Source organism: Miniopterus natalensis, chromosome 20, assembly GCF_054644295.1.
Source record: "Miniopterus natalensis isolate mMinNat1 chromosome 20, mMinNat1.hap1, whole genome shotgun sequence".
Classification (NCBI taxonomy): Eukaryota; Metazoa; Chordata; class Mammalia; order Chiroptera; family Miniopteridae; genus Miniopterus; species Miniopterus natalensis.
Genome location: NC_142100.1, coordinates 16167588 through 16427921, shown reverse-complemented (window position 1 = coordinate 16427921; position 260334 = coordinate 16167588). Strand labels below are relative to the sequence as shown.

At 48.8% G+C, this 260334-nt stretch overlaps 8 protein-coding genes across 17 annotated transcripts; 4 read left to right on the top strand and 4 right to left on the bottom strand.

Annotated features, from left to right (window-relative positions):
- The first annotated feature begins 22431 nt into the window (after positions 1 to 22431).
- NEFH (neurofilament heavy chain) lies at positions 22432 to 29827 on the top strand. The gene is made up of 4 exons (XM_087828500.1): positions 22432 to 23311; positions 25273 to 25472; positions 26444 to 26568; positions 28324 to 29827. The coding sequence occupies exons 1-4, from the start codon at positions 22432 to 22434 to the stop codon at positions 29825 to 29827; spliced, it is 2709 nt and encodes a 902-aa protein (XP_087684626.1).
- Positions 29828 to 33444: 3617 nt separating this feature from the next.
- THOC5 (THO complex subunit 5) lies at positions 33445 to 59912 on the bottom strand. 4 transcript variants are annotated; one of them, XR_001602133.2, is made up of 20 exons: positions 59333 to 59801; positions 57845 to 57988; positions 56881 to 56994; positions 56629 to 56726; positions 54190 to 54336; positions 53189 to 53303; positions 52080 to 52212; positions 49775 to 49852; positions 49063 to 49103; positions 48721 to 48820; positions 47204 to 47312; positions 43525 to 43626; positions 42875 to 42971; positions 42172 to 42286; positions 40799 to 40902; positions 40570 to 40657; positions 39239 to 39354; positions 38366 to 38556; positions 35766 to 35922; positions 33445 to 35289 (listed from the first exon to the last, which is right to left on the bottom strand). XR_001602133.2 is itself a non-coding variant. In XM_087828502.1 (20 exons), exons 1-20 carry the CDS (start codon positions 59426 to 59428, stop codon positions 35859 to 35861), a joined length of 2085 nt encoding a protein of 694 aa, XP_087684628.1. In that variant the 5' UTR covers positions 59429 to 59912; the 3' UTR covers positions 35727 to 35858. The 4 variants fall into 4 exon arrangements, 3 of the variants coding, with proteins under 3 accessions (XP_087684628.1, XP_087684627.1, XP_016054083.1); XM_087828502.1 differs by lacking the exon at positions 33445 to 35289 and adding an exon at positions 51383 to 51415 and having other exon boundaries at positions 35727 to 35922; positions 59333 to 59912; XM_087828501.1 differs by lacking the exon at positions 33445 to 35289 and having other exon boundaries at positions 35727 to 35922; positions 59333 to 59800.
- Positions 59913 to 62835: 2923 nt separating this feature from the next.
- NIPSNAP1 (nipsnap homolog 1) lies at positions 62836 to 75134 on the bottom strand. The gene is made up of 10 exons (XM_087828725.1): positions 75019 to 75134; positions 71447 to 71574; positions 71222 to 71267; positions 70904 to 70998; positions 67579 to 67649; positions 67291 to 67431; positions 66946 to 66977; positions 66558 to 66652; positions 65361 to 65444; positions 62836 to 63951 (listed from the first exon to the last, which is right to left on the bottom strand). Exons 1-10 carry the CDS (start codon positions 75114 to 75116, stop codon positions 63887 to 63889), a joined length of 855 nt encoding a protein of 284 aa, XP_087684851.1. The 5' UTR covers positions 75117 to 75134; the 3' UTR covers positions 62836 to 63886.
- Positions 75135 to 82951: 7817 nt separating this feature from the next.
- NF2 (NF2, moesin-ezrin-radixin like (MERLIN) tumor suppressor) lies at positions 82952 to 144159 on the top strand. Of its 5 annotated transcripts, XM_016198588.2 has the most exons (17): positions 82959 to 83477; positions 101168 to 101293; positions 103124 to 103246; positions 105291 to 105374; positions 113067 to 113135; positions 113957 to 114039; positions 115486 to 115561; positions 117964 to 118098; positions 121007 to 121081; positions 121918 to 122031; positions 124474 to 124596; positions 125289 to 125506; positions 126136 to 126241; positions 127745 to 127872; positions 129723 to 129888; positions 131280 to 131324; positions 141635 to 144159. In XM_016198588.2, the coding sequence occupies exons 1-16, from the start codon at positions 83364 to 83366 to the stop codon at positions 131313 to 131315; spliced, it is 1776 nt and encodes a 591-aa protein (XP_016054074.1). In that variant the 5' UTR covers positions 82959 to 83363; the 3' UTR covers positions 131316 to 131324; positions 141635 to 144159. The 5 variants fall into 5 exon arrangements, with proteins under 5 accessions (XP_087684590.1, XP_087684589.1, XP_016054074.1 ...); XM_087828463.1 differs by lacking the exon at positions 141635 to 144159 and having other exon boundaries at positions 82954 to 83477; positions 129723 to 129895; positions 131280 to 134087; XM_016198587.2 differs by lacking the exon at positions 131280 to 131324 and having other exon boundaries at positions 82961 to 83477.
- Positions 144160 to 163603: 19444 nt separating this feature from the next.
- CABP7 (calcium binding protein 7) lies at positions 163604 to 173721 on the top strand. Its single transcript, XM_087828404.1, has 5 exons — positions 163604 to 163712; positions 170693 to 170836; positions 171585 to 171697; positions 171998 to 172151; positions 172357 to 173721. Exons 1-5 carry the CDS (start codon positions 163604 to 163606, stop codon positions 172482 to 172484), a joined length of 648 nt encoding a protein of 215 aa, XP_087684530.1. The 3' UTR covers positions 172485 to 173721.
- Positions 172865 to 195816, bottom strand: ZMAT5 (zinc finger matrin-type 5). Of its 2 annotated transcripts, none has more exons than XM_016198585.2 (6): positions 195759 to 195816; positions 185076 to 185229; positions 181614 to 181676; positions 180162 to 180242; positions 178939 to 179050; positions 172865 to 174192 (listed from the first exon to the last, which is right to left on the bottom strand). In XM_016198585.2, exons 2-6 carry the CDS (start codon positions 185200 to 185202, stop codon positions 174063 to 174065), a joined length of 513 nt encoding a protein of 170 aa, XP_016054071.1. In that variant the 5' UTR covers positions 185203 to 185229; positions 195759 to 195816; the 3' UTR covers positions 172865 to 174062. The 2 variants fall into 2 exon arrangements, with proteins under 2 accessions (XP_016054071.1, XP_016054072.1); XM_016198586.2 differs by lacking the exon at positions 195759 to 195816 and adding an exon at positions 195184 to 195259.
- Positions 195817 to 196174: 358 nt separating this feature from the next.
- UQCR10 (ubiquinol-cytochrome c reductase, complex III subunit X) lies at positions 196175 to 198413 on the top strand. The gene is made up of 2 exons (XM_016198661.2): positions 196175 to 196352; positions 198155 to 198413. The coding sequence occupies exons 1-2, from the start codon at positions 196203 to 196205 to the stop codon at positions 198191 to 198193; spliced, it is 189 nt and encodes a 62-aa protein (XP_016054147.1). The 5' UTR covers positions 196175 to 196202; the 3' UTR covers positions 198194 to 198413.
- Positions 198414 to 209959: 11546 nt separating this feature from the next.
- ASCC2 (activating signal cointegrator 1 complex subunit 2) lies at positions 209960 to 247340 on the bottom strand. Of its 2 annotated transcripts, XM_016198583.2 has the most exons (20): positions 247266 to 247340; positions 242658 to 242755; positions 236977 to 237135; positions 236438 to 236608; positions 235107 to 235236; positions 230236 to 230303; positions 228834 to 228944; positions 227662 to 227774; positions 224218 to 224292; positions 223686 to 223793; positions 223367 to 223435; positions 223079 to 223153; positions 222573 to 222753; positions 220910 to 221124; positions 219875 to 219994; positions 214056 to 214149; positions 213836 to 213966; positions 213152 to 213254; positions 211804 to 211883; positions 209960 to 210512 (listed from the first exon to the last, which is right to left on the bottom strand). In XM_016198583.2, the coding sequence occupies exons 2-20, from the start codon at positions 242736 to 242738 to the stop codon at positions 210341 to 210343; spliced, it is 2256 nt and encodes a 751-aa protein (XP_016054069.2). In that variant the 5' UTR covers positions 242739 to 242755; positions 247266 to 247340; the 3' UTR covers positions 209960 to 210340. The 2 variants fall into 2 exon arrangements, with proteins under 2 accessions (XP_016054069.2, XP_016054070.2); XM_016198584.2 differs by lacking the exon at positions 236977 to 237135.
- Positions 247341 to 260334: the final 12994 nt, after the last annotated feature.

The window sequence follows — 260334 nt, the reverse complement described above, 5'->3', positions numbered from 1 at the left end:
CTGCCTTTCAGCGCAGCCCTTTGGGAATTCAGCGTCGGACCCTCCAAGGAACTGCCATCCGAGGAGAACTTCATAACGTCTTATTTCCCCTTTTATTGGGTCTGCCAGGACCTCAATTCTTATTGCCACCTCACTCCTGACTGCTACTATTTTTTGTTTGCTTTGTTAATCCTCACCTGCGGATATTTTTTCCATTGCTTTTCAGAGGGGGGGGGGGGAGAAACATCGATGTGAGAGAGACACATGGACTGGTTGCCTCCTGCTTGCACCCGACCCGAGGTGGGGAGTGCACCCGCAACACTGGACCCTTGGGTGTGCATGCTGATGCTCTAACCACTGAACCACACCAGGCATGATTGGTACTATTAACTTTCTCTTTATAGATAATTAATGATCATCCCCTTTAAAACATTATTTCATTGCTACTATTTAAAAATAGTTCACTGGGCAAATAATGTTTGCATTGTAGAGAAATGGAAATACACTAGTAAGCAAAAAAGAAGATTTAAAAATCATCGGCAATTCATTAGTCCTGAGACAATCACTTTTAATATTCTGGTGAATTTCCTTCTAGACCTGATATATCATTTGATATTTTTAACTCACTTAAATATTGGTAAAAACTTTCCCAGAACAATAAGTACATTTCTACGTGGTGCTTTCCAATACCTGTATTGTATTCCACTGTAGAGGTGGTATCAGTGTTCTCAAAAACAGTCTCCTACAGCTGTACACTTAGGTTGTTATCAATCTTTTAATATTATAAAACTAAGAAAATAAGCTTGTACAGCCAAGTCTGTGTGTCCAATCTAATCTAGATATTGTTTTAATATTTAATATAGTTTTATATGTTTAATCAGCCTTGAGTTCTTTTATAAATTTTTTAATTTTAAATAGTTAAAGACTTACAGGAAACTGCAAAAATAATACAAAAATAATAAATAATATAATAATAATAAAAAGGGTCCCATGTACCCTTCACCCAGCTTCCCTTAACGGCGGTATTTTATATATTAGTAGTATAACTCAAAACCGGGAAATTAGCATTGGTACAATACCATTAGCTAAATGTACAGACCTCATTCCATTTTAAAATCCGTTTCTGAAGTAGGCAGGAAACAAAATAATTTTATAAGTATGTACCATGTTCCACAAGCTATACACAGCTGTCTAGAGCAACTACTTTTCTCTAATGATAACTGTTGGCAAATACTATCAGCCTCACTGGAAAAGATCATTTCATTGGAAATGTAACATGGAAAGAGAAGAATTATCCAACGAAACAAATCAATAAACCTGAAAGTGCCAAGCTGGTTGAAGAACTCAGAGTTTTAAGATTTCCAAGAAGACGGAAGTCACAGTGTCAGTTTGCTCAGGAAGGACATCCTGGGGAAGGTGGCATTCGTGTTAGGCCTTGCCCAATGAGCACAGAGTTGTATAGGCTGAGATGAAAGCTAATCCAAGGACAACAGTGCAGAGGCAGGAAGGCAAATGAGCCAGGCATCTGGGTCCTTCAGAAAGCATTTTCCAAGCCTCTTCTCTGAACCAGGTCCTGGGTGGGTATTGGATGAGGCAGAGGCCCTGTCCTTGCTGAACCTATGGTTTGTTTGAGGAGGGTGACAGAGCAGCAGGCATAAATGTGATTGGTGCTCTGGCAGGGGATGCACTGAGGATATGGGACTCCAGAGAAGGAATGAAAGCTCCCAGGGTTGAAGGGACCAGGAGAGGCCTGGACCAGTGGCCTGGACTGAAACTGCAGAACAACAGTGAATATTTATGGAGCACCTAGGCAGTGTGCAGAGGGTCTCATTTATTCCTCACATCATCCGCATTTTACCTGGGTAGGGGCAAACTGCAACTCCATGAGCTTAAGTCAAACAGTGTCTGTCTGAGTGGCAGAGCTGATGGATTGGTCCCAAGCCCTGGGATATACGATCTCAGGAGTCCTACTCATTCACCTAAAATATATTTGTCACTCCTACCTGAGCCAGCCATATCGGCGATACAGCAGTGATCAAGATGTGGTACAACCTCTCCTTGAGGCCACTGTTGAGTGTGGGAGAGGGACAATAAAGGGACAATCATAACACAGCTCAGAAGGACCAGGAATGCACAAGACACTTGAGTACCAAACTCAGCCTGGGAAAGTCAGGGATGGCTTCCTGGAGGAAATGACATTCAGCCTGAACTGTGAAAGATATTACGACTATTGATAGTTACATGAATGAACCAGGCACTGTTCTAGGCTCTTCTATGTGTTAACTTACTGAACTCTCCCAAAAGTTCAATTCAACAACTGCCCCCAAGTAAAGATGAAAAAACTTAAGCCGGTGGACAGAGCTGATTTCTCCCCGACTCCCCTGTGGGTCTGGGCCTCCTCTCCCACAGCTCAGACTGGCAGGAAAGCTAAAAATATAATGCTAATAAGAGGAGACACAGCTCTATGCCAAAGGCTGGATAATTACAGCTTGCAGAGGTGGAAGATGGAAGTGGGGAAGAGGGCCTTCTTGGGGATTTCACTCTCCATCCCCACCACCAAACCCAGCTGGTCACACTGCCTGAGTCACACTGACCGTCAAATGCTGAGAGCTGTGTCTCAAACAGTTACATATGGGGCGTGTGTGATCCACTCTAGCCCTCTGAGACCCCAGCCTAGGAGGAGCCCCTTGCTCCAGGATGCATGAAGCAGAGCCAATGATGGCCAAGCCCACCTGGAGAGAGAACTGACCTTTCTCAACAAATACATCATTATTGAGAATAACAGCGCTTCCTGGTTGGAGGAGGAAATTTTCAAACTTTTCTCCAAGCCCTAGTTATTTTCTATTCGGCTCTGTTGAGCTGGCTGATGTTGAAGACTTTCTCTGGGCTTCCATTTCTCCTTTTTGAGAACTCTGAACACATCATGAGCCAAGCACCATTGTATGTCCTTGACATCTATCGCCATTCTCAAAAGATGGGCACTATGATAACCCCAACTTTACAGATGAGTACATTGAGGTCTGAGAAGCTGAGAATCTTGCCCAACTTCACAAGGTAACAATGGGCCAGCTGGGAGTCAAGACCAGGACTGATGACTGCAGGGCTCCTCTTTCCCTCTCACCCCATCCTTACCTGCCTCATGAGGTTTCATCCAATCAGAGGAAGATTTGGAGTACTTGTGATGTCATGAAATGACCCAGGACCTGCTGCTGGCACTATGTGACCTTCAGCAAGTCCCTCCTCTTTCTGACACACAGAATCTCAGAGCCTGTCCTTCTTCACCCTCCCTCCACACTGGAGCATAATAAATGTATGTTGAATTAAGTATTCTTTCCATCTAAGCCCACTAGAGGGCCCACAGGTAACATTAACTGCCACCCTTCCCTTCCCATGTAATTGTCCCACAGGCAGCCCCACAGCATGCCTTTCTATGTCCCAACCTTCCTTTTATGTGATTCTTCTTCTTATGTGATTTCTGTTCCTCTCCTTCAATTTCTGTTTGCTTGCTGTTTTTGTTGTTTTAATGTTACAAATTTCTAAAAGTTGCCTCAGATCATTTTTGGAAGGAGGCAGGACTTTGTCTCCAGCCTCACTAACAATGCTAGCTCCCCACCTGCTGAGGGTGGGCAGTTCCAAATCCTTTCCCCCCAGGGTAGGTCTGGCACAGCCCCCGGGGCAGAAGCTGCTTGGGACCCTCATCTGCCCCCATCTCCCCCTGCTGCAAATGCTCTCATTCACCCATTCCTGGTCTTACCAGGAACAAAATTCTGCTCATCCCCTCCTGGCTCTGCTGCCTACCAGTAATAATGGTGATGATGTTGTGGCAATGATGGCAGCGCCATTTACCAAAAACTCATCATGTGACAGACTCCATACAAAAAATCATTTCATTGGACTGTCTTCCTTAATCTGCATAATATCCCTATGGGGTAGGTATAGTGTCATCCTGATTTCAACAGATGAAGATACAGAGGCCCATTCATCTGGAAAAGAGCTGAGCTGCAAGGGAGTTCATACAGCTGGGAAGAGCCCAGCCCAGAATCACAGATCCCTGGGCTTGAACCCAGGTTCTGCCATTTCTAGCCGTGTGACTCCAAGCAAGCCATTTGCCCTCTCTGTGCCTTTTTCCTCTGATGCCCACTCCACAGGGCTGCCACAAGGAACAAAGGAGGAATGGCCAATGCCTGATGTGCAGGGACCACACTGCAGACATCAGTCATTGTTCCAGACTAAATGCATTATTATCTGTGGCTGAGATTTGAACCACAGTCCATTTGATCCCACAGTCCCAGCTATTCACCCTCTGGGTAAGTCCCTGCTGAAGCAGGAAGTGAAAAGCTCTTTAGGTTGAAAACTGTAATTTCATGATGGGCTCAGGTTGCCCCCTAGAGGAGCCAGATGACCACAGCGGCCTATAAGGCCTGCCAGGTGCCTGCCCAGCTCCCCAGCCATACCATTCGGCCAACTTTCCTCTTGAACCTTTGCCGATGAAGTAGCATCGCAGTTCCTCAGCTGTCCGTTCATCAGCCTGGCCAATGTTGACATGCACCAGGTGAAAGAGTGGCCGGCACCCAGGACCACCTGGAAAAGCATGTAGCTTTGTGGTCAAAAGGACCTGGGTTATAAATGAAGAAACGAAATGTTTATGTCTATATAATGGAGGAACGTCTATGTTTACACAAAGGAATGAAGCCCTGGCACATGCTACAACATGAATGAACCTTGAAAACATTATGCTCAGTGAAAGAAGCCAGACATAAAAGGCCACACAGCACATTATCCCATTTATATAAAATGTCCAGAGTAGGCAAATCCATAGAGACAGAAAGATTAGTGGTTGCTCAGGGGCTGGAGAGGATAGAAGAATGGTATCTTTTTTTTTTTTTTTTAATATATCTTTATTGATTTCAGAGAGAGGAAAGGAGAAAGAGAGAGAGAGAGAGAAACATCAATGATGAGAATCACTGACTGAGCCCGCAACCTGGGCATGTGCCCTGGCCGGGAATCGAACCCCAATGGCCTGGATCCTAGGCCGACGCTCAACCGCTGACCCACGCCCGGCCAGGCTGAGGATAGGAGAATGGACAGTGACCCCCAGTGGGTATGGCTGGTAAGAGAGGAAGCGGCCACGGAGGTGTGACCAGAGGCCTTGGGAAGTGAAGCCACTGACTGCAGCTGGGTCAAGTGGGGCTTTCCCATACTCAGGTGGCCCTCCAAGGGAGTTCGCCCTGACTTTCAACTCTGGGCTAAACTCTGTTGTCAGATGTGCTCATGAGACTGTACTCTCGGCATACCTTTGGTTCGTATGGATGTCCGTTTCACTCTCGAGCCAGAAACTAACAGAGTACGGGCACCATGTCTGTCTCATTACCCTAGCGCCTTGCAGAGGACCTGGACCCTTCTAGATACTGAGGGTGAGAATGTGAAAAGGCCTCACCAAGCCACCAGGAACATACCTTGGGGGTCTTCCCAGCAAGGCTCTCACCATCCCTGGCCTCAGGGGTGATTCTGGGAAAACCAGAGGCCAGGGTAGTCTGGTCAGCCAGGGCTGAATGGCCGTGTGTATGGCAGGAGTGGCCTCCAGGTCCTCACAGGCCTAGGCTTGGCCCTAGCACTGTGCTCACAGTGCCAGTGGTATTAATGTCTGGTGGGGAAGCTGACACAGGAAGGGGCAGCTGTGATCCAAAACGACGACAGTGACAATGAAGCCACCCCATTTATTGTGCTCTTCCAAGTGACAGGCACTGTGCTAAATGTGCACTATCAGTCATCTCATGTTTTACCTTACAACTGCTCTGCAGGGTCAATATTATCAACCCATTTCACAGGTGAAAAAATTGTAGCTCAGAGAGATTTAGTACCTAACCCAAGTCACAGCAAGGAAATGACTGAGCTGGGGCTCGAATCCAGGCTCTGACTCCAGAGCCCACATGCATAACTACCAAGCCTACCTGACCCAGTGGTAGAAGAGGTTTGGTATTCTCATTTCACAAGGAAGGGACCAAATGTCAACAGAGGACATCACATCTCTTGGCTTGTGGAACAATCCCAATAGGTCCCTAGGCCGTGTCCTAGACTTGGCTGCAAGCGTTCTGGTTTTGAATACATCACTGTGTGACCTTGGACTGGTTAACTTACCTCTCTGAGCTTCAGTTTCCTCAACTATCAAACAGGAGGAGCTGTACCCGCCTCATAAAGTTGCCAGAGGATGAAACAAGGTGATGAATGTCAAACTGCTTGGCCTAGTACCTGGTACATAGTAAGTGCTCAATAAAGGTTGGCTGAAGCCACATTCACCCAGGAAGCCCTGCACTACCTAAATTCATCCATTATAATTACCCTGCATATTAAACACTGACTGTACAGGGTGCTTGGCATTAATGTCTACACACACACTACATACACGGAGTAGGGAGTGAGGGGTACTATTATGATCTCTATTATACAGTTAAGGAAACTGAGGCTCAGAGAGATCCTTGGGCTTTGACCTCTGTATGGGCAGAGAGTGTGTCTATGTGCCTGGTGCATAATAGCTGCTCAGTAAACATTTTGCTGACAGGGTTAGTAAGGGGTAGAGCAGGGAATTGAATGCTCATCTGTCATGCTCTTTTCAAAGCCTGGCTTTTAACCACCACCCTGAACTGTGAGTGCCTTCCCCTCCCATGTCACTGCATGTTCCTGTCTTAGCGGTTGGAAGCTCAAGGTCTAGTACTGAGTAGGGGTAAATAACGACTGGTGGGCTGAAGGAAGAAATGACATGAGCAGGAGCTTAGGGTGATCTGGAAACCTTGCCTCCTGGGCCACCCTGGCCCTCTGTCCCTGGCTGTTTTACCAACAGGAGCAGGCCATGTGGCCCTCCAGGCTAAAACATAGCACTTTCTGATCTTGGTAATCTTCCAGAAGCCCTACTGGGCCAATCTTCTTATTCCAAGAACAGCCTGCACTCATTAGCACTTCCGAGCCTTTGTCTAAGTTATATATCCGGTCTGGAAAGCCTTCCTGCCACCGCTCACCCCATCTTACTTCCACCGGCCCACGAGCCTCCCCATCTGGGAAGCCTACCCTGCTCTGAGGCAAAGAATGCAGTGGAAGGAGCTTCTCCCTGCCCTAAGGCTGGGTCTGAAGAAGGTGTTGCCTGGAGGGGTGCCCATGAACAAGAGAACTACAGCATCCCAGCCTCAGCGGGCCTCTATTGGGCCCTACTTGTAAGACACTAAGCTGGACTGTTTGCTAATCATTTCAGAAATACAGATTTAAAAAAAAAAATGTTCCTCCTTAACTGTAAAAGTGGCACATGTTTGTGGTAAAAAAGTTCAAACAGAACAAAAACTCCTCCACCCTCACCTCACAGGGTGCAGCCCCTTCCCTGGAGAGCGGCTGTGGTCCAAGATGGGAGCTCCAGCACCGGGCTCCAAACTGCACAGTACCACTGCTGACCCCGTTGGCCTTGGACAGTGTCCTTGGCCTTGGCGGGTCACTGTAAAGTGAGAAAATAACAGGACTCCCCACCCCCGCCACCCCAGGTGATGATGGCACGTTGAAGGCTGAAGTGTGTGCCCGCACAGTGCTTGGCACCGGGCCCACATAGGAGACGCCCTTGATGGATGGTGGCCATTGTTGGTGATATCAGACCCTCCTGCGGCAGCTAGAAAAGTCCTGAGCAGTCTAAGCTCCAGAAAGCCTGTGGGCTGTGCTGATAATACTCACAGCACAGTAACAAGAGCCTGGGCAGGTTCTATGCTCAGCGCCCTCCCCAGAGTCTGGGTCCTAGCTCCAGGGGAATGGGAGCGCTGATCCCAACAGAGTCCTCTCACCCCTGCCCATCCCCACGCTCTAAACTGCCCCTTGGAGGGCTTTCCTGAGCGTAGAGGAGCCAGGCCCGACCAGAAACTGGCCTATGGCCGCGTTATAGGCAGTGTTCTCCCCAAGTGCTGCATCAGACTTTTTCTCTGTAACCTTCCGAAGCTCCTGGTGGCTTCTCCCTGCAGAAACTGCAGAGGTCCCTCCGGGTAGCTTGGGCAGGGCTGACTTCCTTGCCCTCCTTCTAGCTCTGCAAGGCGCAGTTCCTCTCCGGGTCCAGGGCAAGATGCCCAGGGCTTGGCGACTGCAGCATTCTGGTCTCATCCTTCAAGGCCACCCAGAGGGGCCGGGCTCCCCACTAACCTGGCCCTTCCCTTCTCAGCCTCACTTTTTCCACTTGAAAAACAGGGGCTTGGGTCTGAATCTTTTTTTTATTTATTTATTTTAAAAAAATATTTTTATTGAGTTTAGAGAGAGAGGAAGAGAGAAACATCGATTCGGGGGGAGAGGGAGAGCAGCGAACCCACAACCTGGGCATGTGCCCTGACCAGGAATTGAACCGGTGACCTTTTGGTGTATGGACAAGGCTCAACCAACTGAGCCACACTGGCCAGGGCTCTGAATCTTTTTAAAGTGTCTGTTGGCAGTCCTAGTCACTATCTCTCAACACACACACATCCCACACGATCTTGCACAAAACTTTACCTGCTGCTTCCCCCACCAGATCTGCCACACATCTGCCTGGTTAGGAACCTCTGTATTTCAAGAACTACTGTTATTTGCAAAAAGCAAACTGCAAAGCAGAATGTATAGCATAATCTTATTAAAACATAAATATTAACATTTACTTGTAAATATATAGAAAAATTCGGAGAAATCTATATAATAAATGGCCCTAGAGCTTATCTCTATGAAGTGGGGTTTCAGGGGCTACCACTGTGTACCTCAGACATTTTTATGACTGAATTTTTTTCATAAGTGTGTGCCACTTTTAGCGATTCCCCCCCCCCCATTTAAAATATTATCCTATAATATCCCTAACCACTGTCTCTGGACCATTGATTGAAATGGTAATGAGGACTCAGGCTTCTGAAGTGCAACGGACAATGAATTAATGAATAATAGGATTAAGACCATGACTTGACAAAACTGATTCCTATGGGCAAGGTAAGTGGCTTATGTAGGCCTCAGTTTCTCTCCAAAATGGGGTTAGTGGTAATTCCTACACCTCAAAGCATTCCTTACCTTGATAAGAAGAAAAATAATAATAACATAAAGGTTTTTTTAATTGATTTTTTTAGAGAGAGAGGAAGGGAGAGGGATATTGATATACTGAGACAGAAACATCGATGAGAGAAACATAGATCGGCTGCCTCCTGCATGCCCCCTACCGGGGATCGAGCCCAAAACCCGGGCATGTGCCCTGATCAGGAATCGAACCAGTGACTTCTTGATTCATGGGTCGATGCTCAACGGCTGAGGCACATGAGCCAGGCAGTTTTATTGTTTTGTTTCTTTTTTTAAAGGAAGGAAAAGATTCTTGAATGAGGCAGGTTCTCAAGCACTCTGCCCGAGTCCCAAGTGGAAGCGCTAGGTCATTGGCCAGGGCCAGCTTCTCCCCAGCTGTTGGGTCTCAAGCTGAACTCCCAGAAGGTCCCCACAGGGCCAGGAGCCCAAAGGACAAATGTAGCTAATGGCATCTAGCCTGGCCTCTTGTGTCTGGCCCCGGTTCAGGAATGGGGATATAAAAAACCCAGACATCACCTCATTGCTGTTTCATCAAAAAAGGAGACTTTCTTCCTGCACATCCCTGCAGAGGACAAATTCCTGCTGGCTGTGTGGCCTGGGAGGGAGCAGAAAGAGCAGAAGAGGGAACATGGGGAGTCCTCCCGATCTTGGGGGTCAGAGAGAGGGCAGGTAGCCCGGGTCATCACAACAGCTCTGGGACTGACACCTGGTTACCATGACAACCGCCTTCCCAGGCACTAAGCACAGCTCTCCTCCTTGTGTGTGACCTTGGGCAGGTCTGAGACCCCTCCTGGGTGCCTCAGTATCCCCCTCAGGGATTTTCAGAGGAAAACTCCAGGCCCCTCAACCTCCTTTGTCAACTGGCGTTGAAGGCAATGGAGACTAACAGGTAGGAAGAGGCCGGGTTATTTGGCCCCTTCCTGTGAAGCACCGGTGCCCTCCAGACAGCCTATACTCCACGGTTCCAGGTCAAAAGTTTGGGTACCCACCCCGCTACCACCGGTTGTTTGGCCTTTCAAAATTGCTCCTATTGATCCCCTAAAGTGGGCTCTGTTTTGTGACTGATATGGCAACTAATTCAAATCCTCTTTACCCCTCATTTTTTTTATTGTGGTAAAAAAATACATATACAACATAACACATTTTTAAGTGTACGATTCAGTGGCATTAATTACATTCACAAGGTGGTGCAACCATGACCACTATCCGCTTCTAAATAAAATCCTTGTAATACCCTTGGGCTGAACCAAGCTGGGTGGCAGGCCACATCAGCCTACGGGCTGCCTGCCTGTGACTTTCACTTTGCAGGTGGCAAATACTTTCGCGTATCCCCCTCCAAGAAGTTAATGGAAGAGGGAAGATGACTCCCTTTTCACAGAGAAGGAAACTGGGGTTCAGGCACGCCAAGGCTACTGACAAAGACACCTGATTCCCAGCCCTGTACCCTGTCTGGCACCCCACCCAGCTTCCTGTTAGTCCGTCTCCCCCAGTCTCCAAACCTGTGCCGTCCTGCCCCCCACTGGGGGTAAACTCCTGCCATTGGGCTTCCCCACGGAGTATCTTCCCTGGGCATGGAGTGGGAGGGGAGGGATGCTGCAGAGGCTGCTGCGGCCCTAGCTGAGTCCCTAGCTGGGCTTGCAGCTCTGCAGAGGGAGGAACGTGGGAAGAGATGCTGAGTTGGGCTCGGAGTGCTCCAGTTCCAGCCGCAGTGAGAGCAGAACGCCCAGAAAGGCCCACTGGGGGTGGCCTGGTGACCTTACCCTGCAGCTAGAAAGAAGGAGAGGGCAGGAGGAGGCTTCAGTTCCCTTCCTGGTCAGCCCTGCAGGCTCAGGGGGTCATGCCTTTAGTGGCTGTGCCTGGAGAAAGGAGCAGGAAGGGGGCTTGACCATGTGGAAGAGAAACTTATTCAGGCCCTGGGGCTAAGTCTGAAAAGGCCAGTGCCAAGGGGGGGCATCCAGGCCCTGTCCTGGGGGAGTTGATGGTCTGGGGCAGGGATAGGGGAGGTGTAGCCCTGACACAATTCACCGTGTGACAAGATAGCTGAGGAGGCACTTGAAGCATGATAATCATGATTTTAATGAGGGCAATAATGACAATAATAGTTCCCACTGGGCCACTCACTGTGAGCTTCTGTGCAGCCTGACAAGGGAGGCACTACTTTCGCCCATTTTACAGATAAGGTAACTAAAGCTCAGAATTACAACCTCACGGCTTGCACAGCTGACCTGCTCCATCCTAGCCCTGGAGACCGGGTGTGCCCCTCCTCCCAGACGCTCAGCTCTAGGAGGGTGGGGCTCTGTCTCCCTTGGTCCCTGCTTTATCTTCTACCTGGTGCCTTAAGTGAAATCTGCACTCAGTACATAAGATGAATGAATGCGTGAAGCCAGCCCCACTGGGGGCAGAGAGAGGGAACACCCAATCCCTCGCCCTTCTCCGTGTAAGTGGAGACATACACACAACCTTGTGTCTGTATCTGGCAAAACCCATGGTCTGATCTGAGCCTCACAGTGTCCCAAGAGGTGGCCAAGGCCTGGAAAATCACTCCACTTCACAGATGAGGAAACTGAGGCTCAGGGAGGTTATGTCCCTTTTTGGGGACCCCAGGCAAGCCAGTGGTGGGCCAGGCCCCTTCCCTTCCTCCCAGACCCTACTGGCCCTCTCTGGGGGAGAGCTGGACTTGCTACGAGGAATAAATGATGCCCATGATCGCTAACATTTAGGGAGCACTTATGATGTGCCCAGCATGCAGCATCTCATCTAATTCTCCCAAAAAGTTGTTTTTTAACAGTTACTTGAGATATAATTCATATACCATACACTTCAACCATTTAAAGTGTATGATTTGCCTGGCTGGCTCAGTCATTGAGTGTCAAGCTTTGAACCAAGAGGTCACGGTTCCATTCCTGGTCAGGGCACATGCTCAGGTTGTGGGCTCAATCCCCAGTAAGGGGCATGTAGGAGGCAGCCAATCAATGAGTCTCTCTCATGATTAATGTTTCTATCTCTCTCTCCCTCTCCCTTCCTCTCTCTGAAATGAATAAAAACATATTTAAAAAATAAATAAAGTGTATGATTCAATGATTTTTAGTATATTCAGAGTTGTGCAATCATCACCTCAAGCAATTATGGAACATTTTCATCCTCCCTCCAAAATAAACCCTGTACTCTTTAACAATCGTCCTTTAATCCCCTCATCTCTCCAGCTCTAGGCAAGCACTAACTGACCTTACAGATTCTCCTATTCTGGATATTTCATATAAGTGGAGTCATCTACTATTTAACAACTTTTTAAAAAAATATGTCTTTATAGATTTCAGAGAGAGGAAGGGAGAGGGGGAGAGAGAAACAGAAACATTGATGAGAGAGTCATTATTTTGATCAGCTGCCTCCTGCACTCCCCCCACTGGGGATCAAGCCCCCAAGCTGGGCGTGTGCCCCAACTGGAATTGAACCGCGATCTCCTGGATCATAGGTCGATGTTCTACCGATGAGCCGCGCTGGTCAGGCTCCAACAACCTTTTGAGTAGGGTGTTTTATTACTCCCATTTCCCAGATGAAAGTAACTGAGGCTTAGACAGGTGGAAATTTTACCAAGGGCCCCCTATGAGGTAGAGATAGGTAGGATGGAAACCCAGGCCTGACTGACCCCAGAGGCCCTGCTCTTTGTTATTAACTCCACCAGTTAGTGAGCCTTGGAGCTCAGTAACTACCCGATTATTCCCCTTCCTTCTGTCCCCCCACCCCCAAACTCCTCCATCACACCTAGGGGTCCTGCCAAGGAAACCTTAGACCCAGTTCTCTGCTCTCAATCCTTCAGGCCTCAGCTACGCCACCTTCTTTGGGAAGCTCTCCCTGATTGCTCACCTCTCTTGGTGCTTCCACTGCCCATGTGCATTTGCCCATAGAAGCCCGGGCAGCCTGGCTTCCTCTCCAGGAGACTGAGGCCCTGGGGAGGTGTCTGAAATCACCCAGTAAGACAAGGCAGAGTGGGGACCAGAGCCAGATACCTGACTCTCACACCAGTGCTCTTCTCCCTGGCTTACTTGAAAAGGGAAGCCCTCATCTCCATCTCACCCCATCCTGAAAGTGGTGGCATCAGGCCCATGGGAAAGAAGGGGAAACAAGCTCGGCGAGACAAGTGATCTGCCCAAGGCCAGCCTAGCAGCAGTGAGCCAGGACTAACCTTCTGACTCCCCAACTTTCCGTTCTCATGCACTGGGTCAGGAGCCTGAATCTCTGGCTCCCACAACCCCTGGACTTGCCCTTCAATCAGCCCTTATAAAATTGGCTCCTTACTTGTTGGCGATGAGGGGAGCTGGGGCCCCATCTTCTTCTTGGCTGTATTTCCACTGCACACCTGGGCCTGGAGCAGGTCTCAGGAGATGTTTATTGAATGGAGGGTGAAAGAAGGGAAGGAAGAGCAGAATGGGGTGGGGTGGGCAGTTCAACCACTTGCCCAGTATCACACAATGCCACCCACTAGCATCACGGAGTCTTACACCAGTTCTTCTGACTCCTAAATCTAGAACTCCTTTGACATGTGGGCGTCTTATGCCTCTTGGAGAATCACCCAAACAATCCTGCACACAGTTTTGGGGGCTCTTGGCCCTCGTGCAGCTGAACCACAGGCCCTCAGGAGTAAGTACGGTGCCACACAACCCTGTCCTGGGGACACAACAGATGTAAATGCACTTCATAAAAGCCTGAGGCACAACATGCCTTTCAGCTGTCTCATTACAAATCACGAGCTGAGCTGTGTCCCTTAGCACACAATGCTGCAGTCCTGACACCATTCCCCCGCCTCCTCCATCCTCACAGGGCCTCTGCCCCTCCCCAGGGGCTGCCACCAGTCAGGGACGTGCCAGAATGCCTGTTGATGCCATCAGTCTGGCAGTCTGTGCCAGCAGCCTCAGGAGTGGGGAATGCCTGCATCCCACATCTGGGTCCCCCGATGACTCGGCAGGCCCCTGCCTCTCCTCCTCACCCCTAGTACCATCTTGGTCCCAGGAGGCAGAGGGTTGGCAGGGTCTAAAGCTCAGGAACTCTCCCAGTGCTCAGAATGGTGCTACGGACACAATCGCTAAAAGTTGGGCTTATTGAGGGTTTTCTGGACCAGAAATGGTTTTAGGCTTTTTGCATATGTTTTCCCAACAAATTTCAAATGAAACTGGTACCACAGCACCCCATTTTACAGATGGAGAAACTGAGGCTCAGAAAGGAAAGGTTGCTTGCCTAAGGTGCCCCGCTGGGAAGTGGAGGTGTTAGCATTCAGCCTTGGGTCAGTCTGACCTCAGAGGTGTGCTCTGAACCATTAGGGGAGCAGTCTCCCCCAGCAGTTACTGCCTACTGTTTGGAGTTGGCTGCTCCCTTCACCCATGCAGGGTATCTGTCCTTGGAAGCTTCATACCAGGGACATTCTGAGTGAAATGGAACAATCACACTCATGACAAATTCTCAGGAATGCACAGTCATAAAATATTAAAGCTAGAAGGTGCCCTATCGATTGAGATTCTCTAGTCTCCACATCTAACTGGGAGGGGGAGTGGGGGGCTTAGTCCCAGAGATTCAGGGGACTTGGTCAAGGTGTGCCCAAGTCACAGATAATTAGGAACAAACCCAGGACTCCAGACATTATGTCAATGCTCCCCAAAATCAAAGAATGTGAGCTCAGGAAACAATACCCAGGCCTTCCAGCTCAAGCATCTCATTTAAAGAAGGGGAAACTGAGACTCAGGGAAGAGTGGGTACTTCCTAAGAGTGATATACAGGCAGGCAGAGGGCACCATCAATACAGGCAGGCAATGGACCCCAAAGTTCCAGTTTGCTACTAGCTGGAGTGTGTCCTGAGACATATGAGGTGACCTCTGAGCCTCATCTGTGAAGTGAAAATAAAAAACCCTATAGTATAAGGTCATTGTCAGGAGTATAAAGGATGCATGGCCCTTAGGTAAGCACCCAGCTCACACTGAGTGCTCAATTCACAGTCTATATTATTCATGCTGGTGGATCCTTGTCATTTTCCCCCTCTGCCACCTGCCTTCCAGGTCAAACATTTCTCAATACAGTACAGTGGGTAAAATTGTGGACCACTGCTTCAGCCAGTTGTTAGCTGGGTGGCCTTGGACTGGTAACTACTCTGTGACTCTGAGCCTCCAGTGCCTCATCGATAAAGGGCATGGCAAGAACAGTACCTACCTGGGGTGAAGTGGAAATAACGCACGTGATGGGCTTCATGCAAAGCCAGGCGTACGGTAAATGCTCAATATCTGAGCTACTACTGTCCCTTGTTACTTCCATGGCCACTTTTCTTGGCTGTCACCTTTCCAGGGCTGTAGGGAGCCTGGTTCACCAGGAAGGGGGTGTTCCCCACCCTCCAGGACTCTCCAGTCTCAGCAGTGCTAATGCAGCCAGGGAAGGAGCAGCTCTGATTTCTTAGTGGCTGCCTGGGAATGGAATTTCTGAAAAGAATCAGTTTTGCAGTCCTGGGAGTGACCCCATTTACAGGTGCAGAAACTGAAGTCTGGGGAGGGGGAGGCTGCCCTCAGACACGCAGATGCAGGGTCACAGGCCCAGGGCTTGATGCACTGGCGTCCTCGCTTGCTCAGGGTCCCCCAGGGGAGACCCCTTCCCCTCTGAGCGCCGCCTGCAGGAAATCAATCACCACGAGGACTGCGTGAGCGGCCAAAGCCTCCGCCGCCTTCCCGCTGTTCTCGTCGGATGCCTCTAGCCGGGCTCCTCGGAGACCGCCGGGGCTCCTGTGAGCCCGGCAAGGCTGGGGTGTCGGAGGCTCTGTCCCGACGCCCCGAAGCTGAGGGCGGGGCTGACTGCCGCTGCTTGCAGAGGGCGCTATTCTGTCCAGCCGGAGAAATCAGGGTCTGTAGACCCAGAGCCTCCCTCCAGCTTCTTTCTCTGCAAGATGGGCTTGATGACAAGTTTTGTGAGGCTCCAGTTGGACCTGGGTAAGTTTGTGAAGGGAACTAACAAGTTACTTAACTTGCCTCAGTTTGTTCACCTGCCAATAGGGATAATTGTACCTTCCTTCCCTGTGTATACTGTGAGAATTGCAAACTGTGGGGAAAATACATATAAAGGGCCCCGCACCTTGTAAGTACCCAGGTAAGGGCAATCCTCATGCAGCCTGACTACAAAGCAAACAGGCTAGGGTGCAGCTTCCCCCGAACAAGGCAAACTTTACGTCCAGCAAGCCCTGGGTTGCACCCACTTGCAGGGGTCCCCCCCCCCTTTTTAAAATATATCTTTATTGATTTCAGAGAGAGGAAGGGAGAGGGAGAGAGAAAGAAACATCAATGACGAGTCATTAAATGGCTGCCTCCTGCACGTCCCCTACTGGGGATGGAGCCTGCAACCCAGGCATGTGCCCGAACTGAACTATGACCCCCTGGTTCATGGGTCGATGCTCAACTACTGAGCCACACTGGCCAGGCCCCAAATAGTCTTCTTGATGACTCAAGATCTACACTGTGAACGTCAATCATGACTTGTGACTGCTTTCTACTTACCTGTCTCCTCAGGCCAGATTGTCATGAAAGCTGAGTCAGCCATCATTTCAACCTCCTGACTGTACTGCCTGGGAAACCTCCTCCCTCCAAGACAAGGCCAGTTCTCAACCCCTCTTGCTTCCATGAAGGGGCCAGAAGGAACCCCCAGAGCAAAGGTCCTGCCAGCTGATGGAACTAGGAAAGTGCAGGGTCCAGTCTAGAGCAGTGATCCTGTGGGAAGACAGTAGGACCTTTCTATGAACACCAGAGGTGGTAGCACAATCTTGTAGTTGAATATACCTGCTGCAGGGCCCATCAGACGTGGGTTCAAATCCCAGCTCCACCGCTTACTAGCTGTGCAACCTGGGGCAGTTATCCAACCTCTCTGGGCTTCTATTTCCCAAACCATGAAGTAGAGATAGTTTTACTTCATAGCATTGCATGGGTAACAGAGATCAGGCATAAAAGCAGAGGTACCTTCTCCCCTCCTTAGATAAGAGCCTTTATTCCTATTGCTGCCTAACCTCTTGCTCTCGGTAACAAGAGCACGCAGCATTAGAGCACATGTAGCTTAGCAAGCCTCACCTCAGTCCTAGAAGTGGTCAGTAGGAAAAATTGACGAACCACCTAATTCCCAGTCTCAGGAACCACAGCTCAGGAATCACTCATCCATAATCACCCACAAAGGAAACTAGAGTAGAGGAGATGGGGCAGATCTGTAAGTCCACCCACCAGCTCCTGACCTTTGTGACACAATTTGGCTGCCCATCAGGTGCCCTCCCAAGGCAGCAGAAGGTGGGCAGGAGGGCAAGCAGGCCTGCTGCAGGCTTTCATCCTCTATGGGCTGGTTCCCTGGTGGTTAAGACTGTGGGTAGGCACTAGGAGGGGGAGCTTATGCAAAACTGCACGTAGTTCAGTTTTTACTGTTTCCTTTATAAACAGAGTAGGGGGAGGGAGGCTGCCTCCCCTTTACTATAAATCAGATTCAAGTCCTGCAAAAATTGGATACTTCTAAGGAGGGACAGGACAAAGAGGGAAGGCAGGAAGAGGAAAGGACAACAGAGAAACTGGGGGGGAAAGAAAGAAGAGGGATGTGATGGGGGAGAAGGAACTGAGAGGGGAAAGGGAAAGAAGTAGAGAAAGGAGGGGCAAAGGAGGGAGAGACAGGGAATATGCACATAATGAATACTAAAGGAGAAGAGAGACGAGAAAAAGATGTTGAGTGTTTCATAGATACAGAAAATAATTGCTGAACTCAAAAAGGAAAAGGTAATATTAAGCATGGGGTGCGTTTGTAGGCAATGGAGTGGGCAGGGCTTAAGCCCCAGCAAAGGTCAGCAACCACACAGCTGGGGCTGGGAGGCTCTGATCCTGGGGGGGGGGGGGGCACATTTTCTTTTTCTTTTTTTATTTAGTGATTTTTAGATAGAGAGGAAGTGAGAGAGAAACATCAATTTATTGTTCCACTTATTTATGCATTCATTGGTTGATTCTCGGATGATCCTGACTGGGGATCAAACCTGCAACCTTGGTGTATCCTGATGATGCTGCCCGGCAAGGGCTGGGGGCCACACGTTGGAATTCAAGTTTAGCAGTTATCTTAGGTGGTCTCCCTCCAAAGGCAGGGAACTGTCCAGATGCCTGGTGCTGAAATGTCCCTGTGATCCTCAACGTCTCCAGCAGGGCTGCACAGTCCTTCTTAAGCACTTGCTATATGCCAGCCATTGTTCCGAGGACTGGGCAAAACAGACAAAAATCCCTGCCCTTATGAAGTTTACATCCTATAGGGGGAGACAAGATAAGACAGAATTTCCCGTGTTAGAAAAGGTAAGTTCTATTGAGAAAAACAAAGCAAGAAAAGAATGAGTTTAGCAAATGCACCCCAAAACAGTGGTCACATGCTGTTTCCTAGAGAAGTCACACAGTGGTACAGGACACCAGGCTGGGGAGTGAGCCCCCACATAAAGGATGTGCTGACACTGGGTCATAGGTTGCAGGGACTCTCTGCTGGGCAATCGTCAGAGGCCAGACCCCAACCCCAGCCAGCTGCCTGTTCCCTCTCTGGGGGACTCTCATTTCCCCACCCTTAGGTCATCTAGGCCTCCACTGAGTCAGAGAAATGGGTTTCCACCCCGTGTGTCCAACACCAGCTTAGACCTGGGTGATCGGAGACGTTTGGCCCCCAGCCCTTGCCGGGCAGCCACCTGGTCCACTCAGGCAATTTACATCCTCACTCTGGCCTCAGTTTACTCATCAATAAAATAGGGACAATGATTCTTACCAACTAGTGAACCAGGCTTGGGAGGTACCAAGGAGAGAGCGGTGGGGGCACAGATGGGAGGGATTCTCCCCCACTAGGGCCTCATTCTTCAGAGACTGCAGTGCTCGCTACAGGGCCTAGTCCTATAGACACTGAACAAATGATGTAGCAGCAGTGCTTGGCCGGTCACAGAGCGGTGCTGCTTTATCCTTCACACTGCAGCCCCGCTGCCCAAGAGCACTCACCGTGGGGTCTGCAGGATCCCAGATGGCAGCTCAGGGACTGCAGGGGCGAGGCCCAGTTTTGAGTGGGTCCTTCTGTGTGGGTCACTATGGGATACATTTGGAGGCAAGAAGAGCCTGTGGTCAAACAAGTTTGGCACACTCAACTCCCCTCTGGTAGATTCCCAATGTTCATCGCCTAGTCCAGGCTCCAACAGTCCTACTTAGCCACGAAACGCCCTCTTTTTCTCTCCTTTTTGGATGAACAGTTATCATCATCCCAAAGTGGGTGCCTTGGGAAATGCTGGACTGGGACTTGAGAATCCTGGTCACAGGGAGAAAACTTTAGAGGTTTATAGGGTTCTGTAATCTGTGTTTACTGTGGGCCTATCACATAGCAGGTGTTCAGTAAATGTGATGGATATGAATGAATATGTTGTTCTGCTCGCTTCCAAAGGGTAAGAAGTGAAGGGAGGAAGGTGAAAGTGATTCGAGGCCCAAGGAATCAGGGAAGAATCATTTTCACTCCCCTCTAGACCACAAGTTTGGCAGGAGAACTGATGGAATTTAGTCACCTAATGACAACACAGAATAAGTGTGATATGGTGGATTAGCAGTGGGGATTAGGGAGGGAGTAAAATTAACTAAGTGTGGGAGTAAAGGAGGCCAGAAATGGCTTCCTGGAGGTGAGTCTGAAGGGCCCTTTGGAGGGGGTGACCTGAGAGCTCCCACCCTCATGTTATTTTTCCAGTCACATCATGCTTGGGACTTCTTCACTGAAATCCACAGGCAGCTGCTGTCCCATGGCTGTGGCCACCTGGCCTTGACAGAATCCATCTTGGCCCCCTCCCCTCTTTTACCTGGCCCCTCCCAACACTCCCCCTTGCTGTCAGCTGCCAGTCAGCCTTCCCACACCCAGAGGATGTCTCTGTATTATGCAGATGACTGAAAAGACCCAGTGGAAAAAGGCTCTAATGGTAAAATTACAAGAGAATGATAAGTAAATGGGGAGCCATGTGAAAGCAAGGGGGCCCTGCGTAAGCCCCCCTCCCACACTAAATGCCATTCTAGAAGCCTCAGAACAGACACTCACCTCCACCCTTCCAGCACCAACTGCAAAGCATCCCCTCTGCCCCCGGCAAACTAGAGCATGCCTGGATCTTTAAATAGGGGGAAAATGCTTTATCATGTTCTGCTTCTCTATGCGAAACTAGAAACTCCCTTCCCCCTCCTACTTTCTCCCCAGCGCACTCTCCTTCCAGTAAAATGTGGTTAAAGGGACAGCACCATCACTTCCCCATAGCTCAGGGTCTGCTTAGAACCAGGGGGCTGGGAATAAGGTGGAAGGCAAAGAGAAAATAACTGGCAGGGGGCTTTTTTCTGAGGGATCAGTCTCTCCCCATCTTGGGGATCCCACAGAAGGAAAACCAGTATAAATTGGAAAGGTAGTGGGGGGTTGAAATAACTGCCTAAGGGAGACTCAGATCTAGGAGTGGAGTCTACACTGACTCTAGGGGATCCCTTCCCAGCATCTGGCATCCCCTGGGGGTCCTTTCAGCTCCCAGTGGAGGAGCACAACAGCCCAGATGTGTGTGTGGGAAAACTTAACAGAAAACAGGGGATGGGACCCCTACAGGAAAGTGAGGGGTTGGGTCCCTGGCTCCCTTCCTGACCCACCCAGAGGATTCAGTTCCCCATCTGCATAACACAAGGGTCAGGGGAGGGGGATCTGGGTACCTCCTTCCCCTCCCCCCAGTATGAAGGCAGAGGTTCACCCCTTTCTCCCCAACGCGGAGCAGGCCCTGTCCCCGGTGCTGAAGCACCATCTGCAGTGCTGCCCCGACTCCCAACGCATTTGAAATTAGCCAAAAACAAGAAAAAGTTAACACCAGCAGTTCTAGGGACTCCCCCCCCCCCACACACACCAAAGGTCAAAGACCCCTTTTTATACCCGACTCTCCAATAGAGCTTATGGGGGTGAGGTACTTTGGTACCCTAAAAGCATCCCATCACTTCCCAGGGTGAGAGGGAATGCCTATTGTCGGGGCACCCACTGATCTGTTGTGGGGGTGGGGGAAGAGATGCCAAGTTGAAGCTGAGGAAACGGTAAGGGGAAAGCTAGAAAGACGGACTTCCTAGTTGTCGGAAGGCAGCTATGGGGAGGCAGCATGTGGGTTCCCCTCCCCCAATTCAGTGAGAGCGACCCCCCCCCCCAATTAAGCTGCTTGGGGAGCTAGGGGTCTTAAGTTGCAACCTGTCCCAGGACAAGTCTCCTTCCATGTACAGATGAGAAAACTGAGGTGAGTGGCGTGGGAGGGGGTGGTGGTGTAGACACAAGGTCATTTGGTCAGCAAATTGTGGAGCTGACCTCAGTGGGAAGAGCCTGGCCCGAGTCACTTCCCCCCACCCCATACAGGCACCAGCTTTCCCCACTTCATGCCCAGTCCCCAGCAGCACCCCCACTCTGGGTTTTTTGACCCTCACACTCCACCCAGGTTCCTCCTGTCTACGCAGGAGACCCTCTTCCCCCTTCCCTGAGGGCCCTTCTTGCTGGGGCCAGCGGCAGGGTCTCCCACCTTCTATCCTGCTGAGACTCCTGAGCCCCCTCACCCGGGCTTCCCTCTCTCCCCCAGTTAAGAGTAGCCCTGCTGCCGTCCTCAACTCCAGATTCCCCTCCCCTATTCTGGAGTGGCTGCAGAGCTCCCTGAGCCCTCTCCTGGTGGCCCCTCTAGCTATCAGGGGAACAGGGAAACTCCATTCAGAGGTCCGCTCTCTCTAGCCTCTGTAGTGTCCACCAGGCCTCCATTCAGGATTATCTTGCTCCCTCCCCTATTCCGGGGCGGCTGCAGACACTCTGCACCCCCTATCCTGAGGGCCTCTCTAACTATTAGGAAAATCTTGTATCCCCATTTAATGCAGGAACCCCCTCTTCCTGCTGACTAACGAGTCTTCCATCGCTCCATCCCTAAGGCAGGCTGCCGCTGTTCCTGTCGCCTCTCCTTGCCCTCTCCCCACTTCGGTCCCTTTCTCTTATCCAGGGAACAGGAGCAGGGTCTTCCGATTCGCACCCGGGGTCCCCGCCGGTCCACTCTGGGAGTCCTCTACCCCCTGACCTGACCCCGAGGCGGGGGGATCTTCGGACTCCTCCTGGATTCCCCTTCACTCCTGGGTCCCCTGCCCCGCCCCTCTCACTGCGGCGGAGCCGGCCAGCCCCGGGGCAGCAGGGAGGAGGCGGGCGGGGCCCTCCTCCCCCGCACCCCCCCAACTGCCGAGGGGCCGGACTCGGCCCAGCTCCTATAAAAGGGCCGGGCGTCCCGATGCTGCCGCAGTGCCACCCGCCCCGTCCCAGCCCCTGGCACCCGCTCCACCGGCAGCCGTCCCAGCCCCAGGCACCTGCTCCACCGGCAGCCGACCTGCTCCAGCCATGATGAGCTTCAGCGGCGCCGATGCGCTGCTGGGCTCCCCGTTTGCATCGCTGCACGGAGGTGGCAGCCTGCACTACGCGCTGGCCCGAAAGGGCGGCGCGGGCGGAGCCCGCTCGGCCGCCGGCTCGTCGAGCGGTTTCCACTCGTGGGCGCGGACGTCCGTGAGCTCCGTGTCGGCCTCGCCGAGCCGTTTCCGCAGCGCGGCAGTCGCCTCGAGCACCGACTCGCTAGACACCCTGAGCAACGGACCGGAGGGCTGCGTGGTGGCGGTGGCAGCGCGCAGCGAGAAGGAGCAGCTGCAGGTGCTGAACGACCGCTTCGCCGGCTACATCGACAAGGTGCGGCAGCTGGAGGCGCACAACCGCAACCTGGAGGGCGAGGCGGCGGCGCTGCGGCAGCAGCAGGCGGGACGCGCGGCCATGGGCGAGCTGTACGAGCGCGAGGTGCGCGAGATGCGCGGCGTCGTGCTGCGCCTGGGCGCGGCGCGCGGCCAGCTGCGCTTGGAGCAGGAGCACCTGCTGGAGGACATCGCGCACGTGCGCCAGCGCCTGGACGACGAGGCCCGGCAGCGCGAGGAGGCCGAGGCGGCGGCGCGCGCGCTCGCGCGCTTTGCGCAGGAGGCCGAGGCGGCGCGCGTCGACCTGCAGAAGAAGGTGCAAGCCCTTCAGGAGGAGTGCGGCTACCTGCGGCGCCACCACCAGGAGGAGGTGGGCGAGCTGCTCAGCCAAATCCAGGGCTGCGGAGTGGCGCAGGCGCAGGCGCAGGCCGACGCGCGGGACGCCCTCAAGTGCGACGTGACGTCAGCGCTGCGCGAGATTCGCGCGCAGCTTGAAGGCCACGCGGTGCAAAGCACGTTGCAGTCCGAGGAGTGGTTCCGAGGTTCGCGAGCGAGCGGGGATGGGGAGGACGGGGCGCCCCCTGCTGGTCGGGCAGCGAGGGGCTGGGTGGTGTGACACCAGGGGACGCTGGTGGACACTGCGTGGAGGTGGCTGGACTAGAGGCCAGAGGGCGCGCTACTCTGCTTCCCCATGCAAAGTTCATAACCCTTAGTTAAATAATGGTTGCCTTCTGGGTCTCATGTGGCGCCCCCCACCCCACCTCCACCCACCCACCCACCCTCAGTCAAGTGTGACTTCACCTTTGGCTGCCCTCCTCCAGGGTCCTTATGTTTGTCCTTTAACTCTGAGGCCTCTCTGGTTTTCCCCACCATAGTTAGATAACCCCCCAAGGCCCCTTTACATCAGGTTCCCTCTCTAGCTCCGAAGCAGTGCTGGCTTCTAGTTACTAGCGCTGGGGTCTCTGCAGTTCAAAGTAACCTGCCTTCTCTGCCCAACGCTGCCCATCCTCCTTTCCTGCACTGCAGGGACTTCATTCTTCTGATCCCTGTCGGGCGTTCCCCCGCTACTAAGGGGAGCGGTGGGGCATTCTCGTATCTTTTCTCCCCGGCAGGGGGACCATCACTACAAACAATTGGTACCTGAGACTGAGGTCGCAGGTGAGCCCTCTCCTGCCGGGGAAACTGGAAGCCTCCCGAGTCCGTACCCCTCCCCCAACTCCATGCTGCCCTGAGTCAGCTAGATTGCAGCTGCAGCAGCACTGAAGCTGTTTCCAGCAGCTGCAGGGTGACCTTGACCAACACTTTCCCTCTCTGGTTTTCATTTCTGTTTGGGTTGAAAGATGGGGGTAGACGGTTGGGTTTCTTACTCTGGGAAGCTCTCCGATCCACCCCACCCCACCTCACCTCCTTCACACACAAAAACTGCAAAACTTTGTGCATTGTTCTTGGGAGAGGCTGCAGGGGTTTCAATGATTTCCAAATGAGTCTGTGATCCACAGTGGGTAAGAATCCTCACCCATCAGGATGGTTTCTAAACCTTTGTCAGCACTAGTAGCGAAAGCCAGGAAAACCGGGATTTAGATGCATGGCTTTTCCCGTTTTGTTTTTTTCCACCTCTCTGCAGTAGCAGAATTGTCCCCTCCCCATCTCTGCAGCAAGATTCCTCCCAGAGCAAACCCCTCTATTCTCTTGGGCTTTGCCCTTCATAAGGCAAATCATCCTAGTTTTCTGGCCCATCCAGCTGGCTTCCCTTCTTCCTCCCACACTGTCGAGTGAAGCCCTGGGTGTCACTATGTCAGGATTCAAGACATTCACTTTCAGGATATGTGGACTAGTCTCTAGACCTCCACTGGCCCTGGAAGGTCTGGGAACCAGCAGCCCTTTGCTTGCAGGGGCCAGGTGTGGTTGCCATTGCCTCAAGGGCCCCAGTGCCAGAATGTGCCCAAGTGGAGGAAGGGACAGAAGAGCTGGCACACAGGCCCCAGGCTCTGCAGTGACCTTGGGCTCTGCACAGCAGAAACCTGCAAGGAAGGGGCTGTGGCTACATGGTGGCTCACAGCACCCTCATGTTTTCAAAGGTCAAAGGCTTGTGAACTTACTCAGCCACAAGTTCAGTTAAACTCTGAGCCACAAGTTTAGAGTTAAGCCAGGTTTCACATCTGAACCCCCAGCACTGCCAGCCCTTGCTGGGGAGCTGAACCAGGCATTAGGGCCAGAATTGGAGACCACCTCTGTCCTGTAGTGTCTCTAGATCCTGAGTCAGGGAGACATCTAATTTTGGAGCCAGACAGACACTAGATTTGAATCCCAGCTCTGCCACTCATTAGCTGGGTAGCCTTGGGCAGTAGACATTTGCCTATCATATAAGATAGGGTGAGTTAAGCATCCAAGATGGCACTTACCACCCAGTAGGTCCTCAACCTATGTGTGTCACCTTCTGGATCTGGGCATTGGAACACATATCCAGTTGTATATAACCCTGTGCCATTAACTTCTCCCCCAGTGAGGCTGGACCGACTGTCAGAGGCAGCCAAGGTGAACACGGATGCCATGCGCTCAGCACAGGAGGAGATAACTGAGTACCGGCGCCAGCTGCAGGCCAGGACCACAGAGCTGGAGGCACTTAAAGGCACCAAGGACTCTCTGGAAAGGCAGCGCTCTGAGCTGGAGGATCGTCATCAGGCTGACATCGCATCCTACCAGGTGGGCAGGGGTGGGGCAGGGACCCAGACTGCCTCACCTGGTTGGGTGACCCTAGACAAATCACTGCCCTTCTCTGAGCAGTGTTGTAGTGATCAAGATCATGGGCCTTGGAGTCAGACATACCAGATATACCGGTATGTCTTTCTAGGTATATGACTCTAGGAAATTTATGTGCCTCTCTGAATCTGAATTCCTTCAATGAAAAAAAAAGAATGCCTGCTTTGCAGAGCTGTGAAGGTTAAGGAGATAAACTTTTTAAGAGATGAGTGTGAATGTTCTTAGCAAGGTTTGGTCACAATAAGGGCATTTGGTAAACAATAACCAGTGTCTGTGAGTGTGGGCAACCTGGGAAAGGCCTTGGCAGATTCCCTATTAAAGAAAACATCAGTTATAAAGAACTTGTTATGTAAATAAAACGTGGTGATAGAAAAATTAGAAATCTGAGAAAGCAAAAAGGAGGCAATAAAAATCAACCATAATGGTTTACTTTAAGCAGTGGTTAAACTGGGCCTGGGAACAAGGGAGAAGCTTCAACTCATATTTAACTTATGTGCTTTTGTGTATTATACTCAGCTGTCAACAACATATGCTTCCTGAGCCTTACTATGTGGCAGGTACTTTGGAGAATTAGAGAACCAATAGGGAGCCAAAGCAGACAAGGCTGTCCCTACTATTTCCTTAACCTTTGAGATCTGTAAAAATTCAACCATTGTCCTATTAACCAGCGATAACCATTGTTGGAGTCTGGTGTGTTTCACTCCAGACCATTCCCCCAGGCTGAAGTTATATACATAGCTGAATTTTTTTCCGTGTCCATGAATGAGGCCCCTGCAGCTTTGACAGGGTGGGTGTTGGCTCCAGCTGCACAGCTGGACAAAACTGCTTTGGGTTGCACGGCCTGCCCAGCTTCTCTGGTGCTGAGGGCCAGGTGTTGCTGGCGCTTGACATTGTATGTGACCTCTCCTCCGTAGGAAGCTATCCAGCAGCTGGACGCCGAGCTGAGGAACACCAAGTGGGAGATGGCTGCCCAGCTCCGAGAATATCAGGACTTGCTCAATGTCAAGATGGCTCTGGATATTGAGATTGCCGCTTACAGGTGAGGTGGGCCAGGGGGCCTTTGGGGTAGCCCTTGTATTCTTACGAGGAGCTAAGTCTTGGGTTCTGAGCCCCCAGTGAGGCAGCATGCCTGTCTTAGAGATAAAGATGAACTTTTTTTATTGTGGTAAAACATATGTAACATAAAATTTTCCATTTAACCATTTTTAAATATACAGTTCCATGGCTTTAAGTACATTTACATTGTTGTACAACTATCACTACCATCTGTCTCCAGGACATTTTTCATCTCAAACTGAAACTCTGTGTTCATTAAACAATAACTCCCCATGCTCCTTTCCCCCATTCTCCCAGCCCTGGCAACCACCATTCTACTTTCCGAGAGACAAAAACCTTGAGAGTGGCTTAGTGTCATTATGACAGTGACTTAGACGGTTAAAGCTCCTCGCCCCCTCCCCAAATCCAGGCAGCCAGAGGCCTGCTTTGGAGGGAAAAGAGGTACTTGAGTTGTCAGGGGCCTTTAAACTCTCTCTCTCTTAGAGTTTCTTGGCTATCTGAGCATGTGTTTTCTGGGGAAATAAAATGGGAGTGATAACAACAGTATCTACGTGGGGATCATTTGAAATCTTGCTCCCCAGCATGTCGTCAGTTTGGCTCAAATAAACTCTTATAAAAATTCTCAAAACAATAACAACAGAAAACAGTAACTTGTCAGGGGCTGTTGGGAGGAACTAATCCTGTTCATGAGCTAATTCTGGTAAGGAGGGTACCCCTGGGCTGCCACAGAGAAATTTCTCAGTAAATGGTAGCCATGAGAAAGCCATGACCTTCCCACTTGGCAGTTTCCTACTGAGGAGCAGAGCTGACCCCGTGAGGTCCTGTCCCAGCTGCTGTCTGCTCACTCTTCACTTCCCACATCTTGACTCTAGGCTGTATGTAGTCCTACTACTCAAAGCCTGGTTCATGAACCAGCACAATCAGCATTAACCATGAGCTTTTTATAGGAAGATATACTCCCGGCCTCACCTTCCTCATCCCCCACAGGCCTAATGAATCAGAATCTGCATCTTAATGAAATCCTTCGATTTGTGTGTCATTACACTTGCAAAGCACTGGTCCATAAGGGTAGCCTCACACTTACTCTGAGGCAGGCATTCCCAGGTCCTTTTTATCCATCTCACTGAAACAACCCTCTGAGGTAGGGACTCTTATGACCCTCTTTTCACTAGTGAGGAAACTGAGGCTTAAAGAGTCTGAGTGGCTTGGCCAAAGTTACACATCTATTGAGTAGCAAAGAGCAGAAACTGCTCCCATCACCCCATTCCTAAAACTCAAGGGATGAAATTACAAGGTGATAGGAGATGCTGGAAATTCCAATGGGAACATTCTTTGACCTCTTAAACCGAAGTCCTTAAGTGTGAAATTGTTTGCTCAGGCTCCCAACTTCCTCTTGAATAACATTTTAGTTGCGAGACAATAAATGTAAATTTTGTTAAAGGAGGCACTCTCTCTTGAGGGTAATTTTTCAAGGAAAAAAAGTTGTTTTATCTCGTAAGTTGCAGCCTTAGCTGCATTAAACAAGAACAGTGCCATTGGGGGGTGGATTCTGAGTGGTTCCTGGGATGATTTGCTAAGTGACTTTCTCCCATTCTCAAAGTGCCCATCATTCATATTCCTTCCTCTGCGAAAGTCCCTATCATTGGGCGCTATGGACTTTCAGAGGAAACCAGGAAGACCCCAAAGCCATCAGTCTGCTCTGAGGTAATACTAATGTGTTCCATTATCCATTCTGCAGAAAACTCCTGGAGGGTGAAGAGTGTCGGATTGGCTTTGGCCCAAGTCCCTTCTCCCTTCCAGAAGGACTCCCTAAAATCCCTTCCACGTCCACTCACATAAAGGTCAAGAGTGAAGAGAAGATCAAGGTGGTAGAGAAGTCAGAGAAGGAGACTGTGATTGTGGAGGAACAGACAGAGGAGATCCAGGTGACTGAAGTGACTGAAGAGGAGGAGAAAGAGGCTACAGAGGAGGAGGGCAAGGAGGAGGAAGAGGGGGGAGAGGAGGAAGCAGAAGGGGGAGAAGCAGCAGCAAAGTCTCCCCCAGCAGAAGAGGCTGCATCCCCAGAGAAGGAAGAGGCCAAGTCCCCAGAGAAGGAAGAGGCCAAGTCCCCAGAGAAGGAAGAGGCCAAGTCCCCAGAGAAGGAAGAGGCCAAGTCACCAGCCAAGGCCAAGACCCCCGTGAAAGAAGCAGCAAAATCGCCAGCTGAGGTGAAGTCCCCCGAGAAGTCCAAGTCCCCAGCGAAGGAAGAGGCTAAGTCCCCAGCGAAGGAGGAAGCCAAGTCCCCAGTGGAGGTCAGATCCCCAGAGAAGGCCAAGTCCCCAGCGAAGGAAGAAGCAAAATCACCAGCTGAGGTCAAGTCCCCTGAAAAGGCCAAGTCCCCAGTGAAGGAAGAAGCTAAGTCCCCTGAGAAGGCCAAGACCCTTGATGTGAAGTCCCCAGAAGCCAAGACCCCAGTGAAGGAGGAAGTAAGGTCCCCTGCAGATATCAAATCACCTGTAAAGGCCAAAAGCCCTGGCAAGGAGGAGGTCAAGGCCCCAGAGAAGGTGAAATCTCCCGTGAAGGAGGAGGTCAAGGCCCCTGAGAAGGTCTCACAGAAGGAAGAGGCCAAGTCGCCCATGAAGGAAGAAGAGAAACCCCAGGAGGTGAAAGTCAAAGAGCCTCCAAAGAAAGCAGAGGAAGAGAAAGTTTCAGCTGCACCAAAAACCGAGGAGAGAAAGGACAGCAAGAAAGATGAGGTGCCCAAGAAAGAGGCTTCAAAGCCCGAGGCCCAGGAGAAGAAGGAGCCTGCTGTGGAGAAACCCAAGGAATCCACAGCTGAAGCCAAGAAAGAAGAGGCTGAAGATAAGAAGAAAGCAGGGACTCCAGAGAAGGAGGCTCCTGCCAAGGAGAAGGAAGAGGCCAAACCCAAAGAGAAGACGGAGGTGGACAAGAAGGAACCAGACGATGCCAAGGCCCAAGGACCCAGCAAAGTAGCAGAGAAGGGGCCGGAAAAGCCGAAGAAGGAAGACACGCCAGCAGCACCTGAAAAAAAAGATGCCAAGGAGGAGAAGGCCTCAGAGGCGAAGAAGTCAGAGGAGAAACCCAAACCAGAGGCCCAAGCCGAGAAAGAGCCCAGCAAGGAGGCCCCCACACCCAGCAAAGCCAAGACGGAAAAGGCTGAGAAGTCCTCTAGCACAGACCAAAAAGACAGCAGGCCTCCAGAAAAGGCCACAGAAGACAAGGCTGCCAAGGGGGAGAAGTAAGGTAGGGAGAAAGGAACATCCAGAGCAGCCACAGAAACTCAGGGGGGTCTGGGAGCTCAAGGGTCAGCATAACAAATTTTCATTTTTTTCTCCCTTTTCTTTATATAAGAAGAAACTCTGCTTAGATTATGGGGCTCTCCTTCACCAAACAAGAATTTCTGTTAGCAATGTTAGCAAGGAAGGGCATTCCCCACTCTGTCCCCCATGCCCCAAACCCTCCCCAGGTGATGGACCATTATGTTATGATAGCTTATGTAGCGGAATGTGATATATGCCGAATGCCACACGTAAACACTTGACTGTAAAAACTGCCCCCCTCCTTTCCAAATAAGTGCATTTATTTCCTGTATGTGCAACTGACAGATGACCGCGATAATGAATGAGCAGTTAGAAACACATTATGCTTGAGATGTCTTAACCTACTCCCGAATGCCTTCTGTTTTCCAAAGGAGTGTTCAGGCCCTTGCCCAGAGCTCTTTATCCTGGAAGAGCCTAGAGTGGGTAGGGCTGGGCACTGGCCACTGAATTATGCCAGGGCGCACTTTTCCACTGGGCCACTTTCAATTGTTTCTGTGCAATAAAACCAAGTGCTTATGAAATGAATATGCTGCTGCTGTTATTTATTCTCTCCCCCTGGCAGGCCAGGGGACAGGGCCAAGGGAGGTCTAGATGTCACAAGACTGCACAGGACTGAGCAAGCATCAGGGGTTTCTTAAGATTCTGGGACCAGTTACGTGGCCTCCCTTGTATTATTTCCTGAGCACAAACCATGTGCCAGGCAGTGTGCTAGATGCTTTAGTTTTATAACCTTGTAGACAGGTGGCCCAGTGCATGGTTTCTTAGCGTGGTCCATGGACCACCAACATCAGCATCATCTGGGAGCCCTTTATAAAAAGGCTTGATTTTACCCTAGTCCACTGAATCAGAATGTGAGAGGCAAGCCTAGGAAAGGCCAACTCCCACTGGATTCTAATGCATACTGAAGTTTAAGAACAGGTGAGGTTCTAAAGACACTGAACAGTCTACTTATAGAGTCTGCATATGTCTTCTTTTGTAAGGAGGAATGAGCCTTCAGAATGAGGGGCTGAGTGAAGACTACAGTAATCACTATTGGGAACAGTTTCTCAATAGTCACTTATCTGAACTCCAACATGCTTCTCCAGACAAAGAGGGATTGAAGGACTATAGTTGTGCAGCCTCTATTCAGTTTGGCGTGGGTATGGGAGGAGAAATGTTTAAAATTGATAAAGTAAAGGAAAGACTGAGAAGCTATCACAGACTGGAGGAGACCAAGGCTACATGATGACTCGATGTGATGTGGTGTCCTGGACTGGACCCAGAACACTAGCGGAGAAACTAGTGAACACCAAATAAAGTCTGTAGTTCACTTAATAGTAATGTACCAACATGACTTTCCTAGTTATGACAAATGTACCATGATCATGTAGGATGTTAACATTAGAGGGAGCTGATGGAGCATATCCAGGAACTCCCTATAAGTACTATCTTGGCAACTTTTCAGTAAGTTAAAAATTATTTCAAAATAAAAATTTTTTAAGTGATATATCAAGAGATTACATATGATTAAAAATACAGAGGTAAATACCAGAACCTCGAGGTGAAGACAGGGGTTGGGGAGAGGAGGCAAAGGCTCCTTGCATTATTATAAACAGATGGTAACCAGTCAAAGAAATAGGGACTAAAACATCATTTAGTCCAATCTCTTCATTATATGGATGAGAAAACTGAGGCCAGAAAGGCAAGAGCCTAAGGCCAAACAGCCAGTTGGTAGCATGTCTATACCTTCCAATTCTATAAAGAAAATACGGAGTGAATGGATATTAATCTTTTTAAGAATCTGATTTTTAAAAATTGCCCTCAATGACCCTTACCTAGAAAACTAACATCTACTCAGTTTTGAAATCAGAGAGAAGATGTGATAGGTATTAAGAGCTATAAGCACTCTTAGGAGTCACTGACTCAGCTAATGTCCATGGAGGATGAGAGGCAACTTGTCTAGACTAGAACCCAAGCCATCAGCTTTGGCACCACCATAGTCACCACTTCCTGGGTGAGGGATTGGCCTTGGACTACGTGTTTTATGTCCACAGTCTAACAAAAGCCCACTATTGAACCTGCATTTTTCAGTTGAGGAAACAGGCTCAGAGAAGTGGACCTTGCCCCAAGTCCCAGAGCCAGGAGGAAGTGCAGCCTGGATTTAAATTCAGGCCTGTCTGAACAGAGTACAAGCTCTTTCCTATTCTGCCATCCTGCCTTTGTCTTCTCCCAGGACATAATACATGGCCATCCCCAAACCAGATCCTGATGATATTTGGAATGCCAAAGCCCAGCCCTCCCTGATGATATCACTGTAGTGGTAGCCCCCAGTGGCACAGGCCAGACAGAAGGATCTCACATGCTGCCCCTCCTCTTTTGCCCAAAGTGGACGTGCTCCCAGTGCTGTGGGCATTATAGTTAGCCAGATGCCAATCAGGACTGACTTTAACCATCTGACAAACCAAAGCATCCTCCCTCTGGGAGGATAACAAGCCTTAAGAAAAACCAATAGAATCAATTTGCTAAGAAATTGCTTGTCAGATGTCAGAGGCCTGGAGGACACAGACAACATGTGGAAAAGAGCTGATTGCTTTGGGATGTGCCCTTCCTGCTAGCTAGCCGTTAGCTCAGCAGATACAGCTGAGTTGATGAAAAACATCCTTCAATTTTTTCTATGGGGTATTGTTTCAGAGGATAGGTTAGTTCCTGCCTGTCACAATAAATAACTACATCTCAATGGCTTAACATAAAGAAAGAATCTTTCTCACTCATGCTATTATCCACTGTGGGTTGGCAGGAATTTCTGTTCATAGTGGTCACTCAAGGACCAAGCTAATAGGGGACCCATCTAGACTCAGGCTTCTAAGTTCACTGAGGCAATGGAGAGGGAACGTGGCTCTTGAAACTTCTACCTGGAAATGATATAGGTCTCTTCTGGCAACATTTCATTGACCAAAGCAATTCACACAGTTATATCTAACATCAGAGGGAATAGGCAGAGTTGTCCTACCAAGTGCCTGGAGGGAAGAGAGTGGAGACTCTGAGAGAGAGCAGCATTGACTAGCTGGGCAGCTTGAGAACCATCTAAGCATGGACAAGTCTTCTGAGCCTCAGTTTCCTCATCAGTGAAAGCAAAGGGAATGTGTACCCTTGGCGACTGTTGTAATAAATAGGACAGTGAATGTAAAATCGTGACTAGCACAGAGCCTGACCCAAAATAGATGCTTAACACCATGATAGGCTGCTGCACACCATGGAAAGACAGAGACAGGGCTCCACTGATGGGGATAAAGTTCCTTGGGAAGACTGGCAGCTCTGCTCCCTCCCATGAATAGGGTTTTTAGCTTTGTTTCCCCAAGAGTGATCAACAGGAACACCCTTAAAATAAAAAGGGTCTTTTAGATTTATTTGTAAAGTTAGGAAAGGGCAAGCTGGGGAGAAAACTGAGAAACTAGAAGGTAAGAAATCAAGAACATATGGATGGCAGCTTTGAAAAGGCATGGTACCTGTGCTGAGTCCCTCCCAGGTGCAGGAGGACAGAAAAGGCCTGTATTCTGGGATGTGTCCCAGGGAAGGGAAGGCCAATTCTGGGTAAGGAGGAAGCAAGCCGGGTCCCTTCCCCTAGTCTGCCAACCAAGGCACATGTGTCCCAGGGAAGGCAAGGCCAATTCTGGGTAAGGAGGAAGCAAGCTGGGTCCCTTCCCCTAGTCTGCCAGCCAGGGCACAAATGGCTCAGTTAACTAGCTCAAAGGGGCTGGATTATCCTGGGCTTCTCACTAGTTTTAAAACCTTCTCCTTAAGGCCAAAGGATTCTTTTGTTCAGTCTTCTCCTTTGAAGAAGAAAAACCTCTTCTGGAGGGTGACAGGCTCTGACATCCCTGCCTAGGAAACCAAGCCTCCTCCCAGCCCTCACAAGCTGTTCGCAACCTTGTCCCGGCTACCGGCTACCGGAGACAAGCTTTGGTGCTGAGTCAGTTTGGCTGCCTTCCAGCCAAGAACGCAGTGGAGACTGCAATGCAGAGGCCATTAAAAGAACTATTTTTAGGCCCCATTTCAATCTTATTCAGCACAGGCGGTGAGACTCAAAGCCTGAAGGTGGCCAGGCCAAGGAGGTGCTGGCAGGGAGAGTCCCAGGCAAGTAGGTCAGAGAAAAGACAAGGAGATCTCATTCTGTGGAGAGGAAAAAGCACCCAAAGGCTCATGCTGCTGCCCAAGGTGAAGAAGACAGAAGAGGGGGAGCTGCCCACAGAGAAAGGGGCGCTTCTGCATTATTTGAGGAGTCATCAATAAAAATGAGGGAAGTACAGCAACTTCCAAAGAGACTAGGGCAATGTGCACCTGGGAAGCTCATTAAAAATACACTTCCTCAAGCCCATCTTGAGTCAACTGAGCCCGAATATTAGAGTAGGGCATGGGGATCTGCATTTCTAGTTGGCTCCCAGGATGAGTGACTCATACATGTTGAAGTTCAAGGACCTCTGGGCTGGAGAGTTTCTACCTCAGGAATTCAAAGGAATGATGTAGGATGAAGGGAAAGAGGGACACAGGTAGTGGTGGTTCTCTAAGAGCCCTTCTCTCCTCACTGGCCTCAGGTTTCCATCTGTAAAATGAAGGGGCCTGCCAGGGCGAGGAGTCTCCCAGTGCTTCCTTAGAAAATCCTTGTCACTGGGTGCTCAGCAATCAGCTGTGAGGACAGGAGGATAACAGCTTTTATACCAGAGGTACTCTTAGAACAAATACACGTACATTGGGACCAAACTTCAAAGTATGTTGTAGGAGAAAATAAACCATTTGATTGGGACTATCATATAAATAAAATTTACATATATTGAAAATTGCTAAGAGCAATCTTAAAAGTTCTTATCACAGAAAAAACTACCTATGTGAGATAATGGTGTTAACTAACCTTATTGTGGTGATCATTGTGCAATATACAGAATATTAAATAATCACGTTGTACACCTTATACAATATCATATCTCAATAAAGCTGAAAAAAACTTATTTCATCCTGTAGCTAGCAAGCTTTATATTATACTTGCAACTAAAATATTTTTACATCTTTATATGACTTCTTAAAATGAGTAAAGAATAAAGAGAGTACTGATTTGGAGGAGTCTAGTTTTTCTGACAAACCTATCTGAGAACACTTGATGCCATCCTTCACTTTGTTCCACTTCTGCAGGATTACAAAAGAGATAATTTTGCAAACATTTTAGAAGGTGTTACCTATTTCTCCAGGACTTCTCTTAATCCTATGAGAGTCAAATCATTATTTCTGGAGGCACTTAGCCTGTCATCACCATGAAGATTCTCGGGTGCCACCTGGTCTCTCTCTGCCAGAGCTTCACTAGGTGGAAGCTCTGCATATGATTCTCCAAAATCACTCATCGACTTCATGAAATCCTGCAAGATTTACAATCATTCTTTGTGAATTTGTCTCCTATTTCCATTGCACTGTCAGACATTCATGACACCTAGCGATCAGAGAATGTGGCCGTCAGAAACACTGACAGGTCCAGTGGAAAGAGTGAGGGGAGGGACAGAAGAGCCTTGGCTTTTGTGCTATGCTGATTTGGTTTCCCCTGCCACCTCCTAATAGCAAGGACTTAGGATAATAGCTAGATAACGAGGACTTCCCAAAGCAGAACAAGTAAGGTGAGTGTGGCCAAGCAGGCAGCATCTCTCTGTAGTAGAATCAGAATCTTTTTGCTCTCTGCTTTTCTTGGCCACCTAGAGAAAGCCTATCCACAAATGCGCTTTCACGTGCTATGGCTCCTACTGGCCCTTAAAGACTGTGAAGCCACCCCCCTCCTCCCAAAGAGCCGCAAGACAAAGGCCACTTGGTCAGATGACACTTTAATCGGCTAGAAATATAAAACCTGTCTTTGGAGACTAGCAGGAGCCACATGTGGACCAGAGGAGAAAGCAGAGGCACAGCACTTAGGGCGGGAGACAACAGGCCAAGCAGGAGGTCAGCGATGGCTGAAGAATCCTTGAGGATGGTTATATTTAAATGGCTTCATTCTGCTGGGACCCCTGGAGAAACAGAATGAAGATCAGTTAATACCAAGCCCTTTGGGCTAATAGGATAAATGACACTTACCCGCACAGTACTATATAGCTGTTAGGGGGAAAAAAGAAATGTGTGAGAAAAGCGCACTGCAGAACAATATGTAAGGTTGTGATATCATTTTTGTAAAAATGTCTTTATATGCTTGCAAACGCATGAACACAGGCCTGGAAGGGCCCTCGCTGACAATGGGCACTTCTGGGGACAGGTAGGACATGGGCACCCTCACTTTTGAGTGTTTTTAACAACTGTTGATGGTTATTTCTATGTTTGACAACAAACATGGTTTAGTTCTATACTTTAAAAAATAAAGAAAACAGGGAGTAAACTATCTGCCCAACATTATTCCACCAGAAGGTAGCAGAGCCCAATTCAAGACCAGGTCTGAAGCCAAAGCCTTGATTGACCTTGTGAAGCTTAGGTGCTTCAGCTATCATCCTGGGCCCCCAGCAAAACTTCACACAGAGTCTTCTTCCACAAAGCTCCATAGTAACTGATGTCCAGGTAAAGGGCCTCTTTCATTCATCTATGACTGACATTCAGTGGTAATCACTAGGTAACACCCTGGATCTTCGTCTGAGTAAGGAGGGTGGGAGGGAGTGTGTGTGTCAGGGATTGTAGAGATGAGGAAAGAAAAGAGGTTTTAATTCCAACATCAAGGCAACCGCTTACCTAAGTGAGGGCTTATTCTGCCTGCACTGTGCTTGGCACTTTACATGCTCCATCTGGTTTAATTTCATCTTCCCAACCATACCCGAAGTGAACACTGTTTTACTAACAAGGAATCTGAAGCTCAAAGGCACTAAGTATAGACTCTAATTGCACAGGTAAGAGCAGCAATTTGAACCTACGTCTTTCTGGCCCCATATACCTCCCAAAACCAGAAGGGCACTGTCATCTGGGCAAGTCTAGGCATATGGCTCATGGAGAACCCAGAGCCTGAAGGTACCTACCCATCCTCTGTAAACTTTTTGTGCTGAATGTTGGGACTGAGTGTACTAAATAAAATTTGTTGCATTAAACAAAAATAAAGGCTCAGCCCGTTGGCCTGATCCCAATGGTCAGTTGGACTCTAGGCCAAGAACCTCACATCTCACCAGTCATGGAGTTAATTAGATCTTAGAGGCCAAAGCAGCACCTTCCCAGAATGCCCTCATAGGAGCTCAGCCTGGATAACGTACAAAGCACTTCAGAAAATGGGTCCTTTGGGAACCATTAGATAACAGAAAATAAACACTGGCCATGTGGAAGATCCCACCCTAGAAATGTGCTACAGCAGGCTGGGAGGGTGGGAAGAACTGAGGTATCACACAGACCCACTAGGGAGAGGAAATCCTAGCCACTAGCACCACCTCCTAGCAGCCACTTGGGGGTCAGAGCTGCTTATTATCAGATAGCATCACAAATCAGGCAGAGGTGCCAGACAGAGGCAGGATGATACTGGGGACAGCTTCCCCCAGCTGGGACTGGCTGCCTGCGAAGGTGAGGGGCAGGAAAGGCACATCTTAGACTGAGAGGGAACGGGGATGTCCCAATGAGAAACAGATTATGGCCCTTCCCCCCTCCCTACCAAGCAGTTGCCCAAAATGGGAGGGATGCCTGAGCAATGTGAACTCTGGAGTTTTGGAATGGACTCTAAGAGCATGAGTTAGGGGATGAAAGGGAGAGAGGACCCCAAAGCAAAAAGGAAAAGTACCTAGAAGTGCTATGAAAGCAGACATGCTAAATACCAAGCTGTCAGGACCTGCTGGCATTTTCTTAGCCCCTCTCTATGCTAGGAATCATTCTGGAAGCTTTATGTGAACAATCTCTAATTTATCATGAGCTAGAAGGTAATACTTGGCCTTTAGGAAATAGGCTCAGAGCTGAGGTGAGCTGAAGTGACTCTTCCAAGGTCACCCAGCTGGTGAGCAGCAAAGTAGAGATCTGCACCTGTGTTTGTCTTACGTCTAGGCTGGTTCATTTTGTAAAGCCCGAATGCCTACAGCTATGATTCTCATAGGCGTGTGAACACCCTAAGAAGAGTACAGCAGACTCAGGACTGGTGGAGGTATGAATAGATTAAAAAGCTTATTTGGATAGTACATAAAGTATAGAAAGTAAAATTCAACCAAATCCTCTTGGTTCATGTTTCAGTGCTGCTCACTCAGTGGGTGGTCCTTCTTCAGAGGGTGTTTGTGAAGAACAATTGGACCAGGCTGGTAGGAAAGGATGAGGGAAAAGTTTCAGGAAGGAGGAGGCCACAAGCTCTCCCCAGGAAACCCAGCAACAGGATTTTAATTTCCTCTGTGAACAGAGAGAAGTGTACCTGGGAGCAAGTATGACTTCTATGCCAGGCTCTGATCTCTGCCCCAAATCCCTGTGAGAGGCAGGACTGGGGGTCCCTGGCGCTTTGACCCCTCTCCTCACCTGAAAAGCCTCAGACACATCTTCTCCTGGGGAAACTCCTTGGGCCCCTCCACGCTGTCATCGTGGATCTCTGTCTCCAGGTAGACATCCAGCAGCACACACAGGCGCTGCAGCTGGTTGGTCAAGAGCTGATGGCCCGGCCGGGGCCCGCACAGCTCCTTGTAGCACACGTTGACCTCGCTCTCCATGGCCTACAGGGTGGGAAGGCCAGAAACTCAGCATAATCTTCACACTGCTGGGTGTGACAGCTCCACAAGAACTGCAGCTGGGCCTCTGCAGGAGCTGGCCCACAGCACACCAAGCCGGATGGACTGGACTGTCCTGAGGCTCCCCCTCAAAACAATGGGGTCTTCCAGATTCTGACCCATAACTTTCCCTGCCTTGCACACCCACAGCCAAGAAGAGGGAAGTGTGGAGAGAAGGAATCTCAGGCTGAGATCCAAGTCAGAAGGAGTTAGGTTTAAAAACGTGCTCCACAGCCTTAAGGCCACCATGGAATCAAATTAACAGGCATAATAATAATTACCAGTGGCAATGATCTCATACATCATCTCATTCCAGCAACCCTAAGCTTCTGAGTCAATTCATGTTTCCACAGAAGCCCAAGGCAACCACTTTTCAAGGCAGGTATTTATATTATCCCTAATTTATAAATGAGGTGAAACCTGTGGACCCCAAACTAGGTAACTGGTTGAGATGGGTCTAGGCTCTTTCCTCTGCTACATCATGCAGCCTCCAGTAAATTCTATAAATCCTGGCAGATACCTAGTCCTAGGAATTATGCCAGTGCCCAAGCCCTTAGCGGTGGCAGGTTTTGCCACAGCCTACCTCCCCAAAGGGACCTGCTCCCTGTTACCCCCAGCAGGTCCTTACCCGAATATTGTCATCATTGCTGTTGGTTTTCTCCCCTTTCCAGTTCAGACAGAGCTGGAAAATGGGTGGGATGGAGGAGTAGCCAGGGTTCAGCACCACAGCAGCCTGGAGTTTGGCTGAGAAGGGAAAGGAGGAAAAATCAGTTCTGGGACTGAACTTGTCAGCCCTGCACCATCCCCATTGGACCCCTAAGACTAGCTCTGATGTCCCATACTATTCCCAGTGCTTCAGGGCACATTCTGGTTCTAACCTTACTTTTATGTTTGTTCTGGAATCTCCAAAGTGGAACTGCCAGGTTGCAGAACGTGATGCCTGTGACTCTGGTCCCTCCAAGGAGGCAGAGATGCATGGACTCCCCAGAGTCTGGTCCACACTGGGTTTGCCTGAATTCTATTTGCTCCTCTGACAGAAGTTTGTTTTAACTGGCATTTCTTTATCTGCCAGCCAGCTAAAGATTTGCCCATGTAAAAGCTTACTACCTTTTTTTAGTAATAGTATGTATTAGCCATTATATCAGTCAAATATATCTCCTCTATTCTGTCCCTTTTACTTTTGGATATTTTGTTACGTAGCACTTGTTAACAGCCAACACTGGGTACTTTACTTCCAAGCGCTGTGCTAAGCTCTCTGCGCACTTTATTACACCCTAAGGATGACTCTGATGGGTGCCGCTATCATCCCCATCGTACATGTAAAGAAATAGGCTCTGATGGAAACTTCTTTAAAATCAAACAGATGCAATGCAGCTATGCTGGCTGGAATCAGAACTGCCTGATGTCAAAGCTGTGTTCATAATTATTACGTAAAATATTTGTATTTTTCAACATATTCTAGTGAAAGTCTGCCATTTTCAAAAGCATAACATTTATCCTCTCCACTGATGGGCTAAATATGCCTCCAAAAAGAGTATAGAAACTGCAGAGAGGGAGGAAGGTCCTGTCACCCTGCACTGCACAACCTGACAGGGACATGCCAGCCCTTCTGTGAAAGTGGGTAGAACAGATGTCCGGTTCTAGAGAGCAGTAAAACCAAGGGCTAGGAGCTCAGGGTCAGAGGTAAGACTGGGTTTGTGACTAAGCCTTGACTTCCTCACCTATAAAATGGGAATATTACCACTCCTAGGACTGTCACAAGGATTAAATGACATAAAGCACATATATGACCGTGTTGCAGAACAAGTCCTCACTGAACGGTGGCTCTCACATTCAGTACTATTTGCTAAGTCCCTGCAGCAGGATTCCAGAACTTTCCCTTCCCTTGGGCAACTCTCAGGAATGTTTTATTCTCAGCCACTCCCCTTGCCTAGAACCACTGTTACCAGAACAAATTACCTGTGCCCCTTTCCACGAGAGCCATGTAGTAGAGATTGGTGTCCCCGGCCAGTCCTGCCTCCACAATGTCTTTGGTGAAATGCAGCTCCTAGAAATCACCACAGACAAGTAATGAACTCCTGGCTCCTCTAAAACCTCCTGCCCTTCTGGTGGAGGAATGGGAACTGAAAGGAGACATGGGCCTGCGGTCCCCAGGACAGCAACAGTGACCTGTCACTCTTTTACCTACCGTGTAATCCTCATGGGCAATCGTCACCCATTTCACCAGGCGGGACACAACCTTTGCAGGGAAGAGGAACTGGCAATCACTAGTAACTGGTACAATGCCATGTTCTAAAAGAGAGCAAGACAGGTGGTGTCATAGGTAGAAATCAGGTGCCACAGCTAGGTAATTACCATCTTATAGAGGGCTCAAAGGGCCCTACCCAATGTTCAGGTACACCTGGCACTCAGTAGGTGCCCAGGTCAACATGTGCCAGGAATGTAGGCACACCAACCTGACTTCATCCAGGGCTATGTGCTTGTGGTCAGACCCAGCACCAGCATTCACGGTGCTTTATCCTTAATGCAAATAATGATAAGCAAAACAAGAACCCCCAGCAGCCAAAACCAATGACAGTGCCTCTGCAGCAGTGACTGTTAATTAGATCAATAGCCGGGAGGGTTGTGTTTTCATAGCTGACCTTGATGGAGGAAAAGATTGAAGTGTTCCGTGTCAGTTCCTCTAAGGGAAAAAGGCTGGAGAACTGCTCCAGCATAAATTCCTGCTGGCATTTCAATAAGCAAATATGCCAACACAGTAAACGTTGTCCAGGATGACAATCATCCAACCTTGAGACAAAACAAATTCAGCAATGCTGACAGGGAGAAAGGCCTGATGGACAAGCAATGCTGCCCTGGAGAGATCAGGGTCCACACGAAGCACTAGACTGAGCCAGAGGGGAAGGGTCTACAGATGGGTCCTGAAAACCCAATGTCTTTCCTGACAGTGACTGTTAGATCAGAAAGATCTTAATCTTTACTATCCTGCAAGTGCCTTGTACATACATAGTAAGCCTCTGACGAGTACGTACTGAATGAATAAATGAAAAGAAGCCCCCAATGGCCACCACTTTGGTCAATGGCCCTCAGCAGAATCACCTGGGAGCTTATGAAAAACAGAGGAGCTCAGCCTTACCCTGGAGGGTATTAGCTCAGTAGGTCTCAGGGGAAGGATGAGGGGTGGATCCCTGTACAGCTGTATTCAAAGAAGCTTAAGGTAGGCTCCATGAGCCATGAATTGGATTTCCACTATATATCTGCAGAAGGCACACCAGTCTGACACACACTAATTTAGGATGAGCTGCTCCTGACCAACTTGTGCCACCAGAAGGCTCTGTGAGTTGGAACAGCCTTGATGACCCTGAGGGGAGCTCAGATCTCTGCTTGGATGGGCCTGCAGCCCTTTCCAGTGGCCCTGACACCACCTCTGCTCAACAAAAGCCCAAAATCCAGCCCTCTTTAATTTGTCATCATGATTCAAGACAACTTAATGAAGGGCTAAGTTGTTTTTGTCCATGTTGTCTGAATGGCTCTCAAGCCACAGCCCTAACACGAGCTTACCCAGGGATGCAAACTGTTTGTGGAGGGCCAGGCGGGACTGCACTCTGGTCTTTAGCAGTTTCATGGTGGTCTCCATGTGGCTGGAGCTCAGTGAGTGGTCAGCAATCACCGTGTGCTGTGGATGACAGCAAGGGGCACACCTGAGTGCTCCTGATCCCTTCCTCCAGGCACTGCCTCTCTCCTACAACCTGCCTTCCAGTGGCAGCCAAGATCACTCATGCCCTGAGGCGGGCACCTTATGGGAAAGGCAGGGTTTACCTGCTATGACAGGCCAGATGCTGAGTCCCAGCAGGAACGACACAAGCTGCTGGGTTCTCAAGAGGCTGTGGCCAGGTCCTAAGAAAAGGAAAGCTTCTGCTAAGGTGCCAGATCCCCTGGGGCTCTGCTTACACTTCATTTTGGGGCTCTTTGTACACAAGATCAAGGGGCAGCAGAGCCTAGAGTTGTGCTGCACCCAGAGCAAGGACCCAAGTTATTTTGATCTAGAGGGTTTCTAGACTCAGGGAGAATGCAAAGGTACATAAACACTCGTAGGCTTTGGACATTTTAGTGTCCTGAGTGGAGGGAGGACAGATCATATCCTGAAGGGAAAGCATTCTGCTAGTTTAAAGCCCCCAAAAGCCATCAGAAGCCTTTATGGAGTCTGTATGGGTAGAAAGGAGGTAGAGTTCTCCAGCTAAGGAGACAGGATCAGTGTACACACCTGGGGCTGCTCTTTGGGGAAGTGGAGGCCACCCAGCTTCTGTACCCACAAATAGGGGTGACCCAGGTCAAGTACGTAGTCTCTCAAAGTCAGGATGCTGCATAAAAGAATAAAATGATTTTGTAAGTCGTTTCTACAATGGGTCCCAGGATATAGCCTTCCTCCCGTCCACCCTAAACAGGCCAGTACCCAGCCAGGCTGCCAGCAAAGCCTCTTGACTTCATCAGCTCCCTAATATAAATTTCATCCCTCCCATGTCCACTTTTCTCTTTTTCCCCACACAGCCCTTAATTTATAAGCAAATCTCAATAAAAACAAAGTACACATGATCTCCTTAGAGGTTTACCAATTTATAAAATATTTTTAAATGTTTTTAATCCTCAGAGAATTAAAATGTTAAATACTTTTATTATATCATGTTCCCCAAGTTTTGATCCACCCTTTCCCACCCGTCCATGAACTCCATTTGCCTCATAAGCAGGAAAGGTCACATGTTCCCTTCTCTAGATACAGCACTCTCTCCTTCCAGCACTTGTCCCCTTACCCTCTGAGAGGCTGCTGGCCCTACCAGCTCGCCAGCATTGGGTTTGAGCCCCCAGAGAAACTCAGAAGCAGAGAGGCTGAGAGAGGAGAAAACACTGCTGACTCACCCAACTTTATCAAACTGGTACTGATTGGCTGGATTTGGAGTTTTCTTTCCATGATCTCCAGGATACAAACAGCTCAGGACTGAGTCAGGAGATAGCAAGTCACTGGAAAGGGAGAAGACTGCAGTGAGAACGCTGTCCAACACCTAGTCTCGACTTGGGCATTTGGGGATGGTAATGTCGCCTCTCACTGATGATCAATGCCACCACTTATTGAATGCTTCCTGTGAGTCAGATGCTTTATATGAGGTCACTGGATCTTTATAACCCTATGAGGTTCAGAATATTATCATTTCCATTTTATAAAGGAGAAGCTCAAGGCTTTCAAAGGCGTGGCTTGTCCAAAATCACATTGCTAGTAAGTGGTGGAGCTGGGATTTGCAGTCTAATCAAAGATAGTACTCTTATCCACCAAATTAAAAAGAAATACCTACCCTTTCAAGGGTTATATGGTGACCAGGGCCTTACCTAAGGGGAACAAAGCCCCATGACACTGGAAATAGAAATAATCATAATTTTTATAGGAGTAGAGATTCATTTCTATCCCAGAAAGTGTGCAACTTTGGTGCTGTGTTTATCACTTTGACCAAATTTCATGCTACTCACAGAAAAGGTCCCCTTTGTATTCCCAGAAAAAGACATTACCACCTGCACTGGAGACAAGGTGACCCAGTGCTATAAGCAGATAGACAGCGACGCCACTGCCACCCACCTGGAACGGTCAGGGCTCAGACTGTAATTAAACGTGACAAGCAGAGGAGATTGGGGGAGGAGAGGATAATAGAGTAATCTGATCACAAAGGACAACAGGTCGCATTCTTTCCCTCAACCAGCAGAGTTCTCTATTTTTTCAGGAATAGCATCAGGAGCTACTCAAGCAGAAGAGCTGATCCTGCAGCTCTGAATCCCATCCTGCTGCTTTGAGACCCTGGCATGCTTTCGGGACTTAATACTGGGGCAGTGGCATCTTTTGGGTCTTCTCTGTTCTCTGTCTCTCCCAGAGTCTCTCTGTATGTGCCTGCCCCCGGCTCCTGCAAGGGTCTGCCCCTTTCACTGCCTCACGTGGAAAACTGGCTAGAAAATCAATACAAATTGCCAGTCTTTTGGCCAATATTTAGTGACTATTACTAATAGGTTGAATGACTGAATCAATCCAAATAAAAAAGAACAGCTAAAACTGCACACGAAAGGGTTTGTAACTGACAAAACTTTGACAGAAGAATCAAGTCTGTAACGTGTCTCTAGACAACTGACTTTGGTAAAAACAAGAGACATAAAAGGGGAAGCTATATATAGTTATGAAAATACAACACCAAAACAAAAAGCTATTCAATTAGTCAAACCTTTGTTATAAAATTTTAATGGAAAAGGGATTTTAAAAAAACCTTGGTAAAATAGAAATGGAAAATGATTAAAAATAGTTTAATGTCTTAATGAAAAATTAATGAATTAAAATGCCCCAATGGAGATCATTCTGGAAAAGAATTTCTTGAGGAAAATTCAGCAGGGCTGGTATAATTCTGACTAAAATGTCTATATTAACAACATTAATTCCCTAGCAAATTAATAGATCCTGGCAATAGTTATCAACATTGCTAACACTGCAAAAATAGACAGCCCTGGTCTCCTGATGGAAACCCAGTGTCTATGACTCAGTCCTGCCTGCCCCTGTCCCCCTCCAAAAAATCGAAATGGAATTTCATCAAGCCTCTAAATCTAACTACAATTTACACGAAATATATGGGGAAGGAGTAACCCATAAAATGGTACTGCAGGGATGCAATCATCAAAATCTAATCCTGGGGGAAACCTATAGAGCAAACAACACATTTCCTCAACAAATCAAAAGGTAGCAGAGACATTCAGATGAAAAGGAGCCTGAAAGAAGCTTCACCTAATTGCAACATATGAGAGATCCTGGGTCAAACCCAAACTGTAAAAACAAAACAAAACAACTAACAAAAAACACTTATGAGAAAAACAGGGAAACTTGAACTCTGACCGGTTATTGGGTGATATTAAGGAATTAAGAGTAATGCTATAATTACATTAAAAAAAAAAAAAGGAAATTATACAAAACCTGACACCAGGCTGGTGTCTCCAATAGCCAGAGCAGCCTGTAATTGAGCAAAGGCCTCTGGACTGGGAGTCTGGAGCTCTAGGCCTAGGGCTTCCATAACCATATGCCCACTGGACCTGTTTCTCCATCTGTACAATAAGGGGATGAGCTAGACAACAGCTGATGGCCCATAAAGATCCAATCCTGGTTTCAGGGTGTTTTCTTTTGTGTCTCCTCCTTCTTTGGGGGCCAGGGCCCACCTGGCAATGACAGTAGTACAGTACAGTGGTACACAGGTCTGTTTTCTCACCTTGTAGAGCTACTGTGAGAGTTAAATGAGTTGATGATGATAAACACAGCTGTCATTTCAAAGTGCTTCACTGTGCTAAACACCTGACCTAACTTTCACAAGCTCCCTCCCTAGAAGGGGATATTATAATCAACAACCACAGAATGGGGGGGAACTTGGCTAAAGGTGCACACAAGAGCTGTAAGTGGCAGACCTGGGACTTGCCAGAGTTTATAACCAGTCTGCAGCACTGCCCCCGTCACTGCACTTGCACAGCCTTAGGGAGGAGCTGGAGTTAATTAAGCATGCTCTGAGACCAGCTTGCAATCCTGTTAGGGCATCTGAGAGGTGAGTAGGCAGAATGCTTGTGACAAGGAGATCTGCCCTGGCCAAGGGCCTCCTGGAGCCCTAAAGCTGCTCACTGGACCAAGAGCTCTGGCTGCGCAGTGTGACTGGGTGCTCTGAAGAAGCCAGCCCTGGGCTCCCTCTGCTGGGGTCAGGTGGAAATGGGGTCAAGTTTATCCAGAGTGCCCATGGGTTGTCAAACACTCAGGGGCATGAACTATAAGTGCAGGGTAGAACATCAGGCAGTCATGAAAAGAGCCCTGCCCCATTAAGCACCAGATCTGTGCCTCCTTCAGTGGTCTTTCTATAGCTGACATGAGGACTCAGTGAGACCAGGTAAGGGCAGGGGAAGGTGTGTTCTTGTAAGTGGTGCTATTTCACCCTTAGGCCCTCTAGATCCTCCTCCCTTCTTCCTGCTTCTGGCTGTGGAACAAGACTGCCATGATCAAGGGCTTCCTAGGGATGCTCGACCTATGGCCATCGTTACTGTGCCTTTGCTCACCCTCTTCAAAAACCCCACAGGGCCCACCACAGTCCTCCTCCCACTGCCCAGGTAAGGACAATCTAGGATTAAGCTGAGCTATAAAGTGAAAATCTCAGCACCTTGTGAGAGAAAAAGAAAAGGGAAAGAGAGAGCAGCTTAAACCTGCCAACCTGACAATGTCTGCCAGATCCCATTTTTAAACTCACACTCTTTTCACTGGTTGTAAAAAGCTGGTACTCTGCCCCACCTGCTCAATTTGCAATATGCCGTAGTCACTTTCAGCATCTGCTATGTAGGAGGAGGACTTCACCAATCAAAGTTGGTGAATGCTTTCTAAATACCAGTGATGTACCAGGACTTCTAGGCCAACTGGACGTGACAGCAGAAGTCAAAGTAGCCACGAACCTCTCAGAGCCAGATGAGAAAGAAACTGAGAGCAGCTCAGAGCCAAGGTTCTCATCACAGCCCCCCCCTTGTCCCACTCTCAGCCACGCCTGCTCAGTACCCTGCACTGATGGGGGTGATCAGCTCCGTGGCAGTTGTCACTTTGGCTTTTACTGTCATGATGTTGAGGTTCATGAGATAGTAGAAAGTCAGATGAAGCACACTGTCATCTGGATGGGAAGAAAAAAAATGTATGAGTTAAACATAAGAGCAGAGCCAAAGTTTTATAGAAAGGGAAGTCAATAAGACTACGATATTTTACTATAAAAACAAAAACTCAATAGCAATTTAACATAGAGGGGAAAAAAGTGGTGTCTACAAATTCTTTGCTACTCTTCCCTCCAAAAGGTGGAGCTCCATTTCCCTCCCCTTGAGTGTGGGCTGGACTTTCAGACTCTGCTTCTAACAAACACAATATGAAAAGGGAGTGATTAAGTGATTCCCAAGTGGATCCAGGTTCACATCACCAATAATAAGACACAATGATACCATGTACCCCGATATGATGTGACAATGAAGACGCCTGTGACCTTCCTCTCCAAAATCCATAACCTCAGTCTAACCAGAAAAAAAATCCACCAAACCCAAATTGAGAGTTTTCCTACATACTAAATAAACCTTGTCTTCAGAAGTGTCAAGGTTTTGGAGGACAAGCAAAGACCAAGGAACTGTCACTGCCTGGTGAAGACTAAAGGGCATGATGACTAAATGCAATGTGGGATCTTGAACTGGATCTTGGAACAGAAAAAGGACATTAAAGGGAACACCAGGGAAACCTGAATAAATCCTGCAGTTTAGTTAACAGTGTTGTACCAATAAAATCAACATTGGCTTTGATAATTGTACTGTGGTTAAAAAAGATGTTGAAATTCAGGGAAGTCAGTAAAGCACCTATGGGAACTCAATGTATTATCATTACAATTCTTCTGAGTCTAAAATTACCTCAAAGCAAAATGCTTTTTAAAGGCAAAGAAAGGACCAGTGTGTAGAGTAATTTTCCATTTGTGTAAAAGATAAGGGGAGGAGAGAACAAATATACACTTGTATAATAGCTTCTAAATGCATAGACTATTTCTAGACCATACATAAGAAACATGTCACAACCGTTGTCCCTGGAAGTAAGACCAAGGACCAGAGTCTGGGAGTCTGGATGAGAGACTTATATTTGACTGACAACTCTTACACTGCTGAATGCTTTATCATGTGCTCCTTTATCCATACCAAACCAATTCCAAAACATATACTCTCTGCAGAACACAAAGTCCTACTTATTAAATTAAGCATGTTGGTCAAATTACTCAGAACCTGCATACTCTTGCAACTTGTTCTGTGTATCTGACTTTTAAAATTCAGAAAGAGGCGTAGTTTTATGCATCCTTTATGTCTCTCTCTGGTATGGTATGACTTAGGGGGGAAAAAAATCAAACAGATTCCATGCAAAACAATGAGGATAAATAGAGAAATATGAAACCAGATTCTGTTCTTGGGCAAAGAGGCCTCTGGCTTGCTGGACCTGTGCATCTGTGCCTGGCTGAACTCTCAAGTGCTATGGGATTCCCGGAACAAGGGGAGCCAGACCTTTGCACTTCAGGTCCAGCATGACAGACAGTGGGTGCCTCTTCAGCATCTCCTTGCGTTTGTCATCCAGCTGAACTCCCAGTGTGGGTCGCCGGCGTTTCTGGACAAAGGAAAGAATGAAAATGATGAGCACTGGTCATACAAATCTCTCCCTTCCTTCTCCCTACCGGCCAGGGCCTCAGCATTGCTGCCTGGGACCTGATGCTTCAGCTACTCAGTTGCAAGGCGCCCAGCAGCCCTTTCTTTCAAACCTTTCTTCTGCCTCTAGGAAGGATGGCACCTGCCAACCAGCAGGCCCCAGTGCAGCTGCTTGGCACGCCCACGAGAGGAAGCGGCTCTCACCGTGGTCTGCTCCTCCTCAGCATCCGAGTCGCTCTCGTCATCTGCAGCCACAGAAAAAAGGCATCTAGAGCGGAGGGGGCTCCCAATCTCCCTAAAGCACCTCAACCCAGGGCGTAAAGGGGCCCAGACTCTGCGTCATTTATAAATGTTTTTTTTAGAATAATAAATTAGTTTGTTCCTTCATAGTCAGTATAAAAAACATGGTGATGCAAGGAAAAAAGAAAAGAGAAATGACCCATAATCCCACCATCCATCTTCTAGTGTTGTAGTTTTTTTTTGATGTTATCCTATGGACCACAATCCCCTCCACTGGTAGTGGTGGTAGCAATAACAGTAATATAAATAACAATAGCAGCTCATGTAATTTGAGTGGTTGCTATGTGCTAAAGGATGATGCTAAGGGCTTTTGTATGCATGACCTTGTTTAATTCACATAATTCTACATGAGGTATTACTACCCTGTTTTGATGGGTGACTAAGCTGAGGCTCAGAAATGTTAAAGAGCTGCCCTGGAATCAGTGAGCTAGTGAGTGGCAGGGCTGAAATCCAAAGGCAGTGCTTTCCCTGTCTACCCCTGCACATGAAGTCAAGCTCTGTTAAACTCAACTAGTACAGTTAATTTCAAAGGAACAGCACTGCCCTTGGGTGGCGACTCAGTGTTCCTGGAACCAGCTACAGAAGACTTGGGGGAGGATCCTGACCAGCACATTACCTTGGGACTCCTCATGAGGCTTAAACAGAGCCTTGGCTTCATCCACACTGCCTTCGATCGCCACAGACAACGTCTTATCTGGGAGCAAGAAAAAGCTTTGTATGACGGCTGCTGGGGGAAGGAGCCAAGCTACACAGAAGGCCAGCTCTGGGACTGCATTTCTGCTGTCTGTCACAGCTCCTTACTGGCCAGGGGTGGGCAGACAAAAGCCCTTTCTCCAGATGAAGAGAAACAGGTGGGAAACTTAAGCCTTTTTTTTGCATCACTGACTGAGAACAAAGAACCCAAAGTGTAGATTCCTGGACAAGTATCACCTGAGACTAGTGGTGAACATCTCTCTTTTCAGGTTTATACCAAGGTACAGAAATCCCAACCTTGGGCCTAAAGCTATACAGTTCTCTTCCACCAACTGTCTTAAAGGTTCTCATGCAGAAGCCCATGACTGCCACACCCTGGAAACATCGGCTTTCACTTACGTGCTCATTCTCTATTCCGCCCTGCACCAAGCGCCTGGCTGGCACTGTCACATTTAACTGGGAGGCAGGAGGACAGTGGGCAGAAACTTGGACCCTGCAGTTCAGTCCTAGGCCTGAGTCATGGTTCCCATTCCCAAACATGTGACCTGGAAAGTTACGATGCAGCTCTGAGCCCCCATTTCTGCATTTATGAAAGCAGAATGTGACAAATGATAGCTGCCCAGTTGGATGGTGAGGTGATATCTATAATGAATGAGCAAATGCTTATAATTTTAATTATAAAATTATATTTTAAAAAACCTTACTCTCCCTGGCCGGTGTGGCCCAGTTGGTTGGAGCATTATCCCGTACACCCAAAGGTCACGTGTTTGATTCCCGATTAGGGCACATACCCAGGTTGCAGGTTCCCTAGTCAGTATGCAAGCAGAAGCAACCGACTGAAGCTTCTCTCTCACACTGATGTTTCTCTCTCTCCCTCTCCCTTCCTCTCTAAAATCAATGAAAACATATTAAAAAAAATTTAATCTTCACAACAACTCTATAGAAGCAATACTATTATTATACATTTTATGCATTTACAGATGAGAAAATTAAGGCTTAGAGAAGTTTGATACAATAGCCAGGAAATAGGTAAGCTAGGTCTATTCAACTTGAGCTTGGCATCAAGCTCAGGTCTATTCAAGACCACATCTATTCAAGTTGAGCTAGGCGTCTCAAGTAAAAAGCTAAGAGGCCTGTTCCATGCACCAGGCCTGACATCTTCCTGAGTGATGCCTGGACCTGCCTTTGTGGAGTCCTATGGGTGTAGGGCTGAGAGGTCAGACCACCACTCTTCCTGCTCCATTCAAAAGAGTATACAGATTAGATAGTCACAGAAGCCTGAAATGATTTGCCCAATGGTATTGAGGGATGGCAAACCTCCCCCAAGTGGCAGGTCACAGAGATAATATTCCCAGGTGGCTGACCACTACCCTCTTTCTCTGACAACCCTGCATGAACCATCACACCTTACTCCAAATAAGCTGGATGCCCCCATCAACCACTGGCAAACTTTTGAATTCAGTCTTGAAATTTTACAGTAAAATGAGAATGGAAACAGGCTGGGGTTTAAACACAAAAGAAAATTACTCACCCTGTCTAGGGGGCTGGGAGGATTTCATATGAGCTGACGATGGAAACAGGAGGGAGAACAAAGGCAAAGGAAAGGACCAGAAGGACCAAGAAGACATAAGAAGAGAGACAGTAATGTGTTGGTGTCTGTGGCTGGGAGGAAAGGCATGCACTGGTGGCGGTGGGGAAGAAAACTCTAGGTGCTGGGTGAAAGCTGCACTAGGGCAGGAGGCAGGGTCTCCAAAAACCTCTCAAAACCCTAGTGGAGTAAAGGGCTGCCCTTAAGTTTAATGAGGACACATCCTCTCACTGGGTAATTCACCATAATGACATGCAGCCTGTTTGGGGCATGGAAAAGCCTAGGACAGCTGGCTGAGACCTGTGTTCACCAAGCCCTTTCTCTGAAGCAGAGCAAGAGGCGCCGATCCACCTGCCAAGCGTGCTTTGGGCTGTCTGGGCAGTGCACCCAACAGTCGACCAGCCAGGCTCATCAAAGGCTCAAAGCCAACCGTCTGAAATACCCCTCAAGTTAGTTCAGCCTCAGGCCAGCTAGTCAAAACAGCCATGCTGGGCGACACAGAGGGAAGGCAGCATTTGTCACCTGAGGGCTCTGAGCAAGGCCTGGGAGCTTTCCTCAGCAGGCAGTGCTTCCAAATGACTCAATCAGCCACAGCTGCTGCTCCCACAGCCCCTCTTCCTCACCCGGCCCCCATACTTACCACAGGCCTGCCCATATGCAGTGGCCTGGACAAAGAGGACATAGAGGGGAGGTGGCAGGTGTCTGGCCGTCTCATATTGCTTGTGAGCCTGGTCAAAAGGCATGAACAGGTACTCTTGCACTGGGAGGGAAGCCTGCATGCAATAAAGGTAGGATTTTTATTTTTCCATTTTCGGCAGTCCACATACAAACATGTGGCTGCTTAGTTACCATATATAGTTTTTTATTTATGAAAGTGATATGTGATAAGCTAACAGAACTAACAAGTGGATAAAAGGTCAATATAAAAAGAATCAACTGTATCAGAACTTTCCCAGAGTGCTGGAGGAAATTTCTGTAAGTCAGTACAAATCACTTTACAGACCGAAATATATGCAGAGCATATTTTTTAACAGAAAAATTAAGTACAATCCAAACTCTTCGTTTCCATTTTCTTTTTGTCTCATTATAAAATGCGACTAAGGATATTTCTGTTAACAATTCTAATTCTATGCCTAGAGTTGAAGGGAGGAAATGTAGATCTTGCCAAATCCAGGAAAGAGAATTTATAATTTCTCCAGGGTCCTTTTGCAAAGTTCCTTTATATTAACCACTTACCCTGCTTCATAAAACTATAAGGATTTTAGACCAAATCTGGCTTCACAAAGAAAACAAAATCAGGTCACCTATATAGAAAGACATTACACTTTACAGGTAAAGTGGGGACTTTTCCTCCTAGGGTACCTAATGGCTTTCAAATACAAGTAAAGTTCTTTTCAGAGTGAGTAGATCTGCTGAGGATCTGCCCCTGAGGTACAGTTAGGGGGATCTAATAGACATCCGCAGAAGCATGCCTGGAGACTTCGGGGGCTATGCAGGGGGTAAACTAAAGAATTTGCAAAAGTGTTTTATCCGGATGAGGCTCTGGGTGAAAAGAAAATGCCTCAAGTAAATTTGTGTATATGTTCCTGAATCCACCTGGCCAGCTTTCTTCTTCTCAGGGTGAAACTTTATCGTATCAGCTGGGTAGGATTCAGCCAGGACCATCCTACACTGTACTCTAACACAGATTAGGGTAACACCCAAAGGGAGACATGGCTGCTGGAGTGGGGGCCCAGGGGAGGCCCACACCTGCATGATGCTGTTCAGGCGAGGCTGGAGGCTGCTCAGGTACTCCTTCTTCACCTCAATCTCCTTAAGGATCTTCTCCTTGTTGGACAGGCACTCTCGGTACTTCTCCGCCAACCTGTTGGGAAAGGACAGAGCACTGTCACCAGATGCTTTCCAGGGATATCCTGACATACCTGCTCACTGTCCAAGTCCACCTAATAATAGCAGACATGATGAACTAATGTTTACCTACCACTTACTATGTGCCAGGCACTTTGAAGGACTCTTTATAAGCATTACTGCATTTAATCCTTATAAAAACACTGGAAGACAGGGACTCTTATCTCCAAAGGAGGAAATGAAGGCTCATGGAGGGAGGTAACTTGCCCAACGTCATCCAGTTAAGAGCAAGCACAGAGCTGGGCTCTGAATCCATGTCTGCCTGGCTCTGGAGGCTCTGTCCATAACCTCTAGGGAATACCCCTGTGCCGGCATCTGCTCCATTTCTTGCCTCTGGAAGCCAAGACCCAAACTTTCACAAACATGTGGACCTAACAGCTACAGGACCCAAATGAGACCACAGAGTGGCCTGAGTGGGGCAGGGTGGGGAGGATGCCGGACCAATGCCACAGGAATGCAACACTCATAGTTTAGCCTGTGCCCGGGGCACAAGGAAGTGACAGGCCAACTCCATCTGCTAAAAATTGACATGCATTCCCTAATGATCAGACTTAGTGCTTATTAAATTCATAATGTGCACCAAAGGCACAGAATATCTTCTATAACAGAAAAAGGCAAGGAATAAAAACAGCTGCTTCTCCAATGAAAAACAGAACAGATGTGCCAACTATCAGGTGTGAATTAATCACAAAATAGGATTTGGTCTTAGAGACTATTCTACTGGTTGCACAGAGCTTTGCTGTCTGATTGTGGATCATAACCAAGTACTGTCCCCTGTGGGACAGTACTGCACAGGTCCGTGTCTGCACAGGTTAACAAGGTCAGATAAGAGGAAACGCTACCTTTTCCGCTGCTCCAGCTCCCAATCCAGACGTGCAAGGGTTTGCTGGTGAGGGTCTCCCATGGTGATTTCAGCCTTGCTGATATCTGGAGGAGCCTCTTTATAAAACTCCTCTAAACTGACCAGATCAATTTCTTCATGCTTTGACCTACAGACAAAAACAAATGTCAAACTGTTGTTCTTAGGAACCCAAACGGGCTTAAGTAGGCCCACAGTTCCTCCCCATGTATGCCCACTTAGCCCAGGTCTACAGCTACTCAGGGACATGGAATCCAGTCTTCTCAGCAAATGCTTATTAGATGTTTCAGTTGAAGAGAGGTAGTTGGTGACATGCCACAGGATACTTATCCATGCTGTCCAACCTTTTTATCCATGAATTAGCTAAAGACCTGGAAGGGATGCTTATTACACTTACAGATGTCTCCAAGCTGAGCAAGGGAGCTAAGAGCTTAAAAGGTCAAATGAAAACACTATAGTCTAGACATAGAATGTCAGGTTAAAACCAAGAAATATCATTTAACGCAAGGGTCTACATTTTAAAGTTCATAACATTAACTGTATAAGCACGGGATGCGGAAGATCTAGCATGGCATAACCAGAGAAGAAGATCTAGAGGCTTTAATTGTTGCATGTATAGTGACACATGTGTATAAAAGAAATCCAATACGATTTCCTGCATTAACATAGTAGTGGACAGGTCATGAACAAATGATGTAAAAGTAAGAGCAGCTACCATAGATTAAGCACCCACTGTATGTCATCCTTGCCTCCCTTAATTCTCACAATAACTGTGAAACAGGAATGTTTATCTTTATTTTTCAAATGAGATGGAGGCTTCCAGAGTTGAGCAGTTTTCTCAAGGTCACACACAGCTAGTAAGTGGCAGAGCTGAGATCTGAATTCAGGCTGTCCCACTCCAGGGCCCACTGTGGCCATTGTCCACTCCATGGGCCCAGTTTGGCTGTATTTTGGGTTTGTCAGCTTTCATCTGAGCAATGGTTACATGTTGGGGCATCACAGTCTTTTACTTTGTTTTTATACCTTTTTTATTTTTAAATAATTTAAGACACACAAAATGTTTCAAAAAAAGCACTGAGAGTTTATTTCTTCCATGTACCCTTCCTTTGGGTACAAAGTCAAAATCAGGAAGGTGACAATGGTACAACACTAATTAACTCAGATACAGACCTCATGTGGATTTCACCTCTATATATTTAAGTATTATTATGTGATGAATTTGTGGAGTAGATAAAGATGCCTCTCAAAAATCAGCATTATCGCCCTGCCAGCGTAGCTCAGTGGTTGAGCGTCGACCCAAGAACCAGAAGATCGTGATTTGATTCCTGGTCAGGACACATGCCCGGGTTGTGGACTTGATCCCCAGTAGGGGGCATGCAGGAGACAGCTGATCAATGACTCTCATCACTGATGTTTCTCTCTCTCTCTCCCTTCCTCTCTCTAAAATCAATAAAAGCGTATTTTAAAAATCAGCATCATTAAAAATACAATAGACCAATGTCTAATGTGCCCACACACCCCAAGTTTATTACAAATAAAACCTTTCAGTTTGCTCAAATAGGTCGGACCAAGCAAGAACATTCCCTTCCCTTCTTCTACTCCTTCCTCCCTTCCAATCAGTTGGATTTGCCAAGAGGCATTATTACATTTTAAAAATAACACTGCCAAACTCCAGTTTGTTCACCTGAAGGCAACTAAGTTGCAAAAAATTCAGGTTCCAATTCATTTGCAAAAATGAATTGCTGGTTTGAATAAAAAAAAAAAAAAAATTGTTGGGCTCTAGTTAGTTTGGCTCAGTGGTTAGAGCGTTGGCCTGCAGATTGAAGGGTTGTGGGTTTGGTTCCGGTCAAGGGCACAGACCCCGGTGCCAAGCTTGATCCCTGGGCCCTGTCAGGGCACGTGTGAGAGGCCACCAATTGATGTGTCTCTCTCACATTGATGATTCTCTTTCCCTGTCTCTCCCTGTACCCTTCCACTCTCTCTAAAAAAAAACCTATGGGAAAAAGATCCTTGGGTGAGGATTAGCCAAAAAAAAAAAGAAAAAAAAGAATTGTTGGAACTTTAGAGATGAAAACTGGGCCAAAAGGTTAAAAGGACATGATTGGAAGTGAGTTGCTCCCGTACAAGGTGCCCAAGAATCAAACTGGTAATTAATGTAAAGGCCCCTAGAAAGGAGAGACAATTACTTTTGACCAGGTACAGAGCTCAATACTCAAAGAGGTCAGACAGGCTTCTGAGTTTCCTTGTGCAGTCTGAAACTACTGCTTCCAAATTTCCCAAAGTGATCTCACTGTCCTCCCAGGTCCTACAGTCTCCATAATCATCTGATTTCTTTTTAAAGAGACTAGCTCACACAGAGCTACATAGGAAAAAGCCATTACCAACAGATCACCTCGCCAAAGCCCTGTCCTCCAAAACTCACTTAAACTCCAGACATTTGGTGATCTCCTTCTGTAGGTGCATCACCTCATACAACAGGTTCTGGAGCTGCAGGTGATAGGCGTCTACTTTCTGCTTGGCCTGAAAGGAGAAGGTCAGAGGTGGTGAGTGGGGCAAGTCAGGTGGGGTGGGGCAGAGCAGAGCACAGTGGCAGCAACCTCAGAAAAAAGGGTAAAGGGGCTTGAGAAGGGGACAAGGAGGAGGGAGAAGGAGGGGTAAACTTCTCAACTCCTACCTCGTGGGTCTGATCTCTTCCTTTCTTCAACCTGATGTGGGCTAATCGGTTCAGCTTCTTTAGAGTCATGAAATGCACACAGCTCTGGATCCTGCGGTCTTCAATCTCACCTGCCTGTGGGCAAAGAGGACCTGGTAAACACCTCGATAATGGGTGCTGGCTCAGCTTCCTTCAGCTCCAAAATAAGACACTGACTGTACAGGGGAAATGTTTAAGATTCTCAGGGGGAAAAAGGAAGTTCGGCTTTGACCAAAGAAATAGGCAGGCATTGAACATAGAGCAAGTATCTGGTGCTACATGCTGCGCACATAGGTCCAAATAACAGCAACGCCCTGCCACACATCTGACCTCTATCAACAGCACTGCAGAATAATTTAAATGAAAATAGCAGAATTACAGCTGTAAGGCTTGACTACCTTAAAGAGGTAAGATTTAATAACCTCAACAATATTGGCCAGTATACACACAAATAAGTGAGATTCCTGGAAAAATACGGGTTGTTTTGCTTTGTTTTGAACTTATCCAACTAGTTTGTAGTCACACTGTTTAGTTTCTCTGCCCAGAAGCCTTGTATATTCATTTAGTATTAATAATTTCATTTTTGGTCTCTACGATTTACTTGTACATATCCATCCTTGTAACAGCAAGGGAATTTACATGTGCTGTCATTTCTTAACTCCCAGCAAATTGCTCAGCACTTAATAAATATTAGTTGGGTAAATTATCACATTATAGTAATGGAAAAAATTAATTATCCTGTACTTTCATTACTGTAATTGGCGATTGGGTGGTGACGAGAAGTTCCAATAAATTAACAAACAGGTCTCCAGAGCCCCCAGGCTCCAACTACCTACTCACAGCTAGGACAGGAGACCAAGATCAGGAAGGGCTCACTCTAGTAGGTACAAAACAGGCCCATCCGTGCAGACCCACCAAGTTCATGTTCGTTCAGTCCACTCCTTACCACATCCTTGCCTCCCCTGCTCTTCAGGTCCTGGATCTCAGCCATGAGTCTCTGCAACTCCTGGCACGTGTACTTGTACAGTTCATAGTCTCTTCCAGGGTCCCGCAGGTCCACCTCAGCCTCCTCACTGTAGTATTTACCTTCCTGTGGAGGCAAGGATACAGGCCTTGAGTAGAGAGTAAAAGTCTCCCAGTCAGGACCAGGGACATGGGCTGAGATCAGTAATGAAGCCTGAAAGCAGATCCACAAAGGGTCTGGTCCTCAAATCAACTGTTTTTCTGCTTTTCAAAATGAAAAATAATTCCTCCCTTCTGATATAAAGTATTGATGCTTAGTGAATGGCCTGTAATTTCACCTCCTAGCCAGAAATACTGTTAATACTGTGGGTAAATACAAATTTTATTTTCTAACAAAATGAAATCATATTGTCCATGCTGTTTAATGCAATTTTCCATCCCAGTAAGTACAGTTCTCCATCAAAATGGTTGCTTGATAAACAATCTACAATAAAGATAAACCAGAATTAATTTAACAAAGTTCCTATAGATGGGTGTTCAGATGGTCAAATCAAGTTTTTAGCAATGACTAAAATATCATAATTGGTTTCCTACCCTTTGGAGTAAACAGAACACATCTCTTTAATAGAATGTTAATAATACTGTATTGCATATTTGAAAGCTGCTACGAGGGTAGATCTTAAAAGTTCTCATTTATAAGAAAAAAAAATTTTGTAACTATGTATGGTGACAGAGGTTAACTAAACTTACTGTGGTGCATTTCACAATATATCAAATAATGAATCATTTTACTGTATACTTGAAACTAACATGTTAATATGTCAGTTATACCTCAATTAAAAAAAGAGTCAGGATCAATGCCCCCAAAAAGATAAGCCTCTTCATCAATTTTGATTTCCTAAATCTGAGGAAAGTTTCGTTTTTTATTTAAATTTGAGCTAGTATGTTTCCCTATTCTAGTTTTAAAAACAAACAAAAGACATAACCAACCAAATAATCAAAACAGCTAAGTAATAAATCAGCTTGACAGATTTAAGAACAGAGAAATAGCAAAAGGAGAAGCTGCTGACCACATGAGCTCTCAGACCACAGAAGAGGTTTTGCAGGTAGATGGTCTGATACTATCTCAGTAGTAGACCAGGAATGCCACATCTCCAAAGTACAAGTAGCATGCTGCAGATGGACTGCCTTCTGATCATCAGGAAAAACTGGAAACACACACCATACTCAAATGCATTCTTTATTTAGTCACTAAGCATGTCCAATATAGGCTTGTTGGCCTTGGGATGCTGCAGCTACAACTGATATGGATACTCAGGCTTTGTAGAGCCAAGTGAATTCTGGGTCCCTTGTTAAACAGAGGCCACCTGGGAGGTTGTCCCCGTGACCCTCAGGTGCTATAAACACACAGCCAGGTGCCTGGCCACAAGCTGTAATTTCTCAGTAGCATGGCAGCCCTGGCTAAACTCACCTGCTCAGTGTCAGAACGATTGCGCTTCCCTTCAGCTGGAGCTCCATCACTTCGAATCACTTTGGGCTTCCTTTTTTTGCTCGATTCTGATGACATGGTTGTTTGGTGAGGTCAGGAAGAAATAGAGACCTGCTAAGAGGCGAAAGGTTTTTAGATTTTCCAGAGTTGAAACTGGAGATTTTCCTGGAGTCATAACACTTAAGTCTAACTAGCAGTTCTGGTCATTTACACTCTTGGTAACTCAAGAAAGGACTCAACTCTTCAGCCCTGGTCGGGTGGTTCAGTTGGTTGGAGCGTCGTCCGATACACCAAAAGGTTGCAGGTTCAATTTCCATCAAGGCACATACCTAGGTTGCAGGCTCAATCCCCCGTCAGGTGTAGTACGGGAGGCAACTGATCGATGTTTCTCTCTCACACTGATGTCTCTTTCTCTTCCTTCCTCTCTCTAAACATATCCTCAGGTGAGGATTAAAAAAAAAAGAAAGACGACCCACCAAAACTGCAGTTAAATCCTCTGTAAAAAGGGGGAGGGGGGGAAGCATCCCTCATCCTGTCCAAAATGAACTCCACTGCACCACTGACCAAACTCCTCAGCCTGGCACATACGCACATTACCAATAATACTGATTGATTACTGTGTGCTAGACCTTAATCTAAGCACTTTATGAGTATGTTCTCTTTTATCTTTATACAAACCTTTTAGATAACAACAAGTACTGTTTTATAGATGATACTGAGGATCAGAAAGGTGAATGCCTTGCCCAAGCTTACATAGCTTATATGCGGAAGCTTGGGTCCATTTTATGTCACATCAGTGCTCTTAACAACTACATTATTGTGCCTCCTAGCCTTGCCACCATCTCATCTGGAAATGCCGTCAACTCCCTAGTTAACACTAAAATTTAAAAGAACAGAGCCTACATTACATGAAGCTCTAGGATCACAAAGCATCCTTCCTCTGCTGTATCTCCTGATTGTCACCACGGTCCCCTGAGGTAGGCAGCACTATTCCCCTTACCCCAACAAATCTGTCACAGCAATTATTGGGGGAGCCAATAGCTCACAGTAGTAGACTCAGAGAAGCCCTAAGTTGGAGTCTCCAATCTACTATTCTATGGCTGAATTCTAGGACAAGTCACTGTACTTTTCTCTGTGCCTGTTTCCTCACAGATCAAATGAGAATAAAAGTCTATACCTCTGGGGTTGTTGTGAATATTAACATAGGAATGTCCTCCACTGGGTAAGGTGATGAAGATGATTTAGGAGTGGGGCTTTAGGCGGTACATGTGTGATCTTAAATGATGTTGAACACCTGGGGAGAAAGTTAATCTCTTCAATTCTCTTTAGAAACTTCTGATTGCTTCAAGGAGAGTATCATTTCCCTAGTTTAACATCTGTGAACACCAGTGCTCCTTTGTTAACAAAAGGACTCTATCTCAGAGCCTTAGACAATGAGATCTAGGCAGAATTAACAATAATCTGTTTTCATTTTAATATATTAATTTTTATCATTGCCTTCTGCATATGGCAAGTGAAAGTAGTTTTACATTTATGATAGATTTAAATTTTTCTTTTAAAGTCAATTTAGCCCTGGCCAGTTTTTTCAGTGGTTAGAGCCTGAGGACTGAAGGTTCCCTGGGCATGTACCTCTGGTTGCAGCTTTCGGGAGGCAACCAATGGATGTGTTTCTCTCTCTCTCTCTCTCCCTCTCCCCCTCCCTCCCAAGCTTACACAGCTTATATGCTAAAGCTCTACTCTCTCCGAAAAAGCAATGGAAAAAACATCCTTGGGTGAGGATTAAAAAATAACAATAAAGTAAATTTAAAATTTAAAAGTGACTCAATTAAGCCCTGGCCAGGTGGCTCAGTTGGTTGGGGCATCCTCTGGTGCAGCAGCTACGGATTCGATTCCCGGTCGGGGCACATCCCTAGGTTGCGGTTCACTTCCCCGCTGGGGTGCGTTTCTCTCTCACAGGGATGTTTCTCTCTCACCCTTCCACTCGCTAAAGATCACTAAAAACATATTTCTTAAAAAGCGACTCAATTAAAAAGCCTTTAGTAAATACTCCTACAGGGTAAGTTGATTTGGCCAAACCCACGAAGGTAAGACCTGAAAAGCTTACATGTGAGAAACCATGGCTTTGTTAACACAGAAGAGTGCCTAGCACACCTAAGCGCACAATAAATGTGAGCGGTTATCATTACCACCATCGTCGTCATCTACAGGCTACAACGTGGGGCCTACGACGCTGCAGCCAACATTCTCCACACGAGAAGCTGAGCGCGCGGCGCCCAGCGGCGGGGTCCGGAGGACTGCGGACGGAGAACCCGGGTCGGACTCCAGCCCGAGGATGCCCTCCGGGCGGTCCGCGCCTCAGTCTCAGAGCACCTGGCCTCGCCCTGCTGCCCTTCTGCGGTCCCGATCCCCTCCTCACCGCCCCGCGCCCGCAACCTGTCCCGGAGACCAACCTACTTCAAGTGGCCCGGAGACCGCAGCCCGCGCGCCATAGAGAAGCGGAAGGAAGGAGCGGCCGGCCGGAAGGGAGGCGCGGAGGCCGGAAGCGAAGCCCGGAGGCCGGAAGCGAAGCGTACAGCGGCTCCCGGGCGTTGCTGGCAGCGGGTGGGTGACGTGGGCGCCCCGGGCCGTGGCAACTGGGTGGTCCAGGGAGGGTCCCCGTTGCCATCACCCTTACGCAGCCCTTTTAACACAAGGAAACTGAAGCTGCGAGGGCAAAGTGTATTTCTTTCACTTTCCCCAGTGCCTGAAGTCCAGCAATTAGTAGTAACCTCTCTGCCAAGTATTTGTTGAATGAGTGGGTCTTATGCCCAAGATGACACAAGAGCGTGGTAGTGTAGAACCCTGGTCTGGTAGCTCAGTTGGTTAGAGCGTCATGATAACCAAGTTTGCTGGTTTGATCTGGGTTAGGACACGTACAAGCATCAACCAAGGAAGGCATAAATAAGTGAAACAAATCAATGTTTCTGCCCCCCCCCCCAAATCAATAAATTAAAATTTTTAAGTATGGTAGTGTCAAGATTTGGACCCCTGTAGGTTTGCCTCCATAACCTGGATTCTTAACCACTGTCACATTCACCCTAACATCCCACACTAGTGAGGGCAGCAAGTCAGGGAGGGCATTGACCCCATCGCACCTGTTTTTCCCACAGGTGCATCAGTAGTTTCTCATTTAGACCATTTGCCCAGGGCAGTCGCAGTTCTAATGCAGCATTTGACAGCTTCAAGCGTTTTCTATCCCTGGCAGGAAATGTATAGGCAGGGTTCAGAACTTTAGGTGTAAATCCTTATCTGCAGGTAGAAACACTGATGTCCTGAATCCCTGGTTATAGACACCAGTTCCTTTCACACAGGGGGAGGCCCTCCCTGAGAGTAGCTTAGGGAGCACAGGATCATACTGGGAGGTAAATCAGCAGTTGGAACTGGGAAGACACCCCTGCCTTGGGCACCTACCAAAGTTCCTTGCAGATGAAGAAAGGACACCATCGTTTATAGTAAACATTTAATTGGTTTCATCAGCAATTCCAGCACAAGTTTTCCTGAAAGGGAGGCAGAATCAGTCTACCCAGAGGTTCATGAGATGTGGGGGTCACTGAGGAGGCCCCCAAAGTCACTGATACCATTTCACATACCCAGTGGCCCAAGAGAATGAGTTGGGCTGATTAAATGTGAAGAGGGCGAAAAGGGATGCAGGATGAGGGAAATACAGGCCCTGGCCCATATCTTTGCTTACAGGAAGTAAGAGGGCTGCACAGAAGGGCTGGAACTACACGTTCAGGTTTCAACCTTATTACCTAGAGGAAAACAGATGAGCCTCTTTCCAATTGTCTTGTACTAGAAAACCCTTCCAAGTGGGCTTCTGTCACCTCTGTTCCATTTTCCCCATTCTGTATTCCAAGTTCTGCAGTTCAAACCCAAGGTCTGAATTCTAAGTTCTACCTTCTGGGTTTTTGTTCCTATTCCATGCTGTTTCCTGTCCCCAGAGCCTTTCTGGGTTAATTAGGTGGACCTCCTGCTGACTTTGCTAACTTTAGGGATTTCCTTTACTTTTTAGTTCTAGGCTTTTCCCCAGCAGGAAGGACTTGGTTCAGACTGTCCAGTAAGTGGGTGGTCCGTGGGGACCAGGGAATTCCCAAGAGCCTGGTCTGGTTTGACCTCTTCCCTTCCCACCCCACCTCTAACCACTAGACACACTACCTTTTGTACAACTAAAGCTAAACTGAGGTTTTCCATGGTGATAGTTGGGACTGGTGGCCTTGAGATGAGGCATCTTAGGGGTAATGTGAGAAGACATAAAAGGTTGCTGTTCTTCATTCAGAGAAATTAAAAACTGCTTCCAGGACAGGGGAAGGAATGGGCAGGGCAGGCAGAGTTGCAAGTCCTCAAAACTCTGTCATCCTTCAGCTCCCCATTGTCTGAGCTGAGCACTAGCCCCCAGAGTCCTCCAAGATCTGAGAGAAAACTAGGATAGCAGGACTGGGAGCTCCTGTCTGTGGCTGCCCTGAGGGAGAAGAGTAATGAGGTGGAGGCAGCCCAGCATCACTGGAGAGGTGAGATCTTCAAAGGGATCATGATCCGAGATTCCATGTGTCGCACCAGGGGGACTGTGGAGAGAGGCAGAGGTCAAAGAGGTGAATTAGGCAAGCTAACCCCGGAAACTGGCTTTTGAAGGGGGGGAATGCCTGGGATGCTTAGATAGGAAATGCCTCCACTGTCCTTCTGGAATGGCCCATGGAGAACAACAGGTCTTACAACTTGTGGGAGAAGAGGGACTTAGGTGGTGATGAAATGCAACATTTAAAATTTTTTCATAATTATATATTTATTTTCCTGAGTTTGTGGAGAAAAATAAATAAATACATAACTTTTATAGCAAAAAGTCATTTCACAGAGTCCTGGCCAGTGTGGCTCAGTTGGTTGGGCAATGCCCATGCACCAAAAGGTTGCCAGTTTGATTCCCAATCAGGGCACATGCCTGTGTTGTGGACTGAGTGCAGGAGGCAGCTGATTAATGTACCATTCTCACATTGATGTTTTTCTCTTTCCCTCTCCCTCTAAAATTCAATTAAAAAAATCTTAAAAAAAAAAAAGTCATTTCACAGATACTATTACTTAGGACAGTGCTAGGTAAAGAACAAAGTAGGGGGATTTAAAGAAAAATAGGACAAAAGCTGTGAGGGGATCCTCAAGTGGCTGAGGTTTGAAAAACAGACTTAGTTCAACTGTCTCATTTTACAGATGGGGAGGCTGCAACCCAGAGCAGGTCAGCCCAAAGTCACTCAGGAGGTCAGACTCCTGCTCAAAGGTATTTGTTTGCTATTGTTTGCTGTGCAAACAAGTTACCTACAGTTCTTGTGCAGATTCTGATTCAGTGGGTGGGGGAGGGGGTTGAGGTTCAGCATTTCTAAAGGTTCCAGGGGATGCTGATACCACAGTTATTTGGGACCAGGCACCTGTTAACACCTTCAGGAGATGCATTCTCCCCACACCAGTTAGTTTAAGTGTGGAAGCCCAATTGTAAGCTTCTCAAGGGCAGGGATAGGCTCCTCTTCATTCTGGGACCCCCAACCACCTGCCCACCACAGTCCGTGGCACACAGTGAGGGCTTAATCAACACCTACTGATTCCAGGCAGTTCTAGGAGGCCCAGCAAAGTGACAAATAACTTGCTGGAAAATAGTTGCTGGGTGCGTCCTCTGTGCCAGAATCTGGGTGAAGCACTTTTCATAAATTAGCTCCTGCAATCCTCCCTCCAGCCCTTCAAGGCAGGTACTATCACCATCGCCATTTTAGAGATGAAGAAACTTATATCATTCCTTAGAGCACTCACTTAGGACTGCCTGGATCACGTGCAGGGTGCCACCAGGATAGAAACCCAATAATTCATTGTCTTAAAAGCAAGTTCCCCATCACTGGAGGTAGTCAAGTGAGACTAGATTCCATCCTCAGGGCTCCTAGCAGATGACCACCAAGGGCCCCACTCACCTTCCCCCAACCCCCCAAGAAGTACTCACCTGTGTAGTAGACATTTTCGTCCCAACCCCTCTTCCTCCAAGCAGCATTTCTAGTCTCTTCCCGAGACTGAAGGTCTTTATAGGCTGTGGGAAAGGTATTGCCTCATGTGTTGGGCACAGAGGATCCTGCCCTGTACCCGGCACCCAGCAGTGGGCCCTCCTCCCACTGCTCCAAACCCTGCCCTGCTGTTTTCCTCCCCAATGCCTCTGACTGTCAGTAAACACTCTGTTTTGACAATCTCATCCAATCAGTACACTTATTGACAACTCCCAAATTTATATACCCAGCCTAAAACTTTCCCTCAGCTCCCAGACTCGTTTGTCCAGTGCCTACTTAATATCTCCACTTGGATGTGTCAGCATCTCAAGTATAATTCTTTTGAGGGCCAAAATTAAACTCCTGAACTCTCCAACCTGCTCCTCCTAGCGTCTCAGTGACACACAGCTGCTGAAGCATGAGTCTGGGAATTCCCGAGTCCTCTTCTTGCTCCACAGAGACAGCTCATCCACAAGTCTCACTGGTTCCACTTCCAGACTAATTAGTCTGGCCACCACGTTGGCCAGGCCACCACCTCTCCTGCCTGAACTAGTATAACCATCTCCTGACGCCCCACTTCCTCTCTTGCTCCCCTATAGAGTGCTATCAGCATAGCACACGGCAGCCAAAGGAGTCATATTAGAACACACATCAGGTCACGTCACGCAGGAGCCTCCCATCGCATTTTGAATAAATCCCAACCCACCCCCATGGCCCGCAAGGCCCAGCCTGACTTCCTCACACGCTTCCCCACTCTCTCTACACCAGCTTCCTTTGCACTCCTCAAAATCCTGAAGGCCTTTCCCCAGCACAGGGCGTATGCACGTGTTGCTCCCACTACTTGGAATGCCCTTCCCTCGCAATTCACAGCTGGCTCCTTTCCATCCTTCAGCTGGGCTTACATTTTTACTGCCTCAGAGAGGCCTTCTTTGTCTCTTCTAGCCACTGCAGGTTTCCATGCTTTTCTTGATTTCTCCCTGTCACTATTATTTGTAAGAATCTGAAATTATCTGTTCATTTCTGTCTAAAGTGGTATCTCCCTCTGCTAGAATGTAAGTGCCACAGGGTACTAATGTATTTGCATTGTCTACACAAATGACAACGGAGTAACAATGGAGAAAGGGGACTAGCAGAAGGCTCCTGGAGGGTCCCCAGCTTACCCCAGAGATGGTGCACAACGTAGAGCTCTCCTATCTGTGAGAAGAAGCCGCCTACTGCCTCCTGGTTCTCTTGTCGGTACTTGATGGCCCGAGCCCTGGGACAGCAGAAGAGTGTGGGGGAGAGGCCTGAGGTAGGGCCCCCAGCTCTCAGAGATGGTCAGGGAATAGGGTGACAGAGTACAGCTGCTGGCTGGGTGTTCTTCAAGGGGATCCTCTAGAATCCCCTGGGATTGGATCCCTCTGGGTTGGATCCTTCTACTGGATCCATGAGGCGCAGAGGTTGCAGGGTTCCCTGCCATATGGCCCTGGGAAAGGTGGTACCCTGGGGCCATATGGCAGGGCAGGTGGGCAGGTTCTCCCCAGCCCGAGCCCCTGGCATGCCACTTACCAGTTGTTCCCCCACTCAATCATGGTTCCTGGCTGAAAGAGAACCAGAAGAGAATTGAATGAGCCCTCCCCTTAGATTCCCAGCATCACAGCTGGGTGAAAATGGGAAACTGTCAGGTCTCCCCAGCTTTAGGAGTCGCTTGGCCTCATTCAGGGGCCCTGACTCGCATCTGGATGTGCATGTGCGCCCAGAAGCACACACACCTCTGTCCTGAGCCCAGAGGGAGGGAAAGACCAGAAACCCCAGTTTAGGTCCAGGGGCACAGGGCCCACCCACCTTGGGGCACCTGTACAGCTATATTATAGCAGGGAAAGTGGGAGCAGACAAGGATCTGGTGGAAGTCACCTTGAGCTTGTATGTCCTCAGCTCATAGATGTTGGGTCCTGCTCTGGGCTGTGGCTCATTCCAGAAGCTGAACTCGAGAAGCATTTGGTTTCTCCTGGACAGCAACATCTGGCTCCGCTCCTTTCGGAACTCCAGGTACTCCTGTGGACATGGAGGTCAGGGCATGACAGCCAGGAAGCAGTACCTCCCACCATGCAGTGTGCCCACAGGGTGGCAGAGGCAGCCCACAGCACAGGGCTGGGCCAGAACCAATAAGCAGAGAGGTCTGCTGAGTAGTCACCAACATACCTTGTTGTTTTTGAGTTTGTTCATGCAGTCCATGAGGGCTGGGTAGCCGCCTGAGAATCGCCACAGGTGCACTGTTGCAGGGTGAGAAGTTCAGGTAAGGGGGCCCCTGAGACCCTGCCCAGCTTACCCCCCAAATTAGCTAAGTATGTATGCAAGGTGGTCTCCAGCCTGGTTTCTGTAGCACCAGGACCCTCTTGCGTTTCCTTTGCCTTGCTGGGGGACAGTCAGTGATGAGCAGGGGATGACCCCAGACACAAGCCCAGAAGACCTAGGCTTGAACTCCAACTCTGCCAGGTGGCTTCTGACCCCTCTAGGCTTCGATGTCTTCATCTTGAAAATGACAATAATGCTCCCACCCAAACTTCCTTAAACAGAAAGAGAATCAGATGTGAATTTGTACCCATGGAGCAGTGGCACACATAAAGCCAGGCCTGTGAAGGATAGGCTGGATGAAAGGAGAGGGTAGATCTGATGGGCTGAGATGGAACATTCCAAGACAGCGAATTAAAATAAACCAAGAAACAGAAAAACATGTGTGGTATGTTTAGGGGTGGAGGGACTTCTCCAGAGATGCTGGCCTATGCACCATCTCTTGATAGAGACCCAAGAGATTGTGACAGGAGATGCCCCTGAGGCAGAGAACTGAGGCCTGGGGACTGCAGGCACAAAGGAGGCTTGCTTTTCACTGAAAGCTCTTGTCCTATTTGAAATTTTTATCATAGCTCCTATACTGGGTCAAATATTTCCCCTATCCTTAAGTTCATGCCTGCCCAGAACCTCAGAATGTGACTTTATTTGGAAATACAGGGTCTTTGTAGGTGTAATTAAACTAATATTAGGTCATATTGGGTTGGCCTAAATTCAATGACTAGTGTCCTTATGAGAGGAAAATTTGGACACAAACAGAGAAAGGATACCAAGTGAAGAGAGAGACACAGGGAGAACGCTATGTGCCTAAGGAGGCAGAGACTGGAGTGATACATCTACAAGCCAAGGAATGCCAAGCATTTCCAGTAACCACCAGAAGCTGGAAAAGGCGAGGAAAGATGTTCCCCCTAGAGCCTTTGGAAGGAGCATGGCACTGCCTACACCTTGATTTCAAACTTCTGGGCTCCAGAACGTGAAAGAATAGTTTTCTGTTGCTTTGAAGAACCTAGTGATTGGAACTTTGTTATGGCAGCTCTAAGAAACAGGTACATTTTGAAATAATAAAGAAACATAGTTACTGCGGATGCAAAGAAAGGAAATAGTCCTATCATCCTTGGGAGAATGGCTGGGACAAGTGAGGGAAACTCCCGAAAGGTCAATTGGGCAGGCCAGAGCTGAGGGCAGCTGGTTGACCCTGTAGTTTAAAGCCCCTTCCCCAGGGGAAACAGCAAAAGTACTGTACGAATGGAAGTCTACCAAAACCAGGAATGCTGACCTGTGGAAGAGGAATTAAGTTTACAGTGGGGGAGGGGGGATCAACAGGAAAAAGTTACAGGCCGGGCATTCTAGGCCCACGAGAAGAAAGCATTTTCTACCAATGAAAGTGGCTCCTCTAGAAGATGGATCTGTGGTTTTTACAAATTCATTAAAATGTAGATTCCTAGGGCCTACTCCTAGGGGATGTCTCGGAGGGCCTGTTCCCCAGCTGATTCTACACAGGAGACAACACTTCAAGATATACAAAATGTGCCCAGCTGGCATGGCTCAGTGGTTGAGTATCAACCTATGATCCAGGAGATAGAAGTTCTATTCCTGGGTTGTGGGCTCAGTCTCCAGTGGGGGGCATGCAGGAGGCAGCGGATCAATGACTCTCTTTCACCACTGATGTTTCTCTCTCTCTCCCTCTCCTTTCCTCTCTCTGAAATCAGTAAAAACATTAAAAAAAAAAAGATACATAAAATGTAGGACATGCTTTAAAAATTCAGGATCCCATTCCCCAAAGTTCATTTCCCAACTAGCAAACACTTAGGAGAATCCAAGGGGTGCTGCCAGAGCTGATTAAGTTGTACCTAAAATGGGAAAACTGCAGGAGCTGGAGCTGAAGACAGTTTGCTTTACTCTTATCTACTTTTTGACATATTGATGACTGTTACTGAAATAGAATAAATGATTAAGAGAGTCTACCTGCACATCACAGATTTTTTTAAAGACACAGTGATCAGGGCTATGAAAGGATGAGACAGGTTGGCTTAAGTGGTAGTGAGCTCCCCATTGCTGGGAGTGTTCAAGGGAAACTTAGAGAACTGTCTACCAGGGCAGCTCCAGAGGCGCTCCTTGTGCTGTGTAGTCTAAATCAGCACTGTACCTTAAACATCTAAATAAATGAGATACATTTATCATCAAAAAATAAATAAAAATCAGCGCTATACAAAAGGACTTCCTACTATGATGCAAATGTTCTATAGCTGTGCTGCACAACACAGTAGCCACGAGTCACATTTGTCTATCAGTGGGCACTTGAAACGTCGTCGCTGGTGTGACTGAGGAACTGAATTTTTCTTTTCATTTCATTTTACCTAATTTAAACTTAAATAGCTACACATGGTTAGTGGCCACCTTCCTGGACAGCGCAGATATAAATGCCAAGGCCGCTTTCAGTGGCTGAGGAGCTGTGAGTCAGCCAAATCCATGTGTGGCTCCTACCTGCTGGTGCCAACTGAGGTAGGTAAGTTGGGGTGGGATGCAGCATGCTGGGGGGTAAGGAACCAGCTCAGACAAGAGCCTGTTTATTCCACAAATACGTGCTGCACACTGGGGATTCAGTGGTGAAGAGAGACAGGCAGGGGCTCCTCCCTCCCAGGACTCACCACCTACCTGGGGAGACAGACAAGTATACTACAGGGTGCATGATCAGGACTGTGAAGAGGCAAGTCCTGGGGGATGGGGAGCCAGGGGAGATGTCTGACCCAGCTTGGGTGGAAGGAATCAGGGAGGCCTCCAGGAGGAGGTGGTATCTATGCCAAAATAAAAGATGAGTAGAGGAGTGAGCCAGGGAAAGTGGGCAAGGGAGAAAGACTGCTGTGGGCAGAGGACACACCAAGAACAACAGTGTGGAACTAGAGGGTGAAACTGTCACGGGCAGGATAGTGCAGTAAGCAAGGATATGGAGAGACGAGGCCAGAGGCTGGGCAGGAAAGGACTCGAAGAGCTGCACGGACCACCCCAAGGGAAGAAGGGAGCCACTACAGGTGTTTGAGAAGGAGAGTGAGCCAATGAGGACTGCATTTAGAAAGACCCCTCTGTGCTGCTGTGGAGAGGAAGTGGAGGGCAGCCAGGTGTAGGAAGTGCTGGGGGACTGGGGTCAGCGGCACTGGCGCTGGAGAGGTGGGCACCTCACCTGCCTGGTCCTGCTCCCCATACCATGTATTCCAGTTGCCCACAAGCGAGCAGGGGTAGTCTTCATCCAGATGCAGCTTGGGCAGCACAGCTTCCCTGTGAGAGGGGCACAGAGATGGAAGAGGGCTCACACCAGCCACCAGGGCCCTGAGGGCTGGCCGTCAGTCTCCCCATCTCTAAGATGCAGATGCTGGACAAGACATCCTTAGGACTTCCGGCTCTGAAATGTACATCCCTGGATTTCTATAAGCGAAACGGGGCTGGATACAGTCCCCACCCAAACAGGCACTAGAACAGGTGGATGGGGGAAGATGCTCACGTCAGGCTGTTGTAGGCATCCAGACACTCAGGCTTCACATTGTGAACTGCAACAGAGGACAGAGAGTGGGAGGTGAAGCAGGGGGTGTCTGTGTGTGTCCGAGGTTGGGGGAGCCCAATAGGGCCAGAGCCCCCAGAACAGCTCAATATCCCAGCCCCTCTCATCTCCCAGCTGAAGCCTTGTAGGCCCTGGGAGGGCGGGCTGGTGGGTGCAGCAGCCACTCACACTGGATTTTGTAGAGGTTGCTGGTCTCCTTCTTGGACAGTAAGGTGGAGTGAGCATCCTTCCGGGGATCCACCTTATGCACAAAGAGTGAGCGGAACCAGCTGCCTTCATTGTCCTTGGAATAGAAGCTGTGGGACAAAGTAATTCAGGACATGCAGGGATATGGGGAGCCTCAGCCCTTCCACATTCTCAGACGCCCTGCTACTCTAAGCTGGTGACCCACATTTCTGGGAACAGGGCCACAAATCCCATGGCAGCTCCAGAATGTAACATGTCATTGGAGCCAGCTAGCAGACCTGGTCCGCTGTACAGAGATACTATGAAGAACCAGGCGAGTTTCAACAAAGCCACTGGCAGACTGGATGCTTCCCCTGGAAGGGGTGGAGGCAGGGAGAAGATCAGCTCCTCCAATTTGTCAACCAAGACCTTTGCTCCAGAACTGGACTCCAAGTAATTTATTAACACCAGTACTGACTAAGATAAACAGCCAAGTGGCCAGCTCTGGAGAAAGAGCCTGGGGGCTGGAGTGCTGGGGAGAGGAAGGGAGGTCCAGGAGCTCTCATGGGCTCCCATGTCTTCCCATCACTCTAATCTTTCTGCCTACAGGCTTCAGTTTCCCCATGTGTCAAAGGAGCAGGGTGGAGCAGCATATCTCGAAAGATCTTTTCTACAGGTAAAACCCAAGAAGGGACCTGTCCAAGATCCTAGGGCAGAGTCTGAACTAGAATCCAGCATTCTCAGGCTCACATTTCCAAGTTCATTTTCTCATTGAAATCACAACAGTCTCCTACCCTTGAACTCCCCTTGAGCTCTCTCACCTTTCTGATTCCGTAGCTTCTTCTAACACATACCTTTTTTTGTTTGTTTGTTTATTTTGTGCCTTGTTTACTGTCTCCCTGCTAGAAGCAGCCTGTGTAGCCCTGCTGTCTTCTCAGTGCCTGGAACAGTGCTGGGAGCATGGCGCATGCTCAGTCCGTGTTTGGGGAATGAAAGGAGTGGTGGGGGAGCTCAGACAGAGCTGCAGGAAAATGGTGAAAGGTGGAAGACAAGGAAGGAAAAAGGGTGGACCTTCGCTCAGAGCATGGACACAGGGCTCAGGCGCCCTTTCTAGCCCCGCCACCAGCAGCGGAATTAGTGCTTTAAGAGCACAGATTCTGGACAAACTTGGGTTCTGATCCCAGCTCAGCTTCATCTCTCTGAGCCTCATATTCCTCATCTGTAAAATAGAGGCAAGAGGATGGGGCTTTTAGAGAAAGGGCTTTACATGGCAGTGGCAGCTAGTATCACGATTCCTACCTAAAATTCCTAACTGATCTCTGAGCTCCCCCTTTCCCCACTTTTCTGGGCCCGTACATCAATTTTTGTAAAGGACCGCTTTTCCTCCCATGCTGTTCCTCCGCTCAAGTCTTCTATGGCTCCCCACTGCCTACAAAACAAAGGCTGGATGTCTCCACTTGGGATTCTAGCTCTCATCTACTTTGCCAAGCTTTCCAGAGTCAATTCCCATTTAAATTTGATAACCACAGAGCCAGGATTCCCCAGCCCAGTGGTTCTCAAACCCACAGTATTAGCATCACCTGAGAAATTCCCAGGCCCCACCCCAGACTACTGCAACAGACTCTCAGGGAATGGGCCTAGCAATCTGGGTTTTAACAAACCCACCGGGGGATTCTGATGCACCCTCAAGTTTGAGAATCACTGCTCTAGAGCAATCCCAATTTATTATTTTTTTCATGCAATCTCAGTAAACCATCCCAGAAATGCCAAAGATTCTGTTATCAAAACTCTATTAAGAATGCCTCTTAGGCCTAGGAAAACACAATACAGCTTTGCCCAATCTGTGGGAAGGATCTGCCCCCAGCTGTACCAGTTCAGCCCCTTCCACAAAAACACCTCTTGTATTTCCCCCTTGGCCCATTCATCATTTTCATATGAATATGTCTTGACTCTCCAAACACACTGGAAGCCACTAGCCAATGTCTTTTCATCCCCCAGGACACTTAGCACAGTGTTTTTAGCATGAGAATTGCTCAATATTTGTCCCAGATGAGAACTTTTCAGTAGATGACACATTTGCACTCTTAATAGGTAACAACAATAGGCTGATGCCTCCCCCCATGAAATTGCTCCAGAATGTTTTATTTATTTGCTAGGAAGCCAGGGTCTTTGCACATTCCGAAACACTCTTGTTTTAAGTTGGCTGGCTTTAGAAAGGGCCACATTTCTGCTTATTGTTCCAGAAGCGTATCTTCAGGAGACACACTAGAAGAATTAGAACTAAAGTTCTGTTAACAAGATTACCGGTGCAGTAATGATGATAACTGCTGTTTATTGAGCACTTACTATTTGCTAATCCTCACAACATGTTTTTGATAAAAAGGAAGACGTTCAGAGATGCTCCGTGCCTCACTCAAGGACCCTTAATCAATGACCAAGAGGATTCCAGTCCCAGTCCATCTAATTTCAAAGCCCACAAGGTCACCCCACCAAGAAAAGCTGAAGTTAGATTTGCTAGTATCAGGCAAACTCCAGGCTCTTCCCATATCAGCTTTCTCCCCAAATACTGGGCAGTCAGATGGGGGCACATGCTGACTCCTCTTTCCCAGCTGCCCCAAAGCCCCACTGCACAGCGCTCTAACATCTCACAGCACATGGCAAGATCTAAGGAAACTGCGGCTTCACACCTGGGCGGTGGGGCAGGAAGCGCCCCTGCCTCCTTTGCACAGGGGGACAGGTGTCCTCACTCCTTACCAAGTGTTCTTGAGCATACACTGTCCTGAACTCTGTGTCAGGGGGTTGGGGAAACAGAAAAATGAGGTGACAGTCTAGTAAGGGAGACGGGCAAGCGTGTAGGGGGCGGTAAGTGCAGAGATGGGGCAAGCACAGGGCGCTGGAGACGGAGGAGGGAGGGGCCGGCCAGGGCCAATCGGAGGCTGAGCCCAGCCTCGGCCCCGAGCAGCACCCAAACAAAAGCCCAGGCTGAGGGCATGGTCCAGCCAGCCTCCCTCTCCCAGGAGGCCACCAGTTGTGGTGCAAAGAGCACTGGGTGTCAGGAGACCAGGGTCCAGACCCAGCTCTGCCACTGAGCGGCAGGGGGAGTGACCTTGGGCAATCCCCATCCATTCTCAGGCTCCTTTGCCCCATCTGTCCTGCTCAGGGTTGGGGAGCAAAGGGGCTGTGCAGCCGTGGCTCTGGGGGATCCTCCACTGCTCTGCTTATGCCTTCCCCCGAGAACTTCCAGAGGGGGAAGCTGCCTCTCCTAGAGGTCCCGGGTGGATGCGGTGATCTCACAATCACCGCAAAGGCCTGGGGAAGAGGCCGCTCCTGCCCTCTCCTGCTCCAGGGCCCAGGGCTTGCCCCTCCCACTCACCCCATCTTTCATTCCCAGAGTCAGGCAGCCACTAGGGCGAAGACCCAGCGCATACGACCTCCCCCATTCTTGCCCAGGGCTCTGCTCCAGGCCTAGATTTTGCGCCCGCCTCTCACCCCCAGATTCCCATCCCCCATGCCCAGACCCTGGCCCCGCCGCCGCACCCCCGGCGCACGCCGCCCCGGCCCCGCCCGGCTCTCACCGCGCTGCAGATGCAGCCGCAACGTCCGCCTGGCGAGGCCCGGGGCGCCCCCGCAGCAGCCGCGCGGCTGCAGAGATGCTGCACAGCCGCGGAGCCATGTTGGAGAGGAGCGCGCCGGAGGGAGGCCCCGCCCCCGAGCCCCGCGGGGAGGGGCGTGGACAGGCCCCGCCCCTCCGCTGCCCGCCTCCCTCCGCGCGGGGCCACGTGGGCCTTGCCGCCGTGCATCCCCCCAATTCCACAGGCACTGGGTGACGGGGAGTCGCGGTGCTTTTCCCCGAGCCCCTGCACGCTGCAACTGGCTTGCTCTGTGGCCTTAAGAACGCCCTTTCCCCACTCTGGGCCTCAGTGTCCATTTCAGTAAAATGGGAGCGTTGAACAATGATATTAGGGGTCCTTAACTGGGCATTCAAGGATGAGCATCAGAGTGAGCCCCCTGAAAGAGTGCGTTTTTCTGGGGATGAGGGGAGCCACAGGCAGTTTTATCACATTGTTAAACAAAAACCCTGACAATTTAAGACTGGTGGACAAGGCTCTGGGCCCGCCCGACGCTTTCTCCCCATCATCTCCTTTTCTCTTCCCATCCCCCTTTACCATCCTTGCCTGGGCCTCCTGGGGTCCAGCTCCTTTGTCTGCCTTCTAAACTAATCCCTGCTCAGCCACAATCCCCCAGATCACAGACCTCTGCAGAGGCAGAGAGCCTGCAGACCCCAGGGTCCTAATGGTTTCCAAAGGGACGTGGGAGCATGCATGCACACACCCCAGATGAATGTCCACCGCTGACCCACGGCTCCCTCCTGGTATGCTTCGAGTGGGGGAGTGGAGTGCAGGCTTTAATTTTGTGATTCCTTCAGCAAATATTGAGTCCGCCTGCCTAGTGAATGTGCTAAGCTCTGAGACACCAAAGGTAGGCAAAATAAGCCCCCAGCCTTTTTGGGACTTAAGGCCTGGTGGGGAGACAAAATCAAATCAATGCTGACTTTAAGCCCCTCCAGGGCAGGCAGGCACCTTAGGCCTCTCCTCCCTCACCTCTCCTGCCTGACACATAAAATACTTACTGAATCAGTGAAAAACGTACACAAAAATATTTTTGCCGATTGCAATAGAGGCTGTGAAGTATGGGGAGCTATGAGGACTTATAATGGGGAAGGAGAAAAAAGGGAGGTCCTATATAGACTTTGAGGGTCATTGATGGCTTCTATAAGAAAGTGGGGCTCAAACTATAATTTTTTCCTGTGTTTTCTAAAGTTGCTACAATGAACATGAATTATGTGTGTGATTTATTTAAAAAGGAAACTGTATATCATGTATGATACATCAAAAACCTGAATCGATTGCTATAAACAGGCAGAACCATCAAAATAAATGCAATGAAAACAACAGTGTGGCTGCTGCCTTGTAGCTCAGGCAGAGGGCTGTGAGCCTGAGTCCTGTCCTCTGTGTTAATAAAGAAGAGCACTGATAGGGGTTAGGGACACAGCTGGGCTCCTTGGGGTTACAGAGGGACCAAAAGGGAGTAAGCTCCTTATTCAGTGACTGTGGTTGGAGGGTTCCCAGTCACAGCCACTTCAGGAAAAGTCCAGATGGGTCAGCAAATAAGACGTCACTGGTGTCATAAGGTGGCGCTGTGCTTTCCTGAGGATCTGAGTGTGGCACGCATGGAGAGCTGGACATGACTGCCTCCCTCACCTCACCTGACTTACGACCTAAGCTTTAAAGTATAAGTAGGGAGAGTATGCTAGGAGCAGGGATCAGGACAAGTGGACCCTTAAGCAGAGGAAGCAATATGTGAAAGGGCCGCCAGGAAGAAATGGGTCTGAATTGTTCAGCACAATCCAATATAATTAAAGGGTGGAGATTACGTGGAGGCAGCTTCCCGCTCGGTACAAGGCAAACTTTTCTAACAATGGTGTGGGCGGCCTTGATGACCTGTCACTGGATATTCGAACAGAGGTTGCATAGCAACTCATTAGCCATGTAATATAGGGCATTTGGAAGCCGTAGGAAGCCAGGACCCTTGGACAGGAAGATGCTGGCCCTCCTGGTCTAAACTGAGAGTCCTCACCAAATTCTTGGTGTTTCTGGCTATCTCTACCAGGAAGAAGGAGGGAGGGCTGGTCTAGGCATTTCCAAACAGGGGTTTCCCATCTCCCCCCAGTCAAGCAGGGCAGGAAGATCGAACTAGGTAGCTCCAGGAACATGCTCCCACCCCTGACCCAGAGTGATGGGAAATGGGTGTCCCTCCCCATGCCACATGAACCACAGTGTGGCAGCTCACTTGTAATGCAGCTTCGAAAACTCCACCCCACACCCCAGCTAGGATGGCCAACTCATTCCTAGACAGTTTACCTGACTGTCTCAATGTTATCACTGAAAGTCCCCCATCCCAGGAAACCCTCTGTCCTGGGGAAACTGGAAGGTTTGGTCATCCTAACTGTGAACCTCTCCCTCTTCCTAGGACATATACCCCACTCCATCCCAGAATCTTTTCTTTGCTTAACTAACTCCATATACCCTGCTTGAAAGGGGGCTCTTTGTGGCACTCAGAGGTGTGCAATGCCAGTTCACTCAACAGCTGGTCTGAATGGGTTCCTGCCCCACAGACCATGTATTCTGGGCAGCAAACCAGATAGATGTTGGACAATTCCACAAATAAGGAATCAGGCCATTTCCAATTACTGTGGAACAAATTACCTCAAATTTTAGCAGCTTGAAACAATAAACATTTATTATCTCACATGGTTCCAAATGGATCGGGAATTCAGGAGTGCTGGTTAGCTGGGCTGGTTCTGGCTCTGGGTGTCCCTCAGTGTAGCAGTCAAGATGTTGGCTGGGGCTGTGCAGACTTGACAGGAGCTGTGGGGTCAGCTTCTAAGGTGGGGTGCTCACACACTTGGCAAGTGAGTGCTGGTTATTGGCCAGGGGCCTCATTTCCTTGCCACATGGGCTTCTGCAGGCACTGCTTGAGGGTCTTCACCACATAGCAGTTGGCTTCCCCTAAAAAGAGTGTTCCAAGAGAGAATAAGGTGGAAACCTCAAGAACTTTTATAACCTGGCCTTGGAAGTCATGCTCTGTCATCTCTGCATATCCCATTGGTTATACATGTTAGCCCTGCTCAGCGGGGGGAGGGAGGCTTTACAAGGGTTTGAACACCAACACTTGAGAGTTACAGGGGCCATCCTGGAAGCTGACTACCACAATTAGACTTTGCACTAGGCCCAACGTAATTACTAGGATTGGACTTACCTCTTCAAGCAGTTTTCTATAAGCAGGCCTTCCCTTCCCAGCAAAATTGTTTTCTGTCCTAGGATCTCTCCCTCCCCTTCCTCTCTGAGGTTCCTTCCCATCCACCACTGGGTCTGTGACATCTCTTTCTCCCACACCTGTCCATCCCTCCCCTCTGCAGAGAGCTGACCCATCTCTTCTCCCTCTCTGCCTTCCCAAAGCTGCCATCATGGAATCTGCCTTCATAACTCATTGCCAAGGCCTTTTGCCCAATTTGTGAAATGAAATGAGAGAAGCCAGGGACAAAGACAGATGGGCAGCGCCAGGTGGAGAGGAGCAGGCAGGTTCATAAGTATAAAATATGGACAAACCTGCCATTGTCTATTCTCTAGGACAAATAGATCATCACTGAATGGGCTGCAGAATAGCAAAGAGACAAATTACCCAGCTATGGCTGTGTCACCAGCTCCTTATTGATGGGCTTTTATGCTCGGGCCCAAATGCTCTCAAAATTGCATTGCCTAGTTCCTATGGGACCCCAAACAGTAGTGACAAGACAGCTTTTCTGTCTCAGTTGGGGCATGAGCCACACTGCCAAGTCCCAGCCTTCCTGTGGTATGCATCATATGCAGATATGAATTATGGGACTTTGACACAGTGCCACATAAAACCATTAACAAAGTGCCACTCCATGTATAAATTGGAAATCATACAAAAGTCAGAAAGAGGAAACATTTTAACTCTAAGTATGGAACAATTTCAAAGCGTTGGGAATGGAATGACTAATAAACTGTGTTTATGCTGCTGCCACAAGGCGGCGCCACTATAGCCAGGAAACAAATGACCACACTGTCTTTATGGAGGGAATTACACTGTTAGCATGCTTTGGACTCTAGCAATTGCTTTTTGTGACTATTTCAGCTATCATTTTGTCACTCACTGTCATTATAAACCATTTTAAAAAGATATAACACATTCACACATTCACAAGGTAGTGATGCTAGTGCTAAAAAACACCCCCCCTCCTCTAAATTAGTATCTTTGGAGTGGATATTAGATATGATGAAACACCACGAAGAAGACTGAACCACCTCCATGGCAGGTGGTGCTGTTAATTTGGGAGAGAGCCATACAGTAGAGATAATGCTGCAGAGATATAAAGCAGAATCAAAGCAAAAATACGGAAGATGGTTGTAGATTTATGAGCTGTGCAAACACATTTGATCACCTACTTACATTCATTCCTATGGGGAAAAGAGGCTCTTGGAATACAAAATTTTGAATGATGTGAAGTTTACAGAAGGCATCCTTCCTGAAAAATGTGACTTTTCTGGACCTCCCCTGCTCTCCTGGCATAAATATGGCTCTGAAGCCTGCTCCTGGAAGGGGAGTGTTATGGGTTGAATTGTGTCCTGTGAAATAATAGAAATCATATATTGAGTCTCTGCCTCCAGCTCCTGGCACAGAGCTCCTAAAACCCTTGTAATTCACTAAGTGATAAGAGCACTAGGAGCACTTTTTGTTTAAATATTTGGTTTTTGACCCTGGCTCATGACACAGAGCTCCTAAATCACTTGGAATTTCCTGGGTGATAGGAACATCTCTTGTTCTAATGAGGTGATGCTTGATGGGCTTCTGGATGGGAGCTGGTCACCAGAAGGACAAAGTCATCATTAGAGGTTTGGAACTTTTGGTCCTACCTCTCATCCTCCTGGAAGGGGAGGGTGACTGGAGATTGAATTAATGATTGATCATGACTACACGGTGAAGCCACCATAAAAAGCCCAAAAGTATGGGGTTCTGAGAGCTTCCAGGTTGGTGAATACATCCACATGCTTGGAAAGTGTTGCACCCCAACTCCACAAGGACAGAAGCTCCTGATCCCTGGGTCCTTCCAGACCTTGTCTTATGTATCTCTCCATCTGGCTATTCACCTGTATCCTTGATCATATAGTAAATCCGTAAACCCAAGTGTTTCCCTGAGTTCTGCAAGACATTCTGGCAAATTATTAAATTCAAGGAGGAGGTCATGGGAACCTCAATTTATAGCCAGTCAGTCAGAAGTACAGATGACAACCTGGGCCTATGACTGGCATCTGAAAGGGTGGCAGTCTTGTGGGATTGAACCTTTAACCTGTGGGGTCTGCACTAACTCTAGTTAGTGTCAGAATTGAATTGAATTATAGGACATTCTGCTGGTCTCGCAGGAAATTGCTTGGTGTGGAAAACCCATGCATTTTGTTTCAGAAGTATTGTGAATGTGAGAGTAAAGGAGCAACACAAGAGCTATTTCCCCATACATGTCCCCTAAAAAAGAAATACTGAAGTCCTAACCTCAGTACCTCAGAATGTGACCTTGTTTGGAAATAGGGTCTTTACAGAGGGAATCAAGTTAAAATGAGGTCATTAGGGTGGGTCCTGATCAAACATGCCTGGTGTCCTTTTGAAAAAGGGAAATCTGGAAACAAAGATACACAGACATGCACAGAGGGAAGCTGATCTGAAGACACACAGGGAGAACACCATGTGAAGGCTGAAGTGATGCTGCCACAAACCAGTGACCATCTGGGGATACCAGAAGCTGGAAAAGGCAATGAAGGGTGCTCCCTGACAGGAGCCTGGCCCTGCTGACACCTTGATCTCAGACTTCTAGCCTACAGAGCTGTGAGACAATTCATTTCCATTGTTCTAAGCCACCCAGTTGGTGGGACTTTGTTATGGCAGCCTTGGAAACTAATACAGAATGTCAGCTCAAGACCCAAAGTATCTACTGCAGTAAAAGAAACAGCAGCAAGTTGCAAATCAGGCACAAGCATGAATTTTAGGCCAGAAAACAGTCATTTCTTAGTGTAGACGAGAAATCTGGGCAGGTGCCCTGACAGGGAATCACACAGGCAACCTTTTGTTGCATGGGGCAACTCCCAGCCAACTGAGCCACATTGGCTAGGGCTAGAGTTTCTTATTTTCTGTCAGCAGTCTTGGCTCTGGGTTAAAGCCCTGATTTGTTGTCCCTGTGGGAAGCCCATGGGAGAATTCAGCCTGGTTTTCCCACCTGCAGGGAAGAACTGAGGCAATGAAAATGAAGATACTCTGACCTGGCTGGTGTGGCTCAATTGGTTGGCATCGTCCCAGGCACCAAGGGGGTTTCAGGTTCGATTCCTGACCAGAGCGCATGCCTGGGTTGTGGGCTGGATCCCTGGTAGGGGGCGTGCAGGAGGCAGCCGATGATGGATCCCTCTCACATTGATGTTTCTCTCTCCCTCTCCGTTCCTCTCTCTCTAAAAATCAATGAAAAATTCTTGAAAAGAAAATGAAGAAACTCCCACACCTGGACCACTTTTCCTGAACGATCAATTTGGAGGGGAGAATTTGCTAGCACTAGACAGGACATCAAGTTTCCCAGTGGCAGCTTCTCTGGGTGTGCCAGCAAATGATGCCTGGCGCCTGGCTGATGCTTCATGGCCCAGCAGGGGCATGCGGGGAAGAACTAGATTTATGCTATTATTATAGTTTTAGCAACAGTTTCTGCTAAATGCTCCAGAACTATAGTTCATAGTTCTTGGGGCTACAACAGGAGCAATTTGGCAGCCACAAGCGGAGAAGCAGGGCAGTGCAGTGGTAATACCAGCAGGCTCTGTATGCGATAGACCTGGGTTCTAGTCCCAGCTTCCCCTTTTACTATCTGGATGATAGCCAGCTAGTGCTCTGTCATGCTGAGCCTATTTTCTTCTCTGTAGAGAAGAGGTGATGGTTAATATTTATGGAGTGTTTACTGCTCAGTTAAAACAGAGGAAATTGTCTCTATTCAATCCTTAAAGAGCTATTTAAAAACAGGATTTATTCTTTAAAAACAGAAAATTATGCTCCCCCACCTCATACACCCCCCCATTTTTTGATGACATTCAAAAAATTAATAATAATACACGTATATGGTTCAAAAATATAAACCAGAGTACAAAGTGAGAAATGTTTTCATTTTGACTGTTTTGCGTCTACAAAAACAGCAGTTGCTTAGGATTCAACCTAGTAAGTGCCAGCCACCGTCCTAAATCTTTATATTAATTCGCTTAAGTTCCTCAACAACCTCACGAGGTAGGTGCAATTACTGCCCCCTCCTGTAATAACTACTGTATCTCCGGAGGAGTAGCAGGAGGATCTGGGGGTGAGAGCCGGCAACCTAGGGGCCTCCAGGAGTGTTTTAAAAGTTTGAGAAACAGGGGTCAGCATACGTTATTATTAAGTGCCAAACAGGATTATCCGCCGGGTGTCCGAAACACGATCTCTTGGGGCGTCACACTCGACGTACTTGATCCAAAAGGACCCGGGGAAGCCCGCTCGCCCGCCCCGGGGGAGCTTCTACGTGCCTTCCCGGGAAAGGTGCGCCGGGATCCGCCGCCTCAACCAGTCTTGCTAGAGTAGGCGGGCCCCTACTAACAAAAGCGTTCGGAGCGACGGCCGCTGTAGCCAGTCAGCGCCGAGCCCAGGCCAGCGCCCCCCAGTTAGAGCGAAACTTCCAATTGGTGAAGTAGTTCTGAAGAAAGCGGACGGAGAGTGCAAGTCCCGCCTTCCTTGGAATTCTAAGCCAATCGCTGCGTCTGATCGGTAGCCGCCGGATAGGTTGCGTTGTGAGTGGTGACCGAGGGCCTGAGGGCGGGGCGGTGAGAGGCCGGGGGCTGCGGGGAGGGGACGCTTACCCCGGGCGCGCGGAGCCAGGACGGTGACAGCCACGCGCGCACGTGCGCGCCCGGCTGCAGCGCGGCCCCGAGACCTCAGTCTGCCGCTGAGAGGCGCGCGGGATCTTCGCCCCAGCCGTCTAGGGCCCCATTCCCAGGTGACCCCAGCGTCCCGGCCCGAGTCCCGGACGGTTCCACCCCATCGGTCCCCGTTCGCGTTCCCTCCCCACGGCCGTCAGGGCCCGCCCCGCAACTCCCCTTTTTGGCTCCCGGGGCAGGGTCCTCGCGGCCCATGCTGGCCGCCGTGGGCCCGCGCCGCCCAAACGGTTCCCGGGCCTGCCTGCCGGCCACGATGGTGACCCTGAGGCCTGAGCAGCTCCTCCAGGGGGGCTAACAGTCCCAGAGCGCAGGCCTCGGGTCGCGAGGGTCCCAGGCCTGAGCCCCGCACCATGGCCGGGGCCATCGCTTCCCGCATGAGCTTCAGCTCGCTCAAGAGGAAGCAGCCCAAGACGTTCACTGTGCGGATCGTCACCATGGACGCCGAGATGGAGTTTAATTGCGAGGTAATCGTACGGCAGCCCCGACGGGCTGCGGCGAGGTGGGAACCTGGCGGGATCCCGGGTCCTCGGGGTGACAGTCGAGGTGGAAACTTGAGGGATTCTGCTTTTTATCTTTACTGGGCATCGATAGAGATGGCCAGAACCGGAAGGAGCCATCTAGGCCCAAATTCTCATATTAAAGATAAATTATTGCCCTTTTCAATAGGGCGTTGGGGTTTGGAAGCACTTCCTGAAAGTTTTCATTCATTGTTACTGTAAGAGGCTGGAAGCGTCAGCAGTAGCAGATTCTAGCTTTCAGTGTCAGGCTTAAGCTCCAGCTCTATAGAGTTTTTACTTCATTAGATAATATCGTGTACCCCAGGTGTTAAAAGGCATCTCGTTTTATTGGAAAGTTTATACTTATTTCCCTTTTCCGAAACTTAAATTTTCAGGAAAAAAAACCCACCTCTTTGAGCTAAGAGATGGTATTTTATACGTAAATTTTCCATAGAGTTTGCATGATATGATCAGTTGTCATTTGTTGAATACTTTCGAAGTGGCAGACTTTCATACATTTAATTCTCAAAACCCAGTGAGATAGGTACCCCAAACCATATATCTAGTAAATGGTGAAGTGGGGTTTTGAATCAAGCTCTTAGCCAATACAATACTGTCTCTCAAGTAATTTGAGCCTTTGCTACTCAAAGTGTGGTCTGTGGACTATCAGCATTGGCAGCGGTGGCTAAGTCAGGGGTTGGCAAACTTTTTTTGTAAAGGGCCACATAATAAATATTTTCAGCTTTGCAGGCCATAAGGTCTCAGTTGCAACTACTCAACTCTTCAGCTCTACCCTTGTGGCACAAAAGCAGCTATACACAGGACTCACTTCCAGCAGGACAGTGTGAGGAGCTCTACTGACCTGGTTCTCTGTAAAACTGGTAAAAATTATTTAAAAAACAATCATTTAAACCCTCTGGAAATGGTTCTAATGGCAAACATCAAGCAAAGAAACATCTATTAAGAAAATACATAAAAATTCAGTAAGGAAGGTAGAAATTTGTAGCATTCCACCTTCCCTCCTACCAGCTCAGCAAGATAGAGATTCTACTTCAGACTGCTGTAACTCAGAACACAGGGCTCCTCCTCTTCTAAGCTCTTAGTCAGAAGGCTTTCCCCCCAGAGGAGCAAGACTTCAGTGCTTCTCATCCTGCCCCAGGCTACTTGTTGCTGAGACCAAGTGAGTGAAAGAGAGATGGGGCTTCTTTCTTTCACCTAGCTCCTATTTATGAAATGGGGGGCTGTGCCCTGGGCGTGGCACACTGAGAATACTGGGCCCCAGTTACTCTCGCCCCACACAGCTAGTGAGATGGTTCCATCCAGGAGACACAAACTGAGAAGGCTCCAGGCTGGTATGTCCCCCCTCCCCACTTCCACTGAGGGCTCAGAGATTTTGCCTAGATGGAGAAGCAGGCTTTAAAACCCTTAGCTTCTAAATCTCTTCTCAAGGTAGTGGCTACATTTACAATAGAGTATGGAGAAGTTTATGCCTAGGGGTACTCAAGAGCTAGACATTTTGGTGAAAGGCAGTCGGGATGGGATTTGTGGATTGCTTGAAGATACAGCCTAGACTGTCGGCCAGCTAGTTTGCAGGAGTGAATCAGGGAATATGACAGCTAGGAAGAGCCCTCCTGGGGTAAAAACAAATATCAAAGGCTGGTCTCAGAAACTGTCCCCTCCAAAGAACCACCTTTAGATTGGATTACTTTGTAGAGCAAGTTATGCCCCAGAGCATTATTGAAAATAATGGAACCATATGCCACAATTAGTGGAGTTTAACAGCTGGATATGATAAGGGAAAGAGAAAGAGAGTCCTACTAACACCTTTGGGCATACCCAGCAGCTGGGTGGCATACCCCAAAATGTGCCTTTCTGAGGAACAACATCACAGACCTTCATTCTGTGTGAGGGAAATAGATTTCACTGAAACAAGTCAGCCAGTCTCTAAACAGCTAAGCAAATAACAATAACAAGCCCTGGAGAGGGGGGCACCATCCCAAGAGTTGCTATAATATATTATCTAAAATGTCTAGTTTCCAACAAAAATTATGAGGTATGCAAAGAAGTGGGGAATTATGACCCATTCAATGGGAAAAAAGCTAGCAACAGCTCTGGCCATTGTTGCTCAGTGGTTAGAGCATCCTCCCCCCCCCTCCCCCCAAAGGGTTGAAAGTTTGATTCCTGGTCAAGGGCGTGTATCTGGGTTGCAGGTTTGGTCCCCAATCTGGTTGGGGCGAATGCAGGAGGCAACCAATGTGTCTCTCTCATATTGATGCGCTCTCTCGCTCTCTCTCTTTCTCTCTCATCCCCTCCCCCTCCCTCCTTCTCTTCCACTCTGAAAATCCTTGGGTGAGGATTAACCAAAAAAGTAAAATAAAAAGCTAGCAACAAAAATTGCTTGTGAGAGTGACCAGATGTCAGATTTCATGAAAAAGTTTTAAAGTAGCCAGTATAAGTATGTTCATAGAATTAAAGAAAAGCACGATTAAGGAAGGAAAGGAAGGTATAATGATATTTTAGCATCAAATAGAGAATATCAATAAAGAGATAGGAATTATTTAAAGGAACCAAATTAAAATTCTGGAGTTGGAAAGGACAATGACTGAACTTAAAAAAAATTCACTAGAGAGGCTCAACATAGATTCGAACTGTCAGAAGAATCAGTGTACTGGAAGGTAGATTGATAGAAATGATGCAAGTTGGAGAGTAGACAGAAAAAAGAATGAAGAAAAATGTACAGAGCTGCAGAGAAATGTGATAATTAAGTACATCAAGGGAATACCAGGAGAGGAGAGAGAAAAAATATATTAAAAGGCTGAATCTTCCTAATTTACTGAAAAACAATGACCTATACATTCAGGAAGCTCAGTTAATTCCAAGGAGGATAAGCAGAAAGAGATTCACAAACAGACATATTACAGTAAAAATGCTGAAAATCAAAGACAAGGAGCAGATCTCAAAAGCAGCAAGAGAAAAATGACTTTGCACTTAGACGGGAACCCAGTAAGATTAACAGCTGACTTCTCAGCAGAACATATTTGAAGTGCCCAAAGGAAAAACTTGTCAACTGAGAATCCTGTATCAGGCACAGCTGGCTACAAATGAAAAGGACATTTCAAAGATGAAGGTGAAATATTTTCCTATATAAAAACTGAGAGAATTTGTTGCTTAAAGACTCACCTTACAAGAAATACTAAAGGAAGTTCTTCAGGCTAAAAGCAGGTGACCTCGGATAGTAATTTAAATTCACATAAAAGAAAAACAAAGAGCACTAATAAAGGTAATTATATAATTATAAAAGAGTATAAATATATATTTTTCTCTTCTTAACTGATTTAAAAAGCAATTATATAAAGTATGTATATAATAAACTGTTAGGACTATAGATGGTAATGACTATAGGAAATGACTGTAGATGGTAAAGTAATGACTGTAACCAGGTATTGCCAGGTTTATAACTTTAATAGGTGTAATATATATAAAATACTACAAAAAGGGGGGGAAGGAATGGAACTATATAGGAGTAACATTTCTATAGATCACTGGAATTAAGCTAGTGTAAATCTGAAGCCGATTCTGATAAATCTGGGTTATATGGTAAACCCTAGAGTAACCACTAAAAAAATTTTTTTTTAAATATAGTGGAAAAAATTATTAAAGAAATTTAAATGCTTCATTAGAAAATATTCACTTAATGCAAAAGCAGGTGGTAAAGGAGGAATAGAGAAACATAAGACTTAAAAAACAAAACAAAAAGAAAAATGACAGTTCTACACCAAATAATTATGTAACTTAAATGAAATGGACAAATTCCTGGAAACATCAACTACCAATATTGACTCAAGAAGAGACAATCTGAATAGACCTATAACAAATGAAAAGTGTAAATTAGTAATAAAAATATTACCCACGATGAAAAGCCCAGGCTTTATCCGCTAGAGGACCAGATAGCTTAACTACTGAATTCTATCAAACATTTCAAGAACAATTAATGCCAAATTTTCACAAACTATTCCAAAAAAATAGAAGAGAAGGGGCCACTTTTCAGCTCATTTTATGAGGCCAGCATTGGCATGATACAAAACCAGACAGAGAAAACACAGGAAAATTAGAGACCAATATCTCATGAAGATAGAAGCAAAAATCCTTAACAAAAATACTAGCAAACCGAATCCAGCAACATAGAAAAAGAATTATACACGATAACCAAGTGGGATTTATTCCAGGAATGTAAGGTTGGTTTAACATCCCAGAATCAATGAATGTATTACATCATATCAATAGAATAAAAAACAGAAATCACCTGATCATCTCAATAGATGCAGGAAAAGCCTTGACAAAATCCGACAGCATTTCGTGATAAAAACACTCAACAAAGTAGAAATAGAAGGGAACTTCTTCCACCTTATAAATAGCATCTGTGAAAGACCTACAGTTAATATCATACTTTTAAAAAAATCTTCGCCTGAGGATATGTTTGTTGATTTTAAAGAGAGAGGAAAGGAGAGAGAGAGAAACATCCATGAATGAACCTTGAAAATGAGTGAAAGGAGCAGGTCACAAAAGAACACATATGATTCCTTTTGTATGATTCTGTCCTTTGAAAGAAAAGACACATTGGTCTAAGGAGGCCTCTTTGACAGGAACTGTGTGGCTGTAGCAAAGACAAGAGATTCTCCTGTGACAATATTTACAGCTTTAAATACATCATGCGACAGGCAGTATGACTTGTACAGGACACCCCAACTCTTTTTGTCACTTACTATACAGTTCCTTTTTTCCACCTTAGCTCTGACCTGGTTTGGGAAAATTGGTTAGGCTTTTGTACTTTTGTAGGTTGTATAACGATTGTACAGTGTGAATAGAATGAAATACATTTATATAAAATAAAAAATGTCTAGGATAAGGTATCTGTAGAGATAGAAAGTAGATATGTGGTTACTTAGGGTTGAAAAGGGGGGTGTAGTAATAGGGGGGTGATAGCTAAAAGAGTACAAGGTTTCTTTTTGAGGTGATGATAATATTCTAAAATTATGGTGATGGTTGCACAACTTTGAATATGCTAAGAACCATTGAATTGTACACTTTAAATAGGTGAATTTTAAGGTATGTGAATTATACTTCAATAAGGTTGTTTGTAAAAAAGCAGCCTTTTATAAAATTAAATAATAGACATTACTTTGTTCCAATAAAACTTTATTTATAGACATTAAAATTTGAATTTCATATAGTTTTCACAAATGAGGGAATATTATTATTAAATTACTTAAATTAATTACAGCCACTTAAAAATTTAAAACTCATTCTTATGGGAATATTATTATTAAATTACTTAAATTAATTACAACCACTTAAAAATTTAAAACTCATTCTTAACTCTCAACCTGCACAAAATCAAGGTTGGATTTATCTTGTGGGTGCCATAGTTTGCTGACCCCTGATCTAGGTTACTATTTGATAAATGTGAGAGATTGTGAGAGGCTGATGCATAAGGAATGGGATTTTTGTATGACCCTTCTTCAGTCATAATTTTGCCATGAAAACCTCTTACTAATTTTTGTTCTTTAAACAGACCTCAGGCCCAAAGAGGATAGACAATATTATCAGTGATGGCAGGGATTCTAAGTCTTGGCACTATTGACATTTGGCTGGATAATTCCTTTTGGTGGGGGACTATCCTGTGCATTGCAGGGTGTTGAGCAACATCTCTGGCTTCTACCCACTAGATGCCAGTAGCACCCTTCACCCAGCTCCAGTTGTGACAACCATAAATGTCTTCAGACATTGTCAAGTGTACCTGCAGGGGAAAACACCCTCCCCTCTTCTATCCCCCCCCCACATTGGGATCTATAGAAAGGAATAATAGTAGTGATATTCAGAGAGGCAGAGTGTTAAAGCATATAGTCTGTCAAACTTTAATTTACACATAAACGACCTGAGGATCTTGGTAAAATGGGGATCCTGATCTTGTAGTTCTTGAGTGGGACTGAGAATTCTGCATTTCTTTTTTTTTTTAAATTAAAATATTTTATTGACTTCAGAGAGAGGAAGGGGGGAGAGAAAGAGAGAGGGAGAGAGAGATGGGAGAGAGAGATAGAAACATCAATGATGAGAGTCGTTGATCGGCTGCCTCCTGTACACCCCCTGCTGGGGATCGAGCCTTAAACCCAGGCGTGTGCCCTGACCTGGACTCGAACTGTGATCTCCTGGATCCTAGGTCAATGCTCAACCACTGAGCCACGCCGGCTGAATGAGAATTTTGCATTTCTAACAAACTCTCAAGTAATGCCAGTGCTACTGGTGCAGGGACCACACCAAGTAGCAAGGCAGCTGGGAGAAAGTGCATAGGCCTTGAAATAGGACAGACCCGGGCTTCACTGAATTCCAGCTAAACTGCTTGAAGCTTGGATAAGATACTTAAGCCCTCTGTGCCTCAGCTTCCACATTAGTAAAATGGAACTAATATTACTGACCCCTCAAGGTTGTTACAAGGATTCATGGAATGCGTTGTGCTGGGCAGAAAGAAAGGGACTATAATTGGTCTCAAGTAGGAGGCTTAGGTCACCATGTTCCCTGCTATGTGGTAATTTGTCAGGCTGTTGCATCTCATTGAACCTCAAATTTCCAGTGAAAATACCTCTTTCTAAATGCTGTTCAAATATTCTGTTGAAAGTAGGAGTAGTTTGATCTATGATGATTGAGAGAACTCTGCTTTGGAGAAGCGATCAGTCTTACTCTCCTGCCCCATTATTACATTATACATTAACTCAGCAAAGTGCTCATGCAAGGAGATGGCCTGTGCATTTGGAAAAAAGGAGAGATGGTACTTGAGGAATTCTTGGCTTTATCGAGGTCAAATGTAGGTGGCTTTCTAACAAGGAGTCAATTTCAGAACCAGTGGTAGTTAACATATGAATCATGCTACCTTATGTGAATAAGTTCAGAATTTTTTCTGTAGAGAAAGGGGGAGAAACATCTCTTCCTTGCACTACTTGCTGCATTGCACAATTGGCTCAATGCTTTGGAGGATTTTTCCACTTGAAAGATTTGGTATTTGTCATTTTGAGAAAGTAGGTACTGAATGTAATTTGCCAGGAGGCTAAACGGTTCTGTTATTTCTTATCTAGGCTGGAATTTTACTCTAATAATTCAGTCTACCAGGCAGAAGAGCCAAGTATGAAAAATTTCTTAGAATTGAGTTGTGAGAGATTCTGATACCATCTTATACTGAAAATAAAGCCTCCTTCTTGTGTTGGTTGATATCCCAAATGTTTTCACATACCCAAGTGGGATGATGATTGGTTTAAATACCAACATACAAGTGGACATAAAGTTGTCCATGACAGAAGGAACTTTCAAAAGGGGAAAACAGAAAGAACAACTGGTATTTTCAGTAAGATGTTAAATTTTAGACACCCCAAGATTTAGGCAAATGACTTCCTTCTGGAATGTAAACTCCATCCTGTTTAGGATGTAGATGCTGCCATTGGCTTCATTTTTCAGAGGGGGAAATGGAGGCTCAGACAAGGTAAATAGGCTGACTGCTTAAAGTCTCCGTGGAGCCATTGTCTGTTCTGAAAGAGAAAGGGCTTACTTAGCTCTTTAAACCTCAGTTGCCACATCTGTAAAATAAGAATAATAGTATTTTTCTTATAGGGTTGTTTTAAGGCATGAATGAGGTAGGCCTTTACAGGCACGTAGTCCAGGGCCTGACCATAGTAACAAGCCCTTGGTAAATATTAGCTTCTTATGCTATAAGCTGGTAGTGTGGGAACAAAGAGGAAGAGTCTCATGCTAGAGGCGCTGTGAATTTTTCCCCCTAATCATCTTCATTTTCTTAGAACCTTCTTCAGGTTATACCTGCCTTTGTCATTGTAGACCTTCTAGACCAGAATTAGTTGAAATACTTTATGCCTTATTCCTGTTCAAGGATCTTTTTTATAATGTGATACATAACTGATCTCCATTTAGCTTGGTGTCCACTGTGATAGCAGGGTTCTTTCCTTATTTCAGCCATAGTTAATTATTTTCCATTCTTTTGTCTCCCATGTGTCATTTTGAAAATTTTCTCTTTGTTTTTGATGACTTCTCTGATTATTCATGCTAGTTTTGCTTTTTTGTCTAAAAACATTTTTGTTGCTTGTTTAATTTTAACTTCAGAAGTTAAAGCATTTGAGGTGTTAAAAACCCAGAACTGAGTTTTCTCAGAGCTGCTAATCTCTTTAGCCAGCTGATGACGAGGCTTCTCTGGTTTGCTACAGGATGATGCGCTCCATCCTCTTGTCTGTGCTTTGTCTAATGTTTTAGTACATTTTTAGTAAGTAAAACTTTCTTACCAAACGAGTGCTGAGGGGGGAAAAAAATCTTGACTCAAATGTTCAGTTTCTCAAGGTGCTGTCCCAGTTTGGGGATCACCCCAGCACCACTAGGTGGGGTCAGAGCACATCATTTCTTAAAGACACTGGGCCTTTTTCGTCTCCAACTCCTTTTTGCTTCTTTGCCAAATCTGGACCTAGCTTTAGAAAATTCTCAAAACCTTTCTGTTAGTGAGTTATGTTACCTATTGCTTTCCCATCCATCTTGCCAGCTTTAGTAATTTTGATCATTTGACTTTCAGATAAAACGTAAAACTGAAGCCCAGAGTAATTACTAAACTAATCTGAACTGATCTGTGGTTTTAAATTAACTAACAGTGTATTTATCCAGTATCCTACTCATATTAATTTGAGATTAAATCAGTCCCATGAATATGTTTGAAAAGTCTTCAGCCCACAGTAATTCTCCTCCATCTGTAGAAATTTTTGCCAGTCCTACCCACTTATACCTATACCATCCAGTGTTGTTAAAGTCAGTGTCATTATCATTAATAACCATGAAATTTAATCAAAAGGTCAAGCTAGAAACAGAAACAGAATGCTTAAAATTTCTTTTCCGGCTAGGGTCTGGGTTCTGCATGAGCTGATTTGTATGTATGGATTACGCTCCAGATCAGTTGTACTGGGAACTTTTTTGAAGGAATGCACTTTGAAATACAAAGCACAATTTTTGTGAAGGGCAGGAGGAGTTAATTAGTTATATAATACTTAATCATGGGTTGTATTTCACAGTCTGCTAATTTTACCTCATGATTAGGTATGTGAAATTTAGCTTTGTTGTGTCTATCTGCACTGAATGTACTATATCCTGTAGCTCTGCAGAATTTTTATTGTAATCATTGATAATTGCTGAATATCAATTGCATGCTTGGTACTAAAAAACTATTTTTCAGCAGCATTATAATTATCATTTTTGTTACATTAGAGAGTTCATTATTATAAGTCAACTCCTGATTATTTGGAGAAAGGAACACCATAGCAATAGCAGAATCCGAGTAAGGGGAAAAAATGTAGAATGCACACATAAATTAAATGTTAAGTGTCATTTACATCCCTGAAAATGATTTTAAGATATAGAATGGGGTGTTAAAGGATTAAAAGAAAATTATTATTTATTTATATATTATTTTTTTATATATATATTTTTAAATTTTATTTTTGTTTACAATATTACAGATGTCCCTTTTTCTTCCCAATGACCCGTTCCACCTTGTCCCATCTCCCTCCCCAGTTCCTCTCCCCACCATTGTCTGTGTCCTTGGGTCGTGCATATATGCATATAAATTCTTTGGTTACTCTCTCCCTAAAAGAAAATTATTATAGCAATGAAAAAAATACTACATGGTTTATACAAAACCATCTCAAGCTCATCGACTCAGATAGTGTTAATCCTGAAAGACCACTTGATGATTGTGGAAGCTGAGACCCAAAGAGGTTAAGTGACTTTCCCAACACAGCGGGTTTGGGTGTTTTATAGCTATTTGACAAGGCTGTGATTGCTCTCATGTTGTGAGCTAAATTCGAGGACAGAAATTGTCTTCTTTGCTTAGGGGGGATTTTGCTTTTATAGCACCATAATCACATTGTTCCTTTTTGCTTTGTCATCTGTCAGCCCGCTTTGAATCACCTCATCTTCTTTTGTAATCCTCACCCAAGGATATGTTTAGAGAGAGGAAGGAGTGGGGAGGAGAGGGAGGGAGAAGAAGAAACATTGAGAGAAAAACATCGGTTGGTTGTCTCCCATTCACACCCTGACCAGGGATTGAACCCACAACCCCGGTATGTGCCCTGACCGGAGATCAAACCTGCGACCTTTCGGTGTACGGGGTGACATTCCAACCAACTGAACCACGCAGCCAGGTCTCATCTTCTTTTTTTCATAGCATCATAAAATCTGGGCATTGCACAGGGCATAAGAGGTTGACAGATGAAGAAACTGAGGCCCAGGTGAGCTGTGTGGCTCACCCAAGGCTATAGGCTTGTGTGTGGTGGAGGGAGGGAGATTAGAATGCAGATCTCCTCTCTGGGTTCACTTCTGCTGCCATAACCTCTCTCCACTTCAGCAGGAAACATGCCAGAAACTGAACACATAAGGACTTTTTCCCCCTTAAAAAACTATGATTCACTTTATTTTGAAAGAGTTTAAAACCTCGATTTTGTGACTTCCCAAAGTGCTGTGATGTGTTTCTTACTAGTCTCTTTTCTGTGAAATTTTTCTTGTTGGTTCTTTAAGATTTAGATCTCCTTGCCAAAGTATTTTTAGGGAGAGGAAATCAGTATGTGTCACCAAAGGGGGAAAATATATATCTTAAGGCCCAATTATGCAATTACAATTTTAATAAGGAGTAGCATAAATTCTTGCTTCATTGCAATCATTACTTAGAAGACTGTTCTACTCAGAAGCCTCATCTAGTTATCATCGTCATTATCATCAACATCATCAGCCAACCACAAGCATCGATGGAGTGGCCACAGATTATGCAGTGCTTGCTTGGGCTCTGGGAGACTCAGCCCTTGCCTGCAAGGAGTGTGTGATATGCAGAACTGGAGGGAAGATAGGAGTCTGGGGGAAAGACAGACACCTTATTTTCCCATTAATCCTGACTCATGTACCTGGTATTGTTTGTGGCTGGGAGGACAGCGGTGAGATAAAGGAATGGATCTTAGAACGGTCTGGTTATGAATAAATGGGAGCACCTAGTTTTGCTGACTTGGGAAGGTACAGGCTGGGTTGTAACAAGGCAGGAAATTGGTTGAAGGAGGGAGGAGGTAATTTCAAGGTGGAAGACCTTGAAACTAATAATTTAAATAGGTTTCGCATACAAACAGAGATGATTGGACAACTGGGAGAGGAAAATTACTTGCTATGGTTGATTATGACAGAAATTGACAGGACAAGAGATTGGAGATGGGATTTTTTTTTTTTTTTTTGCAAAGAGGAGGCTTTAGGTTTATGAGCTTTTGCCCATATTTAGATGAGTGATGTAGGGGGTTGTGATTGGTAGACCAGAGAAATAAATTTCTTTCCTTTTTTTTCCTTCTTCTAAAGTCCTGTTTCTGTTTGGAGGGTCCCCTTTCCCCTCATGTTGAGAAATAATGGCTGATGAGGAGTGGTGTGTCCTTTCATTGCAGTAGGAAACAGCACGATAGTTTTGTAGTTTAAGCTCATAGGACACAAGAACTTGTGCTGCTTTTACACCCACGTTACTGCACCTTTTTATCCTTTTTGATGAAATAATATTTTAATGGAACTCAGTGTTCGCTTACTGTACAGCAAAATCATTTTTCATAACTCTTTCCATTGTGTTTATCTTGTATATCAAGGTCTTTGGCATCTGTTTTTTCAAAATGGACTAATCAAAGTTGTATTTAGGTTTGGATCTGGTGCATTAGCATCTTAAATTCTCAAGTCTTCTATAGTAAATCAGTTCTTGTAGGCCAGCCATGACTGCAAAAGTCAGAGAGGGGAAATCACAGCCATCCTCTGTTCCCCATCCCTGAAATAACTGCACACACGTGTTGCACGCTGTGGCCTGGGGAGGCGCTTCCCTCTGTTGCTCTATCTGTAAGGGAGCTAACCTTTTGACAGTATTTATGGCAAATGCTCGGGCAGCTTGTGAGCTAATTAGGAGAAACCCTGAGAAGGGAAAGCTGGGCTTGTCAGTTCTCTTTCACCTTCTGTGGAGTAGACAGCCAGTCAAATAGCACTCCTTGTGTGCCTGAAAATCTTGTCCCCCAGACCTGTATGAAACAGACTGTTGCTGCTCTGGTAGCTTTTTTCAGATTTGAGTCTTCTGTGTAAAGCTGAAATTTCTCTGTGGGTCCTAATTCTTAGGCATTTCACACGTGGCAGCCAAATTTGGTTCTCTTTCTTCAAGAAAGTTGTCCTTTTCTAGCTGTGGTCTTTTCCCATTAGGTGGCTGGTTTCCTACTTACCCTACACGGTTGTATCAGCAAGTAAAAGGGGTCCAGTGACCTCACGGTCCAAAGAAAGCGGTGGGAGAAATGCAGTGTGAAGGCTGCGAAAGCAAAAAACAAACGGCTGTTGTTAAAAAAATTTTTTTTAATTGATTTTAGAGAGAGAGAGAGAGAAACATTGATGTGAGAGAGAAACATCAATCGGTTACCTCTGATCAAACCAGCAACCTGGGCATGTACCCTGATCAGAAATCGAACTGGTGACCTTTGGTGCATGGGATGCTGCTCAACCAGCTGAGCCACACCAGCCAGGGCAAATGGTAGTTCTAAGGGTTGTGAGTCTAAACCTGGCCAATTGTAAGATAACTGTCAAGAATTATTCATAATGCTTCCCTGGTTAATAGACCCCAATCAGCCCTGTAGGTTATTGGTGCCAGTTGCATCCTACAGCCGGAAAGTGCTGCATTCTAGCTACGTCCCTGCTGGGGAGGATAAGTGCTTAGTGCTACTTACTTAAAACATTCTAGGTTGATAAATTGCTAGCACTTCACTCTGCGTAAAGCTCATAAATTTAGCCCCTAGAAAAAATAACAAGCTGACAGCACTTAGTCCTGTTTATAAAGTTCATACACATCTATCTTTGATACAGGCACAAGTATATATCTATGAAATAGCACTGCAGACTGTTAAAGTGATAGAGAGCCCAGGCACAAAGCATGAAGCATCTTACTCCCAGGCTCACTACCGTTAGCCCCCAAGCTTGAAGGGCATCTTGAGGACGAGGTCTGCAGAGTGGGAGCTTACATGCTGTGGAGTCCAGATTTGTGTTCCTTCCTGCCTTTCTTCTCCCTGCAAATCACCTCCCTCCCTCCACCTGTTCTTTTCTGTCTGCAAAGTGAGCACCTGCCCCGTAGGCTCCCTCTTCGCTAGGCTGAGATGAGGCAAGGAGCTGCTGTAGTAGTGTATGTGGAACAGTGTGAACACTTTGACCAGGTGGAAAGACATGGTCACATTCGGGGTTGAAGTGAACATTTAATCAAAGCCAAGAGCTGTTCTATTTTTGGCAATCTGTTCAGGAAAAATGACAAACCCTATGATCACAAAAGGGTCTTTAGATAGTATACGTGCAAAGCCCGAAAGGCTTATTGTGCAGTCAGGTGGCAGAAAAGGAAATATTTTAATAAAAAAATAAACATGAGACTCATTCCACTGGTCGTGGCTTCTTAGAGACCTGGCAGGTATTGTGATGGGATGTATGGCTGCTGAGAACCACGTGCTGCACTGAACAACGTGGCTCCTCATCAGCCGTGGAGAGCTGTCACCTGCTTCGGGCTGAAGCTGCATATTCAGCGCTGCATTGAACATTCAGTACTGCAGATAGGATAATTAGGCTGCTTGTCAGATACTAGGAAAGTGCAAAGAACATTCCTTCATCTGCAACAGCTTGGACCCAAGGCAGACATGCTGTTCTCTCCAGCTGGTGACCTTCCTTTCTTAGCCCCTTCACCAGAGGACCAAGTACCGCTTGACTTTCAAGACCCAGCCCAGACAGTATCTCCCCAGTGGAGCCCCTCACTCCCAGGCCTGAGGTGTGTCCCCATAGCACTCTGTCCTGTTAGCATTGACCAGGTTGCACCTTCGTTATCCATTTACCTGTCTTCCCTGTCAGACGTGAGTAGGGACAGTGTCTTGTCCTGAATTCATCATTTATCTCTTGTGCCGAGCACAATGACTAGGACGTAGTGGGTGCTCAATAAATGTTTGTCAAATGAGTGATAGCATGGTTAGCTCAGTGAGAATTGATGGTGGCCTTTGTGATCTGTCATCCATCATCCATGGAGTGAAATAGGACTGGGAGACTTTAAACAGTGCCACTTGAGAATATAAGGAGTGGAGGCAGGGTTAGAATGAATAATAACTACCCTTTATTGAGTATTTACTATGGGTAGGGCACCATCTTAAGGTTTTTTAATTGTATTAATGTACTTAATCCTTAGATCAGTCTGCTAAGACATGTTCTGTTTACCATCCCCACTGGGAAATATAAGAAAGTTCAATAACTTGCCTAAGGTCACAGAGGGACAGAACTGAGATTCCTATCAATGTTAGATAACCATACCCTATATATTCCCTTTAGACAGGTTCCTGGAAAGAATTAAGTCTGAATGTCCTGAGGAATCCATCTTAGGTAATGATTTAACTTCTTTCCTGTATCTCTAGAATGGTACTAGTTATAATCCATTCTTGGGAAAAAAGAGAAAACAGTCACTCAGATAACTTTCTGTGTTCTGTGGTTCACACGAGAGAGGCAGAGTTAGATAGTTTACAGAGAATTGCCTTTAGATGGTCCTTTTGGGAGCATAGCAGTCAGTATTTTCCAGCCTCTATTCTTTAGTCAAACTGAACTGTAATACTTTCCCTTCCTACAAGGACCATCTAAGCTTTTTTGCCTCTAGACCTTTGCACATGCTGTTCCGTCTGCCTGGAACATACCTCCCTGCTCACTCTTCCTTCCCCACACCCAGTTTTCACTTGGTTCCTCTTTCCCACGTGAGAGTCAGTTTAGATGCCATTCTCCATCCCACCAAGGTAGGGTCCCTTACTGGGCATCCCTACAGCCTCTGTAGTCCCTGTTGTGGCACTTACAAGTGTTGCAGTGCTGAAAACCACACTTGGAGTTGATTTTTATGTGTGGGGTGAGGGAGGTGATTATTTGTTCCTGACTGGTTCATGCCCTAGACCTGGTCTGTGAGAGCAGAGACTGTCTCTTTCGTTCCCCATTTATTCCCTGTACCTTGGCTTTTGCTTGGACACATTGGGTGTTTACCAAATATTTGTTAAAGGAGTGGATGTCAGTGTCTACTTTAGCAGAATCTATGACTCAGTTTCCTTATTTATACAAAAAGGGGATGGATCTATAGTAGGTAGACCCAGTAGGCAGGCGTATTTCCAACTCTTGATATTCTACGATTTTTAGAGTCAAAGTTTAAAATCTAAGTAGGGCATTTTGAATCCGTGTGAGAATTTTCCCCCTCTGCTCACTTTACTGCCTGCTTCATGACATTGTCTCTGCATTCAACAGAGATAGTTTTGCATTTTAAGAACAAAGAAGTAGAAAGGAATGCAAAAAAATTGCAGTCATACGATATTATGTTTGAGAATTTAAACTCCCAAGTCAAGAATTTCACTCACCATTCTCTTTGCCGCTTTCCTTTAGATGCCCTGCACATCCCATTTGCAGACAACCCCTGTGTGCCAAATCCCAGGGTGGCCATGGCCGTGAGTTATGAGGATTTGGAATTACCTTGATCTTGGCCCTTGGGTTTTAACTTCTCCAAGTTAATGTCTGTTTTTTAGTGTTACATTATCTTGTAGCAAGGTGGTCATTTATAATTTATATACTGTGTACTGGCTTAAAATAGAGACAAGACAGTAATCAGCATCCTGAAGCTTCTGGTTTTCCAAAATAACATTTCTTCAGTGAAACGTGCCTGTAGGAATTAAAACCTGCCCTGAATTAAAAACCCTTTGTCCTATTGTCATACTGGGAAATGGGTGTGTCAGCAAGCATTATTAAGCCTTACAAAAGGGGAAGGAGATCATCTTTTTAAAATAAAAGTTGTCATTTTATTTTATTCTATGCAAAATAATTTCTTAAGACTTCAACCTTTGTAGTGTTCCAGAGGCCTCGCTAAAGTCACAGAGCGGGGACCTGGTGACGGACAAAAGCCAGTACATCTCAGCCACTTGTCTGCTGCGGTTTTGGTGTCTCTCCATCTAGGTCACTACTTTGCTCTTTGACTTTGACTGTAAACATGGAAGAGGGATGGGCTCTCCTGTTGACTCCCTCATAGAGGACGCACTGTTCATTCGCGTATGTTAAAAATAGAAGACCTACTTGAAAAATCCTCTTTGATTCAGGTTGTAGCAAAAGCCAATCAGATATTAGAGGCCTAACTTATTTTTTCCTTTTTGCTTTTATACCAAGTCTCTATACCCCAATTTCCCCCCTCCCCATTCCTTTTCATTAAGCATCTTCAGTGTGCCAGGAATTGGGTGGAGATTTCTAATGAGGGCAGAAGGACAGAGGCGTCTACAGTCAAGTGGTCCTGTTCTTCCGACAGCGTTGTATTTGAAACCCAAGATGATTGTTCCTGTGACCACTGACACTGTGATGTGTCTCATAGGCTCATAAACGTACCGGGTGTATATCTGAATTTCCACCTGGGACTTGGAGGCTTTTGGGGGAAGGGGAGTGAGCAGCAGCTAATGGGTAGTTGGGAACAACTTGGGTGATTTAACTTGAAAGCCACAAGGTGGCAACATTTACTAAACTGTTGGGCATTTCCTTCCCCTATTAAGATGTGAAACTTGCTTTCCCAGCTACTAGACTGAATAGCTGAGGAGATGGTTTAAGCAGCCATTGCCTCAGGCCCTTTTGAAAGTGAGGCAGTGGGATAAGTACACTACAGTGTACTGCAGTCTCTTCATCCCTGGTTCAGACACAGAGTTTGAAATTGCCTCCCCTTTGACCTCGGTTATACATCGTGATAAGGGAGACCTGTGACTGGAATGACTGGTCTCTAATGGTTTTTCTCATTACTTTGGTTACAACTTCCTTTCCTATGTTGCTTTAAAAAAAAAACAAACCCAAAAAACCTTCTGGTAAAACCAGCCTTTAAATAAAAAACAAAAAAAACCACTAGCCTTTTATCAAAGGGCAGGATTATGATTTTTTAAATTAATTAATTAATTAATTAATTAAAAAAATATATCTTTATTGATTTCAGAGAGAGGAAAGGACAGGGAGAGAGAGAGAGACAGAAACATCAATGATAAGAGAGTCATTGATTGAGCCCGCAACCCAGGCATGTGCTGTGACAGGGAATCGAACCCTGATCGCCTAGATCCTAGTTTGACGCTCAACCGCTGAGCCACGCCCGGCCGGGCGGATTATGATTTTTTTAAAAATCAGTGACAAAATCTCAAGGAAATTAATGTCCCTGGAAGCTAGCCACCTCCCCGCGTTAACACAAGAGGCTAGACTCTCCTAAATGAGGATGCTTATTTCTCAGCTTTCCTAAATTAGCTTTGGGGATATTAAGGCCTGTAAGGAACTGTCCAAGGGAGGTATTGTGTATGCTTTGCAGTGATTAAGCCATTAAGCTCTAATTGGTATTTCCCGCACGTGGTTTTGTGTAGGAAGCTTTAAAATTATTTAGGAGTTCTGTGCGCATCAGCCATCTTAGTGTAATCTCCACATCTTGGAATCTGAGAGTTGGGGGCACAGAGGAAAGGTTTCTGTGCGAGCGGGTTATGACTTTTGCTCACAGTGTTTTCCCCTCTTGGTCTGTGTTGTTGCAGATGAAGTGGAAAGGGAAGGACCTGTTCGATTTGGTGTGCCGGACCCTGGGGCTTCGGGAAACCTGGTTCTTTGGACTGCAGTACACAATCAAGGACACCGTGGCCTGGCTCAAAATGGACAAGAAGGTTGGACTGGAACTGGGTGAAGCCAGAGGGGCTGGTGTGTGCCCTGGTTCTTCCCTGAACATGTGCCCAGCTTATTTGCTCATCCTGGGGCTTGATGGATACAGGGTAGAGAAAGGGGCTTTCTACTCCTCACAGGCTCCTTGGCAAGCAGAACCCACCGGGATTAAACTGTTGCGATCCCTGGTTTCTTTATTCATTGTCACCGGGCTGACTGATTCTGCTTTACGCCGTTCAATTTATTGAGCCACTAGTCAGGCTTTATAAATAAAAATTACATATATGTCTTTGAAAGATTTTCTTTGGGCTCATATGCTTTATGAAATTTTAAAAGTCTTTGAGAAACGCCATGGCCCAACTCAGTTTAATTATTAATGTGATCTAAGGAATAAAAAGTGCCCTGGTCCCTGTGATGAAGGAGGACTGCCCATTTAGCATGATTTTCTGGGGCTTCTGAGGCCTGAAGTGGGCTCCCAGCAGTCCTAGTGTGGCTTAGAAATGAATGTTGCCTAGGGAACACTCCTTCTGTGTGGGTTCATATGTGTACACAAAGACGTACTTACCTGTTTACCTGCCTACGCAACTGTGAAGATGGTTGAGACCAGTTTTTGTCAGTAACTCCTAAAAGACACTTGAATCTCAAAGTAAGTCAGTGTCTAATTCTTGTCCCAAATGGAATCCCCTGCAATTGCTCACCTGATTTTATTATCTATTACATGGCACGAAAAAACAATAAAAGCCTCTTGTCTTTTACCAGTTTGACTCTAAACTCAAGTGTTCAAATTACTTACATGTGTACGCACTAATCTGAATCTTCATGTTAGAATCCCCACAGGTTATAAATTTCACACGGTAATTCCCAATGATCATGAACCTCAAAGTGCCCCCTGTGTGTCCATGTCAGCAAGATTGTCCTAGATCAGGTTTATTTTGAATCTCCTGGAACCACCAATTGGAATTTGAGCAGGGGCGTGGAGTTATTTATCAAGGACAGCAAAACTTTCTGTATTTTTTGTGTGATTCTCAGCAAAGTAAATTTAAATCATGTACCTGAGTATTGGCCAAATGGATATTAGATTGGGGGCATCAGGAGCCACAGTACCTGCTGCTCAAAGAAAATAAATTATGACACATGTTAATGGAGACTTGGAGCCTGTCACATTGCATGTTTATGGCCTGAAATGAAATTCATTCTGGAGAGCAGATGGTTCAAGCTTTTCAGTGGGTGGATGGAATTGTTAGAAGATTAAAGGCAATGTGGTTTACTGACTGTGCTCAAGTATTTTGTGAGGCATCTCTAGAGGTTCCTTGAAACAAAGGGTTGCCATGAGGGGCACGTTTCACTTCTGTTGCTTAGTTAGTGTTTAGCTGATTTCACAAAGATTTAGTTGATCATCCTAAGCTCCATTCCAATATGGACTTAAATGTTGGGAGTTGGCAGCAAGAAAAGAGAATAAAGAAATATTCCACTTCAAAGAATTAAAAAACATTCAGCTTACCATGAAGGGTAGTGCCCAAGACCTTTGAGTCATACATTTTTAAATTTTGACTATCTCTGTGGCCTTGAAAACATTTGTGCCTTAATCTTAGCTCCACTCACCCATTGGGGACATTCATTAGATTGGTTCACAGATGCCATTTGAAGTGAGCTTTACTTCTTGTTATAGATGGCTTTGTGAATGCTTCAGACTAAAGAGTCACAACCTTTGGGAAATGTGATGAATTTAGAGGGGAGAAGATGCTTATACATTCCCTGCAAAAGGTTCTTTGGTGGCGGCATGGGGGAAGACCTGCCAACATAGCTTGTTTGTCTTTTGCTCTGCAATTCTGCAGGTGCTGGATCATGATGTCTCAAAGGAAGAGCCAGTTACCTTTCATTTCCTGGCCAAGTTTTATCCTGAGAATGCTGAGGAGGAGCTGGTCCAGGAGATCACGCAACATTTATTCTTCTTGCAGGTACAGTAGTCATGCTGTGCCCCTAGTTATGGGGAAGCTCGCTCAGCATGGTTGCAGAGGCAGCCTGCACGAACCCCTCGGAGCTGACCGGAAGAGCCTCACATTGCGAGAGTTTCACCTCCGGAAAGTCAGTCCTTTTGGATCCGTAATGGAAAACATCTTCAGAATAAAACTAGATTTGAGTGATGACAATTGGTGTCAGATAAAATTGCTAAAGTGTGATGGTGAAGTAGCTACCTGATTTGAAGCCTCTGGAGATAGATCTGGTTTTCTCCTCACTAACTTGAAATCAAGTACCCAATAGTTGCAAAGGAAGCCGAAAGAGAGTCTTATAAAGAATTGTCCTCCCAAAAGTTCAAAATCTGTTCTCATTGAGACAGGACTTCAGAACTCCAGTGACACCTGGTTAATCCCACACATGTGGAGCTTCAAACACCGTGCTCTGTGCTACTCTTTGCCTCTAATTGTCTTGTTTCTCCCTTACTGCCTCATAGATTACACGCCCCTTAAAGGCCAGGCTCACTGAGTGCCCAGTAGGCATTCCACAAGTAATCTCTCAACCACACTGAAGAAATGAGGAGATCCATAATTAATTATGGGTTCAGAGATAGCTAGTTGACCGTCTGAGGGCACAGTGAGGGGCAGGTTAGTGTGAGGCTGGAAACCTTGTCTGTTTTGCTCGCATCCTTACTGCTTGATCAGAGCGCTTCCCCTGTTTTCATGGTTAGTTACAGTGATTGGCGCCAGAGCTGCTCATGTGCCTGAAGGTGCCCACTGTCAGTAATGGAAAAGATTGCAGCAGGGGCGTTAATTGCATGATTTCCCAGAAGTAGATGGATAGTCTGTCATGTATTCCAGGCTCAAAAATTAGTTCGAGCCTCAAGTTATTGCATTCAGGAAATATTAAGTTAAATGTAATAACCCCCCCCAAATAGTTTTTTACAAAAAAAAGTTTGCCAAAAAAAAGGTGTGGATGTGTGTACACACACACACACACACACACACACACACGTGTACACATATATACATACATACTTTCCCATCCCAACTTTTTCTGCTCAAAGGGAATTCCTTTCAGTTTTTCTATAGTGTGGCTTTTTTCCCCTTTGAAAATAAACCAAGGGATTAGGAAGTCACACTGCTTTGAATGAAACCATATAATGATCTTCTAGATCCCACAGTGTCCTAGTGTAGAGATGGCTTTTTTGTAAGCGCTTGGATGCAGTGTCCGGTCCTCATGTACCTTTGGCTTAATTTTCCCTCACACTGAAATGTTCGAGCGTTTTCGTGGCTGAACAAGGCAAAATTTACTACTCGTATGAATCTGGTGACTGTTGACATCTGTGAAAAGAGAGTTGGCTTTCCCGTTGTGTCTACTTTGGTGTGCCCCCACTTCATGTGGCTCTCTTGCCTTTATGTCTGCACCATTCTAAGAAATTAAATGCAGTGAGATATGTTAATTCAACATTACGGCTTAAGAATTGTATTTCCCGGACCTCACATGTACTTAGAAGTTTAATCGATCACACTTTATTGCTTCCTTTTTCCTTAGAGCAGTCATATTGAAAGTGATGGTTTTTTTCCGCAGTCATAACTCAGTGGCCTTGCTGACTTTTATCTTGTGTGAAGACTTAAAAGTAGACTCCATTTCCTCTAGTGCTGCGTGCTCTCAGCAGGGGCCGAGGCTGCAATCACCATCAGAGCTGCTCCTGACACTTCTCAAGTTCACAGCTCTCCTCTGTCACAGCCCAGATGTTATTCTCTGTTTTAACCATGAAGACTGCTTTTTCTCTTCAGCATCTGATGGTGAACAGAAGAGATAAGGGGTTTTCCCGCATGGCTGTCTTACCAATAACTTCTCGGTGCCTGAACTCCCAACCTGTCTGCGGCAAGAAAAAAAATGGTACCCCTTGTCAGAAAATCATTAACAGGCTGGTTTGGCAGGCAGCCCTCGTTAGAACACCCTGCAGCTATCCACTGTGCCCAGCCTGCACAGCTCACTTCTGCACTCACGGTGTCTTGTCTCCCTTGTTGCCCTTTTCAGGTAAAGAAGCAGATCTTAGATGAAAAGATCTACTGCCCTCCTGAGGCTTCTGTGCTGCTGGCTTCTTACGCTGTCCAGGCCAAGGTAGGCTCAAGGAAGAAAAATCCATTTTTCCTGGGCATTAACATGTCACAGGTTGCTCCAGTGGTCTGTTTCTTGGGATTTTCTAGACTCAGAGAGACTTTTCCCAACAAGTGAGAGGGAACTGGGGGAACCAAGTATCACTGTCTTCTATGTAATCTTGTGAGTGTATGTGTGTTTACAAATAAGTGTATAGCTTGATAAACGTCCTTTGTAATCTCATTGTGCACATGTGGTTCCTGACATTTACTGAACCAACCTCTCTTTTTATTAACTAGGAAAAATGGACTTATGATCTCCAGTTTGGGCCAACATGGCCTTTGGGCCAGGTTCTCATTGCAAACTCATCTTCTGAGGACCAACAGCCCTGTTCTATGGGGACCTCCCCATACCCTAGAGAGCGCCCCACTTCACCCACCCCTGAGGCATGCCACCTTGCTTATGGGTGGGCACTGAGCCCAGCTGAGCTGTCTGGTTAGCAGAAAGGCCTTCCCAGAGAAATCACAGCACATTGAGAATGGCAGGAAAGGAAGCCCAGTGGTCTTGTGTTTTTGTCCTGCCAGTTTTTATACGACCAATTACAGGGTCAGCCCAGGGTGTGTAATGTCCCACAGATTTCCACGTCAGTCACATGCCACTTTCTCTTGGTCCCTCTGCTCGCTCACTACCTTTCACTGCAGCGTGTGAAGTCCCAGCATTAGGACACCTTGATTACTTCTGTGGTTTTGTGTCATCTTTGGTTATTTCTTCCTTTTTAGCTGGAGGTGCCCATAAGGCCATTTCCCTGTAGAGTTACAAAAATTAGTAAGACCCTTTAACTACTTAACCTACTTTTTTGGGTAGCTTAATGCAATTTCAGATCAAAGTCAGGAAGTAACTGGCCTGTCATTTGGAGGGAGAAAAAAGTCTGTACGAGCTAGTCAGACCCAAAGAAGCCCCAGAGTCATTTGATGACTCGTAATCATTTGATGACTGGTGTAATGGGTGCTGAATGGGGGGGTGTTGATGCTGTCACAATGCAGGCACTAATGCAAGTATCTGCCCTCAGTGATTTGTCCAAGGTCATTCAGGCAATCTTGGAGTAACGCTAAAGGCAGAAGGCATGGCTTTGGGATTACATTTTGTGCCTCCCCTATTCCACTGCCCAGAAAAATGAGTAATTGAAAAAAACAGAAAAATTGGCCTTGATTCAACTAAAACATATGCTTCCTTTTATGCTTTGATTAAGAATATTAATAACAGGAAAAATGTGTCCTTTCAATCAGTATCACCCTGACAGTGATGAAGCAGTCATTGTCACTCTCATTAAAGCCGAGCACTTCCTGGCCCGGAACTGAGTTCCTTTTTAGCACGCTTTCTCCCCAGCTGAGAGGAGACCCAGGCTCTCAAGGACACTACCTCTCTTTGAAGGGCTTTGTCTCAAAGGCTACATTCTCTTTACATGGGTTTTGGGCCACAAATTCAAAGACCACCTGTGGGAGAGAAAGAAAAAACTTGTCTGGGAACCAGCAGATGTTTGCTTAAACAGATTTCACTGTAGGAAAGCCCTACTAATTTGGGTCCTACTAATTTAGAGATGAAAGTGATTCACGGAGCGCATATGTGGCTCATATGGAGGATAATGCTCTGTTTTTTCCGGTATAAATTCTCAGGATCTCACAAATAAAGCTAATCTATGACTTCAAGTCTGCATTTGGGAGACTAAGGATTATTATAACATGCTCCCACTTTCCAGGACTGCTGGCTAATATTAAAAGGATACCTCTGATTACAATATTAAAAAGATCTTACATGCCTGTAGTGTTTCACAGTTTTACAAAGTGTTATAACATGAATATTCCTTGTGATACTCAGTGTAGTCTGCTGTAAGCCTGGGCTTGAAAGTATTATGCCTGTTTTATAGATGACAAATCTAAGACTCAGAAAGGAGTAATAATTTGTCTAAAGTCACAATACTTTATATTAATTCTTTTTTTAAAAAAATGGAATTTGTAGCCCACTTCTCAGGGGGCAGGATTTGAAGTAGAAAGGAACTAGAGACTGGAACCAGGATGAGAAACCTGGTGTCTGAGTGCCTGACTCAGTGCTTTGCTCTTGTCCCTCACTGTCTGTGCTTGAGGGAGGTCTGTAGGCAGCACGCACTGCCATTCAGTAAATCCCAGTCCCAGATTCATTTATATGGTCAGATTAGTCCAAACTTTTCAGTAAACTATACGGTTCCTTCCATTATGCTCAGTTTGTTTACTTCCACAACCTTTCCAAAACAGAAAGGAACTTTAGAAGTGTGGAGGGGAAAGGGAATTGAGCTCATTAACACATGGAATGTAATTATCCACAAATGTATTCATTACAGTGTTTTAGCTGTTTGAATGATATAGACACAGTTAATTCCGAAGCATAAAGAAACAATTACCCTCAAAGTATAAATACAAATATTAATCATATGGTTCAGTTAACAAGAACCACATTTCTTGGTTGGAGTTTGAGTTACATTTGAATCAAAAGTATGGGCTGGTTTTTGGGTTCACAGCAAACTATCTTGCAATGTTTTAAGCCACCTGTTGGATTTCGTATTGACAATTTGGTGTTTGAAATGTGTTCTAATTAAAAATAACTTTGGGAGAAAGTGGTATATAGTTTATCAGTTTTGCAGTGCTGGCCTGCAGACTCCTAGTGTTCAGAGAAAAGAATGGTGGGAGAGGAGAATGATTGTTTCTTAGTAAGTATTCTTTGATACAAATTAGGGGCAGAGTGCCAAAAGGCAGTTAAGAAGTTATGTGTAAGGTATATGTAGAGTGGCAAGAGATGAAGCTGGAGATGTCTGCAGGGGGCCAGATCCTAAAAGGTCTTAACTTTGTCCCGTGGGCGATGAAGAGCTAGTGAAGGGTTTATATTTTAGATAGATTTTGGTGGCTTTGTGAAAGACATATTGGAGGGAGAGGGAGACCGTTTAGCAGACTCTGGTGGTCTTCCTGGTGAGAGACCGTGAATGAGTTTCACACCTCAGGTGGTCATGAGTTGGAAGGGAGGAGGCTGACTTAAAAAAATTCAGGAGGTAAAGGTTGATATAAATGATGCTATACTCTTCCTATCTTTTTTGTATATCCTTTATAAAATGGTATTTTTCCCACTCAACATTGACTTTAAGATGTGTCTGTGTATAATGTATAGATTTAGCTCATTGATTCTAACCACTGTATGGTAACCTCTGATGAATAAACCTAGTTTATTTATCCATCCCCCTCTGAGGAAGAGATAGGTTTAGTTTCTACTGTTTCCTTATTAGAAACAGTGCTTTACTGAAAATCCTTTTATGTGATTCCTTGTATAAATGTGCAAAAGCTTTCTCCCCTTAAGGTAGATTTTTAGAAGTAGAATTGCATAAATATCCCTGAATATAAAGAACTCTTATGTTTGTAAGAAAAAGACAGCAGAAAAATGGGCACAGGGTATGAGTGACAGGCACTTTAAAGAAGAGAACATGAGAGTGATCAGTAAATACAAAAAGATGCTCAATCTCACTAGCAATCAAGAGAAAGAAAAATTAGAGCAACAATAGGTAACATTCCAAACCCATAAGATTGACAAGGATTACTAAATCGATAGGAGCAACAGGAGCATTGTTTAAGTGCGTTTAGTGCTGGGAGGGACTGAATGGGTGGAATCTCTGTAGCATAGAGTGATGGGTGAGGTAGGGACTGGTCAGGTGAGGAGACCCCCCCACCCAGTCCCTGAAAGTCCACTTCTGGGTGACTCTACCCCAGAGGGACTCCTGTACAATATGCCCTTTTCACTGACAACTACCAGAACAGATAGACCATCTCATTTTTAAAAACTACCTTTCATAAATAGGAGGGACTCTGGATTGTTTAAATATCTCCTTATTGGTAGACATTTGGGTTTGCTTTTCCCTTCTAGATGGACGTAGCAAACACCTTGATCATGAACATATGAACAGTATTTCTCTGATAGATACCAAGAAATGGCAAAACTGGGTTGAAGGATAGGACATTTAAAATTTAAATAATGCTAAGTGAGAGAAGCTGGACACAAAAGGCTGCATATTGTGTGATTCCATTTATATGAAATGTTCACCATAGGCAAATTCATAGGGACAGAAAGTACATTTAGTGGTAGCCGGGGGATGGAAGGGGGCAATTAGGACTTACTGCTAATGGGTATGGGATTTCTTTTTGGGGTGATAGAAACATTCTGGAATAGATAGTGGTGATAGTTGCACAACATTCTGAATATATTGTAAACCACTAAATTATATGCTTCACATGGTGAATTGTATGCACGTAAATTCTATCTCAATTAAAAAAATAGATCTAGCCAAATTGCCCTCCAGTTGAACTTCTAAGAACAGAGTGTGTTAATATCTGTTTTCTCCATCCTCATGGATGCGATCAGTCTTTTACATTTTTGCTAATCTGACAGAAAAAATAGATTCTTTTAAGTTTTTATTTCCTTGCTTACCACTGGGGCTGAGCATCTTTTCATAGATTTACTTTCCTCTGTACGCAAGTGTTTATAACCCGCCTGTTTTTTCTACTCGATTATCTTTTTCTAGTTGATTTATAGGAGCTCCGTTCATGATTGGTATTAACCTTTTATCTTTTTTTTATGTGTCAGACTGTCAGTCTTTTTCTTTTTATGTTTTGAGTGACTTTTAGAATGGCTTCACCACTATTATTATATACATGCTCTTCTATATTTTGTCCCGGTATTTTGCTGGGTTTTCATTTATGGTTTAAGTCTTTAATCCATCTGTATTTTAGTGACTGATGTGTGGTAGGGATCCAATTATTTATGCTGTGTATGTATTGATTAAATCTTTATGTTTTGTGAAGTCCTGTTCAGCGCATTTGGTCTAATTTTCCATACATTCAGGCAGAGGAAAGTATTTAACATCCAGAAGGATATTAAATATCTGTTTAACATGAGAATTGACTCCAAGAATCCCATAAATGGTGAACTCCTATCTCAAATTTAAATTCAGTTGGTTTATATCAGGGGTGGATCCAGGTTTTGTGGGGCCTGAAGTTGATATAACCGAAGGAGTTTTTTCAACACAAGAATACAAATTATGAGTATAAAGTTAGGTGCAGAGACTTGAAACCCCAGCATCACTGGCTTCACAGAAAATTCAGCCCTGGTTATATAATCAGAATGCTTTTGTGCAGAAAAGGCTGAGAGCAGCCATCTCTGTGGTGTGGTATGACTTCCTTTTATAATCACCAACTGCCACAACTTAAGGATTGTCTGCCCTTGTTTTTTAAAGAGACGTTGAAGAGCCACCTCATACATCAAGGTGGCTTTAATGTTGTAAGTGGAGTGAGTCCAGCGGCAGGTCCTTTCAGCTGGGTCTTTGCTGTCTCTGCATTACTCAGATGTAACCTGTTTGATCCGGGGAGTAGCTGGGAGCTCAGCATGATAATGTGGATCGTTAATCTTACAAGCCTTTGGAACCTGAATTTACAAGTTGAACTTTGCATATCTGCTTACTTTTGCATTAGAGCTTGAGAGGCTTGCAAATGCAACCAACAAGGCTTTCTTTAGCATCCCACCCCTTTAAAACTCAGAGAGGCAGCCAGTGACGAGTGTCATTATAAACAATGGAGAGGTTAATGATGATACGGACGGTAGCTGAGAGCCAGTCGCTAGGGAGATGCCTGCCCGATTGTCTTACTTCGTCGTCGTCACCTGCCATGGGCAGGCGTTACTGTGGCCCTTGCTTTCCAGATGAGGAAGCTGAGGTTTAGAGAGGGTGCCTTGCTCAAGGCTTCCGGAGGATACTCTGCAGTCCCCACTTCAAAATCCTCTAAGACCAGCACTCTCACCTGACAAATTAGAAAACACTCAGAGAGGTGACACAACTTGAGTTTTTATCATTTAACATCAGGATGTGTTGAGTGCTGTGTGTCAACTGTAGTTTTTCAACGTTATGGCTATTATTTCATTTAATCCCAGTAAGAGCCCTACAAGTGCCCGGCTGGTGTAGTTCAGAGGTTGAGCACCGACCTAGGATCCAGGAGATGGCGGCTCGATTCCCGGTCAGGGCACATGCCTGGGTTGCGGTATCGATCCCCAGCCGGGGGCGTGCAGGAGGCAGCTGATCAATGACTCTCATCATTGATGTTTCTATCTCTCTTTTCCTTTCTCTGAAATCAATAAAGACATATTTAAAAAAAAAAAAGAGTCCTACAAGATACTGTTATCACCCCCATTTTACAGACAAGAAAACGGAGACACAGGTTTTCCAAGGTCACAGCTAATAAGTGAAAGAGCTGGGATTGAACCTTAAGCAGCTGCCTCCAAAGCCAGGCTCCTACCTGGACTCTGCAGCAGCCTCCCAAGACAGTACCGTTAAAGCTCAGAGTTATTGACTTATTACATCCCCAGGCCTTTCAGAGATCAAGACAAACCAGGTTCTTTCAAATGGAGAAATGCCTAGATGGGGTTATAAAATCTGTGGCATATTTTAAATGTTTAAATTTGACAGATTAATTCCATTAACACTAAAAAAAAAAAGCAATACCATTCTATTCCTAAGATAATTATGAGATTCATAAGAAATCTTAATTCATGAGGCTTTTTATAGTAAGGTGGTGTGGGAATGAGGCATGATTTAAAGTTGCTGACTAACATCTTTCAATCCCATGTCTGTCAGTCATTTGGTGTATGACTTCATTTGGAAAACACACAGGGGTCCAATGTAAGGCTCTTTGGGAATGACAGGGTGGGCCATGCCCTGACCCAATTTAGTGGTATATAGAGCCAACAGCTTATGCTTGAGCTTTCTTTATTTTCCAATGTTGGTGGCTAAAAGGATAAATGTTTATAGAAGATTCTACTAAAACACCAAGCTTTGTTGGTTTGGTCCAAAGGAAAGCCACTGAATGCTGATTGACAAGAGATGGGCTTTGATTTTGTATTTTCTATGTTTTATAGTTTGTTTCTGTTTTAAAATTCCATCATTTTTTATTTCCTGGTCAGACTTAAGTTTCCTAAGAAAGAAAGGGACTATTTTTCTTAAATCAGAAAATAAATCTCCAAGTTATTATCCTGGGAGAATACATTAAAATGCAGGGCCCATTTCTGGCCCTACCAGGGACTTGCTCTGCAGCTTTAGGAAAGCCAGTTAACCTTTTGCTCGTTTCTTTGTCTGAATGACAAATATGAATGACAGTGCTGGTATCACATTTTTCCAAAGCATTTTTCAGAGCTTTGAATGAAAGTATTAAAAATATTGTCAGCATTATTCCCAGCTCCCAGCTCCTAGCTAGCAATTGGCTCCAATTACCAGCCACTTAGAAGCATTTGAAGGTAAGGCTCTTATCACACCTTGCTAATCACAACTTTCACAGTTGTGTTTGGTTGTTTCATTTCAAAAGCTAATGTTTTGGTAGTGACTGCTTTCTTTGCCGGTTAGAAAACACAGCTCCCTTTCCATACAAATGTCACATTTTTATTAGCACATCACCCATAGGGATTATGCAACTCTGTTTATAGACATAATCAGCTTTGTATTTTCATCCAAGGATAACAAACTAGCAAGGTTGAAATCTTGACTTGTCATCTGGATTGAATTGCTCCCTGGAGCTGGGAGGGAATTGAGACAGTCTAGCCGTTCAGAAATGACAGTTGTCTTTTGAATCCCAATTGCTTGCTCCCCCTTTCTTCTCTTTCTAGTATGGTGACTACGACCCCTCTGTTCACAAGCGGGGATTTTTGGCCCAAGAGGAATTGCTTCCAAAAAGGGTAAGAAATCAAATTCCTTGCTTGGGAAGACATACAGATGTGTGGTCTGCAAGAAAGCTAACCAGACTTGATGGAAGTAACGTGGCAAGAACGTTATTATAAATATTTTGTAATCAATCTTGAGTAAAGAGTATGGAATCTCTGTTAAGAATATTAAAAAGCAAAGGTTCATGGAATTAGTTTGGGGTTGGCAGAACAAGCGTGGCCTGCAGATGGTCTTTTCTTTAAAGGTGGGTGAGCGTCAGTGATTCCCAAGGAGTGTGGAGCTGTTAGCAGCTGCGCGGGGTGGATAGAGCAGATGAGTTAGGGGTGGGCATTGTAGTTTTTAATCCCTGGAGTTGTTCATCTTGTTCATTAGCCACAGAAGCAGGCCCTCCCTCCCTTTTGCTGCCTCTGATTTTATAGCTCCGCTCATCCGTCACGTGTAATAAAGGCCTGCTCCTCACCTTCCCCTGACTTTCCCTGCTCCTGGCGAAGGCAGCCGCGCACACAGCCTGGCCCAGCTGCCGGCCCCAGACTAGTGAGCAGGGCTCCTGACGGCGGTCCTCCTCCTGGGGCGTACCACCCAGGAAAGAGGGGCCCCTGCCTGGGCCAGGGTGTGCACCTGGGTGCAGCTTCCCGAGTTGTGACTCAAACTGAATGGTGCTTGTTTACACGCCCACCCTTGCATGTGACTGTCTCCCTGTATGCGGCTTTTTAAAAATAGCTGTGCTGTTTTGTCAAAATGATGCGTAATTATAAAAATGGCAAACAATACCAAAAATTCCTTTGTGTGTGGGTTTTTTATTTTGCTCTTTGTGTGTGGGTTTTTTATTTGGCAGGTAATAAATCTATACCAAATGACTCCAGAAATGTGGGAGGAGAGAATTACAGCCTGGTACGCAGAGCACCGGGGCCGAGCCAGGTGAGACTGCTTCATTTTTGGTTTACATTTCTTTATGGGTTTGTTTTTTGGTGTTTTTTTAAAGAACTACAAAATTAGGACATGCTTGTTGAACAAAGTGCATTCATTACTAAAGTGTATAAAAGAAAAGAGAGAGCTGGGAGGAATGCTAGTGGTGTTCAGTGTTGTATGTATCCCTTTTCCAGTGCTTGCGGGCACGGTATCTACTACCTGTCAGGACGTACAGACCTGTATTCGTTGGTACTTTAGTTTCATTTTAAGAATTCTATTCTATAGACATCCCATAGCTTTTGCGTCCATTTCTTTACTGATGGCGTTTGAGTAGCTATAGGTTTTTCACTTTTACAAAACGTCCTGCAGTGTATCCCATCTTATATCGTTATGTAATGGTGTGAATAGTTCTGCCCATAGATTCTTTAGAAGAGTTGCTGAGTCAAAGGATGTATTTTGAGTTTTGACAGGTGCCACCAAATTGCCCTCCAAAAATGTCGTTCCTGTCTACATGCCTGTTGACAGTGTATGCGAGTGTCTCCACCCCCCATTCTCTCCCCAACACTCATTTTTATCAATCTAATTTTTATACTCTAAAAGGTAAAAAATTGTATCTTAAATATTAATCAGTATTTTCCTTATCACTTTAGGAACTGATCATTTTTTTCATTCGCTTTAACTTTTTTTCTCTCCGAATTAACTTCCTATCAACATACTTTTTTTAACTTTTAACAAAGTATAATATGCATATTTTTGACATTCTCTCAGGTTGAATTTTTAAAATTCATTTGAGAGCATTTTGAGATCAGAGTGAGAGAAGGTGGCAAGGTCATAGGGAGACTTGAGTGAAACATTTCAATATATACTGTACGTATTGGGGAGTTTTTTGGGTTTTTTTTTACAAGTCATTGCTGCTTCAAGAGCTTACTTTAAATTTGACTTATAACTTAGAAGTAGGTGACCTGGCTTTGGTTTTACAGCCTACGTAGCTCTTGCTCTAACCTCCAGCAAACACCCAAAGAAAGAAAATCGGGAAGGTAGCCCCCAGGTAGCTTGCAGAGAGTTGTTTCCTTACCAAAACCTTCTTGGTGAAGAAAGGACATAATCAGATAAAGCAACAACTTAAATAAAAATCGAATATTCCAGTCCATTAGAGGGGAGAAGGTAGCGTACCACATGCTTTTCTTGAATCAGGGTTAGACACAAGTGTCACTATTTCCAAGGGCGAAGCATGGAATAGAAGCCAAGAGACACTAATGAATGTGTTCTCTTGTTTTTATGGGGATGGGAAATTCTGCTTGACCTTGTTGTATTGAATAGACTCAGGGTTAGGAGGAGCTTCGCTGGCATCTTCTCTGGCCGCGTCTTCTGGCAGGTTTGAACGCTCAGCTTGGCATGCACCTGCCCTCCAGTTTTCTCGCCCTCCAGTGACAGTGTCTTTCATTTTCCCCACAGGGACGAAGCTGAAATGGAATATTTGAAGATAGCCCAGGACCTGGAGATGTATGGCGTGAACTACTTTGCAATCCGGGTATGTTGAAGCTTCTCCAAGTTCGCTGTATATAAACAGAGACTGAACCAGGGACAGGCTGCTAAGATGGGTTACTTTCTCATTCAGATTCTAGATTCTTGAACGGTTCAGTGGTAAAGGGAAGAGAAGAGGAGAGGGTCTTATAGCCTCTTTTTCTATTTTTGGACTTCAATTAGATCCTAGGTAATTATCAGTTGAGCCTCAGTGGGGCACTGGGCTGGTCCTGCACTGAGCAGAAACCTGTTTGAATGCTTGAGTGTAACATCTGATTATTTCTGGCTCCGTGAGATCTGGGCCCTCAGAGAGCACCTGTAAGTACTTTCTTCCCCAAGGGCACAAGGATAGTGAAGCTGCTGTTATATATTACTGATTTGTTTGGGTGTGGACTCTTGCTCTCGCTAGCAGGCTAATTGGTTTTTTATTCAGACCATTAATAGTCCACTGTCCTCTGGGAACCTATTGCTTCTGCATCAGAATGGCATTTGCTTTCAGTCTGGGGTTGGCCTTTCCTGCCAGCTAGATGCAGGGTGGAGGCAGCTCCTTCTAAAAGAATCCATAAGAATTTGCTCACGTATTTCATTGCTAGCTCCAAAACTATAGATGAGTACACGTTAAAACAACCATCACAGTATGGTTTGCTTTTCTTTCTGGGGTACCTATAAATTTTATATTGCAATTGGGTACATTGGAACACATTTAAAATATTCTAGGGTAGCTGTCTACCTGATTTGTTTTCTAAATACAGATTTTTAAAATGGATTACTTTGCTTAAAATGAGGCACACTGACAACTTATGTCATATAGTAAACAAGTGCCTAAAATATTTTCCATAATAATGAAGAAAGTTATTTTCTAAAGTTTATTAATCTGTATTTGCTAATTGTTTGGTTTCTCTAGGCTCAGACTAATTTAACTCATTTCTGTGGTTTTGTCAACATAATTCCTCTTGCTCCATTAGTGCCCACCACCTAGATTCTAGAAAGTGTTTTATAATCCTTGAAAAACAGTTTCTTATAGCAGTCAGATATTGTTTTGTGTATGTGGTTTCTTATTTATGCAACAGACAAAGCTAATGGGTAGTTTAGTCTTTTGTGTTAAAGTTGCTGAATTCACCATCAAGTAAGGAACATATATGTACTTAAAACAATTTAAAAGGGGCTGCTTGAGTCTCTATCTCGCTCTGTTTGAAATGGTGGAGTCATGATGACAGGAGGCAGAGGGTGGAATGCTTTTTTTTTTAAAAAAAGAAAGCTAAACTAAATAGTCAGAAACATAATAAAATATCTCATTTTCCAAAATGTACCATAGATTTTAAAAGTACAAAGCCTCACTTGTGTTAATATAGTATGTAGTTTCCCGAGCTTTGCAGATGAGCAGAGGAGCCTCTCTCACAGTTTGGTAATCACACCTGACTTCAGGGTGTTAGAAAGAGAAAATTCATCTTGGAGCGCGCACTTCTCCATATGACACCTGCTGTTCAGTTGCTGCTTCTCATCACGGGCCAAGCACCTTCTCAGTTTGCAGATCTGTTTTCCTGCCCTTGAGTCTTAGGTTTGTCTCCTTGTTGTTAGCAAGGGGTCACATGCTTTAGGTCCTTGTGCAGGGAGCGTCCTTCTACCGTCATACAAAGGCCAGATCACAGCACAGGCAGACGGACCTGCATCACGAGGATGTGGCCTCTAGGTCCACAGCTGGGTCAGTGACATGGGGCCCAGGGGCTTGCCCTCTGACTGCTGACCAGGACTGCCATCAGAGGTATAGCATATGTATAGTCAGTCAGTTAAATTTTTAAACAGCCTTATTAAGGTATAATTTATATATAATTCATTTTGATACATTTTTCCAACATTTTATTATAAAAAATTCCAAACATACAGGAAGGTTGAAAGAATTTTACAGTTAATACCCCATATAAACCCACTGAGCAGATTCTACAATTAACATTTTACTATCCTTGCTTTATCACACTCAGATACATTTTAACACATAATAAGACCATCTGATCCCAGCACTTAGAATTTTCTTTCTGGTAGTCCATCTTTTCTATTAACATAAGAAATTATTAATCCTACAGGTTTTAATTTTACATCTATGGTAACCTGCTTATTTAATTAGAGGTTAACAGGGCTCAGGTTGCTGCTACTTTAGCCACTGAGCCAGTGGCAGGATCCTCCAGTTGTCACTCTACAGGACACGTGAGTCACAAGAACAGTATAGTTTTGCCTCCACGTGTCCCAATTCAGGAGGCCAGAGGCCCTCTGGGTTACAAGATGGCTGTGAGTTCTGTTGGAACCTGTTGAAACTTGTCATAGGTAACATCGTGTGCCAGGCCTTTTGGGAAGTTGAGCAAAACCTCAAGCCTCAGCTAGACTGATGGTGGCTGTTCTTTGTTGAATCTGCAGAATAAAAAGGGCACAGAGCTGCTGCTTGGAGTAGATGCCCTGGGGCTTCACATCTATGACCCTGAGAACAGACTGACCCCCAAGATCTCTTTCCCGTGGAATGAAATCCGAAACATCTCGTACAGCGACAAGGAGGTAGGACGCGTCTGTGGCACAGATGCGCCAGTGGCCCAGCAGAAGGTCTTTCCCCATCTTTCCTCCTTGCTCAAGCGTCCCCAGCCACTCTTTTCCTGTTATCAGAAAAATCATTTCATTCCCAGGCTTTGGGTTTTCGGTTGTTGATTTTTATAGTGTTTACCAAACAGTATCAGCACCCTATTTTCAAATAGCATCACTAATAAGAGGCTGGGAAGCTCAGCCTGTCAGGACTAAACTCCAAAGGGCAGTAAGCAAACCCAAATGAAGCCTTTTCTTATTATGTGGCATTCTATTTCTGGTGAGAAAGTCTCTTTGTATTTTAAGTGTGGTATATATTAACCCTTTCTCTGTGTCCAGTGCTTGATACGTGTGTGTGTGTGTGTGTGTGTGTGTGTGTGTGTGTGTGTGTGTGAAAACAATGATATAATGATATCAGGCTAACCTGCTTAGAAGAGTTTGGGAATAATTAAGTTTAAATTACTTAGATAAACATTCTAAATTAGAATTCAAATATTTCTATACAGGATGGTGACCTTTCCCAAGCGCTATAATCCTACATTTGTTTGTTTGTTCACTCATTCATTCTTTGTTAATTTTAAAGGAATTTTGAGCATCTGCTTTGGGTTAGGTTTCATAGGGGAAACAAAGATGCAGAAAATTCTCTTAGCCCTTGAGGAAGTTACAGTGATGTCATGATTGGGCTGCAGTGAGTGTGAGGGACTGACGACGAAGGCGATGGTGACCTAGTGCTTTTCCACGTACAAGCACTTTCATCTTGACTCACTCAGTCCTCACAGGAACACTGCTCTGAGAGTAGGGGCCGTGTTTTGGTTATCTGTGTCACATCGCAGGAAGCAGAGACGTAGAGAGATCAAGTGACCTGTGTCTGGGGAGTGGAATTGCAGGGGTTGAGCTCCAGGTTCCCTGAAGCCACATCACAGGGCACCAGGCAGACGAGAGCAGGCCCGTTCAGTGCTCAGTGACATAACTGGCCCCCTCACAGCCAGGATGCCGAGTGTGGAGTGAGGAGCTGGAGGCTCATGTTGCCTGCAGAGCCCCCTCCCCTAGGTAGAGTTCCTGTTTTCTCTCTCCCGGCAGCAGCTCGAGGGAAAGGAACACCAGGCCCCTGGATTCTAATACATGGTTGCGATCCGCTTGGCCATGTTTGATGAGACAGATTGAGCTGCTTAACTCAAAACATTCTGGCTTTCAAATTTGTGTAAGTAGCCCAGGAGATGAGCATTTAGGGCTTTATTTTTTTAAGTACTTAAGTTGAAAGCTCCCCATGACTTAAAGCAGTAGGTGTGCCATGGTATGGTATTTTTCATTTCTAATTTTATGAAGTCTGTTTACTGCACAGCCACAAATTAGTGTGCTAAAGGCTCCCAAAACACTCGTTCTTCCAGAACCCAAGGATCAAAGTCTCCCTTAGTGTGGCCCGACATTAAGCTCTAATATACCCTCTCCGGGGGCGAGGCACCATCCTTTTCCGTCATGTCAATAACACGCTGTAATAGGACCCCCAAGCTGACTTGACATAATAGGAAGTAGTCTTAGTAGTTATGTATGACAGCCCTGCTGTCAAAACAGAAATGTTGGTTTATTTTAAGTGATTCATTGATTCTCTGTGCGGCCCTGGCATGGCACAGAGCCTGCGGTTTCCCCCTACTTGTGGTTTCCCGCTGGCAGCTCTGGGATTTGACAGCAAGGCCAAAAATAAGCTCACAAAATTCACAAATAGCCGCCTACACAATAGCAGTACCGCTTCTAAGTTAACTTGACCAAGAACTAAACAAAGGATTATTTTCTGTCCTCATTGTGCTAACCCCTTGTTGGACAATATAACATGAGAAAGAAATACACAAGAATATATCTTTCCAAATGTATTTGTCTGCGTAGCAGGTGTTTCTTGGGAATGGATATCCGTTTTTTAAAGGCACCTTTGAAACCTAGGATCTGTCTGGTCTCATCAAGAATGGTTGAAAAGAGCGGTTGCCGTTTTCTTTTGTATGCTGCCCTGCTTAGTGGGCTGGCCCTGGGTTCTCCCGCCCTATCTTCCACATTCATCTTTCTCTCCCCTCTGATTTCAGGAGCCACGATTCCCTCTTCCACTACAATCTATCTGTCTTCACGCTTTACAGTATTCCTTCTGTTATCAGCTTTCATCTGATAATCCCCGTGTTCAGAAATCTGAAGTGACTCCCTGTATGCTGTCACATCGAATCTAAACCCCTCTGACTGCCTACTCCCACCCCACTCCTGCCTTCCTCCCAGTCTGAGCCTGCGGTATCGTCTTCGTCATCAAAGAGCTAATTACGTCACACACACACACTGCTCATGTGCCCATCTTTGACTTATCTGTATTGCTTTCCTTGTATAGAATGTCCTTCCATCCTATCTTTTAATTTCTCTGTCATATGCTTCACCAGCTTAAGTTCCCTCCTGCTTATGGTAGATCTCCTCTGAATCCCCCAGGACATTTGTGATTTGTGCTCCCCCCCCCCCAGTGAGGCACTAATATATGATGTAATTTCTTGAGTACTTGACTGTTGTTAGTCTAGTTCCACTAGGATGTGAGCCTCTTAAAGTCAGGCAGTGATTCAGACTCTGGCGAGGCCCTCCCAGTGTTAGCCTGAAGCTTGGGCTGTCAAGGGTTTATATTTCAGGTTTCTAAGCTGAGAGCACACCTTCCAGGATCCTGAACTCCCACAGCCCTAGACTTGGTGTCCTCAGACGCTTATAATTCACTGTCATTTAGTGCCCGGGCACCAAGAAGCTAGGACAAGGCACAGCCTTGTGCTGGATCTTTGCCAGGGTGGTTGCTGCTTTTGTATAATTCCCCCGTTGGTGGTTAGCATTCTAGGCCATCAAACCGAAACTGCTGTTTTCTGCTTTCTTCTTTCAGTTCACTATTAAACCATTGGATAAGAAAATCGATGTCTTCAAGTTTAACTCCTCAAAGCTTCGTGTTAATAAGCTGGTAAGTGGAGATCCTGGTTTTTATTCCTGTTAGCTATAGTTTTTCTGAGAAATTGAACGCCCTTTTTGAAAGAATATCAGTGACATCTTGGAACATGCTTTTCTGATAGGCCTTGAAAAACTCTTCTCATCGAAAAGTTGAACCTAAATTCTATGATGAACATTTTTTAAAAATTATTTTTACTGAACTACTCCATATATAAAAAAGGATAAGTATAATGTATATATATGTTATAAAGAATGACAAAAATAAACACCTATGCACCCACTACCCAGCTTTAAGAAATACCCCCCAATACTATTGAAACCACTCATTAGCTAGTCTCCCCCTCTCTCCCCCTCAGGGCGATCATTATCCTCAGCTATATGCTCATTGCTCTTGCTTCTCATCAGAACTTTATTTTTGTGGCAAAAGGAATATACTAGCAAGTTTTGTATAAGTGCTTGCAACTGTATTCTCTGTCACTACCTTTTTACAACTACCTGTTGTCCCAGCCTGACCTGCTGGGTGAGCTTTCCTGTCCTCCCCACCTGCAGAGCCACGTCTGGACTCGGCAGAGTGAGGTGCAGCCAGAAGACCTGCTAAAGGGTCTTCTGTTTCCCTCTTCACTTGTGATTTCTGTCCCCTGGCACACCTGGGCACCTTCAGTTTGCTGACTCCAGAGCCGAGAGCACTAGAGGCCACCAGCAGGGCTGTGGTGCTTCGCTCCACACTCTCCTCTTGAGGCTCCCTGCTGTCCTCAAGGGCCCTCAGACCAAGATGCCGCAGCGCCCGCGAGCTGTAAGCAGTGGAGTAAACGTGCGGGTTTAACGTTTCTCCTGCTTCCACGGCCACAGATTCTCCAGCTGTGTATTGGGAACCATGACCTGTTTATGAGGAGGAGGAAGGCCGATTCTTTGGAAGTTCAACAGATGAAAGCCCAGGCCAGGGAGGAGAAAGCCAGGAAACAGGTGAGCGAGACCATGTTGGGGGTGCTGTTACCCCCTGGTGATCCTGGCCTGGGGAGTAAGGAGTGGTTATGGGCTAGCCAGAGTCCTTTGGTCCTGGATGATGCGTACTCTTATTTTATCTCTTTTGGATCTTTCTTGGCTGATGCCCAGCTGGTGGGGTGTCAGCTCTGAAATTGAGGAATAAATTCTAATAGCATATCTAAAAGCAACGTCTCTAATTATTTCTCCACTTAAGTGAAGTGGGGAGAAACGGCCAAGCCTGCATGTACCCACCATTCATCCATCTCTCGTCCATCTAGCTAAGCTTTCCTTTTGCCTGCCTGTCTCCTTTGCTCGGCCTTCTCCCTTTCTAATTAGATGGTGATGGAATGCACGGCAGCATTTCAGGGCTGCTGCTGGAATGCTAATTAGCCTCTGGCTGCACTTCCCACTGTCCGTCAGCCCGGGCTGCACATCACCCACCACGGGAGGTGCCGGCAATGCCTATCAGCAGACTGGACGGTGTATCGTTTTCTACTCGTAGACCTTTTCGACTCACCAAAATCCACACAACTAATCTGAGCCTCACTGCTGAGAATATTAATTGTGGTTTTGGACAAACTACTAGATAGAGTAGCAGCAGCTGCAGTCGGATGCCCTCAGGACTTGCAGGCTCGAAGGTGTAATAATTAGTCTGTGTGCAGCTGTCTCTGATTTGGGTACTCCTTCGAGGCTGGCTCCCAGCCCTGAGATTCAGAATGAAACGCCCAGTTGGATCCAGTGCTTTCAACGCTCCATCTCTGCTTTCTGAGGTGGCAGGCCATAGATGTGCCTTTGGGATGCTTTGGGAGGGGAGGGGGTAGGGTGGGTTTTGTTGGAGAAAGAAATGCTCCTGAGCCAGCTCAGTGTCATAGTGGCAACTTTCAAAAGAGCTGCCTCTGACCTCTTTTTCAGCAGCGCAAAGCTTAGAAGTGAGAGATCTATAAATGACAAGGAGTGTGTAGGCCTCCGGGCTGTGGCAGAGAATAGTATGAACACACCCCAGACCTGCGCTGCCCGTGGAACAGCAGGGGCATGTCCCTGGCATCTGGTAACTGCAGGTCAGGGGCTCCATGCCCCCTGTACAGACAGTGACCTTGGAACCAGCTGTGAAACTTAGTGTGTGACCCGAGTGAATGACTTAACTTCCAGACCTGTTTTCTCATCTGTCACATGGAGCTAATGATACCTCTTGTCTGTCTCAGATCAGAGGACATATTGAACCCGAAAGTATAGCTTAAACCACTTTGCAAACGGGAGGTCCCTTATTATGGGGGTGGAGGCCTCAGGGCAAGTGCAGTGCTGGGAATGGAAGGGGATTGCAATAATGGACATAGTTATCCACCTAATGGAAATCGTAACGTGATGGAAATTAGAGAACAAATTGGCCAGGCTTTTCATTGACCTGTCAGAGGAAGGTTGGGGAAAAACTTGCAGGATTTTATTGCTTGTCTTTGCATTAGTCCTTCGAGGTGCAATGTACTTTCCCTTTTTTTGGCTTAGTATTTAGAAAAAGCAGCAGTCTTAGAAATCTTGTTGAAGCAAGAAGCAATTAAATGTGCTTTAATTATTTAAGGAAGAAAATAGTGCAGTGGTCACTTCTGGCTTCTGCCTCCTGGATTCAGTGAGTGCTGTAGGATCACAGAGAGCCGTACTTGTCCTGTGCTCACTTGCCTTATTAAGCTCTGCATGTGGCCCAATTAATACGGTGATCCAGAAGGCAAGGGAGGTGGCAGCGGCTTTGTGCTGGTGCCTTAAGGACTGGGGTGGGGGGGCCTGTGCTCCCTGCCTGGCTCCCTCCTGTCACAGGCCTGGCTCAGGAGGGGCCTCTGCGTGAGGCTGTGGGAGTCTGCTGGGGCTGCCGCAGCTCCCCCTGTGAAATACAATGTGTGAACTATTGATGCATCACACAGAATGATTCCATCTTCTCCCTGGATCAGAGGCAAGAGTGGAGCTATTGTTGATGAAATTAGAGGTGTGGGAGGGGTCTGTGGAGACAGAAATGGTGAGATGGCTCAGCTAACCAGACGAGAAAGCCATCTGTTTCCAGGGCTCCATCTCAGGGAGAAGGAACCTGCGTTGTGTCCTGTCAGCCACAGGACAGAGCCATGTGGGGCCTCCTAACAAAAAGGGGCTTTGGCGAGGTAGCTGTTTCAGCGCGCGGTGTGTGAGAATGCCTCCTTCCATCCAGGTGGAGACCTGACTTGGCTTTTTGTTGTTGGTTTGTTTACCACTAGATGTTTTTTCAAGGAGCACAGTTCTCACCTCTACAGCTTGTTTAGAAGGACAGAGAGTGGTGGATGATAAGAATGACACTGGCTACCAGAAAAGTCTCCCAAATCTGGATCCTGGGCATTCTTGGATCCCTTGTGGCACCGTAGGTTGTGAGTCCCGTGACTCAGTGACTGTTCTCGTCCCCCATAGATGGAGCGGCAGCGCCTTGCCCGAGAGAAGCAGATGAGGGAGGAGGCTGAGCGCACGAGGGATGAGTTGGAGAGGAGGCTGCTGCAGATGAAAGAAGAAGCAACAATGGCCAACGAAGCACTGGTGATTTCCGAGGAGTCTGGTCCCAGGAGGCTAGACCTCCCGAGCACCACAAATTAGCGACATTTGCTTTGACATTTCAGCTTAAAAAAAAAAAATCAGTGCCTTTTCTCTCCACCTGTGCTGGCAGAAGCAGATTTAGGCTGAGTTCATATGCAGACAGATTCCCTCACCCTGGGGTGCCTTTAAGGCAGGGCCTCTCAGCTGCAGTACCACTGACATTGAGGCCAGATTGTCCTTCATGGTGGATGTGTCCTGCCATTGAAGGACATTTAGCAGTAGCCCTAGTCTCTACCCACTAGATGTTGGTTGGTAGCACCACCTTACCCTTCATTTGTGACCATCAAAAATGTCTCCAGGTATTGTTACATGTTCCTAGTGGCAAAGTCTACACTGGTTTGGAACCGATTTAAAGGGAAGGGACAGAGTTAAGTTGGTTTTCTCCCTCAGAAGCCTCAGTTCAGTGGAGACTCAAAAAAGATGCTTTCTTGTTGCTCCCCATGAAGGGGCCTTCTGAAAAGGTGAGGGGTGTGGCTTGTCATCTGTTGCCAGGGCATTATCTGAGGGGATGCTCAGTGGCAGGGCCCCAAGGAACCCGAGGCTCTGGTTCTTGCTGACCCGAGTGTCTGAGCTCAGATGTGGTGGGATGACAGGCGTGGGGTCCCCACTCCCGCTGAATGCCCTCTCCTCTCCAGATGCGCTCTGAGGAGACAGCTGACCTACTGGCGGAAAAGGCCCAGATCACTGAGGAGGAGGCAAAACTCCTGGCACAGAAGGCTGCAGAGGCTGAGCAGGAAATGCAGCGCATCAAGGCCACCGCCATTCGGACAGAGGAAGAGAAGCGCCTGATGGAGCAGAAGGTGCTGGAGGCCGAGGTGCTGGCGCTGAAGATGGCTGAGGAGTCAGAGAGGAGGTCAGAGGCGGGGTGGGGGCCTCGGCACTGGGGCCCAGGCGGGGGCTGCTCAGTACTAACCCTGCCCTGAGGCAGAGCTTGACTGCAGCCACCCTCAGGATGCTCAGTGTTCTGGGGAAGGGGACAGGCTTCTTCTTTGCTAGGTTGGTGGGGTCTGGTGTTTAATCCAATTGTGGGGCTGGAGCTCTTGGAAGGGACACGGGTACGACACGGGTACACAGTTCTCTCACTGAGTGGACCTCTGGTCATGCTTGTGCCTTTGTGATAAGCCCTTGTCCCTCTGATACCGTGTTCGCAGGAAAACCATCGAGCATGTCCTCAGACTGCTTTTAGCTGAGGAGATATAAAGAGGCTCTTCTTACATTTAAAAAATGTGCTCCTTTTCCCTGCTCTTCCAGTTCAGATTTACCAGTTGAAGTAAACAATACCCAGGAATGTTGCCCTTGGCTTGGAAGTTCTGATTTCATGTAAATGTCCCACCCACCCTGCACCATCCTTGTTTGTCTCATCTGGTGCCATCCTCAGGACAAACCCAGGTCCCCCTTCTCCAGGGGAGTAAGGGGGAGAGGAGGTCTCTTTCCTCCACCTGTCATCTTCTATAGAGGTGACGGCTCCTCCTTTTGTTGTAGGGCCAAGGAGGCTGATCAGCTGAAGCAGGACCTGCAAGAAGCCCGGGAGGCAGAGCGAAGAGCCAAGGCAAAGCTCCTGGAAATCACCACCAAGCCCACGTACCCGGTGAGCCTGGGCAGGGGCTGCCAGGACCTGGTCACCTTTCCTTCTCTCCAGCCCTTTGCTTCACCTGGTGGTGCCTCAGGATGGCTGTTCAGGCAAACGCATGGCTCAGCAAGTGATGCAGAGAGCCTGCAGTTAGGGTCTGGGCAGACCGCCTGGGCTGCCATTTGGTCTTGGACTAGCCAGTCACCTCTCTGGTTGCCAAGATAACAAGCAACAGGGCCTTTTATAGCTCTGAAATGTTTTTCTTATTCCAAGTAATATAGTCCCAAATTATTCTCAAGAGAACTTGCTTTCTAGCCTCTTAGAGCCAAACTGAATGCAATCTTCAGCTATCAGTGTGTGCTGTACACACCATAATTGTAGTTCTGGGCAGGATACCCTGCATACCTCATATGCACCACTGCCGTGCAAGACCCAGCTTCCAAGAACCAGCTTCCAAACTCAATTTTGGGACAGGGAGGCAGACTTCAATTAAATAGGGTCACAAAAGGAACAGAGAAGCCTCTTTTTTCCCCCCTCTGCGCATTCAGTTTAGAATGCTCTCCTGTTTTCTTCCATATTATAATACCAGGAAGAAGGGGAGTCTTTATACAGGCAGGGTGCACGGGTGCCTAGAGGAGAACTTAGCCCCAGCCTGGAGGGGCAGGAGGGGCTCAGGATGGTGGCTGAGCTGACTCTTGAAGGGTGAGTAGAACTAGCCAGGTGGGAAGGGGCCAGTGAGTCATTCCAGGCAAGAGCACAGATGTACGCACAGCACAAACGCCTGCACTGCACATTCACACGCAACAGAGAGGCGCACGGGGCACAGAGGCATACGCTGCCCAGGGTTGGAGGTGGAGGCAAATGTGAGCAGTTGGCTATTTCATCTGTTGTGATTACCTGTTACCATGCGACAGGCCACCCCAAACCAGCCATGTAGTTCAGAACGTGTTATTCTCTCTCATGGCTCGTGGGCTGATTGGCCAGTGGTCCTTCCTGGGGATCCCTGGGCTGATTGCAGGCAGATGGTAGCTGGGGCTGCAGCTGTCTGAGGGCTCATCTAGGCTGGACACCGCAGATGTGTGTGTTTTTAAAACACACATCAGAGCAAAATTTATATGCTGCTCTAACAATAAATAAATAAATAAACCCTGGAGGAGATCATCCATATCAAGTTTTTAATCATATTTCGTTGTATGGATGGAGTATAGTTCATCTAAATAGTCCCCAGTGGATGGGTATTTAGTCTGTTTTCTTTTGCAATTATGAACAAAACTGCACGGAACATCCCTGAACACAAACATTTGCATGTATATGTGGATGTATCAGTAGAAGAAATTCTCATAAATAGAACTGTGGGGTCAAAGGAGACAATTGTGACAGAAGGCCAGGGTGGTTCTGGGAGGCAGGGCCTGCACTGTGCCCATTGCCTCTGTGGCTGCTGGAGGGTCGGTGGTTAATACAGCAGTGCCCTTCTGTTCTTATAGAGCCTAAGCCCCCTAACTGGAGATTTCTCATTTATAGCCCATGAACCCAATTCCAGCACCATTGCCTCCTGACATATCAAGCTTCAACCTCATTGGTGACAGCCTGTCTTTCGACTTCAAGGATACTGATATGAAGCGACTGTCCATGGAAATAGAGAAAGAAAAGTACGTAGTCTCCCCACCTCCGCACCCTGCTTGGGCAACTGGTGAACTAGAGTGAGTTGGTCCTGTCCTGGGGAAAGTGGGGGGGTCACTGCCACAGCTGGTCACCAGCTCCTGCAAAGGTTTGCTTTGTTGTTACCGCCTGGAGGAAGAATTTCCTAATCAGAAAGGAAGGACTACAGACCAGCATTCAGTCTTCCAGGGTAAAAATGATGCTTGATTGGTGACCTGGAATTTACAGTGGCTCAAAACCTCACCTAAAGCATGGGGCAGGCTCTCAGGGATCTCCGAGTTGGCAGAGAGCTGTGCACATGGTAACAGTGTGTGACAATGAGCTAACATGGCACTAGAACATGTTTCCTAGTTGTGTTCTCTGGTGGCTCAAATCTGTGACATTCCATGTTTAGAACAAGGGTCAGAGAAACAAAAAAGAAACTTGGGCTCAAGGCTGAGGACAGCAAATGTCCAGGTCGGGCCTGCCTGCTGCGTGAGACAGCACTGAGTTCAGTCCCGCACGCCTGTTCCCAGCAGCTTCTGCTGCTTTGTTCTCCTGCATTTTATGGTCATTGGACGTGGACCTAAGATGGGAAGCAGTCCCGCTGCAGAGGAAACCTGAGGTGCCCCCCAGTTCCCAGCCGGCGGCAAATTGGCCTGCTGTGCCACAGCTTGGCACAGAACATTCTCAATAGCTGCCATGCACTGAGTGCCTGGGTGTCAGGGTGTTTTAGCTTTTTATCTTATTTCATTCCCATTAACTAGCATCAAACTGACATCAAAGGTAGGTTTCAGTGTTCCCATTTAGAAATGAGAACGCAGATTTAGAGCGTTTAATGAACTTACTCACATCGCACAGCTGAAGGGGGATCAGAACCAGCATTCAGCTCCGAGCCCGTCCAAGTCTCTGTGCTTTACCTTGTGCACTATCCTTGGGACAGTGTCTCCTTGGAGCCCAGGGTGGGCCACCACCAGCTGGCTGTGGCTCTGTGGGCTCTCCACACGGAGATTAAAACCAGAGTCTCTGTCTGTGATATCTTCTGCTAGAGTTCCCCTTCCAGCCATCCACCATTGTCCAGGCATGCTAATAGCATTACATGGCTGTGATCAGGGTGAGGCTACATCTGTCTGTGTCCTGCTTTTTTATAGTTCCTGTTTTCTTATTACCCGTGCACATATTGTCAGAGTCCACGTACTAGCATGGGAATCACTACAGAATATTCCTCGGTGTCTGTGTTGCATGGGCCATGCCCTTATAGTTGGGACATTTTGGGGATGGTTTCCAGATTTTCATCATCATAGATACAGTATCTACTTGCAAGTGATGATGGGGATTGTTTTATTCCTAATGTTGGCTGGGTGAGTGTCCATCATCTTTAGGAGATGATAACATCAAATAAGTAGGGATGTGGCCTCTGCCAGTCAGAAGTCACTGGAATGGAATTACTTCCCCAAGAAGTGTTGAGACAAGAAAATTGTTTTGGATGCCAGGAGGCTTATTTCATGTGTGTGGTGTTTTTTTTGTACAGAACTAAAAGCTATCTATTTCAGCTGGTGTTTGTAGAGGATTTTATGAGAGCTTACAGTAGAGTGGAAGAGGGATTTCCTGCACTTTCTTTTATTTAATTCTGACCACAGCCCTGCGACCGTTACTCCAATTTTATGGACAAGGAAACTGATTCAGACCAGTTAAGTGACTGGCTCAAGCTCCCATGTTCCATGAGTGGCCAAGTAGAGACCTGAACCCCGGGCTTCAGACCCTGGATCCCATGCTGAGTGTTTGTAGGTCTGGAGCATCTCAACCTTGCTATGTCTCACCGTTGGCCAAAGCCATGATGCACAGTGTCCTCTTTCGGCAGAGTGGAGTATATGGAGAAGAGCAAGCATCTGCAGGAGCAGCTCAATGAACTCAAGACTGAGATCGAGGCCTTGAAACTCAAAGAGAGGGAGACAGCCTTGGATATTCTGCACAATGAGAACTCTGACCGGGGTGGCACCAGCAGCAAACACAATACCATTAAAAAGGTACCAAGTCTCCTGTCTTTTGCTGGTCAGGATCGTCATTAATGAAATGTGAGGTTGGCATCTGGTTTCCTTAGTAGCCAAATCATTAAACTATTGTCATTTTTAATATGTAGTTAGTTGAGGAAATTTTTTTGACTCATGCCTAAAAGGGAATTTAATCTGCCAATGACTGTGAACCCATTGGCTTGAAGAAAGGGGAGCTTTTAATACCAGCATTTCGTGGTGAAATGAATCACTGTTCCTGGGCGGGTTTTGATCCATCATTTAGCGGTAAAGCAATTCTGTCTTTTAAGCCAAGGGGGGTTCTACCCAGGGAGCTGCCTTACTTAATGAGAAAGCAAAATGAGATGGAGGCTGTTGAGAATAGACTCTCCCTCTAGTCTTTTTGTGTTTTTTTAAGTGGCAAGGACTATAAAGTTCTGTTCTTGATTTAGAAACCAAATGTGGAATTTTTAACTTTGTTCATACTTACAGGGAAGTATCTAGAGGAACCTTAATGTTTTAAAAGATGAAACTTCATTTATGTGGCTAACAGTTTCATATTTTTCTCCACTGATATTTGGAGCTTTTAGCATTTTAGAGGAAGTTCATTTCCATCCTAAATATCAGCCCAAGAATATGCTTCTCTGATGTAGGGCAAAGCAGAAAGGTCCTCTCCTGCTCCTAACAGCCCAGGGTCAGGTTAACACCTATAAAATAGGTGTCATTAGGAGAAGACTGGTCATTGAGTTCAGATAATGATAGTTTAGATATGTTTAATTTTTTACTCTTTACCTTTAGTCTTTAAAATGTTCTCCCAGTTTAAGGAATATCTGTTTTCAGTGGTTAAGCCGTATCTGAAAACTACCTGCCATCATTGATGGGCATAGTCGGGAGCCCCAAATTCTCTCTCTTGACTGCAGCTAGTATTGGCATCGGGTAGAGAATTCCTTTTAATAGCGTAACCCAGAAGGAAAGACCTTTCCACATTTGCATTCTTCTTACTGCTGGCTTCTGTCATGTACTGCATTTCCCTTCCAAAAGCAAATTATTAAACAGTTAGCAAAAGGGGAGCTGAAGTGAGGCCTCAGCCAGTGAACAGAGAAGTAAAATGAGTGGGCCGGTGAGCCAGTCAGGCCTCGGAGGAGCTGCCCCAGGCCCCTCCCTGCCCCTACTCACTCATCTGGGTACCAGAGTGGCCTCATCTCTGCCGCTGCTGCAGTGAGCTGGGCCCTCAGCCACAGGAACCTGGAGTGCTGAAAGCTGGAGAGACCCGTTTCCAAGCCATGAAAACAAACAAATGAAGTCACTTGTCACAATTTCAGGCCTGTCTGAGCATTTTGCAAATGGCACATGTGGCATTGTTGATATCACAGGGTATGTTTTTGTTTTTCTTCATTTTGCTGGTTTAGCCTCAAGCCCAAGGCAGAAGACCTATCTGCATTTGAGCCCTCAAAGTAGGTTATGCCCAGGTACTCTGTATGTGGTGATGGTACTGCCCTCTGTGATACTAACCCATGCATGAGCTTGCCTGTCTGTGTTCCCAGTCCACGCCAACCCCTCCCAAGGGCAGGTGGCGTCTGGGTACTGGCCACAGCATGCTTTGAGTCTGAGAGCAGCCGTGTACCCTGTGGGGCCACACCAGCCTCCGGGGGTCCAGAAGTCTGCCTCATTCTGAAGAGCATGTCAGTGGGGCTGTAGGACTGGTCGTCCTTCACATCTTGTGTCACTGTTGGTCTGGAGAAGGTCACTGCTTCTTGTCTAGTCAGGTCTGTCTAAGTCTTTCGTCTTGGTGGCATACTTCTTTGATAATAACCCTAGCATGGAAACGGGGTAAATTTGGGTGTTTCTAAGACTATTGTCTTTAACTCAAGATCAAGACCTTTCATGTGGTGACAGCCTCTGAAGACCCATGGTCTCACCTGACAGCATCTGGTCATGGAATGAAAGGGCTGCCCAAGCTCACTCAATTCCCTTAAAGCCTCACCTTTCTGGACACATTCATTTTCTTGTCAAGTAAAGCAAACTAATAGCACACGGGTCTGAAGTGTAGTCAGTCTCAGTGGACCGTCTGTCTGCCAGCGCTCTAAAGGCCACCTCTGCTTCAGCTCCGCCACAGCCCGGGGCGGAGTTGTGATCGCAGTGAACTCACATTGGGATGGCGCAGTTGCGGGCACCCAGTGGTTGGGCAGTCGGTGGTTGTTGAGGGAATTAATTGAATGCTACTTTTCTTCTGCAACAGTGTGTATCCTCCCAACGTTCCTGGGCAGTGGACAGAATTTATTATGCCCAATAGTAAAATAGCATCCTGCCGCTGCTCCTCACCTAATACCCCGTAGTACCCAGTGAGGCCACCAACATCCGACAGTCACGTAGGATGTGTTCTTTCGAGTCCTCACCGTGGTTTCTGCTGCTAGAAGAAAATAAGCTCATTGGAAGCTTTCTACCAAAAAATGAGATCTGGCATAAATAGATCCTATTTGTGGTTGTTATCCAAGCAAGAGAGGTTAGCTATTAAAGTCCCAGATGGATCTCATTATAAGATGGATTCGAGCTGTCAGTGGTTTCAAGAACCCATGGCATAAACCCCAGGTTGTGTGTGACACTTTTATTTAGCGGGCTCCTGTTTCTTAAGCCTTCATATCACATGTTGGTGTTGAAATACCTCAACACTGGACGGTGCATGCTCTGAGCAGGGATACCCAGCACCAGGATGGGCAAGCCAGGTGGATCATCCGCTCAGTAGTGACCCCTGGCACCCAGAGGACCCCAAGATTTGGTTTCCTGGACTGTGGCTGGCATAGAGGCAAGCAGAACACCCCTTTTTATTTCAGCCTGTGCTGTCAGATATTCCTGACATCTGACTGCACTGTTCCACTGTGATATAATTTCATCTTCCCTCTTTCTGTAATGATCCAGAGCGTTTAAATTCTTCAAGGGGCCTGATTTTGACCATCCGTTCTCACTGAGCTATTATTGTAGACAAATGAGTTTTGATTTGTAGTCAGATTTGTACTGCTGCTAGGACATACAGAAGGCCTTTTTTTTTTAATGTCTTAATGTGAACTTGTTTTCAGAGCAGGCTGCCAGGCTCCAGTTAATCAAGAATTCTGTTGAATCCAGGGTTAATACAAGCATAGACTTGGCTTTTAACACAACTGGAGTTATCTCAGCGTCACTAGATTAAGTAGTGGTAGTTTTAGCTACATGTGAAATTTGATTACTTTCCATTTATTTTGACTTTGGTGGTCCTTGGGGCCAGGACTGGCGACTAGCCAGCTGCCTGTGCTAGGGTGGCTGTGGGCTTGTGCCTCCTGCGGTCTGGTCTGAGGCGAGAAGAGAAACGCCACTGCAGGCTCTGGAAGTGTGGGTGCCTAGAATGTCAAGGGCAGAGCTCCATCTAGAAAGTCTGGGATGAGAACTGCCAAGGCTGGTGGTGAACTGGAGAGTTTCCACTGTCCTGAAGTGCCATTAATCTTGGTTCAAACCAGCCTGCATTGATTTTTGTTGTTTTTGGTCATACATTTCTACAAGGAGGGAATGGTTCTACCTACCATGACAGTTGTGTTATTCCTCCCCTTCACTTTCAGTGTCGTTCTGCCTCACCACGAGGTCTTAGTGTCTGATGTGCCTCAGTGGTACCCCCAGGGGCTGGGTAACACACTAATTCCGAGGGTTTACCCCTGGGTTACCCAGGTTACCATGTTCCCTTGGAATGCTGAGAAGCAGTCTGGTCTGTTTAACTGAGGCGACTGCTGCTCTGCCACTTACTTTCTCTGTAATTCTTACTTTCCCTTAAGGCTCAGTGTCCTCACCTGTAAAAAGTAAATAAAATGGTCCTCACCCCCTGGGATTATTGCTGGGATTAAATGAGGTCATGCACAGGAAACACTTCGTTCACTGTAGGAGCTCAGCAAGGGCTTCAACATATATAAAGAAACAAATCTGCTTGTGAGCCTGTGATGAAGGACACACCACATTTATATATACAACTTGTAGTACCCATATCCACTAATTGTATTAATTTCCATGTGTTTGGAGGTAAAAACCTTTAAAAAGCCAGAATTCACTGGTTACTCTGATTTGGGTTCGCAAGTATATATTTTCCTCTCCCACTAACTCCCTGCATTTTCGCTTTTTCCCACTTGGTAAGCAGTGCAACTCATTTGAAATTTGCACCTGAATCAGAGTGGCACCAGGGATCAAGCTCAGAAGCCACCCTTGGGTTGGAACCTAGATTTGTTTGCAGGGAGGGAGGTTGATAGCAACACTAATTCCTGGCATCTGAGTCTTTGGAGTGAGGGAGTGAGGTCCAGCAGTGAGGCTGGGGTGAGGGGGACACAGGTGTCATGGGCTCCAGCTTGTCTTCAGAGCCATCGTGCTGATGAGGTGAGCGGTGGCGGGTGTGACTGAGCTGTGCAGCACACTTTGGAGGTGAAAATGCAGTCCTAGAGTGCACACACTTAAGGGTCCTGCTTGCATCCCCTCTCAGGGGACAACTTCCACTCCCCAGCCCGGAGCTGGTCTGCATGCCAGCAAACCCATCATCATTTTTTGTGCCTGTGGTCTCCAAGGGAGCACAGGGATTTCAAAGGATATCGACAGATGAGAAATCACGGGGGGGGGGGCGTAAAGCTTAGAAAGCTTATTTTATTAGTAAATGGTTCACACCATCAAGGTCCAGCTGTGGTTTCCGCCAGTGGAGAAAGAGGAAAGAGGAGTCATGACATTTCTCTGAGGCTCTGGCCTCTCTTGGATCAGGAAGACATAAAAGTCCAATGTCATCTTCAATTTGCTCGGACTTCCCTCCGAGATGCAGAGCTGGTGAAGTGCGGTAGAACACTTAACACACCCGGGGAAGTGATAAATCACAGGGTGAGATCCTATGCGCGTGAAAGGCAGCTCCCGCAATTAAAGCTAACGGCCAGAGCCTCCCCGGTGACCTCTGGTCAGCGTGTCTGCCTCCAAGAGGCCTGCTCAACAGTTCCTGCTGTATGTATGGTTAATGTGTTCAGCCCTCTCCTCACCCCGGTCATGGGAGCCCCGTGGCTCTGCCTGCTTGGGAAACAGCATTATCTCCTGGAGCATCCTCTGCCCCGACATAAAAGGCCGAGCACTGGCTGCCCAGCTCCAGAACCTTCCCTTTGTTGTTGGAACGCTGCAGGGGGGGGAGGAGGAGGAGAAGGGGAGTGGGGGAGGGTGTAAGGGTTAGCAAGGAGCACTGTGGCACCGGGGATTAGAGGTAGGGAAGAGTGCAGTGGCGATCTGGACTCTTCCTGGCTCCGTGGGAAGCACAGGGAAGGCATTGGGAGGCATGGGCTGGACTCAGGGAGTGCTCTCCTGAATGTGACACCTGGGCTCACCCCTGAAGGCCACTCTTACATCACATTCACACAGGCTAAATGCCCAGGTGCCTCTTAACTGTTGAGGGTTTGCGGTTTTCTTGCTCATTTCTGGTATTTCTCTGCATAGGAGTTTCTACCAGCCTCTTTTCCGAAAGACCACGACCCAGCCTGGTTTTGGTTGGGAGACTTTACCCGGTGAAGCAGTTGCCCTTTGGGAGGTATTGAGGAGCCTGTAAAGCCTGCCTTACCCTCCTAGGATATTTTACAGCCATTTAGTGCATGAGGACATTATTGGACCTTATTTGATGCAGTAAAACATCCCATTTGGTCCCTCAGCACTGAGATATGTTTCAATGCAGCTTTCCTCCGGCACCTGATTTGTTACTGCAACAGTGGGAGGGAAGAGACGGGATGCAAACTCATTCTGCGGGCTGGAGGTTCTGTTATTATCCTTGCTGTGATTTCCCTTCTGATATTGGCAATTTGAGAATGACATCAGTATATCTGCACCTTTTTCTTAAGGTACTCGTTCAGTGTGCTCGTAGCTATCAGCTAGCTTCCACCTGCCCAGTGAGGTGAAGCAGGCCTATTAGTCCATTTTCCAGGTGGAAGAACAGAGTAGCAAAGGGTCCTGCCAGCAACACAGGGGCAGACAACCAGTTTCTGGGCATCTTTCTGTGGCTTTAGGTCCCTAAAAGATTAATACATAAAAGGGACCCTCTGGGTTTTCCCTGGCAGATTTCTCTCTTGAGCAGATAAAGTAGCTAATACCAAATTGGATTTGTTAATTGGAATGGACTTGGTCTTTCATGCCACCTCTGTTTAGGGATAAGTGTGTGAATAGCTCTCTCTCCATGCACATCCCCAGATGGCATTTGGGTGCAAGCTGTCACTCGCAAGATGGCAGAGACTCTTACTCTGGCCAGTTTACGGCAGCTACCCGCCTTCACTGGTCCTGTCCCCTTGGCTCTGGTTTGGAAGGGGGAATGTTTATCACACCCTAGACCAAAGATTATGTTGGAAGTTGCTGCTGCTGGCTTTGCCTGTCACCTTTCCGCTCCAGAGTCAGCTTTCACCCGGTGGATCTGTATTTCCTTTTGCATCCTTGCCCTCCCCCCTCCTTCATTTTCAGTACACATGTAGTGGTGGAGAGGAAGTATAACATGATTTTAGGGCTTGCATTTCAATTTCACAGCATTTTTATGGGACAAGCAGAGTCTCAGTGCATGGAGTTATTAGGTTAGTATCTAAAGTGGGTTCAGCACGGTGGGTCTTATTGTTTAAAATGAATTAGACAGCCCCGCCCACTTCCTTTCTCTTCCCTGGGGATGAGTGGATCTAGGCAAGGCCCCCAGAGACTAGTTGGAGGAATCCTGATTAGTTTTGCTCTCCCAGCTTAATTGTAGAGCTTCCTTTCCCTCGTCATTGATAGCCCAAGTGGCTCTGTGTCCTGCCCACCCCCACGCCACCCGCATTTGCTTTAGGAACCAGATCATCACAATGCGGCCTTGTGAATCAGTTTTCTCCATGTGCTGATGAAAGTGTAATTCATTCTTAATCAAGCAGCCTTGCTGCTGCAGGCTCTGTGCCCAAATACATTTAGTTCCCTCCAATCACTTTGGGAAACAGTCCCCCCAAAAGGACTTTTAGAAGAGGGCTGGGGGGAGAACTGGCAGTGCCCCCCTACCCCATGCTGTGTCTTTCCAGCAGGGGGCACTCTTGGGACCAATGCTGGAGGAGCCTTTGCAGCTGGGGGAGAGGGGGAGGAGGGGTAGACAGGCTGGGAGAGACTGATGAGCCTGCAGCTTGTCACAGGTGCCTTCCAGGCTTCTGTCTCTAGACCCTGGGCCATTTCTTAAGAGGGGGCAGGTGCCAGATTCTTGTATCTTGGGGGCTGCCTGAAAACCCCAGTGAGCAGGAAGCAGTAAATCTGCGTATTCCTGCGTGCCTGTGTTAAGGAGAACCTGCTGGGTTCCAGCTCCTTCCTAGGATTCAGAGGAGCCAGCCTCCTTCTTAAGGAGACAGATGTGTCTCCTGAAGTTGAACTTGTTTAGATTGGGTGGATGTGCCCTTTTGGTCACACCATGCAAAGTTTGGGTCAGTGCGAGGAGGTCTAGCTCTGTCAGGTGGCTCCCTCTCCTGCCCTTTCACAGACTGGGGGCTGCCCCAAACAAATGGCAGTTTGATGGAGAAATGAACGGGATGAGAGGTGGCTCTGCCAGACTGTTTGTCAATACTGGGCAGGAGGAAAGGCCCAGGCCCAGTAGGTGGATCAGAGCCCCCATAAGATAAAAACCAAGCCGTGTCTAGATCTGCGGCAGAGACAGAAAAAGAAGTTTGTCTCCTCAGAGTGGAATTGGATTAGTGACAGACTTGAACAGCCGGTTCAGTCAAGAGAGAACTTAATTCCTCCTGTATTATTCACGCGGCTTATTTTAATCAGATGTGAAGAGACAGCTGGAAGAGAAGCGGGGCAGCCCAGTGCCTGGTGAGGAAACTTCATGTTCTTTTAGTCATGTTAGGGAACTGGCAAGAGCACTGGTTGGAGGCTTTGTGCGGGGCCCCGTGTGGTTTATTGCTTCCCGACGGAGTGGGCATGACCACCAGGACTCCCGTGGTTCGCCCTTGTCTGGATTCAGTATGAGTTTTGGACATTACATGGCAGACACTGTCACTCACTTGTCCTTAGAAGGATTAAGGAAGGTGGACCAGATTCAACAGGTCCCAGAATGATGCAGCCGTTGCCCACGAGGCCCTGCTTCCCGAGGCTCTTCAGTTTCAGCACCTACTGAAATTCGGAGGAAACCTCTGCCTGGACAACCTTGGAGAATGGCCGTGGCAGTGTGCTTGTGGAGCCCACACCCCATGCACTTGGGGAAGTCCCCTCCTTCATGGAGGCGCTGCCCCCTCTTCAGCAGGTCTGGCTCAGGGGCGTGGAGGAGTGCTGTGGGTCACCGCAGGAAATGGGAGGCCGGGGGTGGGACTCACAAGACTGGCCTCAGTTCTCCCAGTGCGACACACAGCGGGTGAGGGCCCTCTTGGATCATCTACGGTACCCCTGTGTGCTGTGTGGAGAGAGCCAGGCCAGTTATTGAGCAAAAAGATGGACCAAACACGGATGTGGGCTGGTACACCTCATAGTGTGAGGGGTGGTGGGCAAACCAGAACACTTGTTAGCTAGTTTTCATGAGTATGCAAAGAAGGCCCCAGAAACCCTTTGTTTCATGAAGAGCTGGGTACCGTTTCTTCTGAGTCTTTCCCTTCTCTTTTATGAATACCTCCTGCCTGAAGCTGTACTGTAGATGTGACAGTCAGTGAGCTTTCTAGAAAGAGCAGGTGGGGAAGAATCCCACAGGTGAGGAGAGCTTGCCCAGCAGAGGTGGGAAGCCAGAGTCCAGCTGGCAGATTCTGTCAGCGGTGCCTGAGGGGAGGTGTCCTGGGCTCCCTTAGAAAACCTCCCTGCCCCTGGGCCTCTGCGGCCCCGCCTGGAGGAAAGAAACCCAGACTTCTCCTCGCTGACCCCCTCTCACCCCCTGCCTCCTTCACCTGCTCTCCGCCAGCCGTGCCCTCCTGTGTAAGACTCAGGGAGCACTGGCTGGCTCAGGAAGAGGACATTTTAATGTCTAAGATAAAGGCTGCTGCTGAGGTGGCAGCAGACACAGGCCGAGGTGGCGATGGGAAGGGTTCCAGCAGCAGTGGGCAGCTCGTGCAGCAATTTCCTGACAGTAGGACTCCTGATGGAATTGTACAGTAAGGGTGAGAGATGGGGGCGGTGGCAGCTGGGTCTGCTGTGGGCCAAGGCAGGTGGCTCCCAGCGCCCTCAGTGACAGCAGCCAGGTCTGGTGCCTCTGCCCAGTGGCTCGACCTGAACTTCTAACAGCCTAGTGCATTTTGGAAGACTGTGCATGCTCCTCTCTCCGAGGCCGTGTGTCTGTGCCGCTTTCCTACATCTCCATGGCCAGAGCACTTGACTTCGCTCTGTACTTTCCTTGGGCTGGGGTACAACTTCTGCTCTTACAAGATAAGGGGTGATGCTGAGCCACTGCTGTGCAGTGTGGAGTGGGGACTGGGGAAGTGTCCTGCCCACCCGAAGAGGGCTTTGCATCCCAACGAACACATGCTCAAGCAACTGGCATCTGGCGCTGCTAGAGCTGCCAGAACCCTCCCCTGGCACCTCGTGGGGACAGCCAGCACCCAACTAGAGTAGAGGATCCAGGAATTCTTGGAGCCAACATTGTACAAATGGGCAGGAGGCTTGCGGAGGCCCCCACAGCCTGGGCTCCCTGCCTGGGGAAGTGGCCAGGCCTCTTGGGGGCATCCACTTGCCCTGCCTCGGAGGCCACAAAGGCCAGCCCTGCCTTCTCCGGCACATTCTACCCTGTACTCTGCCCTGCCCACCCCCCACCTCCCAGAAGGAGAGGAGCCAGAGCTGGGGGAGGGGAAGATAACAGCTGCTGAGCTCTGTTGCCAGCCAGGCAGGGTGCTGAGCGTTTCACAGCATTCCCCAGTTACTCCACAGGCCACCCTGTGAGGAAGGGGCTGCCACCACCTCTGCTTCACAGTGGGGAACTGAGGCCTGAGCCAGTAACCTGCTCAGGACTACCCAGCTGGTAGGTGGCCCAGATGGCTCTGGGTCAGGCAGTCTGGATGTGGCTGTGTGGAAGGTCTGGGGAAGAGCCCTGACCTCTGTAGGGCCCCTGTCCCCTGAGGAGCCGCCTGAGGTCTCCAGGAGTATGGGAGAGACCTGAGCAGAGATTTGGGGTTTTACACCTTTTGATTTAAACTCTCCCCCAAGAGGATTTTTGTCCCAGAGGTTCTCTGGTTCTTTCCCAGTTACCATCCTGGTTCCATTATCACAGAGCACATAACTCGTGGCCCTTCTCCTCGAGTTGCATTTAGGGAGAAACCCATCCAAACTCGGCTCCCTTCTAGAGGGAGTCCGGTTTCAGCAAAGGAATGAAAGCTCTCTCCATTCCCATCAGAGCTGGGCTTTCCAAAGAGGTTCTGAAATTGGTCCCACTGAAGAAAAGGGCTCAGATGCCCCCCCGCATTCAGCTTGTTAGTCGGGAACTTCAAGGCCAAAAGATTTGGCAGGATTTGAAGAGCCGCTTTCAAGCTGTCTCATTCTGAGCACACTGATGCCGTCTGTCTTTGATGGTGAAGCAGTTGATTTGGCGTCTTCCCCCCCACCCTTTGGAGAGACTCAGACGATACTGAGGACTCTTTGAATTCAGAGACCTCCAGAGGTCGAGGGAATGGGCCAGGCCATCTAACCTGCCCCTGGGGTTTAACTCCAGAGGAAAGAGGCTCAGAGAGGTCAAGGGTGTCCACTAAGGCCACACAGTGAGTGGTTACAAAGGGGAATTAGCAGCCAGGCCTTGTCAGCCCCATGTGGAGCTCTCACCTTTTCCTGTTAAAATTTATCATTATAGCCTACATCTTACTCAACACGCATTGTTGGAGTTCCTACTAGGTGCCAAGCATTAATGTAATGTAAGTGGTTTGGGGAAATACAAAGGTGAGCAGCATGTACTCTGAGTCCTCCCTCCCTGCACCTCTCCTCTGAGGTCCCAGGGCTGGATGTGGGACACACAGTCTTGCCCAAGTTGATTTCAGGAGTAGAGCAGGGAGTGGGGTGCGGGGAGAATGCACGTGCCAGATGCTTCTGTTTGGGAAGATCCTGGGAAATGGTCTACAGTCAGGAATTGGGGTTCAGCGGTATAGGGGGTCACAAACTCTAGTCGTCGTCTGCCATGCCGAGAGCCCATCCCTGGGGCGGCTCTAACAGTCTCTGGGCAGAGCACCGCCCCTTGTGCCCTGTCTTTTCTGCCTGAACCAGTCCCACCTACAAAGCCCATTCCTCCCAGCTGGTGGATGGAAACCTCTCTCAGCTGCCAGGGCCTGGGCAAGTCTGCTTTGGGGCCACCTGGGAACCGGGAGTGGAAGGGACAAGCTCTTCCTCTTCTGATGCAGGCCTGCCTTGCCTGAGGCCATGTCACCTTGCCCCAGCAGTGTCCCAGGGATGTGAGAACTGAGACGCTGAGCCCTGGGGAGGTGAGCATCTCAGGCTGACACCACTGCAGACAGCACACCACAGAGGCCCGGTAGAGACTCTTGTAGACAGGAATGTGTGAATCTATTAAAATGTCTGAGGACCTCCTGTCCTCTGTGAAAAGGCGACATCAATGACATTTTCCTGCTGACATGCTTCTGCCCACTAGCATCCCTCCCAGCATGTCCTCATTTGTCACCTCCTAACTTGAGTTCTGGGGCAAATCTGGAAACTTATTTGGGACGGACCACCGGCTTCTTGGACATCTGTTCCCTCCAAACCACCTGCGAGGCTAGTCCGCAAGGCAGAGGGGCTTCCTGTAGCGGAGCGGCAATCTGTCCCCTTCAACTTCTTCTCTGCTTCCTTGCAGCTCACCTTGCAGAGCGCCAAGTCCCGAGTGGCCTTCTTTGAAGAGCTCTAGCAGGTGACTCAGCCACCCCAGGATCTACCACTTCTGCTGCTCCTGGCTCTGGCAGGATGGGTCAGACACCGTGGGAGCCATCTTAGACGGACTGGCTGGGAGCTTTCGTGGGAGCTCTGGAACTCTCCCCCCTGAGTGGAGAGCCCAACCCCCTTCATGTGCAATTGCCTTGAACTGTGACCCTGCAGAGATTTCTCTCATGGGGTTCTAGTTCTCCTGACCTAAGTCTTTAAATTTCTTCAGAAGTATTTGTCTTTCCTTGTCTAATGTGTGACCCCATACTTCCTTCGTCAAAGGCACCCTGGCGGGGGGGGGGGGGGGGTTGTCTTACTGTCCAGTGCTGACCCCCCAGCCCAGGCTGGGAAGCAGTTGTACGGAGTGAAGTGCACAGGCCTCTGGAGGCCAGGAGGCTGGTGCCACCACCCAGAGTGGCAAACCAGAGTCCAAGGGTCAGGTGGGAGCCACTGGCCCTTTTCACCCCCCTTCATCCTTAGCCTCTCCTGCTGTGTTGGGCTGGGGGACCCCCTTGACATGCTTTAGTCAGCACCTGGTAGCTCAGTCATGACTGGGGGGCTCTGTAGGGCTCTGGGGCCCAAACACTGAGCTCCACTGGCCCCAGCCTGCCTTGCTGATATGAATCACCTTTCTCCTGGCCGGCTGCCAGCAAGCCCCTCCTGACCCATTGTACCTGGGCCCCCTTTTGAGGCTGCCCTCATTCCCCAGAGGACCCTTCATTTTCTATTCCCTTGTGGGCCATATGGGGTCCCTTTGTGCCCCTCCCAGTGTGAGCTGGCACACAACTACCCACCCACCCGTGCCTGCAGCAGGCCATAGACCACCCTGTGGCCCACGCTGCCGCCACTTTCCTGCTCTTTCTTTTCTCCGGGGCTTGGTAGCCCTGCTGTGACTCACTGGGCCATTCAGATCCTTCCAATGGGGCTGTTATGCAGAGCAGGTGATAAGCCTTAACCAGTAAAAAGGCATTTATTCAGTGAAGCCGTGTGAGGGCCTAGAGATATTCTGAGAGCACAGTGGCCTCCGACAATCCATTGTGATTTGAGAAGCTGAGCAGCTCACAGAGAGCCTGCCTGTTTTCTACTTTCAGGCTGACCTAACGGTGTCCCTAGCTGGCTGCCATTTTCTTGGGCCACCTTGCCCCAAGGAAGCCAACCCTGTGTGTCACCCCACCCCTTAGGACACACAGGGTGGGATTTTGCATCTGGACACTAAGTGTGGATGGCACAGAGTTCTCCCTGTCCCTCAAAAGGTCTCTTCTCCGGAGACATGGGGGGAGTCCTCTCACTTTTGTAATGTAGGGTCTGGTTTTTGTGTTGAGGCTCTGTCTCCTCAGGCGCACCACCCATCCCTGAATTTCCAGGAGAGTTACTTTCCTCCTGACCTGTAAATTTAATCCTTCACAGTTGCTGTGGGCATAGGAGCATGGTGGTGGTTTATAAAAACATTGTCCAGCTTTTTAATTATTATTATTATTTAACTGCCGTGTGTATGTCTGAAGTTTGGGAAATGCCAAGCTCTGTGGCCATAAGGGAGCTGGACTGTGCCAGAGCTGCGGCAGGAGCCCCCTTGGGCCTGGGGAGCAGCCTCGGGAGGCCAGCAGAGCCCTGCTCAGCCAGGAACAGCTGGGTTCTCGGCAGGTGGGGGCTGGTGGGCACCTCCGAAGATGGATGGGCGGAGAGGGTGGCGGCCCTCAGAAAGGTCTTGAGCCCCAGTAGAAGGAGAAAGATTGAAAGAGGAGCTTGGTTTTTCAGAAATGTGTGCCTGTGTTTTTTAAAGTGAACATTTTTAGGGCTGGGAGTTTATCAAATAAGGAAGCCTCTCACCTCCGCTGAGAGCACGGCTCTGGCCATGATTATTTCATTACGAGCACTTGTGAGGGTTCTTGGGCATACTCACCATTCATGAAGTCACTAACCAGCTGTGACCTGCCGTGAGGCTGCACTGTCAACCCTTAGCTCTTCCACTCAGACCACCTCGAGGGTTCGTTCATCCTGATTGAGGCCTCGCCTCAGTCACAGCCACGCTCTGACCTGTGCTATTGACTCAATTATTCATGTACCCACCAGGCCCCACTAGACAACACCCTGTGGCATTACATAACACTTCTTAAGTGACTGTGTTTTGTGATCTTGGGTGCAGGTTTCTCTCTCTCTCTTTCAAGTCAAAACAGCAAGTCCAGAGGCTGACAACCGTGGACAGTGACGAAGTGTTGCTTGCTGACAGTGCCGGAGCTTCATAGCCCCTAGAGAGGGTGACCTTGGCAGGGAGGCAGCCCTGGGGCCAGGCTGTGGGCTTCCAGGGAGGCTCCATCCCTTTTCAAAGACATCAAGCCCCACTTCCTGTGGGGCCTGAGTTTCGACACCTGTCAGGGCCAGACCCTGGGAGACTTATTTTCTGTTTTGGGGGATTGTTGTAATTTAAATGATTGTTTTAATAAAAATTCTAAGCTGTAAAAAGTTCATCGTGGGCTTTCACAATTTGCCTGTTGCTCAGGCCCGCTGAGGTGGCAAGACCATTGGGCTTGGTGACAGGACCACCTCTTGGGTACTGAGTCAGCACCTCTGTCCTCCCTGCCTCCCCAGGACTTCAACTTCAGCCCCATGTCTTTGTGGTAAAAGGATCACCTTTCCTGGGCTGATGACAGCACCTCTTCCTATACCTTCACCTGGGCACTCCCTTCCCTCTTCCTGTGGGGCACTCAGAGCCTGGACCTGGTCCTGGTGCCTGTTTCCTTTCCACACCCACTACCTGTCCTCAGTTCCACACCTGAAAACTAGGGTACTGCTCCTGGGTTTCCCCTTCTGGGCTCTGGAGGAGGGGATTGGGGGCATGCAGAGCCACTGGGGCTCTGGGCACTGTCTGCTGGACAGATGAGGCCCAGCTATTGTCATAGGACCACACAAATTACAAAGCCTAAAATCAGAGATTCGGGCGGCACATGTGTTATCAGGACTGCTGAGGAACCACGGTTCTGCCTGCCAACGGCAGAATGCATTTCAGGTCTTCATTATACCAGCCCATAAGGAAAAGAACCCATCAGAATACACAAAAATTTCCAAGAATTTAAGTTAAATATAGTTTGTATATATTTGGAAAGGTATGTTTGAAGCTGTAAAATAAGAAAATTGTAAAATTGGTGAACAATATTTCATAATTTTAAATTTATAGAACTAGTAACTAATTAGAACACTTATTCGATAAATAATAATATGAAACTGCTTCATTTCTTAAATATAGATTATGTTGTTTTCAGTGATCAGAAATAGTTTGATTTCCTATGTAGTGTGAGTCAGAGAAAATACTTCATAAATACTGCTCATTTGAAGCTATCCAGACAATACTTTTAAAGCCAACCCCCGACCCCCAGATGTTGGTAATATGCTCCCACAGGTCCTGCAGTCCCCATTAAGTGAAGTTAGAATTAATAATACTGCCTGACATCTTGGTATGGGGGAGACTGGTCTCGGTCGCCTCTGCTTTTCTCTAGTGTCCTTTGACCATGCCGTAAGCCTAAAGGTGCTGGGTGGCCCTCAGTGCTTAGCTGTGTGTTTGCGACCTGGTCCCGTGGATCCCTGAGCAGCCCCCCCCCCCCCCCCCCAGCGCTTGATTCTTTGCCTTCAGTCCTCGCAGGGACCGAAGCTGAGTGCCTGGCAGCTGTCCCCAGGGCTGCCCACCCCGAGAGCTTTCGCTTTGGAGGATTGGATAGGGAGCCACCCACGGGTAACGATGAGTTGGCAGCGGGACCCTGGGGAGAAAGGTATTGGTGAGAAGATTGCTGCAACCGTGTCTAATCCAATTTCTTGCACGTCTGGGGAAGGGAAAGTCGAGCCATCCGCATATTCTCCGTCTCCCTCGCAGACAGCCCAGGCAGCCGAGAGAGGCCACCACGGGCTCTTGTCCCCTCCCGGGGCTCCCTGGCAGCCTGTCATTGCTGCATTATGACAGGATGCTGCGTCCTCGGGCCCGGCTCGGGTAGGAGTCGGAGCTCGTTTACAGGGAGGCAGCTCGGGGCCATTCATCAGCACCACGAGGACTGACTCAGAGGAACCCCCACTGTGTCTTCTCCCGGTTTCCACTAGATGCCCATTTCTCACTGGGATGCTGGCCCCAGAATAGCTCCTGGCACGTTGCCTCAGAGCCTAGGAAATCAAGACGTCTCCTGACGAGCTCCACAGTCGGAGCAGCCAGAGCCGCCCGGCCGTCCACTAGGCCGCACGCCTGCTCCGTGCCCCTTCCCTGCAGGGCTGGACGCTTTGCTTCCCAAAACCTGTTTCCCTCTCTGTAAAGAGAGTTGACAGTGATGCCTCTGGGACCTTGTCAGGATAACATGAAGAACAGATGCAAAAAGCACTCCGATTTCTATGAAAAAACGGGTGAGGGTAGGGAGCAGTATTACCATTATTTACAAGTAATGGAAGCAGCGCGCACGGAGAGACGCGACATCCTTTCTTTACACCCAGCCATGGGGAGGGCTGAGGAAACCACGCGGCCGAGGGCTCAGGGCCCTCCCCGGCTTGGAACTCAGAAAGACCTGGGGTCAAAGCCCTGCTCAGCCCCTTGCCAGCCTGGTGATCCCAGGCAAGTTACCTAAGTTTTGGGCACAGCAATATCTTCACCTAAATGGGAAATTGTATAGGGTTTTGTGGGGATTAATAATGCTGGGTCTGAGGAGGGTGGCTCTTTTTCCAGATGCTTCCTCGGGGTGGGGGTGGGTTGCAGGAGGAAGCAGAGAAAAGAGCAGTGGTGACCCAGAGGAAGCCCTGACTCAGAGGGACCAAGCCCACCAGCGGCCCCCACACGGGCCCCATCCCTCCACCTGCACCAGGAGCTTAATGAACCTGCATCTGGCCTGTTTGTCGTCGCTGTGTTTGCCCAGTGCCAGCTGCAAAGCCCGGGAGATGATAGATAACCCAGGCTAGAGCCGCCTGGAAAGGATGTTCTGGTTTGTCACATTAATACTTGCTGCTCCAGTCAATAATTTACTGGAGGCTCAGGGTGGCAGAGGGGCTAGGTGGGCAGCGCTAGGCTCTGCACCTGGAGCTCTTCCCAGAGCCCGTGGGTACCTGGGCTGTAAAAACCCAACCGAAGATGCCAGGGAGGCCCAGCAGTGACCTACTTTTCTCTTAACAGGCATAAGGAAGAAGTCCCCTTGGAGTCGTGCCCATTTCCAATATAAATAATGTAATTCCCCAGCCTGCCTGCTAGGGAGAAGGGGCAGCCTCCGATCTGAAGGAATTAAGTCAGTAAACAAAAGTGAAGAGGGCTGCGGGGGTGGCTCCTTGAGGGCACCTGCTGTGCCACTTGCCCTGAGAGAGGAGTTAACTTCAGACAAGCGAAGTGGTCCAGTGGGAAAGCCTCACTCTCACTCCCCCTCCCCCTGGATTTCCCTGAAGTCTCCCTTTTCCCAGCCGAGGCCTGAGACATCTTCCTGGGCGCCCGGCACACACCTGCCGCAGCCCACCCTCCCCGACAACCGCCCAGCTTGCGCCCTGTGTAATTTTCAGTGGAAGATAGTTCTGGGATCAGCTGCTGAGCCCGGGGCCCTGGGCTGGAGAAGGGCTCCCGGTGGGAGGAAGGGGCTCAGAGGCTGGCGGAGCCACCCGGACTGTGTCCCACCATCACTCAGGAGAGCAGGGCGTGGGCTCTGGCCCCTCCAGCTCTCCCTCCACTTCCAGCCGTATGGCCTTGAGGAAGTCCCCTCCACTCTCTGGGCTTCCATGTCCTCTGCTGTAAAGAGTCGGGTTGGACCAGAGGGACTCTGAGGCCCCTTCCTGTTCCAACAGTCTTCGAATGTCATGTTTCTGAAGGAATTCCTCAGGCTGGTCTCCCAGGTGCTGTCAAACCAGTGTCACGGTCCAGGGACCCAGCATCCCACAGGGGCGGCCACAGACACAAGCTGGACTAGAACCAGGTGCCCTCCCTGGACAGCCAGCCTCATCCCACCCCTTCTTCCAGCCCCACACGCCTCTGGCACAAATTGGGGAGTGGCAGTTGTGGTGCCAGCCCTGAGTTAATGTGAAGGGCAGTGGGCAACAGGGCAGCCAGTTGGCATCGCCACTGTGTGCTTCCTGCTCCCTCCTCCCGAGCAGGGCCCCCCCCCCGCCCCCCCCCCCCCCCCCCCCGCTCCTGTCAGCCCAGGTAGAGGATGGGGTGACGTGCTGCACCATGGGCCAGGCCTGCTGTGACAGTGGCTCTGCTCTAAAACCCACGGGGACCTCCCTTTATTGCCCACTCCAGATCCCTCCCCCAGCCTTCCCCTCCCAGCCATAGTTCCGGAGGCTGAATCTATTAAGTCCTTCATATTAGCCAGCAAAGGGGAAACAACTCTCTTTCATCTTAACTGGAGTGAATTTGCATTAACACCTGGGGAGTTCTGTTTGCCTTGAGAAAGCACATTGCTATTCTGAGCTGCGCGCGCTGCGGAGTCCGTCGCAGTACCCTCTTCTTTTATTAATACGGCTTCTTTCCCCCCCCTCCTCTTTCACCTGGGAGGAGGGAGAGCAGCTGGGGATGCCAGGGCTCCCCGCCCCACATAGGAAGGCCCCGGAAACGCCGAGAGAAGCGGGAGCAGGGAGCGGCTTCCAGGTGGAGCTGGCATCTTCCCCGCCAGCTTGCGAGCTGGCCACCAGGCTCCAGGGACAGCCCCCACCCCAGCCCAAACTCAGGACCCCCGTTTGTCAAGCTCTGCTGTGGCCAGTCAGTGCTGGGTGCAGGGTGGAGAGGCTCAGGAAGGCCACAGTGGGGGAGACGCGGCCCACTTTGAGGAGCTCCTTAGGCAGGGAAGGGGCCAGGACATGCAGATAACTCAGAGATAACTCCCACTGGGCTGAGGGGCTCCGAGGTCATGATGTGGAAGTCACGGCATTACGGGTGGGCCTGACGCAGTGGCTGCTTTGTGTCTGCCCCGAAAACACTGCTCCTGACCCTCTGGCACCAGGACTGTCATCGGCCACCTCATGTCCTATAGGGCAGTAGCTCATCAGTGCAACTTAAGAGTGACGGCACCCAGGAAATGTGGAATCTAGGATGGGTGTGGGTTGGGCAGATCTTGTTTTTAGGTCTCAGATCTGGGACCCAGGTCCTAGAAGGAGAGAAAGAGAGGTCAGGGGAGGAAACAGTGAGCAGTGACACCCCGGCCCTCCACCCCACTCGCCTTCTAGTCTTTCTGGAGACACAGCTCCTGTCCTGAGTCCAGACCTGGAATGGACATGAGCCCCCACTCCCTCCCTCCAGCTCCCATGGGCTCAGTAGTTGAGGGAGGCCCAGAGTCCTAGATGAGCAGTGAAACAGCCTCCCTCCAGCCCCCCACCTCCTGGTGATCCCAGGAGATAGGGAAGGAGGGAAGATGTAGGGAAGACAAGAGGGGCCAGGCCCCATCTTCTCGGGGGTGGAGAGTTAGGCAGAGAAAGGGACTATGGGTAGCACAGCAGAGCTGGAGTGGGGTGGGGGACCCCCCTATGCTGCTCAGAGGAGAGGGTTTGGCCTCTCGACCCTCACATTCCTCTCCTGCATAATCGACGCAGTTCCCGCTGACCACAGGGCCATCATGGGGGTTGACCGGAATCGTGGATACCAGGTTCTGAGCCAGTGCTTGCCGCAGCGAGAGTTTATTAAACGAGGCCTGCCGCTGTGTGGCTATATAGCTATTTACTGTTAGTTTGTTCTGACTCAGTTATCAGAGGAGACAGCTCAGGGAAGCAGGGGCCATCACGGCCAGGAGGGGTTCTCCCACGGCTCTGCCACCCACTCCTGCACCCTGGGCTCCTCTCCAGATCACCCTGAATCCCCCAGCCCGCCAGCATGAAGAGGGGGGCAGGACGTGGCTGTTGGGGGATCCCCCAGCACTGGGGTTCAGGCTCTTCTGGGTTGACAGCAGGAGAGGGGCTGGGCGTAGCCCCTTGAGACTCAGAGGGGAGTCCAGAGGGACTGGAGTCTTGGGCTGGCATCAGCATTCCACAGGCATCCCTGGCCCTCCAGCAGCCTGCCCAAGACTGGGTCCATGCCAGGTGCCATGCTGCTCTCTCCAGTGACATTTACCAGCCAGGAGGTGGCCACCCAGACGTGAAATCAGTGCCAGCCTGAGGCTAGACCACTTCATTAGAGCTGGCTCTGCTCCGCTGGGTAGGTCAGCACAGGCCAAGCACAGCCCCGGCCCCAAGCCCCTCGGCTCCTCTGGGCCCTGCTGCTTGGCTCAAAAGGGCAGGGCCCACCCTTCACCTCTACCCCAGCACTGACCCTGTCTGCCTGGGTCAGGGCCATAACATCCCCTGAGGATGGAAACACTAGCAACAGCGATTGGTGTTGGCCTAGGCATTCCTGGTCGGCCTCCTTCGACCTCAGCAGTCCCAGGAGGGCCACATTCACCACTGCACACGCCAGCCCGGGCTCACGGCACTGGCTCCCACTTAGGTCATTACCTGGTGGCATCATGAGGCCCCATGAGAGCCCTGTGCAGTCGCCATCCCTCCCATGTGAGGCAGGAAGAGACTAAGGCTCAGAGAGGCCAAGTGAGTTCTCAGAACTGGGGTTTGAACCCAATTTTACCCACTCCCTGGGCTCATTCTCCCCCTTGGCTTCAAAGGAGACTCCCTCCCTCAGGCCCAGCTCAGAGCAGGCGGGACAGAAGTCCTCCCTTCACATTGCCTGGGTGTGGCCATGGGCCCTCTGAGCGGCCTGGCAGTGGGGACAAACCCCTGGGCACGACAGGTGTGGGAAAGGCCGTCCAGGGGCGGTGTCAGATTCTGGGAGAGGCGGTCCCAGTCCTGGCCTCGACCCCCACAGGGGATGAATAGGTGATGTGGGGGTTGGGCTTAGTGCATTTGGGGTACATGTGCCCATTCATTCACGTGCCCCCACTTGCCAGCTCCTCACTGAGCTTTTCCCTGGTGGGGATGTGGGGCCCTTGCGGGACAGAAAGAGCGAGAGTCCTGGGTGCAGGTGTGGGCTTCGTCTCCTCCCAGCTGGGGGTCATGGCAACCCCTTGGCTCCAATTTTTGAAGCTCGAAAACGGGGTCACTGATGTCTGCCTCAGATAAGTAAATAAGACAATGCACTTTAAGTGCTCAGCACTGTGCCCGGCACCCAGTGCCCGGCGATCGCCAGGGAGCACACGCTACCCAAAGGGATGATCTCCCTTCACCGTCTCATTGATCAAAACTCAGACTTTATCCACCTGGCACTTCCAGAGTGCCTGGGGCAAGCAGGTGGCTGAAACCTTCTAGTCTGATTCCCCCTGCCCAGCACGGAGCCTGGCACAGAGGAGGTGCTCAGTACCTATTTGCTGAGTGAATGAATGAGTCTCAGTTTCCGGAACGAGGATCTTAAAGTGCCCGAGGATCTTACCCCACTCCCTCGGCTGTTGTGCAATTCAGGTGAAATGATGGCTCAGAAAGCATTTGTTTTTATAATAAATAAAAAAAAGAGGAGGAGGGAGGCAGTGACTTCCCAGCAAACAGCGGGGTGCTGGGCGAGAGTCTGGGGCACGATGTCCCCCTGGCCAGCTGGTCCGGACAGCTGAGCTGTAATCGCCACAGTCCCTAGTCATCGCTCAGCCACCCCCTCCCTCGGCCCCTCTGGCTCCGAGGAGCATCCATCAGCGTCTCCTTCCCCTCCGACAGCCCAGACAATTAGCCAGTCCCGCCTGAACCCGCAGGCCCTGGCCCTGCCGCTTGGAGCCGCTGCTGCCGCCCCCTCCGCCAGCCCCCCTCAGAGCCTGGTGGAGGCTGCGAGGCAGGCACGAGCCTCAAATCCGAATCCATGAGACCTCTCCTCTACTAGGTGAGGGGACACTGCTGTGTCCCCATTTTACAGACAAGGACATTGATTCCCAGAGGCCAGAGACTTGTCCGGGCTCAACGAGTGAGTCCCAGAACTGTCACTCAAGCGCTGGTTAATCTAGTTCCTGAGTCTCCGCTTTTAACTTCTACCGCCCCCCCTCCAGGCCTCAGTTTCCCCTGCACGCTAGACAGCTGCAGACTTCCTGAAGTTTCCAGCCCTGTGGAGCCTGGCAGAGGGGCTGCTGCCGCTCGCCCCATCCGTGCCCCAGGGACAGCATGATAGATGAGGATCCCGTGGGGGGCAGGTGCGACACGCCCACACATGCTTGGACCAACCGTTGGGTGATGGATCTTTTCCTCTCCCCTCCCCAGGGGCTCAGCTCCATCTGGTCAGGCGTAGTGCCAGGCTGATGCACGGGCCGCCTGCGAGGTCACCCTCACTTCGGCCGCCACCCGCATCCTCACTGCTGTGCTCCAGGGTCAAGAGGGCAGCTCTGAGGTCCCTCATTCAGTCACTCAACAAACACATCAAGGCCTATATGCGCTGGAACACAGAGCAAGCAAGACAGACTAGGAAACGAGCTGTCACCCACCAGTGTGACAAATGTCACAGGGCAAATAGAGGGTAGCTGTGAGAGCCAGAGGGGGAACTCGGATCCCAGGGACCAGGGTGAGGGGTGTGACTGAGGTGTGGGAGCAGCTTACACAAAGGCCAAGAAGTGAGAAAGAACAAGGTATGTTCATGCAACTGCAACAAGTCAGGGTGACTAAGGCACGGAGACAGGATGGGGCCGGGGGCCAGGGGGCCAGGGGAGGCTGGGGTGTAGGGTGAGGCTAGTTTGGGTGAGAGAAATGAGGAGCCAGGTGGGCACTTCCGGAAGATCTTGCCACTTCTGGAGGAGGGCGACCTGCCAAGGGCCTGCTGAAATAGAGGAGCAGGAGAGAGGGAGCCCTGGTGCGGTGGGACAGGGGAGGGATGTGAGACTGCTGCCGACAGCAGTCAGGGCCCGAAGCCAGGGGATGACAGTATTAGCCCCACTTTACAGATGAGGAAACCGAGCCTTGGCAATGGGGAAGGACTAGCCCAAGGTCACTTTTGGAGAGAGAGGCAGAGCTGGGCTGCAGGTAAGGTTGTGTGAGAGCTGATGGCCCCTCAAACCCTAACATCCAGGCCTCTAGTCCGAGGACACCCCCTCACCAGCACCGGCACCGCCTCATTCAGGGAAGCAGCTGTCCCTTCCTGCTGCCACAGACAGGAGCCAGGCAAGAAATATCGCATCATTAAAATGACAAATCCCTTCACTAACTGAACTGGAAGGTCTGTCTCCCTGCCTCAGATCCCTTCGGCCCCACTCTCCCCCTTGCCCCCAGGCTCACATTCCCTTCTAGACCAGCAAAAAGGCCTGGCTGGGACCACTGCTTTGTCCCTGAGATGACCTTGGGCCTCCAACCTTCCAACAGGGTCTGGGTGGGGGGGGAACTTTATTCTACAGCTGAGGGAAGAGGCTCAAAGAGGGGACAAGACCCTCAGCTGGGGCTCCCTCCTTTGCAAAGGTCCTTGCCATTGGCCCGTGTTAGCAGTAGGGAGCGGAGGGTGCTCCAAGTGACCCCAAAGGCCCCTTCCAACCCTAGGATTCCACAGCCATGCCCTGCTCCTACTCAGAACAAGTCTGAAGCCACACTCACCTTCCAGAACAGTGTTCCCAGCTCGTGATTGGTTATAGAGCCTTTTTCCTTCAGGGTCAAACCTGTCTCCCACCTTGGGGGGCATTTTCTTGTCTGAGCCTCACCCTGTGGAGTATGGATCAGGGGTCTTTCTCCTGAATGTACAGGCAGGAAATCCTCCGGCCTTAGGCAGGTTGCTGCCCTCAGTTTCCCCTTCTGACAGTGGGGGACTGACCTTGGTTTTTTGACTGAAGGTGAGGCTTGTGCAGGGTGCGGAGTGAGAATATGTCTCTCCCCACAGCCACCCATATATGTCGGTGTCTCATCTACACCTGCGTGTGTGGAGAGGCCCACATGTGCAAAGTTCACTGAACCTCAGACATATGTGCTCATATCGAATCTGCCCCAGCTGAGCTCCAGCTCCGCTCCGCCCTGAATTCTCAGGCCCCAGGTGCTCAGACCCCCGCATGTACACATCCACCCCGGCACGTGTGTGCACCCACACCCGGCCACAGATGCACACATCTGGGCTGACGTGCCCACGTGCATTCTGGCAGGCATGCCCACACCCCCTCATGTGTCCACCAGACCCATCTGTGTACATCTGTGTCATGTGCACAGCCACTGAGAGCCCCATGTGGAGTTTGGCTTTTCTGGGAAGCGGGGCAGGTGAGCAGATGTGGGGAGACGCTGCCCAGCCCAGCAGGCAGCCCAGGTTCGCAGAATGAACCCCCTTTCACCATCCCTCCTCCAGGCCAGCCAGCAAGGACACGCTGTTCGTCCGCCCAGTGTCCTGGTCTCCTTGGACGCAGACAGAGCCCACAGAGACGTCTGGCGCATCCTGACTCAGTCACAGGAGCTGCTATGCTCCCCTGCCCCCGCTCCCTTCCCTGTCCCCAGAGCTGTCCAGCCTGTCCTTCCCCACCTGGTGGGCAGCTACACCAGCCCCCACTCTCAGGTCCTTGGTGGGGAGAGTGATTCTTTCAGGAATCACCATGAGGTATCTCCCAGGCCCTCCCACCTGACCTCAGACAGGTCCTTCCTCTCTCAAGACCTCAGTGTTCCCTTCTGAAAAATGGGAAGGAGGTCGAACTAGAAATTTGCCAAGGTCCTGTCCATCTCTGGCTGTGTGATTCTTCCAAAGGCCAGGAGAAGGAAGGGGGGGGGGTGTCAGGTGAGGAGATACAGGGAGGAGGAAGCAGGGTTGTAGGGACAACCCCTCCCAACACCAGGCCTCACAGGGTTAGGGGTTGGAGCACCCCTGAGTCTGGGGCTGTGCTTGGTGTGCAGTCTCTCAGTTGATCTTTCCTGCTCCCTCCCAGTGGGTGCTTCATTGCCATTTTACAGATAAAGAAACTGAGGCCTGAGGAGATAGCATGAGGAGCCAGGAGCTCCCAAGCTCCCTGCACTTCCCCACACTAAGGGCCACAGTGTGGGCGCCATGCCCGAGACAACTCCAGTACTCCCCGTCCTGCCCTTGGTCAGGGAGGGTGGCCTTCCGGGAATGGCTTTCTCCAGAGCCAGGCACCTCCCTGTCCTGCTCCTGGCTCTGAGCCCACCCCTCGGCACTGCCCATCCGTCTGCTGTAGCTTCCTGGCAGGGCCAGTGGGCCATACATCACCTGATGAAGCCTGAGGCAGCCGGCCAGGGGTGGGCAGGGTGTTGCCGGGAGCTCTGGACCCCAGAGCTTGGCCCGGGTACGACCCACCTTGGTGCCGAAGGTCCCCTGCCTGTGAACAGGGAGCTGGGTCCAGCAGAGGAGGGGTCTCCTTAAAGTCCAAAGCCCACCATGGAGTAGCCACTTCTTGTGGGGAGGGATGAGGGAGGTAGTTGGACGCCACGAGGTGACCTGGCTGAAGGGGAGTGTAGGTCGAGCTAATGGCTGAGCAGGTGGAAGGCACCAAGGTTGAACATTTGGCAGGAAGACAGAGATTTTATCTCTCTCCCCCCCCCCCCCCCAAGTAATTTGCTGATGTAGGTCGCTGGGGTGCTGTCTCCTGACTGAGTTACTGATGGGGAGTGGGAGCCAGGAGGGCCACTGGGAAAGGCTCACAGCCAGGGGTGTCTCAGCCCCACATCAGCCACCTGCCCTCACCTGGGCTGCCTCTTTAGGGAGCCTCCAGTTCATTCATTCATTCATTCATTCATTCATTCATTCATTCGACAACTATGAATGAGCATCTACTGTATGTCACAACATAAGGATGCAGTAATGAACAAAATTCAGCACCAGGCAAGAAAGAAGAGTCCACAGTACGTTAGGCTGTGGTAAGTGCAAGCCAGGATAATAAAGCAGGACAGTGGGAGAACAGGTGCGGTTTGTGTGTGTTTTTATTTTTTAAGCTAAGATGGCCAAGAAAGGCCCATTGGGAAGTTGACTTTTGAGTAAAGACCTTAAGAAGGGAGTGATGTAGATGTCTAGGGGGAGAGCATTCCTGGCAGACATACAACAAGTGCAAAGGCCCTGAGGCAGGAATGTGCCTGGCTCTCTGCCAAGAGTAGGCAGGGCAGGAGGCAAGAGCAAGGGGGTGAGGAGGGAGGTGTTTTGGGCCCCTTGGTAATTTTGGCTCTTCCTTAGACTAAGGTAGATGCCATTGGAAGACTGTGAGGGGACCATGCCTGAGTTTAGGAGAGTGGCCAATGATAGGTTAGGGGACCAATGGGAAGGGCATGTTACAGAGGCCCTCTGTCCATGGTCTGTCTGTCCTCCCTCCTTCTTTCCTTCCTTCTCTGTTCTTTTTTCTTCCTTCATTAATTAATCCTCACTGAGTGCCAGGCTTTTTGTGAATTCAATCCAAAGGACACTCCACCTGCCTCCCCTCCACAGGCACCCCACAATGTCTGCCCTGCATGCCTGGGGTGATGACTGGCCCCCTCTGAGTTCCTCTCCATGCTCTGGTAGGTCAGCCGTGTCCCCTTCACATGGGTGCAGAATGGCAGCTGTGCACGTGCAGAGAACCCACCAAGTGTTGGTGTTCAGGGCTGGTAAGCCTCACACGCACCCAAGGCCAGTGTGGAGCACACACGAGATGTCCTCTCCCCTCCCTGGGCATCAGTTTCCCCATCTAAGACATGAGCACAAGGGACATGAGTGTGAGGACACAGGGAGGGGCTGGGCTTGCCCTGCACCCCATTCTATAGGAAACTGGGCTTTGGGGTACCTTTAGTGCTTCCCAAGGACTTCTCCTCTTGATATGATAGAACCCCAAGTCTGGGATAAACCTCTGGCAGGGACCCCCCCTCCTTTAGCTGCCCCAGGGGCCCTCTTGGAAGAAACAGCAGAAGAGCAGGAGGTCCCAGTGGTGACCCAGCCCTGCTCCCCGCCCTAGTCCCGCACGGCCCCCCAGTTCACCCCAGCCCCCCACAGCTCCTCTAATTACACAGCCATAAAGCACAAATCTCTAACGATCCAATTAGTAACGCTATTACTGCTCTGTCCAGGATTAAAATTACCAATTAAACTGCTGTCGATTTTATCATCACTTAGGCTCGACACAACCGGGGCACTGCGGGCCACTGCGGGCCACAGAAGATCATTAGCGGGCCTTGTGTGGGGACCGGCTCGGGCCAAGACTGCAGGCCTAACTCAGCCCTGGAGATGGTGCAGCCCTCACTGGGGACTCCAGAGGATTATAGCCCAGTTTCCTATAGAACTGGTGGTGGCCGGGATAGGAGGAGCTCCTGGAGGACCAGCCCTTCCCTGGGCAACACCTCCAGTCTGGGCCGCCCCCATGGTCCCCTCATCAAACAAAACTCACCCATTCTATGTCCCAGTCTCTCAGTGCCAGGCTAATCTTTGCAGCTGAACTCTGGGACAAGGGGCCATAGGCGCTCATCTGAAAGCCTGGCCCCCACGTCCCCTGCTTCCTCTCTCTGCCACCACAGCACCCTCCGCACACAGGCTCACTGTGCCATCCTTGTGTGATATGGTTGGGGCGAGTGCCGCTCTGATGAGCTGCTCATCAATGGTCAGCACTGTCTATCTCCCAGGTGACATGCAGGGAGCCCTTTTAGGGGCTCTCAGTGCCTTGTCTCAGAGCAGGGGAGACATTGGAGTACAAAGCCAGGGCCCAGAGAATATGCAAGTGCTGGCTCTGCCTCTTGGAGGTGGTGAGCTCCTCACCCCTGGAGGTGTGCAAACACAGGCCGCACCCAGGCCACCTGGCAGCAGGTGGTGGCAGCAGCTCAAGCACAGGGAAGGGTAAGTGTTGGGCTAGATGACTGAAGCCAGGTAGATAATTTGGCTCTCCTAAGAAAGAATTTGAGGGGTGGTGGGCAGCTAGAGACAGGGAGGGAGGCACCAACCTGAAAACTCAGCCCCAGGAGTATGCTAAGGGATTCTGGTCCAAGGAACCACGAGGATCCCTTGGAGACATGGCGTCCTTCCTCTTTCTGTGCCGGTCCTGACAAACAGGTGCCCTCATTCCCAGGTGAGGCACCAACCTCCAAGTTTCAATGACTTGCCCAAGGTCACACAGTTTTTCTCTTGGGTTTGACCCCAGAAGACATGCTTGTGCCCCCTGGTGGGTGTGCCAAGTGAGGTTGCAGAGCCCACTCATAGGGTCTGTGCACTCAGTTCCTGTGCAGCTCTTTGATCAAGTGGAAGCTTACACACAGTCCCTAGCGTCACCAGAGAGGTACAGAGAGAAGGAGACAGGCCCCTCGGGGACTTCAGGGCACCAGTCTCACCCTGCTCAGGGTGGTGAGACCCTGCAGGGAGAGGCAACTCCTCCCCCACCACCGTCATAGGCCAGGCAAGATAGGGCCTCTTCTGGGAAGAGCAATCGCCGCAGGCAGGTTGGTGGAGCATCTAGTCAGAGGCAACAGACAGGCAGGGCTCTGGGAGCCCAAAGCAATTAGGAGCTGCCTCGCACCTCGTCTCCTGCCAGCTGCCACAGCTGTCACTCAGGAAGTGGGCCTGGAGCAGGCACTGGGCCCTCAGTACCTGCGATCTCCCTCCCAGCCAGCAGCCTGGCCATGCCCTGGGGATAGGTTTCTACTTCTCACAAGTGGAGACCGAGGCCCAGAGAGGCCCAGAGAGAGGGATCTGTCATTTTCTGGGTGAGACATGCTTAAAATCCTCTTACTTTGCCCAGACTCAGTTTTCCCCACCAGGCCTTCTGCCTTTGGAGCAGTGATTCTAACCCTGGCTGTACCGTAAAAGCTACTGGAGAGCTTTTTAAAAATGCCCAGGCCCAGGCCCAGGTCCCAGCCCAGCCAGGTGAGAGCAGACTCTGTGGGATGGGGGGGTCCCGGGTGAGTCCCCTGCTGGGTTTTTGCACTTATTGACAAACCCTGCCCTGAGGGCTAGAAGCTTCTCTGCTCCTGTGGCCATGTCTCCCTCTGCCTTCTAGACCACTCCTGGGCTCGGGAGGGTCTGGGACTGGAGAAGGAGGATCTAAAGGTCCAGCCTCAGCAACAGGTGTGAGCACTGTGTGTTCTAGGGACAGTGGCACCAGGCGCTGTCACCTTTGTCATCTCATCAGATCCTCGCAGCAACTCTGGCTGTGTGGTGGCACCATCAGCCCCATTTTACAGGGGAGGAAACTGAGGCAGGACAGGTGCCACACTCAGGGCACAGAGCTGGTAAAAGAAGACAGGGTTCATTCCAGCCACACTGGACTCTGAGTCCAGCGTTCTTTCTCTATCACCAAGTTGCTTGTCAAAGAGCAACACATTCAAGGACCTGTTCCCTTCGTCCCATTTTCTCCATCACCTGCTCTGTCCTGTCTATCCCTGTCATCAAAAGGCTGGGGGGGGGTGCCCAGGGCAGAGCAAGATCAGAGCAGACAAGGGCCTCTGGGATCAGGCCTACACCCCCTCCCGGCCGGGTCTGCCTCTGCAAGTCTATAAATTCCATTATTCATCAAGTGACTGTGTGAGTTTGCCCAGACGATGAATATTTTATTCATCTCCAGACACTGTCCCCAGCAGGTCCTTGGAACAATACTGTTCCCTAGGCAAGGAGCAAAGGCCAGGGCCTCTGCCCTCCCTGGACACCCCTCCCTCACCCTATTTACCTCCTGCGACCCCCAGCAGCCCCCCAGCTCAGGCAGGGCTATGGTCAACAGTCCTGGCATGACCTTGAGCCTGGTGCTTGCCCTCCCTCCATTTTGATTTTCTCCTCTGGACAATGGGCTCATTTATTGCCTCATCAGGCTCTGCGAGTCCCTCAATAAATTCACCCTGCTCGGCAGGGCCCTGCGCTCTGCCAGGAGCTCTCCCTGGTGCTGAACACGGGTGGGGAGAGAGTGCCGGCCTCAGAGCAGCAGTCTCCGGGCCAGGGAGGGTGGGGGGCACACTGGTTTGACAGGATCGGGCTCCAGTCTCTGGGATCAGCCCCTGGACAAGATGGTCCCCATTCCTTTCTCCCGGCCTCCTTGTCCCTTGGTGGATTCTCCCAGAGTCACAGGTGGGTTACCTCTCCCAGTGTCTCCAGCACCCTGAGCCAAGTACTAGCGGGTGAGGTCTGTGGAGACCCTTCTCAGGAGGGACCCAAAGTCTCCTGGTGAAACCCCAGGGGGTGCAGTGTGATGGCAGCAACACCTTCCCCAGATCGGGGAGCGAGAGACATGATTCACACCTTGCAATCACTCCATCTGTTCCCCTGAAACGCGCAGAGGAGAGGATGGGGCTGCAATGCCGAAGGCAGGTGGATGATCATTCATTCTCTCATTCATTCATTCTCTCATTCATTCATTCTCTCATTCATTCATTCATTCATTCATTCATTCATTCTCTCTCTCATTCATTCATTAAGAAGATGTTCATCCAGCCCCTGCTCCCTTCCCAAGCCCAGCCCATTCCTGTGCTAGGTTCAGGGTCTGGGGAATGCAGGGTAGACCCTGCCCTCCAGAGCTGAGGGTGGTCCTCACTTCCGAGCTTCTGCCCACCTGGCTCCTCCTGGAGCTTCCCTTGACTCATAATAAGAACCACCATCTCCATGCACTGAGCACTCACGTGTAGGATCTAAGTGCTCACTCCGGGGGTTAGATGTGTTCCTACTTAACAGGTAAGCCGAGGCGCAGAAAGGTGAGTGTAGACACCCAAGGTCATACGGCCAGCTCTGGGTTCTCTAGGCAGAACTCTTACTGCTCGTGGCAGAGACTTTTCAAGCCCTGTCTTCATGTCCTTTCTCTGTAAAAGTTGCCCGCACCGTTCTCTGCTGCCCTTCAGCAGACAGCGAGCTGCAGCCTCAGCCACACTGTGCAGCCCCCTGGCACTTGCTGGGTGAGCCCCAGGTACCGCAGCTCCCTCTCGTCCTCTGACTCCCACCCTGGCTTGCTCAAAAGACTTGGCACCCAGGACTGCCCAGTGGCCCAAGATGCACAATCGTAGAGGGCCAGGAGGTTGAATAGTTCCCAGAGGAGGCAGCATTCCTCTGAGCCTGAAAGGGCAGGAAGAGATCAGCATGGCTCAGGGCTTGCTCCCACCTTGGCCTTGAACCCCCAGCTCTGCCTCATACGGCTGCATGACTTACTTGGGCCCTTCAGTGCCCCCGCCCATGAATGGGGGCAAGGCCAAACTGCCTTCAGAGGTTCAGAGACCTTAGCAGGTTACATGCACAGTCCAGGTGTAGCCCATGTATGCACCTGAGTAAGAGGAGCAGGTGTAGCTGGTGGAATATGGAAGCTCCCTGGGCCCACAGCCAGCTCTGGGCTTTGGCTCTGCACCAGGGGAGAGGACAGGGACTAGCCTGAGCCACCAGGGGCTGGGATTTCAGAGATGGCCCTAGCAGTGGGGTACACTACAGTCTTGGGGCTATCATCCCCTGTCTCTTTGGCCTGCTGGAGCCAGACAGCAGCCCGGTCACAAGGTAGACAGCCCGACCCCTTGACCACAGACCAAGGCTGAAGTCTGGAGGGGGCCTGTGTCAGACCTGCAGGGCCTGGCCATGTAAGTAAGCCCACCCACTTGATTTTTATTTGATTTATCTCAGGGACTGTTTCCGCACCATCATTTGAAAATTCTCCACCTGGGCAGCAAGGCTGGGAGCAGCAGGAGACATAGCAGAAGATGCCCCTCCATCAGGCGAGTACTAACACGCTCTGCAGCAGCCCCTCAGGGAGTCACCAGGATCTGGGTTTCCCACCAGCCCCTCGGCAGGCTCCAGCCCACCCTCCCTTGGTGCGGGGGACCTGATTTAGAACCGGCTGGCCTGGGCTGGTGCAGCCTGGCCCCTCAGTAAATGCCACAGGAGTGAGCTGCAGCAGCTCACACTCTCAATCAATATGTGGCAGCTATAATTATTATTAATTCATATTTCTCGGGGGGATTTTCATGCTAATAGGAAATTCCCAAGAGGTACAGGGAGGTACTGTCAGGCACCTCTCATATGTCATATCGCTTCATCCCCACCACTGCCTGGGAGGTATCATTGCCACCTTCACTTCACAAGTAGGAAACTGAGGCCCTAGGAGGTTAAGGGAAAGGACTATGTTCCCGCAGCAAAGAGGTGGTAGATGCAGGAGCCTCAGGTGTGTCCGGCTCTGAGTTCTGAATTCTTATATCTCCGCTCCCCTGCTCCACCAGAAGACCTGAGGGAGCTCAAAGCACTCAGCTCCAGTGGTGGGATGTCAGACAAGGGAACAGCTGGATGAGGGGGGCTTCAGGTGCGGGCTTTCCTGGGGCCTCTATTTCCCCAGGCACAGTTCCTAATGGGCACCCGACTAGCCCACAGAGGCTGGGGAGACAGACAAATAGCTGGGGTCCTTCCTGACTTCTCTGCGGGTTTCAGATGCTGTTGGGAGTCCCCTCCAGGGTCGTGCCAAAGAAGTGCTGGGGTCCAGGTCTAGCCCAGCTTAGCTCAGCCAGGGCTGGCATCTCTCCCTGAGCCCCCTCTCCCCAGGCCCTAAAACAGGGCTGTGATTAATCAGCGACAAAAGCAGAAACAAGCAGAAAAATGTAATCAACTTGGGAAGGGCAGGTTCAGGCAGGGCTGTGACAATCTGCTTTCCCGCTGGGGCCATTGGCTGATTGGACCAAAGGGGGCAGGGAGGTGGTTCCGATGGAGCCTCCAGGGGCAGGGCCCACAGCTGGGGCCACAGCAAAGCCAGAGGGTCATTCCCTCCCCCCTAAATATATACTCACATCTGTGCACACATGCCCATGCCACTTCCAGCCCAAGGTCTGCGCCCTGCCCCCCCACCCACCCAGGCTTCTGCCAACCAGCTCCTGTCCTCCCTTCCCCTGCCAGCTCACAACCCTGGCACATACAGGTGTCCAAACACTCCTGACCCACGTCCATCTGCATGTGGACTTGCAAACACTTGTAAGCACCCTTGTGGATAAAAGATATATGCACACACATGCTGTTCCCCTGAACACCTGCCACCTCATCCTGAGGTGCACACATGCCCTGCACACGCCTTAGGTCTAACCTGCAGCCATGTGAACTGACAGGTCCTTACCCCAGTCCCTGCAGACACCCAGCCACTTCTCTGTCCCTCAGTATCCCCGGGGCCATGAGACAGACCCTGCCTCCTCCTCTGCAGGCTGAGGGGTGGAGGCTTGGGAAGGAGCCAAGGACCGAGGCTCTACTGGTGGGTGGGTTGGGGGGGCGGGGTGTCCGCTAGGAAGCCTCAGCCACAGGGCAGGGGAGCCTGGCCCAGACCCGGCCCGGCTCCTGCCTATTGCCCCTGCTTCATGACCTTGCTCAACGCCCTTGTCTCTCAGCCTCAGTTTCCCTGCCTCAGCGCCTCTCCGGGCACCCACACTGTGTGATTCCCCTCGAGGACACGGCCGCCTGGAGCCCGCCTCACCTCACTGCCAGGTCTCTGCACCTCAGCTCCCTGCTCTCAGTTCCAACGGTTTGGGGGCGAGCCAAGGGGCAGGAAGAAAGGGCCCCACCCCGCCGGGGTCCTAGGGACTGCGGTGGGGGCGAGGGATCCTCCGCAGCGAGAAAGGGGAACCCGGGGTAAGGGGAGCAGGAACCCCCGGCGGGCTCGGGGCGGCCCCGCAGGGGCCCGCGCGGGAGGGGGCGGGCGGCGCGGAGGGGCGGGCGGCGGGGGCGGGGGAGGCGGGAGCGCAGCCAGCGGGCTCCGGGCGAACGAGCGAGCGCGCCGGGGAGGCGGCGGAGCCTGAGCGGCGGGCCGGGGGCCGCGCGGCCGGCGGCGAGCGGGAGGCGAGCGGCGCGGAGCGCGGGGTGCCGAGGAGCGGGCGCGGCAGGCGCAGCGCGCGGCCGTCCGAGCGGAGAGGCCCGCGTGGCGCCGCCCCCGCCGCCCCTGCGAGGCCCCGGCCGGGAGCCCAACGAGGGAGGGGGCGGCATGGACCCGCGGCCTGGGGCGCGGGGGCTCTAGGCGCCCGGACGGGTCCGCTCGCCCGGTCGTTGCTGCCTCCGCCGAGCCGCCCGCCACAGCCGCGCGCCCCGCCGCTCCCGCCGCCCCCCGGGCCGCCGCCGGCCCATGAGCCCCGACCTCAAAGTTTGCGGCGGCGGGCGGGCGGGCGCGGAGCCTCCAAAATGCCGTTCCACCCGGTGACGGCGGCGTTGATGTACCGGGGCATCTACACCGTGCCCAACCTGCTGTCGGAGCAGCGCCCCGTGGACATCCCCGAGGATGAGCTGGAGGGTGAGTACCCCGCGGGGACCCCCGCCCGCGGGCCCTCCTACCTGTGCGCCCAGGTGAAGCGCGAGCTAGGGGCGCGGGGGGCGCGGGGCTGCCCGCCGGTGCCTGCTGCCGGGTGGGAGCGCCGGCGGGCAGCTGCGCGTGGAGGCCGGGCCGGCTCGCACCCCTGGGCGCCGCGCTGAGGGTCGCCAAGGCGGAGGGGCGGCGCGGCCCCTGCCCGCGTGGTCCCCAGCGCTGCGGAAACTTGCTGGGTCCCGCAGCGGGGTCACGGGCCCGCGCAGTCCGCGGTGACGGTGCGACAACGCGACAGGTTGGGGTAGGGTCCGGGCTGCGCCCCTGGCCGGCCCGCCGAGCGCCCGCGCCCCGACCCCTCCGCGGCGCCGGCCCGCGGCTCCGCACTCGCATTGACATTCCACTCGTGTAGCTTTTAAAATCCAATCTGCTCGGGCAGCCGGCGAAGGGGAGAGGGCGGCTGCCCTGCTCGCTGACTGCGGGGCTGCCCCCAGCCCCTCCTGCGGCCTTAGCTTCTTCCGCACAGCCCTGCGGGGACCCCCAGCCCAGAGCTCGGGAGAGGCGGCCGGGGAGGTGGCGGCGACAACAAGTGGCCGGATTCGGCGGCTTGGTCGTGATAACGAAGCCTGGAAAAGGAAAGGCAGGGAGGCAGAGACCCAAACCTGCCCTCCCCTCCACCCCCACCCCTACCCCGTCCCCCTGCCTCTGGACATGAGTGGGGACTTCAGGCCGCGGTCTGGGTGAGAGTGGAGCAGAGGGCAGGGGCTGTGGTCTCTGGATGGAGGATTCCGGGGAGCAGTGAGACCCCTAGGGCCTGGGAGCTCTTTCCCTACTGGGATGTGGGCAGGTGCTCAGGCTTTCCCTCGCCAGACGCCTCGTGGGGCCCCATATGGAGTGGAGTGGGGGGCTCTGGGCTGACGGGAGTCTTGGCCCCCTGGGATCTTCTTGTCTGGTGTTGGGGGAGGGGCTGAGATCACACGGAGGCTGGGCCTCTTTTTGGGTATCTTGGGTCCAGGGGTCTCTGAGATCTGGGGCGCATCAGGGCCTGGGGGAAGGTGGAAGCCAAGACACCAGCGCAGTCAAGGATGATGGTAGGAGCGCAGGGGAAGGCATGGAGAGAGGCCCTCTCTTATCCCCAAGCTTTGGAGGGGCCAGATCTTGGGGGAGTCCGACTGGCTTAAGGGGAAGATCAAGAGGGAGCAGGCAACTGCCCCACAGGCTTTGAGCCACCTGCTCCTCACCAAGTCCCCCCAAAAGCTCCCAGAGGCCAGGAGAGCCATGAAAACAGGGTCTGGTGTCTGATGCGGGCAGGACAGATGATGTGTGCTGCTTCTGGGTCTCTGGCCTTGAGCCCCCAAACTCAAATCCCTGCTGTTTGGGCCGAAGCTCAGGAACCAGAGCCTCATCCAGGGCCTGGGACAAGGAGGGGGCATGAGGAGCGAGAGGGCAGGGGATGGGGCATAAGCTGTCTCTTCCTTAATATTGTCTCCTCCTGCCCTGGGCCACCTCAAACCTCCTGCCAGTGTCCCCTTCTCCTCCATTCCTCCCTCCTGGCCCCTGAGGCAGGGGTTAACATTGTCCTGCCACAGGCCAGGCAGCTTCCACCTCATTCCCTCCTCTTGCTCCCATCACCCCACAGTGACCCGGGCAGCCCTGCTTCGGGCATCACTGAGTCCCACTTCTCCCAACCTTCCAGCCCTGAAATGAAGACCCCAAGGAACGGGAGAAGCTGAGAGGAGCCTAAGATGCAGGGGTGAGCGGGACACACAGCAGGCAGTGCAGGGGTGAGGAGGCCGCCGCCTCCCCTTGGGCTGCCTGGCGGCCACACTGGCAGGAGCCCAGGAGCGTTAGTCACCAGCCACACCAAACGCCCTCCCTGCTTCTCTCCTGTCCTCTTCTGCTGGGCCCTGAGGAGCAGAGGGGCCTGGCACTGGGCGGGGGGGCATCTGAAGGGCAAGGCCCTCTCTGGTGTGGGCAGGGAGGGGTTGTGGAGCAAGCAGATGCCTAGGTGGCCCCAGCCCATCTCCCGACCCATGGGCAGCTACAGACGAGGGCAAGAAGTCCTCCATGACTGACCCCGTTCTTGGCCGCAGGCGTCCTGAAAGCCTGCCTTCCGGGAGACCAAGTCTCCGCAGGCCCCAATGATCCTTGAGTGCCAGGGCTGTGTAGACAGGGTGACCGTTGCTAGCACAGATTCCCCCTCTGCCCCCTCCACCTCCCCAGGGCCCGTTAGTGCTTCTGCCCCAGGGCAGTCTGGGTAACATCCAGGCCCTTTTCTGGGAGGATGCCCATAGTGGGGAGCCACATGTGCCGAGAAGAGGGAGCCTGGCAGCTTGGGATGAAATGCTGCAGACAGTTCGTGCGTGCCTGCCGCAGAAATCCAGGGGGTGGCTAGTCTGAGGGGGAGGAGAACCAGGAGGAGAGGTGGAGAGCTCAGGGTTAAGGGCTTTCTAGCCAGGCAGCACGGGGTTCGAGTCTCTGCACCCTTGTCTCATGGAGTGACCTCAGGCAGTCGGTTGCTTGTTTTTCCTCAGTTTCTCCATTTGTAAAAGGGGGTTGGCATTGCCCCTCCCCAGGGCTGCTGGTGACAGAGGATGCAATGGAAGTGCTCAGTGCGGGCCGGGGGGGGCGCTGACTTGCACAGTGGGGGCTGGACAGGCGCAGCAGTAGGAAAGGCCAAGGAGGGGGCCCTGCAGGGTAAGAGTCTGGAGTGTAGAGAGATCGGTGAAGGCTCAAGAGGCAGGGATGCAGGTGAGCAGGGGGCCTGGCCAGAAAGTCAGGCTGGGGGAGGGGCAGGGTAGAAGGGGCCTTGAAGGTCTGTCTGGCAGAGGCACCTGGGCACAGGGCAGGCAGTGCAGGGGCAAGGGAGGAGGCTTCCTCCAGCCTCATGTGGCACTGGTACCCTGTGCCTGGGGAACCATGGATGGCAGTTGGCAGGGTAGATGTGCCTAGGCAGAGCTGGCCTGGGACCACCTGTCCCCCGTTGAGAGGCCCTCCCAGATTCTCCCTGTACCTTCTTCCTGACATACACACATAGCAGAGACCCCAGACCTGCAAGAGCACTGAGCTTGGCCCCAGTGGCATCGACGGACTTGAGCACCTGAGGGTGGGAATGGGGCAGCTGTAGGCTGCAGCCCTGTCCTCTCTGGCCAGAGAAAGAGGAAGGAAACAGACCGGCAGACACTGGGGCAGGGTTCTGAGGTTGGCACTTGGCCCATCCAGTGGGACAGTGGAGCCTGCATTGAGAGTAGCCAAATAGGGACATTCAGACAATGGGGAGTAGGAGAGTCCCATTCCTGCCCCTTTCCCGCAAGCCCAGCGGCTGCCTCTGTGTGGGCCAGAAACTCAGGGAGGCCAGAGTGATGGGGCGCAGGGCCAATATCTCGGGAGAGTGCCAGTCGCTGCAGAGGACAGACACTGCTCTACCCCTACAGTGACCTCTAGCCTATGCACCCCCTCTCTGGATTCCGACTCCCTGACAGAGTGTTGATGTACCCTGGAACCTCTTGGGGACTCAGGCCCTGACAGCTCCACAGGCCCATGAGAGATTGGGGATGTCAGGCTGAAGGCACTAGGTGGGGGACAGTGTGGGCCTGGAAACCCGGAGGCTCTGCCAGCCCTTTCCCGGGCCAGGCGTCCCCATGCCAAGATGGAGCACAGCAGGTTTTCTCCAGCCTCATGCGGCAGTCAGGAACAGAGCAAGGCTTTCGGGGAAATGCATCCGGCTGGGATATGCTGATGGCAGCAGCAGCAACAGGGAAGACGTGACACCCACCCCACTCAGGGAGCCCCCAGCAGATCCAGGCCTCGGTGATGGGGCAGAGTCACATTCCCATTTCACAGATGAAGCACTTGATGCTCAGAGAGGGAACTGCTTTGCCCAGGTCATTCAGCTGCTGAGTGGCAGAGCTAGACTTCAAGTCCAAGCCCCCAGACTTCAAGTCCTGGCACCAGCCAACAGGAAGGCCAGTTTGCTGTCCAGAGCTCACACAGTCCTCCTCTCCTTCCGGCTCTACCATCTATGATGTTCTGATTTGTAATGTCCTGTTCTGAGCCAAGCCCGGCACCATCAAGCACTTACATGCTTGATTTTCATATTTAGTCATCCCCGTGGCCCCATTGGACAGGTGAGCAAACACCAGCCAAGGTCACTCAGCCAGGATGTAGGAGAGCTGGGATTTGAACCTGAGTCTGTATGACTTAGAGTTGACTCTATGGCTGAGAAGGTGGTCCCTAAACTTGGCCTTAGGAGTCACTGGGGCTGGGACAGGGCTCTTAACGTGGACAAAGGTACAGAGGCAAACCTGAGGTGTTGAGCTGGATAGGCCAGGGAGGGCGGGCGGAAGGGACACATGGACATGGAGGTGGCAGTGTTTCAATTTATCTAGTGATCTTAGGAGGTTGGTCCTGCCTGAGAAATGGCTGTGGGGCCCATGAGTTGCCTCCAGGCCTGTCGCCTGTCCACATACCCCATGATTCGCCTGACCTCCACTATCTTCTGCCCAGCCCAGGGCATTTCCTCAGGGTTTCCAGAAGGGGGTCAGGGCCTCCAATTGCAGCAGCCCTGGGCTCTGGGAGCCACACCTAGCCCCTTCCAGGGTGGGAGGGACTGTCTGGACCCCAGCTCATTGCAGGGGAGGGGGGCAGCACCTACTGCAGCCCCACTGGGGGTTCAGGGTTTTGCAACCCGACCCTTAGATCTCTAAGTGATGACCTCACACCAGGAGGTGCAAGAACTTCTGTTCAGCTCCTTTCTCTGTATGCTTCAGATGGGTGGGTTCCCCAAACCAGTTAGCCATTAATACAGCAAACGTTTATGCTTTAATGACAGGCACTGATCCAGGTAATGGGGACACAGCCATGAACAAGACTGACCTGGTCCCTGCTCTCATGGCACTTGTAGTTCACAATCCAATGTAGTCAGTGCAAGGAGAGGGGAAGAGTGGGAGCCCAGAGGATGGCCAGAGTCAGCCGCGAGGCAGGGAGGGCACCAGGGAGATGACACATCCATGCTGGGAGCCAGGGGTGCATCAGAGCGCACCATGGGAGGGAAGAGCATTCCAGGCAAAAGGAGCTGCGTGTTCAGAGGCCTGGAGCTGGAGCAACCCTGGTGCCCACAGGACTGAAAGGGCCCCTAGGGCTGCAGTCCAGGACACCCGAGGTGGGCAGAACCTGTGGCTGGGTCAGGAAGGCAGCAGTGCCAGCCAGAGACCTAAGTGTGTGTATGGGGCAAGAGGAGACGGAGGGGGTGCCTGGTTGCATGGCCAGTACCTTCATCTCTAGCAGACTCCCAGGTGAGTCTCCATAACTGTCAGGCCTCTGCTCACATACCTCTGGGGATGGGGAGATCACCACTTCTTAGTGGGTCAGGAAACCTCTAGATGGGAGATGGCCTAAAGCTGCCAGAGTCCAGAGTTCACAGAAACCCCTGGACCTTGCCCAAATCTCCCATCCCAGCTGCTCTCTTGCAGATTATCAGGTCCTTCCTGGGATGGGTAAGGGAAAGGTTCAGAGTCAGAGGATCTGGGGGCAACTCAGGTGTGGCTCACCGTTTCTGTCTTGGCCTGCATGTCAGCTAGTCTGACCTCTAGGTCTTGGGTGCAAACACCAGGTGGGAAAAACCTGATGAAGCTTGGGGCCTCGGTTCAAGCCACCTTGCTGTGTAGCCTGGGACATGCAACTACCCTCTCTGAGCTATAGTGGGACCAGCAGGATCAGGGGGTGACCACACGTGTAGGATCCCACCATCAGTTTTAGGGGTTCACAGACCCCTAAGGCCAGGCCCAGGCCAGCCTAACTCCTGGCCTCACCAGAAATAGCCCTGACCTCACACTGACTTTAGGCCTCATTTTCGAGGTCTGCAGCATGAAGGCATTGCATTTGTCTCTACTCGATATGTGCCCATGGACACTGTGCGTGCACGCGTGCATGCGTGTGTGCGCACACACACACCTGAGGTCACCTTTGCCTGCTGAAGTCCCACCCAGGGAAATAACTTAAGCAAAGGCCGGGAGGCTGGCAGGTGAACTGAACAAGGAGACTTCAGGGAGTTGGAGCAGAGAGGGTGTGAATGGAATGAGATTTGCTCTCCCCCAAAGGAAAATGCTCCTTAGGGCCCTTCTTGGACTGGGTAACAATGAAGGGACAGGACAGCTGGCAGAGAAACAGAGGTAGAGTTGGGAAGGTTAGGACCCTCAACAGTTCCTGGATGTCCTTGGTAAAACCCTGTTGTCCTGACATCATTACCACTCATTTTACTATGGGCAAGTCTGAGGCTCACCCAAGGTCACCCATTGGGTTGCTTATCCTCAGGCTCCCAGCCTGCTGCATTGCTCCCCACCCCTGAGTCACCCAGGGCCTCAGGCCTGTCTACCCCTCTGTATAATGGAGTGGAAGGAGCAACCCCCACATCTGAGCTGGGTGGGCCTCCTGGAGCCCTTCCATCTGGCCTCCCCTCTCCCCCAAACCTTGGGCTCCCAAGGCAGCCTGCCCTGAGCCGTTAGCCAGCACAGCTGCCTCACGTGCCTGCCATTAGACTGTTGGCCAGTGTTAACCAGCTGAGCAGGGTGGGGTGGGGTGGGGTGGGGAAAGGGAGAGTGGGAGAGTGGGGATGAAAGGAGAGTGAGGTGGGCAGGGAAGCCACTGGCTGCCTTGCTTCCTCCCCGGACAATGGGACCCATGATTCCTGCCACACGGGGTCGTTGTATGCCTGGAGAGGCTGTGGGAGCCTGGCACACTGAGACTGAGACCCTGGGGACGGTCTCACACTGCTGAGGGCCTGGACACACCTCTCTGCTGCTTGCTCTGCCCTGAGCTCCCAGAAGCAGCGCTATTGCGGACTCCTGGGCCACCTGCCAATTGTCTGACCAGACCTGCAGGCTCGGGCTGCAGATTTGGGGATTCTTGTGGTCTGGGAAGCAGGGTGTCAGGAACAGGAGTGAAGTCTCAACCTGCTCTGTTCCCCCCCACAGAGATCCGAGAGGCCTTCAAAGTCTTTGACCGAGACGGCAATGGCTTCATCTCCAAGCAGGAGCTGGGCACAGCCATGCGCTCCCTGGGCTACATGCCCAATGAGGTAGAGCTGGAAGTTATCATCCAGCGACTGGACATGGACGGTGAGCGCTGCCCCGTGTGATTCCTCACCCTTCACCTGGGGGGGTTTGGGTCTGGGGCATGAGCCACTGGGGACTCTCACGCCCTCCACTACCATTCATTCCCAAGCCCCTGGCAGTTTATAGCCAGGTCTGGCCCCATTTCCTAGCCTGGAGAATCGTGGCCAGAGTGTGACAGCCCCAACCATGCCCAGAGGTCAGAGACTCTACCTATCTTGGTCTGTATTCTGAGAAAATTTTAAAGTACAGAAAAGTAGAAAGAAGTATATACTAAATACCCCAGGTCTCACCATTCAAAATAAGAAATAATTTAGCTGTATTTGCCACCTGGCATTTTATTATGAAAAAACTCATAAGGACCATTAATGCCCAGTCCCCTCCTCTCATCCCCCTATGCCCCATACTCCACCCAGAGAGAAGGTGGTGGCCTGGGCAGGTGGTCCCCCCTCCTGAGCTTCCTTTCCTGTCTGTGTGGTGGGGGAATGTCAGGCCCCAAACCTACCCTGGGACAGCAGCAGGGCCCTGGGAAGCCATGGAGGGTACCAAGTGAAACAGCGTCTCCCACGTGCTCAGGGCACACCTTCTGCACGCCACCTCCACCTCGCCAATGGAGCCTCTTCACACTTAGCTTCAGCATCACCTAGAGCTTGGCACATTAAGTGCCCCTAAAATTGAGAAGGCTTGGAGGGGACCTGCCTGAGGTCAGACAGTTGCAGGCTAACCCTGCTGATTGGACCTGTGACCACTCTAGGTGATGGCCAAGTGGACTTTGAGGAGTTTGTGACCCTCCTGGGACCCAAGCTCTCCACCTCGGGGATCCCAGAGAGGTTCCTTGGCACTGACTTTGACACTGTCTTCTGGAAGGTATGCTGTGTACTGGCTGGGACCCAGGGCTGTGTACACTGTGAAGGGCCATACTGAGACCAGTGAATGGCCAGGCCCATTCTGTAAAGGGGGAATGACCACTTCAGCCTTCTGTCCACTGGGCATCTTATCTCCCAGAGGGTCATGGGCTCCCTGGGGGAGGCTGGTGTTGGTCAAGGACTTGAGAAATGGAGAGTGGTTTCCAGCCTCCCAGAATCTGGAGGCCTGTCCCTGGCTTGTGTGGCTGCAGGCGCTGGGTGGGGACTGTGGTGTCCAGAGCACTGTCTCCTCCCACCCAAGTGTGACATGCAGAAGCTGACTGTGGATGAGCTGAAGCGGCTGCTCTACGACACCTTCTGTGAGCACCTGTCCATGAAGGACATCGAGAACATTATCATGACGGAGGAAGAGAGCCACCTGGGCACGGCTGAGGAGTGCCCCGTGGATGTAGAGAGTGAGTAACTGGCCCCTGCCTCCCCCCTCCCCCGCGGGCCAACTGCTTGAGCAGGGAAGGAACCAGGGGTTTGCAGAGGGGGGCTGGAGTCTCCTTGCCTGCCCTGCCTCGTGTCCCGTGTCCCTGTGTAGAAATGCAGAAGGCTCCTGGTTCCATCACTCTGCTGTCCCCTCTCTCTTTGATGCTCCCTGGTGGGCGGCCACAGCCTGCTCCAATCAGCAGATTCGCCAGACATGCGTGCGCAAGAGTCTGATCTGCGCCTTCGCCATCGCCTTCATCATCAGTGTCATGCTCATCGCGGCCAACCAGGTGCTGCGCAGCGGCATGAAATAGGCACCGCCTGGGCACCTCATCTGGCGCACGTGGTGCATGGGGGCCCCTCCACACCCACCACCGCCTGCAGTCCTCTCCCTCAGCCGCTGCCTGAGCCACCACCACTTCGTGTATATCGGGGCCTGGACATCCAGCGACCCCACCCCACCCGCCCTTGCATGGAGCCGTGGCCCAGCTGTGGAGGGCCTGGTGGTGGCTCTGAGGACGGCCTCCAGCCCTGCCTGTACCCTGCCCCTGCCCCACCCTGGCCTGTATGTAGCACTAACTCTCACCACTGTCCAGGGGCTCCTGGGAAATTAAGGAGGAGTTTGTACAGGGCCCAGTAGCTGCTGTGGCCCCTTAGGCAGGAAGGGGCACCCTGTGCCCAGGGCCACACAGCTAGCCGGACCCTGGTCCCTGAGGTTTGGGCCATAGGCAGGGTGCTGGAGGTGGGACAGAAAGACTCTTTGGGGGTGGGGGGGCATGAGGCAAGGGTCTCCTGGGCCCTACTCCTTGGCATTGGCTGAGAGGGCCAGGGGCCTTCTCACCTTCCTTAGACTTAAATCCAGCCCTTCTTCACATACCCACTGGGGCCAAGAACCAGCCTATTTCACAGATGAGAGAGCCCAAGGCTCAAAGAGTCCCCAGATTTGGCCTCAGTTCCCCCATCAATAGGATTTTCAGGACGTGCTGAAGCTTTTGGAGGATGGGGCAACTGAGGTGGCCCTGCAGTCACCCCACAAGAGGCCCAGTAGCCTGAGGGCTACATTGCCCACTACCACCCCAGCACAGAATTTAGAACTGGAGTACAGTTGAGGAAGGAAACAGAGGGGCCTAGAGGCTCCATATTGCCTGATCAGCCTGTCACCTTCCCACTGGCCAGAGGCTCCTCTAGGGCAGAAGCCTTGGAAGCACTCATGTCCATGCCAGGAAGCTTGCCTAGGCCACTGTTTCAAGCCCAGGGCCTGTCTTGCCCCATTTCTCTACACTGAAGAGGCTGGAGACCCAGCTTCCATCCCTGCCCCAGTTGTGCCATCTCACGCTCAGGCACCAGCTCAGCACGGGCAGATGTGGGGACTGGGAATGGCAGACCGAGTCCTTTAGCTCCTCTCCCCAGATCTGGAGCCACTTCTCAAATGGGTGATAACAGCCACACTGGCCACCCTCTTCTGGCCCCCAAGGGAGAAGGGCAGCAAGCACTGTCACCCTGGAGAAGACCTCCTATCACTCCAGTCCTGCCCATCCTCTGACCAGGGGCCAGAGCCCGGAGCTGAGGGCACCCGGCAAGGGGGAAGCGTAGCCATATCATCATAGTGACATACTTTCTTTATAAACATCCAGCAGGAAGTTTTCTCACCCATGCTCTCAAGATGGCCCATGAGGGAGGGAGGGTGAAGCTGAGTGGCACAGAGCCAGGGCCAGGGCTTCACCTGGTGGGGGAACTCCTGGGCTTCAGCAAGGCCAGGCCAGGCAGAGCTAATAGCTTCAGAGGCTCTGTGGGGCACAGCAGGCAGGGACCTCAGCATCCCCAGTATGAGCCCTTATCTTTACTGTGACTGAAGTGGGAGCGACCTGGTGGGGGTCAGGTGGGAAGAGGGACTAGCCCCACTGGACGCTGGGCTGCAGGGGCCAGCCCCCAGGGGGGGGTGCCCGCAGAGATGGAGGCAGCTCCTGGACTGGTGGCCAGCCCACTGGGTACTGGAAGACAGTGGCTCTGATGGGTTCAGCCCTAGAAAGGAGGAGAAGGGTAGAGAATTAGAGTGGGGCACAGCCCAGGCAGGCCAAGGCTGGGGTGCTCCCCCAGCTCACCCTCCCGGCTACCCTGGCTGTGCAGAGGGTCGACCTTTCTGGAAGACAGAGCCTAAAAACATGTAGACCCTTTGAGCTAGCAACCTCACTTCTAGGAATGAACCCAAGGAAATAGCGGGGTGTGGGCAGAGATTGAGGTACAAGAAACAGAAATAACCTAAGTGTCCACCTGTGGGGGATTGGTTAAATATATATGCACGTCCACAGCAGAGAATGCTATGCAGCCTGTGTAAATTGAGACAGATTTATATGCACTGATGAGGAAAGGTATCATGATGTACTGTGTGAGTAGTAGAAAAAGCAGCTTATAAAATAATGTATATAGCATGATACTATTTTTGTTTAAAGATATATAACATCTATAAATGCATAAAAAAAACCTTGAAGACAGCAAAATGTTAAGAGTGGTTCCTTCTGAGTGGTGCAATTATGGGTATGGTGTGTTTTTTAACTTCCTTATACTTATCAAGAAAAGTTTTACAAGCATGCAAGCCTTTGAAATCCGAAACAAAATACTGTCTAAAATTTTTTTTAAAGCCTCATTTCTCAAGCTGCTCACTCTCCTTCCCCTTAAGGTCCACCAACCCTGGAACCACATCCTGAGAACCCAGGGCCTCTTTGAAGTACCAACCCTGGGTGCCCAGTCTGGGGCTGCCCTGTCCTAAGGAAGCTGACTGAGGTGCAGAGGCAACCTGCCCCTACCAACTATTCCACATTCCAATCCTTCTGGACTTGACCCTGCTCAGGCTGCCACTCCAGGGAGCACTCTGAGAGCTCACTGGGGGCTCAGGTCTCCCCTATGGGATTGGAGCTTTCAGAGGGCAGATACCAGGGACTAGGGATGGGGTCCATCTGTCCCCCAGTGCCCAGAGCTGGGCCTGGCACAGGGAAGCCACCTAGTGAATGTTTGCCAATGACAAACAGCAGCGCTGAGTGCTGTGACTGACTAGCTATTCCAGGCTAGACACCACGGCCTAGAGAAACATCAAGAATTGCCATGCAAACCCCATTTCATAGATGAGGCCACTGCGGTATATGGAGTTAGTCACATACCCGAGTGACACAGTCCGAAGACAAGGGCTGAGTGGCTGGAATGTGACCTACACATGGGCTCCAGACCCCCCCCCCCCCCAGCTTTAGCTCCAGCAGCATCCAACCCCACCCCACCCCCAGGCCCAGTTTTCAGTGAAGGTGAGGCCCTAGCAACTCCTGGCCAGCCATCTGTGAGAGGTTTGGACAGGACTTGGGGCAGGAGACCCAGGAGTTTGCCTCATTGTACCCACTCGGCCTGTCCCTCTCAGGGCCTGACAGGCTAAACAGAGCCTACTTGAGGACTTTGGGCAGCCCAGACATAGCGTCTGGGGCCTCCTGTTGTGAGAGGACGGGGAAATCCCTGCTCAGCCGCTTGTTGGAAAGCACGGAAAGCAGCTCCCAGCATGATTTATGGCACTGGGGAAATTTCATAAACTCCCCCAGCTGCAGAGAAGGGTGGGAGTCGGGAGGCTCCACAGTTGCTGGAAGGGACAGCCCCAGCTGCCAGCCAAACCAGGGCTCCCTGCAGGGTTGGGGTGACCACAATTCTCCACAGATAGGGTATGATCTTGGGGAGCCCCTCCCCATGAGCCTTGGACCTTCTAGAAGATGGGACAGGTTCTGGGCAACTGGGACTCAGAGCCCCTGCACTCTGAGGCCTCCCACCAGGAGAAGGGCACCCCCATGTGTGCTCACAGACATTGGCACATTCCCAGGCCCCAAACACATGGGCCCCTGAACCCCTGAAGTGTATCCCTCTAGCCCTGCACAGAGCACACGAGGACAATGAGCTGCACATGTGGCGTGACTGTGGCTTCTCTCCTGGCCTGTTTGTCCCATGCACAAGGACAAGAACAGCTCTGGTTTTGCCCAGCCATGGTCTTAATCAGAAGGAGAGTCTTCAGGAGGTACGCTGGCGGCCACAGCAGCACCAGCCCAGACAGGGGAGTGAAGGGGGAGATTAAGAGGGATAAAGTCACAATCTAAAGAGCCAACAATAGAAGGCAGGGACAAGCAGAGGCCTCGCTGGGGGATTTGTCCGCTTGGCTGAGGCTGGCCTCTCCCTCCTGCCGCCCTCTCCCTCCCGCCTCCCGCAGCTGCTCTTGGCAGGTCCCTCAGGGTCAGTCTGCTGAGGGACAAGGCACAATGCACTGGGCTGGGGCCCCATGGGGCCTCCATTTCCCCTTTTACAGGAGGGGTAGCCCAGCGCACCCTGAAGGCTCTGTCAGCCTGTGGGTTTAGGGCCCTCAAGTCTGGGTGGCCAAGGGCAGGCCAGGCAAACACCTGTGCCCTGTGCCCCAGGAGAGGAAACAGACACCCAGAGGGGAAAGAGGGGCTACCAGACCAGTCCCCACAAGTGGCCCACAGCACTAACACCTAGGAAATAGTCCTCCAGACTGGGGACCCTGCTCCCCTACATGTTCTCTCATGCAGTCCACATGTCACCCAGAGCCAGGTGCGAATGACAACAATGCAAGCTCAGGGCCACGACGGGAGGCCTGGGGGCTGGAAGGGGAGATGTCTTAGCTGAGCCTGAGGGATGTATCTGACATTGCCAGGCGTGGGGGAGGAGGGGACATACAACTACAGGTCGAGGAAAATAGCATGCACGAGGTGCCCCTAACTCAGATACACCCACCACAGCTAAGCTGCTGCCAAGTGTCCAGTGGTATAGCATAGACCCAGATGGGAGAGGTGAGAAGGTGATCCCCACGGGCCAGGGAGGTGGCAGGGAAGGTGGAGGAAGCCTAGGAGGGTTTAAACAAGGGCTGGGCCAGCATGTGGTTCAGAAGCTTGTCGGGGCTGTTGTGTGGATGAACTGGAGGAGCAGAGGGGAGGCAGGAGACGCAGAGGGGCTGCTATGGACATCCAGAGAGCCTGTTTCCAGGGCTGCCCTGAGGGTAGGAGACTTGGGGAACAGAGTAAGGCAGCCAAAGAGGGTGGGGTGGCCTCGAATCCACCTCCCACCACCCTGCAGAAGTAGAGCCCAAAGCTCTTGGGCCCAGGATTCTGGTGTCATTTTTCACATGACCAGCCTGCGGGAGAGGGCAGCGATGGCAAAAGCAATAATAAATGTTCATCTCCCTCCAAACAACCCTTTTTTCTCAAGGCTGGATAGACTGCTCTGCCCAGAGAGGAATTTATTTTGGCTCCAACCCCTCAGGAGGCAGGTGGATGGCAGGTGGACACAGAGAATAAGTGGTTGCCAGGAAAGCAGGTCCCCTGGAAGTGTGGCCAGAGGGATAGGTGCTGGGGGAAAAGGTTCACATTCTCTAGAGTCTAGGGTGGCCCCCCAGTTGCAGATCTATTCCAGAAACAGCAGGGAGGCGAGCAGCCAGGGGAGGGAGCATGGCTTAGCAAGCACAGGAGCGCGGCTGGATACGCAGGTAGCTAATACAAGGAGCAGTGCGGGGCAGAGCGGGAGAGCAGGGAAGCCTCCAGAGCTCTCTGGGTGGCCTCCAACCGGATGAAGACATAAATCCCTGGATGACGATGGCCAGCCCCCAGGGGGGTGCCCATATGACCAAAATCACAACCACTTCAGGCAGTACTAGCAGGAAGGATGCCATACTCCAATATTTGAGTCATTTTTGTACTATATTTTCAATGTGGGAGGGACAAAAACTGGGCACAGATTTAAAACAAAGGTAAAAAATAATGAAAGTTGATTTTAAAATAGCTTAAGAAGCTCTCTTCATTAGAACACAGAGAAGATAAGAAGCTTGACCTGTACCTTCTGGAAGTGCCTGGAGGGAAAGCCTCATGCCATAGACTGTCCAACCAGGCTCCCTTGGCCCAGGCCACACCACTGTCCCATGAAGCCATACCATAGAGATAACTGGGTCTGAAACAGGGTGGTCCAGGGTGGGGCAACTTGTACAAAGTCATAGGAAGCTCACAAGCACAACCTTTAGCCCCTTTCCCTTCCTCTCTCTCCTCTACCTGGTAAAGAGCCCAGGAGCCCTGGCTTGAAGAAGAGGGCCTGGGACAGCACACAGCACAAACATGAGGGCCTTTGACCCAGGGTGTTCCCCATGCAAGAAGTGAGGGTGCCCCATCTGCTTGTGAGCATCCTGAGTGCTGGGTGCAGGCAGTAGCCCCCTCCGCATGGAGGCCTGGGACAATGACAATAAGCTGGTTTTTACAAACTTGGGTAGTCCCAGCTCTTTCTCTCCCCAGCCATGTGCCCTTGGGCACATCTCACCTTCCTGTGAGCCTCACTTCCCCTATGTGGCAGGACACTGGAGGGGACACAGCAGTGACTGGGACACTGGGGACTCAATAACCACAGTCAGACTCCTTCCTCCCTCTGGAAATGGAACTGGTGATGTGAAGTCAAGTAGGCTTGGCCTCCCCTTCACCAGCACAGACTCCAATAAGGGAAGAGCCACAAAGGCACGGGGATGAGGCCCAGGAATAGGAACTTCCAAACGGGTGCCTCTGGCCAGGACTTGGGGACCCAAGAGCTCCCCGCATGGTCCCTCCCTTGGAGAGCTCTGCTGGGGGAGGGGGAGTCCCTATCTGGTGCCTAGGCCTGGGCAGTTCATGGAGATTGTTCAGCTTTAGGTCAGGGCAGCTGGCTGGGGTCTTGCTCCCGGAGGGCACGGGAGGAGGGGACCCATGGGGCCTGTACCTGCTGCTTGGGGCTGAGCTCAGCCGCTTGGCTCTCTTCTCCAGCCAGTCCTCCAGATGGCCCTCGGGGAGTTCAGTTATGTCTAGAGGCCACTCCCTGGCCCGCCTCTCCTCTGTGGGGATAGGAAGACAGAGGCAAGTGAAGGGCACGCTCACCCCCACCTGAATCCCAGCCTCCCACAACACAGTCGGAACCTTCCTGGGAGGGCACAGGCTGGGAGGCCAGGAGCAGAGCCTCTGGCCTGTCCCCACTGTGCAGCCAACTCCCCAGGCCCACCCTCTGGGCCTCCCTCTGCTTCCCCATCCAATGGAGATGAAACACTGACTACCTCCTAAGCTTTTTGGAGCTGGACACAGGATAATGCCTATAGAGAGCTCGGGCCTCAGGAGGAATTCAAATCTGGGTGCAGGGAGGCTGTGTGGGCTGCAGAACAGGGCAGAGCAGGATCTGAATCTTGTCTCTGCCACTTGCCAGGTCTCTGACCCTGGGCACGAGAAGAAGCCTCAGCTTTCCTGATTTTTCTTCCATATAATGTCCTCTAAAAACCTTTGCTCACTGAATTAAGATGGAGCAATGGATGGAGTTCAAACCACCTGGGTGTGAGATGGCGTCAGAGTCTTGGAGGGACAGTTTGGGATACAGCCTGGGGCGAGAGGAAAACAATCACACTAGTGATCAATAAAGACAATTTGAATGGGAACGTCCTTGTTTTCCAGTTGAAGAAGTGAGAAGTGAATTTCCCAGAGGCAGACATGCCAGATTCCAGGGGAAGCTGAACTTGCTCTTCCCTGGGACCATGAGGCCTGAGGATCCTGAGGGCAGGCAAGCTGCTCTCTTCATCCCCTTGTCGCCAGAGCACAGTAGGGGCTCAATATGTTGCCTGACTGAGGGAGTACGTAAGTGAATGAATGCCAGGTTAGCAGCAGAGCCCAGGCAGGGCTGGGGTGCACCCTCAGGGCTCTTGGGAAGCTATGCCTGTCACTTTAAACCCAGCAGGGGACACAGGCAGAGCTCCCCTGCTCCTTCTCCATTCATGCCTCAGCAGTTTGGTGGCAGTTTCTGACACCCACCACATCACCGGGGAAGCCCTCAGGGTACCCCACAAGGTCACCATAAAAGACAGGAAGGTGAGGAGGCACAGGGCAGCTTCCTAGGCCTCAGATCTTGCCTACGCCTCCAGCAGCCCACCCCCACCCCAGCCCCTGGTCTTGACCAAAACGCACCCTCCACCTGGATACTCAGCTCCTGCAGGTCTCGCTCTGACATGTGGGAAAATCTGCAGTTGGGGCCAAAGTCACACTGGCCTGCGTGGAGAAGACAGAGTTATTCACTGCTCTGGCAGGACTCCCGCTGTGGGCTGAGGGGAGTCACTGGAGTTTTAGGGGCAGGACTTTAGGAACTAAAGAGTAGCAACCCTGGAAGAAACACTTGACTCTCTCTGGCCACCCTCATGAGCAGCCTTCTGGCCCACCATACCCTGCTCACAACCCTTCCCTGGCTGGGGATCAAATCTCACTGAAGCCATTGGTGATTAGATTGCACAGCCTCTGCAGGCTTGGCGCTTGTCACCACCCCGTGGCCCCAGCTTCTATTCTCCAGCCTCAGCAAACTACATGTGGGTCCCTGAAAAGGTCATGCCTCCTCTCTCCTCTCCAGGACATTGCCTTCCGCCTGGTGGCCTGTCTGCTCACTTGAATTGCATGAACAGCTGCACTGCTGGGGAGAAAGGCTTTAATGGAAGCTTTGAACCATTAAAGGAGGTAGAAAGTCCAGGGTGGCTTTCTGAATCTCAACAGAGAAGACCAAAATGTATCTCAAAATAAGACTGGAGGTATCCTAGGCCAGCACAACCTACCAGTGACGTGTTCTTATCAAGGTGAAGTCCTTGGGGAAGTCCCTGATCTGCAGGCCTGGTGCCATTCTAAGGACAGCACCATCTCCTGAGGGAATATAGTCATTCACCTAGCTTCCCTGGGTCAACAGCAATACCTCTCCCCAATGCTAAGTCCCCTTATACACCCTGTCAATCATCATGGTTTTCATCTTTGCCTTGGCTGCTAGGAAGCTCGGGGCCAAACCCTTAGAGATTACATAGGACCTCAAGGCAAGCATAGAGGAGACTACGTCTCCTTTGTCTTATTTTTCCTCCCCTTATTTTCACCTGCCTTTGCTCCTTTCATTTACTGAGGTTTTTATCTCTTTAAACTATATGCATCTTTATTAGGTAGGTATTGAGCAGTCAAATCAACACCTAGCATCCTGGGTTCTAATTCTGAACCTTCTCAGCATCATCAGACCTGTTACTGTCTCCAGCCCTGCCTGCTGGGAGGGAGAATGCAGTGGCAGCCGGGCTCCTGGGCTAACTTAATCTGCCAGTCTATTACACCCATCAGTGTCTCCTGGGTTTACCTGCAATCTCCCAGTGCTTGCTTTTTCTGGCTGAGCTGATCAAATCACATTCTAGGTCTGAAGAACTGAGGACAAGCCCCTGGAAGTCCTAAGGCACAACCCGGGGAAAGGCCCAAATGATTAGTCATCTGAGGCGCCAAGGCCACAAAGTGGGTCCAGGATGGTGGCCAGGGTGGGAGAGAGGCTCTGCAGAGGTCCAGCAGGCTGGACTGGACATGCTGGTCCCCGGGGAGGAGGGGAAAGCTGAAATGGGTAGAACATTTTACCTGTCAGTAGAAACTTCCTGCAGGGCCGCTTGTTCTGTTCATCCAGCAAGATGGCAGCTGCATCTGTGAGAGGAGAGAGGGGCTAGGTTTAGACCTGAGCTGCACACAGGTACTTCCTGAGATCAGGAAAGGAAAGAGCTCCGCTCCCCATCCATAAAGGAGTATAAAAGGGGACAATCACAGATGGGGATTCTGGGCAGAGGGATCTGAGCTTCGGGTGACTTTAACCCCTCCCACCCCACCTAGACCCAGCCAAAGGCAAGAACCAGGTTTCAGGTCAGAGGATCTGAACTTTGCACAATGGAATCAGCTAGGGAGTTGTGTGTGGGTTTTTTGTATTTATTTTTAAATCCTAGTACCACAAGACTTTTTTGCCCTGTTTTTGCAACTTCCTATAAATCTATAATTATTTCAAAATAGAAAGCTAAAAAAAAATTTCTGGTGCCCAGGAAGCTCCCCAGTAAACAGGGCCCATGCATTGCTCCACAGCCAAGGTTGGGAAATACTCTCTCTGTCCCCCTCACACCATGCAGGCTCTCAGTGTCAGACCAGTCGCCAGCCTTGACAGGACTCGGCAACAGTCTTTCTGGATATGAACCTTAACCCTGGTTTCCTCTGATATTTTCTACTTTATTTTCATCACATATTTATGGTGTAAATTTTGTGTACTTCTTGGTAGGCAAGGAATCAATCAGTCAAAATCTGTGAGTAAGACATGTGAGGAAGGTGAGAACCTCAGGCCCAGGCCCTGCACAAAGAAGCCCTTGCTCCTCTGCCTGGTGTTCAGGGCTCCTCGGGATCTGACCCCATTGGTCCTTCTCGCTTCATCTCCCAATATTAACACCTGCTCTGGTGCCCTGTGTCTGTTTGCTCATTCATTTAGACATTCATCTAACAAACATTTACTGAGCACGTCCTGTGTGCCAGGCACCGTGCCAGGATGAGGATTTGGTGAGAACAAGTCAGACCTGGTCCTTCCTTCCAGTCCAACAGTCACACTAATCCACGTGGATATAAATGGGGTAAACAGTTAGCAGGAGGCCGAATGACCTGACCTGGCCCGCGGGGTGGGGAGGGCATACTGGAGGACTCTGCCTGAGTTGATATGGGGGGGACCAGGCTGGGGGGAGGGGGAAGACAGCAGGAAGGGAATGTCTGCAGAGGGTACAGTAACTGCAGTGGCCAGTGTGGCTAGAGCTCAGAGGGAGAGGTTGGCAGGGCATGAAGGTCTGGGTAGGACAGGGGTTCCACCCAGAACACACTGCTATAACTGGGCATGAGGTCACTTAGGAGAGATCTTGTTTTATTTACCTGTAAGCCTGTCTGAGAGCTGAGGACATGCTAAGTACTTACCAGGGCGTTGTCTGAATGAATGAGGCCAGGAGATAAAGGGCCTGAGGCCAATCCTTTTGTGGTCCTATAGGTATTGTTCCTACTTAGTGAACCCTTAATGCCATATAGTCATCATGAGATTACTGAGCCCCTGTCACATCTCTGGGAGGTGAGTATTGCGTTTATGGCTGTTTTACATATGACTAAATTAGTGAGAGTGAGTGACACCTTGGGACTGACACCCAGGCAGCATAGCTCCAGGGCCCGGGCATGTCCTGACCATGGCAGATGGATGGTTAGCCCTCTGAGGGTTAAGGGACTTGTCCATGGTCATGAAGCTGGGAGCAGAGCAAGAATTAAGTCCTAGCCCAGGCTGGGATACCATGTGTCCCCCTCCCAAAGTCTGTGCTGTGTGGTTGCCTGGGGAAGCTGGAGCCCTGGGGAAACCTCTAAAGGAAGTGGAAAGAGCTCTATGCCAGCTGAGGGACCTAGGATGGGGTGATCCACTGCTCTGGTTTTCAAAGGCACCACCTGCAGTGGATCCCCTTGCCAGCCCAGGCTCCCTCACAGATCTGTTCTAAGGACTGAATGTGGTTGGGGACGTGTGGTTGGGGTGCTGGGGATCAGGAACCCTGAGAAGGGCTCACCTGTTTCACCTTTTCTATAAGTAACACAGCCTTTGCAGATCCGCCCTGGACCCTAGGACCTGGCTGTTCTTAGCTGGGAGTCCGGGATTAGGAGCAAACACCAGGGTGATCTTGAGGCCCAGTTCAATGACAGACCCAGCCACTGTTGGATTTGGGGGACAGGGTGTCTCTGTCTGACACCATAGTCAGAGGCTTCCCAGGCACCCAGGAGACCCTTCTGCCCCCACTCCCAGACCCTTGGCCACCCTCCTTCATCCAAGCCTGTGAGCCTCCTCATCTGAAATGGGGAGAGTCTGGGAGAGCTTTCAAAATACCATGCCTAGGCCCCACCCCAAACCTGCCTCTGGAGATGGGGGTCAGGGGATCAGCGTTTTTTAATTTCAAGGTCTCCAGGTGATCCTAACTCCAAGGTTTGAGATCCACTGCCTTAGAGAATTACTGAGAAAAGCAAATGACAAAACATGGAAGGTACCTGGCATGCAGCAGCTACTCACTCCTTTTTTGTGAATTCTGAGTCACAGACCAGGGAACTCTCTCTGTATCACTTTTTCCTTCCTTCTCAGCTGCTAGGATTCAGCTCCTTCCCTCCAGGCTCCCAGAATCCTACTGCCCAGGTCCGAATGAGCATTGAACCTGCCCTGGCTCATTCCAGGAGCCCTAGGTCCCCCCTCACCCCACTGCAAGCTCCCTCTCCATTTGATCTGGCTTCTAGCTGGCCACCTTCTGGCCCCTCCCTCACTATTGCTCAGTGTGTATGTCTAAGGACAGCAGTGCAGAGCAGCTCCCCTGTAGTGAGCACCTCGAGGTGCCAGGCCCTGTGCCAGCTGCTTACGGCCTTAGCCCATTCGCCCCAGTCACACCTGCTCTGAGAAGCCTTTCCCGGAAGAAGCTTGGTTATTCAGCCGTCCAGCCAGTCATTCAACAGCCATTTGCTGCACACCACTGCTTACAAAGCAGTCACTCATCACTGTCAAATGTAGCTCTGGTCACATTGGCTGCTGCCTAAAGCCTCTCAAAGACTGCTCTCTGCCCTTGGGACAACCCATCCCCCTGACTATGGCCTCCAGCCCAGCATGAGCTGCCCCTGCCCTGCCACCAGCTTTATCCCCCGCCGTTCTTCTCTCTTGCTGTGTCCAGCCACACCAAGTGAGCCACGCCTGGTGCTTTGCTCATGGCTGCCTGCTTCTACATGCCCTCTGCCCAGAATGGTGTGGTTGGCTTTTCCCTACCTTTCAGCTATTGGCTCAAACATCACCTCCTTGGAGAGGACTTCTCACCCCAATATCCCCAGAGCCTGGCAGGGCATCTGAGAACTAAGCCCTCAGTCAAGCTTGCTGGGGAAAGGAGCTCACGTTCCAGTCTCACCTTCTGAGGGCCCCTCTGCACTAGGGGACACTGGCCCACGGCGCTTCCTTGTCTGATGGTAAGAAAGAGCAAAGAGCGCGGCTGCATCAGACTGGCAGCCGAGCCAGCAAGCACCCACCTCGGAACATGTCATACCAGGACTTCTTGGCCTTGAGATGCTGCAGCCCATTCAGGTGCTTTTTGCGGTTGTGGAGGTTGTCCTGGAAGGAGCGGTCACAGTAGTCGCAGAAGTAACGCTTCCCCATGGCCACTGTGCCAGGTGCTGCCACTGCCTGGGAAGTCACAAAGCACTCAGTCAGAACACGGAGGAAACGCCACACACTGAAGTCCACGCACAACCACCTCAACTGAGCACTCCCTGAGAGCCAGGCCTGGGTTGCGTGAGGAAGGCTTTCCGTGCACACACCATTTCATTTAAAACTCATGAGAGCTCATGAGGAGCTACATGGGCCTCATTTCAGAGGGATTTTTAACAATTCTGATGCCCAGCCTCCACCCTAGGCCAGTTAGAGCAGAACCAGAGTGGATGAGGCCCGGGCATCAGTACTTTTTAAAATTCCCCAGGAAATTTTCATACGTAGCCAGGGAACCACCACCTTACACCCTCTGGCCAGCTGCCACCCTCCACACCTCGGATCTCCTCTCGACTGTTCTCTCTATGCCAGCCACATAGGCCTCTTTGCTCCTCACACATGCCAGGCATGTGCCCACCTCCCGGCGTTTCCATGCTGTTCCCTCCGCCTGGATGCTCTCCCCTGGTACCTGCCAAGCTTGCTCACTTGACTCCTGCAATCTTTGCTCAAACACTACCTTTCTCAGTGAGCTAACGTGATCACTTTCTTTAAAATGGCAGAACCTTCCACCCTCCATTTAGCTTTCCCCATTTCCTGCTTCATTTTTATCACCTGTGAAGTAATAAGTTACCTGTTACATTTATTATCTTTTTCTCCCAGTAGGAAGATAAAGCCACACAGGCAGAGATATTTTTGTTTTGTTTATTGCTGATGCTCCAGCACCCAAAGTGGTGTGTGGTACGTAATAGGAAACCGAATATTGTTGAATAAACAAATTAATTCCCATTTTCCTTAAGGGACAACTGAGATTCAGAAAGAGGACTTGCCCAAGGTCACACAGCTGGTAAGCACAAGGGAAACCCAGGTCCCCTAAAATCCAGCTGCCAAGTGGCCTCTCTTCCACAGCTAGCTCAGTGATTAGAGAAGCCAGAGGCTCAGGCAGAAATGCAAAAGGCTTCCCAAGGACACTGGCTAAACTCTCAAGTGGCAGGTCCCCAGCCAATCACAGAAAGAAATGAGAATGTCTCAGGGCTATAAGACTCTTAAGACCCTTCAGCCATGGTGACCACAGCTGCCACTCCTGACCCAGGAGATCTGCAGCCCAAGGCAGGGGGTGATTCTATGACTCTCATGGCCAACCCTTGCGCCATGAGTAGGATCTGCACAGGTTGAGCCCAGACAAGATCCTCAACCTTCAGGTCCTATATTCTGACCCTTCATTTCAAAGAACAGGTTCCCGAGGCCCAGAGAACAAAGACAGGTGGCTTCCCCAAGGTCATGAGATAGCAGCTCAGGCTAGCAGCACAAGCTCCAGACTCCCAGGATCTGGCAAATAAATATAAAGCTGGGACCTGACCCACAGGGTAGACAGATGGGGAAAGGCATCTTGTAAAGAAGAGACTGGAGAAAGACATGAAGACAAACAAGCCCCCTGGACAGTCCAGGAAGCCATGCAGGCTGTTGGAGAAAGCTGCTCCTGCAGCAGACGGGGACAGCAGCCATTAAGTCAAGGGCTATAATGGGATTAGGAACAGACAGTCATTCAAAATGAAAACATATAAAACCTCTCTTTTCTCCAGTTACTGCTGAGAAACCGCATCCCAGACACATGAACTTGATATATTAAATTTGGCAGCTCTAATACACCCCGTCTTGCCAATAAACTTATAGGAATTGGATTGAAATTGTAAGCGATGAACGTTTAATGACCGAGAGCTAAACCAAGCCATTCACAAAGCTTGAAGCTCTGAGGAGCTGCTGGCTCTGGAGAGTAATGGGGAGGGGAGGGGCAGAGGGAGGGATGTCCCTCTGGGAGACTGAGACGAAACAGTGGCTCTGCAGCAGACTTGGCTGGACAAAACCACGCTTGGAAACTGAGCAGCCAGCTGTGTGACCTTAGGCAAGTCACTTCCCCTCTCTAGGCCTCTACTTTCAGTGTAGGAATGAGGTGGTAGGTCTGACTGGTTGCCTGTTTGCGGAGTGGTACACAGAAATTTGCTGCTCCAAATGAATTATTAACAAGAGTACTAGCAATATAAATGATACTAATAATGCCCAGCACTGAGCAAGTGCTCAATAAATGTTACCTATTACTTGATTTATTGTGCACCTACTATGTACTGGCACTGGGTTAAAATCTTTATAAATTGCATCGTCTCAGGACAACCTATGTGGTAGGACCTACTACACCTTTTCAGAAGAAGGCACTGAGGCTCCAATAAATAAAGTGACTTAGCCAAGGTCATGCTGCCAGAAAGCAGCGGAGCTGGGCTGAATCCAGGCAGAATGGCTCTAGAGCCCCTCCTAATCACTTACAAATGTCTCCTCCCGACAAATCATACTGATGACAGTTTTCCTTTATGAGTCACTCACTACACCCCCAGGAGGTGGCCCCTTTGAACCCCAAGAGGTATGTATTATAATTAGGAAACTGTGGCTCAGAGCAGTGCTGTGAGGTGCTCCAGGTCTCATAGCTAGAAAGGTGAGAGTAGGTCTCACGGTGCCTGGGGCTCAAGTCTGCTGAGAAAGCCTCCCACCAAACCACTGAGAAATCAAGGCTCAGCAACACTCTGACCCACATGATAACCCCTTTGGGGTTGGGCTGTGTGCATGTGTGTGTATGTGTATGTATTCCTATTTTCCCTTCTCTCACACACATACAAAGTGGGAGGCAAACCAGCTGCAGCAGCAATACTGCCCAGCCATGCCATCCTATGCCCCCCCCGCCCCCCGCCGGCTAACCCCCATCTGGCACAGAGAAAGTGCTCAGGATGGGTCAACAGATCCCACAGTCTAGTCCCAGGTCTGCCAGGTGAGGCTGTGACTCCTGCACTTGCCCTCTCTGGGCCTGTTTCCCCATGTGTGAAGCAGCAGGCAGGCAGGCGGGCAAACTAGACCATCCTAAGGGCTTCTCCAGACCACCCGAGTTTAAATCCAGGTACTACTGCTTTCAAACTCTGTGATCTTGAGCAGTTAACTTCTGGCCTCAGTTTCTTCCTGTGAAAACTGGGATAATGTAGTCCCACCCCAGCAGTTACTGTGAGAGTCAGATCAGCCACACACATATGTCAAGTAATGCAGAGCCTGGATCACAGGAGGCCTCAAAAAATGTTGGCTGTCATCATTGTTATCAGCCTTCAAACAGTCTGTATTTCAGAAAACAATGGCTCAGAACAAGGAACGGGATGCCACTGACCAAGTGACCTTGGGGTCAGCTGATAGGTATTACAGATGAGGGAACTGAGGTCAGGAGAGGGGAAGTGAGTTTCTGAAGTACACAGAATAAGGCAGAGGAGGGATGGGAACCTCAGCCCCATGATAGGCCCAAATACCTGCTCTTCACAGCAGTTGTGCAGAGTCCCGCCCTGCCCGGGGATGGTGTCAGGGGAGCAGGCAGGCTCTAGAGGGCCAGGAATTCCCACCCATCTCACAGGACTTCCCCATGGAGGCAGAGGCCCTTTGGGAGGAGCTGGCCTTCGGCAAGGTGACCTCACCCAGCATTGCCTAAGTGTGAACTTCTGGCCCAACTGCGCCCTGCTCCAGTGCCTCGGCACACATCAGGACAAGGTGTGGCTGCAGAACTCTCTGGACAGACACAGCACCGGTCAGACACATAACTTGGCAAGCAGAGCACATTTCACTCCGACTCACCCCTCAGCCAGGTGTCCTTGCACAAGGCACAACGTGCACCACTGCACCTGACAGCCCTACGTGGAAGGTCAGGGAAAGGGGATGGGGACAGCTGGACACCTCTGATGACACTCAGGCACCACCATGGCTGCTGCCTAAGCTGGCCCTCTCCGCTGTGATTCATCCTCACCCTTGGGCTGGCACGCTCAGCAGCCTGCGAGCAAGGCCCTGCCAGAGAAAAATCGGGTCCCACTTCCTTGCTGGGGACACAGGTGGAGCCACCCTCCCAGTCCCAGCAACCAGGTCCATGGCTGCAACAGCATGTGCCAGGTGACAGCTGTCTCCTTGGGACAATCCTCTGGGGTAACATAGGTCTGGGTCCGAATCCCGGCGCTGTCACTTAACGGCTGGGTGACCCCTGGAAAGTCATTTCATCTCCGAGTCTGTGCTTAGCTATAAAACAGGAACCCCACTGCTGCTATGGATTTACCAAGGTAGTAGTATATTAAAATGCCAGCATATAGTTAGAGCTCCAATGGAGGCTGTAATTATTTATTGTCCAGGAGCTTCATTCCCCTACCCTCCTGGTGAGCACACCCTGACCACCTGATTTAAAATGCAGCCGAAGTCACAACTGTAGGCACTTGGTCCCCCCTTACAATCTGCTCTGTTTTCCACAGCCCGTCTTCCCGTCTCACAAGTTGGTTTATTGTCACATGTGCCTGCTCCTCACTAGCGAACAGGCTCCGTGAGAGCAGAGAGTTCTGTCTGTCTGTGCAACTGCTGCACCCAGCATCTGGCACAGGGCCTCGCACACACGACTGCTTGTGGAATGAGCCTGCAGGACCCGAGCCTCCCACCCTGTGCTTACTAACAGCATCTGCCATGCCCTCTTCTTCTGCAGCTTGAGTCTGGGGACAACGAGGATGAATAAAGATGACTGAGAAGAGAGACACAGAAGGCCCCAAAGGCAGGTGTCTCACTGCCACCACCACCCTCCCTGCAGGACTTCTGCCACCGGCAGAGCCCGGCTCTACCGACTTAAACCACACCTGGCCACTCCCTGGCACCTGACTTGTCTTCTGAGCTCAAGGGAAAGATTACCAACTGGTTGAGATACTGTGGGATAAAAGAAAAGAAGAGAATGGGGGTGCGGTGGGTGCGGGAAGAGAGCTTCAGATTTGATCCTCTTGTGTGAGGCACATGGCTTTCATTCCCTTATTCCATCCTCACAGAGACCCTCTCTATCAAGGTGTCCATTTCCCAGAGAAGGATACAGGTTCTTCCCAATTTGCTCAAAGCCACAGCTAGGGGAGACACTGATAATTAATGAGCATTCTCATCAGCCTGAGTGCTGCTGGTGGGCAGCACTGAGGACCCCCACACAACCTCTTGTGGAGCCCACACCACATGTGAAGCCACGTGCCAAGGCCCCACAGCCAGGGCGTACCAGAGCCAGCATTCACACCGGGGTCTGAACCCATTCTTTCCCCATCCCACTTCTCTGTTGTGCGGCTGTCATGGGGCAGACATTTGTGCTTCATTGATATTCTCGGTTCCTTTCCCTGTGTGCGTCTCAGGTACAGAGCTAGCTTTGGCACAAGGCTAAAATAAGCCAAAAGCTCCGTTGTGGCCAGGGGCTGGGACACACACTGTAATTATCCAGGACTTGTGCTCGCCACATGCCGCCCTCAAGCTCACCTGTCATTTCTTCTAATTTTGGCACTGCCAGACCCCAGGTAAACAGCAAACCACAGCCAAACGGCTTTATTGCACACCCACTAGGAGCATGGCAATGTCCCAGCACCACATATGCTTGCCGTCTGGAGTGGATGGCATCAGAACTGCCCTGTGGGGGGGCCCAGAGATTGCCCACTTAGGAATCAGCTCCAACAGAAGTGCCAAGAAGAACCAGATGTCTTCCCTGATAGGAGCCCCAATATGTTAGGGGTCTCCCTCAGATGTTCTGGTGTTTTATAGCAACCACACAGCTTTCTCATCCTGACCTCGTTCAGTTCCACCCCTTGGAGTGAGGGGCATCACCTTACTTCTAGCAGTATAAGGCAGTGGGGCCCCCACCCACAGCAATTTCTAACTCAGCAGGTCTGGGAGAGGGCCAGGATCTAGGGAGGCTCTGATGCAGAGTCCACAGGCCACAATGGGAGAAATGCTGGTCTAAGGTAGCAGGTGATGGACTGAAGAACCGAGAGGGTGAGAGCTAGCCCAAAGTCACACTGATCACCCAAGTCAATCCCTACTATAATCATTCAACCCAGGTCTGAATCCCAACACTGCCACTTTCAGTCTGTGAAACTCTCAGCAAACTATTTACCCTCTGAGCCTCATCTGGAAGATGAAGGTAATGATACTATTTCATAAGATTACTATGAGGATGAATCATGCATGCTAAGTGCACAGTGCCTGACATGCTGACGGTGCTCAAGGCTCATTTGTGGATGTGGCGACTAGCTGTGGCCCACAATGATGCCACCTCCTCATGTTGGTACCGTGTGCTGTTCCCTTCTAAGCTGTATCGTGGTTTTGTGTAACTAAGAGAATAGAGCAGAGGAGACAGTATGTCACTTTCAAGATCAAGTTACAAAAGACACCGTGGCTTCCATCCTGTGTCTCCCTTCCTCTAATCACTTGCTTTGGGGGAAGCTGGCTGCCATACTGTGAGCACCCTGTGGGGAGGTCCATGAGGCAAGGAACTGAAACCTCCTGTTACCAGCCATGTGAATAAGCTTGGAAGTGAACCCTCCAGCCCTAGTCAAGCCTTTAGATGAATGCAGCCCAAGCTTGACTGCAACCTAGTCGGAGAGTCTGAGACAGAACTACCCAGCTAAGCCACTCCCAAATTCCTGACCCTCAGAAACAGTATGAGATAATGTTTGTTATGTTAAGTTGCTAAGTTTTGGGGTAATTTGTTATATAGCAATAACTAGTGAATACATTGGAATACATGAAAAAACTAAATCACTTTATGATCCATGATGGCTACAAACTGCCCCATATCCAAAAAAAAAAAAAAAATCACTCCTGAGTCAAGTCAAAGGAACCCCTCCACCCCCCAGTCACCCATACACAGCCCTAGAGTTCCACAGTTCCCTTTTTACTCATTCATTCTCCAGCCAAACATTTGCTGAGCACCTCCTCTCTGCCAAACTGGGGTTCACATTTCATGACACAAAGTCCCTGTCTCATAAGAAGGTGCATTTCTTTGCTGGGAGTGGCTGACAGATGTGCCGCAGTAACAGTTCTAGGTAACAAGCTCTGTGCCATGGGGCACCCAAGAAGGGTACCTGCAATCCAACAGAGAACTCCTCCAAGGAAATGATCAGAGATGATCTCAAAGATCTAGGTACCAAGGTGGTTGCTGCAGTGTAGCTCATCCTAAAACTGAAATCTAGATTTCCAACAGTATGAACTGACAATTATCCATCCAGTGCTCACCACACAGCACAGCAGGCTGTGCAGAGTCCCAAGTGGGGTGGGGAGCGGAGGCTCAAGGGCATAATGCACAAAGCCTGTTATCCTCATCTTACCCACAGCTGGCCAGAAGCAGGAGTAGAGCATGAGCCATATCTGGTTAATGGAGTACTGTGCACAGCCATTAAAAATCAAGGCAAAAGGAATGATTCCTTTATATGGACAAATGTTCCTCCACATTGCCAAATAAAAATGACTCGTTACCACCACAGTATGTATACTACCACTTTTTTAAGGAGAAAGAACCTCCCACCCCAACACACACACATACAAAGACTACAGAAGATACAAAATATTTACTGTGGTTATGTCTGGATAATAGAATTCTGTGCAGGATTTTTTTCCCTTCATTTTGAGTTTTTCTATTTTTCTAAGTTTCTACATTTAGCATGTACTGTTTTTAAATTTCCCCAAAAATTTCCCTTAAAAAGAGGGAAATTTGTCAGGCAGGGATAAATCCTATTCCTTCTTCCTTAGGAGATACTATGGATGAACCAATGACCTGGTTCACCAGAATGAACCTTGAAAGGGATCTAAGGTAGACATTTCCCTCAGTCCCTGGCTAAAGGCTCACAGGGTACACCCTGATTCCACATAGACCTGGCCCTGTGAACGTCAGCTGAACCCAAATCGGGCTCCAGGGAGCTGCAGGCTGGAGACACAGTTTCTCATCAGATAGTTACAGGTCCCAGGAGGCTAGAGTTTCCAAATAGGGAAGGTAAAAATAGTCTGAAGGAGGCTCCTGAACCAGATATCCAGACTCAGAACTGCCTGTGCCTCCCCCCAGTCTGGGCTTCAAATACCATCTGACTCTCTGTTATCACCATCACTGCTGCCCAAGTCAGGTCTCACCTTCTTGCATCTGTACCAACCTCCCCAGTTTATGTACCCTGGGCATCATCAGATCAATCCTCTTAAAATGACTCCTGCTCAAATTTTTCCATGGCTCCCTGTGTGGAGTTTATTAAAAATGAAGTCTCCTGAATTCAGATCTCCAGAATTCTGACCCAGCAGATCTGGAGGGAGGCCAAGAAACCTGCATTTTAACCAGTGAGTCTAGCACCTGCTAGTAGGCACCTGCTAAGAAACAAAAACCTGGGGGAGCAAGCTTCTGCTCATTGTCCTCTCTATTCCCTGCATCCAAAGGGACAGTGACCCTGGGTAGACACAGCCCCCAATTTGTGTCACAAATTGGTGAGCTTGCTGAAATGGTAACCCCCATTTGATTGGCATGCTAATCGCAATTCATTAGAGAGAATAAAACTGTTTTCTTACTGGCTATGTGTTCTGTCACACTCCAGGAAAATTCAGAATTGAAAATAGAGGGAGTGGAATAAATCACTCATTGTACAGGGTGGGGGAAAGTAGGTTTACAGTTGTTCGTATGAAAAAGAATACAATTAATAAATAATAATACAAGAAAAAACTCTGTGTCATGTACTCACAACTGTAAACCTACTTTTGCCCTGCCTGTATTTATGTTCCTTCCTGAATTTTATAATAATCAGTGTATACTTGGTATTTAAAAGTATCAGTAACATTGGAAAGAATTTGACATGTTGAGTATATAACAGATAAGCAATGTAATTCCAATTTAACATATAAAAGCTAAAATATATAGTTAGGTAATTGATAAAATATATGAGAGTAATTGGTATTAGACTTGTGATTTTAAGTTGTGAGGTTAGCAATGACTTGCTACATATTAGGATCACCTGGGATGCTATAAAAGATACTAAAGGTGCCCCCCATAACCTAATTTAATATCAGAGATATATTTTTTTAGTTCCCCAGACTGAGAACCAGTGACATAAAAGAATTTGATTATCTATTAAAAGTACTGAACTATTTACAAGACCTTAAAATTTATTGTTTATAAGTTTAATTTATTAGATTTCCTAGTAACTGTTTAAGTCTTCTGGGGAAATTATGCTTGTCAGGTTATGTATCTGAAATACTTAAAAAGAAAATCAAATATATTACATTTATAAGTGGAATTAAATGTGTAAGGGAATGCAATTAGGCTGTTAATAGGGCTGAGTGTTTAAAGGAATTTAGTTTGTTCAACATTACTCCAAGGAAAAGTTAATTTCACTTTTATTTTTTTCTAGGTTTATGTATAGAATAATAATTTCTAAGTTGAATTTGATGGCTTACAGAAAATTTGGTTTTTAAAAATTGTTGCTTCAGCCCTGGTCAGTGTGGCTCAATGGTTAGAGTGCCAGCAGGTTCGGTTCCTGATCAAGGGCATGTACCTGGATTGCAGGTTTGATCCTGGCCCTGGTTGAGGCCCCTGCGGGAGGCAGTCAATCAATGTTTCTCTCTCTCTCTCTCTAAAAAAATCAATGGAAAAAATATCCTCAGGTGAGGATAAACAAAACAAAACAAAATTGTTGCTCCAAAGAGAATTAACTAAAAAGACAAAAATAAAACAAGCCACAACATAACTCTCTGTGGTCTTCCCCACCCATCCCACAGAAATAATTCTTTCTCCTCTGAACTTCCCATCAGCCAGATTTGTTGTTAGCAACACATAAGAATTCTTTCCCAGAAGCTTCACAACTTACTATCCCAAGGGGCTACTAGGATGCTTTGCAAATAGAGAATAACCATAGTAAGGATAACTCATCAGGGATGTAGAGCATTTCACACTTTTCCTCCCAGTCCCCTAAGCAGGCATTACTGCTGAGTTCCCTGCGCATGGCCCAGAGAAGGTGCTCATAAAATATTTGTTGCCCTGGACGGGTAGCTCAGTTGGAGTGTCGTCCAGTACGCCAAAAACTTTCGGGTTCGATTCCCATTCAGAGCACATACCTAGATTGCAGGTTCGATCCCAGCTTGGGGTGCGTGCGGAAACATCTCTCACATCGATGTTTCTCTCTCTCTCCCTTCCTCTCGCTCTAAAAGTCAATTTCAAAAAACATCCTCGGGAGAGGATAAATAAATAAATAGACAAATAAGACATTTGGTGACGGCCCTAGTACTCCAAAGCCCTTGCTCTTTCTATTCTCAAGTAGTAATGATGGTGTGAGTTCTCCTGCCTTGCAGGCCAGGATTCTCAGCTATGAAGCCCAGAGATGAGGGAAAGTGAAAGCACGGCCAGAAGAACCCCTCTTTCCCTGAAGCTGGGAAGAGGGGTTCAGCCCCCAGAACCTGACTTTTTGCCACAGACTGAAATTGAGCCCTGAACTTGAAACTGATAGAGGAGACCGGGATAGCGACGAGCTGGGGACCGGACGCCCGGCCCCCTCGCTCCTGTATCTACTCCCCATCCTGTTAAATGGTGCGTCCCACCGCGAGGAGCGCGGACTTAGAAAGAAGAGCGCAAGTCCTCCCGTGAGGGAAAGGAAGCTAAGACTCGACCCTCGACGTCCCGCCAAAGAAGGTACCTGGCTATGTCGGGCAGTAAAGCTCTGAGTTCCTCCTCCTGCGCTCTTGCGTCGCGAACTGCTTGCTGGGATTCGTAGTCCTTCCTCGGGCATCGGTTCTCCCTTCCCAGAAACCTTTGGTCGTTAAAGCTGAGACACCGCAAGGGGAGGTGGAGGAAGCGCGAGGGCTTCTGGGTGTTGTAGTTCGAAATATTCAATCTGCAAGAAATGCTTGAGGAGTGAAATTGTGTAATAAACCTTACCAAGCAATTTGGGCTGCCTCGATATGAATCTTATGTGACCTTTTTCCCGTGCAAGCCATCAGTTACCTCCGTGATTCAAAACGACGAGCACCGAGACTCAGAGGGACTACATATTCCATGAAGTGTCGCACGTGGAAGGCCTTTGGGGAGCGAGGTCGGCCGCGGCGCAGGCGCGCTGTCACTACTTCTGCAGTGGAGAAACATGGCGGCTCCGACGATAGGTGGGAGGTTGTACTCCCTTCTGTTCCGCAGAACCTCTACCTTTGCCCTTACCATCGCCGTGGGCGCCCTGTTCTTCGAGCGCGCCTTCGATCAAGGCGCGGACGCGATCTACGAGAACATCAACCAGGGGGTGAGGGCCTAGGCCATCCCTGACCTTGGGCCCACCTGAGGGGTGACTGGGAATGGCTTTGCCGTGGGACTCGATAGACCTTTGCGAGGAAGAGGGGTAAACCCTGGGCGTTTTCTGTCTATAGATTGCCATATGTGCTTTCCGCCCGGTGTGAATCCTAAAACGTTAAAACGAGGTCAATAGATCCCACTTTACAGGGGTTCTAAATATTGCGATCTCCCACTTTTCCACTTGCAGAAGCAAAAACTAAAGCCTAGCGAGAGCGAAGGATTTACTAGGGCTGCACCAGCAGGAAGTAAGTGGCAAGTCAGGGCTGGAACCTGGATCCCCTTCTCATGGGGTTTTCAAGGGCAAATTTCAGCTGTCGAACGATCGCGGAAAAGGACGTCTCCTTAGACATTGTGGCTGCCTTTTCAGAGGGCGCTTTGGGTTACCAGGGCTTTCCACGCACGCAGCGTGGTATTAATTACGGTTAAGAGTGGGGGCCGTGAAATCAGACAGTCCTGGATGGAAATACTGGGCCTCGTGTCTTAATAACTGTAACGTTCAGTTGGGCAAGTTTCTTAACATATCTGAGCTTCACTTTTATCTGTGAAACAGAAATGATGATAGTAACAACCTCGGAATTATTGTATTATTTGAGATACAGGCGAGATGCCACAGTGCCTGCTAGGTGGTACCACTCAGAAAATAACATTTGTATACCCAGGTTGCGGGTTCATTCCCTGGTTAGCATGCATGTGGGAGGAAACCGATGGATGTTTCTCTCTCCCTTTCCCTTCCTCTCTCACTAAAAAAAAAAAAAAAAATCAATAAAAATATGCCCTCTGGTGAGGATTAAAAAAAGGAAAAGAAAAGAACATTTGTTACATTCCTCAGGAGAAAGTGGAAGCATAAGGTAGGGAATAACATCTTTTAGAGTCATTGTGTGGCAGGCACTGTGCTAGGTGCTGTGCATGCTTTATATCATTAAATTGTGGCTCATACTAGGGAAGATCTTTTGCAGATAGCCCTGTTCCACCATTCACTCTTGTTTTTAATTATAGCTGCTTGACTGTATAGCCCAGGCAGGCTGTGTTCACTAATGCTGTGTTGCCAGTGGCCAAGGCAACTTTCCCAATGTTTGGGAAAGGCATCTAAGTGTGTTGTCACAACTTCTGTGTTTTTAGGAATGAGAACCCAGCTAATTCCTGACCCAAGAATCATAGGTCCAAGGAAATTAAGAATGGTTCAATGTTAAGTATTTTGGGGCTCTATATTTAGGACCTCTTAAGAAATACCTGGAAGTTGAAGAAATAAGCCGTCTTCCAGGCTCTGTTCTGTAATAATTGTGTGCTTTGGGGCGGATCCCTCAATTTCTGTACGTAAGTTTTCTGTAAAAGTAATATTTCTTTCCATTTCCCATGGTGATGGAGAAAATTGAAGCTTTATTTTTTTTAAATTCTCACTCGAGGGTATGTTTTTATTGATTTTAGAGAGAGAGAGAGAGAAACATCGATGTGAGATAGAAACATTGATTGGTTGCTTCCTGTACACACCCCAATTGGGAATCGAACCCTCGACCTTTGGTTTACGGGATGACACTCCAAACAATTGAGCCACACAAGCCAGGGCTCAAAACATTTTATAAACATTCGGAGTGCACAGCAAGCCCGATGTTGCTTCTGCTTTGCCCACCACAACTGTCAGGATGTGGTAAAAGTTTCTCTCAAGTTTGTTTTAGAGACCAGAGCAGTGGGGGTATAGTTGTAAAATGTGAGAGGCAAAACTAAAAGTGTGTGGCTCTTGTCTTTAAAATGCAGAAGCTGTGGAAACACATCAAGCACAAGTATGAGAACTAGTTCCTCGGAGGCTCCCATCAAGGTCAGATGGACCACGTCCACCCACCAGCTGTTTGCCCAGAGCCAAGGCTTCAGTTGGAGATGATGCTCACGTCACTGTCCATGGACCATCTTTAGCTGTTGTTATGAAATGGCTTCACCTGACAGACTCTTTAACTTCTGCTGTGTTTGAAGTATGTTTAGTCAGAGACATCAGCAAATAAATGTAAACTGTCCTTGAGACCTGCTTCTGCATTGGTGCTTTATTAACTCGACCTGATTGTCACTTGTCAGTTATTTGAGACCACCTCAAAGTCCTCTGCAAACATCAGAAGGGCAGATTCCATTATTTTGGGTTTCCCATTAACTTCCAACAAATTCTGGTTTTCAAAACATGAGCTAGAGTTGGAGATGTTACCTTCAACTTTGTCTTCTAAACTGATAATTCCATTCTTAAACCATGTAGAGGGGAGCTAACTGGCTTGGCCATGGGGAAGCTCTATGGCCTCAGCTGGGGGGAAAAACCCTGGCCTGAGCATGTTGAGCCACCCCAGTCTCCATTCTACCTTTAACTTGCTGAGTGTCTTTGGGTAAGCTGCCATGCATAGCCCATTTTCTGATGATTAAGTTGGGCCAGAACTCTAGGCCTCCTGCTAGAGTTCTGCTCTCTAATGAGTTTGATTTACCATGGTACTCACGGGTTTGAATCCTTACTCCACCAGTTCTAGCTGTGTGAACCAAGGGCAAGGCATTTGATCTTGCTGAGCTTCAGTTTCCTGGTCGGTAAAATGGGGGTAATAGAAGAACCTTCTGTGTGCCGGTTTTTGTATTAAAGGAGTTATTGCAGGTAACACAGTCATAGTTGATGGCACACAGAGGTAACTGCTGGCAGAGATGTTGGGGGATACTTAAGAACTCAGAGAACCAGAAGATTCTTCTGGAAGGCTTTGGAACAAGAGAAATATGAGGAAAAGGAGTTCAAAGAACATATTTTGGTCACCCAGTCAACAAACATAAGGGCGACCACTGTGTGAGGCACTGAGCCAGGTGCTGGGCACGTGGTGGTAAACAGAACATGGGGTTTGAACTATGGGAGCACTAAAGGTCATCACGTGTATGTATATATCACAGACTGGGCCAAGGGTTCTGGGGAAACAGTGCAAGGAGACAATAACCAGGAGTGACAGGGTAGAGGGAAGCCTCAGAAGAGGTAACATTGGTGATAAAGATGAGTCACTTAAGTCAGGAGTTGGAGGCAAAGCAGAGGAAGTAGCAGGTTCGAAGGTGCAAAGTGGAAAAGCACTCGCTGTATTTGAGAAACTGAAAGGCCTGGGTAGCTGTGAGGGGTTGAAGGGGGGAAGTAAACAGGACCAGGTCATTCAGGACCTGATGAATCACAGTGAATAATTTGGATTCTACCAAAATTATAATGAGTTGCTACTGAAAAATTATTAAGCAAGGGAACAAGCTCTGTCTTGTTATAAAAACATTATTCTGGCAGCTCTGGGCGATTAGGGAGGGAGTGATAGAGGGGGTCAGATACTGTGTGGTCTTGTAGGCCATGCTAAAAGAGTTTGAATTTCATTCTAAGAAACGGAAGACTGGAGGGTTTCTGATCAATCGCTTACATTTGTCAACTTCTTAATATGAGCCAGGCATTGTATTAAGTGCTTTGCAATGATGTGTCATTTAATGTAAACACGTAATAATCCAATAATCCATATTATTATTACCGTTGAATAGCTCTAGTGAAGTGTAAAGGGCACTGATTTTAGAAGGTTCAGTGCTGGGTTAGAATTCAAGCACCACTACTCCCTGGCGGTGTGAACTCAAGCGAGTTACTTACCTTCTCTGAGCCAGTTTCCTCATCTGTAAAGTACCCACTGTGAGATTGCACAATGGCAGCTATGATTCTTGTTATTTCTGGGGATGTCATCTTGGAGGGGTGTCAAAGGTAGTAAGGATCACTATATAGTAAATCTTCACCCAGCTGACTGCTTAATTAACCCAGCCAGGGGCTACCCAGGAAGCTTCTGGTCCTCCAGGGCTGCCTGCCAAGGCTCAGAACTTCTCAGCTCTGGGTGGAGTCCAAGTTGTCCTGGCAGCTCAAAGGAAAAAGGAAAGCCCAGCCCTCAGAAAATTCTAGGCTTGTCCCTGGTGACAAAAGGATGCTGCCTATCACAAGCTGGGCTCTGTGGGAAAGACTTTTTAGTGCACAGGAGCTTTATTAGGAAGTGCCCTTGGGTCAGCGAAGGAAGGGAAGGAAGCAGGACTGGCAGAGGGAGAAGTCAGATGCAGACACAGTCTCAGCGGAGGCCTCTGCTGACCCTAGACCTCGGGGAGTTCTGAGAATGGGATGACCTTCCTGAGCTGTCCTGAGCAGGGTGAGAGGGCAGCCCTTACTGCCCCAGAGATCACCACTGAGGCTGCTGCCTAGGAAGGAGGCAGCTGGGCAGGGCAGTTCTTGGCATGGCCAACCCCTGACCGGGCTGAGAGCTGAGGCCGTTGGCTGAGAGCACTTCCAGCATCTCACTCTGCGGGGGATCTGGGCACTGAATCTGAGCATCCACCCCACCCCTCTACATCTTTCTCAGGTCCACAAGAATGGATTTGCAAAACGAAAATAAGTAGATATGCTTTTATTCATTAAACTCTTGAATGGTTTTTATTATTGTAATACCTGGTGTGAGCAAAGAGATGTGGGCCGATCATTCTCAAATCCTGCTGGTGGGAAGGCCAGTTCAACAGTCAAAAAAACTTGACTCAAAGATTCTATTTCTAACATTTACCCTGAGAAAATAATCATGGTTGTGGATGAACATTTAGCCAGGGGGCTGTTCATCATAGTTTAGTAGCACATATGAGAAGCAACCTAAGTGCACAACTACAGGGCACCGGCTGACTGAAGCACAGTACAAGAGGATACTATTAAGCCGTTAAAAATAATGAAGATGAGAAATGGAAAAATGTCCACAAAGTCTTATTAACTGAAAAAAGTGGCGATAACAGCATGTGTCCGTCGTCCCGCTTTTTTGTGGAAAACCAATATGTATAGTCCTTTTTCTAAAATAACGCTAGAAGAAAACTAAAATCCTAATAGTAATTATTTCCAGATGGTAGGATTATGGGGATTTTCTTCTTTATTGTCTGAGCCACATTGAGCATATTACTGCTTTTGGAATAAGGGGGGGAAAGCAATGTAAGTTATTAAAAATAAATAGATTCCATCCTGTAACTAGCCAGCCCTTCCAATTAGGAGGAACAAGGACTGTCCTACAAGTGAGTCTGAAGCCTTCTGAAGAAAGGACAGAAATCAATGAATTTAAACTGTCTTGAGCAATATGCAAAGTTGGAGGGAATGCAAATTCCTCAGGCAAGATGAATGTTATGGCAGCTGCTTGAGTGTTAGCAAAGGACGATCACTCTGTACCAGGGGCAGGCACCGGTCCACAGGAGAGAACACACACACACACACACACACACACACACACACACACACACACACACATAGCTGCCTTCTCTGGACACTCACCCAGGGCCAGGCCTGGGCTGGGTGCCATTAACATGCCCTGTGTCTTTATTCCGAGGTGTCACTAATCTCCACCCCATTTTACAGGTGACAATGAGGCTCGGAGGTTAAGCGTCTTGCCCAGGGTAACACAACTAGTGAGAGTGGAGCAGGACAGCTGGCTTGAGGCTACACTCATATACACTGCTCCAACCGTGTAAAAATCATTTTTCTCTTTTCATTGGGGCTTCAGCCTGATATGATTGGGTTTATACACAGACTGAATGTCAAGGGCAGACTCCAGCCAACATCAAGGACAAGGCAATGATGAAATGCAGAGGAAGTGTTGGCTACGAGCCGCTTTGTTGACAGTCTGCATACAAGGGTGCTGACTGTTTTCCTGTTGCCCTGGCCTGTCCTTAGGACTCCTGCATAGAACCTTTCTAGACTGCTCTGGGCTCTTCCTCTTCACTGCATCCTTGGAAGGCTGCTAGATCAATGCCTCTGCTCAAACATCTTTAATGGCTCCCCACTGCCTGCAAGATCAAGTGCAAATTCCTTAGCCTACATTTAAAAACCAGGCCACTTCTAACTTCATAAACCTTCCAAATAGGGCCATTGCTATGGATCCCTTTGCTCTCCCGTCTTGTGCCTAGGCATGGATTGTGGACACAGAACATGCCTGAATTTGAACGTTAGTTCTGCTGTTCTCCAACCGAGTGACCCTGGGTGAGTTGCCCCCTCTCTGTGAGCCTTGGTTTCCCCATGTGGAAAACAGGATAATGATAAGAATAATTCACAGGGTGGTTGGAAAGATATGTGAGATAATGCTTGTGATGTGCTCAGCACAGGCTTATTAGCTAATGTCTGCAGCGAGTAAATTAACAGGGGCTCCCTGCTCAGTCTTCAGAGGCCAGTGCCTAATTAGCATATTCAATCCACAAAATGCAAACTGAGAGTTTTGGGGTCACTGTACAGCAGAATCATCCAGGTGGCCCCCACCCCACGCCCCTGCTGCTTTAAAACCATGTTCCCCGGCATCCTCCCATCCCTCTGAGGCCCAGTCACTTTCTTGTGATCCCCTTCGTGTCCCTTGACAATCTCATTTCAGCATCTTCAACACTGTTTGAAACCCCAGCAGCCATGTGTCATCCTCAGGCAGCCCTTATCTCTTCCCCACACCTTTCACCGTGTAACGGACGCCTGTCTGCTCTACCTTCCTGATGTCAAGCAGGCTTCTGTCTCCTCCTGTATAGGCCTCCAGCAGAGAGGCCCTTCCTGCCCTAGGACTGCAAGTCCCTGTGACTCCTTATCTCCGTGGCTCACTAAGTTTTCCTAATGAAACACCTTCACGCTGGGCCCTCCAAGGGGCAACCCTTCCTCCTGCCGGCGGACACGGGAGACTGGCAAAGTGGAGATTTGGAAAAAACGTTCTGCTCAGCTTCCTACTCTCCTCTTTTCCCCTGTCCCTCTGTTAGTGGAATCACTTGCTTATACCTCGTATCAACAGGAGTATGGTGCTTAGAGCAAAGAAGGTGATACGCCCTCTTTTCCATTCTTAGTCAACCACATGTGGAGTATTATGGCTTCTGGTTCAAGTGCCCAGCTATAGGGAGGCAGGAAAGCCAAGGGGCTGAAAATAAAAACTTTAGAGACTGGCAAACCCTGGGTTTGAATCCTAACTCAGTCACAAGCAAGTGATTGAACTGCTAAATCACACCTATTATCTGTCTTTGTTTCAAGGATTCAGCGAGGTAATTTCCAGTCCCACAGGCTCAGCAGGGTACCTCCTCTGGGTCCCTAGGGCACCCATCACATACTACTAGGCTGGATTGTGCCTGTCTTTTTCTCTTTCCAGCTCCTGTGCGTCCAGGACATCCTGAGCCAGAGGTTTCTGGAACGATTGCCCAGGAGGAGTCAGGGCAGCTGTGCTGAGGGGGTGAGAGGTGAGGTGCACAGAAAGCTGGCTGGAGCATTTCCAGGCACCCGCCATCCCTCTCTTGGGTCCCTGTGAACAGGGCCCTGTTAGTTCACTAGCCTGGCTCATTCCAACGTTCTGACATCTCCAATTTATAAATAAGACAACTGTAGCTCAGAGAGGTGGGGCCACCTTGCTCAGAGTTCCAGAGCCAGGAAGTGGCTGAGACCAGCTCAACTCTGACCCCAGAACCAAGCCCTGCTCTGAATGACAAAAGCAAAACAGGTCCCTAGCCATTCAGAGGATCCTGATCCCCAAGGAGAAGTTCTGGCCTGGCCACTGCGTGCTGTTCTCAGTTAATACTCTAGGGGAGAAACCAGTGGCTTTCTGTGCAGACCCCTCCTGAGTGGAGAGTCTGGTTTTCCAAATGTGACAGGCTGCACACATCCCCTTCAGCAGGTTCCTGAGCTGGCCCTCATTTGTTGCTCCTCTCCTGTGACAGAGGCCAGCTGGACAGGGGGGCAGGCTCTGCCCATTGGATCTGCCTTGTTGCACCTGGTGAGCCTGTCAGAGGAATAGGGGCAGAAGCTTCACCTTCTTCGAAACAAACCCCATCCAAAGGGGTTTCAACATCACAGTTCCCAGGCTCCCCTAGAGTCAGGGGCCTGGGGGAGATTGTTTCATGGCAGAACTTACCCATGGAGGCAAAAACCTCAGAGTTCAAGCCATCTCAATTCTGTCCTTTTGATGAGAACTATCAGTGAAAACCCATATGAAGGCAGCTCTAAAACTCTTCATGGCCCCGGGACCCCAGAATCCATGCTGGGGAAATGTGCCCCCCAGGAATAATAGGTGATTTGTGCAAAGAGTTTTCTGGCAAGGTGATTAAGAGAGCAGAGGTGGACGCTGCCTTGCATGCTGAGTAGACAGGACTCTGCCCATCAGTTTTCTTCTCTCCCATTTCAACAAGGGTCACTGCTTTTAGAGTGTCCCCCAAGTTGTGCCCCCATCTGACCCTTACAATTAGCCATGCCCATGAGGCAAGACCAGGGGAATAATCGTCCCCACTTCTCACAAGAAAAAACCAAGACCCAGAAAGGCCAAGAGACAGACCCAAGGTTATACAGCCTGTTGAAGTCCAGGGCCCAGATCCCAGCCTCTTGATCCTTAATCTAGTGGTCTTTTCACCACCCAAGACCACTTTTATGAATTAGCAATAAAAAGGATGGGCAGCCTAGCCGGCATGGCTCAGTGGTTGAGCTCCGACCTGGGATCCAGGAGATAGTGGTTCAATCCCCGGTCAGGACACATGCCCGGGTTGCGGGCTCGATCCCCAGTGGGGGGCGTGCAGGAGGCAGCTGGTCAATGACTCTCTCATCATTGGTGTTTCTATCTCTCTCTCCCTCCCCTTTCCTCTCTCTCAAATCAATAAAGATATATTTTTTTTAAAAAAAGGATGGGCATGTGAGGCCTGGGAACGTACATGTGAAAGAACCAGGAGGTGGGAGATAGGGTGGGATTCTGCATGTCAATTCTGCAAGTAAAATTCCTAAATGTACAGGAATAATTGGTATTCATCCCACTGGGAACCCCTTTTCTACTAGGCTCCTCTGTGAAAACCACTTTACGGAGGAGAAAACCATAATTACTGCTTGGGATGACAGAACACTTAAGGGACATGTTAAAGTGCTGAGGGTGGGCTCATGCAGCCAGAAAAAGCATATTCATGTCATAATTTCATATTTGGAAAACTGGAATTAAGTACCTGTTGTTTTTGTAATTCAGACCACAGCAAGTGAAGCTTGGCACAACCTCCACGGCTGGGAAAGACCCACAGGAGCCCGGTGAATTCTTAAGCAGGGAAAGCTCCCCATCCCCAGGGGAGGAAGGGGTATTTGAAATCCCAGGGCCTGAGATTGGAGAGGTGTGGAAGTTTAAATAGGTTAATAAATTCTGGACTAAATGCCCTTTAAGGCTCTCTGAATTCTGCTAGTCTATGTAAAATTCTCTTGATGATTATTGATTGTGGGAAGAGAATTTCCAGTATGATGTGAAGTCAGACTTTCATGCTCATTTTAAGACACCCCTACCCCCTACCACACAAACACAAAAGGCTGGAGATGGTAATCTTTAGACCGATTTGTTAACCTTGGTTCAGGCTGCAGAATTGCAACAGCCTCAGGCCGCAGTCAAGGCCCCTCCCTGCTGCTTCAGCACCTATAGATTAATTAAAAAATTTTTTAAAAAATTAATTAGAGAGAGAGAGAGGGAGAGGTTTGTTATTCCACTGACCTGGGATCCCACCTGCAACCTTGGCATAACTGGGAGATGCTCTAACCAACTGAGCTACCCAGCCAGGGCAGCACCTGTAGATTTAGGATAGACCTGCTGCCCGGCTGCCCCTTGCTCTAAGAGGTGCTATGGGGAGCTTCCCAGGGGCCCTGGCCCCACCCCTCCCCTCACTGGGGACTAGCCTTCCCCCAGGTGGGTCCCCTGGAGCTCCCAGATCCTTCTAGCCATCCCATAAATGTGTTCTGGGTTCTAGCACTCCCTCCTCACTTCTGAGGCCCCTCTTCCTCCTCTTTGATGCCAAGTTCCTTTCAAGACAGGCTCACTCTCTCGCCTTCTCTTCCTCATCTTGTCTTCTTCCAACCTGCTGCCTCCCCCCACTCCGTGGCAAAGCTGGGGCAGGGCCCCAAGGAGCCCCAGTGCCTTAGTCTGGTTGACTTGGCTGCTGTCTGACACTGTGACAGCACCCTCTGCTCTTGACCACTTTCTATTGACCTTGCCTGCTCATTTCATTTATTTACGAGGACTTGGCACAACTGTTGCTAATAATTTTTCCCAAAATGTCTTAACATTCAGATCCCCCTTGGACTATAAATTCCATGAGGGTGGGTGGATACCAGGTCTTTCTCACACATGCCTGTGCAGAGCCTGGCACCTAGCAGATCTTCGTGAATGCGTGGTGAGTGGGTACACTTGTCCTCCCCTCCCCTGGCCCTCCCAGATGGGCTGACCATCCATATCCCAAGCTCTGAAGGCAGGTAGCAAATGGTCAAAGCTGATGCTCTGGACAAATGTCTAGACCATGGCCTGTGGCCCTAACCCTGGCACTCTCCCCCTCTCCTCCCACCTCTTCCACATGCACCCTGGGCCCTTTGACTTTCCCATCCTCTTGGCCCTTCTCAGGTCACAGTGCTCTCTAGGCTTTGCTGTCCCCATCTCAGCTCGAGTGCTCTATCCCCAGCCTTTTCTCCACTTCCCCTGAAGACAGATGGGACACAAAAATAAAGAATTATTCAATGGGCTTAATGGCAGACTAGACACACAAAGGAAAAGATAAATGAATTTGAAGACAGAAAGTAAAAAAAATGAAATAAAGCATCTGAGTGAGATCTGTGAGACAATATCAAATGGTCCAACATACATGCAATTGGAATCTCATCAGCCTGGCCTTATGAAATGGGATTTCCCATCCTCTTGTTCTGCAGCAGTTTTACTTGTATTTTCTTCTTTTTTTTGTAAGAACAGTAATAAGGATATGGGCAAAGAGGAGAGAAATGGAGGGTCGTTTAAGGATTAAGAACATGGGCTCTGGGAGACAATTCTATGACTGAATCCTTCCTTAGTCACTTGCTAGATTGTATGACCTTGGGCAGGTTGTCTACCTTCTCTTAACCTTGATTTTCTCATCTGCACCTGAGAATTAAACAAGATAAGCCAACGAAAGAACCCAGCAGAAACTCCGGCCATGGTGAGTACTAAGTGCTTTTATTCTCATTACAGTTCATTTTGGTCTCATCATCATTTTCATTTATGTGCATTCCCTTCCAGATATGGTCTGTATGCGGAATATTTTTTTAACATTTTCACAGTCATGGTGCAACACCATCATGTATTCTGCTTTCAAATTTTAAAAAACATTATTCTTGGTTTCCCATGTGGCTAGCAAGTCACTGACATCATTTAAAGAGAGGAGGGGTTCCCCAGCACTCCCCTGCATTTTTTTTTTAATCCTCACCCAAGGACATTTTTTTTTCCATTGCTTTTCAGAGTGGAAGGGGGGGAGGGGGGGAGAGAGAGAGAAACATCAATGTGAGAGAGACACATCAATTGGTTGCCTCCTGCACACACCCAAACGAGGGCCGGGGATCCAGCCTGCAACCAAAGTACATGCCCTTGGCCAGAATCGAACCCGGGACCCTTCAATCCATGGGTCAATGCTCTAACCACTGAACCAAACCAGCTAGGGCCCCCCCCCCCTGCATTTTTGGTGGGTTTATTTTTATTTTTGTTTCCCTCCACGTATTACTTACCCCAAGCTCCTGATAACAGGGAGAGGCAGGTTCTTGACAATCATTTACTCTTCCAGACTGCACCTGGCTGTCTAAGGGGGCCACTCAGAAAGGATTTGTATGCAGGCTCTGCCGCTAACTTGCCTTGTGCTCCTGGCTCCCTTTTATAAACAATGACAGGCTCTGTCCAGCCACTCACAGAAGCACTGTTCAAACAAACATACTCACCATCATTGCCACTCATGGACTAGAAACAAAGACAAGTCTTAAGTTCTCTCAGAGGCACAAGGTCTTAAAAGCTTCCTGGGAAATGCCTGTGATAGTCATGTTTTCTGCCAGGGAACAGAGAAGGCACTTGGAAAATTCCTGCTTCAGAATGGTTGTAGGAGTGGCGGGCCCCAGTGAACCAGTGGGCAGGGTTCAGGGCTCCCATCCCAATTCGCTTGTAACTCTTCTGCCATTGCCCATCTTAAACCTTGGGACTCCTCAGAGGATTTAATGGGCACCAAGTATAAACCATTCATCTGGTCCAATGTACCCACTTTGCAGATGAGAAAACTGAGACCCTAAAAGGTAAAGGGGTGTGCCTGCCAGCACCATTCTGGATGACCCCTGAGCTGTTTTCAAAGCATCTCTGAAAGGGTGCCCTCAAGATGAAATGAGAAAGTACATAGATCCTCAAGGGAGACTAGATTTGACTTGGCACAACATGCTGGAAATTTGAAAAATCACTTCTGTCTTAAGTCCTTTAAACCAGGAAGCTAATGTGAGGCCTAAACACCACTCTGGGTGTGGTCAGGAGGTGCAGATGACAAAGTGAAGGTGAGAGGGGCCATATGAACAGTAACAGATACAACATGTAAAGGCCAGGAGCTCCCCTGACCTGCCTCCTTTCACTCCAGGGACAAGAGCTGGGTTTAAGGAGCTCAGTGACAGAAAAAAGAATGGCCTCTGCCCCTGCCCTGGCAAATGCCTGCAGGAAGAAACAGAGTCTTCCTGCTGCCTGTCAGGATGGCTGACCCCTAGCTTGATCTCAGCTAATTGGGCAGCGTGAGAGGAGGACACCACCCCCATATCTGCTCTGCATCTCCAATGCACCAGAACTTGCGTGACACAGAAGAATTGCTATTGATTTTCACTTGTGCTGGCCGACAGAACAAAACCAATTCATCAAGGGCCTGTCTGCCTCGCTGCTTCAGATACTCATCCTAACCACATGTGAATAAATTGTACTAGCAACTAGAGTGATCTGTCAAGGTCCTGCTGGGCAGGGGCCCTGGCTTCCACCAATGGACTGCAGGCCAGGCTGGGCTAGGATCAGCCCAGCAAATGCCCACTGTTGATCCGCCATTGCTCAGCAACATTCTGGGGGCCCAGGAATCGGGATGCCTGGGAGCTGCTGTCACACTAGGAGCCAGTTGGCCATGCCTGGGAGGGAACTCTGAGGAACTAGGCCCAAGTCCCACTCATCCCAATAGGGCTTGGCAGTAACATCCTCACTTGTTTCTTCTGATCTCTGACCCCTCAGTTTTGAAGGATTTGGAGTATATGTGCAACCAGGAGGCATTGAGTTCTGGTACTGGCTCTGCTGCTGGCCCAGTGTCCTCAGGCCAGCTGAGATGAAGATGACACCACCCACAGGGGTCTAGGACCCTATAAAGGCCAGGGGTCAGACTGAGTGTCCACCCCCGTTCTCCCACTTCCTAGCTATGGCCTAGGCAGGCACCTTCAGCTCTCAGTTTCCTCATCTCTACTCTGGGGCTGACAACAGTGCCTACCTCCTCGGGTGGAGGTGGTGAGGACTAAATGAGATAACAGGACTGCAGGCCTCACACCCCGAGTCCTTTCTTCCACAAGCAGGGACTGGAGGTTCAGAGAAGGGAGTGATGTTCTCAGGGACACACAGCAAGGCAGAGCAACATCAGGAGGAGTTGCAATGAGAGGCAAGCATGAGAGGCTGATGAAAGGAACACGGTGACATCCTGCCCTCTTCCTCTCCAGACAGTGGCTGTCACTGAAGAATGGGACACAGGGAAAACGGGTCATGGGCGCATCATGGATGATTGCTTAAAAGGGTCAAACACTTTATTCACAGGCCTTTTTTTGTTTTTGTTTTTGAATATACAGGTTTCCTGCTGTCCAGGGAAAAAGGAAGTGGTGTCTGGTTGCACGAGGTTTGGGGGGCTTGCCCTGGGGCTCTGTCCCCATCCCTTTCGCCTGCTTGCTGGCCCCACAGGTTCCTCTGCTGTGGGATAAGGCACTGTGTGTTCTGCAAGGTGCTCACGGCTGGTGGATGACAAGGCGGCCTTTTCAGAGGCTGCAAAGCTGAGGCTGCTGAGGGGTCAAGTTGAACTTGGGGCCTTGGTGAGGAGGTTCCGGGCTACAGAAACTCAGGTTAGTGGGTTTGGCACCGCTGCCTCCTAGCTGGCCCTGGCGTGGTGGCTTCAGGATGGAATCATGCCTTTATTTCTTTTGCGGTCGGCCATGGTTCTCCGGTTATGATTGGCTCGTGTAGACTTGTTAGCTTCCTTCTTCCTGCGTTCCTGGGTTGTCTCACGGTTCTGCCCGTGGCCCCGGGGGCTGCCGGCCACTGCCGCTGAGCTATCGTGCCGGTACCTAAGGGAGGAACAACCCATCCCCAGGAGAACCCATCAGCCAGAGGAGGCTCTGATAGGAAGAGCCCATAGCCTTCCTCCAAGATCCCTGGGAAAGGACACACAACTTGGGCAAGGGCACCCATGTGCCAACTTGTAGTGAGAGGAGAAATGGAGCCTAGCAGGGGCAGGACTATGAAGGCTATGGGCAGTCCTGTGTGTGGTGATTTCTCTTCTCTGAGCCTTGCCTGCAGCTGGGACCCTGGCTAAGCTATGAGGAAGGACCAGCTAGTGGCTGACTGCAGTCCACACAAGGAGAGGAGGAAGGCTTGGGGATGGGTTCCCTCCCTTCTCCATCTATGCTATAGATAATACTCCTGTTCTATACTTCAAGGCCTTGCTTGGTGGCCTCCAAAGACCAAGTGTGCCCACAGACATGACCTAAGACCTTTTCAGACCATCTCAACTGCTGGGTTTGTCCAGAGCTCTGTGCTCAGGGGGCTGGGAGGGAAGAGAGGTCAGAGTTGCTTGTTTCCTGCTCAACAACCTTCTGGGGCTCTCCACTGCCTTCAAAATACGATCCAAATGCCTTCCCTCTTGGGTGAGGTCTCCTGCACCAAGTGGGCAGTGCCATGGGAGTCCCAGGGTCAGGATGAGGGACTGGGCTTTCACCCCTGGCTTGGCCTTCAGTGGAGGAGGGACCTCAGGCAGGTCCTCACTGGAAAGACTAGGGGGATGAATTAAAGGTGTCTCTGGTTATGTGTTCCCAGCTCCCCTCTCCCTGACCACACCTGCCCTTTCTTGCCTTTCTGCTCTCACATGACAAACTCCTTTGCGCCCTTTCCACCCTTAAAGACCAAGCTCAAGTGCCCTTATCCCTACTATGCCTCTCTCAGCTATAAAGAATGTATGTCAGTCTGTCTGCCTGCCTGCCTGGGCTCTTTTACATTTTATACTCTGCCTGATACCAGCTAGCTCTGGACACATTGGGCTCTTATACTAGGAGATACTTGCAGCATCTGTCAAATAATGGTTTTAAGTGTGGACCCCAGAGCTGGGCCACCTGGACTCAATCTTTGCTCCACTATCTACTAGCTGTGTAACCTTTTGCAGGTTACTTAACATCTCTGGGCCTCAGTTTCCTCATCTGTAAAATGAGGATAATGATAGTAGTGGCTACTTCATAGGCTTGTTGTGAGAGATAAATTAATATATGTAAACCACTTAGGGTTTATATGTGGGCTTGCTGGTTGTTGGCTGGGACTTCCTCAGATGGGTTCCTCACCACCAGAAACAGCTCTTTAAATGCTCACCCCTTCCTGGCGAGAAAGGCCATGCGCCTGGCTTCTGCTTTCTCCCGCAGCACCGCAGGGTCCTGCACAAAGTGGTCAGGCTGTGGAAGGGAGGGGAGAAAAGAATCATGAGTTGTTCCATATCCCTAAGCTGTGGTGAGATTGTGCCTGACTGAATCCTGTTGACACCTCCCTGCCAGGAGTCGGGGGAAGCCACAGCATGGCAGGGAAATGTCCCAGAATGGAACTGGGCTTGCTACAGTTCAAGGTTTCTACTAGAAGCCTTCTCCTCCTCTGTCCCTTCCACCAATTTCCCAAGGGGGAGGCAGCACAAGGGCCTGAGGCTTCCTGGACAGGCATAGTAGGGTGGGTGACCACAGTTGGAACATAACAATGATAAATGGGAGCCGTCAGGGGAAGGCCAGGTTGGCCACGAGAGGTCATGTAGGGCCTTGAAAGCCAAGAGGGCCGCCCCTGGAAGCTGATTTGTCCTCATGCTGGCACTGCAACTACCAACACATTGTGGAAATGCCCACTCTTGAGGACCATTTTCTGTGCCAAGAGTGAAAGCGGCCTGGACTAGTAAGAGTGAAGGGAATAAACTAAGACCACAGACAGGCTTTGGTTTTAAAAGCCTGTTTTAAAAAATACAAACAAAGCAAGTAGAATTAGTAACTTTTGAAAACTGGAAGGTTTTATAAAAATCAGGGCTGTCTCCTTGCCTGGAAGAAGGGAAATCCCTGGAAGTACTGGCCTACATTTGTGCTGAGCTCCTCCCCTCCTCCCAACAGGGTGTGTGTGCTGTCCCCTACGAGGCTCAGTCTCCACCAGGACCTCATGCCTGCCCCTGGACACATCTTAACTTACCCTGCTAGGGGGGGCACCAGGGGTCCCAGGCTGTCACTCCATTCAACCTGAGCAGCACCACATTTTACTGTTTTATACGTTGAGGTTCTAGTTAAGATCTTATTTGAAGAAAACGTTTAGCTGCTTAAAAATAAAATTTTCAAATCCACCAGCCCAGATGACCTCCCAGGGTCCTTGAGCTCTAACACCTCTCTGATTTTAAAAATTGCCATCCTGGGCATGGAAGCAGACAGCTGTCCCGCTCCCGGCTCCCAGGCTCCTTAGGTCTAATGAACCCAGCAGCTCAAAGGCCTCTGGTCCATTCCCTGGGCCCTCACTGGGCAGCTGAGGCCAGTTCTAAGCCAGCAGCTCTCCAAGCAGACATCTGGGCTTGAAGGTGCCCCTCTTCTCCGGGCAGTGATGCTGGGGCTGCCTCGAGGCCAACAGGAAGGGGGACGCGGTGCTCTCAAGTCGCCCTTTAGAAATGCACCCTCGCTTCATCTGCCACCTGCCAAAGAGGTACCTTGGGGGCCTCGTCTTCTGCTTCCTCCTCGTCCTCCTCCTCCTCCTCCTCCTGCCCTTCTCCGGGCACTTTGGTTCTTAGCACTTGAGGGATGGTGAAGGGCCTAAGGGTTTAGAGAGAAAGTAAGATCAAAGACAAGATTAAACTCAGAGAGCCTCAGGGAAGAGGGAGGAGGGAAGAGGGAAGAGGGCTGGGTGAGGGGGGCTGATGGGACAGGCTCAGGAGGCTGGGGGGGAAAAACCACAGTGTTTTCAAGTCAGCTTTGCTCCAGCCCCTGGATTCTTTAGGGTACCAGGGTCTGACATGCGGGCTTAGGGGACATTAAGCTTGGGCTGTGGGGGCTCTCTAGTTCTGTTTTTATCTGTATTGGGTAATCTTCATATGAATCCACCAGGAAAGGTTTTCTGCAATTAATAATAATGTAAAACTACTACAAAAAAACAAATTAATAGGACTCCACTAAGAGTGGGTTGGAGCAACCAGCCAAGGAGTAACTGGGGTTGGAGAGCACTGGACTAGGAGTCAGGAGGCCTGGGTTTAGGCTCTGGTTCTGCCACTGACTTGCTCATGTGATCAGGGCCTTGGCTTCTTCTCTGTATAAACAAGAGGCTATGGGAGAGACCCATGGGCCCGAAAGCCAGTCTGCCCCCGGAATTCCACCCTCCACCTGCCCTATGGCCTCACCTGCGGCTGATGAGCTCATCATCTGAGTCAGCGTCATTGGCGCCCACCTGGTTGCCATCATATGTGTCATCATACTCGTCCTCATAGTCATCACCACGGTAGGACAGGCCCTCACCTGGCTGCACCGGCACCTGCAACGGCAGAAGCGTGGGTCAGAGGGGCCCAGGGGCAGGCTGGTCTCCCCGGCCCAGCATGAGCCCAGTGGCCTGGGGACACCTACCTCCTCCACCACCATGCTGTACTGCTCATAGCGCTGCCTCTGAGCCACCACCTCCCGCTTGTCATTCAGCAGGCTCCTTGTGTTCTCCCTCTTCCTGGCATTGAGAGGAAGCAGTGAAGGAGAGAGCAAATAACCATCAGGCATTGAAGGCTGCATCAAGGGTCCAGAGAGATCACAGGCTCACTTCTTCACCCCTCAGGCCAGCACAAACAGGGACAACCAACATCAAGCACTGGAAGGATGTGAGCAGGTGGGACTCACAGCTGCTGGTGCCCATGTGACTGGGCCCAGCACTTTTGAGGGCATCCCAGGAGCAGCTGTTAGACTATAAAATGTGCCCACCCTTCAACCAGAAAATTCCCCTTCAAGGCATCCACCCTAGAGAAATGCTGGCCATGTGCACCAGGAGGTCTGACTGGGATTTTCTTTTCAGCATTGTTTGTTAACAGTGAAAATGGAAAGCAACTAATGTCCATCACAATGAAATGGCTAAATGACCTGTGCCACATCTGTATTACAGAACGCCACGCAGCAGTTCTCAAGAATGATGTTGATCTATTTGTGCTGATGGAGAAAGAATTCTGACGAGGAAAAAACCCAGCTCCAGAAAAACGCATACAGTATGATCCCATCTGTATAAAAAGCTGAAAGCAAACAAGACCAACCATCTGTTCCTATTGGCTCATATATATCTATATGTGCAAATGCACAGAGAGGGGCTAGTGAGTCCCCCACCACATGACAATGGTGACTCCCAGGAGGGCCCTGGGTTATTTGAATCTTTGAAAACAGACATTTAAGAAAGAGCAAGGCTACATGTGGTTTTCTTACTGAGCTCAGGGGAGCCCCAGGGGACCTTTGGGGTGTGAGGGGTCAGGAGGGATCCTGGCCTCTTCCTCTCACCCCCACTTCAGCAGTGGCCTTCTAATTGGTCTATGTTCAATCTTCCATGTCAGATTGCATAGGGAAAAAATGCCTGAGCCTGGCTGGATGTGGCTCAGCGGTAGAGCATTGACCTATTATCCAGGAGATTGCGGTTCGATTCCTGGTCAGGGCACATGCCTGGGATGCAGGCTTAACCCCCAGTCAGGGGGTGGGCAGGAAGCAGCTGATCAATGACGATTCTCTCATCATTGATGTTTCTGTCTCTCTCTCTCCCTCTCTCTTCCTCTCTCTGAAATCAATAAAGACATATATTTAAAAAAAAAAAGCCTGAAAGTTCCACTTCCCTCATATCACAGTTGGGGTCCAGGAAAGGGGCAGGACTGCTCGGGATCACAATGAGGTGTAGCACAGCCACAGTGGGGACTCAGGCCTCTTGACTCATGGCTTTGCAAATCTACAGAAAAACCTGGCTTGTCAGACCCACAGGCCTGTGGAATGTAGTTTTGAGCCCTGCAGGGGAAAATCAATATGAGATGCTAGGCAAGAAAATCCAGCTTAGCTGTGAAATCAGGTCTCTGGAATGTATCAAGGGGGCGGGGGAAGCGGGGGGGGGGGGGGGGGGGGACACAAAGCCATACAAAGCTTCCATAAAAACCTATTAACTGGCTTTTGATATAAGCAGGGGTAGGCGCCTGAGTCTGTTGGGCTGTCTGCCGGGGAGCCTGGGGCAGGTCAGGACTGTAGCCGCCAACATGGCAGGTTAGGATTGGACTTCTTTCAACAGTTTTTACTAAGGGCCTTACTATGTGCCAGGCAGGGTACAAAGGCTGAGTTGAGGAGAGATTCAGAAAAGAGCAAAATATGGGTCTGACCTTGTGGAACTCACAGTCTAGTGGGGGTGATAGCAGATACCCCCAAATAGCAGACAACACGAAATGTGCTGAATGGAAGCAAACATGCCCTGGAAACTCAGAGAAAGAAGGAATGAACTTTGGCTCAGGGGCATCTGGGGAAGGAGTAATGGAGGTTCTATGGTGGGAGGGTATTTGATCTAGACAAGGGAAAATTTTCCATCCACAGAAATCTTTCACATCACACCAGGGAAGGGGTCCTGTGACTGTGACCTTGGCCCTGACCTGGCTCTCTTTGCCAAGTTGGGGGCTGGAAAGAGGTGGAGAGGAAGTGAAAGGGGTCCAAGCTTGCTAAGTGGTTGGTCCCACTGGTAGAAGCACATCCATTCATTCAACACCCATTTCTTGAGGGCCTACTAGGTGCTGGGATCTGAACCAAGTAGGGGACCAAGGATGAATGAGAGGCGTCACTGTCCTTTCTACTACTGCCATGGCTCCTGGTCCACACTATCCCAGGTTCTGGGAAGTAGGGAGGTTCTTCTGTACTGGTGGTCTCTGGTTGTGTGGCTCCCTGGCAGGGCCAGACAGAGATACCTGGCAAACTCGCCCACCCCTGCCAGGCCCTAGGAGAGGATATAGCTAGGGACAGAGAAGCCTGGCACCATGGGTACCCTGTCTACCCCATCTAGAGAGGTATGGCTTTGGACCTATGACCTCATTCAGAGTCAGGAGGAAAAAAATCAGGGGTGAAACTAGCAGGGAAAAGATCCATCTGGGGGCCAGCACTTCAGTCAAGTCTGAAAACGCAGGCAGCAGTGGCTTGGGAGACTGTGTTTGGAGCAGTTTGCTCCTTGTTTTCCTAAAGAAGGCAGTGAGCCCAGGCAACAAGCAGGCCCCGAGAAGCCCAAGTACCTTTTCCCTCCCCACCTGCTCCAGCCTATTCAAGGCCCACTCAAACTGGGCCTTAGGGGGTGACTCCCGCTTTGAACTTCTAAAGGGCCTGCAGAGGCAATAAACCCTTCCTTTTCTAGGTGAGAAATCAGAGGATCCAGAGAGGCACAGTAACCTTAAAGTCACAAAGCTTCTACCAGCAGGGCCAGGGCGGAACACGGGTCTTCTGACTTAAGTCTGCTCTGCTACTTCCTGAGCTGTGTGACAACAGGCAAGTCCCTTATTCTTGCCAAGTCTTAGTTCTGCCTCCCAGGGATGATGTGAGATAAAATAAGATGAGTAGAGGTGGACCTGGCACCCGCTGGGCTCAACAAAGTGAATCCTATTTATTTTACTGTAGGACTTGTAGAGGCTTTAATGTGCTCTGTGACTCTCCTAGAGGCAGAAAGAATATACAGATTTTTTGGCCATAGAACCTTTTTTTGGGAAAAACATTTATTATCTTCCAGGGTACTCCTGTTAAGTCCAAAGGAGTTAGGGGACCCCACCTTATATACACTTCCTCCTTCATTTAGCTATGATATACCAGCAGCAGCTGTGCTTGGTAGCTATCCAACAGCAACCTTCAGTATCATCTCCACTCCTAACAGTTTCTCATTTCGTTCAGGTCTTTCCACCCTCCCCCCTTCTCCTGGAGCCCTGGACCTGTCCTGTGACCCAGTTCCTCAATAAGATGTGGGGGATTATGGAGACTTCTGGGAAAGGTTTCCTGGTCTCTAAGAGATACAGGAAGACCTGGTTCAGACTTCCTCTTTGCACTGTCATTGCTGGAGGTCATGGCTCAAACAGCAGCAGCCACCCAGTGGCCTTGAGGGAACCAGTTTCAAGAGATAAAAAAGATGCATCCTTGATGATGTGGCTGCCCAAAGGCTGACTAAGCCTAGAGGGCCCTAACGCAATTTCTTGTCATGCAAGAGAATAGGTTTCCTTATTACCTGAGCCACTGAGTGCATCCTACCTGATTTAATAACACACACACATATCCTAGCTGGTTTGCTAGCTGGTTAGAGCATTGGTCCTCACACTGAAAGGTCCCGGGTTCAGTTCTGGCCAAGTGCACGTACCTAGGTTGCAGGCTCGATCCCCAGCCCCAGTCGGGCGCCTGTGGGAGGCAACTGCTCAATGTGTCTCTCTCATGTCAATGTTTCTCTCTCTCTCTGTCTCTCTCTTTCTCCACCCCCTTCCACTCTCTGAAGAACAATAGAAAAATATTCTCCTGTGAGGATTAAAAAAAAACCAAAACACACACATTTTAATTCAAGTGTGACCTGCCTTGTGCTACTTAATTTCTCTTGTGGTCCTTGAGGGCAGGGCCCAGGGCCCTAAGCCCCTCTGCCCTAGCCAGATTAGAACAGGTGTCCCCACTGAGGCCCTTGCATGCCCCATGCCAGCACCTCTCCCACTTTATCACTGCTTATTGCATGATCTGAGTCTTTCCCATGGTCTGTGTGACATTTTAGGGCGAAACCTGGGTGCCCAGTTCACGTTGTCTCCCTACTGTCTAGCACAGGATCTAGCACTAATAAATCACTTAACAAATATTTGCTGAATGAATAAATAATGAATACATGAACGAAGGCTTTGCCTCTTTGCAAACCTCAGCCCCTAGGCTGCCCGGCACAATGAGTTCAGTAAACATTTGCCACCAAGACTCTCTGCCTGGCAGCCTGGAGCGTCCTATGAGCAGGGGCACAGCCCTTCTTGTCTGCCCCTTTACCCACAGCACAAGCTACAGAGAGTCATTCTGGCCTGGAACAGTGGCCACTGCTGCAGGATACCATCTCTGGCCAAGGATCTGGGGATGTTGCAATGTGTGTGACTAAGCAGATTACAATTGTTTCCTGTCCAGCCAGCCAGATAACTTTATAGCTGTCCTATGCCTGCTCCCCAACCACTTGGCCAGCCAAGCTTCCAGTGGCCCTAGGGAGGGGAAATAGCATGGGGCCCTCACTGAAGCAGCAGCTTGCAATACTGTCATAAGAACAGGACAGGTCCCCAACCGTGTCTGAACAGCACTGTCACCATCTACATGACGGGGAAAGGGCAGGCTGTACTTGTCCAGCAGTGCCCAGATTTCTGGATTTCATAAAACACCACCATTTAGGAGAACTTTAGGAGACTAGCACAGTTCTGTCAACGTCTTATTTTTGCTATTCTCTACTACGTTGTCCTATCTACCATCGCTGACTCTCAGTCCCTCCCATGGGTCTCTATTCCAAAGTCAGGTGATCTTTCCAAAACAAAACGAGTTGGCTCATGGGGCCATCACCATGCTCCCCATGGCCTCAGGGCCACTGCCCCTGCTGTTCTCTGTGCTTGGAAAGCTTCTCCTTCCCCACTTTGCACAACTCACCCTTCCTTATCCTTCCTCTCGGTCCCAAGTCATTTCCTCAGAGGAGCCTTCCTGCCTGGATCAAAGGCCCCGCCAGAGGCTTGGAAGTCTGCTCACCTTCACCTTGTAGTACATGTTACATCTGTGATTTTACATTGCTTGTTTGATTAATTGATTAGTACAAACTCCATGTGGGCAGGGGCCATGTCTGTTTCACTCCTCATGACATCCCCAGCAGCTAATTAAATCCAGGGTCTGGATGGCCATAAGCACTGGGCAAATATTTGTTGAGTAAATGAATAAATCATGAATGGTCTTTCAATGCCAAAAAAGTAGAAAGGACATAAACTAAAAATACAGTATGTAGAAAGGCTTCAAGTGAAACATGTTCACTTTCTGAAAAGCTCACTCGGTATAGGTCCTTTATTTTCTACTTTTGCCATGGGCTGGAGAAAATCAGGTCAAGGAGAGGCTTCTAGGGAGCACTGCCCAGCTCTGCCATCCAGAGATTCGATGCTCAGCACATCCAAAGATGGAAGAAGGGAAGAGTTTTGGCCCCTCTGGCCTTTTGCTATCAACAAGGAGGATTCACTCAAAACCACCCTGTGCAGAGTCAGAGCCTGAAGTATAACTGTTAAAGCACCTGCACCCAATTGAGAGAGAAAAAAAGAGCACACAGGTCTTGGGCTGCCAGAGAGCCCTGAGCTCGGTTCTATAAAGACGAAGCTCTTGGTTTCTCTCGCTTTCTGGCTGCACTTGCAGAGTTGGGGTGCCTGGAACTCCGCAGCCACTGCACTCACCTCCTGCCCTTGTGTACCCGGCTCAGATCCACTGAGTCCCTGCTGAACACGTCAAACTCATCGTTCTGGAAGATGTTGTGACGAGATGTCAGCAGAGGTGTCGGGTCTGGATTCACCTGTCTGGGGCGTGGCATAGAAAGCAATTTAAGGAGGACGTGCCAGCTGATGCCTACCTGGAACCCAATGCCCCCTGCCATGTTCAGATTCTCCACTCTCCTTCAACGGCCACAGCTGGGACATAATATAAAAACCTACCCTATCTGGCCCCTGCCTGGTATGACCCACACCTTACATAAAGTTCCCTCTCTGTCCTGCTTGCCATTCACATAGATTTTCTTAAAATTCCCCTCCTTCATTTAATGCTCACAACAGCCCTATGAGATAGGTAGCCACAGATCACTCAATCTCTTTACGCCTCAGTGCCCTCATCTGTAAAACAGGCACAAAGAGGCTGAGGAACTTGTCCAAAGTTAGCAGAGCTAACTGAATTCACTTGTTCGATAAACATCATTTGTTCATGGAAGAAACACCCATTCATGCACTCATTCTTGCGGCCCCCCGGGCCTTTAGGGAAGCAGTGGGCCAAACTTAGAAAGGGTAGGTATGAAGGAAGTGAGAAGCTGTGGCTGTCCTTCCTCAGGAATCTACTGGGAAGGTGGCAATGACAGGGGCAGGCCAGTAACTTAGGAGCTCTGAAGGGCGCAGCAAGCCCTTCCACATCCCGTGTGTCTAACTGTCTCCCCAAAGGTGTAGCAGGGAAGTCCAGCTTTGTACCCTCTGCGCTACAGGGGGCACATGAGAATCTCCTGAGGGGCCTAAGGTTTTTATGTTTCTCCAAAGAGGACATTAGTTTAAATGGTCAGAAAACCTCTCTCTGGGGAAGAGTGAGCAAGCTGAGTCTTGGGACACAAGGGAAGGAAGAGTGGGAAGCAGAGGAGCTAAGAAGGGGCCCTGATAAGGGCCTGCAGAGCAGCTCTGGCCAGGACCCTGAGGGAGATGGGGTGCTGTGAGCCTCCTCCCGCTTGTCTCTCCCACCTGTCTAGGCTGCGGTCCAGCTGGCTGAGGGCAGGGGTCAGCCGCTCCTCCAGGATGTTGTTGATCACCTGCTCCGGGTCATAACCATAGTGCTCCAGGCAGGCCAGGATGAAGCCCTCACCAAGTTCCGGGAGCAGGTCCTTCACTTGGGAGATGAGTGAGTCCAGCTCCACACCAGAAACAGTGGGGCCCAGGGCAGCAGCTGCCCCCAGACACTGTGGAAAGAGCCAAGTGAAGGAGGGGAAGGTGAGGCCAGGTGGGTGCTAGGATAACAGGCCCCAAATAGCACTGGACCAGGAATCAGGGGACCTGGTTCAAGTCCTGGCCCTTACTAGCCATAGGACCTTAGCCAAGGGACTCAAGTTTTTGAGCTTCCATTCTCTCCCCTATGAAAAAGGGGGCCCTAGGACTTACCAGGTGAGCTACTTCTGGCTGTGCGAACTTGTGAGTTGTCTCTTCTCTCTGAACCTCAGTTTCCTCCTCATAAAACAATCGTACATACTACCACATACCTCACAGGGTTGCTTCAAATGGTTCAAGGAAATAACGTACATAAAGTGCTGAGCACAGTGCCTGGCACAGACTAGGTTCTCCATAAATTGCCGCCGCTTCTACTAACCAAGGTCCTTTTCAGCTCTAACAAGCTGACAGCTAGCATTGGAGGGGAACAGCAACCACCAGTCCTGGACTGTGTGGAGATGCTTCCCTTTAATTGTATGCTTTTCAATAAAGCAGTCAGTTTATAGACTGCTTGATGTGGCTTAATTTTGTTAGGCTTTTCATTTAAGGAAATTCCCAAATAAAAAAATCTTCCATGACTCAGAGAAATCAATGGGAAAGAGGGTGGAAAGAGGTGGAGGGGAGTGTCATTCCCGAAGGCCCTGTGACAGTTAGGCACCTGGGTTCTAACAAGGAGAACATCAGTGTCTGTTAACAAGGCATCAGGGGCTAGCCAAGTTCACAGAGCTCCAAGCAGCAGTTCTGGGATCCCAACAACTTCATGGAGATGGGGACAACTAGCCCCACTTTACAGATGAGGAACCAAGGCTTGATGTGAAGGGACAGTGCCTAAGTCCATACAACTGGTAAGTAGCAGGACCTGGATATACCCCTGAGCTGCCTAGCCCCGGAGATTGTGTGGTCTTAATCCCTAAGTCACGCTGCCTCCAGACACATGGGGAAGATTCCTGGGCTCTGTAGCCAATCAGTACAACCACAGACTTGAGTTCCGGAAAAGCGTGGAGAGAAAGCACTAGATGAGAGGTTTCCAAACTGGCTCGGCAGAGCCCTGTAGCCCCATGGAGGGGCATCCAGGGTGGCCAAGCAGTGAGACCTGATACTGCACCCAGCTGCAAGCAGAGCGGCTCCACCGTGATCCACTCAGAGGAGAGCACCAAGAATTTTGCTTCATCTGATAGAGGGGAAACTGAGGCTTTGACAGCTTATGAGACTGGCTCTCTCCTCACACCCCGTCCAGCATGTCCTCAGCCCAGGACTCTCTAAAGGTAGCACAGAGCTGACCAGTAGGTTGAGGCTGCCCATTCCAAAAGAAGTCTTTTTGCCAGAAAGCAGATAAAAAGGCGGGAGATTTTTCTACCATCCCAACCTTTCAGACAGGGACAGGAGGGGCTGCAGCAGGGAGAAAGTGCTACTCCATACACACCTCCTCTTCTTCCGAGTTCTCTGCATGTGATGATGGTCCATTGACTGGCTCTGCTGTCGCCACAACCCCGTTAAGATCCTCGGCCACTGGTGGGTCTTTAGCATCTGTGGGTTTCCGTCGGTCCACCCCTTCCCATGCACTCTCGACTGCCTGAAGGATGTAGGCAGCCCGCGTCTCATCTCTATGAGGATGTTAAGGGGTGTCTCTTGGTACCATAGCCCTCCCTGCCTCCTCAGCTCTGAGGCAGCATACTTTCTCAATCTCTCCCAGCATCTGATCATACAGCTCTGCCAGGGACTGTCTGGGATGCAGCCCAGCAGGCATCAAGGCACCTGGACATCTGTGCTACATGAGGAAAGAGGGGCTAGGGCCTTGGCAGGGATCTAGGGAAAGCCAGCTGACCTGCGTGTTCTGGGGTAAACCTCCCTCTGCTCCTCTGGGTCCCAGCAGCCCATCTCTGACCTGTCAGGCCAGGTCCCATCCCAGTGGCTATGGTGGAAGGATACAAGACTGACGAGGCCTGCTGCAGCAAGCTGACATCATCGGCCACAGGGAAGAGCGCATCGTAGTCCCGGAGGAACCTGCCAGACAGAGAACAGATGGGAAGGACAGGGCTGGGGCCACAGGGGGACTGGTCTGCTGTGGGCCACTCCCTGTGTCTGCTGCGCAACCACAAATTCCAGACTCTTAGATCATGGTAGTTATGGCAGGGGCTCTATTATGTAAGGTCTTGTGGATGCTGATGAAGCACCATGGTCCTGTCCCACTGCTGGTCTCAGCTCAACCACACTCACCTCTTCTCCTGCAGCAAAGAGCTGAAGATCTGAAGGAACTCTTCAATGAAGCCCTGAATGTTGTCACAGCTGGAACAGGACACCAGAGAGAATGAGCTCACTCAATGCAGATAATATGCAGCTCCCTTCCCCGCCTATCCCGCCCCACCTAGCCCTATGCAAAGCCTCTGGCCAGTTAGAGGAAAGAGGCTTTTTTCTTGGTTCCCCATCCTGCTCAGCAACTTGGAGCAGGAGAGGGAACAGATAACTTGAGGGAAATGCCCCTGCTGAGCTTGGGGAGGAGGCTCTTCCACCTGGGTGGCTGCTCCCAAGGGCTTACCTGCTTTCTAGGATGGGGAGAAGGCAGATCTGGTACGTGAGGATATGAAAAATCTCCAGTAGCTTCCTCCTGGAATGAGACAGCCTCTGCCACAGGTCACCTAGCAGCCTTTGAAGGCCAAGGGAAACAAAGAAATAGATTTTTGAGAAACAAAAAGGAACTGAGGGAGCTTAATCCCACCCTACCCAGCTCCACCCCCATACACACTCTGGGCTGAGAAGGCCTCACAGTTCACTGTTGACGGCAGCTGGGAAAAGGCTACAGGCTGTAAGAGGCTGGCTGATTCTAGGGCCACTTCTCAGATCAAAGAGTGGGTCAGGAACCAGAGGCCGGTTAACAAGAGCTTAGAGCAACAACTGAGGGGAAAAGGCTTAGATGCAGGGGCCAAGAGGCTGCTTGGTAGGGATGCACCTGCCAAAGGTACATGGTCCTTGGTCCCACCCCTTGTCTTGGAGATGGGGATGCTGAGGCAGGGCCTGTGCTCAGGCTTCTTTCACCCACAACAACACTCAGAGTTTTGTCCCCGCCTCACTTGCTGTCCTCATGCCTCCTCTTCTTAATTGCAGACTCCAACTCAGGAATTGCTATTTCGTAAAAGGAAGCAAGTCTGTGGAGACACACATGGGTAAAAGGTTAAATTAGTTCATAAATACCACATTTCATTAGAAAATCAAAGCAAACCCAAGGGAGCAGGAATGCCCATTTCTTGCTCCCAAGCTGTCACCACAATTTTCTCCTGGGAACGACCCTGGCTCTTCTCCAAGCACACCCCAGACTGTCCCACGGTAGCAGGTCCCAGGAAGAGGTCCCTAGGACCATCTGCTAGGCTCATTCTAATACAGCAATGAGATGGCTACCCAGGACTCACTGAGGTCTGAGAAACAAAGACTGGTCACTTTTCCTTTGTGCCCCAAAACTTCCAGTAGCTGCATACCTCCTGTGACATCAAATGGTAATTCCTCTTTCTGGTACATCCACACCTGGCACAGCCTTGCTTCTCATCATGGCAACCTCACACCCACCCCTTCCCAACTGGAATTTAAACTCTTCTTTCCAGCCACACGCTCCCCCCCTCCCCCCAATTAAGCCAGCAAAAGGCTTCATCACCATGCTCACCCATGTGATTACGCCTTCCCAGAACTAGATGCACAGCACTCAGGATATGTTGTCTTTAGAATTTAAAGGCAGCTATCTCTCTTCTGTAGTGTAATTCTATCTCTGAACATCCTAGCTTCCCAAAGCCAGAAATACAGCCTATATGACTAAGAAAGTGATGAAACTGTAGCACGTACTCTGTAAATGTTTACAGACAAATGTTTGTCTGTCAACTGGCTGACTTCTGGCAACTTCTAGCCTAGGGTAGTGCCCTGTGTAGCAGAGGGTAACTAAGCCAAAAGAGGCAGGATTTACCAGGCCCATGGGATGGCACCCAGAAGAAGACAGAGAGGGCAGTTTGGCCCACATTCAGGTGTTGCCAGGATACATTGCTGGTGGGAGGGTAAGTTGGAACAACTCCTATGGAGGGTGATTTGGCAAGCTGTATAAAATTTTAAATGCATATACCATCTGTTCCTGCAATGCTACTTCTAGGAATTTATTCCTCAGAAATACTTGCAAGACACAAAATGTGTGTGCAAAGTTATCCGTTTTTTTTGTTTTGATTTTTTATAATTTTATTTTTCAATAACAGTTTACATTCAATATTATTTTGTATTAGTATTAGGTGTACAACATAGTGTTCGACAATGAAAAAGTTATTCTTTATAGCATTTTTTTGTAATAACAAACAACTGAAAAAATCCTAAAGGTTCATCTATGGGGTCTGGTATCCCATACAATGAAATTCTACCCAGCTATACCAAAGATCGAGGGTGCTCTATGTGCTGACATACATTAAATTTAAAAGCACAATGCAAATAGTACATAGAGTACTCATATGCCAGCATTACATATTTAAAAGGGCCTGGGTAATATAGAATATGCATATTTGCTTGTACATGCATATTTATATGCATATCTCTGGAAAATTCCGCAAAAAACTAAGGACAATTGTTGTGTATGAGGAACAGAATTGGAGTGGGGGAGAGGGAGACATCACTAATATTTCATACTTTTTTGAGTTTTCAACCATGTGAATGTATTATTCATTCATAAAATTAGACAGAGAGATATTCAGATATACTCAAGTACCCGTATATATTCAAGAGGAAGGAGGAGAAGGTTGCTATGAGAGGGATTAGCTAAAGAGCTGTTTAGTGACTGTAGTCCCTTGCAGAAAGTTCTGGACTGAGGTTACTATATTTGCTCAGTGGGCGTTCCTGGCCTCTAGCACAGTTGAAACAGGCTGGGCCCGCCCCAGGCTGTTTATGGGTCAAAGGCAGTATCACTGTCAGTCAAAAGTGTTTTCCCTTTTTCCCCCTCACCCTGAGATGAGCCCAGCTGCTCCCCTGCTTCCACTGTCCCTTGCAGGAAAGTCCATTCTTCCAAAAAATTACCCCCCAACTCCAAAGACCCTTTCAAAAGCAATCTGTGCCATGTTTTGGAAGACACTGTAACAAAATGGGAAAATGTCTGTGAGAAATGAAAATAAGCAGGGCATAAAAGTTTAAGAATATCTATATGATCTGTCATAGTGATTTTAATTTCCTACCTTTTGGGAGTTTTCCAAATTCCTACAAGCATTTGCCACATTTATCATGAGAAAATATACCTTTTTAAAAAAATGGACAGTTACAGTCCCATCCTAACCCCTTGCTTCTTGGAAAAGTGTCAATCAAGGCTTTATTCTAACATTCTCTGGGAGGCTGATCAATTCTAATGTCTGATTTTTACAAGCTGAAATTACCCAAAATGAGTCAGAACACCAATGCCATCTCTGGCACATGTCAGCAAGAGATAAACGTTTTGTTGAATGGGCGAGTAAATGACTGAATGGACCGATGGCTGGGTAGACAGAGTTGGGCAGCTCCCAGAAGCTCCTTCAAACAGTGGAGAAAGATGCCTGGCACGAGCAACAGCCAGAGGCCACTGAGAACAGGCCAGCGCTGCTGCTGCCAGGCAATGTTCAGGTTACCAGCCCATGCCCTGCACCCCTTTCTCCTTGCACAAAAAACAGGTGCTCATGGTGTGAAGGGGGCACACAGCGTCTCCCTCCTGGCTCCACATCCTCCTCTACCTCTTTCTTTGTCTCAGCAGGACCTTTCTATGACTTCTTTGGATAAAAACCTCCAGTGGCTCCCTTCTGCCTACAGAATAAGGGCCCCACTCTCTGGCAGCGTGTTCGAGGCTCCTCTCAATCTGACTTCCACCAAAGCCATCTCTGTAACCCACTCCTCTTCCTGCTTCCCTGGTCTCCCACCGCCCGCCACATGTCTCTCTCCACCCCCTGGCTTTCCCAGGGACATACTCTGGGCCTTCAAAGGCTTTACCCCACCAGCTTGGCATGCCTTTCTGCCACTGGGACCTTTCTCTCTCTGGAAGGTTCTTGCTCATTCTTCCAAGCCTTGTTTAAGAATCATCATGAAACCTCTTATTTCACCAGACAGGATTCTGCCTTTGTGTTCCCAGAGCATTTCACAATATGGCACAAGAGCCTGCCTGACACATAAACGTATCTGCTTGTTTCCTTGCGTGTGTTTCTCTGCCCTGGACTAGATGCTGAAGTCCTCAGACCACTTCTTGTTGTCTATTACTCCCTTGCACCTTCCCAGGACAGGGGCTTTGACATAAAATAGAACTGAAATGAAACTGCTCTATTCTTGGTTGTCATTTTTCTCCCCTACCCTGTCCTTAGCCAAAAATGGGAGTGCTTCTAAAACGTAGGCTCCACACAAACAGAAGTCTTACCCGTCTTCTTTACTGCTGTGTCCCTAGGCTGGAGTAGGGCCTGGCATGTTCTATAAGCACCCAGTAAATACTTATTGAATGAAGATGTGAACTAGAACCTCTACTTCAACAGTCAGAACTGTAGCAGTACCTGTAACAGAAGTCATGTTTCTGGAAGGTTTGGCAAGCCAAAGGGAAGATATCCAGAAAGGCCCAGAGTGTAGTGCAGGTATCACAAAGGTAAAGAACAATGTCCTTTAATTTCTGTTGCCAAAAGAAAACACTGCATTAGTCTCCTCTGCCCTACATGCTCCTTCCCCATTACAGTTCTGTAGAGGGTCTGAGTCAAAGTTGACAAAGCCAGGAGTCTCCAACAGGCAGATGCCTTGCAGTGGAAAGAGAACACTGGAGGTCTGGGCAAAGCCTGGCTGCTCTGTTTCTAAGAGCACAACCCGGGTAAGTCTCTCAACCTCCCTAAACCTCAGGTCTTGCTACCATAGTTCCAATGAGTGCATGCCTGATGATCTCTAGGTTACTTCAAGCTCTGGGATAACATGGTTCTCTCTTCTAAGTTGAAGGAGAACCAACCCTTGAATCTGAACACACCACCTGTGGTCCCACACAGAAAGTACATCCCAGTGAGAAGGAGAATATCAAGCCCACACTTTTCTTACATTCTGAAGAGGGCATTCAGAATAGGAAGTGCTTTCTCATACACTCTCCTGATTGTCATGACAACTTATGAGAACTGTCATGAGCTGGGCAGCTGTTTGAATATCTGTTTTACAGATAGGGAACGGAGGTTCAGAGGGGTAAAAATGATTTGTTCCCACAGCACTTGGTGTGCCCTTTTCTGAAACACTTGTTTAATGCCTGTTTTCCCATGAGATCACAAGGTCCAGGACTGCAGCTCACAGCTGCCTCGTTCCTGCTTTCTTCAGTGCTTAACGCAGGGCCTGACACATGCCCAGTCTCCTTAAATATTTACGTTCTGTCATGTCTATGAGACTCCAAGTTCCATGAGAGCAGACATGCCTGCTTTTGCTTACTGCTTTATTCCCAAGGCCCAGTACGGGCCTGGCACAGGCCAGGGGTTCCTCAGTACAAATCCATTGGATGAATTAATAGCTCAAAGAAGGGCAAACGAATGAACCTGTTGAACTGAACTAAACTCTTGTCCTCTGAATTCTAGTTCCCCATTCATTTCATTACTCCCCAAATGAAGCTTCCAGAGAAAAAAATGAAAGCCGAAATGCTCTAAACATGATGGGAATAGCTGCTTATGGAATTGGGAAAAAGTGACCGTGAACAGGGCACTCTCACCAGCAGAGGCATGTCACTGGGGGTCAACCGGCTCCTTTCTTCAAGCTTCTGGGGCGTGGAGCTGGTCCCATCCCCTTGCAAACCACTGTGCTGGAGGATATTACTGAAGACCTGTGAAACACAAGAGGTGAGTCTCCCACAACCTACTGAACCAACAGCTAGGCCTCCTGCCTTGCAGCCAGGGAAGGATGATATGAAAGCTGCCTTCGACTCTGGAATCTATGCCAGTGTTCCCAGGACACCAGCTGAGACAATGACCTCTGACAGCAGGGTCAGAGTGGACACGGTAAAATAGAGATGATGGGGATATTCTTTTTACAGGATTATGGTGAGGATTAAAAGGACAAAATGTATGTAAAGCCCCCAGAATCTTGTAGATGTTATCTAACTGGAGAGGCGGGGCAAGTGCCTGGTAATATTTAAGATATATATTCAATAATATATAATGTGTTTTGATCCCCTGTAGATGGCATTTATGGAAACTATATTGAAATACAAGACAAATCAACAGTGAGGGGAAAACAGAGCCAATCATAAAATCATGTAAATCTTTGACTGACTGTGCCATCTTTAAGGATGCTAGTGTGTAACTACAGTTGTCCCTTGGTATCCTTCAGGAATTGGCTCTAGGACCCCCGCTGATACCAAAACTCACAATGTTCAAGTCCCTTATATAAAGTGGCATTGTATTTGCATATAATCTACACACATCTTCCTGTATAGTTTAAATCATCTCTAGATTACTTATAATACCTAGTCCAATATAAATGGCATATAAATAATGGTTATATTGTATGGTCTAAGAAATAACAAGAAAAAAAGTCTACATTTTCAGCACAGACACAACCATTATAGGCCTAACTATATAGTACACATCAGCAACAATGTAACATTTAGGTTGATTGAGGTTGATTGAATCTCTAGATGCAGAACCCATGGATACAGAGGGCCAACTGTATTCTAAAAGCTACCATGAACATAAAAGGTCTCTTGGTGATGGGATGGAATCATAGGGTAATATTAATCTACTATTTTCTGTTTTTTTATATTTCCCCATTTTTTATAATCAACATTATTATTTCATAAATGATTTTATAAAACTTTAAAGCTGTTATTTGAGAAACCTAGCTCTCTTAGAAGGGTATTCTTAGAGGCTTATGGCTGTCAGCAAACACAAGCCAAGCTCTTTCAGTATGGGTACAGTACTTGATAGCCCTTAGATTTTAGTCCTGTTCAAGAGGGGAAAGAACGAATTTGAAGTGGTGTGGTCGGGAGACCTTCTGGAGATGGGAGGGGTGTGGGGAGTAAACATTTCTCCCAGGCTCAGCAAAGTCAAGGTACACCATCAGGTGGGAGGGGGTATGCTACCCAAGCTTCCTTGGGCAGGGCTAAGAGCTGGTACCTGAAGGATGGTGGGCATGGTTTCATCCAGGTCATTATAGTAACTTGGCTGCTGGATAAAGATGTTTCCTGGAAAGAGAAGAGAAAGGTAGAAATTGGGAAAAGAGAGCGGGGGTGGAGAGGATACATTTCAAATGGTTGCCAGCAGGTTCTGTGACCTTTCTCCCCTTTCCTAAGCCTGCCTGAACTAGAGCAGTCCTGGCCCCAGGCCCTGCTGGCACCAAGCTTTGGCCCAGCCTAGAAACTTCCCAGGGTGGGGGAGGGACTTGCGCCGTACAATTTAACCTTTTAAGCACCTCTGCCTAGGGAATTACGTAAAAGGCCTGCCCTGGTCAAACCAGCTCCCCGTGACATCCCCAGGGAGTGATCACACTTGGGCACTGTGCCTTGTATGACAGCATTGGCTTTGGAAGTGGGAGTTAGTCATCCAGGAAAATTAGGAGATAGGATCTCTTTGCTCAAGAAAACTGGATGCCAAAATCCAGAATTCTTGCCAGCCCACGTGTCCAATAATGTGAAGGAATCTAAAGAGAAATGTCTTTGGAAATTCTCTCACCCTCTGTTTTTGAATATTCTAGCCATACTAATCGATCCCATTCCAAGGTGAGAGAAATGGGATTTACCACCCGTCTGCAGTTGTTTCTATAAAGTGAAGCTCCTCTCTGAGTGTGTACTATGCTCCAAGTGCTGCTGCTCTGAGTAGGTTAGAGCATATAGCAACTGGAACAGAAACCAAATGTTCTCGCTGCCCAAATGGCGAAGGGAGGGAAGGAGGATCACAGCTAGCTGGGGACATGACATGCAAATGCTAACGCCCTAAGAGGCCAGGGTTCTTCATCCTACTTTAATCCTAGCATTTAAAGTTGGCTGCCAGGATGTTCTGAATTCTAGGTGTCCCCTGTCCTTGAGCAGGTCTGTCCTTGGTTTCTTTACTGAAAACCCTGCAGCCGTCACCCCATCCCAGAGGATCTATAAATGAATGAGAGCAAAGGAGAGATGGACCTGGGTGAGTAAGCAAGTAACTAGGTGGCTGGACTTTCTGTAAACAGTTTCCTGGATACTACTTTGTTCCTTGATTCCAGAAAGCTGAGTTTTATCAGCACAATTACTCAGCACCTCCCACCTCCAGATGGGTGATGATCCCTCAACCTGTGAAGGAACTCCCTGATCATCTGTGTCCATCTCCTACTCCTGACAGGCAAGGAGTGACTGAGCTATCTCTCCATCATCCTCTGCTCTTCCTCATAAGACCCTCCTATTGGTATCAAGGTCAAATTCAAACTCCTAACCATGGCACAAAGGGCTTTGTGAGATCTGCCAGCATCTCTGGCCACCTTCCCCCCATTCCTGGCATTGCACCTTCTCCCTCACACCCCTTTCAACCTCAGAGAACAAGCCCTGTCCCTTGCTTCTCTATGAAGTGCCCTCCCATAAGGCAGGTGTCACCTTCTCCAGGCAGTGTCTCCGGACCCAGGCATCAGGTACAGGTCTCCTCCCATAATTCCCAGGGCCACGCCATGGTTCCCTCCACACCCCAACCACCTGGCATGGGGGAAGGCACTCTCATATCTTTCCAAGGCTTAAGCTTGAATAACCATGATGCTTTACAAGCATCAAAAAAAGATCACATTTCACAGTCCCCTCCCCTCCCCTCCCCTCCCCTCCCCTCCCCTCCCCTCCCCTCCCTTCCCCTCCCCTCCCTTCCCCTCCCTTCCCTTCCCCTCCCCTCCCTTCCCCTCTCCTTTCCTTATTTGATTCTGATGATGGTGAAGATGTGACTTTTGATCTCTTAAAGAAATAATTAAAAGTTATTTTAAGAGCCAGAGCCCTGGCTGGTATGGCTCAGTTGGTTGGAGCATCGTCCTATGACTGAAGGGTATCAGGTTCTATCCTCAGGGCATGGGAGGCAGCCAATCAATGTTTCTCTCTCTCTCCCTGTCTCCTTTCCTCTCTTTCTAGAAGCAATGAAGGCCATATCCTTGGGTGAGGATTTAAAAAATTAATCAATCGATTAATTATTTTTTAAAAAAGGTATGGGATAGCAACGGCATCTTTTTTTTTTTTTTTTTTTTAAATATATCTTTATTAATTTCAGAGAGAGGAAAGGAGAGGGAGAGAGAGAGATAGAAACATCAATGATGAGAGAGTCATTGATCGGCTGCCTCCTGCATGCCCCCGACTGGGGATCGAGCCCGAAACCCAGGCATGTGCCTTGATCAGGAATCGAACCCCAATCGCCTGGATCCTAGCTTGACGCTCAACCGCTGAGCCACGCCTGGCCTGGCAGCAAAATGTCCCTCCTCAAACCAAAGCAGTTCAGAAACCCAGGATGAATGGAAAATATTGTCAAAAAGATCAGTGTAGTCCTTGATAGAGTCAAGGCCCAATGCACTCCTGCTTTGGCAAAGTAGCTCCAAGACAGTCTAACTGAAAGGCCCTGCTTTCAAAATTACTTGCTAATTCACAATACCAGTCTTGAGGTTTAAAAAATATCAGAGAGTGGCCCTGGCTGGGTAGCTCAGTTGGTTGGAGAGTTGTCCTGATGCACCAAGGTTATGGATTTGATCCCGTCAGGGTGCATATAAGATTCAATGAATAAATGTATAAATGGGTAGAACAACAAATGGATTTCTCTCTTTTTCTCTCTCTCTTCTTTCCTCTCTCTCTAAAAACCAATTTAAAAAACAAAAACAAAAACAGGGAGTGGGGGAATGAGGGGCAGGGTTAAGGGCTGGGCTTCTGTCCAAAGGGCTATCAGCTAGTTCCCTTGCTCCCTCCTTCTCTCCTGTATAGGCCCCTTCTCCACACCCATCCCCAACACGCACACACACAATGAATGGGCTCCTGATGCCTGGTCTTGCCAAAGAAGTCAGTGATTCATAATATTAGGAACCCTGGCAGCAGGCAGAGCTTTCTTCCTCCACCCTTGCCCATGTGGATGTGTCATCTCCCCCTGGATCCACACAGCCATCCTACACCAAACAGATCTAACACTGACCTTGCCTCTGCTTACAACCCAATACCCCACCTCCCAAAGGCCTTTTCTGCAATTGACACCAGTTTTCTTCAGAATCATTAAGGCTTCTCCCTCCAGCTGACCCCACTAAGCCCTGCTCTGTTCTGCCTTCCAGATGTCCTTTTCCACCCCAGCAGCCCAACCAGGCTCTCACCTTCAAAGCCACACAGAAACACTAGCCTCCTATGTGGCCTCCTGTCACCACCCTCTCCACCCATGTGCTGCCATATTAACCTTGTTACCAGATAGCTCCCCACCTGCTCCAAGCTCCTAGAGACTCCCATGGTCTCATCACAGTAAGAGCTCACAATAAGAGCTCATACTTACCAAGTGCCAGGCACTGTAATAAGCACCACCTCATATTTAATCTCCATAACCATCCTATATGGTAGGTATGCCATTAGTCTTCCCATTTTTCAGATGAGAAAACTGAGCCTTAGAGTGGCTAACTGAAAAGTAACCAATTAGAGTGGCTACATGACATAGCCAGGAATAGAGCTGGGGTGTGCAATGGGCAGTTTACCATAAGAGCATACCTTTTTAGCCACCAGCAATACCAGTCCCTAAAGCCTGGCATTGAGCCCTCCCTGATCTGGTCCCAGCTTCCCATTCCCTTGTCTCCCAGAATGCTCCACTTTAACCAAACTGGCCTAATAATTGTTTCTCTAACTAAGCATGCTTGCTTTTTGCTCACTCACCTCATCCTCTTAGACTACATTAAAATTATCAAGGGTCTTTCCCTGGGAAAATAAAAGAAATTAACTGGTGATGATGCATTAATTAGATTTGAATGAGAAACCAGAGGTTGCTCCAATGAAAAAGCTGGATATGAAATTTCAAATACATTATGCTCTGATATGTTTTTAAAAAATACATGTAGAGAAAAGACTGGGAGGAAATAATCACTAAATAATTGTCTTTAAGTGCAGGAATTTGGTAACCACTTTCCTGCTTCTTTATACTTTATATTCTTCCAAAATTTTTAAATGAACATAACACAGATTATTATTAGGGTAAAAAAGGAAAGGAAACCATTTTAAGGAATAACTCAGTTTTGTAATTGGGCATTTGGAAGGCTGTGTCCTACAAGCTCAACGTGAGGAAGGCTGACGGGGCGCCCAGGGTGAGCACCTCTCCATGCAGGGCCCAAGGCCACGAGTTGGGATTCATAGGGCGTTGCTCCCTCTGTAGCATCCCAACAAAGCTTCTGTCTCTGATCGAAACTTCCGGCTCACTACATCCTGATAGGATCCAACTGCTGAAGTCATTCCTTTCACAACCTGGAGTCCAGTCTGAGCTCTGCCCCCATCTGTTCTCGGCAACAATGCAAATCAGGACATTTTTAAGGCAGACTCATCCCTGAGGCAGGGAGTGGCGAAGAACAAGAGCCCCAGCTTGGCCACTTATTAGTCACGGCCTCTTACATGTTAACCTCGGTTTCCTTATCTGTAAAGGGAGAGGATGTCACAGGGCTGCTATGAGGATCAACTGAGATAACATGAGTGCTCAGCCCCCCAGTGAGTACTCATATGAAGGTTAGCTACCATGCTGCTCTTACTCTTATCACCGAAGCAAGCTTCCCCGCTCCTTCAACAGTTTAACACATGGCCTAATACTACGACTCCAAGATCGTTGAGGAACCGTGTGGTACACATTTCTGTCTCCACTCCCCCATCATCACCACCCAGCCACTTATTTCAGAGTTGACACACATATATCTAAGTTATTTCCAAGCACCACCTACCACTGCCACTCTGAATCCCCCTGCACTCATCTAGGTACCCACCTTTGGAACCTCTAGTTTGGCATGTGGGGGCCATCTCTGTGCATCCCCCCAGCCCCCATGGTCTACACACCTATCATCTTCTTGAGCAGTGACGAGTTGCCTTTTCCAAAGAGCACGCAGAGGTCCAGAATCTTTGGGATGTCAAACAGGAAGTTATTGTAGAGGATTTCTCCAAATGCAGAGGGGGAAATGAAGTGATCCTAAGGAACAGTGCAGAGAAAGGATGAGAGACTTTCTGAAAAGCAAATACATTGTAAAGTAATAGCAAACGCACAAGAAACAACCTTCAGGGCCATCAACAGGGGTCTGGATAATAAATGAAAGTCCATCCACACTGTGGACATGTCTGAGACTCATACTGACCTGGAGCAATAGCCATTCTCCATTTTAATGTACAAAGGAGCAAAAGTACACTATGAAATGGTTGGGCATTTGTTCTAAAATATTTATGGATAAATTACCATGATGTCTAAGATCACTTTAAAATACTCCAGAAAGAAAGAAAAAGAAAAACTCTGGGGGAGAGAGAAAACTAGATTGGAAAAATGTTGATAGTTGTTTAAGTTGGGCGATGGGCACATGGAGTTCATTATGCTTTTGTGTATATTTGAAAATTTCCATACTTAAAAAAGTTTAAAAAATAACAAGACCCTATTTTTAACATAAATGTACTCACAAACACACACCTCTACTGAAAGGGAAAAAAATTCCCTAAAGGAACATGCACCTTAACAGTAGTTATTTTGAGGGTAGAGGATTTTGTAGGTAACCTTCACTAGGACAAAATATTTCTGTAATGTTTATGTTGTTTAGAGACAGCATTATTATTATTATCATTATTATTGATTGATTTTAGAGAGAGGAAGAGAGGAAAACATGGACATGAGAAACACTGATCAGCAACCTCCAGCATGCGCCCCCAACTGGGGATCAAACCCACAACCAGGGTATGTGCCCTGGCTGGGAATCGAACTCACCACCTTTTGGTGTATGGGAAGATGCTCCAACTGAGCCACACCAGGCAGAGCAGCAGCATTATTATTTTTTAAATCGGAGGGGGGGGAGGGGAGTAAAGGTTTTTAAAAAGCACATACAAGTTCCTTTCAAAAATCAGAATCAGTGTTTTCACCCTCTGACGCACAAGAAAAGGCAGAGTCACACGTCAACTGGCAAAGGGCCCTTGGCTCCCATTGATGAAAACACTGGGTGTAATGCAGACCGACCAGGTGAATTAGAGGATAAGGGAGGTGGCACAGATTTCTTCCCCAACAGTGGGAATAAAGGCGGAGAGGAGACAAAGAGGAAACTCAATACTTCCAGAGCCTTCCTTCCCAGGGACGGAAAGTCCAGCACAGAGGTATTAGGTGTCAGTGGTGACCTGTCACGGGATCAGGGGCTTACTTTGGATTCCTTGTGAGTGGACATGCGGAGAAAGGTGAGAAAAACGCTTCGATGGAGGCGCTTCTGCATGTCAACAACCTCGGGGGCTGGGGCCACCCACTCGTCGAACTTTCTGGGAACATAGCGCAGGTAGGAGTCCAGGCACTTCTGCAGCGTCTCATCGAAGATAACCTAAGCCAGGCAACACAGGAGAGCAAGGATTTGTTACTGACACCCAAGGGCTTGTGGGTGGACTGCGCAGGGGCTCATGGCCCATCAGCCCTGGCTGGTGGCAAACACTCCAACCCCAGGGACTGAGAAGGTATGAATGAGCAAGGGCTAAACACAAGTTTCTAAAAATGACATGTTGGAATGCGTTGTATAAACATCATTAAGATCGTGATACAAGACAGAGCAATCTAAACCACAATTTGCTGTTAAGAATCTAGTGAAAAAAGGAGAGAAAAAGCATCTCCTAGGGGGGAGAGAAACAACAACAGAAACCAACCAAACAGCATGTCATGTGCTTTGTCTTAGCGTTAATTTTGATAGAATGTTACCTGGCACCAGAATTTATCGTGAGGCAAGGCCAGGAGCCAGTCGAGGTCATTGGCTACGAAGGTGGCGCGTTCCAGGTACTCCTCCACTAGGGCGGGAATGTTGTCTTTAGGGGGCGGTTTGTATAACACAAAATACCGGTCTGCCTTCTGCTCGGGGTGCTACGGATCCAAAAACCACGTGTTAACGTGGCAGAGGTTAGTCAGTGAGGGCCCATTTGCCAACCCACAGCAATGACAACAGTTGGCTGTTCCAACCGGTGACCCTCCAAGGAGCTTTTAAGCATAAAGAACCAAGTATCTCTAACAAAGGGGCTTGGTTGCATCCAGGGAATACTAGGAGGGCATTAAAAAACATGTTTTTTGGAGAATATTTAATGACACGGGGAAATGTTAAGGAAAGAAAAGGCAGGATACAAAACTCTCTATTTAATATAAATAGTTTTTTTATTTTTTTAAAAACAGATAGATGGATGATAGATAGATAGATAGATAGATAGATAGATAGATAGATAGATAGATAGATAGATGATAGATAGATAGATAGATTGATAGATAGATGATAGATAGATAGATTTAACACATTCACATACTGGTACAGGCTAAAAAAAAAGTGTGTGTCGGGGGGGTGATAACACTCCAAAGCTGATAGTGGTTATTTCTGGTGGGGAGATTGTGACTTGAATATACTTTCCAATTTAAAAACAAACAAACATGGCCTGGCCAGGCATGGCTCAGCAGTTGAGCGTCAACCTAGGATTCAGAAGATCACAATTCGATTCCTGGTCAGGGCACAAGCCCGGGTTGCAGGCTTAATCTCTAGTAGGGGACATGCAGGAGGCAGCTGATTAATGACTCTCTCATCATTGATGTTTCTATCTCTCTCTCTCCCTCTCTCTGAAATCAATAAAGACATATTAAAAATAAAAATAAATAGACTTGAGTTTAAAAAAACCCAAAAAAACCACAAACATGTATTATTTTTTAAAATTATTTTTTAATTACAAAAGTGAGACGTGAGCATCTTTTCTTTCAAAAATTTACAACACTACAGAGAAGGTGAGTTGCCTGAGACTTCACTCCCAGTCCACGTGTCATCCCATCCCATGAGTGTCCTTGCAGACATTTCCTAGGCATTTACATTAAAATATATCCATATAAGGTATTTGTTTAGATGTTTTCATCTTTCTCACAAAAATGTTATTATTCTGTATGTATCATGCTGTATCCTTTTTATAATCAGAAAAAAGAAACTTCAGTAATTTTTTTTAAGAAAAGATGCTAGTTGAGTAATGGCAGGTTTGGGCTTAAAATCACAAGTTCTCTCTTCCAACCCCTACCTTGCCACGAACAAACCTCACTTTGTTCACCATAAAGAAGAGACGATGAGCTCAGTTTTCTCCTGACTACATAAGGGCTGCTTTCTCCAGGGGAAACGGCAATAGGAGGAAAACCAGGCAACATATCAGCTGTTATCAACCACAATCCACCCACTTCCAGGCCTGCCAGTCCAGGAGAGACAGGAAAATCATGACTGACTGTCAGCCTCCTTGAGAACCACCTATGCCCCCCACTGCCTAATGCAAGTTTTCAAACTGTGGAGTGTTCCGAGTTCCACAAGGATTCCTCCAGGGCCACCTATTGGATGGGTCTTCAGGACCCTTCTTATTTAAATTAGAAGTTATCCATTGGGGTTCCAGGTATAAATCTTTTGAAAAAGGAATTCTGCTGCCTGAAGCAAGTTCAAAACTACTGTTCTAAGGCCTAAATTCATCATCTCCTTGGTTTCCTAGTTCCCCAGCAACTCTATCTGTTGACATCTCACCCCTTAGGTCATTTCTCATGCCAGCCTACTCACTCACCCTCCATTCTGAAACATACACACCCCCACGGTCCCAAGATTCTACTTTCCTTACAAACACTGACTGACACCCTGCTGTGCCAGGTGTGGTGGGGCACTTGAAGAAAGGTATCTAGGTGCTCACAGAGACCACGCTCCAGAGGGGAAGGTGCACATCTAAACCATCAAGTGAGCATAAAACAGAGCAAGTGACAGCTCAAACCTGGCGAAGGGACCATGGGAGTGCAAAAGGGGATTAACTGTGCTTGGAGGATAGGGGACAGCTAGCTTCCCAGAGCAGGCAGCATCTGAGCTGGGCCTTGGAGAATGAGAAAGATTTTTAGAATGAAGAAATAGTATTTTTATGGAGGCATAAAAATGGGCTATAAAAAAAGGGGCACAGATTGCACTGGGTGGTAGGAGATGGATTTGGAGGGAGAGAACACTAGAATGATGACAATAAAAGCCACCACTCATCAAGGACATGCCCCTGTGCCAGCTGCTGAATAGGTATTTTAAAAAGCAGACTTTCTTTTTTATCTACAACTATTTAAAAGGGAGATAGTATTTTTTAACAGAGGAGGAAACAAAGATTCAGTAAGCTTCAGGAACTCTGCCAAGGTCACAGGGCTAAGGAAGTAAATGAGGCAGGATTTGAACCAAAGCTTACAGTGCAGAACTACTAAATGACCTGTGGTACCTATCTGCCATCCTGATCTCACTGCTTGCCCTTTTGATCCCAGCTCTGACCTCACCTCCTCCAGGAAGTCTCTCCAACTCCCACCCCTGACTAAATTAGGGGTTCACCTGGGCTCCCCCAGCACCTGAACTCTGTGCTTCCCCAACTGTAGCACTTGAACTACATCAAAAGTACTTTCAGATCAGTGGTTGCTACGGATGGGGAGAGAGGAAGGGATGAATTATAGAGAGACACAAACTTTTAGGAGTGGTAGAAATGGTCTATATCTTGATTATGGTAATGTGGTGATGGTTTCGTGGGTGTATACAGATGTCAAAACCAATCAAACTGTATGCTTTAAATGTGTGCAGTTTATTGTCCTTCAATGATACTCTAATAAAATATAAAAAGGGAGGGTCTGCCTACTGTGTCCCCTCAATAGACTGTAGGTCTCCGGAGGCAGTCTGAGCCTTACTCACCCACACTCTCAGTCCCTAGAATAGTACCTGGCATCCAGCAGACTCTCCATATACATTTGCTGGCTGGACAAAGAAATGAATGGAGGTAATGAAGGACCAGATGCTGTCAAGGTCTTTGAAGAACCTTGAATGCTAAGCTCAAGAGTAGGGGCTTTATTTAGTAGGTAATGGGGGCAATGGAAGGTTTCAGGGCAGGGAGCAGCTGGCCCCAGCTGTATCTTCCACCCTTCAAACCTGGCTTACATCCCACTTGCTCCATGAAGCTTTCTGAACATTCTCTGCCCATCAGACTTCTGTTTATCATGACAAGAAACCATTTTGCACCATTCCCCAAATGCTCCACTTAAATGAATCTTGTCTTCTTCAAAAGCTCACTCACCCATTCTGCCCAAGACTTTCTTTTGGATCTTCAATAGCATAAAGTATGCACTGCACACACAGTAGCCCCTCAATAAACATTAGCTTGACCCATCACCCTGCAAAGGCAGAGTGGAAGCTGTCCCTTGACTAGAGATCTTCTTTTACCATGTTAGGACTAAAGAGACAAATACAGGGTGGGTACAAACCTCAGGACAATCTTTCAGGAGCTTCCAGTGGCCAGCAGGGTAACCCTCTTCAGCATGGCCATCAAGACTGCTCCTCAATCAGGCAGCTGTCTCCTTCAGCTCATCCCTCTTCCCACCCTACTCCCCATTCAATGGTTCTGTTGCTGTCACTGTTATCACCATTATTATTGATGTTTACTATGTTCTAGGCACAATGTTAATTCAGATGTCTCATATAATCCTCAGAGCCACCACACAAAGCTGGTTCTATTATTATCCTTTTTAGATCCAGAGGTATGGAGAGGTTACAACGTAACTTGCCCAAAGTCACATAGCCAAGTATGTGTGACATTTTACTCAAAGCCATGGGATACTGTTTCTACCTCAAGTGACTGGTGGTTGGTGTAGGAGTCAGGCTCTTTCAAAACAGCATACTCAGGTCCTCCTGCAGGTCTACCCTTTCCCCATTGCTCTGCCTGGCTAGTGCCTGTTATCCTTCAATATCCAGTTCAGGATCTCCTCCTTCAGGAAAACTTCCCTGGCTGCACGTGCCCTCCTATTACTCCCAAGACCTCCCTGCCTACACACCCCCCTTTGGTCTGTATCAGCAGTCTGGACTTCCTTCTGTCACAACTCTGATCACACTGTAAAGAAGCTGCTGGTCTGCTTTCCTCTCAGACCATGGGCCACTCAAAGGCAGGAACCATGTCTTTTTTCTTAGCAGCTTCAGTGCCTGTCGCAATGGCTGGCAAGGGTCCTTGAGTCACTTACTGAATTTTTCCTGGTATTGGGAAACCAGAATGAAGAGAAGGCACCAGGTCCCTGCTCTCACAGAGCCCACAGTCTAGCAACGCAGGTGTTCAGTATGAGGGGAAGAACTGAGGTGGAAAACCAAACCCAACCACTCAAGGAACCAGTCTCTACCAGTACTGTCCAACAGAACTTTCTGCAATAATGGAACTGTGCAGGCCACCATTCACCACATGGGTTTATTTTAATTTCACTAAAATTTAAAAAAATATCCAGTTCCTCAATTGAACAATCTACATTTTCAAGTGCTCAATTGCTACATTTGGCACATGGCTACCATAATGGACAGAACAGTTCTAGATTTTCTGATAAATATCCTCCTTAAATAAAAAGGTTATAAAAACAAAACAAGAGGTTTTATAGCAGAAAGGTTAAGGGTATGAGCTCTAGGGTCAGCCTAGCTGGATTCCCATCTTGGCTCCCCTAATTTCCTAGTTGTGTGACCTTGAACTCTGTTTCCTCGTCTGCAAAATGCGGACAACAAAAATACCTACTCATAGGGCTATGGTGTGGCTTAAAAGATATAATCCAGGTAAAGTGTTTAGAAAGGTTTGGCCCAGAGCAACTGCTCTATGAGTGTTAAGTACCATTATTAGAGAGTAGTTAGGAAGTAATAGGAAGCCATCAGAAAGCAGGAAATAAAACACCAAGCTCTTGTTTCCCACGACTTTACTCAAGCCCCCGGAAAATGCTTCCTCCCACCTTGTTTGAGTAAGCTCATATCCTTGGGAAAACAGCAAGTGGGTACGGGAACTCTAGTCCCTGCGTCTGTCTCCTTCTGCAGCAGCCTGGCACCTCTCCATGGCTCTAATCTCACTCTGCAGCTGGATAGCCACCACATTTTTCAGTCGCATAAGCCCTGCCCCTTCTGTATGTGGCACTTCCTAGCCCGTTGAGATAAAAGACAGCAGGACCTCTGAAATCAGTGTCCCCCCAAAGTGTGGATAGCAGTTGAGATAGCTCTGAAAAAGGCCTACTTGAAACCTGAACACCTCCCACAGGGTCAAATACCCAAACTCGGCTTTGGGATGGGTCCATTTCCAGGCCAGCTCAGGCTAGTCAGAACTGCCATCAGACTCTGATTCAAAATAAAATGCTTTGGGGGAAGGTGTGGGGTGATGACATGGAACATACTGCTCAAATTCAAGCTGGTGCTTGGAACGGAAACTTCTACACTGGACCTGGAAGGACCTAGTAGTGTCCCAGCTACTGAATTACTGACTGTGGCCCTGAGGTCATTCTTGGAACAGATAAAGAAGGAATTTACTTTCCACTTTTGAAATTGCAAGAATGATAATATCAGGCTGAATAGCCTTAAGGCACCGGCTCACCAGCGCTGGTGAAGTCCTCAGCTTTCCTGTCTTCAGGTCCTTGTGGGTGATCTGGAGTTGGTCCAGGGGCAGAGCTGGCATTGTGCTGCGTGACCCTCCTGAAAGGAATATGGATGGGAAGAAGAGAGCAGACACATAGGCTCCTGGTGGCAAGGGCCTGCTCTGGGGCTGATCCCAGAAGAAGAGCAACATCTGGCCTCAGGGGGCTCCTGATATGGGCCTCAAAGGCCTAGTTCCTGCACCTACTAATCCAGACTACAGTGACTCTTTTTTTTTTTTTTTGCCTAAAGCAGTTCTCAACTCAGGGGGAAAACACTCCCTAGGTGACTCCTGATATATTCCCACCCCCTTTGAGAAGTACTGGTTGAAAGCACCTAGATTATCTTTATTATGGCTCCAGCTCCATGCCCTTCTTGGCCTGTGAGCTCTATGAAGACAGTGCCCAGGTTCTCCTTCCCTTGCTAACTTTCCTAAGACCAGCACAGGCTGGTAGAGAGGTGGCCTCATCAAATGTTTGATGAACAACTGAACAGGATACTTTTCTTATAACTAGCTAGATTTTAAGTCTTTTGAGGGTTGAAGCCATGGGCCTTTCCTCACTTGCAGAGTGCGTTAAGATTTTACAAACTCTCTAGGCTTCAGGTAAGAAGGACATGGATGAACAGAAGGACCGAGGAGGATGCCAGAATTCACAGAAATTTGCCAGTGTGAGCTCCTTTGTAGAAGCCCAAATCGGCCTCATAGTCAGCGAGTAGCAGACCCCACATCTTCTGTCTTCCCATCCAATGCTCTTTTCACAATACCACTTGGCCTGATCCACAGGAGGACCATGCATATTGGCTGCATCATGGAATGAAGTGAATGAGGCCCTTTAAAAGACATGCCATAAAAGGTCAGCACAATCTCAATGACAACATGAAGACATATCAAGGCTGGATGAGGAAACCTTCACCTCCTGAGCCCTCACAGATAAGCTGAGAGGCATGGTCAGCCATTAGTTACATGGGTTATATACATATACATGGGTGTCCATATCTCTGATATCAGGCCAGGGCCTGGTGTCACTGATAAGGCAGGGTCTCTCCCCTGAGGAAGCTTACATCCAAAAATAATGGCAATAGCCACAGGAGCAACATGCTTATTATGTGTTAGCAACTCTTCTAAGTGCTTTTCTCAGCATTAACTCACCTTATACATGTTAACTCACTTTACATGTATTAATACTCATAACAACTCTAAGGTTGGTTCTATTATCTTCACTTTACCAATGAGGAAACAGAGGCTCAAAGACAATAAGAAGCTTGCCCAATGTCTCACAGTTAGTAGTTGGGGAAACAGGCTGGCTCTTAACTATTTGCTGTACTGAGTATAGTATAGAGTTGAGCTTCTGGGGGTGTGGTTGTTGAGAAAACATTTCTAGAAGAGAGCCTAAAAGATCAGGAGAGCCTGGGTTGAGTCTTAATAGAAGACTGGCCAGGGAGGAAGGGTACCCCAAGCAGAGGAAACAGCAAGAGCAAAAGTAAGGAGGTGGGAAGCAGCTTGGTACACAAGGAACCTTGCTTGGTTTATGGGCTGTTTTAAAGACTGAAGATATTCATTCTAAAGTAATATAAAGAGAGAGGACCGGCCCAGCTGGGGGGTGGCTCAGCAGTTGAGCATTGATTTAAGATCCTGGAGATCATGGTTCGATTCCCGATCAAGGCACATGCCCGGGTTGCGGGTTCAATCCCCAGTCAGGGGCATGCAGGAGGCAGCCAATCAATGATGACTCTCTCATCATTGATATTTTTATCTCTCTCTCTCCCTCTCCCTTCCCTTCTCTGAAATCAATAAAGATATATTAAAAACAAAGAGAGAGAAAGAGGAACAGTGTATCTAGTCTTCAAGGCCTGTTCCGGCTCTAGGATCTCAGTGGATCAGAAACATTGTCCCCGCACACATGAGGTAGCCTGAAAAAAAATCACAAGGCAAAATAATAAAAGGGGCTTGGAATGAGTTTTAATCTTTCAGCTTTGCAAAACATTGATAATATCCTCTGTTGCATGTACATTATTTCTAATTGAGTTAGTATTTTACAAGCCTCTCATAACAGCTAAGAATGACAGCTCAGATGTCCAAAGAGAGACCCTGATGTGCTCAAGGCAAATACATCAGTAGTCTAGATGAACTGAAGCCCAGCAATTCTGCCTTGACACCGGGGTCTCTTGTGCTAAACATGCTAAAAATACTTCTTTCCTAACTTTCCTCCACCCCCGGCCCCAGGGATGCTGGGAAGGCAAGTAGAAACATCAGTGGTCCTCCCACCAATGTATAAGTCTAAATGACTCACAGGCCCAGTTCTTTCTATGCTTACCTTCCAAAGATGTTGGTGGAATAGTCTGTGTGGGGACCTAGGGCAGGGAAAGAATCATAGGAGGAGGAAGCTCTCCACCCTTTAAATTCTAGGCCACAGAGTCCAGGCTTAGACAAGTAATGACTGCACCTACTATCAGAAAAAAATCCACTCCTACAAGCCAGTGCCTGTAAAGGCAGTTCAGACCCAAACTGGTGTGGTGCTTGAAAGAGAGCTTATAGTTCTGCAGCCTGGGTTCAAATTCTGGCTCTACCTTTTCCTATCCATGCTGAGACCTTGAGATAGTTCCTTAACCTCTCTAAGCCTTGATTTCCTCATCTGTAAAATTGGGATGACAATAGTACATAATCCGCTAGGGTTGATGTGAGAAGTAATCAACACTAAGTGCTCAACACAGGACTTGGCGTATAATAAGCACTCAGTGAAGTTTACTTGTTGCTATCATTCAAATCCCAATCATAGGCAGAGCACTTTGGGCTTCATCATTTACTCAGTAAACAATGAATGAATACATTCTGGGTCCTAGGCAAGTAAATGGTTATCATTCAGTGTGGTTAGAGCTATCACAGGAAATTTCCAAAATAGGACAGCAGAGAAAGGGAGAATGTCACAGAGAAAGTGACCTATAACATGGTTGTTGAAGGACAGTAGGAAAAGATGGGAAGGAAGGGCATTCCAAGCAAAGAGCAAGCATGAACAAAGGCTCAGAGCCTGTGTTTTGTTTTGTTTGCTTGTTTTTGTTAATCCTCACTAGAGGACATTTTTTCCCATTGATTTTTAGAGAAAGTGGAAGGGGGGAGGGAGGGAGGAAGGGAGGGAAAAAAGGAGAGAGAGAGAGAGAGAAACACTGATGTGAGAGAGACACATTGATCAGTTACCTCCTGTACGCGCCCCAACCAGGGCAGGGGATTGAACCTGCAACCCAGACGTGTCCCCTTGACCAGGAATCAAACCCACGACCCCTCAGTCTGTGGGCCAACACTCTAAGAGGGAGACATTAGTATGGCTGGAAATACAAGGTCAGGGAGGGGATGACAGAAGTGGAGAGAAGATGTTGGATAGGAAAGATGGGGCCAGTTTTTTAAAAAGCCTTGAATGCTATGCTAAAGATTTTGGCCTCTCATGTGAAGGCAGTGAGGAGCCATTTAAGCAGAGGAGAGACATGATCAGTAAGAGAAGACAGTGACCTGGTGGCAGGAGAGACCTCCTAGGAACCACTGGAGAGCAAAGACTATGTTAATCATCTCACTCATCCACTCAGAGGTTTCTGAGCACATCTTACCCAGGCACTGCAGCACAGAGAATACTAAAGTGTACGGATAACAGACCTGGTCGTGCCCTTCATAGAACTTAAGAGTCTTTAAGGGAAGGACAGCTATGAATCACACAGCCATACAAACAAGTAAAACTCAACACTATGATGTATGCTACGTAGGTAAGGCCTGTGGAGCTATGACAGAGAGAACTGACTTGACAGAGGAAGGCTGTCAAGGAAGATTCGAGTTTTCATCTAAAGTATGGGCAGAAATTACCTGGGCAAAGAAGGAACTTTAAGTTTCAAAAGAAAAGGACAACGATCATGACAATGTCTGTGCCCACCACTGCGATCCCAGTGCCAAGCAAGGAAGCAAAGCCAAAAGTTAGGAAAGCCCTTTCTTTAGAAGGGGAGTTCAGCGCAAGTACCAATTACTAGAAGGCCTGGGAGCATTCCCAGGGCTACTGCTGCCTCAGTTTCTCTGGCTGTCATCACCCTTCTGGTCTCAAGTCAATATTACTGTCCTCAGAGACTTTACCAGACTGTCCTATCTAAAGTATTCACTTCCCCGGTTCCTGTCATATCTTTAATTATCTTGTGTATTTATTTGTCATTGTCTCCTTCCACTAGATTGTACGCTCCATGAGGGCAGGGGCCTTGTTTGTCTTGTTCCGTTTGTATCCCCAGTGCCTACATCTGTGCCTGGCAGGTAGGAGAAACTAGACATCTATTTGTTGAACTGATGAATGAACCCTGAGGAAAATGAACGATTCACGGTCCCCTCACCCCAGGATGAGGGTGACGGGACCGCGACTCGTTCAAGTCACTCTGGAGCCGAGCCTGGAACCCGAGACTTCCTGGCCTCATGCGGGGAGAGAGGCGACTCACGGGCCCAGCGGCCCTGTTGTGGAGACAAGAGTCCCGAGGCAGCCTGAGGCACGGCCGCGGCTTCTCCCAGGCCCGATGCCCCGCATCCGGCAGAGCCCAGCCACGCACTCACCTTGGCGGCTCCGCTACCGGCACTGTGCCGCCGCAGCCGCAGCCGCCACCGCCGCCGCGGTCCACGGTGACAGCTCCCAAAGAGCCGGCACTTCCGGGGTCAAACGGCGATTCCGCAGACACTGACAGGAAGCCTCGGCCCGGCCCCGCCCCCGGCGCCAACTGCTCTTAGAAGCCGAGTCCGGGGCCACGCCCCCAGCCTTAAGACTCCGCCCCCGCCGGGAGCAGGTCTGGCTGTGACCACGCCCCCATCCCCTCCACTCTTCCTTCTTGCTTTAAGCAGAGCGGATGGAAGGTGAGCCGGGAACAGGTTGTGATTCCACCTCTTGGAAAATCCAAGTATAATACTCGGCTTCTCTGAATCCCAGTCTTCCACCTCCTTCCTAACCTTCTCAATCATCGTTTTACAAATTTAATACAGAAGAGTTTTAACAAGTCAAAAGCATAAACATGGTAGTGAGCGAAAGAAAGCAGACAAGTAGTACAGACTTATAGGAAGTTCTGGATCAGGCAGAACTAAGGAGTAGTGATGGGGTTAGGATGGTGGTTACCTTTGGGACTGGTGCCTCGGGGGAGCCGGGAGTAGGCACATTCCCTGGCCTCATCTTGGGGGTAGCAACATAGATGTGTTCACGTTAGAAAAGTCATCAAATTATATATCTATGAGTTGTGCACTTTTCTGTATGTATACAATACAAAGGAAACAAAAATTTTAATCAGGAAAGCTGTGTATATAACTATCTTAACAAGAGAATGCATTTTTCCCATAGACTGTTTCAAGTGATGTATCCTGGCTATGAATCAGAATCATCACAGAAAGCTAGTTAAAAATACACATCTCTGGCTTCATTTCAGTGCCTGGCACACAGTAAGGATTTAAAAGCCACCCAGCCGGGTGTGGCTCAACAGTTGAGCATGGACCTAGAATCCAGGAGCTCGTGGTTTGATTCCTGGTCAGGGCATATGCCTGGGTTGCGGGCTCGATCCCCAGTTGGGGGCGTGCAGGAGGCAGCTGACCAATGCCGACTCTCTCATTATTGATGTTTCAACTCTATCTCTCCCTCTCCCTTCCTCTCTCTGAAATCAATAAAGATATATTTTTAAAAATGTTTAAAAACCACCACCATCCTTATCATGAGGGTGTTATGGAAGGCCTTAATGGAGTGCACAACCCAGCCCAGGGGTCATGGAATATTATCTGGCACCCTCCTAGTGCCAGGCCCTTCTTTCTGCACTAGAGCTATAAGGAATGACAAGCTCCTCAAGGAGCTTACAAGTTAGGGGGTGGCAAGAAAACCAACAGTTATGAGGTAATGTGATAAATGCAGAATGCTAAGGGATTAGGGGAGATGGACTCTGAATCAGAAATGAAGCTGGATCCTGTATGAGTTATGTATTGCTGCCTAACAAATTACTGCAGACTTTGCAGCTTATAACCACACACATTTATTACCTCACATTTTCTCTGGGTCAGGAATCTGGGCATGGCTTAGCTGGCTGCTCTGCACCAGAGTCTCCCACAAGGCTGCAACTGAGGTGTTACCCAGGGCTGGAGTCTCATCTGAAGGCCCAATTGAAGAAGGATCTGTTTCCAGGCTCATGTGACTATTGGGCAAATTCAATTCCTTGAGGGTTGTTTGACTGAGGTCCTCAGTTCCTAGCTGGATTTTGGCCAAAGGCTGCCCTCGGTTTTTCACAGTGGCTTCTCCAATGTGACAGCCTGTTTCATCAAAGTATGCAATAAGGAGAGTCTGCTAACAAGACAGAAGTCACAATCTCATGTATCCTAATCATGAAAGTGGCATCATCTCACCATGTTCTATCTGTTACGAGCAAGTCGCAGGCCCTGCCCACATCATGCAGAGAGGACTTACACAAGGTCATGAATTCCAAGAGGTGGCAATCTCTGGGGGACATCTGAGAGTCTGCTTGCCACAGATACTTAGAGTACACACATCAATGCCAGGACTTCAACAGAGGAAGTAGGGGTGCAGAGAGACACAGCCCAATCGTGATAGTAATGACTACATTTGTCAGGCCTTTACTCCATCCCAGGCACTGGACTAAGCATTTTTCATATATTATCTCCTTGACTCTTTATAAGCCTTATAAGAGGTATAAATTATTATTATTCCATTCCATAGGGAGGTTTAGAGGCTAGACCAGAGTCACAGAACTTATAAGTAGGTAGAGTGGGGATTTGAACAAAGCTCTGTCTGGATTCAGAGCTCAGCCTCATAATCCACATACCAAGGGCCTACCCATCCTCCATGAGGCATGTTTGGGAGTCTCAAGTGCAGGAAGAAAGAATTCTGCAGCCAAATGCTGCAAGCTGTCTCAGAACAGTGGATACTTCCTTTTATTGCTATCATCTTTTCAGAGAAACTGGATCATCCACTGATATGAAAGGGACAGAAAAAGTGCCAGAAAACTCCTTTTTTTTTTTTTTACTCTCGCACTACACACATTGGACACACAGAAAATATAATCTGCATCTTGGTGATTGATAGGAAGAAAATCACGTGTAGCAGCCTTTGGTACAGAGAAAACTTAAAATAGAATATTCTGGCAAAAATGTATGAATTGGTTTTGTCTTTCCCTATGGGTATTACTATCACTGAGGTTTTGGAGCTAAATAACATGACTGCAAAAAAACCCCCAAAACATCCGATAAGACATCTAACTTCTCCAAACACATCTCATTTTCCTCATCTGTTAAAAAGGAGTCATTAATACCTACTTCATCCTCATTAAGAGGCTTAAAGAGAGAACACAGACAATGCTATGCCCATAGTAGGTGCTCAAGAAATTTTGATGGACAGGAGGAAGAAAGGAAAAAAGGGAGGGAGGGAGGGAGGGAAGTAGGAAGGGGACTTCCTATCAGTTGGAGTGTTAACTCATATTTCTCTCATCTTTCTTTTCTCTCCTTTGCCTGAAGAGATTAATAAGAAATGTGAACTTCCAAAGGAGGCATCATCATCTGGGTTAACATATGTCCAACAAGAATTAAACTAAAAAGCCACTTTAGTAAGAGAAGCCTGAAACCATACATTAGTCACAAGCATGGAGGAATTTCTGGGCCTCTATTTTCTAAATGAAAAGAAAAACATCTAACTTACTTTTAGAGCAAATATATTTGGGTTGGCAAAGGAGGTGGGGGTCTGTGGTGCTCATAAGCTATCAAGTCTAGGGATAACCAAGGAGAAAAATTGTCAGTAGTTGAAGTTAGGTAATCCACATAAGAATATCTGGGCCTGAGTCCAGCCTGGCCCTGACGCTCTGAGTCACCTAAAATGAATCAGCAATACCTCTGTGCTTCAATCTTCCAGCAAGTGTGTTCACGAGGCACCCATTGTTGATATTAGCTGTTGTGTGGCCCACCCAGTGTTCATTTCCTCTGTTTTCCCACTAACAGTACTTGATTACTCCGGAGAGAACCGTCCCTCCTGCTTCAGTCCACTTGGAGTAGGACAGGCTAGAGTTGAAGGGTATGTAATTGTGTTAGTTATCTACTCCTGTGCCACAAATTACCTCCAAACTCAGTGGCTTAAAACAGTGTGACACACTTAGTAGGCGCTCAAGAAATTTTAGAGGAGGAAGGAAGGGAGGGAGGGAGGGAGGGAGGGAGGGAGGGAGGGAGGGAGGGAGGGAGGGAGGGAGGGAGGGAGAAGGAGTGGGCGAAGAAGGAAAAATATTCTCTATCAGTGTTAACTCTTATATTTCTTTCATCTTTATTTTCTCTCCTTTGCCTGAAGAGATTAATGAGGAATGTGACCTTCTAAAGGAGGCATCCTTTTCTGAGCTAACATATGTCCAACTGAAACTAAATTAAAAAGAAACTAAGGGCATTAATCATTTATTATCACACATGGTTTCTGTGGGTTAGGAATTAAAAGGAAAACAGTTGTTGAAGGATGAGACTTCAGCTTCGTCCTATTGCGCTGTTCAAAATGTGTGTGTTCTTTGTCTGCAGGCTCCCCTCGGTTCTGGGGAGTATTCTGTGCTGGGTGCATCAGCTCAGACAGTGGCTTTACTGGCTCCTTAGAGCTGCAGAGACCAACAGCGGCTCTCTCCAGGCTGTGGGATTAAGGGGCTTCTGTTATTGTTTTCCTTGGTGAATTTTTGTGTTTTCTGTTATCTGTTTTGATAATGCATTATTTTTATAATTGGAGAAAAATTGCATACTTTAAAATAAAAAATAGGAAGGCTGCTTGAATATCCCCACAATGTGGCCCCTGGCTTCCTTCAGAGGGAGCAATCAAAGAGATCAAGGTGGCTTTGCTGGTGGCTCTGGCTCAGGGTCTCTAGTAAAGATGCGATCACATGTAAGAGGGGACCGCATTCATGGGCAGTCTTGATCAGAGCTGATCTGAATCCACATCTAAGGTGGCTCATTAATGTGGCTGGCAAGTTGACATTGGCTGTTGGCAAGAGGCCTCACTTCCTCTCTGCAGGGTTGCCTGAATATCCCCACAACACCGTCCCTGGCTTCCTTCAGAGGGAGCAACACAAGAGATCAAAGCAGGAGCAGCAATGCCTCGGTGACCTAGCTTTGGGAGCCACACATCATCACTTCAGTGGGTCACATAGGCTGGCCTTGGGTTAGTGTGGGAAGGTACTGTACAAGAGCATGAATATCCGAGGACATGATCACTGGGGCCCTCTCGGAAGCTGGCTACCACATCAATCTAAGACGAGCCTTGCCAATGGGCATATTCCAAACCCTCAGCCACAGTGATTGGCTCAGAAATAGATACATGATCCAAACTTAACCAATGATAGCTAATTCTGGGATCTTTCTTGGAGTCAAACTGAACAAAAAGCTCTCTTTCGGATGAGATCGGTAGCAGCAGGAATGAAATAAGCCTGGGTATTGAACTAAGCCTGACAGAGGCCACTACCTGGAACCTGAGAATGGAGCCAAAATGAAGGAAAGCAGAGCTAAAAAAAAAAGAAAAGAAAGGATAAGCAGGGAAGAATGAAAGAGGGTCTGACATCATTTGATCCCTAGATCTGGGTGTATCTGAATCCAGATACCCTTAGACTTTTTCTGTTTTGTCGAAGCCATTTTGAGGTAAGCTTCTGTTCTTACACAACTTCTAGATGCTGAATCCTCATGCCTCACTGATCAGAACCCACTGGAACAAGAGGGATGAGATTGCTATCTCATGACCAGGAGTTGCTGGCATTATAAGTCACTACATAGCGATGATAAAAAGTCAGCTTATGGATTGGCCAGGTACACCTTGGGTATCCACTAACCGGTATCCTTTAACCAGAGCAAGGGTGTTTAGGAGAAATATGTGGTGAAGGACATGGATAAGTAGGAGAGTCTGAAGACCTGGGTATTAGTCCCAGTTATACTCCCTATTCATTGGGCAACCTTGGACAAGTGGCTTAGCTTTTCTGAGCCTCCATTTCCTTCTCTGCAAAATGAGAATAGTAATACTTGTTCAACCTCCTATGTGTATTCAGCAAACATTTATTAAGGACCTACTATGCGGCAAGTATTGCCAATAAAGAAACATAAGACTTAGTTCTAGCCTTTAAGGTTTTCACAGTCTTGTCAGACATATGAATAAAAAGTGAATTACAACACGGTTTGGCATGGTGTGATAGATATACACGGGCATTCAGAGGTCATAAGGGAGAAAGCGTCTCAGATAGTGGGATCTGCATGGACTTTCTGAAGGCGATGCTATTTAGTCTGAGTTTTCAGGAAATGTGGGAACCGACAGGTTGGAAGAGCATAACAGGCAAAGAGCAGAGCCTGGAAAAAGGCCTAGAGGTGTAAAAGAGGGTAGACCATTCCAGAAATTGTCATTGTAAGTAGATGTATATAGCTTAAATCTCAGGGTTTGAGGGTATTTGAGGAGAGGCCAGATTATGAAGCCCTGTGGACAATGTTAAGGAGGTTGGACTTCCTCCTGTTAATGGTGGGGAAGGCCCTGGAAGGTTTGAATAGAACCAAGGAATTTCAGAAAGATGTTTTACAAAGACAACTCTAGTAAGCATGGGGGTGGAGAGAATGAATGGTAGCCAAAATGGAGGTAGGCTCTGTTGCTGCATGACAAATTACCCCAAATTTAATGGCTTACAAAGATACTACATTATTTCTCATGATTCTTTGAGTTGACTAGACTCAGTTCTCCTGCTCCATGTGGTGTCAGCTAGGGTTATCATTTGGTGACATTCAACTGGGTGTTCAACTGAGGCTAGAACAGCCAAGACAGCTTCACTCACATGTCTGACTTCTCAGCTGGGGTGGCTGGAGTAGCTGGTGGCTGGCTGGGCTACCACATGGTCCCTTGTCCTTCAGTAGTCTAGTACAGTGGCTCTCAAGCAAGGGCGATTTTCTCCCACAGGGGACACATGGCAATATACAGAGACACTTTTGATTGTCACAACTAGAGCATCTAGTGGGTAGGGGCCAGGGATGCTGCTAAACATCCTACAATGTACCAGAAAGTCCACCAGCGCAAAGAATTATCTGACCCAAAGTGTCAATAGTGCTGAGGCTGAGAAACCTTGGTCCTAGCCTGAGCTTCTGTACATGGTGGCCAGGCCCCAATAGGATAAAAGTGAAAGCCTCCAGATCTTTTGAGGCCTTAGGCTCTGGGACTCATACAACATCACTTCCTTCACATTCTATTGGTTGAAGCAAGGTACAAAGCGAGCTCTGATTCAAGAGGAGAGGAATTACCTCCCCCATCCATGGGCAACCAGTTCTCTGCTTTCTATCTCTGCAGATTTTTTGTCGCCACTTTTACAGTCCATCTACCATAGCCAGGAAGACTACGTAGTGTGGGGGCTCATGTGGGAAATGATAGTAGTTTGAGCTCAGGCAATAACAAAGTATCTTCATGAGAAAATGAAATAACAGCACTGAAATCTCTTTGCAAAGTGTTACATAAAAATACTAATTTCATAATTCACACTGTCCCCAGCCAGGAAATGCTGTCCCCAGCAGCTTTCTGTTAAGCACGGCTTTTCTCTCAAAAGGCCTCGTCTCCGTGTCTGTCCAATCCCCCTGCCCTCTGTCAAGTTCATCAAAGCTTCTGCTGACTCGAGAAGAATCTAGAGAATGATCACTGCCATGAGAGTCTCAAATCATCCCCCAGGCCCCCTAATAACAAAACATCTGCTTGTCACTCTCCCTTACCCCTCTGGGTTTTGGAGAGAAAGCAGCATTAAATGATGATAATGAGAACTTAAAAACTAAGTTTCCTGGCTTCCAAGAAGGGAGGCTTAATTTGAAGGCAGCTAATTATCCTCTCGTTATAATTTACAATGAGTGGTTGGTTGTCTTGCCTGCTGTTGCTGGTCTGTGAAGAAAAGTCTGAAAGATGGAAGAAAAAAAAAAGTTCCGAGTTAACATATTTTGGAAAGCGGAGGGTAGAGAATCCCCAAGTCAGAGACAGAATCTTCTCGAACATGTGGCCCAAACCTCTCATTTTACAGTTGAGGAAACTGAGGCCCAGAGAGAGGATAGATCTTGCCCAGAGTCGCCAGCAGCTGGTGGGTGGCAGCATGGGCACTGGAACCGAAGCCTCTGTGCTGGCTCCAGCCTCAGACCCCGCCTAGGGAGATGAAAGGGTAGGTCTGTCTGCCCCATGCAGCTAGGAGACTGTGCTCAGACCACCCATCAAAGTGGCAATTGGAGCCTTCCGATAATCACCAGTGTGGGACGACGGAGCCGCAGAACCAAGAGGCGGAATAATTCCTCAAGGGCTGGGACATAATTTAAATCGCAGAGGGGGCTAGGGCAGGAAGATGGCTTCACTTTGATATTAAACATTTTTTTATTTGGTAGTAGCGTCGTGTACTTTTTTTGCAAGATCACAGAGGAAGAGTTTTCAAAAGGCACCTCTGGCTATTCTGGTGATAGGAAAAATTGGTATTTGATGTTTTTAACCATTGAACCTGGGTTGCAATGTCGTGGAATAGGGCCAGCTCTTTAGCTTTTTCTCGGAGAGCATGGAAAGATGCTCCTGGAAGACATGCCTTGACCATCATGAAAAGAGGGGAACCTAGCCTTCCTCTGTGTCTAGCTGTTTTATTCCCTTGCCTGCCAGTCCCTAGAGGACCCCAGAATGCAGCTGCTCTGACCTTCTCATTTCTTAAGTGCCCTGGTCTCCGCACACTTCAGGGCACTAGCCCATGCTGCTTCCTCTGTCTGAAATGCCCCCTTGCTCCCCTTATCAAGGGAAACACGCTCTTCATTCTTCTTTCTCCAGGTTATTTTGTGCCCCTGATATACACAGTCCTAGCTAGCTCCCTGCACTTCCCTGTGTGGCACTGATCACAGCTCATCATCTCGTATTTATTTGCATGTGATTATTTAATCAGTGAAGGCCTCCCTCATTAGGCTATGCATTCTGACAAGTTAGGGACCTCATCTGTTTTGTTCGCCAATCTTATCCCCAGTTCTTACCTTGGTACCTGGCACCTAATTGGGTGCAATAAATATTTGCTGAAGGAATGATTGAATCAAAGTGCCAAGATGATCTAAGCCAACTCTTTCCGTTGCAAGTAAAGAAACCATGGCCCAGAGCTAGGCAATGACTCGCCCAGGGTCACATGTAGGCATCTAATAGCTCCTTGCTAATTATTCACTTCCTTCAAATACCTTGGCACCTAGGACAAGGCCATTTTAAGGCAAGGCTGAGGGACTCAATTGCTTTCCATTTCCTAGACAATTGTAGTCCCTCCTCTTAACAGAAGGCTCCCCATGAGGCACAAATTCTAAACCTGGGTCAACGAAATGGCTCCCAGGGTCTATGCACCCTCTGAATTGTACACAGATATTTTGGGGAATATTTTTCAGTAGAGGGGCTACAAGACTTTCATCTGATCTTCAACAGAACTATATGCCCCAGCTGCTAAAAGCCACTCACGCCAGCTCTCTGCTGAATCTCCTCTGCCCTTTTGACTAGAAAAGCCACTCCATGGCCCAAGATTCTCTGGTGGCAGAAACATGGTTTAGTGTGAGGCTGTGGGTCAGCAATGGTCAGGGCTAAGTGGCTAACTCACGGGATCAGAGAGAAATGCTTTTCCAGCTTCAGCTGGTTGGGGTTATCAGGGAAAGCTTTCTGGAATAGGTGCCATTTAAACTGGCTGTAATGAACTGTGAAGGTTAGAGAGGCTGGAAGTGATGTGGGGAGGGAGATAAGGTCCTGAATTCCCTTCTGGAAGTCCCAATGTCCTCATCAACGTATTGTGCTCTAAATGAAGGCTTGTTTAAACTGTCTAGTGTCAGGGTCGCTTTGGTCCAGACACCAGCATGACTGTACTGTTTCTCTTTCCCTCCCCTTTTAGAAGGCAACGTGGGCTGTTTTGTGATGCCAGCGGCCCTTTGTCCCCCTCTGTTAAATTGTTCATCCTGAGAGATGAATTATTAATTTCCGATTTTGTATAGCAAATGCCAGCCAAACAGGTAGAAATGGAGTTGGTATTCTGGGCATGGAGCCACAGACCTCCCCAGGTCCCCTGAAGCTCAGGCCATTGAGGCCAAGAAATTATGCAGGAATCTGCAAGGGGCTCACCCTGGAATGCATTTGATTGAGGGTGAAGTTGGCACAAGAGCATGATGCCAACAGCATAGAGCATGGTGCCCCTGAAATGGCCAGGCTCCATTCTCCTCCAGCTCTCGGCCCCTTCCTCTCCTGGGGCTCCTGACTGCTCTATGCTGGGTTGCACTGCATGTCCAGAGTGGACTCAGCAGAGTGCCTTGACTTTGATTCTAAGCCTAGAATCCTAATGGCCCAGGGCAAGTCAAGCAGGGTTTCTCAACGTCAGCGCTATCGACATTTTGGCCAAGATAATTCTTTGTTGGGGACAATTCTGTGCACTATAGGATGTTGAGCGTGGCCTCTACCCACTACATGCCAGTAGCACATCTCTTTCTCCCCCCGAGTTGTGGCAGCCAACATTGTCAAATGTCCCCTGTGGGGCAAAATTGCTCCCTCTTGATAGCTGCTAGGTTGGTTCTTTTACTTCTCTGAGTCTTTTTGCCCCTACTCATCTGTGACGTGGGAATCAGAGTAGTAATTACCAGGGTGAGATGATGAATAAATGAGATCACATATGCGAAGTCTCAGCTTGTCTGGAGTGTCTTCACCCTGGGACTTTTCTGTTATATGAACTGATGGTTCTCTTTTATGCTTAAATCCAGGTCTCCATTAGGACTGTGTTCAGCTGCAGGTAACAGAACATGCACCTCACATTGACTTGGACAATGACGGGGAGTGATTGGTTCACATAACTGGAGAACCAGAAGTAGGCTGAGCTTTAGGTTTGGTTGATTAAAAAACTCACCCATGTCTTCATCCTCAGGGACCAGTTCTCTCTGTATTTTTGCTCTGCCATACATAGTGAGGGCTTCTACTGAGATTGGTTCACTTCAGGGTCCTAGGATGACTTCCTGCAACAATAGGCATCGTGGGTTTCTTTATGTACTTCAATGCCAAAAAGAACATATTTGTTCCTGCAGTTCAAACCAGGATCCTGAAAGTCAGCCTGGCTGGGTCACTTGGGTCAGAAGCTCACTCTGAAATCAGCATCTGCATGCAGTGGAATGAGTGTGCCAGTTGGTTTAAGTCCTTCAAGTCCCACCCCTGCAATTCAGGATGGAATCACCTCTCCCAGTATTTGGCTGTGTAGATACCTAAATGAAGATCTAAGCACTGACAGGATCCAGCAACTATTCCTGAACCAATCACTGTAGCTGGAGGGGAAGGACAGGCTTAGTTGCTTGGCTGAACCTGGGACTTGACCAACCCTTGGAGTTGAGGACATGCGGAGGTGGAACGGTCAGCCTCACCCAACCACAAGAACTGACAGTGGTGGGGGCAGGGAGGGCTTGGCTTCCCAATCCCAAAATAGGGATACTGCTACCAGAAAAGGTGGAATGGATTCTGAGCAGGCAAGAATGTGAGTTGTCTATTGTATGAGGTCAAGAGAGGGCCTTGGCTGGGGGTAGGGACATGTTCGTGTACCTGTAGAGTGGATCAGACATCTGTGTGTACCACTTCAGGTCCTCTTGGGATCGCCTTTTATTCCAACCTGTGATAGGTGCTCTCAGGTGCAACTTGACAACACCTCACCTCTCTCACATTATGCCACTTTATGGGGTACCCATGAGGCTCAATACTTACCATGGGCGATCTGGAAGTGTGAGATGTTAATACCCCATGGGGCAGGGCAACCCTTGACCAACAGGAATGGGAGCTGATGGCTAAATGCGGCCTTCCTCAGAGTGGCTGCTTCCAAGATATATTTCCCAAGGCATCTCAGAAGATCCTGAGGAACTGAGTCACCAGTCACATACACTAGGGTCACTACTGGACCTTCCTTATTCTGGCTCTTGCTCCTTGCCTGTCCTTTACGCCTGCTTCATGGGGCTACTTGATAAACTAGCAATACAGAAGCTTCTATCTCAGACTGTACTTTGAGGAGAATCCACAATGAGTCAGAGATTTTAGCCAGTCTGAGATTTAGATGTAAGTCTTTATACTTTTTAGACAACTTGTGACATTTTTAAAAAAGTGAGTTTTGTTCCTTTAAATTGGCCCCCTGCCTGCTGATTGGGGTGTTCTCAGAAGACACTGTATTCAGGGGTTGAAAGTCAAGACTTGCGTCATCCCGATATGCCAAGGTTTTGGGTTCGATCCCTGGTCAGGGCACATACAAGAATCAACCAACGAATGCATAAATATGTGGAACAACAAATTGATGTCTCTCTCTCTCAAATCAATTTGAAGAAAAAGAAAAGAAAAAAAAAAAAGAAAGAAAAAGAAAGTCAAGACTCTTGAAATCCAGTGAGCCTCAGGCCTTTCCTGGCAGGAGGCAGCGGCCTGCCAGCTGCTGTGCCCTGGGTGGGCAGGCGGGCAGGCAGGCAGGCAGCAGGAGCGTCCCAAGATGAACCGCTACCCGGGAAAGCTGTCAGGAGCTGACTGCAGGGCTTGAGAACTTTATCGAGATATCACCAGCCAAACCGGGAAGGCTGCCCTGCCTCCAGCTGAACCCCTATGATTTTGACTGATGTGTCAGGACACCGACACGTCCCCAGCTCCACTCAGGCATTAAGTGCTTGCTTGGGGTGGCCTGCCAGTGACAAGGCACAAAGCAGCCTTTGCAGAGATAGTGAAAGGGGACTGGAGAACGGGCTGTCTCCCTTTCTTTAGTGGCCTTGTCTCTCTCCCACTGGCTGCAGACATATGTTACAATGTGTCTCTGCTTCCTGTACCCCTGGGCTCAATTTCCTCTACCAGTACCCACTGACAATCCCTGACACTGTTCAGATGAATGCCTCATTTTCTCAACCCTCTGGCTGCTGCGCATACACCTACTGTGCCCCCCTCCTGGTAGGGCCCTCAGCCACCTCTCCTGGGCTCAAGTCTTGCTCATTGCTGCCAATGAAGCCAGCAGCCCAATACCTTTGCCTTTTGACAATCCTCTAGCTCCTCAACAGAAAACCACAGCAGTGCCAGAAGGCCACGAAGGAAGCCCAGTTTATACATATTTGGCACTATATCAACTTGTGGTCAGGCATACCAGGGGAATTGGGGGTAGGACTGCATGGTTACTGAATAGCCCCAATCTAACTGTGTCACTCCTCGGCTTCATATTTTCCAATGGCGCCCCCATGGCAGTTCAAGGGCCTAATTAAGCCTCTCAACCTTGTCTCTTCTCGTCCCACAAGCTCCCATGATTGAGCCTAATGTAGCTCCATGACCGTCGCACACTCCCTCCAGCTCCATGCCTATGCCCCAGCTGGTCCCACTGCATAGGATGCACTTCCTACTTTTATTTTCCCCTATTTCCTGACTTGCTTTAAATCATTTTTCAGCTCTCGGCTGACGGACACCTCCTCCAGGAAGCCTTCCTTACCTTTCCAAACGGAGTGAGGTTCCTCCTGTAGGCTCTCAAGTTATCTAAAATAAACCTTAGCCCATTGCCTGGTACCTACATCTATTTATGTGTTTGTCTCCTGCAGCAGGCAGTAAACTCCTACACATCACTCCCTCAGGGCCAAGGACTGTACCTGACAGAGAGAAGGTAGTCAGTAA

Coding starts and splice junctions, on each gene's coding strand:
- NEFH (XM_087828500.1), top strand. CDS start 22,432: ATGATGAGCTTCAGCGGCGCCGATGCGCTGCTGGGCTCCCCGTTTGCA. Junction 23,312..25,272: donor GTCCGAGGAGTGGTTCCGAG/GTTCGCGAGCGA, acceptor CTTCTCCCCCAG/TGAGGCTGGACCGACTGTCA. Junction 25,473..26,443: donor CTGACATCGCATCCTACCAG/GTGGGCAGGGGT, acceptor TCTCCTCCGTAG/GAAGCTATCCAGCAGCTGGA.
- NF2 (XM_087828463.1), top strand. CDS start 83,364: ATGGCCGGGGCCATCGCTTCCCGCATGAGCTTCAGCTCGCTCAAGAGG. Junction 114,040..115,485: donor GAGCACCGGGGCCGAGCCAG/GTGAGACTGCTT, acceptor TTTTCCCCACAG/GGACGAAGCTGAAATGGAAT. Junction 127,873..129,722: donor ATGGAAATAGAGAAAGAAAA/GTACGTAGTCTC, acceptor CTCTTTCGGCAG/AGTGGAGTATATGGAGAAGA.
- UQCR10 (XM_016198661.2), top strand. CDS start 196,203: ATGGCGGCTCCGACGATAGGTGGGAGGTTGTACTCCCTTCTGTTCCGC. Junction 196,353..198,154: donor ACGAGAACATCAACCAGGGG/GTGAGGGCCTAG, acceptor TTTAAAATGCAG/AAGCTGTGGAAACACATCAA.
- THOC5 (XM_087828502.1), bottom strand. CDS start 59,428: ATGTCATCAGAATCGAGCAAAAAAAGGAAGCCCAAAGTGATTCGAAGT. Junction 56,995..57,844: donor GCAGGGGAGGCAAGGATGTG/GTAAGGAGTGGA, acceptor CTTTGCCCACAG/GCAGGTGAGATTGAAGACCG. Junction 47,313..48,720: donor GCTGGACCTGAAGTGCAAAG/GTCTGGCTCCCC, acceptor CTTCCCATCCAG/ATGACAGTGTGCTTCATCTG.
- ZMAT5 (XM_016198585.2), bottom strand. CDS start 185,202: ATGGGGAAGCGTTACTTCTGCGACTACTGTGACCGCTCCTTCCAGGAC. Junction 180,243..181,613: donor CAGGAAGTTTCTACTGACAG/GTAAAATGTTCT, acceptor TTCTCCACGCAG/GCCAGTGTGACTTTGGCCCC. Junction 174,193..178,938: donor AGCTCAGCCCCAAGCAGCAG/GTACAGGCCCCA, acceptor CCTCCTTTCTAG/GGCTGAACCCATCAGAGCCA.
- CABP7 (XM_087828404.1), top strand. CDS start 163,604: ATGCCGTTCCACCCGGTGACGGCGGCGTTGATGTACCGGGGCATCTAC. Junction 171,698..171,997: donor TTGACACTGTCTTCTGGAAG/GTATGCTGTGTA, acceptor CTCCCACCCAAG/TGTGACATGCAGAAGCTGAC. Junction 172,152..172,356: donor GTGCCCCGTGGATGTAGAGA/GTGAGTAACTGG, acceptor GGGCGGCCACAG/CCTGCTCCAATCAGCAGATT.
- ASCC2 (XM_016198583.2), bottom strand. CDS start 242,738: ATGCCAGCTCTGCCCCTGGACCAACTCCAGATCACCCACAAGGACCTG. Junction 230,304..235,106: donor ACTGCTCAAGAAGATGATAG/GTGTGTAGACCA, acceptor TTCTCTTTCCAG/GAAACATCTTTATCCAGCAG. Junction 223,794..224,217: donor AGGAGGCATGAGGACAGCAA/GTGAGGCGGGGA, acceptor TGGCCTTCAAAG/GCTGCTAGGTGACCTGTGGC.
- NIPSNAP1 (XM_087828725.1), bottom strand. CDS start 75,116: ATGGCTCCGCGGCTGTGCAGCATCTCTGCAGCCGCGCGGCTGCTGCGG. Junction 71,268..71,446: donor CAACCTCTACAAAATCCAGT/GTGAGTGGCTGC, acceptor CCTCTGTTGCAG/TTCACAATGTGAAGCCTGAG. Junction 70,999..71,221: donor GATGCCTACAACAGCCTGAC/GTGAGCATCTTC, acceptor CCCCTCTCACAG/GGAAGCTGTGCTGCCCAAGC.